This window comes from Lipophrys pholis (genome assembly GCF_963383615.2).
Source record: "Lipophrys pholis genome assembly, chromosome: 3".
Classification (NCBI taxonomy): Eukaryota; Metazoa; Chordata; class Actinopteri; order Blenniiformes; family Blenniidae; genus Lipophrys; species Lipophrys pholis.
The window spans coordinates 17,855,599-18,143,956 of record NC_137627.1 but is presented as its reverse complement, the minus strand read 5'-3'; the positions used below and the strand labels follow the sequence as shown (position 1 = coordinate 18,143,956).

The 288,358-nt window shown below is 40.8% G+C and overlaps 3 protein-coding genes across 5 annotated transcripts; all 3 read left to right on the top strand.

The window, feature by feature from the left end:
* The first annotated feature begins 2,312 nt into the window (after nucleotides 1-2,312).
* On the top strand, nucleotides 2,313-52,914 carry arap1 (ArfGAP with RhoGAP domain, ankyrin repeat and PH domain 1). 3 transcript variants are annotated; one of them, XM_080459507.1, is made up of 34 exons: nucleotides 2,313-2,453; nucleotides 12,705-13,799; nucleotides 17,911-18,083; nucleotides 20,369-20,457; nucleotides 20,538-20,620; nucleotides 21,432-21,584; nucleotides 21,777-21,846; nucleotides 21,926-22,046; nucleotides 22,196-22,380; nucleotides 22,505-22,611; nucleotides 24,230-24,429; nucleotides 24,736-24,821; nucleotides 25,034-25,216; nucleotides 32,806-32,980; nucleotides 34,072-34,206; nucleotides 34,299-34,434; nucleotides 34,627-34,729; nucleotides 35,199-35,391; nucleotides 35,760-35,805; nucleotides 36,298-36,461; nucleotides 37,926-38,138; nucleotides 38,752-38,857; nucleotides 38,947-39,094; nucleotides 39,828-39,914; nucleotides 40,228-40,305; nucleotides 40,449-40,566; nucleotides 41,437-41,550; nucleotides 41,635-41,780; nucleotides 41,866-41,948; nucleotides 42,721-42,780; nucleotides 46,052-46,115; nucleotides 47,046-47,204; nucleotides 48,877-48,914; nucleotides 50,904-52,914. In XM_080459507.1, the coding sequence occupies exons 2-33, from the start codon at nucleotides 12,769-12,771 to the stop codon at nucleotides 48,895-48,897; spliced, it is 4,830 nt and encodes a 1,609-aa protein (XP_080315633.1). In that variant the 5' UTR covers nucleotides 2,313-2,453; nucleotides 12,705-12,768; the 3' UTR covers nucleotides 48,898-48,914; nucleotides 50,904-52,914. The 3 variants fall into 3 exon arrangements, with proteins under 3 accessions (XP_080315633.1, XP_080315634.1, XP_080315632.1); XM_080459508.1 differs by having other exon boundaries at nucleotides 47,046-47,121; nucleotides 50,904-52,911; XM_080459506.1 differs by lacking the exon at nucleotides 48,877-48,914 and having other exon boundaries at nucleotides 50,904-52,904.
* Nucleotides 52,915-143,714: 90,800 nt separating this feature from the next.
* On the top strand, nucleotides 143,715-264,590 carry pde2a (phosphodiesterase 2A). The gene is made up of 31 exons (XM_080460602.1): nucleotides 143,715-143,840; nucleotides 144,192-144,282; nucleotides 231,554-231,643; nucleotides 231,922-232,010; nucleotides 236,656-236,765; nucleotides 237,505-237,560; nucleotides 237,888-237,947; nucleotides 238,637-238,793; nucleotides 239,375-239,427; nucleotides 242,017-242,091; nucleotides 242,375-242,416; nucleotides 243,151-243,219; nucleotides 243,297-243,427; nucleotides 248,721-248,832; nucleotides 248,930-248,969; nucleotides 249,492-249,555; nucleotides 249,949-250,030; nucleotides 250,376-250,550; nucleotides 251,406-251,518; nucleotides 254,562-254,639; nucleotides 254,722-254,844; nucleotides 254,957-255,027; nucleotides 255,591-255,713; nucleotides 255,794-255,881; nucleotides 256,645-256,692; nucleotides 256,964-257,038; nucleotides 257,150-257,249; nucleotides 258,804-258,916; nucleotides 260,184-260,222; nucleotides 260,317-260,423; nucleotides 262,725-264,590. The coding sequence occupies exons 1-31, from the start codon at nucleotides 143,806-143,808 to the stop codon at nucleotides 262,957-262,959; spliced, it is 2,844 nt and encodes a 947-aa protein (XP_080316728.1). The 5' UTR covers nucleotides 143,715-143,805; the 3' UTR covers nucleotides 262,960-264,590.
* A 4,329-nt stretch (nucleotides 264,591-268,919) lies between these two features.
* On the top strand, nucleotides 268,920-286,682 carry cul3b (cullin 3b). Its single transcript, XM_080459267.1, has 16 exons — nucleotides 268,920-269,175; nucleotides 271,730-271,927; nucleotides 275,560-275,673; nucleotides 276,753-276,913; nucleotides 277,340-277,454; nucleotides 277,667-277,895; nucleotides 278,309-278,454; nucleotides 278,966-279,142; nucleotides 279,369-279,539; nucleotides 280,244-280,351; nucleotides 280,778-280,902; nucleotides 281,208-281,304; nucleotides 283,763-283,897; nucleotides 284,021-284,207; nucleotides 284,387-284,532; nucleotides 285,294-286,682. The coding sequence occupies exons 1-16, from the start codon at nucleotides 269,113-269,115 to the stop codon at nucleotides 285,423-285,425; spliced, it is 2,304 nt and encodes a 767-aa protein (XP_080315393.1). The 5' UTR covers nucleotides 268,920-269,112; the 3' UTR covers nucleotides 285,426-286,682.
* Nucleotides 286,683-288,358: the final 1,676 nt, after the last annotated feature.

Genomic DNA, 288,358 nt, shown 5'->3' with positions numbered 1-288,358 from the left:
GGTGTGCACTGCCACATCCTCTCTGGCTTTTTTGTTTCTCACAGCTGTATACACTGATTATCCCTCTGCCTTTGTATCCAACCATCCATCCATCCACAGAGTCATAATGAGGCCTCTTTCGCCCAGCCATCATCATTACGTGTGTGTGTGTGTGTGTGTGTGTGTGTTAGAGGAAAAAACTGTGTGTGCCACTTTGAACTGTGTTCCAGTGGTATCCCCTGTATTGTCTCCCATCTGCCTCCGCAGCGGGAGGAGACATAGAAGCAGCATGACGGCCAGAATCCCCTGTGTGTGTGTATGTGTGTGTGGGTCTTTGTGTGTGTTTTTCTGCATATGTGTCACACTGCCACCCCCACAGAAACCCAGCCCACTGGGGCTGATAGCTTGGTGATGACTCATCACCACCCCACCTCCTCCTCCTCTCCTCTCTCCCACTCTCTCTCCAACCTCCCTCCCTCTCTTATATCCACCCCTTACTCTGCTCCTAGATTTCTCCTCAGTGCAGCCCTTTTTCCTCCTCTTCCTCTTTCTTTTTACGTCATTTGTATCTGTTTTTACACTTTTTATTCCTGTAGCCCCCATCGAACTTTCCTCCACTTCTCTGCCACCTTGATCCTGATTTTGCCTTTGCATGAACTCAACTAATTGTCGGCCGTCATCTACTCCGTCGCGCTCGATATTACCTTCTATTCACTCTTTCTTGTGTCCCATAACTTTAAAATGTGCAGTCACTTTGCCACTCCCCACCTTAAAGAAGGAAAGAGTTGAGAAAATAGGCGGTAGAACCTGTTGTCACACCTTCCTTCCTTCTTCTGCCTGCATGGATCCCTTCCACTTTATCTGCACTTGAGGTTTGAAGTGAAATGAGGAACATACTATCATGTCACTGACCTGTCACTGACCGGTCATGGTGTTTTGTAGCCGCCATTCACACTGCTGGAGGCTAAATGATCAGCCTTTGACTCACATGTGTTCTGGGTAAAAGGGATTTTGACTGCAGCATAAGGGAAGCCAACACAACGAATCATGTAAGTGACACACAGATACAAGCAAGGCAGAGGAGCAAGCCCATTTGAAAACATTGCACTGTAAAAACTTTGACAAATATTACAGGTTGTGAGTGACGGGGGATACTTGAATGCAACATGTAGTCCCATCCGCAAAAACTCACAAGTGGGATACATTTGCCTCATGAGTGGTTTATGTTTGGAGTCTGCAGGGATATCATAATGTAGTGTAAAGTTGAGCTTGTAGTTGGCTTCACCTTTTGATTTCATTAGATTGAAATCCTTTCCCCTATGTGCTCATTGGTGTGACTGAGATAAAATCAAAAGCTCCCACTTGAATAATTCAAGGCTGATTAAAATTCAGTATTCTCTTTCTACCCTAAATGTTTTTTCCTTTTAGAGTTTTCAAGCTTTTTGATGTAATCCTTATGATCTGATAGATTTTGACGTGTGTCTTCCAAGCTTAATCTCCTGATGGTGAGTGGTTGCCATCTTCTGGTTCCTGTGGGACTCTACAATCAAAACAGAAGGAGTAACCTTCGACACCCCACAGAAGCATAATACACACATTCATCTTGGATATTGAACTACGTAGCAGCAAACGGCAGGAGAAATCCCTGGGTCAGGGACGCCTTATCTTAGCCTTTATTTAAAATTTTCCCCATGATTACAATAAATAAGTGCAGAGGAAAACATAAATATTCACACACACACACACACACACACACACACACACACACACACACACACACACACACACACACACACACACACACACACACACACACACACACACACACACACACACACACACACACACACACATATATATATTCTCTAACCCTAACCCAATTACAGACAGTACAACATAAAACAATACTAAGTATAAACAAAAGTAACTAATTATACAAACACTATAATAAATATTGATGAATGAATGAAAAAGTAAGTAGTCTCATTATTTTGGTGGTGTACATTTTTTTTGTGTATGTGCTGATTCCTGATTGAAAGAGCCATGAGCGAGGCTCAGGCCTTGCTGGTGTGAAATAACTGAGGCAGTGTTTGGTTAAAGGGCATTTGCATGAAAACAGACTGGGCTGTCCACTCTTTCTCACTGGTCACATGATGATCTTACGGAAGTTTTTGCATTTTTGTCACAGTCAAGTTGGAAATATTTAACAGGAAAACCAACAGAAACACACACTTCCGGTACTTTAAACTAAAAGTGGACGCAGATGAAGTCAGAACCCGGATATTATTTTAGTAGCTCGCGTCAGGAGAGGCTTGGGTTTTGTGTTTTAACTTGACACTTTGGATGCCAGAAAGCGAGTCCTGGCTGAAGTTTTTCATCCGTGAGAAAAATGTTATCCGCTATTTAGCGACGCGGTCGCGGCGCGAGGACAAACAAACCGTCCGGACCTGTGAGCGTGAACACTCAATAAAACGGTGAGTAAACGACTAAAACCCACAGCGTTTTCTTTTTTTTTTCTCGAGGGAGAAACTTTTCTCCACCGGCTGATAATAATAGACACAATCTGGTTGAGAGAGAAAATGTGTGCGGTGTTGCTTTCACGCACTGGCTGCTGATTCAACAGTCTACAAATTGATGGGTCGGAGGAAATATTCTGCGGTTGTTTGTCTCTGCCTGTACGGCTGTTTTATTCTCACACGGATTGGTTATTTCTAATCAGGTTGTGTGACTGTCACGACAGTTTCTTCCTAAAAAAAACCAAACTTTTTCACATGTTTTTACATCTGCAGTCAGGACAGGTACACTGGAGCTACAGAAACTAGTGGAAACGAATCAAAAACGTATTTTATTTAATGGCGATTTAGAAAGATGTTTTCAGGTAAATTCATGTTTCGATTAGATTTTTAGGAAACAAATATTGTTGCATGTCTGTGTTCCCAGCTTCTTTAATGTCTTCTTATTAATTGTGGTGCGTTCAGGTGTTTTCTTGGAACTTGGAAAGTTGCCATTTGAGACAACAATGGTAAAGTCAACATGTCCTTCAATGTTATCCCTCATGTAAGTCATGGATGAAATATTGCTTGTAAAGTCAGCATCATGGTCTCCACCTGGGCTGTCAAACATAAGGCTCGTGGGCCAAAATCGACCCACAAAAGGCTCAATCTGCCAAACCATCAAGCAACATCTGGGTGACATCTCACTGTATTTTGCACCAGAAAGAATAATTAACATTACATTTATGTTGAATTTGTTACTTATTAACATTATTGTTGTTGTCAATTATTACTCTGCTGCAACAACAACAACAACAACAGCAACAACAAACTCTCAAAGTATAAATTTCAACTTTATAATGGCAATATTTTACTTGTCCAGCCCACTCAAGATGAAATTGGATCAATGTCAAAGCATATTTTTCATTTAGTTGCACAAATGTGGTTGTTTTGAATGACATCAAAGTAGCTTCTTTAAGTTATAAGAAACTTCCCACTATGCCAGTGGGAAACTCCTAGTTACAAGACTTCCTGAGTAACTGGGAAGTAGGAAAGGTCATTTATAATGTGTATATATATATATATATATATATATATATATTTATTTAAATATATTCCCAACTGGTAACATTACCAGATCCCAGCAGCATTAAAAATACCACTCATTTTCCACTGTGAAATAGAAAACACTTTGCTTTATTCATGAATGAAGGGTAGTTGCCTTCGCCAACAAAAGTTTGGGTGAAGGCCATGTTTTTATCAGCGTGTATTTATTTATTGATTTGTATGTACATAACCAACTTTTTGCAAGATCCATTGACCCAAATTGTATAAGATTTTGTGTTCCAGTAAATTTTGAGAGCGATTGGGTCAAAAGTCAAAAATCTATTTTCATCATAACACGGTCAGTTTTAGTTCCATTGATGTCAAACCAACACTATTATGTTCTGTTTTCAGTTCCCTGTCCTCAGTATGCCACACGATGCAGAGATTGGGGGGGGGGGGGGGGGGTCACACGGAAATTTTTAAATGTGTGTACATCTGTATCAAACAGTGATAACATGAAGCAATTCAAACGGCCATGACAAATGATGGAAGGAGTGGCCTGGTGGATCAAATAACCTTGTAATCCACTGGTTTCCATTGTGACAATTGTGGCGTTGGTGAAGGTATGCGCTCTACCGAGCGCCGGTTCTAGTTGGAATATATTTTAGTCGTAACCTGTTGGCATCCGTCACAGAAGACTTGCTTCACAGACCCGGCAGATAATTGACTCATAGACAAAACGTCCGTTAGATTAGACAATCATGATGAGAATGATACCTGTAGAGTTGCAGCCTCACTTCATTCTTTTTTACTACCATCGCATTTAGCTACATCAGATCAGTCAGACCCAGATTGCGAGCGGCTTAAGATTTCCACATCAGCTTATTTCTGCTTTCTTCCCCTGAAGCTCGGCAGAGCTCAACTATTTAGGCTCTTGTAAGTTTGTTAAATGGATGCAATAAGGGCCGATGTCTTGTGAAACTGCGATCATGCAATCACGTGCGTTACGTTGGAGGAAACGGTTTTTTTTGTGTTTTTTTTTTTATGATTTGAAAAGATCCGTTTGACTGACGGTGATAAGATAGATTATTTGCATGTGGGTTTATGCTCCTAAAAGAGACTGCATTTAGCACGACCGCCTTGCTCAACGGACTTTTGGAGTTAATAAATACTAAATAATGCGGCTGAGAGTTGACTTTTTTTTTTAATGTAGGTCTCTTAAACGTGAACCTGTTGTTCTTTGCTTTTGTTGAACAGACAAAAATATATAGTTTACTGACAAATACAAAAACAGGACCTGGTAAATAACAAGGACCTTTATTTAAACCAACCAACCAAAAAAAAAGTTGAGTAGCATGAGTAATGATGCACTAGTTGTTACTCTGACAAACTTGTAAAAGAGCCATTTAACACAATCTTAGGCCAGCTGGCCTTGTTTTGACTAAAACGCTGGTTTTGAGTTTGTCTTTTAAAAAGACGGTGACAACAGCAGCAGCGCAGTTCATCCTTATCAGTAAGTGGCAGATATTTCCACCACAACTTGTATCCGGTTGTATGAATCACATGATTGCGACTTCGGCCGGTACACATTACCAGTCTGGTTGGATCTTGCACTCGGGATGCAGCCTCTGAATTATTTATCGTTCATCGATGTTATATTGCAGCTCTGTCAGTCCCTGTCTCTCGTCATCCTGCTCGGGCTTACCTCTTTTCCCCCTTAAGTCTCTTCCTCTGTCTGTCTGTCTCACACGCTCACATGCTCGCTCGCTGCTGAATCACCTTGTAATGGGGTGAGAGGAGGAAAGTCTGTCCGGTGGAGAGGATGCAGAGCAGCCCGGCTGCAGAGATACACGCCGGATAAAGACGGGCCCAGTAGTGCAATAACCGGAGTCTGTGATTAACCTTGTCTTGTGCTAGTAAGTCAAGGTTAATAAATTCTGCATCGGTGGTTATTAAGTTTGCGTTATTTCACAAGGGGAATACATAATTTGGCAATGAGCTTGTACATCTTGCGAAACGAAGGTTAACTTGTTGTTGAGGAAGTAATTTAATGTAAAATCAAGAAGGATCACATTTCAGTCAGAAAGCTTGATTACTCTGTTTATTTCAACTTTATTTAATTTTTTCTCCAAACATGAAATAAACATCGACGCAAGTACATTTATAAATGTTCTTAATTTCCTAGTTTCATACATTTCTCGTGATGGGTGTCATTCTTTGTAACTTTTCACTATTCCATCCACATTTTGAGCTTTTTGCTTGACTGAGATATTAAAAAAAAAAAAAAAAAGCAACAAAAACCTTAAATGACAGTATTTGTCGTCAAAGTAATGTGAGAATGACGATCATATTAAAAGTCTAAATGAACCAGAAAAAGGAAGCGTGTGTAAATGACACCCATCCTCCCATAAATCAATCTGTTTTAATCTGTAATCCATTATCCACAGTCCAAATATGTTTACCCTCCTTCTCCAATCTGTTAAGTTTACATTTCACTGTTGAAATGAGGTTACTGTTATTATTTGTTAATAAATGTAGAATTCTGAGTAGTTAGACCATCATCTATCCATCCATGCATCCGGGTGTAGAGCCAGTTCCAGCTCACAATTGCCGGAAGCAGAGTTAAGCCCCGGACCTGTTGACAGTCACTGTTATATCATCTGAAATTATACCTTGTAATATATAATCCCAAAATAGATGAGTAAAATCTTCCTCTAGCCTACAATTCATCCACCTTTTGAGTTGTTCACGTGACTTAATAGCTTGTCCATGAAATAGTTGTGCAGTATACTCCAGCCCTTTGTCAGTCAATTAGTTGTACCCTGCTGTTCTTCACAGCGTAGGTGAACCTATTAATTGAGCCTGAAAAAAAGATTTTTTTTCCTCCCATACAAAACCAAATTTTTTTGCACTTTATCCATATATTATCATCAATTTTGAGTCCCATGTGTGCTTCTTCCAGTAGGACCGGAAGAGATTCTAGTGATATACTTTGCTCCCCTATAGCACTATTTTATGTTTGGTAGCTTCAATCTCCATTTTTCTTTTTTTCCACTGTAGAGTTTTATAATCACATGTGTCTGTTTTGTTTGTATGATTTATTTATTTTCTCTTCATTGGTTTCAAAATGCAAACATTATCATTGGCAATGTTCAATAACATCTAAAGTCGCCACCCAGACATCATACTCAAATAGTTCAATCACTGAGTTCTTTTTTTTTTTTTTTTTTTAAAACAGACTTATGACTAAGAGTCCAGCGTGATCGGTGGATTGAGGGGAGTTGCTATGAGAAACGTATGCTTGTGAAAGGCCGGACTCTGTATAGTTACCAGTAAGTGTGTGCGCACGCACGCACACACACACACACACACACACACACACACACACACACACACACACACACACACACACACACACACACACACAGAAGGTTGTTCACCAGAGGACATTGTTCAGATGCATTGCTGTACTGGCAGGACTGAGTCACTATTCAGTTCTAATTGAAAGTGGGCTGAAAGCAGCAGTGTGTGTCTACTGGTGGATGAATGAGTCATGTCCTGTGTGTGTGTGTGTGTGTGTGTGCACGCACGTGCGTGTGTTTCAGATGCCCTTATAAGTACGTCATCTTGATAAATAATGTTAGGATAAAAGTGCAATCATAGATTTTTGATTTCAGAAATCTCGCATATTTGAGCCCCAGCAGTGCAGGAAGCAGCTCTACACTGTGACCTATAAAATAAAGTTGGATTAATAGATGATGGGCTCAAGTCAACTTAGGCAGTCAGCTAAACTGTGATTGGAGGTTGGTTGATGTTTCCACAGTCACTAGTGGTTAACCTGAATCTGCCCACGAGTGTGTTAAAGGCTACTCCTCTTCAGTTAAGGAAAATATATAAGCACAGGTTTTCCTCTTGCTAATACACTTTGAAGACAGAATGAAGAGCTCTCTCATATTACTATTAGCCTTCTGATTAAATAATAAGACAGGATAAGATCATGTGTAAATCCAGCCCAACTGTGTCATTTATTTATTTGCGCCTCATCAACTTGCCTCCTCAAGGGAGTAATTAGTGTAATATCATTACTTAGTCCAAATCGTCACTCAGACAATCCCCAGTGCAAGTAAATGAGGCACGCGGATATGTATGATATAAATTAAAAAAGTCTAGTTTTAATGAATCCATTTCTACCAAACAATTTTTGGAAAGAACAAGTACTGCATAATATAGCACATTTATTGTCATTGTGATATCAGCATACATATTGCAGCAAAAGCCTGACTGTACTGGATTGTAGGTTTTGGCTTTTAAAATTTTTTTTATTAAAAAGTATCAACCCAAACCACACATATTTTATTGATGTTTATTTATTGCAAGACATATTATCATCGCATCCATTTTTCTTATTTCCTCACAATATTGATTCCTGTCTTGATCACTGTCGTCTGTATCTTTAAGGAATGCTAGATTATCATACTGCGCAGTTTGCATGTTCTCCCTGAGCGTGTCTTGGGTTTTCTCCGGCTACCCCAGGTTTCATCCCACAGTCCAAAACCATTCATGTGAGATAATTGTTGACTCCGCATTACCTGCAGGCATGACTATAAGTGTGTGTGTCTGTCCTGTGATGAACTGATGTAATGTTCAGATTGCATCCTCCCTTCAACTCCAGAATAAAACTGAGGAAAATTGATTGACGTGTGTTAAATCCTTGGAATGCCCTCTTGTTCCTGAACGGTGTCTGCAGTTCAGCTAGATGTACTTTTTCTCTGCAGTCATTGTGAGGTCATCGTGGTTTATTTTTTTTAATCAATTCCACTTTTTACACTCTGAATACTTCTGTTGTCCTCCAAAGCAGCAGAAGCATGCTGCACAGTTGTGTGGTGGTTCGTGCTCGCCCCTCATTGCAGGAAGCTTGTTAAAATCTTAGCCTGGCCTTTCTGTGTGGAGATTGAATATTCTCTGCTTTTCTCTGGCCAAAAACATGCGTGCGAGTAAAATTTTTCTGAAATTACCCATCGGTGTGAAAGTGGGTGTGGTTTTATTTTGCATGTGTCTCTGTTTGCCTGGTGATAAGCCAATAGAAGATGGATGGATGGAATAATATGAGCTACAATACCCACTGTATTGCATGGTGTACCGTAGTGAGTGGCTTTTACAATGACAGGAAGCCTGACGAGCAGTCGTGTCTTATTTCTCGTCAAAATTGTCATTGATTTTGTAAAACAGAATTTTGTTTATTAAAGGGCAAGAGAAAAATGTACTTGACACATGTTATTGCTAATAAACTGAGTTTGATGTTAAGAATCGAGCGCACTGACAGTCGGCTGCGTTCACATCGTTGTTGGCCGTCGCTGATCGGCGCACACCGAGGCCCAAGAGGTGTCTCATATCCCCTTTTGGTGAACACATACAGTCTCTCTCTCTCTCTCTCGCCATGTCATTAGGTGAGCGCTTCTTTTAGAGTGTGCGAGCAGACTCGAGCGCTGGGCCGAAACCATGCATTTTCTTTTCCTTGTTTGTCTGTGTGTGCATGTACTTACCCAGGAAACAAAATGCCCATTGTGAAGGCTGCACAGAGACTCTGTTATTGGCAGCTTTCTGAGTGGGAGGGAGGGAGGGAGGGAGGGAGGGAGGGAGCAGGGAGGAAGATGGAGGAGGGAGAGAGTGGAGGATAAGTGAATTGAAATCTCTTGAGAGCAAAATGCTGGTTCAAAACAGAAAATAAAACATGGTGAATCAAAAAAAAATAATTAACAGCTCTGCCAAGTCTAATTGTTTATGAAATGTCTCATTAATTTTAACAGGAAACAATGTTACTCGTGGTTTTTTGTTGTTTTTTTGCTTTATGTACTTTTGACAGTCTTCACACTTTGAGTGCAGCAATAAGGCCAAAGTAGGTTTAACTTTGTGAAGCACAGAAACCGAGGAGCGTTTTACCACAAGAGAAACACTGCAGCATATATTTGCTTTTAGGATATACTCTTAACTCTTCAGACTAAAACACAACAGCAATATTCTTCACTTATATGCCATGTTTTGAATAGTTCCACCCACTTGAAATCAAATTGTGTTTCATGTGACCACTTAAGGCGTCTTAACAAACCCTCTGGTAACTCAGTGTTTCAACCAATCTTCACTTTGAAACCACAAAATTGAATGTGTCACGTAGGCGCCCGGCTGGTTCTTACACACCATGTTGAGCAGTGCTCTCCCATTTTCACATCAGGTTCACTATCTCAATTAAAACTAAAAATGGCTGGATCTGAGGTGAATTTATCTGGCCACATTGTTGTGGTAATAATAATGAATTCTATTTGTATTGCACTTTACACTCGAGAATCTCAAAGTGCTGAAAACGACAACATAGGCTAAAAGCAGTGATTTAAAATATTTAAGAATCAGCAGTAAAATCAATAAGAACACTTAAAAAAACAGCAATGAAAATCAATAAGAGCTGCAAAACAGGAATGTTTTTAGTCTTTTATTTAAAACAATCTACAGGCTGGGAGCAGCGGAGCAGAAGACCCGGTCACGCCATGGCGCTGCGTTTGGTTATCAGGATAGGGAGGTGTGAGGTGTTGTTGGGGCGGAAGGAGCAGTTCCTTGAGGTAGAGGGGTGCATCGTCCATGAATACACTGGTAGGTGAGGAGGCACATCTTGAAGCGTATTCTGGCAGAGACGGGGAGCCAATGTAGGGATTTCCGGACTGGTGTGATGCGGTTCTGTTTTTCGGTTCTGGTGAGCGGCCTGGTGTCGCTGTTCTGAATGTATTGAGGTTTTTGAAGGTTTTTGTTGGTGGTGCCGTAGAGGAGTGAGTTGCAGTAATCCAACCTGGGGGAGACAAACGTATGGATGAGTGTCTCAGCGTCAGGCAGGGTGACAAAATGACGCAGGTCAGAAGCATGCACTTTGTGTCACACCCTCGGCATAAGCTCCCAACACTTATTGATGGTGTTCCTGATAGACGCACACACAAACTATGCTGAGATGGAACCGTCTGGTCAGAGATGCTGAGTTACATTTGAGTGAGACCTCGTATGCGGTTTTTTTTTTTTTTTTTTTTTTCACACCAAACTGTGCTATGTTTGGTTTGTGAGTAATACACTGATGGCCGCAGCTCAGCCTGGGCTATAATTCATTGCAACGGCAAACTCCAAGTTCCTCAATTTCAAAAATAGGAACTGCATTTGATCTGTGTGAAGACTGAAAGACTCACACTGACTGTCCTGGGGCCCTGTCGTCTCACCTCTGTTTGAGGAAACATTTGACAGGAAATGAAATGCGCTTATTTCAACATAGTCACAAATGCTTTTTCTCAAACTGGATAGTACCGTTACTTTGTGCTCACTCAGCCTGGATGGGCACCCCCAGTAAAGTCATGAAATCAGGATTTCTTTATATTTAATGTTGATGTTTTGTTTAGTCTATTGGTCAATATATTTCAAGCAAATGTTATCTATGTCAGTCTGACCTGTAATGTGTTCTTTTATTACTGATTGTAAGCTTTGGGATTTCAAGGATTTCACTTCCAAAGATAAACTATTGAGAAGCTGAATATGAATTAACTTGCAATAGCATGAGATTGATATTTATGTATTTTTGAACTTATTGATTTATTCTCTTCATTCGTCCCAAAAATACAATTAGATCTTATCTTGGAGACATTTATTCACACATCAGAACAATTACAGCAAATCATATATTTTGTCCGAACGCGACCGTCTCTCATGTTGGTTGTGTAATAATTTGGAGTTCAAATTATAAACGCTATTAAAAAGTCTTCAGCGTTCTGCAGTGGGTTGACGAGGTGTACTGCTTTAATATTTTGCTTTAGCTGCTGACTTGAAAGATTCTGCCACAGCTACTTGTATTTTACTGTCCAGTTTCATTCAGTCTAATGTGAGATGAGACATGTTGGTCTGTGTTCATCGTATCCCACATCAGAGTGTGTGTGTGTGTGCGTGCGTGTGCCTGCGTGCGTGCATCCGCTGAGAGAGGGCTGTGTTAGTGGTTTGGGAAACTGGCATCTTCCTCTGTGGTTTCCGACAATGAAACACTGCAGAGACAGAATTAAGGTTAATACTTTTGACAGGGGAAAGTATCTATAGTTGCATTCATCCCAAGTTGTTTGTAGTTTGCAGGGGTTTTAGTTGTAGCTCAGGTGGTTCTTGCGTTCAAACCATCTCGAAGGAGCTGTTGCATACAGTCCGACAGGTTTGCGTCATGTGAAAGCCGGGAGCCGGTCCCGCTCGCCGTTTGTTATTGAAGACCTGTCGTCGTGACTCGAGCTGCATGTGAAGAATGTCTGGAGCGTCTGAACCCTGCCATGTCGTGCATCAGCAATATGCCAAGATTTACTGCATGGGAAAACAGAAACCCAGAGTCTATTGTGCATTAGGATCTCGAATAATGGAGGCTGATCACCAGTCCACTTAAGTGGCATTGAAGTGTGTGTTTGAGAGGTGCAAGGAGAACTGATTGTGTGCGAGAGCATGCTTTGTATTCTAACACTTGTGTCGTTCGCACTTCCTTCCATGGCGGTGTGTTACGACAGTGTTTCAGTAAAGAAACACAACTGGCTTTAATATACCATTAACACTTGATGTTTGTCCGGTCTGGAGGATTTGGTTCTCGTGTGTGTCATATGTAGATGAGACGCACAATTTCTGGTAATGTCTGACTGTTTAAACTGGGTGGAGAAACTAACGGAGCCAATAATAAAACAATATTTATAAAACAACTGAACTATATGGGACAACTACAGCCGTGATCAAAACTTCCTCTTTTACAGAGGAGGCATACATTTACTCAAGCAACTTTAGCACAGAGAGTCTCGACACACGTGTGTTTACACTGTAAAAATGTTGAGGGATGGAATTGATGGATTATTAATCATAGTGATTTGCTTTCCTTGGAAATGATTATTAATGCTGTTTTGCAATACTTCACTTCATCATTTTGTCTGTAATCAGACCAATGTGACGTACATAAGCTATTTTTAAAAGTTTCTTGATGAGGTCATTATTTTCCCAAAATGTCTTTTTTTTTTTTTGCGAAATCTCAATCTAAAAAAAAAAAAAAAAAAAAAAAAAACCCAAACAAAAAACAGTTATGTTGTTGAAGTACAGTGTATTTTGTTCCAGTGTAGCTTTATGTGTCTTTTTTGTTTGTTTCCTCCACAGGTTGTGTAAGCCATGATATGACCCGTTGACAGCTGCGCAAACTTTGTAGACGGGGATTCTGTGGATGTGGACCATGTCTCAGTCTGAATCCTGGGTTGACTTGTGGGACTGGCTGAGCGTGCTTCGCCTGGAGCAGTACTCTGAGGCCTTTCAAAGTGCCGGGTTTGCAACGTTGGCACAGTGTCGCGGCCTCACCTCGGATCAGCTGGAGCAGATGGGCATCACCCTGCCGGGTCATCAGAGACGTATCCTGGCCAGCCTGAGCAAATGGCACCTCAATCGCGACGCGTCACATGAGCAAGCTGAGGAAGCGGGTAATGCCGAAGCACTGCAAAGAAAGAGACCTGTGCCCATTCCAGCAGAGGAAAAACCCGTCGCTCAGGAAAGTGAGCAAAAAGATGGTGAGGCCCCCTCAGTGAAGAGGAGAGAAAAACCGGTGCCGAAGGAGAGACAGCTCTCCAGAGTACAAGAGGATGGCAGAGAAGCAGGAGAGAAGAAGCCGGTTATCGTACAAAGACAGACACATAGAGGAGGTAAAGAGGATGAGGGGAATGGAGGAGTTGATGGAGAGAGTGTGAAGCCAGTGCCAAAAGAGAGAACCAAGTTTCGCTCTAGTGCTCCAGTGGACAGACGCTCTAGCTCAGTCTCACCAGTGTCTGACTCGTCTTTACCCCCCGTCCCTCCACGAAGCACCCCCAACTGCCCTCCGCAGCGCTTTACTACTTCAGAGTGTCCGTCCCCTCCTGCTGATTCCCCTACAACAGACGCACATGCAGAGAAAGCCCCGGCTGTATACTGCAGGCCTGCATCTCCAACCACCAACACACCAGTGTCCATGAAAGCTCCTCCCACCCCACCCAGCATCCCCTCCACCCAAACTAGGCCTCAGACGTTGTCCATCCAGCCACCGGGACAACATCCAGACAGTGAAGGAGCAAGAAAATCTCCATCCATCACATCTTCACCCATCTCCCCGACCGCCTCCCCAATTGGAGACAGAAACGCTCCACCTCTTCCTCCAAAAGCAGGAGTGGGATCTAAAGGCGTGCCACTGGTTCCACACAGATTCCCATCACAGGTTTCCTCAGCAAAGAGGTGAGACTTTTTCCAACCCCACCACTCCTTCACTATGGTGTGTGTGTGTGTGTGTGTGTGTGTGGGTGTGTGTGTGGGTGTGGGTGTGGGTGTGGGTGTGTGTGTTGAGGGACCAGCTGTAAATGTATCTCAGGAACAATCCTGAAAAAGGTTGCAAGGGAATTATGGGCTGCGTTTGCATGTGCGTGTGTGCAGAGGGCAGGAAATTGTGCGTGTGTGTGTGGGGATTGAGTTATGATGGTGATAAAAACAGAGTGAACCATTTCAGGTTACTTTGAATTATAAGCTGAACCTGCATTTTGGAGTCGGGCTCAGGGTTAGACCAAGGTCATGTTAATAATAAATACAGTTGCAGCTCAGCTTAAATTAAGGAAATGACTACAAATCAAAGTGTCCATAAGAACAATAGAAAATGTGTCTGGATTTAAAGCTACGGTTTTGTATCCTACCACATTGCAGATAGTTTTGTAAAACGATATCACTTGAATGAAAAATAGGAGGATTATAACATAAGATAATTCTATTTTGTGTTGTCAATATGCTTACATCCTTGTTTCCTGTGAATGAGTGTAAGATTTATTAATAGATGCAAAGAAATGATAATCATTAATACTAAGGTGTGTTTGGGTTTCTTGTTATGAGATCAATTTAATGAAAAGATATTCACCAATGTAATTTCTGACACGGTTTTCCCTTCCTGTGGATTCTGCTGCCATCTATTGGTCGATTTGGACCAAAGGTGCCTCTTGTGGAGCTTCAGTGTCAGACAAATCAGATGTCACATTAGACTTTTAAAGGACTTCCTGAAAGTAAAATAAACACTTCCTGAAACTGAAACATGGAAGCATGCAGTAGACGTGAAGCTCAGTGGCCTGTTGAATACTGAAATATGTGATCAGAACAAGCTGTGAGTGATGAACAGGCCAATAACATCTCCCTGTAAATATGTGGTCTAATTTGCATTTGCTCATACTTTGCCACAAACAGCCTCACCACCAACTAAAACAAAACACACACTTTGCTGAAAGCTGTAAGGCCAGACATTTCCTCCTCACAATGTTTTCTTTCCTGGTCATAACACACACTCTGATGGGGTATTTTGCCTCTCGATAAAGAATGAATCCTTACATCAGACTTTGATTTCAAGTGACAAATGCACCTTCTGTATCTTTTAAAGAGAAACTAGCTAAAAAAAAAAAAAAGGGAGGAAGTCACAATGGAGAACAACACCAGTCAAACACTCCCCTCTTCATTAGCCGCTGTGTGAGAAAGAGAGAGTGGGGCATCGACGTAGAGGAAAACCAGGAACAGCCCTCAGACTTTCAGAGCTCAGCTCGTTCACATGCTCTCGTTGAACTCTCTTTATTTCGTTGTCAGTGTGCCTTGCCCCCCACCCCCCCACCCCCACCCCCGTTGGTCGACTTGTCATTTCCTCCTGCTTTCTGATGTAAGATTGTTTTACCATAATGGAAGAGGACTCCGTCTGAACAAGTCGGGACAGGTGATGTTTATTGAAATCGCACCTCTCTCCCCCCCCCACCCCCCTATTTATGCTTGCCTTTTAGCATGTGCTCTCTCCACTTCCCCCTCTTTCTTCTATCTCCCCCATGGCAAAGCTTCTAACAAGGAAACTTGCCATGTTCATGTTTTCTGCTCTGCCGTGCTGTTGTAATTTTAGGTACCGTTACTCAAACCTCACATTGCTTTTGCACGCTTCCACGTTAAGTTGGCGATGTAGGTGAAGGTCGGAATAATCCTGCATGAAAGTGGATTTTCAACATTTTTCCCCAGAGCATTTGTTGAGCTGATGGTGTTTCTGTTGTCCTCCCTGTTTGACCGTGGAAGGAGCAAAACAAGTAAGAAAGTGCTCTGAAAAGGCATTCCAGGCATGTTTAGCTGTAAAAGTGATCAAGTGGGTTTTTTTTCTTTCTTGCGGTGAGGTTTTCAAGCATCTTCTTTTGGCTTCTAATCTGGAGTGACAAAGGGCTGAATTTAACATGTGATCGGGACTAAGTGAAAAGAAATGAAGTCATCCAGTTAACCCATGCGCTAGTGAGAAGTACTTATCGTTTGTTGAAGTAGTTACTTAAGGCGATGGCTCTGAACCCCCTAAATAAGTGAACTTACGCACAGCGTGGGAGGAGAAAGGAACCAACATTGTTTCTTCAGCTTACAGTCATCTTTTACTTGGCGTAGAGCAAGTTAAATATAGGTTGCCGCTCGCAGACCCCTCTCAACACGGCTCCCCAGAGAAAAAGGAGGAACTGTGTGAGCATGGCAGTTTCCCGTCATTGTTGGGTTTGTGTATATTTTTAATTAAAAACAAAAAATCATGACTAATACATGGTTTATGTTCAGAGTGTTGCATGAATTTAACGTGATCTTTTGCGAATGTGTGTGTGTGTGTACTAATGTAGTTCTCAAGTTGCACATCCTTCCTATCTATGGTATGAATTTTTATTATGTAGTTAGGTGTTTGTTTAGCTCCCAGACAGTTTGACACAACAAATAACAGCAAGACTCATGAACGTAAACTGTTTGTAACAGCCCTGAATAGATTGGATTATTTAAGCCCTCCTCATAGATTCTAATTTGCTGTTTTAACTCTTGATAGGAATCAGTTTCCACTTGTTTTTTCCCAGCTGTTTACTGCAATGTGTGACTAATGTCTTATGTGAAAATCATTGGGTCTTGGTATTTTGGAAAGAAGGAAATGTGCAAAAGAAGGACAAATAAAGAGGAACTTTCACAATACTGGATGAACCAAGCTTATGCTCTCACTCTTGACTTTCCTATTACTCCCATTGTTCTCTACATTTAGATGGTTTATGGGTTTTTTTTGTAGAGTTATTTGTGTTTAACTGTCTCATAGATTGACTGGATTTACTTTTCATTTGTGCTCTGTAAGATTGCCAAAAGATGTACAATGAGTGAGCGACTGCCCGTTTCTCCAAGATAACCTCCACTTGCAGTATTTGCAGTATTTCTGTTTGATGGTACTGCGAAGCTCAGTATGATACACTGATTAAGCTTGTTTGAGTATGTATTGGTGTATTGAGAGGTCATCGTAATGACCACTATATGAACACAAAGCTCTGTTTTCTCCGTTAGTTGTGTCATAAACACTCTCGGAGTCACGGTTATGAGACGTCCACCTGCAAAAGCCCATCACCAGTGTGAGGATAGAAACAGAACAGTTAGGATATCTCCAAAAAGTGCACAGGTGAATCTTAAAGTAGGAACATGTTTGAAAGTAATATGATAAGCATAATTGCAAAATATCGTAAAATATCGCCGTAGTGTATTCAATTCGGAAATATCAAGATCAAAAAAAGAAATGTAAACAGCATAACATCACTTCCTGAATATATAATTAAAAACATGCGTCAAGCAAGACCAGAACCCACATTCGATGCTGATTTTTTATTTTTCCTTTGACTGAAAATGTTCGCTTCCTCTTACTATTTTAAGTAAAGCTCAGTATTGTTTGACTCAGGAGAAAATATTTTTTTCTTCTGCAGTGAAAGCTGTGTCAGTCTTCTGCATATAGAGGCTGTTATATAAAAGATAAAGCAAAGGACTTCTAACTTATGGACAAAATGTGTTTAGAGTTCCTTCAGATGATAGCAGACAGCTGTTGATTTTCTTTCACCCTCTGGAATTTATCCAGATTGCATACTCCCGCTTAAATGCTACACATGCTATGTGTATGTGTTTAGATTGTCTGTATTTACTGGCAATGGACAGGTATTCTGTATTTGTATACGACAGATATGTTATCAGTGACTGAGGCAGGTTCAGACCTGCAACTTAAACCAGAAGCAAAGGAGGAAAATAACACAGTCAGAGAGGCACAGCACCACTTTAAAGCAGCAGTTAGTAATTCCAATTGTACTGGAGTCTCTTTTCTTTTCTTTTTTTTCCTTCATGCAATTTTGTCATTTTTCCGCTTCAGCATTGTCTAACTTTTTTCCCCCCCATAAACTGGTTTTTTTACTGTGGTGCTTCGCAACGGAAGGCGTTCAGATGCTGCTGAACCTTTTGAGAATGCGGTGAGGTCCGACGACTTGCCTGTCTCTGCTGACCGGGCCTGTGCCCCTCTGTCCACCAGCCCACATCCCACTCCCAAGAAGGACGCGGATGAGATTCCGAACGCCCTATCGCCGCTGGTCCCACCTCGCATCAGGACGTCCAAAAGTCAAGAAAACGCTCAACTGTCAACACGATCTGACTCGCAGCCTGCTCTGCCTGCTCGGAGGATTCCACAGCTGGTCCGTAGCTGCAGTGAGTGATGTAGTGTTTTTTGTTTCCTAATGATTTACAAACATAAATGACCGGACAAATCAGAAAAGCAGATGAACAGCATGTGACAAATGGTTGTCCGATCCAGAGTGGTTGTGGTTTATGAAAAGGATTTGGCTATGTTTTCAATTTGGACGTGCAATTTACTGAAAAAAAAAAAATATATATATATATATTTTATAGTGAGTGGAAACTGTAACAAGGAAACTGACATTTGCCTCTCCTGTTGAGCGATGCTTCATACAGATAGATTCCAAGCTCATGCTGATTTGATCGGATGCTGTTACAGATCGGCAAAGTTCCTCCTCTGCTGGCTTCAGTTGTCACAGTTGACCTGCAGCAAACACTAGGGTTTCTCCATTTAGTATTTTTATAAAAAAAAGTGAGCCACAGACCTGAGTGTGGATTATCTGCCTTATATTTTCACTTAACGTATGTGCCTGTGGCTGTAGCTTGATATTGAAATCGGACCTCTCAAATGTGTGTTTTGCTTTTCTATTAATGTGAACTTTAGCAATCTGGTTATATCCTAATTTTCCTTATGCATTATAATACAGGTGGGAGTTGTTATTTTTTTGTTTGTTTTTCCCCAGTATTATATATTAGCTTCAGTCCTTTACACCACAAGCTTCCATGCATAAACATTCATGTAATTCTCCTCCAGTCTTCACACACTTCTACCTTTTACCACACATCACAGAGCTTCTAGCAACCATTAGGAGACTCCAAATTGGCAGAAACTCTTATCCTTCCTGTGCATGTGTGCTGGCATCTGCTTCCCGGTAGTTGAAAATTACGCAGCGGACAACACGTACCAGCATTGCTAATTTAGGTCAGAAGACTTCCTTGTACTGTTATACTTCCCACTAAAAATGAAGATTTTAGCCAAGACAACACCCTTTTAAAATTTGTGTTACTTCTTTGTATAGCTTTGCCAAAAAGGGATGTTTTCCATACTAGAAATATCTAAATAACTACGATCCCGTTTGATTAGTCGTCGATCACAAATGTTGTATGCTACACATCCTGGTAACCAACAGTGGTCCAACTGATTCCATCTGGTGGCATCATAAGATGTCATATCTCAGAAAATGTGCACAAGGTTAACCAGTTGCTGCACGTACTCCAGACATGGAGAATTAAGGTGCTGTTATTTACCCTTTTTGATTTTGGCATCAAGTGGAGTCTCGGTGTGTTTGAAGCTAAATGTTTTAATTCGATTTTTTTCGCAAGAAGACCAGCTGTTTTTGAAGCTCTGCTGATGTTTTTTTATGCCGACATGAACCAAGTCCTTGTTAATCATGGCTTCTGTCTTTAATTTATTTCCTTACAGGAAGGGTTGACCTTTCTTTAACCTCTTCCTCACATGAGAGGGAATGTTACTTAATATTAGTTGCCTCTATTGATGTTCGACTTGTAAAACCCTTATTCAGATTATCTGCATTTCCTTTGTCTTTATTGCTGTAGAATTATATAAATAAGCGCTGCTGCTTATTTTCCAGAGAAACCCTGAATTTAGACTATTGGGCAGTTCTATATTTTTACTGTGTGTTTGATGGTACAGTTTATACTGTAGATATGTAGCAATCCTGTGATTCTTATCTGTGACTGGGTACAGTTGTTTTCTCTGCCTTCTGGTACTTTTTTGAATTTTCTAGATCTCCTAAATGGTGTATGAGTTATGGTTATTAAAAGAAGGCATGCTGAATCTTTTCAGCTGGATAGGATTAAAAGACTTGAATAGAGTGGTGAGAGTAAGTCCGACCAAATGAACTGGTAACTAGTATATAATAAATAACTCATGAAGACGTCTTTCCTCTTCAGTTATGGGACTAACACTTATTCAGTCAGAGAGTGTTCACTGTTGCCTTTTTTTCCTTCTTTTTTTTTGCTGTGGGTACTCAGAATGTTTAAAAATATGTCATGTTCACATCTGCTGTACTTGATAAATCTATTCATCACAGTGATTTAGCATTAAAAAAAAAAACTCCAAAAACACAAATCTTGAACTTTATGCACAGAGGCAGTACACAACCATAACAGCAATTCTTAACTAAAAGCAAAGTTAGACCTTTAATTCAAAATGTATTAGATCTTTTTTGTGTGGTAGCTGTATATAATTCAACCAGCAGAGGAAATTGGCTCAGAGGCGAATTGAAATCTGTTAAATGACTTCTGCTGGATCCTTTTGAGTTTGTTCTGTCAATATAATGATATATTTTTCCTATGAAACGTCATTGGTTCCGATCTCTTCCATGGTCTGTCAGGGTTAGGTTCAGTCGATGATAATTCTGATGACTACGAAGATCCAGACTTGTACTCCCCCGGCGTCCATCGATTGAATATATCTGACAGGGTAAGAGGAAGCTGAGCGTGTAAGAACTGTGTTGTTACTTTGCACTCTCCCTCCTGAGTGACCAATGTCTCTTCTTACAGGACATGTCCCTGACGGTGCCTGGCCACCCAAGCAAGCGGTGCAATTCTTTGTGTAGTGACGATGAGCTTCTGGATTACGATGAGTGAGCAACACACAAACCAGCAACAGAGATATTAATGTAGGAGAGCTTGAAATGCTGTCCGAGGGAGGTTTGGCCACTTGGCAATGCTGATGCCTTGTTAGTGAAGTTATAGTTAATGTCTGTTCGATACATGTACTCTCTCGATCGAGATGCGCTGATGCTGATATCAGTATCGGGTCCGGTACTGCGCGATGGTACTCCCGAAAGTGCTGTGATACACCGACACACGACCACTTCATGGAAGCTTGTCATCAACAGCAAGCAGTCAGTGAAAGAGGATCAATATGAGAAACAACTGCGTCAAAAGTAAATCTGACTGGCAGCTACGCGCTGGACTTCTTGCAGTTGGCAATCTGATTGTGTATATTTATTAAGGAGTCAAACAAAAATGATTCTCTTCACTTTGCTGTGCTATGGCTTATTGCAATCACATGTGGAATGCAACATAACAGCTACAACAGTGCCGTGTGGATTATGCCAAGAAAAACTTTGTTTGCGGTTGTATCCCACTGGAAAGTGTGGCATGTGTGGCATGTTTCAGAAAAACTTGGCCAATTATTAACAGTCAGGAAATGATAATTGGCACAGTTGGGAAATGATCAGCATCGAGAGACAATATAACATTTTAAAAGGAGTTCAGCCATCATTAAGTATTTCTATGATCGCGCGGTATTGCAAATGATCTAAATGTAAGTCCTTGTGCGAAAAGGTACTACTGGCACATCCTTATGATACAACTAGAAGGATTGCTAAAAAAAAAAAAAAAAAAAGGATTAAGTGTAAATATGTTTTCCCTTTTGTGCCTCCAAAGCTCTAACCTGTGGCAGAATGAGGGTCTTGACAAACAACAAGGCAGCGTCTACCTGCCAGACAATGGCAGGCTTCCCCCGGCAGCTAAGGAAGACAACGCTCAGCTCTCTGCAGTCATAAAAATGGGCTGGCTGGACAAGAATCCCCCTCAGGGGTATGGAAAACATCCCATAGACACACACACACACACACACACACACACACACACACACACACACACAGAAGCTTTGTTTCTGCTGAAAATAGAAGCCTCATTGATTTGTACACATTACAATATAATTTCTAATATTAAAAAAGAAGAAAAAAAAACGTTGTAAAAGTTCCTCTGCATGCCCTTTTATTCTAGGGTTCTTTATTACCAGAGGCGATGGGTGAAGCTGGATGCTGACTATCTGAGATACTTTGACACTGACAAGGTAATGACACATACTCAAGGCTCATTGGCTCAACAGCAGTCGGTTTTTCACTCGTGCTGTTTGTACGTGTGCGTTGTAGGATGTGTATTCTAAGGGCATCATCTCGACAGCGTTCATCACGAACGTGACCAGTGTTGGGGAGCTGAAATTAGAGGTTGGCACAAGCAATCGAACCTTCATCTTCAGGGCTGAAAGTGAAGGTCTGTCTTTTTAATTAACCTTGCATGGGTCTACTTAAACCTTTGCAGACGATTTGTAGGACATCATGCCATGTGCCCATGTCTTAATAATTCTTAATAGTGTTCATGCTTTGCACCGAATCCCGACATGCGTTTCCACGTCATTTCAGCTGAGAGAAACGGCTGGGTGACTGTTCTGCAGGACGTCACCAGGGGGCGCCAACGACGCAGCACTATCAGCCCTGTCATCTCTGTGACCCCAGACTATCAGGGCTATTTGGAGCTCAGAGGGTTACGCTCCAAACTTTACACAGTTGTCGCTCTAGATAAAGTCTATCTCTACAAAAACATTGATGTAAGATGTCTTTGTTTGCAGAATCTGAGTTTTCAAATTAAGATGTGCATTGATTTAAAAAAAAATTAAATAAAAAAAATAAAAAAGAAGAAGAAGGTGAAACTTTCTCTTTATTTCCCTCCAGGACTATCGTATTGGAGTAGGCATCACATCTATTGATATGAATGTGGGGAATATTAAAGACACAGAACGACGTAGCTTCGACCTCACCACGCCGTATCGAATGTTCAGGTAACCAATCCACTCACAAATACAAACAAAATGTTTATTGTGATTTGTATACGGTCTCTACCAACAAGCCACCTGCACTGACACTGACCAACAGTAGTCGTATCAAAAAAATGGAAGAACTATTTAAACGCGAAAGTCTTTACTTGTTGTGAGTCAACTGCTGAGAGGGTTGTGGGTGTTGGACAGTTGGAGAAATGAGGTTGCATTGTCTTACTGAGAACTCGCCCCTCTCCCTCTCGCGCTCCTCAGAGTCTTTAGCTGGATGTCTGTGTGTTTGAGCAAATGAAAAGCTGTTTTGTTTGACTGCATGTGTGTATGTGAGGTCTGATGGCTGACTGTGGGCAGCCTGTGGTGCAGAGACTCAGCTTGACAGGATGGGGACATGTGAAAAGGCTTGTGTATTTTGGGGGTTTGTCTGTGTGTGTATCTGTGTGTGTGGGTGTGTCTGTGTGTCTTTGCTATGCGGTGAGTCTTGATCAGAGTCCAACAATAACTCCTATTTCCTTGCAAACTAATTGTAATCTGTAAGTCTGAAGATTTATTTTCATTCAAAGTTTTTTGAGATTGTCCCGGTATGTAAATAAATAATGTTAATTTCATATTCTGCCTCAAGTTCAAACATTTTTGTGAAACTGAGTCATCAAAAGTTAGTTTTGTAGATTTTTTTTATGTTTAGAGATTTTGAACAATAGATGAAAAGAGGCTTGTCTAATCAGCATTATCAATAGTCTGTTTTGGACAGCTGGTGAATTGGAGATATAGGTGAGAGCAACAAAGTCGGCAATTCAATAGAGTACACCTTGAAGACCCCCACCCCAACAGACATTTCAACTCTTGACACTTAATAGTACACTAAAATAAAGTCTCAAAAACGGGAAACAAGACCAAGTGTGGTGGGGTATAAATCATAACAGCTTTAGTGGATGGTGGCAAACAAGTGTTGAAACTGTTGAAAATGTGTTTGAGGTTGAGGTTTTGTAGAGACTTTATTAAGTAGAAAAACTGACAAGGGAATCCTCAAACCCATAGTGACAATATTCAAATCAAGTGTGCTTTTTCTGCTCTGGAATTAGACACTTGCATCACATCACCTGCTTTGTGAAGCAGAAGTCATCCTATGTGTTTGCATCTTTCTAAAAAAAAACATTCATCGTAAGATAACCTACTGCATCAAAGGTCTCCATTATCACATGGGTGCAACACTACTATCACATACATTTTAAGTGTTTAAAGAAGACAATTACTACCATGCAAAGTGAGTTCAACCATCCTTTTTTAGACATTACGGTCTTTCAGAAAGTGTGTTTGTGCGTGAGTTACTATTCTATTGGTAGATAAAACCAGATCAGGGCCAGACGGGTGAAAAGAGGAAGGAAAGTCTGAGTCAAGTTTCAAATCTGTCCGTATGTGCATGGATATGAGTTTGTATGGATTCCAGGTTCTGATTGAATTATATTTAGCAAAACAGGAGCCAAGTAAGAGTCAGCCCCTCGTGCACACATGAGCATAAGGCCGCAGACAGAAAAGGGCCAGAAGCGGCTTTCGGTCACTTGGCTGCTGGCCGTGACACCGTCATGTCAGGACTAACACTCCGTCATGTGCTCACGTCTCTCCGCAGTTTTATAGCGGAGTCTGAGCAGATGAAGGATCAGTGGGTGGAAGCCATGAGGAATGCCATAGGTGAGGCTTTGTCCAATAGCGAGGTCGCCGAGCGGATCTGGGCGGAGACGAGCAACAGCCTCTGCGCCGACTGTGGGGCTCCCAAACCTGAATGGGCGGCCATCAACTTGTGTGTGGTGATCTGCAAGCGATGTGCAGGTTGGTGTGAGTCGCTTTGGGTTTGCGGGGAGTGTTTGGAGGTGTCCGTGCCACATCTACTTTTGTATTTATCTGTCAATCAACCTTTCTCTGCATGTGTTTGAATGTCTGTATATTAATTAAAAATGATTTCTCCTCTCGTGTATTAAAACACTAGTGATGGATATAGGATATAATGAAATGTGGGTTGAAGAGAGCTTACAGCAGCCGTTTTTGAATTCTTTTTGTTCAATTTCAGAGCAGTATTGTGTTGTCATTTCTTTTCAAATGATAGTATCTCATTTGAAACATGCATGTTTGTTTCAGGAGAGCACAGAGGCCTGGGTCCAAGCATCTCAAAGGTTCGGAGTCTAAAGATGGATAGGAAGGTCTGGACTGAGGAACTTATTCAGGTACACACAATCACTTGGGCGTTTTCCCAAAAAGGATTGGAAAACCATTACATCTTGTACGGAGCACAATCATCTAGTTTTTGCTTATAAAGACGAATTAGCAGGACTGGAAGTAACGGCGTGGCCCACACACACACACACGATAAGGCGGGCAGATGAAATGTGCAACATAAACTACAACTTCCTCTCTTCCTTACGTACCTGCGATGCAGGTGTTCCTCTTGCTGGGCAACAAGCGGGTCAACAGTTTCTGGGCAGCGAACGTCCCGCCAAGCGAAGCCCTGTCACCCTCGAGCTGCAGCGACGAGAGACGTCGCTTCATCACCAACAAATACCGCCAGGGCAAATACAGGAAATACCACCCTCTGTATGGAAACCAGCGAGAGCTCAATAATGTGAGTTGAAGGCACTTCTTGGATTGTTTGCGTCTGTCTGGTTCACTTTCCCAGCGAGACGTGTTTATGTGGTAACATTTATAGTCGACTAAACTGGGAAGTCAGTCAACATATCAGAACACAAGTGTGTTTTTAGAAGCCACTCTCTGTTGGTTTACCAGTCTGCGATGGCAGAATTCTGTAAAAAATAAACCATTATGTTGTCCTCATTCAGTCATTGCTCTCTTTTGCTTTTAAATGTAATGGCAGTTTAGTTCCCTCAGTTTATAGATTTACTCAAAGGTTTTATAGAAGTTGTGCAGTGCAGCTAAAAGACGAGCTCCAAAATCAGGTTTTTAATACTTAAGAACCAAATATTCTGCTACAAAGGGAGGATTTGATTGAGGCAGATGTGAAAAGAATTAGAGGCAATGATTATGGGGTCTCTTCTGTCTGCACTCAAGCCTCAGTTGACACTTTTCCATTTCTTTTTCCTTCTTTCTGCTGCCTGATTCTGGAGACCTATTTCTGATACTTGTTCCGAAAGTGGGACATTTAACGGACTGATTTGAACTTGCAGTTCGAGTGAAAAGCGAGTGATTTGATTACAAATGCAGACTGATTCCCAGATTAAGTCTGACGTGTAAAAACGCAGTCCACCAGTTGTAATGACTGATACTCAGAGTTGTGGTAAATTAAACACAGTGTGATGTCGGTGCAGGTTTCTGGAGATATTCCGTCAGTTAGTAGCATGCAACGATTAAAATCCTCATATAGTCATTCATTGTAATTCGATTCAGGGAAGATCTAAAAGCAACACATCTCAGTCCGCACACACTCATTGTCAAACTTGCAGGCAATTGAGGGTCACTTGCAAACCCCGCATGAGTGAATTTGGACTGAGGGAGGAAACCTGAGTACTTAGAAAAACCCCAGGGAGTACATGCAAACTCCACAATGAAAGGCCGAGTTCAAACTCAAACATTCTAACTCCATGACTCAAGCATCCTGACTACCCATTCACTGCTCAGCCCAAGAAAAGATGATCATTGTCTTCCAAGATTGTGACTATAACAATTTAACACAGTTGACCCAAAAAAACCACAATAAGATGAAGTTAGAATGTTGTGGAGGGCAGTGACGAGAAGCTCACGCAGTCACTGAAGATGGGAAGATTTAACATGATTCTAAATGTTGCTGAGGTTGTTATGAGGTGAGAAGGCCAACAGTTTTATCAGATTTCCACTCCATGCGAGACACTTGTCTGCTATTAATGAACTATTCTTTTTTAAGTTTGAGTCACTACTTACCAGTTTAGAGATGAGACATTAAGACACTCCTCAATAACTGATGGGAAAGGAATGAAAGCATGAATCTCAGATTAAGCTCTGATGATATTTCGCCAGACATCTCTAATTTACGACACGGCTATGAAGAGTAAAGATAAGTACCCTGCTTTATTCCTTATCTAAAACAAAGAAGTGTAATGTCTTGATTAAATCCGTTGATTTTGCCATTTTAATGTCAAATTGAACTGAGTTAACCTTTTTTCCTTTTCTGAGGATGAGTTTCCACATTGATGGTTTGATTTCTTTGGCATTACTTTGGCCCCTTTTCTAACTTTTAAGTAGGTGCTATGAAAGATTGCTTCAATGGTTTGTGCGCGTTGCAGTCTTGTCCTTGTTCACCCTGTTAAGTTGTTACATTTGGTCAGTGTAAGTAGGACGTCGGGGGAACAAGCCTGGGAACGGCTGGAGCTGAGCCTTTGATATCGTTCCCCTGCAGCGCTGCATCATGTGTGGTAAATGTCTGAGTGTTTGAGACCCAGCTGGGTCACTCATTAGCTGCTTAACCCACTTACTGCAAGCCGTTTGTATGGCTCACAGACACACTGAGCGTGTGACTGACTCACACTTACCACCTGACCTGTGACTTATATTTTTATGCCTCTCAGGTGTTAGTGTCTATATGTGCGAGTCTGTGTGAGTCATTGTGTTTGTGATCTGCAGAGCAAGATGAAATCAATCCATGCGTTTCCTCTTGGAAAAAAAAAAAATATTTTTTTAGCGGCTGCTCTCCAGCTCTTTGTGTCCGCTTCATTTCTTTGTAGTGTTCTGTTGTCTCTTTCAAATCTGCTGCCCTACCTGTTTGCCTCTGGTCCTAGTCAAAACATTTCAAGTTCCTCTGCAATGCAATACTTTCTTCCGACTTGGGCGTGTCTTAGCAAAGCACACTCTTGAAATGTGTTTTGTGTCAATGATGCACTCGTGTCATAAAAGTGCCAGTAAAGATAGTGAAGGTTGATATGGCAAAGAAGAGCAAGTTTGGTTTCCACCTGAGCGCTTTAATGCCCCTGGCTACATTCAACTTTATTTACTTGCCTCTCCCCCCCCCCCCCCCCCCCCACACACACACACACACACTTCTCCATTCCTTTTCTTCGTTGTGTTTTCCTTTTTTCGTGAATGTGACATCATTACACGCTGATTTAACTGGAATGTGCAGTAACTCCGCCCCTCCTCCTCCTGTCCTCCTCATTGTTTGGCTTGGGACTCCTGAAGTAAGTTGATCCCTTAAACTTCTGCTTCATTTTCTGTTTAGTTGCGAGCAGTAATTCCTATCTGACTAAAAGCTCACAAATAGGCTTTGCTTTTTGTTCGCCCTGTCTGTGTGGACTGACTTTAGAGCAGTGATTGAAGGGAACTGAGAACTTTCAGGTAAGATAGTGTGTGAGCTGAGCTGTTGGAGAGGACACTGGAAATGTGTTGTGTCTCTGCATCTGTCTGGATTTGTTTTTTGTTTTTGTTTTTTTCTCAGCTGTGAAGAATCTCAGTGTGACTTGGTATTTTCATGGGCATAGGTTCACATGAGTATTGCAATATCTGCCAGTGGACTTTGGATCTCGGTCTGTAATCTCAGTGCAATTAAACCACCACATGTGAATGCATAGGTTTGTGTTGTAACTGTGTGCACAGCGGCATTGTAGAAGTGTTGTCGTGAGTGCACATTGGAGTTGTCGTGCATATGTATTTCTCTGGAGTGGGCTGAGATATGCTAACATGCATATTAATGTGCCTGTGTAGGCATGTTCGTTTGCCTTTTTTTTGTGTGTTTTTTTATGTGTGCTGCGGTTTCTCCCTCTCACTCCCATGGTCTGTGTGTTCTCTGTGTACTCACAGTAGATAACAAGCGCACCTCTGTCTGTGCCACTTTGCTTTCTCTCACTCTGGAGGTCCTCTCTTGTGTGCCTTCTCTTATTACTTTACTCCGCAGGTCATCTGCTCGTCGGGCTTTCCGCAAGTCTGGTATTCAGTAGCCTAGTTTTCTATCCAGGGGCGGAAAGAGGGCTGAACATTTTTGTTTAAAGTATTTCTGAAATGTTAAAAAAAAAAGAGAAAAAAAAGAATAGTTAAGTGAAAGTATAAAACTTTTTAAAAACGACTTAAATATTTACTTTTTAACTGCATTTAAATTACATTGTCAGGAGCAGACGATCGGGTTGATTTACCTCATGAAGAAATATGTGCAGTGTGTTTGTCAGCCAAATGAGAAAGTATATAAAACCTACATTGTGACTATTATACAAAAAAAATGTTGGGGTAAATGTAAAACAGGAATTTTGTCTTTAAAGGATAACTTATTGGCTACAAAAAGTGCTGATCAAAAAGTTTAAACACCGTTTTGAATTGTGATTGACTTTTAAGTTGAAAAATGGGGAATTATTTTGTATTCTGTAAATTGTGCTTACGATTGATTCTCTTTTCTTTAATTTTTGTTTCTATTGAGCATGCACACATTGATCCCACGTATTCACAATCCTTTTCTAAAACAGCGTTTCCTGAACATGAGTCATAGTGTGTCAAGTGAAGCGACAGCCAGCTGAGAGTCTCCATCGAGCCAGTATATAAACTGTTTCTCAGAGCTTTGTCGTTTGGTGGTTTCCTTCAAGTGTGTTTATTTGCGGGCGCATAAAAGAGGCGACCGAGAGCGCTACAGTACGGCACCGAGTTATTTAACACTGAAAGTGGGCAGGTTGACCATATCTCAGCTTGTGAGGTCCAGCCACGCCGCCCACTCACTCGGCAATAATCCAAGTCTTCTGGAGTTCGAGCGGTTGCTTGTTGAGCGTGTGATGGGGACAATTGGCATGTCACTGCTGTTCAGTTTAGCGAGCTGAAAGTTGGAAGGCGGTAATAAAAACAAATAATTCCTGGCTTGTTTGTGTGCTTTTATAGTTTTGGAATGTGCCGCACACTTTAAATTTAGAAGAAGACTTCATTCCTTTTATCCTCCATTTTTGTTGATTTAACACTTTGTCTTACTGTTTGTATTACACTTATTCATATTTTGCTTTTCTGTCTCTGTGGGTCTCGAACTGTTTTTCTTGCATTTATGAATCTTTTCTTTTTTTTTTTTTTAATTTCCCCTATTTCATTCGTCTGGATTTTCACCTCGCTGTCTCTCTAAGCCGCCTCTGGTGACGTAATGATGGAACATATGTGGAAAGCATCTTGCTCTCATCTGGATTTAATATATGAAGATAAATGCACATGTGTGGGCGTTTTTTTGGACGGACTTTCAGTACATATATGCTTTAAAAAAAAAATCTACAAAGCGGAGTCTGCTGTGTGTGTTTGTACATTGGCTACGGGGGTCATGTTGAGTTTCCAGCCAAGTACAATCAGTGTCTGATTAATGTGCCCAACTCGAACCCTTTCATGTTCCTTTCACAATATTTTTCTTTCTTGTGTTTCTCTCATCTGTCTTTTCCTCCAATTCGGGCCCGTACTACTGCCAAGGCCAGATGGAGGCCTGCCATTTAAGACACACCCAGATAAAATCTTTCTCTCTCTCTCTCTCTCTCTTGGGAAATTGGGTAAGATTCTTGAATTCCCTTCTCTTCTCCTCTCACTGCGTGTCTGTGTGTGTTATTGCGTTACTCCCTGCCTCATAGGCAGCAGATGTCGGAGGGTGAGGTCTTCAAAGACTCAAAACAACCCATTTCCTTGTTGTGCTTTGTTCTGATTGGTTCACCTCTCACAGTTAAAATAAGCATCCCTCGCTATTGAGTTACTTCACACTGACCTATATACAACACAACGCAGCTTTTGCATGTGCGCTTACTGAGACGGTGCGCGAGCAGGCCGCGAATGTCATAAAACGTCACTCTGCACTCCTGTTTGCTGGAAAGCCGTGTTGATGAACAGCATTGTGCCAGTGGTCAGATGTATATCATGATAAGGATTAGGCTGTGGTATTACAGCTAATGCTTGTCTGCAGGGATTGATCTTGTGTAAATTCTCGGGAAAGACGCACATGTTCGGGTCATTTCAATTGAGAAGTTTACTCTGGCTGCCAGACATGTACAACCTCAGCAAATGAAAGCTGTGTGGTGTTTCACCTCCATGCAGAAGATGTAATATTTCACTAACTCCAAGCAATGTGCGTGTGTGTGACACTTACTTTCCTATAGATTCAATTTGATTTCATCTTCATCTTGTCAATAATATCCACCACTCTAGTTTAACGCCGTTAACTGACTGCCCTGGTTTGCGTATGTGTCTTGCTATCTGGACGCACTTTTAACTTGGAAGAAATTCAGAAGAGGCCCAATGCCTTTAAGAGACTTGTGAAGAAGATTAACTGTGATTTTCTAAAACACCTGAAACCAGTTGTTTCATGGCAGTCATGTGATCCATACCATGAAAATGTTCATGTGGATGTGCTCTGCTCCAGATGGTGGACCGCAGCTTTGCCTTCAGATGTCTTCAATGACGTGTGCGAGATAAAGAAAAAAAATGCAGCTTGTTTCTTTGTCTGTTGGGCGTGTGTGTGGGGGTTTCTTGTGCAACTTTAATCTTTGTCAATTAGTCTGTTTGTCTGTGTGCAGGGACTTGATAATGCTTAAATAGAGGAGGAGCTCTGTTTGTGTGTGAGTGCTGAGGAATTTCTCAATCAGGCTAAAAAGAGCTTATTGGTTTTAACACAAAGTGTGTCTGTGTGTCTGTGTGTTTGTGTGTGTGCATGCACACATATAAAATGTTTCTTTTCTTCTGCATTTTTGGGCGTCCGAATCTGATTTCTTTGGTGTAAACGTGCTACTTCCTCCTTCATGGAAGCCACTACGTTCCTCTTTTGACTCCTGCTTCTTCCTCAATGTAATATTCATGTGTACACTTCTTTCTTTTTTTTAAAGATAGAGTGGCGCTGTACGCAAGCCAATGTAGGTTTTTACTGGCAAAAATCGATTTACAGGGACAAAGTTGGAAGATATTTTTCTCATGTTTGAGGTTTCCTCAGCAGTAGCAATGAATTAAAGAAAAACACTGGATGACTTGATCAAATATAATAGTATCTAAAGCTTCTCAGTCCTCTTAGCTTAACTGTTGGTCTTTGGAGTCCAGGTCACCGATGATCCACTTGCATCAGGGTTAGACACTAATCACTGCAAAATGCCTCGAGGCTGCTTTGTTATTAAATGTATAAGCAGTGGATTTGGTTTACGATCAAAATTTGGCACAAAGCTGAAACAACTGGGAGCTCATGGTTGATAGTTTTATTATAGTAATAATCTCCCAAGTCACAATAAATCCACCCAAAATTACCTGGATTCTCCATTAACAGTACAGCATTGTTGTTTTTTTTTTAATCAAAATGCATTAGATGCCTCCTAAGTTCATATTTGAAGGTCATATCAGTGTCGGTAGGCGGTTAACAGAGTGAAGGCGCTACAGTTTATTATGCATATGATTATCAGAGGAACTGCAGGTTTTGAAGCTTCCCTACGTATTCACATACTCTACCTGCGTTTTATCATTTTTGCATCGCATTGACATGATTATAGCTTCACTAGCAGCTACAAAACCTTTATAAACCTATCATATCACTACTGATTGCATTTGCCATATGCACCTTTCAGAACTATTACTTCTAAACCATTTCTGATATCTAAATATATAGAAAACTAGCAAAAAGCAGAGAAACTGCTTTTTGTGTTTTTATCATTACGGTCTGCACTATGACTGTCATATTGTAGGTTAACACTTAATATGATGGGTTAAAATCCATAGAAATAACTTTAATTAAGAGATTTAGTAAAGTACTCCTTTCTGTCTGTCACTTTTTCTTCTTTTTCATAATTTCATAGCCATAAAATCAAAACGTATCCAGACTGCCTACTTATAAGAGGGTTGATTTATCTGCTTATTTGAGTAAATCTCCCTCATTCTCCTTCACTAGGGTTACTTTGTCTTTAAGGGTGTGTTCTGTCAGTGTCCTCAGTTCAATTGTCCCCATCTTTTTTTTTCTTCAGATTCTTGAATCTTATTAAATTTGACAATATCGATGTATTTGGCAAATTATGTTCTAATATGAATTTATTGCCTTTGTTGGAGTCGTCTTCTGTCCAACTTTCACATTAATGTGGTTTGATTTTAGTTCAATACCAGCTCTCAGTTCTGAGAGGCTCGATATGTTTCTTATTGATGTTTACAAGCAACACACAGTGATCCCATTCTGTTGTTTTTGTGTATTAAATATGCATCAATACATTTACTTGTACTGCTCAATGTAGTCTCATTGTCTCTTATTCGCTCTCTATCTCTCTCAAGGCTCTGTGTATAAACGTGCAGAGTAGTGATGTTCTGGAGACGCTGAGCCTGATTTTCTGCGGTGCAGACGTGAATTGTTCAACTGGTATGCCAAATTGGCCCTCGCCTCTCTCCCTGGCCTCCGCACACGCGCAACCTTTGCAGGCTGAATTAATTAGCCATAATCTCAACACAGGTACAGTATTACACACACACATGATCACAACGTTGAATTTGATTTCATGGTGCTTGCATTAAGGTTGAGAAGGATTTACAGCTCTTTTGTAATCATTCTCATAAGCTGTGTATCCAGAGATATGTTGAACAGGTTCTCAATCAATCATTTAAGATGACAGTGAGTTTTCACAAGCAGTTTAACAAAAAATGCTGAGTTCATATTTTTGAGACTCAATCAGAGTGGTGTCCTGAGAGGAGTTGCTGAGGGTGTAGCCTAATGATGTCGGGTTGATTAAGGGAGAATCGTTCAGAGAAGTAACCTCAGACCAGCCAGTCTGATTGAGTAGCTTCAAATCCTGAAAATAAAGGTTGAAATCCGGTGCTATCAGACATTCCATTAATTCACTTTTTTATGGTAATTTAATTTGAAATGCACCACTTTCTTTTACAGTCAAAGGTAGCTGCATTAGTCTATCAGCAGGCAGATAGTGTCGGGGTGAAACAGTACAAAATTGGGAATATGAAAACCCGAGTCAGCTGTGTTACAGGTAAAACATAATAAGATGGTAGAGTATTCATTTTGGTCTGCGGTCCTTGAAAACTGATTTGTTTGCTAAATATTTGCTCGCTCACTGTAGTTTATTGGCCTATGATCTAGGTGAAATGCATATTATGGATGAACGAAAATATTAAACATATTTTTTGAATTTTTTTAAATGGCTTAAAACCAGCTAATTTTGTTAGGTCAGTTATTGAGAGTGGTTTTAATGCAGGTATTTTACTTGTGGAAAATAACCGGGAATGAGGTGAAAAGTCCTCGGGAGCTACAATAAGACAGCAGAATTGAACACATTGTTTTGAGAGTTTAAGTGACAGAGAGAGAGACCTTATTCTTTGCCTTCATCCATAGTGATCAGCATAAAATGGGACATGTTGACATAATGGGAACAAGGCCAGTCAGTACAAAGCAGGAATACCAAACGTTCTCGTGAGAAAGTTCACAAAATTGCAACAAGGATTGCTGATGTCTTTGTAAGCATCCCTGTGGCTGAAATTGATGAAACGGTTTTTGCAAAAGAAAATGTATTTCCCTTTTTTTTCTGTCTGTAGAGCTGCCACGATCAGAAGTCGTTGAGCTTATGGAGCCGATACATTTCCCACCGACACCTTGTGTATCTCACAATGGCTTCTTGTTCAAGACTGCATCCATGGCCCGGGCGACCACAGAGCACAAGGGCAGAGAGGGTACGCACACACAGCACAGCTCAAACACTCACAGGCCCTCTTTAACACCCTAAAAATATGTCTTAATAATATGTATCATTTTGTCTTCTTAGAGTTCAGCCGTCGCTGGTGCACGTTAAACGATGGCACGTTCAGCTACTATGAAAGTGACAAGAACTCGAACCCAAACGGAGTACTGAAGGCAACAGAGATAGTCTGTTTGGCTGTTGACGCACCTCAGAAACATGGGTACACACACACACACTACTTTGTGTCATTTATGCTTGATTCAATGCTGTAAACTGAAAGCCTTGTGTAATATTGGAAAAGCGGCTCTCTTATGGAAACCATGCATGTGTGAACAAAGCTCCAAGATTCATTTTCAACTCTACATTTTCTTATATTGGTCTGTGCCTTGCTTCCTCTCAACCTATTTTCCAGATACAGTCATACTTTTGAACTGTACACAGAGGCTGAGCGTCTCTATCTGTTCGGCACGGACGATCCAGACGGCCACAAACAGTGGGTCAAGTCTATCGCAAAGGTAACCTCCAAATGCGTCTTCCTTAAAGGGATAATGAGTTGTTCATGATTTACCAGATGGTAGATGAAAGTAAATTGGATAAGAGGTCAGTGCTCCACATGTTAATATGCAGTTATTAAGTACACTGCAAACTAGGATGTTTGCAGGATTATCTTCACATTTTCTTGCAGCCATGTTTGTGCAATCAAAATATAATAAACATTCCCAGTTGTCAGTCATGCCGTCATGTAGCACCTGTGAAAATTATATGGCTGATGATAGATTGCATTTTTAACAAACCTGGCCAAATAACATCACGTTGCTGCTGCTCACTGTTTTCTATTTGCGCTGAAACATTTTCTTCCTTGATTATTGGCGTTCAGGAGAGTGTGAAAAGAGTAAAGTGGTTGAATTTGCATGAAACCAGACGCGAACCAGTGATTGATGTGCTATAGATTTCAAAGTGTCTGTGTCTGTCTTTCATTTGTAGAGCTTTATTCCACCCGCCGCTGAGCCTTTGCTGAAATTGGGTTTTGAACGGATCGGGCGGCTGAAGTGTAAAGACGGCTTGAACCTGCAGACATCAAAGTTTGGGTGGTTCGCCCTGGTGGGCTCCACGCTTCATGTTTACCTGGAGGCCAACAATGGAGAAGAAATCCACCTGCGCAAGCTGAATGAGCTCTGTGAGTGTGAAGAAATGAACACCAAAGACACTTTTTCATTTATATTCTGTGTACTGCAAAGGTGGCAGTGACAGTAATTGTAATCATGATAGTACTTGAGTAGACTTTGTGGTCGCCTGTGCTTTATTTCAATATATTTTTCTGACCACTTTCTAATTTTAGTGTCTGGTGAGTTTTTCTATTACTATTTTCTGAAAACTGACCTCGGAACAGGACAATCCAGCGGTTTAGGCTGAAAAGATCAAAGCTGCTGATGGAAGCGGTTATTCACTCCGAAGCTACAGAAGAGAGTGTAAATCCTGACATTGGCACAAGTGCTGAGACTGTCTGTTGCAGAATGCTGATTGCTGTGCGTTTGTGTTTTCCAGCAATTCAACAAGACAATGAAGTACTGGTATTGGTGGAGAGAGGCAGGTGAGATGAAAAAAATATCTGGTGGTTGTTTGTTCTATTCCTAAAGTGGAAAAGTAAATGCCTTAATACAGTGGTTTTAAAGTTGTGCCTGAGCTGTATTAATATATTCTGCAATCTGGAATAGACCTTGGAAAGTGCCAAATGCTGATTGTTTAGAAGGCGGCTGTTTCAGTATGTTTGTGTTGGCGTCACTGTAATATTTAGGCAAACCATACATTAGACAGAAGGACATTTCTATACATAATGTGTGGAGCTTCAATAAAAAAGGGTGGAATTACTGCCCCAACGTGTCCTGTACAACTGCTGCAACAGGTTCTAAAGAACAGCTAAAGTTTACCTCGCTCTGTTTTTACTGATGATATTTATTCTTTAAATCCTCAGTGTGAAATGTGTGAACGCTGCTTCTTTTCCTCTCGCTTACTTCCGTGTTGATTGTTACTGTCGCTCCACCCTGGCTCCCCTTTCCCCTCTGCTCCAATTCCCGTTGCTCAGGACTTTGTACATAGAGGGAGAGAGAAAGCTGGATTTTTCTGGCTGGTGTGGCGCCATCCAGGCAGCAGCGGGGAGCGGAGGAGACACGCTGAGCCAGCAGCAGCTCACGGAGACGGACATACCCGTCGTAGTGTACAGCTGCATCGGCTACATCACACAGTGTGGTAAGACACATCTACAGACGGCATGTTTGAACGAAGGAACTTCACACACCAAATGAAAGCCCACTGCGAGTTTAGCTCTTAATTATTCATCATGGTTGCTGAATGCCTCCAGTTTCATCACAGGAACGGTTGCTCACATGGCTCACATGGCTCCATGCGATGGCGGCCTTTGTGCAACTCTGTGTGTACTCTTGGCACTTCCTAAATGTTTGTGTACTCATGTGACTATAATAGCAGGATTCCATCTCTGTAAGAGACCAGCGGGCCACACGAAAACAAAAGCAACTCTGTTCCATCTTCATTTCTCTCCTTGCTCTCTCCTCGGTGTCAGTTTCCCCCTCCCTCGTTTTCTTTTTATTCTCCTCTTTCTTCCACAATCATCATTCCTCCTCCCACCCTTCACTGGCTGGCCAACCACATTTCTCAAACAATGAACCGGTGTTACCTTCCTGTATTGTTCTGGTCAGCAGTAAACAACTGTGACATTGGCTGATGTCATCAAATTCTGTAGCTATTTTCAAGCAAATGTTCCAGATACCAACGCTGAAATGTGTCCGCTTCATGTTTCAAGAAAACATTATTGTGAAGGTGCATCACTTGAGACATTTAACCACCGTCTGGTTAAAACTGCATGGTAATTCTGAGTCAGTGTTACTATAAGAGAACAAGAACAGGGCAAAAAGAGAAGTATGATGGAAGGTTTTTCAACGAGCAGAAGCCTTCTAATAGGAGTTACTATGAGAATACACTGACTTCAAGTTTATGTCAGTATAAAATATTGCAATACCTACACACAGTAATCATTTTTCATAGTTGGAAAGTAGGTTTATTTTCATAACAACATTCAGGTAATTCAAGGTTAGAAGCAAGATAATAAATAGTTGAAGGTATTCCAGAAATTGCATTTGAAAAGCCAACAACAGGACAAAAAAGCAACAGCTGCAGAAGAACTTTATAAGTTGCACTGTTCTTCCTTGGAAAGCTCAACAATTCTTTTGAGCACCGAAATCTTCCAAGTTTGTTTTGCAGGTGATTTTTAACACTGAATTAACCTGTTCAGATATTTTGACGGGTTTGTGCTTCATCACATACTAATACTTATCTTCACACTCAACAAAGAGGACTGCACCCACCTCCATGTCTCCATGTGTGTTTACAGATTGAAGCATGTTGTCCTCATGGCACTGACACAGTGATGAACCATCGGATTTGCTTCTTTTTTTTTTTTCCCCAAGTTGAAAATCTGATGATGGATAACACTCTTTGATGTTCTTGATTGATATCTAGTCAGAGATCTGACAAGCATGAGAGTGTTAGACTTTAGACACATTTTCATAAGATACCCATTTTATTTCTGGCATCGCTCCATCTCTTCTATATTGAAATGCTTTTCCGCTGATCGATTTCTGCGACATGATTTCAAACCGCAATTGGTCAGATACAATATCTGCATTCTCTTTCCAGGATTGACGTCGGAAGGCATTTATCGTAAAAGTGGTGTGAACTCCCGCGTGGCGGCGCTTTGTGAACGGTTTCGCAGCGACGCTCGCAGCCTTCGTCTGAAAGAAGGGGAGCATCAGGTGGACGACGTCTCCAACACAATGAAGCGCTTCTTCAGGGAGTTGGGGGAGGGGCTGTTTACAACGGAGGACTCCCGAACCTGGCTCAGCGTCGCTGGTAGGAGTCACAAAAGCCCAAATAGTATGCATGTTGTTTTTTAAGGGGAGGTCAGGGTTCACCGGCTTATTTAAAGGCATTATGGTGTATGAATTTTATTTTTAAAGCTTGTGGACAACCATGTTGTCTTCTGAGACATCTGGAAATTAAAATGTTTTGAAGGCTTAAGTACCATTTAATGTGTGTTTTTTTTTAAGGAAGTACATTTCGAAGTAACGTATAAATGCCTCTCAACTAAGTTCTAATGCTGTCATTAAGTCATTTTTCTTCTGTAATTTAGTTCAAACATCGAAGCCTCCAACCTCCTGATTATGTTTTAATATCTTTATAAACATTCTTAGTCGCTGCAGCTTTGTACCAGGTGTCTTTTTATCATGATTTTGAACAAAAAGCCCGACCGTGTGTTTGCCTTCTTCTGTACATACGCATGATCCTGCCCCACATGTCAGATCAGAAGCAAACTTGGCTTAGCTTAGCAGAGCTGTTGTCACCACGTTTGCCTGTATTTGTATGTCATAACTCTTCTATCTCTTTTTAGATCCTGTATGCTCTTGTCATATACCTAACATATTTCTTGCTCTTTTCCTTGCTTCCCATCCGTCTTCTTCTCCAGCCATTGAGGATGAAAGTACAAAAATCTCCCAGTACAAGCTCCTGTTGAACAGACTGCCTCGTGTCAACAAAGCCACACTACAAGCTCTTATCAACCACCTCTACTGGTGAGGAAATGACACATTCCAACATGCACTTATCTCTTTCTTGTGTGCGCACGTGCGTAACGTGTGGTTTTTCAATGTTTGCGCTTCAGCGTGCAGCGTTTCTCTGATCGCAACCAGATGAACCTCCATAACCTGGCTATAGTGTTCGGTCCCACGCTGTTCCAGACCGATGGGAAGGACTACACGGCTGGCCGGGCCATAGAGGACCTCATTCAGCACTACACGGTCGTATTTGAGGTACAGGTTCGCTGCTCACTGTTGCTCAGAACAATGCTCAGACGAGGCAACACACTTTCCTCTGACATCCGAAAATTGGAAACGGCGTTCACAGTGCACAGGTTTCAAAGGTTGCATGTCATCTTATTACATTGGCTGTAAAGTTAATCTCAGAAAATGGCGGGGGCATGCAGTGAAAAGAACAGATAAAAACCATCCATCTTCATAGCCACGCGTTGCATCTCTCCCGTCTTTATCCCACTCGTGGCTGTGGGCAGTTTGAATCAACCAGCCAACTTCTGGCAAAACACACAGTACGCCCCGAATACATTGCCGGTCAATATGCTGTGAGCAAAGCCTGCAAACTAAGACATTACCTGTTGTTGTAATCCTTGTTTTGTGCTGTACAATTGCATAAGAAATGAAATATATCGTACTGTACGTCTATCTTTACGTGACCACAAGGTCACTCACGATAATCAGATTTCCCCTTCAAAGACATTGAAAAAGTTCCACGCTGTCATTACCAAAATGTATTTATTTATCTGATGAAAGACCAGCTCCAAATTACAGGAGGTCTAATCAGAGGTTCTGCTCTTTATGTTGGCAAGGAAATAATGCAGCTTCATGCCGGTGTCATGAGGCTGGTTTACTCTCGGCAAGGAGGTTTGAATTACGGGTAGAGGTATTTGCTCATGCGATCAATTTTTGACACCTCACTTGATAATCATTTATTTGTTCATGTGGTTTCCAGGTGGACGAGCAGCAGCTGAAGAAGCAGCTAGAAGAGATCACAGTCATCATCGACGTGCGAGATCGACTCCACTTAGTGAATTTCCCCGTGAGTCTCACAGACGCACACACTCTCGGTCGTCTGTTTCATGTTGAGACGCCTTTCTGCTTAATGTTGTTGCTGAGGTCTCAGCTGATCTTGTTTCAGTGAGATTATGTCTTAGTGTGAAGAAATGAAAGGGTGTAAACCTTTTAATGCCGCTTGTGAAATTCATGCATTAAGCAATGTTTGCCGTATTAGGAGTCTTATTTAAATGCAAATTTTTGTTTTGTACATTTTGTATTATGGCAGCTTTGCATGCAGTTATTCATCACCCTGACGTTGTTTACTCCCATTTGCCCTTGTTTGTTTGTGTTTGCAGAGTACTGAGCCAGGAGGCCACTTCATCTGCACCGTGTATCTGGAGAAAAAGGAGGAAACAGCGGAGCGTCATGTCAAGGTGACTTAACGTTCGCCTGACGACCCAACATGACTGGACGTTTAGTTTTCAGTTGTCTTCTTCGCTGTCCATTAAAGGGCCATGATAGCAAAGCACGTTTCACTTTGCCTGTTAGCAGAGTAACTGCGGAGCTTTTCCCTCAGATCCCCGGTTCCATGACGGCAGCAGAGCTGACATGTGAGGTTTTGGACCAGCGTAACATCTCTGTTAAAGACAAAGAGTACTGGAGCTGCTGGGAGGTCTGCGACAAAGAGGAAATGGGTGAGCCAGATGGGTAAACACAAGCTGGCATCATGACAGTTTGACAAACTTTGAGTCATTTTGTTGCTTTTCTTTGCTTCCTTTTCCAATGTTTTTCTCTTAAAAAAAAAAAAAATGTTTTTTTCTTTTTAAATCATAGCAAAGAAAGGTTTTGTTTTTCAAAAAGAAACACGGATCCATGCTGTTTCAAATTAACATGAACGATTAAAAGGCCCCAAGTGAAACAAAAAAAACCACAAAGCCTGTGAAGTGCTCTCTGCTCAGCCTGAACTATCCAAAGGGACAAATTCCAGAGGCGAAAAGCCCATCTCAGCAATGTGGCTGTGTGCTGCGGTTTGTTTTCAGCCTGGTATGTGGGCCATCTGGTTCCCTACCAGGAAGCCTGTAGGTGGCTTATCAAATGCCAGTAACACTCAGCTGATTTGGCTGATTTCCTTTGACTCGCCAGAAAAGCCACCTGCTGATGAGACAGGGACTTGGAGGACTGCTACTGAGAGATGGAAGGAAATTAGAGAGAGTCTGAGTGACAGGAAGAGCTGGAGGGATTTCTGTCATTCAGGTGATGACTTAGAGACGACTATTCTGGCTATTTTTGAGTTCGGAACGTAGACGTGAAGCGCAAAAACTTTCCAAGGGTGTAGAATGACATTATTATGAAGCGAGTCTGCTTTTCTGTTAAAATAGGAATATATGAATAAAACCGTTTTGTGTTTTCCAAAAACACTGCCAATCATGACGTCAAGTCTGACGGTGAAACTTCAGCTCATGAGTTCTCCCTTCCCTATCTTCTCTATCATGTGGAGAAATAATCTGAAGATTTGTCAGACTTTGGCACATTGCTGACAAATTTTTTGCACATTTGGTCCCCAGAGCGCCCGCTGCACTATCAGGAGCGAGTCCTTCCCATCCTTCACTCCTTCGGCACCGACTCCCACCTGCTCATTAAGAAGCACATCGCTATGGAGTCAATGCTTCTCTACCTGGGTAAACACAAACATACAAAGACTTTTATTCCATTCTACCCATTGCTTTCCCACATACTTCTAAATCTCTCACTCTGATCCACAGCAAGTAAAGTAGACGTATCTAAACACGGGATGATGAAATTCCGAGAGGAGCGAAGCATCCTAGGTTTGGGCCTGTCGTCCGGAAGTTTCCACGACCGATACTTCATCCTCAATTTCACCTCGCTCAGAATGTACAAGGAAGTTCGAGTAAGGCAGAAATGGAGATAGAAATCTGGAGTCATCGTGTTATTTGATCGACTCATTAAGAATTTTGTTTTTTCCTGTTTGTCAGAGTAACCGACCAGAACGTGAATGGCCAGTGAAAAGCTTAAGAGTTTATCTCGGTATTAAAAGGAAAGTCAGACCTCCATCATGGTGAGTTGAGCGCTGAGTCTTCCTCACAGTACCAGGTGACTCCTCCTAATGTCGGGAACTCTGAAACATCCAGTAAGACGGGGCTCGATAGGGATCAGTGTTACGCTTCAGTGGGTGCAAATGAATGAAACAATGAAGTTTCTATATATTTACCCCATAGAGTCCCTAAACAATCCATGTCTTTATGTCTGTGGAGACTTGTTGGGAGTTGATAATTTTTTATTCATAGAAACTAGTTTTACTGCCTTTTGCAAGCTTAAAACGTCATTGGCTTTACAGTCGTACAACACCTTTGTGTTACAACTGCACAGCAAAATACAAGTTAAGATCAGCTTGTTCTGAATATTATGCTAGAGGGAATGGCATATTTGCATGAAACAGGCTCCAGTCTAAATATATTGAGAGAATTAATCTGTAAACTCTTGCAAAATATATGTGTTTTTAATTGACTTTTCCATTCAAATGCCATTAATTTGAGCCAGCTTGGCCAAAGCCCAGGAGCACACTACCTGATTTATCATTTTGAAATTGTGTGTGGGTTAAAACCCAGTTTTGTAATCCTTTTTAATCTTCCCCATACTCATTTAAAGGGATAATGAATACCTAAAGTAATTTATTTTCTAATTTTAGGTACCAAGGTGTTTGCCTTCTCTGGGGAAAAAAAAACCAAACAAAAAAACTGAACAGAGTGGCCACTAGGGGGCAGCCTAACCTTTAGTATTGTAACTCCTAGGACTGCTGCAGAAGTAACTTAATTTTCTTTTGCTTTTAGCTGGGGACTGACAGTTGTACAGGAGAGCAAGAAACAAGAGAAGCCAGAGAGACAACAGTGGTAAGTTGACGTCCAACGCACCAACTTTTTATTCACAACACATGCGTTTCAGTGCAGAGCTTCTCCAGCTCAGAATAGACCTGTTTGTTTTTTTTGTCACTGCTATCTATCTATTTTATTGCTCATCTTAAGACATGTTTAGTGCAGTATGAATCTTTTTATGCTTCCCAACTACATAAAAATCACATATACTCTCCTTGACGCTTCTTTCGTACTGATTTCTATCTTATAAAGGGACGAGTTCATCCCAGGGGACAGATACGTAATTCAATACGAAGATAAAAATGGGAGTTTCCATCCATCCATCTTTCATACTGCTTTAGCAAAATAATACGGGTACTGGGGCTGTTCAAGGCTTACAAGAACTATGGATACTTGACTCGTTGAGTGTAGAAGTAGGCACATTCAATTAAAACCTTTTTTTTATGAATACAGTAACTGTAGTTTAAATGATCAGCTTCACACAAATAAATAAACTAAATAAACACTCAACAAAACCTCAAACTTTTACTTTGTACTCTACTAAAACATGCACTTGGAACAATTCCTTCATATTGTTAAAAGTGTGGAAAAAACACTGAAACTTGCAAAAATGATGATTAATTAAGAGAATTTCATCAATCAACACCTTTAGTTTGTATTTGTGATCGTGCCACTGTGAGCTCTTTTAATGGTGACATATCATCCACATTTTCCAAAACTGTCAGAGATTTTATATCAAAAATGGCACAACCATGAGTAATTTGTCATTTTCATTAAATATTGACCGAGCTCCTCACAACGTGTGTTGGACTTTTCCTGTATTAGACTGGAGAGGAAAGTACAACACAATTCATGTTGTTGTCATACACAGAAAACATAAAATACTCCAACACAGACACACATATTTTATATTTCTTCTGCAGCATGAATCTTTCTCATTTCTAGCTGAAGGTGACATTATCCTAGTGGCAGCATGATCATGTCGACAACACACATGTGAGGAAGCTGGCAACTCCTCTGCAGGCTTAGAAAGCAGGCCAGATCCCTGCATGAGAGTTTGGAGACGGAGCCGTATGAAAGGTCGGCTCCACCCGGGGGGGGGGGAGAAAAACACTCGAGCACACCTCTGAGCGCTGCTCAGCTCTAATCCAGGTCTGTTCATGTATACATCCACGTGCGTTCACCCCACGTGAGCTTGCGTTCATGTTACACTGGGCTCGGCGTTGTCAACAGCAGTGGACGTACTCGCAGCTGTAATGGGCGCGCTCCTCCCGTCACGCTGTAGGCAGTATCATCTCCCGGTTACGCTCCACCGTCATGTCCCTCACAGCAACACAACATGTCAGGAAGACACACAGAAGGGCCGTGGATGTTTGAGAAAGATAAAGAAGGAAGGTGAGGCAGTGGTGCAGAGTGCAGAAAACATAGACTTCACGGCAACATGAAATAAAAATGTAGGAAAACGTGTGACTGAGCTGAATTTCTCTTCACCAGCTTTGCCTTACCCTCCTGCATTCAACATCACTTAATCACTTTTCTATCCCAGTATTGCTTCTATCCACTCAAAAGTCCCAATGCATTAATTTTCCCTTTTCTGCAGTGCTACTTTATCAGACAGTTTTTTTTTTTTTTTTTGCAGTAAGTGCACTTAAGCTTATAGGGACACTGATGAATTTTCTGAATATTATGTAAATTTCATACTGTGGCTTTGGAAATCCATAATGATAAACGAGCAGCATTCATTCTTCTGCTGCTGATAATGTTGTAGATCAGCAGGCATTTAATTACAAGTCAAAATGAATAAGTCAAATGTATTGTAGGAGATAGCAAAAGTGTAGGTAAGCATGCTGAAGAGGAGTGACTGCCGTCTTTTGAATCGCAGCAAGTGCTAATGAGCTCTGTTAGGCTTAATGACGCAAACAAGGGGGGCTGAGGAGCTGCATGTGTGTGTGTGTGCTTTATTTCTCTCTGTATGGAGTCTGAAAACTGGGTTTATACTATATTCCCCCTGTAAACACCCAATATGTGAGACTCCACACCTTGTTCTATGTTTCTTTCTCCCCCAAAAGTTCATTTTAATTTTAGATTAAGGCCAGAGACACAGTTAGAGAAGACGTTTGTCGAATTCATGTCTGTGTTCTACACTGAGTGGCTTCAGTTCCAGTCCGTCTTTGGTTGGTGGTTTCAGCGATCCATTATTATTTAGAGTACACAACTGAAGCATTCCTTCTGCTGCTTTTACAAAATGTTGCGGGGCAAATTTGTATATTGCGTCACTAAACATGCTAAAGCAGCGCATCACGAAGTTGTCTTGGCGGTAATAGTGTGACTGTTGATTTGATTCGCTCCGCATATTATCCAAGGTTACATTTAACTACAATAATACAAGGTTGTGTAGGGGGCTGGGGAATGTGTTACATCAATGGATTTGCCTGCACTGGTGCCTGTGCTTGGGTTTCATTTTCTGGGGTTCACACAGACATCTTAGTTCACACTTATGCAGTCGGACACCATCGATCTCTGTGCACACACACACAAGAGGTAAAAGTCTGGGTTAATATGAGTGAGAGTGGAGGATAGGGTTTGGTTGTGATTGCAAGGGTCAGTGTATTAATGATGGCATCGTAACAGAGACTACGCCCCACAAACTCCAAAGCACCACACCGTGGCTCTGTTTATGTCTTTGGTATACGGTGAACACTTTCTTTTTCTTTTCTCTTTGTATCATTGTCTTGTTGTGTCTCAGTGGAGAGCCGCTGATATGATTGTTGTAACCTAAATCTGGGCTCATAACCATAATGATTGCATAAATAAAGCTTGTTTATGCAGCACTGCAGCATGCCTGATGACTCGGAGGGCTACGTGATGGCAACCCAAGTGGCATTACAAAAAAAATACACGCACACCCAGCAAACTCCACAAAGACACAAAGTCACATTTCCCTCGGACACGCGCGGCGAACGCTGAAGGTCTTAATCTGCGTTTCTGTTTGGAGAGAGTTTAAATCAGGAATCCCACTGTGTTTACGCCAGTGGCTTCACTACAAGGCACCATGGGAGAGAGACGACGTCAATTTCAGTTAATATCTTCGACTTCGTCTTTCTTTTCTTCTTTTTTCCTTTTTTCTTTACCCCCCCCCCCCCCCCCCCCCCAAACTTTCCCTCGGTCCAAAAAAAGCCTCCCTGACATCTTGTCCCCCAAAATCTCACGCGCACACACACAAACAAGCCCTTCTGATTTTATCGCGCTGTCTGCCTCAATTCATCATGCTGTGTTTGTTTCTTCACAGGTATCTCTGCTGTGACACTCAGGCAGAGATGAGGGAGTGGTATGCAACTTTTCTCAGTATCCAGGTGTGATTTTTTTTAATTTTCCCTCCCTCTTTTCACACACAAATCAACACGACACACCGCTTTCTCCTTGGAGCGAGGAGGTAGTTTTGGCAAAAGTTACCATAGAGTTGCAGCTGGAAATTTGCAGTGATCTAAAATTTAAAAAGCATAATTGAAAACCACTATCGCAACATGGAAATAGACATAGAAAAAACATAGAGAACTTAAGCAAGACTTTTTTTTTTTTTTTTTTTTATTTAATTTTTTTTTTTTATAACAGCCAGATGACTCCCCCCCCCCCCCCACCCCCACAATATGATTGATTGTCTTGAAGGAAACATAAAAAGCCGTGTGACAGCACCGGTGCTTTTCCAGGAGGAATTTGCACAAAGCAGCTTGAACGCTCAGAAAAAGATGCTGCAAGCAGCAGTTTTTCCTGAGGTGGCTGCAGCGCTCCTCTCAGAGAACAATTGAAAAGAACATGTTCAGAAAGAAGTATCAATTAAACATGGAACCCCCCCCCCCAGGCCTCCCACATCCAAAGTGTGCGAGGAGGAGCCCCCTAACACAGCTTTAACCAAACTACACCTCCTCAAATCTCACAACATGCTCTCATGTCAAGTAGTTATATTAATTGAATGATGATGTTTTGCTCTTTTTCTTTTTTTTTTATCAATATGACAGTATTATTAGAGGGTACTGTAATTCATAGACAATACAAAGCATAACTCATTTTGTGTTGTTTGATTTTAATATAAAACATCTGTTGCACTTTTGGTTTTGCACGAATTCTTATTTTATCATGTTAATTCATCTTAATTCCACTTGTGCTAAAAGCAGCGTAACATTGTGCGTCTGTTAATTGTTGTAGCGCTTCCCTGCATGTTAGCATCGTGTTGTAAGGTCTCCTCTCTCTGCCTCCGTCTCCCCCCCCTTCTGTCCACGTTAAAGTACGACGGCGACGTGTGGCCTCAGGACGGACTCCAGCAGACACGCGCCAGCCGTGTGCTGCCGGACGCGCGTCACGGTAACGTGTCACTGATACCTCTGCGTGGCAGTGAGAATGAGATGCGGAACAGCGTAGCAGCTTTCAGCCAAGACCCGCTTGCTGTGAGTCCATGCACCAATCACTGGGACAAATCTGGTACAAACCCGGCAGCTCGGTCCAAAGCGGGCTGCCTAATGGGAGACATTCATGCTGAACAGGTGGTCCACACCCTCAACCTCCATCCCCCCCCCCCCCCGAGAGCAGCAGAACAAATCTGCTTACATCCTTTACCAGTTGTGCAGTCGCAACTTCTGAGGACAGATTTCTTGTCCGTGTTTCACACGAGATGCATGAGATCAGAGGCTCGGCATCAAAGGACTGACTTATGTTTCCTTTACATTATCCCTTCAAAAGAAGGACAGGAGTTGAGGGTTGCATCTGTACAGGATCGATAGTCTCTGCTACATGATTTATCTTTGATTCAGCCTTCGCAGCAGAGTCTGGGTTCTTAAACTTGACCAAAAATAGACAATGGGAGCTTCTTTTTTTTTTTTTTTTTCCCTTCTTCTTCTTGTGTGTGTCTGTTAGTCGGCCTGGATTCCAACACAACAGAATAAATGAGTAATTTGTGTCTGGGCCTAAAAATATTTGAGAATCCAGACGATGTGAGGAGGAGGAGGAGGAGACGGCAGCAGTTCAGATTCTCGGCGTTTTGACTTGAGATGAAAAGAGAAAACCAAAGCATTACATGAGTTTTTCTGGGGAAGTTCTGTCAAACTGAGCTCTGAAAATCAGCAGCGAAACAAAGAATGATGCGTGTGACGTGAACTGGCGCCTGCAGGCAGGCTGTGGTTAACGCTGTGTTTCACAGCACCGCTGCCACATCGACTCCTGGAGTCACACGCTCGGCGCGAATTTGACAAACTTCACCACGGAGGTGTTTGTTGGACTGCATTTCAAGTACACAGATATAAAATACAACTGTTCACCAGCGTCAATATCGCCCCCCCTGTTTCATCTGTTCTTCTGTTTCCATAAAATGTTTTAGCACAGCCGTCCAAAACGCTTCTCTTCTCTGGGTTTTAGTGCCACAAACCCAAAGTGAGTGCGAGTGTCCGCGATGTGACGATGATGCTGCCGTCATCTCCTCCTGCTGTTTCCTAGTCATCAAACACCGCTCATTAGTTTGCTGCAGACTATGACGACACGTAACAACTCAACTCAATCGGCTGTAACTTCCACGGGCGACAGCATGAACTCAGGGTTGCAGTGTTGTTGCCCTCCAGTTATTTTCTATTGATTCTCATCAGTTCGGTTTATCGACTTGGATTTTCTTTGGTTTTGTTATTTTTCTTGGGGGGAGTGTGATTGCTTTGGTGATGGGGCAGCAGCAGCAGCAGCAGCAACAGAGGAGTGAGTGTGTGTGTGTAGGTGTGTGTGCATGTAGAAGAGAGGGTCACAGCATGTTGATGAGTGTAGTTTTCAGTGTGGAGTGACAGAGTGAAGAGTGTGTGTCTCTTTGTATGACGCTCACGTGAAAACCTGATCTTATATGTGTGTGAAGCTCATAAGAGTTGACGGCTCCTCTTCATATGAATTCAGTAAGTCGGTAACATACGTGTGTGTATATGTATATGTATATAAAATGTGTCCTACCTCCTCAGATTTTATTCATCACGATCCACCTCTGTTACTCTTTTACCTCGGTCTTCCACTCCTTCACTGTTCATAGCCCATTTTCTCTACATGTTCCTGTTAATGACCATAAACTCTCAAAATTGCTTTATCTTTCAGCTCTTTAGAGATGTTCGGTAGTGGTTGCAGCACACGAGGTGAGATCATTTTCTATACTCAGCTTTATAGTTTATAACAGAAGCTATTGATGTGCCGGTCGTCGATCTCAGTGAACAATGTGAATTAAAGTAAATCCACCCAATTATTTTCTTTTTATGTTAAGTATGGGTGTTTTTTTTCTCTCTTTAAGTCTTTATAAACTATGTGATGAATTTGTTGATAACTTGAGGTGGATCCGAAGTGTCATGTTTACATATATGTTCATTTTCCGATTCAAGTTATTTTAGGTAATGTAAAGTAACGTACACACCCGCAGTCTAGCACTTTGACCTTCGGCTGAAATACCAGCTTCAGAGTGTCTCATGGAACAAACTGTGAGCTTCCTCGACTCTTTTTGCCGTTTCCCTCCAGATGTGAAACTTTGTATTCAGTCCAAAAAGTTCCATTTTGGTTGCTTCTGACTAGAGAATGTAGTTTTTGATGGATTGAGGGTCCTCCAGGTGTTTTTTGTCAAACTTGAAGTGGGCTATCACTTTTTTTTTCTTCCACTGCCGCCTGGCATGTCTACCAAAAAGGAATAATTTGTGGCCTGCTGGCTGGATGGCTAACCTTCTTAAAGGGTCTCATATCACCACAAGGCTATGCTTGAGCTTTGTCCCAATGGCCCTCTGGTTCCTGCTCACTACCCTGGTTAAAGCTCTTCTTTCGGTAACTGAAAATGTGCCATTCTCCGGATCTGTTCCTCGACACAATCCCACGTCTGAGGTCTGCCGGTCCTTCTTTAGACTCGGTGACATGTAACATACTCTCACATGCACCGGCAGACATCTCACGTAATAGAAGTGGGCGATGAAAAGCACCTCAACTCTCATTTCGATGTCACATTAAAAGGTGTGCTCATCTTTGTAGGTATGATATGTATTATTTGCATTAATCTTTATCATTTTGGACTGGATTATTCATTTTCTTGTTTCTTAAATGTCAAAAATGCTGTAAATGTTGCCCAAAGTGTTTCCAGCAGCGTGAAAAGTAGAAAGAAACCACATAAATGATTTGACTTTTGCAGAAGTTTAGCTAAAACAAAAAAAAGTCTCTGTAAATCATCTAAATAAACTGAACATAAACTGAACATAAACATATTTCCCTTTGGAAAACATGCCACTTGTAAGATGCACACATTTCTGGGACGAGCAGTGGAGCAGTATGTATTAGAAAATTGACAAATCTCCTCTGCCAATGCAAAGAATCCTTTCTTTGCTGTTGACTCTTGTTTTCTGTTATTTGGTCGATTGGATGATTGAAGTCTGAAAGAAACAAGACATAGTGACAATTCATTTAGCACACTGGAGCCTCGGTCGCCTGCGGAAGAACCATCAACAGCCTGACACCTCTTCATGGTCGTCCTTATCCTGCTCACAAACTGCTGGGCGGTGTCGATCGCTTTCCAAAGAGCCGCACGCCCAGCGATGGAGACGCTGCCGTAAAACATCAAACTTTAGGATAGTGTTACTTTTCAAGTGATCGTGTGTAAGGGAAGATGGTTTTGACCTCGCTGACACGTTTGAACTGCATCGTCATGTGACGTGTCGTGTTATACATCAGGATTAATCTAATTAATCAATCATCGGAGTACTTTGTTTCATATATTTGATCTCTGAGAATTGGCAGATCTCAGGGAGGAAAGTTCCAGCATTATCTCTCACTTGAAGCCGAGTTTCAGCTTTGTAACTTGACCAGGCTGCATGTTGGTGCTTATCTGTTCTCTTGACCGCAGCTTATTGAGTCCACACCTCCTGAACAGCCTCATACAGTATGTGGTTGCCATGACGCCGACACCGTCTCGGTCTGAATGAAAACCTCCAGCCTGTCCTCTCCTGGGATTTTTAAAATGCAGCGAAAGTGAATTTATGTTGAATGACAAAACCACTCAGTCGGTCGAAACGGAATGAGAGTCGAACAAGTCAGGCAATAAGTATGCAACTGCTTGAATGTTTGTCTTCTTTCTTTTTTCTTTTCTTTTTTTAAAGGTTGGACAGTCGGTTTCGCCTGGTCAGATGGCCTCTGAACAATCCTGTGACTGCAAAGACCAGAGCGGTGGACACGGCGGCAAGAAGTAGAATCTGGTCAACCACCTTCCCTTGAACTGGATCAGGATCACATGTAAAATACACTGGTGTCTGTGCAAAGAAAGATTTCACAGAACAAGCAGGGGGAATGTCTGGCATTAAAATAAAAGAGACACTTTGACTTTTCACTTCGGACCACAATCATCCCGAGGAGTTCCAGCAAGTCCACTGAGCTTCCCTCTCCCATAGACTCCGAAGGAAAACTTTCTTCCTCTTTGGTAATTTTTCTCGACTTCTGAATCTGAGGCGAAGCCAGGCACGGTTGCCGACTCCTAAGGAAGTTCTCTCTTTTGTAGAAAACAAGACATTTTATGTGCAAAACAGTTTTTTTTGGATCTCACTCTCTGTACTATAGTTCAACCAATCACCGGGATGCTTGTACAGTTTTAAGTTCGGTAATTACTATTGTGAGCAACGTTGATGTCCTGGGACTCCGCGACCTGATTTTGTCCAGAGTTTGTCCCACATGGACGACGAGGCTGCAACTGAAAAACGACAGATGAAGGAACGGTTTGCATTGCTCAGCAGGACATTTTCCGGTACCGTCGAACGCAGCAGTGCACGGAGCAGCATATTCCAGCTTTGTGACCTTTTGTCTGGTTATGTGCACCTGTGTGAATGTATGTCAGTATGGATGACTCTTATCTTGTGTTAAATAGTGGCTGTGGGCAAGTGAAGGAAGGAAGAGGAGCCTGGTGCAGGAAGAAAACAAACATTATTTGTCTTTTCTTGACGCTGACCGAAGGAACATCACACATTGAGTGCTTAAATACATGACAAAATATGAGAGTATTAGATTTATTAGTCTAATTCTGAATCAGTTGAACTCGAATATTTAAAAAAAAAAAAAAAAAAGATATGGGTCACATTTCAAATGGGTTATCCTCAAGCTTGAACTTTATCAACATTGTCAACATGTCTTCATAAGCTCTGTTTTGAAGCCCTGGTTGACATGACGATGATGTGTTTGGCACCGCCGTTGGCCGCCAGCAGTATTTACAAAGGTTTTTTTTTTTATTATTATTATTATAAAAGGCACTTTGGAAAGAACCAATGTCCTTTATTCCTTATCCATCACTTCTTTGCAATTTCTAGTTTTGGCTGCATACATCATCTCCACCCAAGAGAATAACAAATGTGTAGTTGGAGTTCATCCACCCGGGACCAAACTCTCTCAAAGCTTCACGTGTGACCGTCCTAACAGCCCCAACCAGACCACCCTCTCGACCTCGTTTCCTTTCAACGTAAAGATTTATTTATTTAGACCACAAACAATGCCATATGCAGGACTGCAGAATTCTCCAGCTTTGCCTCACAGGGTGGAGGTATCCTGAGTTTTGGCTGCTTTGACCTCTTTTGCACCTGAGAAGAACCAGTTGGTATTCCGTACGTATTAACTGCCTTCCAACCTTGGCAAGGCGGAGTGATGAAAACACACCGGGTAGAAAGCGTTCACTTTTGTTTTATCGCTTCACAACATATAGTAGATACTTGAGAAAGTGTTTTTTTAATCTTTTTTTTTTTTTTAACGTTTTCATATTTTAGGTTCCAACATTAAACAGAATTAATTAAGAGTTAAACTTTTCACTTTTGAGTTCCACATTTTGGGGCCTCTGTTAGAACTCGGCTCCAACTTTGATCGCATTTTACTGTCATGTAATTGGTTTGGATACGCTTGTTGAAAAGTATTTACCCATTCATTTTTCTTTTTACCTCTAAAATTCACTGTTTGTAAGACAAAGAACAAATGTCTAGCGGAGGTTGTTGGATACTTTTTATAGTCGGTGTGTATATGCTTCGTCTTTGCCATATTTCTTTTTCTATCCTGTAACTCGGCATCTTACAGATTTGTTTTTTTTTTGGTTTAGTTTTTTTTGCATTTCTCAAACTCTAATAAACAAGTTCAGCTAGGGGTGTTTGTTTATTCATAAACATGCATGACATCAAAGAGTTTCTCTTATTCTGTGTTTCCAAAAGGTTGAAGGCCTCCAGCTCTGCTTTGTGCTTGTTCATTTTTTTTTTCTTCTTCTTTACCTTCATTAGATAAAACTATAAACACACAATTTGCCCCGCAGAGCAGCTATGCATCGCTTTACATACGCACATATGCAGTAAAGACGAGTATATAGGGACGGAGACTTTTGCAGGGCCTGCGGGTTTTCATGATCACGTCATCTCTCAGCAATAAAGTGGGAGCCCGTGGAGGTGCTTCGAGGAAAAATGTCAGCGGCGTTGTGCACATATGTGTGGGTGGGGTACAGTGATCATGGGCGCAACCCTCGGGAAGTTTTCTGTGAGTGCATGTGTGTGTGAGTCATGGTGGTCCACCAGCTCTCCATTCATTCTTTTAAGCAGAAGTGACACATCAGGGTCACTCTGTACCTCCAGACACACACCGGAGAGTCCTACGAGGGACTTGCACGCAGGAGATCTTCGCGAAACCATCCACGGACACACACAGGAGACCCACGGGGTAGAAACACGCACACACATCTGCATGCACACTAAGAAATGGCCTTTACTATATAGGTCACGGCAGCTATTGCATTAAAGCCAAGGAAAGAGATGAGTGTGGTTCAGGGAAGGCCAACATATGCAGGAGAGGGAGAACGTCAAAAAGTGACGACATGAGCTTGAGGGGCAGACCTACAGGGTGGCAGGTCGTATTCAGTGCCCACCTGTCATGGCCTGCCCGCCGACCCGCCAGCTTCCAAAAATAAAAATGTAAAATTTCGTCAAGCACAGCATGCCACAAGCTCCCAAATAGACAAACAATAGGAGGGACATCAGCGGCCACTGGCCTCCCGCAGAAATTTGGACATCCACCTGTGTGATCCAATTTCCTTCATTTCCACTTTGAGCACACAACAACAGGAACAGCGTGAGTGAGCGACACTTGAATTGGCTTTTGCCGCACGCCGCGGTGCTTCATTTAGGCGACGCGAAGGCTGAACTGAATCGACAGTGAGAACCTGTGGCTTTAAGCCCACGGTCGAGCCGATGAACTGATGACAATGACTGCTTAAAGGTAGGCTGCATGGTTCTGCTGTGTTTTATGGAGGAGGGAACAAAAGTTTTCTCTGGTCATTAAAAAAAAACAAGTTATTAGGAATCGTGACTCAGAGTTGAGCAGTGATGTTTATCACAGAACTATTTTGTAAAACTGAATAACGCTAAAGGGTTTTGTTGTCGGCGGCTGTTGGGATCTGTGTACAAAAACTGCATAATCAGAAATTTACTTGAAGGTTTTTTTTATTTTTATTTGAAGGATATAATACAAGGCCAGCATCAACAAGTTTCACCTGACATTGTTCACTTATTTTTTAACCATTTAAAATTGGTTATCCATTGCTTAATGTATTCCGAAAATTCACCTGTGTTGCCTGTTTGTCTATAAAACAGATTTTCTGGGACATTTAATTAGGAAACTTTTCTCATTCCAAGTCAATGGAGCAGAGGGAACTTTCACTAAACTTGCTGGGACCAGTTTGAAAATAGCCAATCATCTTTGCTGTCCTCAATTGAACAACAGCTCAACACACGTATAAGATTTAGAAAATGAACGCTAATGCCAATCAGTCAGTCAGCCAGCAATCACCTTGCTTTAAGTCTTACAAACAGACTGAAGAACTGAGCTGAACCTACAGGGAGCCTTTTTCCGCTCAGTATTGACAAAGTCAATCACACATCAGTTGGGAGTAATTCAACTAATTCAAGCAGTTATTTCTAATGTGAGTCGTCCTTTAGTCTCTTTTTCACTCCTGAATTTCACCAAACACTTTCTATTGACACATTGAGATGCACAAAAGGATCCATACCAACAAAACACTGGTTTGATTTCCCTTCTGAATCTGCGCCGCACCGTGTTGCCACAGTTCCCTTGAAAAAGAAATCCAATTACTGATTACTAGTCATTCCTTTAAAAAAATAATTACTTAATTAAATTAAATAATTACTTTGCTGATTACTTGTATTTAAAAGTAACTAAGTTAGATTACAAGTAACTTTTCAGTTACTTTCAGCAGCTGTCCACCGTCTCAACATAAAAATGACAATCGGTTTTGCTGATCACTGCCTGGCCTCAAGCACCATGCTGATCGCTGCAATGCATCATGGGAGCTTCTGTTCGTCCGTTTTTTAAGACGTTACTATTTCAGGTTATATCAGGTTTGTAGTGTGTGTACGGTTGTGTTGTGTTGCGTTTTTGTTCCTTAGTTCGTGTAGTTAATTAGTTCATCTAGTTTAGTTTGGTTTATTAGGATGTGGGTGGGCAACCAGGAGTTTGTGTGGGGTGTTGTCCTGCCATCGTGTTTACTTTGATTATAATGTCAAAATTAAAGTCTCTGCTGATCACAGCTGGCAAAAAAGAAATACTCTAACAACTGGATTTAGAAATGGCTCAAAGGCACTATTTCAGAAACCGAGAAGTTCTCGTATCCCTTATCAGCTAGACCATGGGAGAAGGTCGGTTCTGATTTGTTTCATTGTAATGGTTCAGAGTTTATTTTGTGTGTTGACTACTTCTCAAAGGTTCCTGAAATAACGAAGCTGAGCAACACAACTAGTAAGAGTGTGATTACTGCTTTAAAATCCATATTTCCTAGGCATGGATTTCCCGATGTCGCCTCTCTCTGACAATGGTCCTCGATATGCTAGTGAGGAATTCAGAAGCTTCACAGAAAGCTGGGAATTTACGCAGGCCACATGGAGCCCTGGTCATGCTCAGTCCGATGGACAGGCAGAAAGAACAGAGCAAACAGTGAAAAGACTGCTTAAAAAATCCAAAGTGGCGCTGGTGACCCCCTACATAGTGCTGCTGCAGTACCAAAATACACTGCTGGAGAGTGCAGGTCTCTCACCCGCCCAGATGCTGATGTGACGTCGGTTGAAGACAAAGCTGCCGACATCCACCTCGCTACTGAAAGATCTCTGGATGTGCACAAACAGTCGAGAGCAAAGCAAGAAACACAAAAGAAATATTAGGACCATCATGCTCAGCGATTGCCTGAACTTCAAGAGGGAGAAAATGTGAGATTGCAGTCTGGAGAATAATAGGAAACCAGCAGTGGTTCTGAAAAGGCATAAACAGCCGTGTGTAGTGCGTACACCTGAAGAAAAGCTGCTCAGACGTAACAGAAGGCATAAGACAAACTGCTGAGTCGGCGTTTCCACCTTCCGCACCTGAGTGCGATGTGGCTGTGACCTGTGGCAAAACTGTGTCTGCTGAGAGTAATGTGGAGATAGAGATGTGGACAGTAACAAAACTCTGTTGACCTGGTCAGTTCAAACAACGAATCCGTACCCGCAGCTCCGAGCAGTCAACCTGCTGACTTGTCTTCGGTGGCACGTCCTTACCATACCAGATCAGGTAGATTAGCGAAACCTCCTGTGAGATACAATGTGTAGTACGAGTACTACTAGTTTAGAGTTTATTCTAGTTAGTGAATCATATTTCTTTGGTATTGTGCTCACAAGGAGTAAGATTTTGAGTTGTTGTTTAAAAACAGTAGACACTCTTTCATTCTCTTAAGAAGGCATTTTGCTATATTCTGCGCAAATTAGTTATTGTGTTTTGATACATAACCGCTGATGTTTTAAGTTTGTTGAGCAGTTTTGCACTTAATGGGTTATCATTTGTAAGAAAACAAAATCTTAAGAAGGGGGATGAAGTGTATTGTTTTTGTTAATGTCATTTTATTTTGAAAGTCCACAGGTCCCGCCATCTTGGGGGCCTATGGGTGCACAAACAGCCGTTCATTGGAAACAAGGAACCGAGGCATCACTTTTCACTGGTAAGTCGTATCTTTATGTTGATAAAGTGATAATTCATTGGTAGCCGTGTCTTGTTGTGTTTGCACAGTAGACATTCACATGATTCAGTACATAGTGGACAGGCGCGTAAGGAATGAAAACCAAGCTTGTGCCTGCGCAGGCCCGTGTTGAGCAGTTGCAATGCCAAGATTCGACAGAGAAGATCGAAAAAAAAGATTTATTAGATCCATTGTTTAGTTTTCATTAATCAGGGAGCTGCTAGCAAAGGGACATGTAAACAGTTGATATGTACCTCTAAGATCTTGTAGTATAGATTATGATATAGTTTCTTCAATTAGAGAAGTTTTTAATGGAACTTAATTTGACTTCCCGGCAGACATTCCTCTTGACCTGCTGTCGCAGCCTGAAGCCTCGTACGCCGAGAACCAGCAACAGTTTGCTTCCTGCATCTACATGGGCCCAAGGCATATGATGGCATGAAATGAATTAATGTTGTAATGAAAAAATGTTCGCCTTTTAGGTGACTGGCTGGTTTTTCGACATCATGAATAGCCGCAGCCCAATGGGAAAAGGAAACAAGGCGCCGTTGTCTGAAGATAATTGGCAAGAGACTCTTTCCTTTTTAAAGGAGGCTCAAGGCTATTTGTTGTCATTGGCAAGGGAAGATGGTACCTCAATCCATCGCACAAAAAGATGTGTTTTTTGGGGGGGTGGGGGGGTTAGCAATATTGCAGAATTTCAAAATGTGGTCTTTTGTTTATGGTACAGTTTCACTTTTGGTATTTCTTTCAATGTTACAATTAAACATTTGTAGTTTTTTTTATTTTATTAAATTTTTTATAAATCTGTCTGTCAGTCTGCCACATTGTGCATAGGTTCCAACGCGTTCAAACCAATGCATCTTTATTACAGGTACCTGGAAGTCATGGGTTTCATCATAAACATCGAAATGCTGATGGTCCCTGAGCTTCTGCTCACGCAGAGACATGTGTTGACATGTTGCTTCAGCCAGGATCATCTGGAGCTCCTGTTCAACTCTATCAGAGCATCAAATAAGCTGTGGAAATTATGCATATTGTATCGGCATTAATGGCTGTGTGTCACACCTTGCAAGGGGAAAGTTTCATTTTTATTAATATGTTGGTTGTTGCTTTTTAATGCCAAAGAATACATTTTTCATCAGTTCTTGTCAAGTGTGATTTTGAGTAAAGTGCCACTATCAATCCGAAGTGCATTTATTGCACTTCTAACTTAAATGACCAAACTTACGTCTATTTCAGTGGGATGGAATAATGATCCTACGTCTGTCCAGCCAACATCTTCAGGTAACTTGGTTGACGAGGCTCTAGACTACATTGCTGGGCTGGGTTGTGAAGAATGTTCTGGATTGCAGTATCTGTCGGAACAAACAGCGACAGCTACCATCTTCTTCGACTCAGAAACAAAGGTGGCCTGGTCATTCCTTCACCAGGGACTATGCGAGTGATAACCACAGCTGAACGTTGCATTCGTCGAATGACCAACGTCCAATCAGCAGAGAAACAACTGAAAGTGTCTCAAGTCAATCATGTGGTCCGAGCTGAAGTGGGAGCAGAAGACGCAGCATGGGATTGACAACCATCACGTTCAACTGCTCTCTTTAATTGTCCATGCATTTCATCTTTTAAGGCAGTACCATGTTGCTAAACTGCACACTTCAGAACCGCAACGAGGCAATCTGAGAAACGTTCATGGTAAGAATCTACATTTTATAAAGCAAGCAAAGAAGCGCTTTGTCTGCCTGAACTGATTTTCCTGCTATTTGACATGGATTTGCATCGACTGTATGTAGTTCTCAGTAATACATGACATTGTTTACATAATTTCTTGACACAGGCTGTGTTGCAAGTATCTCAATGTAACAAAAGTAACTTGTTATGTAATATTGGTAATTTTTCAATTAACTAAGACCAGACATCATTGATATTTAGCTTCTCTGACTTTCCCAAGGCACTTTTTGTGGGGTCGGTCTGTAGGAAAAAAAAAAAAGAAAATATGATTGGAAAATATTCCCTTGAAGTCCGACTTTGATAGAAATTTTTATTTATTTTTTTCTCCAAAAGCTTCTTTTTTTTTTTTGCATTTAACAAGGCGGCCATGTTGAAAACAGGCGGCCATCTTGCATTTTCAGCTGAAGAACATACTTTTCTTAAAGAGCATATCCTGAACATCACAGACATAATGTACGGAGACGCCTCAATGACGCCGAATTTATTTCTACTGAGGAAGGCGTCGTCCGCCTGTAATAATCACCACTCCCTGAATTATCACACACAAAAGATATGATTGTTCATGCTGAGATATTTCTTGGTGTCCTTCATTGCACTCCAGCCCACACCCGGTCCACTCTGGCTGGTGGGAGAACCTTGTAAAGGTTACTTCTCCAGTGAAATCAACTGCTGTGTATAATTTATTGTATTTAGACCATACAGTCTGAGTAACAGTAGCGGTTATAAAAAAAAAAGAAGAAAAAAAATACAAACTCAAGCCAAGAAATTGGTGCTAAAGTAGTGAAAGGTGATATTCCTACTAAATAACCATGCAGGCTTTACTGTGAGGGTGTGGAGAAGACACATGCCGGTGTCCACATCCGCCCTGAAGAGAAACACTGCGGACAACAACAAAAAAAAGAAAAATCTTTAGTTTCCACTCAGAAATGTAAATACTGCTTTGTTGTCAGTGAAATCAGTGAGACTCACCAACTGATCGCCACACAAGTGTTGATCTTTGTATCTTTCTGACTATAAAAAGTAACACTCGCAAAGGTCATACTGCATATTTAAAATTCACATTCACGTTCATTTCTCCCTTGGGAAGTTTCTCTTGGACATCCTGGCTGTCGCATAAAATCCACATCACAAGGTCCGTGCTGGAGGTGTCAGGATTCATAAAGAAGCTCATGCATTTCTAAAGCAGCATGTGCCTTTTCTTCTTCTTCGCTGTGATGTCAGCGCTGCTCACAGTGATATATGAAACTGTCAGGGAGAATTAAAAGGTGTGAAGAGAGAAGTACAGGTACGAGGGGAAGAAAATCAACCTCCAGCACATTGTCATGTACTGGACCCTTACTGAAGCAGCATGTCACTTAGATGAAGGTAATGAGATATGTCAGCCTAAAAAATTAAATAAAAACACATGTCCTTATTTTGGGCAGCCCTGTAAGTCTTCCAAGGAAAATGATACAAGAAAATATTTTGGCTACAAAACATATTGGAGCGGAGTAATTCAAACGTTTGGCCTGCGGGCCAGAACAGACCCACCAGAAGCCAACACGGAAGACGTAAACTATAAGAGCAGTTGTCATTCCTAAATTGTCCACTTGGGGGTACAAAAAAAAAAAAGGTGAGTTCAAAACTGAACAGCAGATGGCAGAAATGTATAAAGCAATAGAGGCTGGATGGATGGATGGATGGATGGATGGATGGATGGATGGATGGATGGATGGATGGATGGATGGATGGACACAAAGTTTTTTTAATTTTCAAAGGGTCTGCTTTTATTCACAATCGTATATTTTAATGAGGTGCTCAACAATATCAATGCTTTGCTACGGGGACAATAAATCATGTTTGCAATTAAAAAACTTGGATGTCTTAGGACCATTGGACAGAAGGAAATAGGACCTTCAACCGCTGATCATAGAAGACAACTCAATGTACCAGATGAGCCACAGCCACCCAAAACAGACAAGCTCCAACTGCTCATTTTAACCCAGTTTTACTTTCATTTTCAAGTTTAAAACACTGGGAAGTATGAAATGCTGGTTATGTGATGAACCTTTGGACATTAGACACAAAGCCTAGTTTGATCTGTCTGATATTGCAGTAGCTATTGTTTTCCAGGATCTGATGAAGCTGTTACAAATACTTTGTGGTTTAAAGATGATGTATCTGGAAAACACTGTCTTAGACAACTTGTATAGATTGACGATCTTTTAGTTTTCAAAAAAGAAAGTGCAATAGGACACAAAAGGCAATTGGACATATAATTTTAATATATTCAAAGTATACTTGCTCTGCATGGACAGAAAATGTTGTTATGTAGAGAGGCTTCTCAGAGGATATTCAGCATGTTTGGTACAAAACAACTTTAAAATCTATGGAATTAAATAAAGATGGAGGAGTCTATTTAATTGAGACACTTGAGTGGAATTCATGGACCTGCAACTGTAACTGTGGTTGGTGGATGGTGCTTCTCACAGGTTCTGCTGCATTGACAGCCTCCTCTGTCTTCTTGGGTCTAAAATGAACTTGGTCAACTTTGCAGATCTTTCATCTGGAAGAAATAAAAAAAAAAAAAAAAAAGTTTTGTGTATCTAATACTGAGGTCTGTCTTATCTTGATTAGTAACCAAGACACAAGTACCAGCTTTGCATACTGAGCCCTCTGACTCCTCTTTGGCCTGGCAGAGGTGGAAAATGAGGATTTTCTTTTTTTCCCTGTGAAAAGCTGCTCTTTGGCTTTTTGTGTGCAGCTTAGGAGCAATGCTGCTTTGACACCTGCTCCCTCTGTGAGTCCTGTAACTTGAAAACCAATTTAAAAATGAAAAAGGTTTTGGACATTTTCATGAATTTTTAACAACTCCCCTTAATATTTTCTATAACGACTTGAATCGGGACTTCTCCTGAAATACACGCAGTGCACGCGTTGTGCGTAAAGGTTTCATTTCATGCGCAAAGGCGGCGCAATTACGCACTCCACAGTGTACTTGCACGACTGAATGGAGTTCCTGTGAAGAGGGAATAAGGTGAGTACACCACTGCTACACTGATTGTTGACAATCAGGACACGCGCGTTAAATCCACTTTGTTGAATCTAAAACAAGCAATAAATAAAGATTAGATGGAAGGTGAGTCTCATATTGTTCCTCATATAAAGTTTGAGTGAATTCCCAAAATAGATGTGTGTCGATGCTTAATCGGATGGATGTAAATCAGAGGGACTGACCTCGTTTAAAGCGGAAACTTTGCAATATCCCATAAGTTGCTTATGTGGGCTCACGTGACTTGTTCATGTCATTGACAACAAGCTGAACTGTCAAGTCAGGTAGCAAACCTAAGCTTTATACCAAACTGAAAACCCCACTTGTCATTGACATGGATTAAACATATTTACCCAATTATGACCTTTCAATTTGCGCAAATAGAATATGTATCCCTAAACTGTTACATCCACTTATACCATCAAATCCCATGAAAAGAAACTTCAGTTGACCAAGAACATACTATAACCCTTTCCCTATCACTTTGATTGAGCTCTGTTTTTCTACAGTGCAATGTGTTATTTACAACAAAACAACATTGAATATGGCTCTGTCGATTTAGTGGGCGTGTGTTTGAAAAGAGACGCTTCCATTTGCATTGTTTTATTTTTCCTGTGAGTTTCATATGTTTAAAAACAGTTTTTCTGACCTTTTTAAGATTCATGGGTCAGTCAAGGGCAACAACTTTGAATAGGTGTTTAAAAGGTCCAAATGCAATCATAATGGATAATACTAAAATAGCATCTGTCTCAGTATTTAGCACAATTATTTACTATTGTCTGGTATTTATTTCAATCTACAATTGTCAGTGAAGAAGAACACAAAGTTAACCTACACAGTCTCTTGGTGGTTGTGTAAAACAAACTTTCCTTATAGCTTTCTTTTCGTTTTCTTTAACAACACAGTTTAAATGTTATGGGTGGAGAAATAACTAAAGGTAACTTGATTTGTTTTGTGATGCTCTGGTAGTTTTTTCAGGCTAAAAGTTAGATTTGTCTCTCCATTGCCATCCAGTGTGACATGTTTATGATCACCGCCCAGATTTTCAGTCTGCTGACGGCCCGGCAGTGCTTTAAAATGCAGACATTCTCAGGATTTGTTCTCTTCTGGATGCTCAATGACTTGGCTTTTATACTCCATCGTCTTAAGTGAGAAGGAAAGAAATTGAAGAGGTTGCTGGTGGCTTCTTCATTCTTAATCTGGTGGCTGTAGACTTGAGGAGGGCTTCAACCGGTTTTTGAAATCACATATGTCTGTCTTGTAAAGTCTCTGGTGTGTTATTATGAGAAAAGAAGTGGATTTGTCCGTCCTCTCTTAAGCTGGAGGGAATTGTCTGTTCTGTGAGTTTATCTGTGTCCGCTTGTGGTTTGACGAGAGGAATTTGAGGAGTGTCTATATTGTACTGGCTTTTTTTTTTTTTTTATCACCGGCTTTACATCAGTCATCCTGGTTTTGGTTGTGAGTCGGTATCAGTTTGGATCTGAGCGCTTTTCTTTTCTAGAACATGTCGGCTTATTTGTGACCCGAGAAAGCTCAATAATTCCCTGAATAGCCATGCGATAGTTCTCTGCACACTCATTTTGACAGTGTCATTTCACAGGAGTATAGAATATCTGATCCTGATTCCAAACATGTTTTATTAAACAGAGATTTATAAACTTTGGAAATCATTGTGATCTGTTTGGTTTTTATTTTAGCATATACACACGGAGAATTGTCTAAGCGTTCATGATCTGGCATTGTAGTTACATCATGAGAAAATTCAATTCAATTCAACTTTATTTATATAGCACCAATCACAACACAGTCATTTCTCAGTGCTTTCAACAGAGAGAAACCCAACAATCAAATCCATCAAAGCACTCGGCAGCAAGTGTAAATTGTTATTGCGGCATAAAACCAAAGTGAATATAAAAGGTTCTTCTCATCTCACTCGATGTTTTCAGCTCGCAGGGTTCTGTGTACGTACGTGTGGTTATCCTCAAATCTTGTCCTGCAAGTGAAACTGGTGTTGAGGTGATTTTTTTGTGTGTCTGCTGGTCTGCAGAGCCTCGTGGAGCGTCACTCAGCAGGACGCGGTCCATCTCAACACTTTCTTTTTATACATTTCATTAACACCTTGTCTCCAGTCACCTCCAGCTGACTGCAAAACACACATGCACACGCAGTCAATCTCCTCTGCCTCGCCTTCGCTCGCCTTGCACGTGCACATATTGACTTTTATCGCACAAACACAGTCTTCCTGGGTCCTGCAGCAATCCTTCAGTTCTGTGAAAGCTGTTGTGCTTCACTGCACCTGATTACCACCCTCCAGCCCCTCCCCTTCAAGTTTATCAACACTTACTAGTCTGGTCCTTGTAAGAAAAAAAAAAATAAATTTAAAGGGCCCTTCTCCTCATCCCCATGGCAACCAGTCTCCCTTCCTCCTTTTCTGCACAATCAATCAGCTAACGACTGTCTAGCTGTCCTGGACCGAGCATGGCTGGAAGGAAGAGCTTCAGCAACTCGGCGAAGAAATCTCACTTTCAGAGCTTTGGCGTGTGCATCATCTCAGGACGCCTTGAAAGAAAAAAAGAATCTTTGTATATTTTCATGGATAAACAAACTGAAAGACACCTTTTCACTCTGTTTATACTCGGCCACATGTCTCAAGATTGTATTTTGCGGCTCGTATTATCCTCTGAGGACTCCTCGCTTATTCAATAGAAAAATAAACACAGTTTTCACTCTCTTTTGGGTGAAATATATTCATGAGGAAATCTAATGAGGAGGTCAAACAAACATCCAGTCTCAAGACCGATTTCATACACCAGAATACTGCAGACAGCTGGACACACGGTTTTAAAAGTGATCTATTTTATCAGAGGCTTTATGGCTCTGTTGGTGGAGTGCGTTGTCTCTCAATCACAAGGTTGCGGGTTTGATGCCCCATCTGTTGAAGTGTTCTTGAGCAAGACACTGGACCCAAACTGCTCCCAATGGATGGACTAAGTGTGTGAATGGGTGAACGTGTCTAACATTGCACAGTGCTTTGGGGGATTGTTAAATCAGGTAAAACTGCTTTATAGGTGAACCCCATTTAGAAAAAATATTAAGTCTTCAGTACTTGATACAAAAAGTAGCAATTTTCAGCTCATACTGATTTGGGGGATTCGTTTTGGAATGCGTGAACATAAATACAGTGTGTTTAATTATCAAAAGCAAAAGAAGAGTTTTCTTTAGATATAACAGCAGGAATTCCCTTATTGCTTGTTCAGTTTTCTAAACTCAAGGCGACATGTTTGAATTACTTTGAATTACTTTGGTAATGTGCAAATTCTTTGTTGCATATTCAACACACAGCCCTGTTGTCATCTGTTTCATGCATCACGTCAGATATCTTTCCACACAGTGGTTTTTAACGTCTGATGCATCTGGTGCAATGTTTTTTTTGTTGTTGTTGCGTCTGCCAGAACTCTCCTGAAAGAAGGACAAAGAACTGGATTGCAAACTGCCACTTAATGAAAGTAAACAAACTGTTAGCGTTTGCCAAAACCAACTATTTGGCCACAGTGGGGTTCCATTCCAAAATGAGAAATTGCAATTGGTAAATGTGCCGTTTGAAGATCAGGATCAACTCCGTGCCAATGTTTCAGTTCTCCTGACATGCCCAGATGATTTCACTTCATCCCGGCTCGAGAGATTTATGGGGGTTAAACATTTCTCCTAAAGTGTGAGTGTATCTCTTCAGGTTTATCATCGATCTCAGAGTTCATTCGAAGTCGTGTTGGTCCACAGTTTCAGACAGCAATACTATTCATTGTTTTCTTTAACCCACAGACTCATCCCATATTTTTCTCCTGTCCTCTCCTCTACCTGCCTTGTTCGTATCCCCCCCCCCCCATTCCTTTTCTCCTCTGCGCACCCCTGGCGCCTTTCTTTGACTTTATCTTTCAGTCGGCCCATTTCTCACCAGCAGCAGACACAGAGAAATTGGAGAACATTTCGTGTCTGACACCCAGCTTATTTCACAGATACAATCCCCGTGGAGGGACTCAGGAGGAGGCGGAGGCGGCGGTGGGGAAGGAGTCGGGCTGCAGGGAAGAAGAGACGAAATTATAGAAAAGAAAATGAGGAGGAAAATGGCTGAGAAATATAAAAGAAAAAAGAAGAGTCAGTGCAGTGTGGAGAGGGGAGAGAGAAGACAATTGAAAAGAAAACACACGGCGACATGACTGAAACGGTGAAATAAGGCCCAACAGATGAGGTGGAGAAGAGTTTAAAGCAGGAGGGAAAAAAAAAAAGGAACAGTAGGTGGGGATGGCGTGGCGAAAGGGAGACGTGGTAAATTTGAAAAAAGAGGAAGATGGTGAGGAGAGCTGAAACTAAATACACCATTTATTAAGACTGGCATTTTATATTCGCCACTGTTATTCTTTCCAAAGATGCTAAACACTCGGACAATCAAGAAAACCCCCTTGAGCTGAAATGCGCGAGTGGAGCGAAAAGGGAAGGGGAAGGTGGAGTGGAGAGGAGGAGGAAGTGAGGGAGGGCCTGGGAGATGAGCGCTAATGGTAGATTAGTCACTGTGGAGCCGCTGTGGGCTGGTTCACCACTAGTCTCTGTGTGTGTTTCAGAGAGAGGGGAAGAATCGGGGACTTGCACACGCCGATAGACCGAGGAATTTGCCCCTTAATCACTGTACAGTTTAATTAAACCTGATTGACGTGATGAATGCACACACACACAGCGCCGCGGGGTCAGTGATGTCACTGTGTTATATTGCGGAGGCAGCTCTGGCGGTCGTGGCGTCATCAGTATGCCAGCGAACATGTTTCCCTCCTGACACAGTGGCATAAATAAAACTTATCTCTTTAAACATTTTGACAAGGAGACCAATCCCCCCCCCCCCCACATCATTTCTATCTCCTGCTTTTTTTCCCTACCCCCTCGGGTGCACACGCACTCACACACAGAAACACACACGTGCACATATACACGACACGATGCAGTGATACGTTTGCGTGTTGCACTGACGTCTTAATCCTTTCTTTAGCCTTTCTCAGTACAGGACAGCAACTGTCGTTACAAACTGATGCTGTTTTAATTTTGTTTCAACGTCTATTTTAAAAACCTTGCCAAGGGCTTCGATTTTCCCAACATTGTTATCATGTCAGGCGACATTTCTAGAGAGGCAAGGACATTTATTTATTTATTTAGTCAGTCAGTCCTTTGTAGTGGTGCAACCAGAAGGCATGAATATCACATTTGTACTCCCACAGAAACACATAAATGACAGAATTGACCTCTAGGGTCATGTGTTCCTCTTCAGAGCCACTGAGCACTGTCATGTGATCAGCATCACTGATCAGCCTAAACATTATGACCACCATCAGCTGAAAGGAATAACACTATTTATAATATGTCATCTGGGATGTGAACATTTGTCAACAAGTGATCATTGCGTGCTCAAAGTTGGTGGCTCCTACAGTTTCCAGGAGTCTTATTGGCTTAATAGCTACAAAATTCTGGGAGAATTTTTTTAAACTGCGGTACAACAGTGAGCGTGGCTGTACAATGCCGCATTCTGGTGAATCGGAAGGTACATTCTCTACAACGTATTTCAATATGCAAGAAAAACAACATACTTCACAATGTCATCTGCACACTGCCTCCAGGTAATAAATAAATTAAGCAATTCAATAATATTAGTTGCTCTGTGGTTTCTTTCTGCAGGGAAGAGGCTCTGTATGGAAGGAAAGGGTGAGTGTGGCTGCGGTTCAGTGTTTTACCTCCTTGGGAATCAGTGAATTATAGTATTGGGTCAGTGTTGGTGTTGTTCAGATTCTTATATCATTTTCTGCTCTTTTTCTTTTGGTGGTTAGTAGCTACAGTGGAGTGAATTTGTGTATGTGAAAATCAAATGGATGTTATCTCTGTGGTTACACAATTGTGAAAACGACCATTCACAAAGGCCTTTGACTGCAACACACTGTTTCAGGCAGTGGCATGGGATATCGTTAACGTCGTTGGTCTGGGAATGGAAAAAAAACTGCATAGCCTGCATCGCTGACTTTCCCAGCAGGAAAAATGAAGAAATGCAAAGAATGGAATTTTTGAAACTTGAGCACTCTTGGCTTGCAATATACGATGGTTGCACTTTCTGTATATTAGACATCACTGCTAGTCATATTCTGCATGCATGTGAATCACGAGGGGTGAGTCACTTCAAAACACATTTCTAATTGTCAAAGATTACAACAATCTAGTCACACAAAACATAATCACCAATAAATTGGATGTCCATACTGCTAGAACACCTTCTTAAAGAACTGTGTGCCTCAGGTTGGGAAGTGGCGTTAAAAACTACATTGCACAAAAAACAGATATTCCGCCCTCTAAACGCCTGGCAGGCTAAATAAAGAAAACCAAACAAACTAAATTAAAAAGGACAGAGGCCACGGTCTCACTGTGTGATCCCTGAATAAGAATTACATTGTTTTCACTACAAACATAAACAATACAAACACCTTTTGATTATCTAAATTAGTATTCTAACAAGTGCTGACTTTCAGTTTGGATTCGAGGGTATTTAAATGAATGCGGAACGTTTGCACATGAAGTACATCTTTATTCCAATTCTGATGTGGTGGTACACAAAGTACGAATATGTTTGGATGTATTTACGTGACTCGGACCAAACTAATATGCAACAGAATGAAAATTGTGGGAAATTTTCTATTTATTTATTTCTTAGAGCTGAACTGAATCTATATAGGATTTCATTTGGATTTTGTAGTTTTCCAGTGAGGTCACATAATTAATTAAATGAAAATCCATGATGTGCTATAGCACTTTCATTTTCATTTACATACTCAGGCTGCAATTAGTGATGGGGTGAAATGAGAGGAAATCATTTGTTTTTCTTTTAAAAGGAGCAATAAATGAATGTCGAATGGATTTCACTTACATAGAGCTTTCCCACTGTGTGAGCGGTCTCAAAAGCTCTTTACACTGCTAATCACAGTCACCCATTCACACACCAACGGAGACGGCTGCCATGCGAGGCGCTCAATCCATCCATTGGGAGCAATTTGGGGTTCAGTGTTTTGCTCAAGGACACTTCGACATGTGGACACACAGGGAATCCAATAATGCTATAAATTGCTCTTTTATTGGCATTGTACCAAAAAGTATACAACTTTGCATGTTGCAAACGGTGACCACTCTGCTCATGAAGTATCAGTCGTCGCTATTGGACATATTATTGAATTAAAGATGAATTTTATCCCTTCCCTCATGACGACTGAAATAAAATATAAAGTATACTTACCTGTCTGCTTAATGGACATGTTCATATGAACTGAACTGCTTCTCTTTTGTGCTCCTGAATTGCCTTGGTACAAAGTTTTTAATCCAAGTTGTGTACAGCTTTCTCCTTCTGTATGTGACAAAAATGGTTAAACATCACTGATAAGAAAAGATAATATGGAATAATGGAGAGCTCACAGATAACGGAGTTCTTCACGCATCATATGTCTATAGTTAGAATCTCCCCTCTGAGCACAAAGCAGCATGGGTACTGTTCAGGGAACCAAAGAGAAAATAGAGAGACTGTGCAGATGATGTAGCCACAGGCCTTTCTAACCTCTCTATGTGTGTGTGTGTGTGTGTGTGCGCGCACTCAGTCCTAGGTTTTGCTCTCTGAATTATGTAAGCTGTTTGGGAAGAGGGCTAAACCCTGCACACAGTTGAAGGGAGTGGGGGTAGTGAGTGGCATCAGAAATGCAATTTGCAGGGCTCGAAAATAACGCAAATTGTATTGGCAGGTACACAGAAGACAAGCTGCAGTCTGTTCCAATTATGATTGTCCAAATTTCATTGGCAAACCCCAGATACTAGTTTTTGGGTGAGTGTGTTAATATGTGGAGAAGTTTTGCCATTGCAGCATAATCCCATTTTCTCTCCACATTTCTGTCTGTTCTGCAAACAAGCATCTCTCTCATCCACTTTCATTTGTCTGACTGTGCCTGTCTCCCATGTGCAGTGGTGCACATCCATTACCCTGTATGTCGTCACATGATGCACGCTGCAGCTAAATCCTAGAAAAATATATTGTCAAACAAACGACACCATCTGTGTGAGTCTGCTGTGAGTGTCTCTGTTGTTTTCCTACACATGTCACTTTGTACTTAAAGGATAATCCCATCTTCTACCATTTGTTTCAGATGATATGTGGGATTTAAAAGGTTGTGAAATATATAGGGGACAAATATATAGCAGTTTGTTGTCTAGTATGTATGTCGATATAAGCAAAGTAAATGAATGAAACTGATTTCAGGAGTTTGTTTTGTTTTTGTTTTTGTTTGTCTTTTTCTTTTTCTTCAATTTATTTGAGAATGGCTGAGCTGTGCAGGAGATTATATTTGATAAATATTTAGATTCCCTGAACCGAGGGAATGCCCACTCTTGATTGCTCAATGCCTTTCAAAATAGGCTTTTCTGTTTTTCCAAAAGTCCGTGTGATACTAATCAGCCTCCAGTACATTGAGAGATTTCGTCCTAAATACACAATACATGGTAGAAAATGGACTTGCATTGTCGATTAGTGGCATCAATCTTCACAGTCAGTTGGAAACTTTATGGGTTGAGTTTGCAAAATAAATGTCTTAGTCATCATATTGTAGGGATTTCTTACCTCATAAGGTTCACATCGTACTATTTATGTAGTGCAGCCCACACATGGGGTACCAATTATGTTGGGTTTTGGCAGTTTGGCTACCGATAATGATTAATAATGATCAAATATAGTTATTGGTTATTTTATTGAAAACTTAATCTGATCAGGTTATAATGTCTTCCGATGTGACCGTCCCTATAAAGGAGGAGGGGTTGCCATCTACATCAAAAACAAGTTTCATGCTACTTTGCTGTCCTCCCTGTCAGTTCAGAAACAATTTGAAAGTCTTGCCCTGAAACACGAAACCTCAAATAATAACAAAAAGAAATATGAAGCACTTCAATGATCAAGCTTTTATTCGTGATTTGTCTCATATTGACTGGTCCAGAGTGTCTCTTTTTGATAACATAGAGTTAGCATGGCAATACCTTTATGATGAGTTCTTGGGGCTCATAAACAAACAGTCACCCTGGTTCACATACAGGGTAAAGGGGCAAAACAATCCTTGGTTCTCGCTTGAGGTTGCGACTGTTCTTAAAGACACGGACGTTGCTTGGTCGGGGGCAAGAAAAAGCAAAACTGACCATGACTGGCTAAATTTCAGACAGCTCAGAAACAAAAGCACCTTTTTAATAAAATGAGTAAAATATGAATTTTATCTTTCTGAAATGACCAAAAATTTTAATGATTTTTGGGGGAAATGTGTAAAATCTTTAAATGAGCCTGTACAAACATGCCAACTTCTAAACCATTTAATCAGAGATGGACGGAATGTCACTGATAAAGCATCTATGTTGGATTGCTTTAATGAGCACTTTATTTCAGCAGGTTCTCTGTTTGAAACAAACAATCCCATCTCAGCATGTGCAGACTCGATCCCTGATTTCCTTGAACCGTGCAATGATTTAAATGTACCTACATTTAATTTTAGTCCAATCACAGTTCTGGAGGTTCACAGAGCACTCAAAAATCTGGACACCAGGAAAGTGGCTGGTAGAGATAAGTTGGAACCCATAATTCTGAAGCTGGCTGCTAATCGTCTCGCGTCCGCAACTTTCTTACCACTTATCGACTATGGCGACGTTCTTTATATGAGTACTTCATCGAAAAGTCTGCAGTCCTTGAACACTGCATCATTGTGCCTTAAGGTTTGCGACTGATTGTGATCGCCTCACTCAGCATTGTGAACTGTACGCCAGAGCTGAGTGGCCTTCACTCAGAGCAAGGAGGTACACGCACTGGATGACCTTAATATACAAGACTCTTCTTGACTTGGTTCCTTCCTATCTATGTGCTCTTCTCCAGAGAACCAACAGCCATTATTCCCTACATTCCAGTGACATTCTACACCTACATGTTCCTCGCGTTCGGACTGAGCTGGGAAAGCCAGCTTTTAGTTTCTCTGCCCCTTCTGCCTGGAACAACCTTCAAACAGAAACTAAAATGTCTCCTTAAGTCGTTTCCGTTCTTTATTACTCTTCAAAGAGCGAGGATCGATAAACCAGTGTTTGTGTATTTAAAGTTTTTACTGTAAATTAATACACCGTTTTAAAAACGTCCCTGTTAATGAATGCGTCTTAAAAATTTTATTGCACTTTATTGTAATTTGCCTTAAAATCGGCATTTTATCTTTAAAGTTTTCTCTCTGGAAATCTGTACTATCTCACTTGAACTATTGTATTCTGTTAGATCAGTTTTATATGTTTTAAATTGAATGATGTGATGTGTGCTGAGGACCTCTTGGCAAGGTCACCCTTGTAAAAGAGATCTTGATCTCAATGGGTTTTATTTTCCTGGTTAAATAAAGGTGATGATGATGACCCTGTCTCTGTGTGGCAGAGCTGATGTTGGTTTACAGGTTGACAACTTCTCCTAATATCATGATCAATACAACTCAATCACAAGTAATGGAATCAACACATCTTAGTAAAAGTTAAACAGTCTTGTGCAGAGCATCATGTTGAATTAATCATCTCATGTAATGCCCAGTTGTTAGTTACCACTTCCTTGATATCTTTGAAGGAGTTTGGTTGTTGTCCAGGCCTGGAAAACTGGTGGCTTCTGTGGCAGTGAGCAGCTCCGTGCTACTCTGGTTGGCTTGGGAGAAGATGGAGATGGTTATTCAGGAGCAAATCCCGGGGGCCTTAACTAATCGGTGACTGGCTGAGTGCATGGGGCTGCAAGACCCCATGCTGGGTGTGGTGCTCAGGCAGATTCCTGAGTCAGACGTCCATTATATCATGACAAATGAAAATTGTCTTTCATTAGAATTGAACAAACATTTCTGTGGTCTTGTGAGAGCCCAACAATATAAAACAGTAGGAAATATATAAATAATCGAAAAAGAACTAGAACATAACATTTAAAACTTGGAGATGACTCATGCTGCTTACTAGGAGGAGCACTTGTTGATTTAGTTACCAAAATAAAAAAAATGACTTGAATTAAATAATTGACCTCAAAATAGGATTTAAACTACAGGATTAGGCTTGGAAACATTGACTCTACATGCTAATTTAATTTGATAACTGTTATTGGTTTAGGATGTGGTTTATGTCTCCATAAGTTATAACCATTACTGAGAATCCTTGTCACCTTCTGTAATATTGTACTTTGCTACCAAACTGAAAAAAATTACTTTCCATGTTCTCCCTGAGCGCTCTGGTTTCTTCCTACACTCCAAATACATGCATATGATGTGAATTTGCCTTTTGAAACTTCAGAACCTTCAGGTTGTGAATTTGACTCTATTCAGGAGCATCCAGTTCACAGCAGCTTCTGGAAGATAACCCAGTTGGAACTATATTATCCTTCTTTGTTGAGTTTGTCTTTCATACATTTTATTGTATATTGTGGGTGTGAACAGAGAATGGAGTCATGGTCTTCATATTTAACTCCCAGCTGTTGATGTGTGGGGAGGAAGTGACTTTCATTCATTCATTCATTTTCTTCCGCTTATCCGTTTCCGGGTCGCGGGGGTGGCAGTCTAAGCACTGTCACCCAGATCACAATGCACCGATTAAGAACCTTCCTGCAGGTGGTGAGCCCACGGGAAGGTGACGCCCGGCATGGGACACTACCCCTGAGATTGTGAGTCTCATGCTCTACCAACTGAGCTAGCCGGGGGACTGGAAGTGACTTTGCTTTGACTATAAATGTTTTGATTGCATTATGTTAAAATTGGACCTTAAGTAACTGTTTTGAACTGTGGACGAACTCGAACTACAACGTGAATCTCAGTAATGAACTATTTATATTGTGTTTTTGACATTCTTTCCAAAAATAAACAGTCAAGGTGTGTATAGCCTCTTACCTGAAGAACACGCTTCCGAAACTCTACAATAGCTATTGTTATACGGTCTCGGCAACTGACAGCTTCTAAATTTGGACTTTTAGGTTACGTGAAAGCCTCCAAACTTCTCATCAACTGAACATATATTATAGTTAAGCACAAAGAAAGCTGCTCATACATTCAATAAAGAAGGAGATAAATGAGTTTTGTTGTATCCACAGTGATACAAGGAAAAGGCCACTATTACACTGTTTAAGCGGCTGCTATTATACTTTAGACCACTGGTGCAACAACTATACTACTCCACAAAAATGTCAAATCAAAAAATAACAGTAGCAGCCTGTGGATCACAACAGCTGGAAAAGAAATGTAGTTTATAATGTGAAAAATATCAGAAAGTAAAAGATCGATACGTAAATTGCTATTTGGCAGGAGAAGGGGCTCAATGTGGTTAAAGCTCATTAAGGGGAGGCTCATTCTCCCACAGCGCTGCATTATATATGAGCACACAGTCTGTGTTCAGTCTCTTTCTATTCATTTGTTTCTTTTTATGTACATGTTCGGAAATAAAGATCCATTCACTTCAGTTCAAAAATGTGTTGTAATTGTATGATATATGTATTAGGCCACACAATGTCTATGTCTTAGCAACAGAGCCAATACTTCATTAATACTTTTTACGGTCTGAAATTTGATATTTCTGTCTATGTCATAGCTCATGTCGTTTTATACTTATTCTCTGTCCACACAATTGTCATAAGGCATTCAAAACAATATTGGAGAACTTCTTGCAATCTTTACACACTGTCATTTATGTCATTCATTTACTTGTTCGTGCTATTTATATCACAAGTTGCAGATCAAGTTATGTAATTTCTCCTCGAAATGACCTCATCGTGGTTTTTAGTAACCAAATGAGATCAGATAAGCTCTGCAGGACCCAGTCTCCCTATTTCAGGTTCCTCAAAAGAGGATTATCTCCCACACCTCGCCTCTGTATTGATCCCTTCACAGCAGGTAGTTTTGTTAACTTTCATCAGAGTGGACATGGTTTCATGGATTATCTGCTGTTACTGCTGAGTGAAATTGGGACTGGAATTCCTTCCCCTGCTGTCGTTTTCCTTGCAGCAAACTCTTGGCACCACTGTTGTCGGCGTGCCCAACAATTCCTTGAAGTTGCTTCCGTTAAGTTAATTAGCTGGCGTTTCTTGATGGTTTCAGGTGAAGTGACCAAAGTAGAAACATTTTTTTGGGACACTCTCCATCTGCTCGGCGCTTTCATGCCAGTGAAACTCATTGCAACCGCCAGCCTCAGAGTCAGGGGTGAGCAATTAATTTTTCCCAAGAGGGACACATAAAGATCTAAGACTTCTGTGGAGCCTCAAGCTATAAATTCAATTCAGTTCTTCTTAGTGTTATTACTTCTCATATAACAAGCAGTAAAAAACATGGTTTGGATGAGCTTCTCTTTCTGCTCTGAATCCGTCAAGTGCTTGTATTTTACAAGCATGTTTTGTCTCACAATGCTGATTTAGATTGTAATATTCTCACTGGAATTTCCTATTCACTAACTAAGCAAATTAATTTACCTTGAGCTTGTCCACATGAAATCTCTTTTTCTTCCTTTTCTTTAGTTTTACAGTGAAATAACTTTTTGGAGCAGTAACAAACGTGACTAAGCCACCTAACACCACGAGGACGTGTAAATGTGCCCACAAGTGTGAACTTTGCAGCGTACACAGAGAAAAATGAAGACTCAAAATGAAATCAAAGCATTCCTCTTGTAGGGATCATGTACTCTACTTTTCAATGGATTTATAATGTCTCTACACGAGACAGTCAATGGACAACTTACAGTGAGAGCTGTGCACTCCACAGGTCGGCTCTAAACTCCTCATGATGTTCCAAGATTAAAGTTAAGGCACTAATAAAGGCTAAATCATCTATCAAACTAGCTCAATCTATCACCTTCTATACTGTTTTATTCATTTAAGGGCTGCAAGCGGCTTTGCCTCAGTCTACAAACCAAGTAATATCTCTAAATATCTTCTACAAGAATACCTGATTTCTTTCTGTATTTGGAGCTTTGGAAAGGAGTGTGGATGCAATGATAACAATAGCTGTGGTTACCAAGGACCAAAAATAATCCGATTAAATGCAGACTCGATTAAATTTGTACCACATAAACACTTCAGTTTGGCTATATTTGCACCATCCAATTGAAATTACAGTCAGATCATAGGGTGTGGTGTCGTCTGGTTTCTGATCTACTTAAAGTCCATGTAAACGGCACCTCGGGTTACTTTCTATAGTTGAATTGTGTTTATTGTGTCGTTCTAAACACGTATATTATAGACTCTTTTTTTTAACAACGGTCGATGCAGGAAAGATATTACCTTGCTGACACTTTTCGGCTGTATCTGCATCGTCTGGTGTGTGATTATGTGTTGGTCTTTATTAGGTGACCAGCCTGACAGAGTCTGTCAGCCTGGTCACGCCCCCTGCCGTCCAGTGGTCTCTTGAGGATGGAATCCCAGTTGTGGGAGAGGGTGTAGGCACCGCCGTCCCGGTTTAAACTGGCACAACATTCTGATTACTTTATTCACTGTCCTTGCAAAGAAGACAATCTGATCCTGGTAAGGATCCTAGTTTTACACATTGTTTGAATACGGTAAATCACAGAATATAGTGAATGTCTGTTTCCTCAGAATGAGCTTCACTTGCTATTTTGGAGATGCTGCTGAATCTCAGTTCGAGCTGTCAACTGAAAACTTGGATTCAGTTTGGAGGAAGAGGCTGCCAAGTGAGCCCAACAGACACACGTGTAGTGAGTGTGTACTGCAATCGCCAAGAGGATTCCTGCCTCAGTATTATCATCCAGTATCTCGACAAACCTAATGACATTGAGCAACTATGGAAACTCTTCAAAACCTGCCTCATATCAGCAGCCAAAGAGCCAGAGGAGGGAAGAAGTCGCAGAGCCTCGGAGCTCAGTTGTTGCGGACTTGGCGGGTGTAACGAAAAACCACAGGCCAGAAAACACACCAGCTGAGGCAGACGTCCTACATACAGGCAACAGAAAGGGATGGAGATGTTGCACAGCAGATGTTATAGTAGAAATCAGTTCCACTGGAAAAAAAAACAAACATAATTCATGTAAATTGAACAACACTCCACACTATAACTGAGGGCTTTTAATTTAATTGAGTGACTGTAATTTTCTTGCAGTTTTGCGTGTAATTTCATTTTAACTGTTATCGCCAGACAGCAGCAGTCTCAACAAAAAAAACATGCAAAAACAGTTTGATTATATTTCCTATAAATGTCGAGCAGATTTTTTTCCAATGAAACACTCAGCTTGAAAAAAAGTGTGTGTGTGTGTGTGTGTGTGTGTGTGTGTGTGTGTGTGTGTGTGTGTGTGTGTGTGTGTGTGTGTGTGTGTGTGTGTGTGTGTGTGTGTGTGTGTGTTTTGAGGGACCAGCTGTAAATGTATGACAGGAACAATCCTGAAAAAGGTTGCAAGATGATATCTTATATCTTCTCAAAACGGAAGTAACTTTTTTCTCAGGTTTCTCATCAGCTGCATCACATTTGAACTTCATAAGGTCATAATCTGCAAAGTGAATTATTTATAAAGCATCATTATTGATGCTCTTGACAGTCTCTTCTAACCCATTTCAAGAGTGGTGAACTCAGTTAAAATGTATGACCACATACTGCTCTTATCAGCATATTAGCATGTAAAGAGGGCTTAAAATCAAGCTTGACTACTCATGCTGTCTGGGGAGTTAAAGTATTGATATATGGATAAATGCACAGACACAACGGCTTATTCATGAGCTGCTCTTGTTGGCAGGTGTTTGATTTAGAGATGTAAATATGTGCCTTTAATTTGACCTGCTACTCAGCAACAGGGGCAGTATATTTAATACTGTTCATATGCTGGACAAGGCCAAGCAATTAAAACTGCTTCATTACATATACAGCAAAACTCATATTTTGCGATGAGACCAGATGTATGTCTTCTTCGGACACAGCTTTTTACAACTTCAAAGTTTTCGTCGACTGAACATGACTGATTTGAAATTGCAAAACACAGAATTCACAAAGTCTAGCAGCAGATTTACAAAGTCAGATTTTTCTATTGCCTTCACCTGCTTATAAGAAATTATTTTGACCCCCTCCTGTACAAACAAAATAAAATAATGCAAGATGAAATTTCCACTTTAAATGTATGTTCAAAAGCATCACTGTGCAGCATGTATTGAAATGGTGTATAAGGGGGCTGACTGTCAGGTATCACAGAGGAGAGGATTCATCAGCTGTACGGCATCGATTCGACTCCGACCTGGATATATGACATTTCTTTGTGACAATGAAGCGGTCATGCCCCACTGTGCTGGTCTTATGTCATTGACTGTAATGGAATGTAGAGACACTATGAGACACAAGTGAAAATGCTGAAAAAGTTGCATGAGTCCAATGAAAACATCTCCACAGCAAACTACACAGTGACTATGATGATTCCTAAACTTGTCCATTCCTTTATGTTCAGTGAATCTGTTTGAAGACTGTGCCCAGGACAATGACTGTTTGCTGACCTATGCCAAGTTTATAACACTAATTGTAGGGAACTGAAGAGCCATTGCCAGATATTAAGAGACTTTTTTGGGGGTTTAAAGTACTGTAATCCTTCAGGCCTCTTATATTATCACTTCTTGCCCTCACTGAGAGAATCCTTGATTCAAACCTTCATCTTCATTGGAAAGATCTTATTATATGGAGGACAAATGTATTTTGGACGACTTGATTATAACATTGTTCTACATTTAACGTGCCAGGTGTAAGATGAGAAAGATGTGGGCGTCGGTTTGATTTTCTGCAGTTTCACAGCTGAAGCCGTGACTTGATGCAGCGTTTGGGGGAACACTCTCGTTTTTCCTCTTCTGTCTGGATAAACCTACTGTTGTGGCCTTGGCATGTCCACAACGGAAAGAGCCCCCACACACGGGCAGGGATCTCTCAGCTCCGCGAGTCTCTCACACTGTGCGGAATCACACCAGTCTGCTCCAGGTTCATTGTTGGACCAGTGACACTGTGATGAGGCAAAATGAGTCGGGGAAAGTGGAATGACCTGCTCATTATTATTTCTCAAATGACAGTTGAAAGCAAGTGATCTTGAAAGAGATCAAACTGACAAAGCCCTGAAAGCAACGCGTGTGTCTGCCACATGTGCGGCTGGGTGGGGGCATTGTGTGTATCAGGCACTCTTTGACTGCCTCATATTCACTGAAGTACATTAATGGAAAGATAAGCACAACTGTCCCCTATGATTCCCTTTAATTCTTGCTGCTAAATCAGCCGGCAGCCATCTGGCTTCCCCCGAAGCAAAGTCACACGCACACACGCACACACGCACACACACACACACACACACACACACACACACACACACACACACACACACACACACACACACACACACACACACACACACACACACACACACACACACACACACACACACACACACACACACACACGTGGAAAATCTCTCTCTAACACTCACAGATACACACACACACACAATAAACTCTGTGGGAATGACAACCCGAGGGCAAGTAGTCAGAGCGAGGGTATTATGACAGGCCAGAATGACTGTAACTCCCGGCTGATGAAGCTGTCGGACAGTTCATACTCGCCCTCTGTTGCTCACACAGAAGCAAACACACCGGAGACAGAGAGTGCTGTCTTACCTTTCTTTACTCCTGGAAAATGAAGCTATTAATGAAGACCCATTTTTTGGATTCCTCTTGGCATCCGTAAGATTATTTGTGACTTTCTCAGGCAGTGATACGACTAAGCCAGCTCCTCTAATTCACTAAGGACCGTGTTAAGACACAAGAAAAGCTAAATCCTGATATTCCTGGTGGTGTGTGTCCACTCCTACGAGATTAAAAAACAACAACAAAAAAAACCCGTAGGATTATATGTTGGAGTTCAGCAAAAGATATTTTGCTGTGTGTCAGGCTGGGCTTCAGGAAATGTTGTGAAAGAAGCGAGGACTAGGAGCATAAAAGGATGAAGCCTTGGGCTGTAAAAAAAATGAATATTAATACTCACAATGAAAAACTTGAGGCAGAAACAGTTTCAGCGCATGACGGACTGCTCAGCTGGCTTTGTGCCGACATAAAGCTTAAACACTACTGGTTTTGTTGAATCTGAGAGTGTTTTCCACTCCGTAGCTTGAGAAAAAGTTTCCATTTCAGATGAAGTCGTGTTAGGCATTGCAATGTTTTACATCACTTCAGGTCTGAGTCTCCAACAAAAACAAGCCAGTCAAGATTTGGGGACTTTTTTAAATCCTGTGTGACTGATGGTCCTGAGCAGGGAGGAATCACAATGTCTTACTATAAAACAAGTGACCTTGATTTTCTCAATCAATAAGGTTTTCTTGCATATTCACAAGAACTGTTAAGGTTGTTTGAAATAGCGCGACACTGAAAACATGCAGCTCATCGCAGCACTTACAATCCATACACTCATTGACCTCCTTTGTGCTTTAATTTAGCACAGTTTACAAATTCTCCGGCTTGATTTGCAATAAAACTCTGTGAGACTTTGCCGGTGACCTGATAAGTTATGCATCAAAAGCAGCCTGGATGGTGGAATTATTAAAATATGCACACAGAAATCAGTTCACTGTAAGGAGCTATGTTGAGCCGAGCTAGTATACGCTTTTGGCGATGTATTTTTCTTTCTCTCGCACTCACGGAATTAACAGGATGTTCTGCAGTGTCATTAATAGGAAGTGGAGTCAATGTCTAAAGATCACAGTCAAATATGCCGACAAACTGCTCATGTTCTGCATCCAGTCATCATGTCACTGACTTCAAGCGTAGACACAGTCTATTACTAGAAACACAACCCTCACATGAACAGTGGGGATTATGGAGACAGATGATCATCATAGAGTATTGTAGACTCACCCGCGCTATGTGGAGGTGTTGTAGCCCGAGGGCAGCCGGTCCTGAGCAGGGGAACCCAGATATAGAAGGTGCACACGCTAAGAAAAGGTTTAATTTGTTTTGGGGGAAACTCAGCCCTGGGCGGAGGATAACACCAGGCTATGACTGCAATAAAACCACAAAAGATCAAGTGAAGATGGCAGCACCCACAGGGCTTCTGGGTTAAGCCGTGTTTGGACAGCACTGGGAGGAGGCTTATGTGTGGTGGGAATGGCAGGATGGAGAAACGGCGGAACGAGGGACAGAGGGGAAGGAAGTTGAGGAAAAGAAGTAAGAATTGAAAGCTTCAGGAAGGTATTAAAGCGAGTGCAGCAGGGATGGATGGAGGGAGGCGGAGGAAGGGAGGGGATTAAGATAAGGGGCGACAGATAGGTGTTGTGAGGGAGCACGGTGGCTCAACGGGAACTAATTTCCTTCTCTCGCAGCTGATTTAAGAGTCTGATCTTCTGTCACTGTCTTCACTAACCAAGATACGTTTCTGATGTTTTATATACTCAACATGTAGAAATAGTGTTTTATTCAGTGGCCCGAAAACCTCATTAATCTTAAGTTTATAAAAATGTAAATGGTCTTGGGCATAAACATGTCCCTGATTGTGTTGCATGTAAAGCAGCACAAAAAGTTCAGTTCCAATGAAACTGTAACTGTATTTAAATCAGGGTCTAAAACCTTAGAGTTTACTTTAACTTTCCAGTAAAGCAGGCTCATAACTTCTGGTTAAAGTAGACACTGTTTTTATACTTGGTTGACTATCGCTGCTGTATTTATGCTTTTAAAATGTATTTCCTGTTTTCTTACACCTTCTATTGGTTTTCACAGATGTGTAAAGCAGACAAAAGATGACTGCTTAAGTTATATTGGAAAGTATTTGTTACTTTTTCTCTGTTGTTTCTAATTGCATTACCATTATAGGCATTTGATTTAGTATACCTTTATTTATATATATATATATAAAAAATACATTCTTAGAAAAATAGCATATAAAATTTAAAAACAACTGAAGATATCAAACAGGAATTCAAAAGGAAAAGCTTCAACAATAGAGTAATACAACTCAAATTGCATATTTGGACAGTGGTTAGCCAAAAGTACTGAAGTACACAATTGAAAGTAGGTTATAATTTTCAGTTTCCACGATATGCAGATGTTTTTACTAAAGGTGCATCGGTTAAAGCTCACATTTTACATTCTCACTATGTCCTTTCAAGTGAAATCCTTTATCACACAATAACAAAGCCTTTTATTTTGTATGTATCTCAGCTGTGAACAATAATCTATTTCAATGTGAAGCACACCTGAAGGTCCATATAGAAGCAAGCTTGTATGTTTAGTTTCAAATTTATTAAAACTCAGTGTCAAACTACAACATTTTCTATCATGCATTTAATTTCAGATAGTTCTCTTCCTATTCACTTTCTAAAAACCTTAATTCATTTCCTGTTTTTATATGTTTTTTTCCGTCGTCAAGTCTTTGCATAACTTTCAATACTCGACAGTGAGCATCCCGGAGTTACGTAACATTTAAATTCTATTTACTTCGTGTAATTGGTTCTGTCTGCAGGTGAAGTAGCTGTAACGATGCTATCTGTGTAAACTTACTTTGACCTGCTGGATTTGTGTTTTAGCTCCACTCAACTGAGTATTTCAACGTGTTTGTGGCTTTTGCAAAGATACTTCTTATGAGCTCATTATACAACCAAGCACCAAAAGGCAGACAGAGATTTGGACTGCAACGCCAAGTCATGCATTTAGCAACTAAGGAGCTGATCAGGACCGATATATATTAGACTTAAATGCATCATAGAGGCACTTTAACAGAACTAAAGCATTTTTCTTTGTCCGCTGTGTACTCAATAGACAAAGAAGCTTTCCTGGTGAGTTGGCTGTGTCTGCTTCAGTGTATGTGGGTTTAAAAAAAAAAAAGGAAATGATGGTCTTTGTGGTAAAAAGGAACAACCACTGTAGGAGACAGGATGCAAACTGCAGTCTCTGGGTCTCGGTATCCCTAACCACACATTACAATCTACCCCATAACTCCCAGCACAAGATAATAATGTTGCACCACTTGTGACTTTGGGGGAAGTCATTATTTGCTCTTCTCAAGATGCTGCATGTCAGGAAATCATAAACAGGCCACGCAGTGCTTGTTCAAGACCGTAACAGTAACTCCTCATTACTTCTCGTATGCCTACATGGTGCTTCTTCGCCTCAAACCTTCAAAGCAGTCCTTAGGTTCTGCTACTGCTTGTTATTTGTTGCTTGTTATCGACCTTACACCAGAATGAACGGGAGGAGAAAGATGAGGCGTCAGAGTGTACAGGTAGAACAAGGTGCTGCATCCTGCAAGATTGTTTTTGTGCCAACATCAAGCACCACGTCTGTCAAGGAGACTGGGATGAGATGTGTATTTGTGGAGAGAGGAAGTGGACGGAGCCAAGTGAGGCAAAGTGATGCAGGCGGTGCGCACACAGAAAAAAAAACATCCTCTGCTTTCCCACAGTTGGGTCCACATTGTGTGATTTGAACCAGATCCAACTGACAGGACGAATAAATATTTGTACATGAAGGACAGGTAAGGACAAGAGTCACGCAGGCTGCTATTCACCAACAGCTTTAAAGACTCTTTAATTACCTCTCTTTTGTCCTTATGCCCCGATGTCTTACTTACAACCATGTTGTCAGTCCATCTGTCCGCTCCGGGCCCTGCAGCTCACAGCGATGTCTGGGAACACTTGGTCACCGCCTGTTGAAGGATAGCACCGATGTCATGGCTCAACTGAGACAGTTTCCCAATCAGGCCACGAGCAAAGAAAAGGATCATCAATAATTTAAGCGTTGGCGCTTTAGAATTCCAGAAAGTATGAATAACTGGTAGAAAACACTGTTTGCGGATTGTCAGTAAACACCCCATGTTGAGGACGGTAGGTGTAATCAAGTTCTGATGTAATCAACTCAAGGAGCTGATAGGGGAGCAGCGCTCTGGGGAGCTCAATCAACTGAAGCGTGAAAGGCGTTTTTTTTTTTTCTCTGCACAGCTCTATTCAATCACTACAAGAGGATTTTAGTTTCATGGTCACTAAACTTTTATATCGATGTCGAGGGAATTTTCTCGTCTTGCTGTTTTCTTGACCTCGTCCTGATTCATCGGCCCTGATTACACCTTGCTGTGGGACACTCGAGACAGGCACCGGGTCTTGCAGTGATATTGATCCCACTGCGCCGTGAAGTGGAGCATATCTTACACTCCGTCTGACTTTGTAATTCCCAATTAAAACAAAACATTTTTCATCCGCTGTGCACCTTCAACACATTTGTCGCTCAAATTTTAGACGTATACCACAAAAAAAATCCATTTCTAATGAGAAAGAGCCTGTTTAAGGTTACGTGACTGGGTTGCTCTAAAATGAGTAGAGATGGGGTCAGCTGCTCTGCTCATCAATCTTATTTACAGCTGCAGCTCTGCTCCGTGTTTGAGTACAAACTGGAACAACAGGAATTTCCCCCCTCATAAAAACAAGCCTCAGTGCACTTTATTGCAGAGCACCGGTCGGAGCAGCGCACCGGACACTGCTGTCACATTACAGCTGCTGCGTGTTATTGTCCTTCTCTGTGGTGGAAAGCTTTTAATTGTTTGAGTCTGAGGTTCCTTTGTCGACACGCTGCTAACAAAGGTCATCCCAAGTTTTGTGCCAAACATTCAAAGGTTTCTACGTGCTCGTTTGTGAGCTTCCAGTGATTCTAAATGTTATTCACGTCAGTCAAAATGTTTTCCAACTATTGTTGAGAGAGTAAAAAGTGGCTGTTAATCTCAAGGGTATAGTATGTACTAGGTATTCAAAAACCTAGAAATAATCTTCATTGTCTTGAAACGAAATGCTAACAATCTGCCCACAGTCTGGTTAATCTCGTAATTCCGAAGTCAGTCCTTCCTATGTTTAGTCTAAGAACAAAGGAACAGCGCCTCACTACTGCCACCCAGACTACAAAAGTGGTGTTATTTAATCTTGCATAATGTACGCTTGAATGGGGTTTGAAAGTTTCTCATCATAAACTGTAATGACCAGTTGGCCATGTGAACGAAATCTAATTTTAACTGGGATGTTATTCGTCCTCTTGTGTCTAATCTGAGAATTTTTCATTGTTAGAGGAGTTTGTCATTGTAATAATTAACAGTTTTTAGCTAAATACCAAAGCAGCAAAATGGGTTGAGTAGTTTTAGAAAATCTAAACCAGTGCAGCTTGAAAATGTACTACGTAATGTGTTGTTCTAAACTCAAGCAGTATGGAACAACAACTGTTGCTATTTTGACAATGTGAACATTTCTGAAAACATACTTCATTACCTGAACTTTATAGTTTACAATATAGTGTGATCAAATTGGAAGATTCTTGTTAGTAACATGACCCCCTGCCTTCTGAAATGTCTCAACATTTTTCTCTTCAATATTTTTAGATTCCAATTCTAAAATATGTAATATCAGGTACAAATAGATTTTTGTGGAGAAAACAGCAGTCTAAAGTTAGAAAGTGTGTTTTTTTTTCCACTCTGTAGTCGGTGGGGGATATTTCCTGTGCAGGCCATGTGATACAAAAAGCTGTTGACATTATTTGTTGATGTTGGAAGAGTATATAAATAAAAAAAAAACACACTGGTATAAATAGGATACTTTCACCAGCTTGTGATGAGTGTCCATTGCAGACATTTCTTTGACCCAAGCCCCAGTAGACGGTCTTTTTGGTTCCCACACTGACTGATCTGAATCTGGGGCCTCAGGCACGACAGTCCTGCTGGACACACACACACACACACACACACACACACACACACACACACACACACACACACACACACACACACACACACACACACACACACACACACACACACACACACACACACACACACACATCACACAGATCCCTTTTCCCTCCTACTTCTGTTTGTCTTTGTGACTTTGTCTTGCTCTTTCTCCACTGTGTGTCCTCGCCTCACTCTGACTGACCTTCACCTCTTATAGAGAGGTACCCAGCAGGTTGGGTGACCCAAAATGCCTCTTACAATTTTGAGGATTATCGGTCACTACATTGTTGTCTGTATTTTCAAAAATCGTTTTATAAAAAAGTGGGAACTCCCACTTGTCGCCCTCAGTGTTCACTTAATATTTTGATTTCTTTTACATATTAACATGTTGATTGTGGATAACAACCTACAATAAATCCTAAGAGGATACTTGAATGTGTAGAGAGTCACAGAGTATATATTTATAGACTAGATCAAACATTTAAATATTTTCTGGTCTTTATCAATCACGGTGAGATGGTCTGGTTTAAATCAGAGCGTGTCTGTTTGGACAGTAGCATGGATCTCATCCATATGCTGTAGCTTCCCATGGGCTCTAGATAAAGACAAAAACAAGTTTGTAAAGGAGAATGACATGATTAAGTCACAGTTTTTTTTTTTGTTTGTTTTGTTTTCAGGACGACCTAATGTGTCTAAAGGAGCGTTTAAATGCATCAAATATAGCCCCTGCGTAGAGGTATGGCAAACATACGCTTCAACAAACAGCCACAATTCAATATCCATTTACACAAAGAACAATCCAGCACTTTACAGTATAAGGGTGATCCCATAATGTGTGACAAGTTGAATTAAGTGAAGGGAAACAAAATGCACTATTGTATAAAAATCAATTTGTCCTGTTTCAAATTACATTTTTTGGGCTAGAAGTATTATTATTACCATATATTGCAGAATTCCCATTCACTCCAACACAAGTCGTGTGTTGATTGCCAGTCCTCGGTTTCATATTTTTTAAGGTGTTGGTTGCACCCCTTGAACCCAGCAGACCTTTGAGCCTCCTCTAATAACCTGTCACAGATAAGTAATCTCTGCCACACTGCATTGTAAGCTGCTGGGCTGTGCAACAGTTATTCACTTCAGTTTTATGACAGCTGGACAAGGCACAACAGAAAAGAAAGAACATATGTAGTTGATAAGATTAATAATGGCAGTGTTTTATTTAAGTTCAAGGGTCTTTGCCATTATGCATGCTGTGTTAACCCCGGATTGTTTAATCAGGTGGTGACGAGACGTGGCTAATTATTAATGTTTGTCATTACTCGCCTGCTTACCTTTCAGTGACATGTAGTAATGACTAATAGGCCGCAGTTGTCAAGTGTTGTCATTTGAACAAACAGAAATATAAAACAGGAGCAATGCAGAGGACGATCGAGCCTTTATTCCATGTCCACTACCACGGGTATATAAATGGTGGAAAATCAAATTAACTCTCGATGTGTCATACATTCCCACAGATGTTTGCAATTAACACTGATTAGCCCTCAAGTTGAATGTGGGTGGAAGGTCCCAGGGTCACATAACTCATGAACTAATGATAACGTCGACGGCGACGAAGCGGTTGATGAACATGTGCAACCGATCGCATAGAAGTGACAAAGATGTCAATCAATCAGTCCGTATGTGCTCATACGGCTTTGACTTGAGATTCATAAGTGAAGCCACCTGTGTGACATTATGCTGCGCTCGTGAGTAACTGGGAATTGGTGAAACAACAGCTCTCAATGCGTCAATTCTCAGGTAACTGGGGGGGGGGGGGGGTTCCACAAGAAAAGAGATATATAGTGGCGGTCCATAAAGTTAAGTTGATGTCACTTTATACAACAGCATAATGTTTTGGTTTGACTCCAATGGAAAGCTCTTGGGGTAATGCAGGGGTCTACAACCTTCACAGGTAAGAGAGACATTTTTACCTTCTTGCCAATAAAATGTAACCTTTCTGTTTTTGCTAAACTTATTCAACCTTCCAAATTAAGATAACCCATAAGCTTTTTTTAAAAAATAAAACAAATTGTCCATTTATATACGCCAGAATACTTTATGCTGCACTGATGAAATTAAAGAACTAAGAAAAAAGAAATTAACAAAAGTCTGTCCACATTGAATTGACCTTTGTTTTTTAAAATGTTATGAAGTGTCATTTATCTCCTCTGATTGTAAGATTAGAGTCTCTGGAAGTGAAAGTGAAAGTGTGTTTTACAAAAAAAATTATTTATTTATTTATTCTTTTTTTTTTTTTAAGCAGGGAGCTATTCCAGAGGGACGTGGGTTTAGAGCTGCAGGCTGCTGACCCCTGGACGAGGGTTGGCCTTTTCACTCAGAGAAGTGCATACAGGAAGTCGCTGGTGTGGTTATTCTCACACCATGTTCATTTGCATCAGAGTGCAACTGGAGCTGCCTCCGGCTTGAGTGGTACTGCTGTTTGTTGTGCTGTTCTGGTGATGCAGCACAGTGACCGGCAAAAAGTAAAAAAACACTTACATTATTACAAATTTCACTGTTAGGTCACTTCATATGACTTCAAACAGTGAAGTTGGTGACAGTTAGGTTCAACTACCTCTATAGTGTCAAGTCAAGTACTTTACTGCCATATATACTCAAGCACACAGTTCGGTACAGAAGAATTTCTTTGTGCAGGGCTAAAAGAGCTGGGGACGATGTGGACAATGAGGCATTGAGAGTGTGTGTGGGGTTGTGCACAGTGATAACACAGATATACACAGAAATGGATAGAAAGAATTGTGAATTTCTGTACACATCGAAGAGTAAGCTATAGAATAGATAAATATATAAAAACCATTAAAAAGACAGTGAACACAAAATGCATTACAGAGTTGTCCGTGAGTCCAGTTTATTACTGTGTTTCTGCCATCAGCCTGACTGTGGCAGGGAAGAAACTCTCGTGAAAGCATTTCCTATGTGTCAGTATTAGTTGTCCACTACACACTGAGACTTTGGAGTGTGAACAGAATTGAGGAAAATAGTTTATTAGCTTCATGTAAGAATCCCTTGATTCTTTAAAAAAAGCTGTGTATTTTCAGTCCTCCCATGTCAACTAAGGTCTCTAGGCTCCTGTTTCACTATGCACTAGAGTGAATCCCTGCTGCTGCCCTGTGCGCACTGGAAGTGCCTTATAAGGCAGGAGGTCTGTGTTGGACCTTGAGACCTGATGGCCCGTCATAGACACACTGGAGAGGAGTGCAGTGTGCAGTTTATAATGAAACTCGTCCAGAGGGCAGATACAATCTGCTGTGTTTGGAAAGGGAGAGGAAACAGATTGAAGTCTTGCCCTGTGTCATGCTCACTGTAGGATGGAGTTTGCGTACGTGGAGTTGCGCTTATTGGAGGGAGCTGTGTGAAAATGCGCAATTGAGGTGTGAGAATATCCCGTGATTGACTGGTGGTGGATCATATGCACACGACAGCACAACTTCAGCATTGAAGCGGTGTGAATCAGGAGCGAGATTGCATTGAGGACGACTTGCTTTTTTAAGGAGACTCCGGCTCCACGTTGACTGACGCGTCTTTGATTGTTGATGCGTCCACATGTGCGTCTGGACGTGAAAACGCACCGCCTGAGCTCTCTCTCTCTCTCTTTCCCTCCCTCCCTCCCTCACTCTCCACATACACACACACTCTGTCTCAGCTGTTATAGCCACACACACACACCACAGCTCGAATATCAGTTACCGGGTCCCGACCAATCCCAGCGCGCTGCCTGTCGGAGCTCCAGAGGAGAGAGCGGACCGGAGAGAGAGCAGGCAGGCTGGGGGAGATAAACCTCACACACCCACTCACCTAATCATCCATCGTCTGCCCTGCTTCACCCCCTTAACGGACAGGCTCAGGAGCCGCGTCCTCCCTCCTCTGACTGACTGCAGCAGTTTGGGTGAACCGTGGAGGCGCGAGGCAGGATGCGCGATGGGACAAGCGTGCGGACACGCGCTCCTCTGCCGTAGCCAGCCGCCGTCCTCAGAAATGTAAGTGCAAGTGTGTGTGTGATTACTCTGAAATGTCGGCTCCACTCTGTGCATGTTGTCGCCACTTCTTAGGGCTGTGTTGTTGAGAGAAAAGGCACATGGCGTCTGTAGCAGCGAGCCAAACGCTGAGCGGTGCGTAGTGGCGCGAGTGCGACCTGCTGGGTGTCATGATTCCACACTGACAGCGCGAGCCGTGCACGCGGCTGTCAAGTGTTATAAACCCGAGGACTGAACCCTTCAACATCTCTCTGCAGCATCTCCGAATCATCCCGGGGGCTCAGTGTGCTCTTCAGAGAATTTAGTGACCTTATCGTGCCTTTGTATCTTCCTGGATGTGGTAACAGGACTCCGACTGACAGCTGTACTTCTAATATTCCAACAGGGGCAGATACTTCGGCTGTGAGAGATCACCTAATTAAATTCTGCCCATGAAAACCTTGATGTCTGAAAGGAGCTGACTCTGAGCAAACAGCATTATCTTAAATTAGGCTCACTCAGCTTTTTGCTGCTGTTCCTAATACCTCCACCAATGGGTTGTAAGCTGTAACTTAAAGCTTTATTAATGTTTGATACATGCAGTACTCTGCAGAAGTTGCAGGTTGTGTGTGAGTGTGTGTGTGAGTGTGTGTTTGTGTGTGTGTGTGTGTGTGTGTGGGGGGGGGGGGGGGGGGGGGGTTGGATGCTGCAAGAGTGCTTTCAAAAATTGATTTTGTTAAAGAGTTTATTGTCATCACTTAATGGGAAGTGGAAAGTGAATCAGCTGCAGAGAAATTAGTGGTATGGATGACCACCTTTAAAGCCTGCATCTGTTCTTTGCACAGCACCGTTTATGAAAGAATCTGCACAAAGGTTCTTTTAAAGCATCCTGGCGAACTAAACACCTCTCCTCTGTGGATGTAGTCTGGTTGAGACTGTGTCTTCATGTTGACTATGGTAAAATCAGAGGGGCTAGACATCCGAGACCACAGAGGAGTTTTCAAAGTTGCCTCGTTGATCAGTGAAATGACTTAAAAGACCATTGTATGGAAGATTACTGAATTGGAATACGACTTTAACAACCTTTGCCAATATGAGGTTCTGAATAATCAGCCACAGATTTTTTTTCAGAAGCAGATAAACCATGGAAAAGTTGATACTTTTTCAATGGAACAGTCAGTAAACGTGTTGATAATGTGAACTTTCAAGATTTTTTTCAATGTAGCGTGAGGAATAAGCCACAAATGATGTCTTAGATTAGGGATGGACTACTTTGATCACTGAGTGCCACCAAACCTTCATCTCTCCCAAAGGATTGAATTATAAGGATCATGTTGTTGAGGGATTAGGGGTGCTGATTTAACTCGAAGAGCTAACTGTCTTCATAAAATACAGCTTATAATGCGTTTAGATTCCCAATATTCAACAAAGTCAAATGGCTAATTTTTTAAATTGTGGTTAATTGACCGCTCTCTTTCCGTCGTTTTTGCAAATCGTTTTGTGACGAAGGAGGATGAGTTCCACTGGTGGCCTGCAGGCAGCCAGCTTCCCATGAAAGTTTGAGATGAACTTCTCTCTGGACACTGTTGTTTAGCTTTAAGCTCTGTAACGAGGTGATATTTGGATGTTCAGACAGATTCTCCTGTGTGACTCTTCGATGACTGGAAGCAGTTTTCTTAGTTCATTATAAGATAAATGTCCAGCTCCACAAATATGTGCCATGAATCAGAGAGGACTGACATGATCATTATGAAAAGTGGCTGCTCTGTTTGTTACAATGAAACAAACTCCTCACTTTGTGAAGCCTTTAACGTTGCTTCTGAGTCGAGGACGTGTCAAGTAGCTGTTCATTAAACTCTGCAGTCCCTGGATGTGGATGTTATGTTTGACTATAGTGTTTTGAATGTCACAGCCTTCTACGGCTTCTTGTTTATTTGCCTTTTCGAGGACACCTGTCTGGACCAAAAGAACTTTTAAATGCCACTGCTTCAGGCTCTGTTAATTAATGCAATAGTGTTCCTGAAAGCTCACCAGGTTGCAGCTGTTTGCCGTTAAAGCTTGCCATGTAAACTTGCTCCAATTAAAATGACACCGTAGCGACTGAAAGAAGTGAGTGATGGTGATGAAATAGAATACATGTCTATTTAATGTCAAATTTTCCATCAATAATGATGCACTGTGTTAATATAATACTTCCCTGTGTCCTATAGCTGAATGGTATAAATCATTGATTCGCTGATTTCACAATTAATGACAGCTGTTCAAATCATGTTGCAGCTCCTTAAGAGACTGAGCTTCTTAAAATGGGGGATTTCTTGGCCACTATAAGAGGAAAAACTATCCGGGAATTGTAAGAGACGCATGAATCTGACACATGGACTTCTGTAAGCAATAATATCCAATTAGGTTCAGGGGCTGGTCTCACCTGTTTCACTCAGGGTTTCCCCGGTTTGAGTCGGGGACAGCGCCAGTGATCACTGAAGGTCATGGAGGTACGACACTTCCACAAAACACACAAGACCAGATGTCATGCCCACTGAATTACACATCCTCCCCAAGAGAAACATCCACAGGCTCTTTGTGTTTTCATTATAGATGTGGGTTGTCTGGACTGTTGGCTTGAGAGTCAGATATACACCATCAGAAGTATTGATAACATTGATGAAGCTCTACAGTGTCATAAATCCCCTCCTTGCCGGTGTCTCTTTTTGCCTGTCGGTTTTAATATTTGATGCTATGTGCTGTTTGGCTGCTGCTGCTGCTCGTGTTTGTGGGCTCCGACCAGCTTTTGAGCGAGACACGCTCAATTCACTTTGCTTATCTGCTGAAATCATTGTGCATCATTTTAAGAGCCAGAGCACACGTTGCCCTTTGTAATCTGTATTCGTGTGTGTGTGTGTGTGTGTGTGTGTTTATGTGCCAGCAAGTGTGCATGTGAATGATTTTCAGCCTGAAAAATTGTGCAATTTATTGGACTGACGCCAAGAAGTCAGATTCCCCAGCCACACACACACACACACACATATACACTAACACACACACACACACACACACGCTCTTTCATCAGGAGTCATGTTACAACTCTGCTGCTGTGTACCTCTTCATTTTATTGTGTGTGTGTGTGTGTGTGTGTGTGTGTGTGTGTGTGTGTGTGTGTGTGTGTGTGTGTGTGTGTGTGTGTGTGTGTGTGTGTGTGTGTGTGTGTGTGTGTGTGTGTGTGTGTGTGTGTGTGTGTGTGTGTGTGTGTGTGTGTGTGTGTGCGCGTTTGAGAGAGAGAGAGAGAGAGAGAGAGAGAGAGAGAGAGAAGAGAAAGGATGCTGATGTTGCACTCTGTTATCATCAGTAATGGGCTCATCAATACTAAAATATTCAGAGAGAGAGAGAAAGAAGAAGAGGCGGAAAACAGCAGATAAAGTGAAGGCAAAGAGAAAGCTGAGATACTTCTTTGTGTGTTGTGTATTTATGTTGTTTCACATGGTTTCGAAGTTTGTCCATGCGCCTGTCTTTCCACTACAACAATGGAATCCAACAATACGCTATAAACGTGAACATAAAATCGAGAGAACCCGTCAATCATATGGACTGTTGACGAATCAGATGTATCAGGGGTGAGTTTCAACTATAAAACTGCTGATATGGATTAGAAAACTAGAACACGGAGCGCGAGTCATACGACTCCGGGTCCGCCATCTTTGTTTACATGCGCATGAGCAGAAGGAACTATTTTCAACGGGAAGGGAGGGGGAGATATACGCGTGCACACGAGGAGCGCTTTGTCTCTGCAGGAGGGAATATCAACCGTGAAAGAATCTTTCCACCTTGGGAGCCGGTATGAAAACTTTGCGGATACAGTGGATCCCCACACCGGTGTCGTGTAAACGGACCGCCCAAAAGTGAAGAAAGTTTCGTGGATAGACTCGTTTTCGTTAACGGGGCGTTAGTCCTGTCCAGAGTATTAACCACTACAATTATGAACATTTATGTAGTCAGTACTGAAGCAACAGTCCCATTTCATGCACCTTTGAGTTAAAAGTATAGTGTAAAAATAGAGGTCAACCGTAAATGATGGATTGTATTTAACCGATTGTATGAACACAAGATTTATTATTATTATTATTTTTTTAACATAATCAACATTTTATATAAAATACTTACATTTCTGAATAAGGAATGAATCATGACCTTTTAAAAAAAATTATCTCACCAAACAAATACATTGCGATGCATGTTTTTAAACTCTTGCACTGTGTGAATATTTAGTGTCTGCCAAAATCTGCATGATTAAAAAGCATCTGATTAGGTGAATTTCCTCCCGTTTGAATCATTCACTCCATGAAACAAAGTTAAAAAAGACAGAAAAAAGAAGTAAAGGATGAGTCACTCCTGGATTTAATGCAACACATCAACTCAACACACTTAAAATTCTGGTTTCATCACCTCTAGTGGAAGATTTATAGTAACACTGCATTAACACTACACGTTGCATAATTTTGTTCCAGCCTATTTAGGCAATCAACATTGGGATTTTAAGTGTGGCTCCTAAATGAATTCAATATTGGGTCCCAGATGTGTTTCTCTAGCTAAATTAAGGCATGACCATAATGAAAATAAACTGTTAATCATACTGATATCACAAACTATAAGATCATCAATCCCGGGATTGGCTCAGCTCTCAGTTGGCCCTTGAAGGATGATGCAGATGAATGCAGATCTACTACGGGGGAATATTTGAGACTTTTTCTCAGCTTTGCCTCCTTACTGCACAGGTTTATCTTGGAATCCTATAAGTTTGGTTGCAGTCCTTTGTTACTATTGTTGGTTTCACACAAGAATAGAAAACCTGGCCAGCTGGTCACTAGTGACAACTGTTTTTCACACGTTGTTAGCGAGAGTTATTTTTAAGACTCGGGGCTACAAAAACTGTCTCATTTGTTTTATCAGGCATGTTTGTTGTTCAGCAGCTTTTCAGATGGTTAGTTAGTTACATAGTACTTACAGTTCAGTCGTGGTTCGAATACAGCTCCAGGAGATTAATTGATGTAAACACAGTGTCATCATGTGTGTGCTTGTGTGTGAGAGCCTGGAGGTGTCACAGTGAAATGAGGCTGACAGCTCCCATAGTTCCCGGTTTTAGCTCCAGCAGCTCTTGTCAGCCTTCTTATCTCTATGGACTGTTGCCACAGACAGGTGCTTGTGTGCTTGTGTGCTTGTGTGTGTGTGTGTGTGTGTGTGTGTGTGTGTGTGTGTGTGTGTGTGTGTGTGTGTGTGTGTGTGTGTGTGTGTGTGTGTGTGTGTGTGTGTGTGTGTGTGTGTGTGTGTGTGTGTGTGTGTGTGCTGACAACGATGAGGATATACACTAAGTCACCAGCGTAGGTGGGTACAGCTGTGTTGCTGTCAGTAATAAAATGGACAGCACAACCGTGTTTGTTTGTTTTTCGTGTGTGTGTGTTTTTTTTGTGTGTGTGTGTGTGTTTTTCTTTGTGTGTGTGTTTTTTCATAGTTGAGAGACGAAGGTCGGTGATGGGCAGCTTTGTTTTGTGACAAGGCTTTTGTCTAATGTGGGTAGACCTTGCTTATAGAAATAGTGAGACCAAATTGTGAACTCGGAGTATAGTTTAGGCACTAAATGACGATTGTTCTGTTTATTGGTTCAAATCATCACATTTTGGCCTGATGGGCCACAGCTTTTTTCACACTCAAATTAACTAAATTGTAATGATACATTCAGATATTTGAAATCTGTGTGTGTATTGTATTTTTGCATATTGATTTATACATAAAAGTTGTTATAAAGGGACTTAAGTGAAACTCAGACGAGGCTTTTCAGTGCCACTGAGGTGGCTCTCTTATACCTGGCTGGATCACCATGGTAATTTATACGACAAACACAATCTGCTCTTGATCAGGTTACAATTGAGATAAGAGATTAACATGTATAAAGCGCTCCCCACGGACTAGTCCCTGGTAAATGTCGACTTTCTTCAGAACAAATTGCTTAGAGATGGAGCAGTGATTGTGAGCGGTTGTGTCGATAAGGCACAAACTCTTTATGTTTCTTCTCTGAATATCACCTGTTCTCTGGAAGGAGTTTCTGACTTTTTAGCACCTCAACAATGAACCAAGAAAGATTCTACCTCCAAGCAGCCACCCCTACAGACAATAAGCTGCACATGCCCACGCCCTCATTACTGGCTTGCACTTTTTATTTATTGTATATAATTCAATTTTGTGATTTCAATTTATTCATTTCGCACTGCCAGTTTTGAGCTGAAAACATCTTGATGATAAATCCTTTTTCTTTTCAATTCTATTCTATTTTATTCAGCTGGGTCAGTTCACTGAGCATTCTGGGTTCAGCGTGACACGATGAGTGGTGCTTTTACAGTCCTCATTATCATCATTAGAGTCGTTGGTGCTTCATATGATGTGAGGAGACCAACAATGGCTGTTGAAAAAAAAATCTACAAACTGATGAATTTCAGCTCTGATTATAAATCATAATACCATTTAAATGGTTTTGAACAGATTATCTCCTTTTCTCTTATTTGGCTGCTAAAACAGTTTGTTATAGCATTTTTAAGACAGCACGAATATTCATCATGATTGGACAAAAGTAACTGAATACATGCTCAAATAAAAAAATTTCCATCCATCCATCCATCCATTATAATTATTTCAAGCTCTGATTCAGCTTTTAAACTCATCATCCACTTTTCACCTTCGTCACCTAACAAGTGCTTTGTTAGGGTTCTCAGAATTTTGTCTCTAATTAACTTCTCAGCCTTTTTCACATGAACATGCAAAGTACCTGAAGCCTGAAGTCAGGCTCAACAATAGAAAGTTGATATCTGACTCCGTCATACACATTTTCCTCTGGTTACAAGTACACGATGTGTCAGGCTCTCTTGCACTGGGAAAGTCTGGTGGTGTTGAACACTCTCAGCTAAAGCTTGTCTCTTTAGTATCTGGGAAGTTTGATGATTAATATCGTGTTTAATTTTTCACTTACATGATTTATCTTTGAGTATTGGTGGAAAAATATTATTAATATATAAGATATTGACAAAATGCTCCTAAAACCAATGCAAGATTACAAGTAAAAAAGGACTTGAGGTTGTTGCTCATATGTAAAAAATGTTTGCCAGCCCGGGTGCAGGTGTTCCTTTTGAGTTTCACAGGCATCTCTGTTGTGTACGGAGCATTTGGACGTTGCCTTTGTGGTAGAAGGACATCAGATGGATGATCTCCCACCTGCGATAACCCCAATGAGAAGTAGTGACCTCTGCAAACTTCAAGAGACTGACTGACAGCAGCTTTGAAGTGCTGCTGCTTTTATTCAAAGGTTACTTTGAAGGGAAAGGGGTCTGGTCTCGAGGGGTCACTGAGGCTGATGGTCAGGTGGCACTTTTGCAGTAACACAATAAAGATGACCCTATTTAATCTCATCTTATTTTTTTTGTTTCTTTCTTTTACCCTGAAATGAGGAAGTTAGCTCTCTGTGACCAGAGGCGTGATGATTAACACCGCATCGGCTTGTACTTCCACTCAAGACCAGATAAACAAGCTCAATCCGGGATCAGCTCCCACCATGCCAGTCGTTCTCATTCAACAAATCTTCTGTTTTATTTATTTGTATTTAATTATTCACAACATGTAAAAAATACACGTGTCCACAAAAGGATTGAAGTCATGTTGATTAACATGTGGAGAGAATCGGAGTAGGAGGTTGAAACTAATGTAGTCCCCATCTTTGGTTTAAAATACTTACAAATGTTAGAAAATATATGAAATTTAATTCATATCTTGTGTATATATATATATATAATCTTCAATACTACTATTACTACTAGTACTACTACTACTACTAATAATAATAATAATATTAGCTTGGTTCTTTTCCCTTAATTCTTAAAGAGCAGTATTATATAATCAACTTTACTTAAACTTTTCACACTCTGAGCATGGACAAACATGCTACTATATAAAATAATATGGATAAGTACAAGCTGAATTTAGGCAAATGCATATTCATCCATAATTAAATCCACACATTCCTGTACTGAGGCTATATAATATTCTGACCTATATTTCTGCTTTTGTGTACTTCCATACTCAATCTGTTCCACAGTTTTCCACCACAGATATAAATAAAACAATCAGTTGTGGTTGTGCATATGCAACTGTCAATGCCATTTATTTGTCTCCCTGGAAATTGTAGATTGCACATCAGTTGCAAGAACTTTTGCTTGTGTTTCCCCAGATCTCTGCACAGCAATTTAAATAGGGTATTACTGAGTTAAAGAGACTATGGAATAATTCATGGAATGTATTTTTCTGTATTTTCTGTACCTGAATGTCTTAATTTTCTTTGTTAATTCCAAATGTCATGATTTCTTTTCTTTTTTTTTGTTTTGACATAGTAATAGTTTCAGCCATTTTTTAAATTGAATAATTCCAGAGGGGAGATTCGATAGAGGTTGCTCCATATTTAAAAGACAATATAAATCTTAATATGTCAGATTGATTACAAATGTCATTGATATACAGACTGAATACAATTGGTCCCAGCATTGGTCCCTGTGGGACGCCACACACAGTTTGCCTGTTCTAACGCCTCACAAAATTCAAAAGCGTCCTCCTGAATCCCATATTTGTGGATGTGATTCTGTTGTAGGCCTCAAGGTGGAACAACAGCGTTCCCCCTATTCTTCCATCTGTCTTTTTAACAGAACAGCCGGTAGTCCTGTCTGCAACAAGCTGTTTCTCAGCTTCTTGTGCTGCGTCCTTTCACACTAAAAGTTCATGATCCACCTGGAGGAAGAGTCACAAACCTGCTAAAAGGAAAGATTGTCTTTCTGCAGAGACGAGATGATTGTGGAGTTTCTGCTATATCCATGGTGAAAGACGAAAACTTATGAGGATTGACAGTATGGATCAGTGGCCACTAACCGTTTTAAATGAGAAGTCTGCCCAGTTTACAGGTCAGAATTTCTGCGGGCCCCCATAGTCTTCTGTTTCCCAAAACATAAAAATTAAGTAAAATGCAGGCGTTCGCACTGTTGCGAAACCGTAAAAATAGAAGCGAAACCGATGGGCAGATTTCTTGTGACCCCTGCCAAGGGTGTCCCGGACCCCAGGTCGAAAACTACTACTGTAGGGTGTCCCTGGATCGGGTTTGCGACGCCTTTCAGGTTGGACAGCACAAGGTCAACGGTCTACGGTGTTTATTGTCTTTCGATGTTCTTTTTTGGGGATAACAGAAAAGATAGTGAAGGATGTGAAGCAAGCGGGCATGTGGCAGTCCTCCAGTGAAGTGTTAAATATGATTGTGACCAGTAGAGACAGCTGGCCAGCACAATACTGCAGGGTGGCGAGAGAGACCGCGCATGGTTAGGACGCTCGCAGGCGTCCTGTGTCTCAGACGATGATGTCCGAGTCCGGATGGTGAATGAGGAGTGGCAATAGATGAGGGAGGTTGAGGACGAGGTGTTCAAATGAGCAGCGCCTCAGTCTTTCGTCGAGGTGAAGGAGCTGGAGATGACAGCAGGGGTCAAGAGGTATTCCTGTCTGGATTGTCCTTTTGTCTTTCTAATCAGCTGTAGAACACACTGAGGTTGTTGCTCGGGCGTAAGATGTCGGTGCGGGATGATGAGCTTTCGGTTTGAAGTCGGCAATTAGTCTCCTGCCCTTCCAGGCAGAAGCTGAGCTGTCTGGTGCTGTTGAAGTTTCTCTGAGTACAGCCTTAAAACATCTTTCACTGTTTTGCCAAACCTGTATTTAGACTGATTAAACTGCCGCTTGTCTTCACTGCCTCAATACATTGAGCGTGAAGGTCATTTGAGTTTAGGTAGGATTTGTTACTACGTCTTGTGACGAATTCTCAGTTTTCTAATTGGGTTTGTATATAGGCACTTGAGTGAGAAGTTGCAAACATTATTGACGTTAGTGTCGGGAACACTTAGCTGCATGTGTCATATTTCAAGTATGGGTGTGAGAATTACCCAGATCCACATCTCTCGTGGATATTTGCACTTAAAAACGTGATACTAGTAAAACGAAAGCCCCCAGTGACACAGTATGTGGGAAGCATTTGAAGCTGCTGTTGAAAAGAAGCAGGGCATTTAAATGACTCGAGATGATTGAAGTAAAAAATGTGTGAACTTCAAATTCACCAACACAAAAAGCCCTTTTACACAGCTCAGAAATTCAGAAAATCCACAGTTTAGCCAAGAGAGTTCATTTTATGTCGCAGTTACATATGAAAAAAAAAATCTTTAATTTTGTGTTTAAGCAAATGACACTTGTGGTTAAACCTTTCTCTTGATATATTGCAGGATATTGCTCAGAAACTTCAAGGTTACTCATAATAGTGTAGTATTTTACTATCATGTATGTTAATAATACATTTCTTGCAATTGAAGTATTAAATATTGACTCGAGAAGATGGATAGATAGACGGCGACACGTGTTAGGTCTTGTGAATTTGCACGTCCGAAGGGGCCTGATGTGACGAGACCTGACGGTTGGTCTTGCGAACTGCCATGACTCATATTAACATGCTTGTAAAAAAACAAAAAAAAACAAAACAGTGGTGTGCCAACTTAATTCAGACATATTTTGTGATTTAATTCTTGTCTTGGGTCTGTTAGTGTTATAGAGCTTTACCCTTCAGCCTGTTCCCTCTTTAAATAATGCAAAAAAACATTTTAAAATCATATAACTAAATAGAAAGTGTCATGATTTATGTATGCACAAGAGGAATGGCTTAAAACATACACGCAAGTTATGAAATGATAATATTTGGCATAAATTATCTAATGTATTTTAATGGAGCATTAAGAACAAAACATAAAAAAATATATAAATTGACTGTTGACAGCCCATCTATTTGAGGCTCCGTTCTCATTTTTGTCCTTTTCGTTGCAATAAAATTATAGAATTGATAGAATATCAAAGCCCCGTACAGAACAAGTAACCATATAAACTCAGCCACAGTTAATTTAACTAAATAATATGTCAATGTGTGGTGCTTGTCAATGTTGTACTTGAGTTTTCAACTGTCTCTATTTGAGTTTTGTTGCTTCTGGTCTTGTATTGCCTTCGTATTTGCCATCATTTCCTGTTTGAATTCATCCAGCACCTCTTTCATTTCACGCTCGAATTCCTGTTTGAATGCTGTGAAGTCGTTTTGGGGTTGCTGGTCTGTATTCTGTCCTTTAAAAGTCCCCAGTCATCACATCTCTTGAAACGTGCATCGTTCTCTCATTCTATTTTTCCTCAATTTGGTTTAGTCTTTATTTTTCACATTTTAACCAGGTGACGCTTTGTACCGTAGTTATTTTCAGTTGTAGTTGCGGCTTCAGAGGATTTCCATTCAGATTTTTGCACATGTGAACATGAAGATTCTCCTGATGTTTGTGTGTCTGTGCTGCTGTGTCTTCAGTGTTTTGGACAAAATGGTTATGTTGTAACAATCATTGTTGACATTAATGTTCTTGATCTCTACTGTGTAGTAGCACAATGTGCTCACGTGCTCCAGTGACCCATGCTCTGCTGTGCAGGGTTTTTCTTATTGATCAGTCCTATTGATCATCTCACACAGAGATAAAGCCACTGACTGACTCTAAATGCTGCATGTAGTTCAGAGGAGTGGAATGACACTTTCACACACACTGACTGCAAGAATACACCTCCTGCACACATCAATAAGCAGAACCTCTGTGCGATCCTTTAAACGAATGCACATTACACAGACACATCATACATGGCAGTTTTCTAACCCGGTTTCCATTCACATCATTACCTCATTTTGGTTGTCGACACCATCTACCTGATCATCATTTGATGTTCTCTCGATTCCCGCTCTGACTTCCAACCCTGGAAATCCTGCTCGCCAAACAGACACAAAGAGTGAGACAGGTGTGTGAGAGAGAGGCGGAGGCTGCTCTGATGGGTTGATAGATGAAGGGATGAAATGATGAAGGGCAGGTGCTCCTTCCAAAGACGTGTTCAGGTTGCTTGGAAACTAATGGTGTCAGAGGGTTACCCCACACATCAGGACATTACATGGAGTACATCAGTCAAATAAGTTTCCCCCCTTGATCTGTGTGTGTCTTCTCACTGTTATCAGTGACAGTTATACATTTGTTCATGTACTGTAAATAGGTTTGTGACTCTGTGTGTGTGTGTGTGTGTGTGTGTGTGTGTGTGTGTGTGTGTGTGTGTGTGTGTGTGTGCGCGCGCATGTGTGCGTGCACAGTTGCCTTTTTTCTGCAAGTTTTTCCTCTTTTTATAATAAAAAATATACTGTATACTGAAGATTAGGCTCAATCTGAACATATACATTATCATTACTATTTATCAAATGTCAAGTATGTAGTTTTAATGGGGACATCTAGTATTAAAGAACAACAAAATGATTAGCAATTTTTTATGGCAATAAAAGACTTAATACTTATATTAAATATGAACTTTGCAAAAAGCGATCACATTCTTTCAGTTTCTTTAAGCAACATTTTATATTGTAGATTTGTTACACATAAACTGAAATATTTCAAGCCTTTTTTCGTTCTATATTTTAAATGTCACACAATCTCATTGTCCCATATTTCATGTGCTAACCATTCAAGTACATTTGGAAGATTTTTGCATTCTTGAAGTAATTTTACTCTTGACTAATATCACAGCATTGTTCCTCAGCTCTGAGTCCTGCTGATTTTAATTCGCACCATTTAATACAGTCCCAGTCCACTTGGGACACCTGGTAATTACATGGACTGGGTATGGCAAATCCTTGCAACATGGAGCACTGTTTTGCAGCCATCGTCACTTTGACAGTAGCCCGTGCCATTAGTTCCACAGTATATGAATAGAACATGTTGTAAAATCACGACAAAAAACTTTAGTGTGGATAATCAGTGATTACAGTCACGCACTTATGAAAATATTTTACCAATATAATAAATAAAAAAAAGCGAAAATAAGTTACTTGCCATTCAAAATGGTATAAATGGCCACTATGTTCTTTCACAAAACAGAAATTATCAAACTGACCACTCAAAATACAAACATCTTCAATTCACCATAATATGTATATGTATAATATGACTCTATGTATAGTTTAGGTGGAAGTGCTGAGTCCTTTCTCCACCAATCTGGACTTCTCTTGGCTTTCAGAGCTCTTTGGCTCTTCTTTCTGGTTGTTGCAGTCATCCAGATTGTATCCAGTGGGGAAAGAGTGTATACAACTCATAGACTGTGTTGCAGCCTCGAGCTGCAGCCTTTGTTTTGTTACCCGGTCCTCTTCCTGTTTTTTTTTAGGGCAAACTTGTACTGCTGGACTAAATAAATTGAGGCAAGTTATAAATCTTGCTGACTTTGATGGGTTTCCCAGCAGCACATCATAAAATGGTCTATGAGAACACATTGTTGACTGTTGTGGCTTTATTTGGGGTTATTTTGAGGTTATAATTATATCAAATATGATATTGGACTTTTATCCACCATGTATTACATGGCTTGAATTCTGTGCATTTAAATTGGATCATGTTCAGTTCATGTTCTGCTGCAATCACCATTTTGAACTGTATTAATATTGTACAAAGCAGAGGTTAATCTCTCTGTACCCTTCTCCTGGCCCGCAAGATAAAGAATTAAAAAAATATATACCAAGACACGATGTGCTAATACAACATAAAAAAAAAAAAAAGAAGAAAAAAAAAGACCTTGCTCACATAGAAGACAGTAACTGAGTTGTTAAATGTGAAAGGATAAAAATAGATAATGATAGTTCAGTAGTTTAAAAATAAGCTTTGATTAAAAAGAAGTGAGTACGCTTAAGATTCACAGGCTGAGAAACTGCAGAGCTTGATCAACATTAGTACCCTGATGGGAGATCACACAGACCAAATAAAGCAAGTGAATTAACAAGATTAGCAGAGAAAGAAATGCTGTGTTAGATTTTCAATATAAGCAAAGTGCGCTTTAAATCCTGTCTCGAACTTTTACCTCAGCCAATGCACTGAAGAGAGAGAAGAGAGTATTGGCAGGTTGCAGCCTCTCACTAATCCTCCAAACAAGTTGCATATAGTAGATGGATTCCTTGATTACAATGAAATTGCCGGCAATTTCAGCAATCACAGCTTAGAATGAAATGTCTTTTGGAGTGTAAAACAACATTTTGTTTTCAGTGTTTTGATTGACGAAGGACAAATCAGGGTCATCAATTATCCTCTTATTCATGGGAGAGTGCGTGGTTTTGTTGCAAAGACAATCAAAAGTGATTTCATTGTTCAGGATGGGATGCTTTGCTGAGTTTTTGAAGTGCACAGAGTAAAGTATTTTAACAATAGATAAACTATGCATAAAAATAAGGAAATTTGTCCTCGGTAGATTATTTCTTTGTTGTAACAATGCTTCATGGCAATAAATGTCACACCATCTGACAACCGGTTTATTTCCCTTTTGAATAGTGCCACATGCATTTAGTGGGAGGTGCAGCAGAGCTGAACACGTAGGCCGTGTCCATGACAAGAGCTGCCCAATCTCCCCCACAAAATGTAAAAATCCTTTCTTTTTGTGTCAGAAAAATAGTAATCGATGGAGAAACTTGAAAACGGGCCGTATTCTAGGTTTTCAATCAACAACTCGGGAAGACGTGTGAGGCTGCGGACCAACCCAAAGAGCTGGAATAATACAGTCTGTGAGTCACTCAAATGTCACGGAGTCCCCTCAGACGGGAACGGTAGATTTAAAAGCATAACCAACATACAACATAAACTCTTAAGCGGTCATGTATACCACACTGTCCTAAAGTGCTCTTTAGACATCCACAGTCGACTAACAGATGGAAAGATTTGTTAAGTGCTTGTTGTAAAGGCTTGTTAAATTGCATAGCAGAGTTTTTTTTTTTTGTGGTTTCTTAGAGCTGCAGAACATGAACTTGTTCACTTCAGCCATCCAATGACTTTATTTTGAATGTTTGACTGGTGAATTTCCATTTTTGTAATAACCAGCTGGAGGTGGAAGTTTAACAATAATATTTGTCTTTTGACTTGCAGAAACCACATAAAAAGGCCAATAAAATGTGTTTTGGGTTCAAATCAAGGTTCTTTTACTTACTTAAAGCTGCATAATCCAGTGGGTGAACTATGTCGAAGGGGACCTGATCCACTGAATTTATGCTGACTTATCCTTAGAGGTAGTATAAAGAAAGGGATTCAACGAGTGTGTTTTGTATTCTATTATCTAATTTTCTTTGCATAACATACTCTTAGAATTGGAATTTGTACAGTTAAAATAATCATTAAGATCATTGGAATAGATGTGGTTGTCAATCTATGAAAGCATCTTGTCAAACATTACACTGTCACAAAAAAATATAGACGTTTGACTTCTAATGGAAGATATGATGACAATCTAACAACTATAAACTATTTTAATACAGGCGAAAGTAATCGCAATCTATCCATGTGACAGCATGAAGCATGTAGTTTGTGGTGACACAGTGTTTAAATTTATGTTAATGCTGAAAACACATGAACAATTTGGACATATGGACAGTCCTTTTTTTTTAAACAAGTTAACTCCATAAACCTTTAGGAATATGGTTGCCAAGCTTTTCTTTATCATCACGTTGAAAAGTTTACTGCAGATAACAATAACAAAATAACAAATTGTCATCTTTGGGAAGTTTTTGGTTTGTTTGACTCCTATGTCCTAGTTTCGTACATATTCATGCAACACAGTGGGAAAGAGACCATAAAGCTTCAAGACAACACAAGGGTTTGCCCTTGACCTCTGCTTGTTTACCACTTCGAACACACTCTCTCTGCCCAAGGCAAAAAAAATGAAGATGTTACACAAACAGGCAGGCGCATGCAGAGCCACGCACGGGTTTTCATTGATAGTAATAATTAAAAAGCAAAACACTAAGCAGTGAATTTCACCAGTACACAACACAAAACTTTGGAACATCTTATTTCATGAAAGTTCAAGTAAAGGTTACTGGTGCCCAAGTTGCCGAAGACTCTCTATTAGCAACAATATATTTGATTCTGAATATACGGGGAATCCAACATCGGACCAAAGTTTACCACTTGACCTGAAAAAAAGGATGAATGAATCTGAGTTTAGAGTTAATAACCTGGGTTGCACTCTTGGTATCTGAGAGGTGGCGACTCTGCTCTACTTAAATTTCAAAATACATTCATTTGATGTGTCTTGTTGTCTCTCCCATCCCTCCTGGCAAGTCACATCCAGGCTCGTACACGCCCTACCCTACTCTGACCTTAACACACGCCTTACCCTAACCCTTTTGTCCCCACAAGCATGACACTTTATCATGATGTGAATGCATAAGCAGATTTAAGCCCCTGCAAAAGGAATAAATGCTCTCATACAGACACACAGACACATACAGTATGTGATTGAAGTAATACCTCACAGTGAGAATAGGTGAGAATCATTTGCATCCTGACAGTGTTTAGTCAGTTCGATTGGCTGGTAAAGCTGTTGCATTTTGCTAATTACATGCTCAGGAGCCACCCCACTGACGATTTCCACATCTGAACCTCCTCTAACCTCTAAATGATATCAGATGGTGACAAACACTCAGAGATTCACACATGTGAACACATGCAAAGGCTCTGTTGTGATGTGAATCTGAATTCACTAATTAGTTAACATAATCCTCATTTTACTACCATGCGCTTGTATCAAATGAGTGTCAGGGTTTGTGTGTTTTATTTTATGTTTGAATTAGGGTGTGTGTATGTATTTCTTTTTTCATAATCCTGCTTCCATCCATCAGCATGTCTGTCCACATTTGCTTCTCTTTGTCATCAGTGACCTCAACTGGTCACCTTTCACACTTGTCCCATCATGCCTCAAGTGCACGCGCACACGCACACACACGCACGCACGCACGCACGCACACACGCACGCACACACAAGCACGTGGGCAGACACGGATAGTGATAATTTCCCAGAGGCTCTTCCTCTTCCCGTCCATCTCAATTGTCTTCTGCTTCACTTTCACATTTTTCCTTCCTCTTTACTTTGTTACCGGTAAGTATTTTCCTTTCAAGGCCAGTCGAACAAAGAAAGAATGATTTTGCCATCGACACGAGGTCTAAAGGGATGCAAGCACTCTTTTAACATGCATGACGAGCACAGGATCGTACACTGTAAGTGTGTGTGTGTGTGTGTGTGTGTGTGTGTGTGTGTGTGTGTGTGTGTGTGTGTGTGTGTACTGCATTTGTTTTTGTATTACCATTAGTCTTTAAGCTCACAGCTGAGAATGCTGCATGTTTCCAGACGTTTACCCTTATGCCTTTGTGTGATTCAATCGACAAAGAGCCTGCAGATACCCTCGCATGTCACAGTTTCTGAGCTATCTCCAGGTGCATTCTCTTTCTCAGCATCAAAGTCAATATGGAAAGAGTTTGTGTATCTTTGATAGCTCTGGCCTTTGTGTTCTCAGGAGACTCGTAAGAGTTTAAGTCTTTGATGCGCCCATTGCACCTTTTCAGAACCTCCTTTGAGAAGCTTCCTCGTGGTGGAGTGGATTGATGTCTAATAGAGGGCACACTCCCTTTCATCTCTTTGTCTTTTTTTTTTTTTTTTTAAACTGCCTCCGCCGTAATCTGTTTTTGGCTTATTTTCTCCATGACTAGATTGCATCGTGGCAGAACTCGCTGCGTCCCTAACTAGGCAGTCTGCGAAGCGACTTTGATGTCACCAGCAATTTGAAGTCGGTAATGAGGAGGTGGATGTAGCCCTGATTAGAGCCGGCCTTCTTGGAATCATAGTTCCGCCTCATGTTTGTTGACGGTGTTTGTGCCGTGTTGACTCCTCCGCCACACAGTTAATCATACCGCTTGCTTGATGTTAGTGACAGGCTGGCTCGCAGACAGAGCTGGTTGTCTGGGCTTCAGTTCTACAACACGCTTGCCTCGGCAAAACCTTCCCTCTCTGTCTGAAAGCGCCGGAAAAGAAAGCAATAGTTAATGCAACACAGCTGAAATGGGAGCACGATGCACGTGGCGCCAGATTTTGATTTTGCATTTCAGAGGGCCTTTATAAATTTCATACTTCACGCTGTTCTGTGTGCAGAAGATTCAGTCCAGGGAAGCACAATCAGAGCTGCTGCGGTCATTACAAACCAGACATGAACATAATTTGTTGGCCAAACACAGCAGTTGATCTGTGAAACATTAACAAACACCAAGTTAACACATTTATCTTGTGAAATTTACCACTGGACTCAAATCATTAGCCAGTAAATTAAACGGCACATCACTGCAATTATTACTTCAATGAAATTATTTGACACTTGGTTTGTAAAGAGGCATTGTGAGCATTTACCATGAGACTATGGTGCACAATGGCATACAGATTAGCCATAACTTTATGACCACAGAGGGAAAATGGAATCCCACATCCTCTTTAACTGTGCTAAAGTTTTAAGACTTTCAAGTCTTTATCTGATACATTTTTTTGTCTTCCTTCTAAAACTGTGACATCAATGGCAAAAATGTCAGTGGGGATAAATGATGCATATTGAAACAATTAAGAAACACATTATCACACACATGAGACAAAGTATTTACTATTTTGAGAACCAATCTGTACTTTTTAATTACAAGTTTGTGATTTCACTTTGTTTAATGTTGTTTTCCTGTGGTTGCTTTCATGGTCAAAATGAAACAGTACATGTTTTAGTAATGAATTGTTGGTAGGACCAAAGTGTGATTGTTTTCCGAGTTATTTTTTATTGCTTGGGCAAACATTTTTTCCACCTCATAGTCATTAGTGAGGCCTCACTCGCAGGCCAGAGAAAACAGATGAGATAGAGTAAAGTTACTTCAAAAATCTAGGCATAGCAGATCGACCAACTCTCACGAATGAAGAGTAAAAGAAATCTGAACGTATCAGCTTGGTGCAAAGTGGTGAAATACATTTCGATGGTACATTATCTTGTAGCAAGTAAACATTTTGTACCTAAAGTGTTAGAAATGGGAGAATTAGGCAAGTCTCAGGATTTGATTTAGTTTGAAGAGGACTAAATAGTGATGTCAAGACGATTTCGTGTTGTTCCTAGGCTGCAGTGGTCACTGTTTTTTAAGAAGTTGTCCATGAGGGGATGGATGTGAGCTAAAACCAGAGTCAGAGGATTGATACCTGTGGTGAAAGATGTCTGCTCTAACAGATACTAACAGCTACTGAAGCTGAAACTGCTGCAGGACTGGATGCTTCTGATGGAAAGGTGTAAGAATACTGAAATAGTCAAATGACAACTTTTCATTTGCTTTGTCAGTGATGTTTTAAATTTTATATGCCAGCATACAACACATTATCCACTCCCATTCAACACATCTTTATTTGTGTTTATTTCATTATTGATCCTTTAGTCTTTCACATTTACCTCGGTCACGGATTTGAAAAGAGAGCTGCGTCTGCCGTTGCTGCAGCCGTGGTAAATAGAGTGTAATGGGCTGGGAGCAGGTCATTTTTACTTTCTCCTGTTTTAACGTAAGCACAGAACTTCTAAATCATATTTCCGTCCCTCCCTTGACATATGTACTTTGTTCTCAGCCTCACTGCTTGTTAACAGCATGTTACTCACCTTTCAATCACATCTTTGAAAATGTGAACTAATTTCTTGTTTTGTGAGTGCAGGGAGTGAAAGGATACGACTTCAGTTCCGAAAAACAGCTGGGATATTTTTTTAAGGGGCCGAACTGTTCAAACTAAGTTATATCTAAATGCATTATCCTCTCCCCCAAATTTAGCCAAATACATATGAAGGTAGGGGCACACCCACAATGAATTAATACCCAGCTCGTGTGTGTGAGTGTAAACATGATTTGATCCGAGAACAAAAATTGATGATTGAATCATGAAGAGGGATTTTATGCCAATATGCCTTCTCCCATGTTATTGTTGGTTATGATGCAAAACCATAATGTGATAGGCTGGATAAATGTTGCAAATGAATTCACAGCCACTGTGTTTTCAGTCAGAAATTTCAAGTTGTTGAGTTGTTGTTGTTAATAGGTTATTTTACCATCTTTTCTTTGCTCCTTTAGCTCAATTTAAATCAGTTTGTGGCCAAGTGACAGTGTGACAAGTTTAACAAACCTCAGTTACAGAATTGTTCACAGCATAGTATTGGTGCAAAATGACTTTTATAATTTATAAAGCAGTTTTTGTCATGCACCACACATTTGTGCATATTCTTTCTTTTCTTTGTCAAACTTTCCTCTAAATGAGATTCTACCCCTAAAACCCGACTTGGCAAAACTCTACTGTGGGCAGGGTGTCAGGCAAAACATCTTCACTCATAAGATTTATGTGAAACTCCCAATGACCTTCACAGACGTCGATGTACTCATTCACTCACACATGGAGTCTTGTAAGAATACCCTGCATCATATGCTTTCTCCTGCTGGCCTACCCATTCTGATACATAATAGATTACGTCTGAGATCAGCCAGGCTCCCTCCTGTGCTCTCTCTCTCTCTTTCTCTTTCTCTCTCTCTCTCTCTCTCTCATCCCATGTATTGCCTTTCTTCTTCCACTGCCACTCCCAGCAATCACATTCTCTTCCCTCGTTTCCCTTTCCCACCACTGTCTCTCACCTCCTTTCGCTGTTGCCCTGTTGTTCTGTGTTCTTGTCTCAGCACTAATTTATTCATAGACGTACACCAACTGGCCTTTTTCAAAAAGAAAGGAGAGACGATTGACAACAGGAAGCTGACATTACATGTCGGGAGAAACAGGACAATCTAGATAGACGGGTGTATCACATTTGATCTTTTGGTGCAGTAAAAAAAATATACACACCGCTGTTAATGAATGTTTGGTCAGAACGAAGAAACACCATTCAAGAGTCCTAGATCGGAATTATGAGTATTATTTAATTTACTATAATGGTGGGTTTGTGTAAATCTAGTGTGTTTAATAATTTAACTATATTTTTTTTAACTGTTTGTCATCATGGAGCCTTGAACTTTCAGGGATAAGAGTCAAACTATTATTTGATATAAATAAAAGTGACTCTTTCAACCAAGAGACTATTAAGTGAAACTTAAATTAGAAGTTAATGAGAACAAATTGAAAGTTATAAAGCATGCCAAAATGTAAAACTATAAAATTAAGGGGTAAGACTATTTAAGGCACAAAAAGTTGAATTACCAATACTCTGAAAGTATGTGACCACACATTGCAAACGTGTTTTGAACCGCTTGAGATATGCACTCCCAGTTTAAACTTACAACCAGTTTAACATCACAAACTGTGGCGCTGGGGTGAGATTCAAACTCAGTAAGAGGGTTCTCTTCCTCTTACATTGAAAACCAGTGATCATTTAAGGTTTTTACAACTGAATATTTTATTGTAATATGAATAATTTAGAAAAAGTAAAGCTATAAAATAAACCAGATTGTCAAGTCATGATCATGACTCTTATAATAACAATTAAATGGCACTAAATATCAAGTGTACTCTAAAACAGGTTTTCTCTCATGAACCACTTCACAGTTGACAGCATTTATTCCTTTTAGAATTCTTGTCCCACGAGTCAGTGAGGCAGACAAACACACCCATAGCATCACGCTGCTCCCACCATGCCTCAGTGCACACATGCATTAGCAGGTGAAACTGATGGTAAACAGACATACTGCCTGAAGTTCTGCCGGAAAGGTTCAAGTCAAGTTTTGTTTCATCACATCAGAGAATCATTTCTTTTTTCTGCTCTTGACAGGATATCACATTTTGTGCATAGATTCACAATAGCAGTCAGGGTGTCCTCTGGAGCTGAGTTGAAGGTCACTTAGTTTAACCCAAATCATCAGGGCCAATCACACACCTGTGTTTCATGAGGTTGTGTAGTATTGTTCCTTAATGGTTGCAGTCGTACAATATATATTATGTGATGGAGGGTGGTGTTTGGAGTGGATCATGATGATGGGATATTAGATGGCCATTACACAAGGCTATATTGTCCAGTAACCACCAGATTGCCCAGTGAGCGGCCAAATTGTTTCCTGTGTGTGTGTGTGTGTGTGTGTGTGTGTGTGTAGGTAGGTTTTTCTTAACTTGTAGGGACCTAACCTGGGGAATTCATTATTTTAGGTAAAGGTGTGTTGTAGGGTCAGGGTTAGTCCAGGAATAATCCATACTGAGTTGAGTAAGAAATCAATCTAAGTCAGTGCAATGTTCTCATCAGGCATGGAAACATCTGCGTGTTTGTTTGTGGCTTTGTTCTCCTATATAGGTGTAAACCTGTACACTGACCCATTTAGACTCATGTTACCATGGGGATGAAAAAACCCGAAGTCCCATTAAGTAAAATTGTTATTTCTTTCCTCACAGTTGTGAAGCACTCTCACCTCACAGCAAGAACATTCCCAGTTCCAATCTGGTTGATAGTATTTCTTTGCTGAGTTTGCACATTCTCCCTGTCTATGTTGGTATTCTCTCGGTACGTCCGAGTCCAAAAACATGCATTTGAGGTTAATTGGTGTAACGGTGAGTGTGTGAGTAAATTGTAAATGAATGCAAGTCATGGCAGTGCCCATAGGAAACATGACGACATAACATTTTCTGTGCGTTCTGTGTGTTTGTCTATGTAGGCTTGTGTGCAAACGATAGCCGGCCTGTTGTGAATCCAGCTGTCAGATGTGTCTCCCATCATTTTTCCAACAGGAAGGACACACAAACCTATGAGAGAAAAAATATATTGACAGGAACCTAATTGACCGACAGGACACCAGAGGTGACTCCCAAAAGTTTTCCTCCTGAAACATTCACCCGTCCGGGCTGCACTGGTGTTCCAGTAATAATTATCATCGACACAAATTTCTTGACGTGGAGCGGCGGAACATCTTAATCTGGCGCTGCAGTTGGTTTATGGCCATAAGTAGTCATTAGGTGTACAGCACATCCATGACTGGTCTCATTTATTCTGCACACTGCATTATTCACGCGACCCTCACACTACCTGCTGCTTTCCACTTTCCTACTTTCTGCTTTGCTGCAGCACCTCCTGATGGCTGAGGATGTTTAAAAATGCTACGAGGACAGCATCATGAATAATAAAAGAAACGTAGTGATCAGTAAATTTTAATTTCAAGTCCGAGCCTTTTATTTTGTAGCGTTTCTGATATCGTGACTAATTTATCATCCTCCCTCCCTCTCCTCCTCTCTCCCTTTGCTCTCTTTATTTGCTTCCGCCCCTCTGTCCCTCCCTTCATCTACATTTCTATGACAGCTATTAATAATAAATGGCAGCCACTGTGTAAAATGCCAGTTGCTTGCATATCAGTGAACTGTCCATTTTAAATCACTAATGTTGACAAATGACCTTGAGAATCAGGCATTCGAATGCAGTCATAACCTCTGAAATGTCATTGTTTTGTGTTTGTGTGTAAGAGGATTTGTGTGTTTGTGGAAGTGTTTGTGTGTGCGCGCATGTGTGCATGCATTCATGCGCGTGTGTGTGTTTAAAATGTTATTAGGGTTCCTGTGGGCTTCTATTAACCTTCATTGACCTTCATTATTTTTTAGTCACGTCAATACATCTGCTATTTGTTGTCATGCCGTCACATATCAAAGATAACGTGAAGCACGCACGCACGCACGCACGCACGCACGCACGCACGCACGCACGCACGCACGCACGCACACACTCATATCAGGCGCTCATGTACACATATGCTGCTGTACACTGAGTCAAGCTGGAGGATAAAAGTAATTTGGTGCACTCTAACGATGAAGGGTCTAATTGGCTGCTTAACTGCAGATTTTATTACACGCACACACACACACACACACACACACACACACACACACACACACACACACACACACACACACACACACACACACACACGCACCCAGCCCCTGGGCAGGTTTTGTCTTTTGTCACTGTTAATGAATAGTACAGTGTTAAAGAGATAAAGCTAAACTGGAGTCATTAAATCAGGTTTGTGTGTTCAAGACCGTGTTTTTGTTTTTTTTCTGTGTGTGTGTTTGTGTGTGTGTGTGTGTGTGTGTGTGTGTGTGTGTGTGTGCGTGCGTGCGTGCGTGTGAGCATGAGTCACAAAGTGAGAGAGGAAAGAATAAAAGAATATTAGAAGAAAAATGGTAAGTCGATGAAAATGACAGGGTCTACAGGTTGCTGAACTGCTTAATTACCTTGCTGTGGAAAATCATGTTAACACTGTAATAGGTACTGGATTAAATGTCAGCGAATCCCCATGCATTATGAGGATGTGTGCGGAGAAAGGTGAGCGTGTGCAACATTGTGCGTATGCTTGCATTGTGTGGGCATGTGTGAGTTTATGGATGCACTTTGTCAATCCTAGTAACCCTCATTTCACACGTCCCTTCCTCTGGTCTCTCTGGGAGTGCTCTTCATTGCTCCATTGACTTTGCCACACTGTGTGTGTGGGTGTGTGTGTGTGTGTGTGTGTGTGTGTGTGTGTGTGTGTGTGTGTGTGTGTGTGTGTGTGTGTGTGTGTGTGTGTGTGTGTGTGTGTGTGTTTTAAAGCATTGTGTGGCTGTTATCTGCCTTGTTTTATTGTTCTGCAGTTGCGTATTACTATTATTTGTGACCTCCTTCTTTCACTGTCTCCCTTGATGATTTTTTTTTCTCAATTTCTATTCTGTATTGTTTCTTCCCCCTCACCTCCTCTTCATTATGTCTTTTCACCGCTCTTTGTTTCTAATTTCTAATTCTGATTTGTCCTCCAGTGGATTGCTCTTTTTGTTATACCTCTTATATTTTTTTAGCTTTATCTTTTATGATCAAATTCTCTGTCATTAGAGATGTGGCCTCACTTTCTTCCTCTTCTTCCATCTCGAATTCAAAGATTATATAATTATTCTCAATTGAATTTTAGGTCATTGCGTCCTAACAAAATAGCAGCTAAGTACTTATCAGTGCTCATGTTATATATTTAAATTTTGTATTTTTTTCAAACCAAGAGTCTTCAATACAAAAGCATATTGTTTAAAGGTAAAGCCCACATAAGAATGGTACATTCAAATGATGAGCACAATAGGCAGTAAGATTAGATATTTGTTTCCCATTACACTCTCCTGTGTAACGCGTAATCTGCGGGATTCAGTCTTCAAAATGTTCACACACGTCACACGTTGTGCATTGAAGAAACAATAGTAAGTTTTTCACTTCTAAAAAGTAAGAAACATCAATCGTTCTTTAGGATTAATTTCTTTTCCCGATCCATCATCAAACTGTTGACTTATATAAATCAAACATTCACACAACAGAGTGATAATAAATGGGTTTGGTGACATAACATACAGATCTATACACACCTCGCTGACTGCATATAACTCCATGGAGGGGTGAGTATATGTGAACAAACAAATAATATAAAAATTGCCTCTTTTACCACGAAACTGCAAAAGCAAAACTCTGCAATGTCTTGCTTCTGGCACTTGCATGCATTAAAACAAAACGTCTTGTGTGCAACTCATACTGAACATCAGCTCCTAAGTGTGACGTAATAAATCAGATAAACTACGAGACAATAAACAATGACATGAATGGCATTCAGGGGAGTTAAAGCCGCTGCTCATTAACCGGCAGTTAATGCCATGTTGATGAGTAAGTGGACAGTGGAAAATGTCCCACTTCTTAGCGAGGGAAATACATCTGAACGCTGCATCACTGCCAACTTCCTACTTCAAATTTGGGAAGTTTGTTCGTGCTCTTAGAAGCTAATATGACATCACCTGAAGCAAAGCCATTTTCGCATCTACTGTACAGTATATGTGGAATGGTATTTCTTATTTCACAAAATCTGTGTTTTTATCTGTGTCGCAGTGATGAGTCATGGTTTTTTCTTGTTGCCACGTCGACGCTCCCAATTGAGAAAATGAGACTTTCCCTACTCGTCATTTAGTCCCCTACCTACAGTATTTACTGTTTTGTATAATAACGATCATTTAAAATCATATTACGCCAATTAGGGGTAATCATTTAATTTGTCTGTCATCATATGATGAACTTGTCACTCTTTCCATCCTACACAATGCTGATGCCCACACTTTGTGCAATAGTAGTAATTTTCCTTTGTTGGACCACTTTCCGTCAGTGGGGGTCCCGTGTTTTGTGTGGCTGGTGCGCTGCTTCTCTACAGTGGCACTAATGGTTATTTTACCTCCTACTTGTCTGTTCTTTATCTCCTTCATATTAATTGTCGTGAACAAGCTGCAGCTCCCCATTTGCACCATTATAGTCTTTTGTTATGGCTCTTCGTTTTTCTACAGGCCGATCTTGGAAAAAAAGGACAATGTTGTGAAAAATGGTTATGTCCATGCTTTTTTCAGGTGTAATACATTGAAAATGTTCCAGTGTGAATTGCATTTTGTGTAATTGGACTTTTTTCCCCCCACTTTTGCTGATGTACCGGGGTGTAAGTGTTATTCATGCAGGCTGCACAGATTTGTCCTGTTATTGTCCATGTTTTTGCACCTTTTTGCATTAAATAAAGACAGAAATGATCACTTTTCTGCACTTGCATTGATTTTTAGGAGATGTGGGGGGGGGTTATTTTATTGTCAGAGTTGATATACTATATTGTCAGAAAGACGGAACCTATATGTATTCCTGGCCAGATTTGCATGCTGTCGTCAAATGAGTGTTTAACACAGCTTCAATGAAAACCTGCTTTTTTTCAATGAAACAAGAAGAACATTTATGATCAAGGAAAGCAAGAAGCTTTCAATACCTACTTTTACAATCAGTGTTTGAACCTAAGAGGTCCTAGTGAGCACTGACACTTCATATTCCCCACTGAAACCCTTTTTACCTTTTTATGTTTATATCTTCTGTTTTTTGTTCTTCATTAACAAGATTACATTGGCCTTCTGAATTTTTTTTTGCACGCTCAGCAAAAAGCAATACAAATTCTGAAAGGTTTTGATCTAAGATGCAATTAATATATATTACATTTAATCTCTCTAATGCTCTTACTCTCCTTTACACTAGATTTGTGTCCTGAGCTGCTTTAGCTTTGAGGTCACTTCCAGTCAGGATACGGCCCACACACGCTCACTGATGTGCAAATGTTAGTTTGTGAACATCAGATGATGCGGCGTTATCCTTTGTTTGTGTTTGCACGTGTGTCACAGGGAGATCTCGTGTAGCAGAAACAGGTTGAGGTTTAAGCTGAGATTTGTGTACTTTGTGCATATATGTCCATGAGGGAGATATATCATATGTGTGCAAATTTATGCATGTGTGTATGCACTCGCTTATCTCCAGCGTCACACAGGAACTGAACCAACAGAGGACCGGAAGCCTTATCGCTCCCGACACCACCTCAGTGTTTATTCAGAGAGAGACACACACACACACACACACACACACACACACACACACACACACACACACACACACACACACACACACACACACACACACACACACACACACACACACAAAAAACCACTATGTATCTGTGTGTATACAAGAAGGAAGGTACAGGTGCGTGTGCCTGCGAGCGAAAGGATATCAACCTGATTGTATAGGGACTCATGACATGTTTTAACTTTAGTGGTTAACAGCAGTTTTTCTTAGAGTTCCACACGTTACCTTTTGAGCAAGACTGTGGACCTCCTTTCTGATCTGTGATTAGCCAACTGGACACCCCCTTGAAAAAATAAAAGCTGCAGCTGATTTTTTCAGCTCTGCTTTACATTCGAGAAAGACTCTTATTGTGGTTTTCTTTGACATGAGTCACATTAAGGTTGTGGTTAGGGTCAAGGTTGTTGTCAGGATTTATGTTAGGTCAATGGTTTATGTCAACAGGATGGTCCTACATATATATACCTGACACACATATGTATATCTGTGCAAAAGCATGTCTCTTACTTGCACTGATCTGCCTGTATCATCAACAGGCTGAGTTGTAATATTACGGTACATGCAGGATGGCATGTGTGCGCTCATTACAAATTTTAAAAAGTCATGAACACACAAGGCTAAATAAAGAATCTTGCAGGATCACTTACGAGTGAAGACACAATCAGTTCACGCCCAGACTTGGCGGCCTTTCTATGTGGTCTGTGGGGTATCTGCAGTTTTCCCCTCCAGGGTAGACCCTGCCCTTGCCTATACTCACCCAGCATATGTCCCTCCGCTGAAACCCTATGTCGGCTAAATCATTATAGAATATTGACCAATGCATTTATTTTATTGAGCTGTCACACAGGAAAGCAGAAATCCTTTCTCTTTTTCAAATATTTTATTGAACTTTGACAAACATCTCAGTGAACAGAAATAATAATTAAAAAGAAATCCTCTGCAGAAAAAAACCCCTGAGTTTACAGAACAATATTTCCATTTCCTTTCTTGTAACCTATTGGTGCTTACATGTCCACACTACGCGTATCCTTTCTAGTGACCTATTGACCCTTGAATGTGTTCGCCCTCGCGTCGGGTGGAACACACTGTACAAGTAGAGATTGTTTCCACTGTGTTTGCGTGGTCTGCTTGACAGACTGACTTTATCTTTAAAGCACACATTCAACACCACCCTCCAAGAAGGGATCGCCTCGTTATTGTAGCCCATTTACAACGCAGCAAGCGTTTGGCAACTTTATTGATGGATGATGTGATTTATCGCTCACTTTTAGATTCACTTCAAATGAAGGCAGGAAACACAATTATGTGAGTCATATTGTTTTGTAATTAACCTTTCCAAACATATAAGGGTTGTTCTCCTTCCGTAATCGCTTTGTTATTTTGAAGACGGGCATTGATAGTTGCTGTGTATAATTCCAGTTATTCACAGGATGAGCTGCAAAATGAAACAGATGGAGGAACATTGGGTTTACACGTTGGAGGAGCTTACGTTTTGTACATGTGTTTACAGTCTGCCTGTCTGCAGTGAAAAGAAAAGCCAGACTGTGGCTGACTGTAACTGATTTGGTGCCTCCTGACCTGATCAGGTGAATCATTAGTTGTAAATATATTGCATACAGGCCCATGGTGTTATATGCCCTCTGTCCAATGCAGCTCCTATTCTGCTGAATCACTTTCATCACATCATCGAGACTCAAAATGATGAAGGCTACTTCCCCCACAGACCAGACAAAATACAACAAATTATTGTTACTGCAGGTATTTTCACAATACTATACGATGATAGTTACCTTTTGCCAACAAGTAAAATTTTTTTTTACACAAATTCTCTCCTGAAATGTTTTATTTAAAAGCTGTGCAATATAGTGAAACTAATATTGTTTGACTTTCTCTACTCTGGAAGTGTTTGCATGTGACATAAAAACGATGAATCTGAGCAAGAAGATCAACCTTTCGGCTTTTATTTTCATGTATTTACATCTGAATACAGTTTTCAAGATACCATCTTTTGTGTGAGCCGGTGTATTGGAACAGGTGACGAGGTGTGCTCTGTTTCGCCGGTCAGTAAAATGTCATTGATGATTGAAACAACAAAAGGGGTTTAATGTCGACACTCAGTTTCAGGTTTGAGTTTTGCCTGTACAGACTGCAGTTATTGTCGAAAACCATGAAAACGAGAGAGTAAACACAAGGGACTCTGAAGCTGAGAGAACATTTAGAAAATCAATCATCCACCACACAAACATTAGATGTGGCCAGAACAACTGTCTGAGGAGACAGAAACCACTGGCGTCCTGAGTAACAGACGCCGAGGGAGTTGACCAAGGAAACACCAACAGCAGCTGATGACAGAAACATTGTGAGAGTTGTAAGGAGAGACTGAGTGACATCAGTCGTCTTCAGAGGGAAGGTGTGAGGTTACCACGGTCTGCTGTTTGACGAAGACTCCATGAGCTGAGCGTAAAGGCGACACCAGATGATTCACCAGAACAATAGGAAGACCAGGCTGGAATTGATCAAAACGTATCAAGACAAAATTCAAACATAAAGAAATCAACTTTGCAACATATCGGAAGGACTTCTGTGTTTTGGGCTGCTGAGCTTCTTTGGCTCCTGGATCTTTATTGACGATTTAACCAAGTGGGCTACAGCAAAATGTACATGTTCATTTTTGGCATTTTGAAGAAGGTACAACCAAACTGATTAGGTAATATTTCATCATGCAAGAACACAATGGCTTAAAACACACTACCAAAATGATTCAGGGGCTCATCAGGGATAAGAGTTAGGCCATGTCAATCTTCAGACCTAAACCCTTATAGAGCATGCATTTTATGATGAGTGGGGCAAAAGAAATATTTGACAGCCACTGATTGTACAAGTTGTTCCACTTAAAAAGATGAGAGCTCTATAATTTCCATCATAGGTACACTTCAACTGTGAGAGACAGAATGTGAAGGGGAAAAAAATGCAGGAAATCACATTGTATGATTTTTAAAGAATTTATTTGTAAATTCTTGCGTAAAATAAGTATTTGGCACCTAGAAACAAGCAAGAATTCTTTCTCTCACAGACCTGTTACTTCTTCTTTAAGAAGCTCTTCTATCCTCCACTCGTTACCGGTATTAATGGCACCTGTTTGAACTTGTTATCTGTATAAAAGACACCTGTCCACACCTTCAAACAGTCAGACTCCAAGCTCCACCATGGCCAAGACCAGAGAGCTGTCTAAGGACACCAGGGACAACAATGTACACCTGCACAAGACTGGGATGAGTCAATCTACAATAGGCAAGCAGCTTGGTGAGAAAAGATCAACTGTTAGTGCTATATAAGATCGCTGATGTCCCTCAACCTGGGGCTCCATGCAAGATCTAACCTTGTGGGGTACAAATGATCGTGAGAATGCAGGAGTGCAAAGGAGTGGCTCCATAAAAAGCATTTCAAGGTCCTGGAGTGGCGTAGCCATTCTCCAGGACCTTGACCCAATAGAAAATCTGTGGAGGGAGTTGAAAGTCTGTGTTGCCCAGCGACGGCCACAAAACATCACAGCTCTAGAAAAGATCTGCAAAAAAATGGGCCAAAATATCAGCTACAGTGTGTGCGACCGTGGTGAAGACCTACGGGAAACGTTTGACCTCTTTCATTGCCAACCACAGTTACAGTACAGAGTATTGAGTTGAACTTTTGTTCTTGACCAAATGCTTATTTTCTGCACCATTATGCAAATCAATTCTTTAAAAATCTTACAATGTGATTTCCTGGATTAAAATTTTTTTTTCCCCATTCTGTCTCTCACAGTTGAAGTGTTCCTTCAAATACTTTTTGCCCCACTGTATGAACAATTGTTTTTAGTCTACGGCAAAATAAAAGGAATTAGCCTCACACTTGCATTATTTTTTGAGTGGATCGATGATACTGTCCCTGGTCAAAGGCAAAGTCATGTATACAGTTACTGCATGCAGTTTCCTCTTCCTAAACATTAGCATTGATTTGTAGGCTCGCCTATTTTTCTCTGGGAGGCTATGTGTCGAAAAAACTGCATTAGTGAGCGTTTCTATTGCCACCAAGCCAGGTAGTATTTTGCTGTCATAAAGCCTATATAGCATTGGTGTTGTTATTTTTGATGGTACAGTTTCATACATTTCCCAGTTCAGACACTCAAAATATAGGTATGTGTCTATAGTGTGTAGATCTTTTATATACATGTAACACAGTTTCAGCAGTAATTATAAGTGGCTGGGGAGAAGAAAAAAAGCTGCTCATGTCAGCGTCTAGATCTGAGAGAGAAATGTGGGAAAAGTCTGACACCCACCAAGTCCCACTTGGGGAAAAGAAGTATAAACATGTCAGCAAGCTGCTCAGAAACTAACTGCCTTCTTCTCCCTGCTCAGCGCTAATGGGTGATGGTTTATGTTTTCTTTTTACAGGCTTTATTTAACAAGAAGAATCCCATTGAGATATTTTTTTAATCCTACAGAATGAGCCTTGACCAAGACTGGCACGGGCCCCCAGAGTTTCGAGGATACAGAATACTTATGTATTTAACATTGCACATACAATTTACTGAAATTGTAACTGAAACTACACTAAACATAAATATAAATGCAAAACCTTTGTTTTTGCTCCAATTTCTCACGAGCTGAACTGAAAAATCTAAGACTTTTTCTATTTATGCAAAATACCTATTTCTCTCAAATACTGTTGACAGATTTGTCTAAATCTGTGTTAGTGAGCACTTCTCCTTTGCCGAGATAATCCATCCCACCTCAGAGTTGTAGCACACCAAGGTGCTGATTAGACAGCATGAATATTGCGCAGGTGTGCCTTAGGGTGGCCACAATAAAAGGCCACTCTGAAATGTGAAGTTTATCACAGGGCCAACATAGACAGATATCATCAACCTTTAAGGGGTCATATTATGCAAAACTGACTTTGTAATGGTTTTCCAACATTAATATACATCCTCATACCTGGGAATGACGCCCCTGAAGTGAAGAAAGTCTGTCCTCTCTCGCCCTGGCTCGTTTCAATTTTTAGAAAGTGTGTTGCTCCAATGAGCAAATCAGAAATCAAACCCTATATAGTGTCGTCAGGGGTTTAGCCAATCCCAATCAAGGTAGACCCTCCCTTTGACCCTCCCACATTAGGCAGCTCTGCTCTGGCACATGGCACCACGAGAGGAAGTACTTCCTCCTCTTCCCAAGATGAGCATGTGTGGGCGGAGCCAGTCCAGCTCCCTCAGACACAGCAGATTCTGAATGTAGGTCAGATGATTTAATATTCAAATGGCTGAAAAATCAAGGAAAAGCTAGATTAGGGACAACAAATGTTGAATACAACATTTTTAGACCAATGAGACCCATGTGAATGTGTTGGAAAGCTGTACAATATGACTCCTTTAAAGACACACATTGTTTTATAATCAAAAACCATTCACAGATTCAAACTATTATACAAACATCAGGTCTGGTCACAATATAGAGACAGTATTTCTTAATTGAATTTTATATCAATGCTCCATCTGCGAGTGTTGGCATGTGCTTTTGTTTCTTTACCATTGTTGGTATATTCTTTATTCTCATTGCTGATATGTTTATTTAATTTTGTGTTGTATGATTTATTAGTATTGTTGTGTAAATGATTGGCAAATCAGTCTTGAGTCCATAATTTACAGAAAAATGGAAGAGGTAAGAGGGAAGCTCATTATATAGAATATTAATTAAAAATGGGGGTGGGTTTAAATAAGTTAAATTACATTAAATTTGTTTTCAGACAAATTTGGAGCTTGCTTTTTTGTTATGTTAAATGTATGTTGATATGTCACAGACCATGTGATGACTTTGTCTCCCTTGTGCTCCACTGTGGAATGCTTTGCCTGGAATGAATATACTGTATCAAATAAAAAAAAAAATAAAAATAATTAAATTAGATTAAAATAAACTCATGAATGAAGCCAAAGTACATGGTGACAAACACACGCACGCACAGGGAGAACATGCTGACGCCAGATAGAAAGGTCGTGTATGTATATGAATATGAGTAATTTCACTGTTCCAACCTCATTATGCCTCATCCATCTACTCATTTATTCATTTGTCCATTTTCAGTGATAGATGGTACAACCTTTAGTTACAGGGCCTGAGATTTATCACTGGACTAAAGACACTGACTACTGCTCAGGTTTTCAGTACATTACAGACCATATCAATTTTGGTTATTAAAATTGTATGTTAATAAGGCTGGAGGGAAAGAAATATCTCATAGTACCACCTTATATTTTCCTTATTTGATCTTACACTGGGCATACAACAATATGCTGTGACATTATGACAGCCTGCCTAATATTCGGTTTTGCTGACTCAGCTGAAAGTGTGTTTAAGTATTGCAACAACTCATTTATTTTATTCCATGGGACCACCTGGAAGAGCCTTGGCCTGCCATGACCTTGTCAGTGTTTCACTACTTTTCCCTGTCAAACTCACTCAAATCACTTTTTGCTTTTTACAATATTGACAAATCAACATTGAGGATGAAATATTTACATACTGCTTGATTTATTTATTTACTAACAGGTGTCATAAAACAGGGATCATCTGTGTTTATTCACTTCACCTATTGGTTATAATGTTATGCTGACATCATTTAAAAAAAAACATTAAATTAAAAGGTTGCTAACCTTTTAATGCTTGATGTCGGGTGGTGTGCGGATGGACCCAGGCGCAGACTCAGAGTTCCATAAAATCGGGTTTATTGCAGAAAATTGTCCAGGGAACACAAAAAAACCACAGGTAATCAGGAACGACAGACGACAAGGTGACAAGACAAACCGACAGACAACAGGGGGACAGGGGTTGAAATACAGAGGGAAAGGGAGAAGACAGGTGGAACTCCTAACAATGGGAGCACACAGAGGGAGAAGATCACTGGTAAATAGGAAACGTGAGGTGAGACACACGGGGGCCGACACAGAGACCTGACACTCAATAGCTCTGCCAAGTCCACAACCTCTCTTTCACCAAAGTGCATCAATTTGGAAAACTTCCCATAAAAGAGAGAAATATTAGATATATTAGATAATAATGTGTCATCTTTAGATCACTTACTGAGGTGGAAAGCCACTGAAAAGTGACTCATTTCATTATCATACGGTATGAAATGGAGTATTGATTTTCAGTGCACATCTGCTTCAAAGATCATATGATCTGCCCCCGTGCTCATTTGTAATCTCCTGACATAGAGCTGTAACGTGTGTTCATTCAGCTGCACGCCTCAGTTAGCAAAGATGGAGACATGGCCGGCCTCCTGGGAGTGTACCCAACAACAGGGTGGTGTGAATGTTCTGTTGTCATGTGATTATAATTCTTACCAGGTGGCTTCATTAGATCTTAACTTTAAGTCATAGCATAGGGTGAATTCTGCAAAGATATTTGTGATCCTTCATTTTGTTTCTGTTGTAAAATCATTGTCAAAGCTTCTGCTCAGTGTTTTCAGATGAGCTTGTACCTATTTTAATGCTTGCATAAATGTGAGTTGCTTGAGAGAACATTGTCAAATAAATAAACAGTCAACCGCTTACATATGGGAGCAGAAGAGAAGGGGATTAAAGACAAACCTAAAAGTGAATTGGGAGACGGACAGAAGGCAGTGCGAGCCGAGTAGAGAGAGGTAAGCGAGAAAGGAAAGTAGATAAGCTGACAAATAAAGTTTCTGTTGCTGTTCGAGGAAATTTAGGGAGAGCCCCTTATCAGCCTATTCGCAGACGCTCATAAACAAACAGGATACAAATTGACGGATATTTGCGTGTCAGTTCACATGCATACGTATGCACAGTTCTCTCATGCAGACTCATTTCGAAACCAATTTCCACTGTTTTGTGTGTCAGTGTGACAGTTAAATAATTTCTTCCCGTCGCCTCTTGCTGCCTCTTCCTCAGAGAGTCACTCTCTCTTTCTTCTCCGAGCTGGGTAATTGAAATCGAGGAGTCAAAAGAGATTGCAGTTCATATTTAACCTAATACGATTCCACTATTCGTTGCACAAAGGAAATCTCATCGCCTCTTTGCAGAGAGAGACTCCATGTTATTGGTATGTTATACAGCTTTCAATTCCACCTTGACATGATTGGTTTTAAGTAATTCAGCATAAAAGACATAATTCATTGATTAATGTTATCAACAGCCTCCCACTTCAAGTTTGTCTGTGAATAGCAGTTGAGTGTTGACAGCAATTCATACGTTTCCTGAGAGAGATTTATTGGTCCCTGGAAGCTGAAGCAGTCGTTAATGTAGTTGCAACTCCTTTACTTTAACTTTATTTCCAATAAGAAGTGGCCCACAGGTGACATTCTTTTTAATCATTTGTGTTCTAGGAGTTTTTACAGCTTGTATCCACAGTATCCAATATATCTCAACGTGATCTACAGTTAGTCTAAACTGTGTTTAATTTCAACCTACTTGTACCAAATTTAAGTGAGTCATGTGTCACAATTCTGTATCAGAGGAGGCAACAAGATCCCATTTACACAGTGTAGGAAACTGAGTCTAAATAAATAACAATTCTATCCAATTCAGTTAAACTTTATATAGCACCACATACAACATAGTCATTTCTAGGTGGGTGGGCAAAAGCAGCAAATTATGTAGAGTGGCAGACCTGCTGTTGTAAAGGCAGTACGGTCCATATAAAACAGCAAGAATATTAAAAGCAGCAATTAAGATCAGCAGAATGAACAGCATATTGGGCAGAATGGTAATATTGCATAGTGTTAAATTATGATTACGTCTAACAAGGACATTGTAAAATTGCACATGAGAAGATCTTGCAGCTTCAAGTTATTTTAACCCCTTGGAGTTCATGAGGAGAACTGCATTGGGCACAAAGGTTGCTCTTCTTCTCCGGGTCTTACAGGCTGGACAACAGAACCCGTGACCAGATTGCAGCCGCTCAAATGGGGGGAACAGAGGGTGTGTTGAGTCACTGAGAACGCAACGAGACAGACCGGAGGCCACGTGCCTGCGGCTCGGCAACAGTGCTCAGCTTCTATATTTACCCTGTTGGTTCAAGTATTAGACAATTGTGCTTTCTTGTGCATTTTCAAGATGACAACAGATATTTTTTTTTCATCTTGGTTAATGATTTAAAAACAATTGACAGAATCCCTTCAAATGGGAGCAAACAGATTATAGAAACAACCAAACGAGCAACAAACAGAAAACAGCTCCAACAGGGAAAGAGTCTGATTCCAGTTCAGTATTAGGAAAAGCTCATTGACACGTCAGGGAAGCCCAAAAATTATTCACATTTGAAAAAAAACCTTCCCAGTCAAGACACTACCTGCACAAATCAGGCAGTTTAGATTATGAATAAATGAGTCGACAATGCTTTTTCTCATTTTGCTAATTTCTGCATTGTGAATTGTGTGTTGAAAGACGAGAAGTGTCAGACATGCTGCTCCATATGTCAGTCAGACGACCGACATATTTCTTGAACGGCACATGACTTACTGGCACAGTTTTGTGATTTGCAGTTTATTGGGATCGATGTATCAGGCACCCCTGCAATGCAAAAATAACCAAATATGCACGCACAAACACACTTAATGAACCAACGGCCATTTTTGAGTCATTTATTTCCTTTTATACGACCAGGTTCTGATGATCTCAGTGACTACACCGGAGTCACCAGGGGAAAGAAGCGTGAGGGTGGTTCAGTGAAACCATTCACGTAGTAAATGCAGTTATCATACACAGGGTCTCACACAAACAATAATATCACAACTTCTACTATGAGTTCTTGGCTCCACTTTATTTGCAGCATTGCAGATAAATCACATACCACCACTGCCTTTTTTATAAAAGAAAAATAAGCAAAATGTCGAAGTCATATTGCTGTTGAACTTTGGACTTTTCTTTTCTTTTTTTGGTTTACTATTTTACTTTTTTTTTTTCTTTTACCACCAATATGGTCTAAGACATGCTCACGCCATTAAAACAGAGCTGCCTATCGTCCCCCTTTTCCCACAATGATCCACGGCCATAACAGCCACGGTTGGTCTGATGACACTGACTCTACTTCTACAAGTTGCCTTGTTAAAAGCAGAAAAATGAGTAAAAGTTGCAGTTTGAATGAGTTGGTCAGTCAATAAATGTAAGGGCCTGAAGACAGTGTCAGAGCTTCTCCAAAACGGCAGCTCTGGTTGGGTTTTCCCATTTTGGCAGTAAAGTACATATCAAGAAATAACACCAGACAGGGTAATGGGTCTCCAAGGCTCAGTGATACACATGGTCCCAGATCCACAATCTGCTCCAAGATATCACAACACACGTTGGGAGGTTTATTGAAGTTGATGTCCCCTTGCCTCTGTTTAGGCAGCAAAAGAAGAACACGCATAATATTAAGCAGGTGGTGATGATTTTATGGCTGATTTGTTGTAAGAGTTTCTTCTTTGCAAAGAGGCCATAACAGTAATGAGTTAATGGACAATTTTCTGAAAGCAAAGCCTTCAAAGCACCCGAGGGAGAGTTTTAATCCAAAAACTAGTTTTGTGAGCAACACTCTTGATTGTTTTGAACCTTTGCAATGTGAGTAAGCAGCGGGACTTGCTTTACTTGCAATCTGTAACGTTGCACCATCACAAGCTTGGCAGCTGAGTCGGTTGTATGCAAATCAAACGGCGAGCAGAACAAAATCTTCAGAATTTGTCGTGCGCTGACGCGTCATCCTGTGGACCCCTCCGTCTGTGAGACTATTTCCTGGTGTCACACAGCAGCGGCGGGTGTTACACTGATCTTCACACATCTCGGAAAATTGTTCAATGAATAGATTTACTGGTTTCTGTCAGGAAGCTGAGGGAATCTTACTTGTCAATATGCAGTCTGCAGTGTGTGGGTAAACCTGCTGGGCCATGGGAGGATTGCCTTTCAATCCCTTTTTTTTTTGGTTTAGTTTCCTTTTCATGTTTTCTCCAGAGTTTTTCCTCTCTCTGGGCTCGCCTGCCTCCCTGCTTGTCAGTCGTCCCATGGGACACATCCTGTGCACTGATCACATGTTTCTGGCCCCAAATCAAAGAAAAGACTTCAGCAGCAGGCTGGAGGTAACTAGTTGAGTTTCAGTGAAGTTACAGGATGGATTTAGGTGCAGCCTTTTTTGAATGTTAGTTTTGTTTGCGTTTCAAGAAATGCCATGATAAAGCACAATAGTCCTCTCAGTCTGTGAATTTGCATGTTAAGAATATCCCTAGTTGTTTTTGTGGATGGGATTTGGGTGGACAGATCCTAAATCCAACTCAGATTATCTTCAAGTGGTGTTTTTTCCCCCACATACAAACATCTAATTTAAAGCAATGTCATAGTGAAATATGCACTATATAGTTAGTAAAGTGTAGCTTGTTGTATCACTTTGGATTAATTGGATTATTTCAATGCTGACTCACTGTGGCTGCACACAATGATGTGTATGTCACCTTTGTCTCCATCGCAGCTTATTTAGTTCCAGACGACAGAGTTCTTGTCATCTGTTGCAATGGGTGGAGGAGGATAAAAGAGGCCGGCAAAGTACAAAATCAGAGACCAAAAGCCAGGTGATGGAGGTGAAAGAGGAAGCCACAAGATTGGACAAGAATGACGAAGAATGGAGGAGCAAATTAGGTCTGTTTTCACAAGGAATGAAGGAGGAGGTTGTTATGACTACGTTACCATGGCTACTGCAGGTTTCTAACACACTGCTTTTCTAATCTCCTTGATCGCTGACTTTGATAAAGATGCGTGTGTGTGTGTGTGTGTGTGTGTGTGTGTGTGTGTGTGTGTGTGTGTGTGTGTGTGTGTGTGCATGCATGCGTGCATCACAGACATGAAGGGAAAGTAGTAAAGACTGACCTTTGTTTACACTGATGTGTGCTGTGAATTGATATTATTTGCATCACTGCATCCGTGTGTGTGTGTGTGTGTGTGTGTGTGTGTGTGTGTGTGTGTGTGTGTGTGTGTGTGTGTGTGTGTGTGTGTGTGTGTGTGTGTGTGTGTGTGTGTGTGTGTGTGTGTGTGTGTGTGTGTGTGTGTGTGTGTGTGTGTGTGTGTGTGTGTGTGTGTGTGTGTGTGACCATCCTGTCAGTCCAAATATATGTCCATTGTGCTGATAATGGCAGAGCTACCTATGTGGTCAGTGGGTATGTGCCTGTATATAGGTCTACTTGGTTGTGTGCATTGTATTTGTGCACCACTATATGACTTGGTGCAGTCTTCATGGACGGTTGTAAGTGCATGCTTGTCTGCAATTGAGCAGCGTAGCACCAATAGAAAACGTATCGAATCTCAGACAAGGGTCACAAAAGGCAGAAACAGATCATTTTCTAGCTGCACCATCAGGTGGCAAAAAAAAGCATCTAAGTGGAAACCATGTTAACATCAGAAAATAGAATTGGCTCTCGATGCATTGTGGGAATGTAGAGAGAGCTGGAGGAGATGGGGATGGAGTGATGTGCCAAGGAGAAAGAGGGAGAGATGACAGGTGAGGAAAATTGGAGAGAAAATGATTTCTGATTTCTTCAGCAGTGGTGAGGAAATTGGACAGGCAGTACAGCTGACTTGAGAAACTGACACACGTAAGTCCATGCACACGCACTTATCCACACTGTCTTTCACACTTTGTCAGGACTTAGATGTTGAGTGCTGCCATGTGCAGAGCCTGGCTGCAGTAATCACGAGATAAAGTGTTTTAATCTTGGCTTGGAATCACTTCTCTTATCCTTTAATCTCCATGATGTGGAGCATTGGACGGATGTTTGTCCTGAAATGTAATCTGTTACAGAGTCTCCAGACCCAGCTGCCCTAAAGTATAACTACTGTTACAGTAGATATGGAAATTTTACCGTAGATGGACATATAGATGAGCATATACGTATAGTGAACACCACATACAGTGGCCCTGGTTGGGCTTGGAGGCCTATCTTTGTGTAGTTTGCATGTTCTACCTGTGTGATTTCCTTCTACAGTCTGGAAGCATAGGCTTGAGGTTAATTGCTGATTCTGAATTGCTCATATGGAATGTGTGACTGTCTATCTCTCTGTCTGACCTGCGACTTGGATAAAGCAATACAGATGGATGGGTGGATAGATAAAGACCTTAGTAGTCAAGCTTCCAGATTGTTGGATGGGTGGGTTGTTGTTTAGGCTGTTCTTTGAAAGGAAGCTTATACTTCTCCAGTTACACCAACAGATACAGACAAAGCAAATATTTTTTCAGAAATTAGAAATGGACAGAAACAGTGGGGAAGTGAGCACAGAAAGGTTGTCCAATTAAGGTAATAAAATCAGTGAAATGATGGCTATTACTCTGTGCATTGTAAATAAATAAAAAATTGTTCCACCATTGAACCTGATGTATTTGTCTTTTCATTTTTCTTTCCTTATACTGTATTGGGCAAGTGATCTGAACCCATGTGACCCATGTCATATTCAGTCAGTCAGCTGAGAGGAAAAGCAGCTAACATGAAGCGGCAGTGAGAGAAAGACAAGCAAGGAGAGACTGAAAGTAAGCAAGCAAGGAGAGACTGAAGGGAAAGAAGGAGAGACTGTCAGACTAAAAGCAAGAAGAGAGCGATTGAAAAATAGAGAGAGAGGAAAGAACGATGGGTGAAGGAGACAGACTGATAAAAAGAAACTTTCCTCGTTGGCTCTGTATCCTCTCAGTGGATTACACTTCCTTCGTTTCCCTTTTTTTGTCTTGTTTATCCTGTTTTCCAGGGGACAGATGAGATGTTTAATTCTTAGCCTCTTTAGGCTCGACGCTCCCCTTTGAAGTGGACACAATAGACACATTGGTACTCTTTAAAAGGACGTGTCAGTGTGTGTTTGTGTGCGACGGGGAAAGCAAGTACACTTGTAAGACTTTGAAGTTGGTGATCGGGAGGCGGAGTGATGTCTTAATAGATTCGGTGCATCAATTAAAAGTCATAAAAGTAGTAGCTCTTCATTTCCACTCTGCGGTGGCTGATGTCTGATTAAAACACCCCAGAGGCAAGTTGTCAAAGAAGATTCAAGAATTGATCCTCGATCTTCATAACGCAGGGGGAGCGCTGCAGGCGCACCTGACATTAATCCAGATGAGGGCACGGCGCGGGGGCACTAATGCGTGGTGTGTTCAGTCACAGTGGGAATTCACTGTAATGGCAACCGCTCAAGGTTACGGATCCCCTACTTCATGATAATGTTGGGCAAATGCAGAGCACATGCGTATACGGGACAGAGACGAAGAGAGACAGTCAAATGTCAGAGAGGATAAAAATAGATAAAAAGAATATATGCACTGAATTTAAATGCAGCTCAAGAACAGTTTAAGTCTGTCCATTCAGGCAGGTGTCCATGTGCTCAGAACGCTGAATGCTGTTTGGGTATTTGTACACTTGGGGGCACTCTGACAGCAGCACTGGTGTGTTTGCCATTACAAACCGGCAGCATGAACAGAGGGAAAAGTCTGCTGAGGGGTAGGGAGGAAAAGAAGAATTTCTAATGGAAATAACAGTGAAGGGGAAAAAAGAAAGAAGGAAGGAAGAGGGTAAGTGAGAAAATGTGAGGGAGGAGGAACGAAGGGGCCAAAGATGAGCAAGGTCGAGCATGTGTAATTAAGGTCTGTTTGTATAGATGAGGATGTGGATGTGTGCAGAGGCCATGTGTGCACATTTGTCATGCACGTTCATGACATATCGTGTGAGTGTTCTGACGAGCGGTACTTGCCACTGTGTGTTCAGACCCGTATAGTTTGTCTTTACCATGACCTGCTAACCGCCCGTGTCAAACTTTCAAGGAACCGGCTTCATCATTTGTAAACTAATGAACTGGTAGTTTGTTCTTTAATCCTTATCTTTGTGTGTTTGTCACAATCTCAAATAAGTCTTTAATAGGGGAATCAATTCATGATTAGTTGATGAAAATCCTAGGAATGAAACTAAAAACTTTATACCTGATCAACTGTGTGGTAAAATGCTCGAAAGTAATAAAAGAAGTCTTTACCACTTCTCAAAGCTGAAAGTGACTTCTTTATATTGGCGAATACTCTTTTCTTCCATTCAGGAGTTAAAATGTCCTCACCACTAACCTCCTCTCGTCAATGTAGCCCCCATTTACCTGACTTGAAAAATTGTATTTTAAAATCCATGCAAGGCAGAGCCGCCAAATCTCAGGCATTAACTCAAAGATCACAGACTGTACGTGTAATCTCACACTAATTAGATTCTGTTGAAGTTTTACAGTGAAATCTGTTCTCACTAACAGCTGTAGACAATCATAAGCAATGCAAGGCATTATACGATGAGTGCTTGTGCTTTTGTTAGTTCTATATCGGCCTTTAGCCCTCTTACCTGCTGCACCAGCAGTTTGACCCTAAAGCATTTATCAGTTTAATTACCCTTTTTTGGCTGTCTTGAAAAAACTGTAATGTCTTTTATTGTTACATCTTTTTTTAAGAAAATAAATCAAAACGATGCAAAAAAAAAAAGTCTTGTTTTGAAAATATTGAAAGTGAGTATAACTGAAACTGAAGCCTGCACCACAACAATCGTAGCACTACGGCTTATCAATCATCTCCTGTTTTATCACAAGGTGTCAAGGTACCATAAACCTTTTCACGGCTGGATAACGCATCCTGACAACATCCTGGTTTCATTCTTTATTCCTGTCCGCTTTTATCTGTGCTATAAAACATCTTGCATTATTACTGTTACATGGAAAGTGAACTCTGGGTAGATTTCCTGTATAATACTCCTGCAGTCTCATGAAACCATGACTTCTTGCTCTCTAACACGACCTTAAAGATGATTTCAGAGCCCACTTGCGGCTCGACATGGAGGTTGTTGATACTGTTTGGATGTTTATTGTGGGCTGAGAGTCGTTATGATGTAATGCAGTGTGCTGTATGGTAACGTATTCTTGGGTGGGAAATATTTCCCTTCTGTGCATATTTTATCATTTGTTTAACTTCACTTGGTTGTCGAGTTCCTGTGTGCGCGTGTGCGTGCGTGGTCAGTGCATCCGCAGCTTCATTATCGGGAGGAAATTGTGGGTATAAATTGTTCTGTGATTTTTGCACCTCAGGAAAATAGGGTGCCATAGCAACAAATCGGAGTCAGAGTGGCTATTCCATGCGCCACACACACACACACACACACACACACACACACACACACACACACACACACACACACACACACACACACACACACACACACACACACACACACACACACACACACACACACACACACACACACACACACACACACACACACACACACTGCTGTCCTCATTACCACTTGTAGCATCCAGTCAGTCACCAGATACTCTCAGTGTTGTTTTTTCATACGTTGAACTGAGGAACCAATTAGATTGGAGAAAATAACAACAGCAATAAAACAACTAAACGGAGATGATATGGATGTTTTCCCATCTGATCTACCCGGTCACTACAGTGCATGCACCTGCAACCACAAACATCACACAAAGTCTCAGTTTTTTATCTCCAAACACAGCGCAGTATGCTTTCTGCTGGACTCCTTCACCCACACCTCATTAGTAGTTTGGTCGGTTTGAGCAAAGAAAGTGAAAGAAAAGAAGTAGAAAGAATAAGAGATGTATGTGTGAAAGGGAGGAAGACGAAGCTTGGCTGGTTTGCTGCAGTGTGCCTCCGTCATATTTTTTCCCACTGCCCCAGCATGACTCCTCTCCGTGTACTTCCTTGGGTTTTTTTTTCGTTGTGTTGCTGTGGTGTTTCTTTTTCTCAGATCCCATTCTCTTGCTTCCTCTCCTTTCGAGGCTGCTTTCTGTACCGCTCCTTCTTCCACCTCTCTCTTGCTGCCGGGGATTCTTTCCAGTCCTCGCTTATACTCTTTCCATTTGGTCTATATTTGTTTTACCTATTGTAGTGCCTACGTTGCAGTTAGCATGTGTGGATTCATGCTGCAAGGCCTTTGAGTCAGGTGGAGCTTCTCAAGTCATCGTGACTTTCGTGGGAGCTGCACTGACGGGTCTCCTCTCCTTTAGCTCTTAGACTCCTATTACCAGCTTTCATCTTTCCTTTTCTTCTCAGAATCTTTTATCTCCACGTCTATCTCCGTTCTCCTCCCTGTGCTCTGGGTTTTATCGCTTGAATCCTCACACTGCTTACTTACTGTTTCACCTCTAACCTGAGCAGCAACTCCCACAGGAAGGAAATGGGTGTGCTTGTGTCTGAGCAGCACATCAGGAAGGAAGGAGCGATCTGTGACGGGAGAAGCTCTCTTTCCACACATAAACACAAATGCACAGTTCAATCCTCTCACTCGGAGTAACATTGTTTTCAGGACCATAAAATGTGGCGCACCAGGCGACTCTTTCTGCAGCTCTCACAGAGAGAACAGGCACTAATACTTCAAATATAAAGAATGTTAAAGTAAAGTGTCGACTCACGTCAGACCACACTCTGTCATGGAGTTAATCTTGTTCTTATTTTTCCAACCATAAACTCTTGATGGGTTTACAAATAGTTTACAAGTGAATCCCTCCCAAACATGTTTAAAATGATCAGAGTTATCAGACTTAATCACATACTGTTGTTTGTAATTGTAGATGTGATTGCTTATTAGAAAGTAAGGAACCGTGTTAGTAATGGAAGAGGGAATGAGGTCAGCATTTGCATATGTTAAGTCAGTGGTTCTCAAACTGAATTATTGAGCTTTCCAAGTACCACTACTGTGATCAACACGAACATACAGTAGCAGCAACATACCATAACATCATCATCATAATAATAATAATAATAATAATAATAATAATAATAACAATTTATTAATCATTTTTGCTACACTGGACAAAGCAGGATGGTTATCACAGATACTTAAACTTAGATCTTAACCTGAATTATGATCCTCCCGAATTGCAATTCTCATTGTAAAAGTTTGAGATTGAATCCACGATTGCAGTTTTCCTAAACAGCTCATCTTCATTCTGTGACCTTTACCTCAGTTTCTTCTTTCCACACAGTTCAACTCTTAACTGTGCCTCAGGTATGCACACGATAAGTGGATGAACACAGCAGAATGATAATGAGACAGAAATAAAGAAAAAGTCATTCTTATTTGTATTTCATCTTTAGATTTTGTACCGCTTTGATGATAGAAATTTACAAATGAATTGCGTTTTAGAATATGCAAAATTCACATAATAATGTTTTTTTAAAACAGTAATATGTGTCCCCATAGCCTGTGTTTAACACCCACAACTAAACAAAGTCTGTCATCTCCCTCACTTGCTTGCTTGCGAATCAGAGATTTTCCCTTCATAATGCCATGTGGGGAAGTAAGCACTCCCTCTGCTCTTGGATACTCTCTTTGACCCTCCCACAGGTAGATCAGCTCTGCTTTCTATAATTACGAGCAGGTGCCATTTCTTCCTCCATGTAAATGCTACGAGAAAACAGGCATGGAGTAGGCGTGGTCAGACACAACTCATTAGGATTTAAAGATACAGACACAGATACAGTCTGTTCTCAGTGGAGCTGAACCCCACACTGAAACATGTGTTTTGGTTTGATTGGAAAACAGAAACCAACCATTTTACAAACCAGCCAATCCAAAAGTTGTTCTTACAAATGACCTTTCATCCCAGTGTTGTTCTCATGAATGACTTCTCTGCTGCAGCAAGAACATAATGCTTATTTAAAACGCCATAACCTACAATATCTAAATCAGTCACAATGGATATACTGTGATATGTCGACACCACATCTGTAAACCTCTAATCTAAACATAAGCTTCCTGCACCGATAACAAGATCTGTACGCTTATATAGGCTTGAGCCAGATTTACTAAGATCCTGTGCAAAGCGAGGAAATTTTGATTTGTTAAAAAGCGGTGAAATCAAAAGCAACGTAAGCATTTTCAGATGGTGTAAATCACATTGTGTGTTGTACATTGCTCACTGAGGAGAAACTCCTCTCAGTTTTTTGCATGTTCTGATAGACACACTCGAGATCCCATGTGCATGAAAACAAATGCTTTGCTTAGCAAATACTAATTTGATAGTATGGCTTTTTCCTTTGCATGTTTGTCAAATGTTATCTCCAGTACATCTTGTTATCAGATCTACTTCCACACATCGGTGTGCACAATGCCACATTTATGCTTATTTTCATGTGCACCAAATTTTTGTTGATCAGGCCCTATGAGTCTCTGAAAATTCTGAGAGTTCTAAAATTACCATTACTACATGAATGAAATGTAAATTGAATTAGTTATTAGCAAGAAGTTCTGCACTTATTTAATGTACATAACATCTATAAACTAATTTAGATTATTATCATATAAGATTGTTGTCTTGCTCTAAATAATAACATCACCGTATTAGTTTCTAGTGAGTACCTGTTGAGATGTGCTCTCATTTCCTTGTTATTTGCTTTTTGCCTTACACATTATTTTGTCATGGAAACCGCTGTGACTTCCCGTGGGCTCACCACCCGCAGGAAAGGTTCTTAATCGGTGCAATGTGATCTGGGTGATAGTGCTCAGACTGCCACCCCCGTGACCCGGAAACGGATAAGCGGGACAAAATGAAGGAATGAATGAACCGCTGTGACCTACATTTGTGATCATGTGACAACAATTTGTGAATGGCTTGCACGTGTGGCTGTAGATGCGAAAGAGGATCATCAGATAAAAGAGGTGTATTGTGTTGTATGTCACGTTAAACGTTGTGCAAAAGTGGACTCTGCTAAGGGTACCTGTGCATAAAATACTGTTTCCAACCTTAAAATCTAAGGGAAGATTAAATCTCATGTGCTGCTTGAATTTCTGCTATCCTCCTTGAAGCCTCAATCCAATATCAGTGAGTTACAGCCATAGGCACGTACATCAAATGATAGCTTATGAAGTCCAGAAAACTATTACAGCCACAGATGCAACCCTCAGTTAAGGGTCACTCCAGCCCTTAAGTAAAGGTCGTTGGAGCCATGACATTTTGATCAAAGAGCAAAGACAAGGAACAAAGCAAAGTGTGTGTTCATTTCATTTTTGGAGGCTGAGGGAAATTGTCTGGCCCATTGTTTTTTACCCAGCTCAAAAACATCTTCATGGCAGCTTGATTAATCTATAAGCTCAGCATGTTTGAAAGTCTCATAGAATCATAAAAACACTTCGAGATCAATTTGGAATTGCAGGGCACCAAACTAAGTTAAGCAGGGTCAAAAGCCGCTATCACAGAAGAACAGAGAAACAGTCACGTAATCTCACATTCACATTTTCTGACAAAGAATCACCAATTAGCAATATGCTTAGACCACAAAAAAATTCTAAGCCCAATCCAAACTTGAACCTGGCATCAACAGGAGGCTCGCGCTACGCTATTTCAAGGTTACATTTGCTCGCTGGCTGCTGTTTCTCATCCCAGGATGTCAAGAATCAGAATCTGCAGCAAAATTCATATCCTCTTTGAAATAAAGTGGATTGTTTGTGAGGATCCATAATGATAGAGAGCTGATTTCCTGCTGCATCTGCTTTTGCAGTGATTCCTTTTGAACGGGAGGTCTAACTGATTCCTATCAGACAAGGATGGAACTGGGACTGAATTTTCCTGTCAAGCCATCACCTCCATCCCCTTAAATGGCTTTATCCTGTTCGGGGTCATGGGGTGTCGGAGTTAGTCCCAGCTAACAATGGGCAGAGACAGGGTACACCCTGATAAGTACACCCTGTCCTTACAGTGAGACAGTCGCACACAGTCGCATTTACCAGCAATATGGAGAAAAAAGCACTAACAAAAACCACCAACTCGTCAACTTAAATGCTTATTTTAGGACAGTGGGAGAAAACCAAAGTACCTGGAGAACATCCATACATGCACAGAAAGGATCAAAATCGATGAGGCGAGAGGACAAAGCACTACACCACTGTGTGACTTCAGTCTAATACAACTCTAATAGGAGTTGGCACAGCCCACAGTAACTTTGCTGAATTAAACTGACAGATGACTTCCTGAATTGTGTTTTAATCGGCAGTGATGCATTAGTTAGATATGACACCATTCACCAGATGTTCCTCTCCGTCCTCTGAATCTTCTTGTTAAAAATTAAGTCCATCACTCCAGTATATCTGCAATGTGTAATGCACAAATACAACAAACACAAGGCTCACCTTTACCATTGCATTACGTGGCCTGCGTGAACTTTTACAAACATTGCCAGACATAGCAGGGAATAGTCTCTGAGTCACTAAGCATTTCAATTTTTTAAGATAACCCAAAATGATAGAGATATTGCTATGGAACGATCAGATCTCTCCTGGGTTTTTTTTTTTTTTTTCTTTTTCATTTTTCCTCATCTGCCTGTGCTGAGTTAGAAGACGTGCATGTTGGTATGGTAACTGGCTTATAAAGCTTTCAGGTTGCCAACGTACTAACTCACATAGCAACCACCCAGCAGCCTCTCCAAATGTTCCTTTTGTGATTTCTGATGAATAGAAGTCAGAAAGCCTTAATATTTCTGTTGCGTGGTTATGCTGTCAGTCTTGACACAATGTATAGCTGCTTCAGCAGCGGAGCCAGGAGGGCAATAGGTTTTTACCGAAAAAGATTAATACTAAAGCTTCGTGTCAACCATTTCAATCAAGTCATTCCCACACACATGTCTTGATATTCACAGATGTATAAAAGAAGTACACTTAGAAATACCTGGAAGTGTTGAAGCTTCACAAAACTATTTGATTTTCAAGTAATGAAATAATTTTTGAGCAAGAGGTGAAAGTGCCACTGGAGGCTGCATTTTTCTTCTCACATGATCGGATCGTCATATTTTCAGTTTGAAGCAACATGGTCTGTCATGAAGTTATTAATACATGCTGTACTGTACCCAAGATGAAACATGTAACGTGTGAGCTTTCTAAACGGAGCTTTTCTGGCGTCTCATTTGAAACGTTATTGACGTCTCTAGGACTTAAATTCTTTGTTTCGAAGTGCCATGCTTTACTGAGTGGAATCAGATTAACAAACGTGCTGCACTGTTGAAATAGGTTATCAATACAAACAGTCCAACCCGCTGTAAAGTGCGTGTGTGATTGCGTATGTCTGCGTGACTTTCCAAAGAAGGGTGTGCCATTTGTCGCTTTCCTGCTGTTGTTATGCTGCTTGTGTTTTTTAAGGAAATTAGCAATGTCTAACAATGAGTCGAAGTCATTTTCAAACATACAGCTTTCTATGAGCTGCTGTGTTTCACTTTCAAGCGAGACATTTTTGTAGACCTGTGCAAGCACAGATTTTCAGCATTGAGGAATGCGGCAGAAATCGCACAGATTACCACGGATCTCTCTTATCAGATACAGACTGATTAAATACGCCGACTACTAAAGCATAGAGAGATCTCACAAGTGTGCTTTTTCAAATGTGAAAAATCAATGACATGTTGAATATTTGCCACCACGTAAATTGGTTCATTGGCTAATTGTTGAGAAATGTAGATGTCTGTGGTATAAAGTATGGGAGGGCTTAATTTCACCTGCTGCTGCACCAATCCCATAGCCCTGTAGCGCCACCCTGACACTGCCCCACACTTTGATAAACCCTTCAAGACACATCATTTTACATTTGTTTTTAAAGTGTCTCTAAATTGTCTTTTAAAAATATTTGAAAGCGTTAGTTTTTCTGGATCGATAAGACACTAAATCTATTCACTGCACACATTTGTCAATAACAGGAATCTGGTGTCAACACCTTGAACACTAGTCATGGTTTGCATACAGTTTCCAAAACTCTTTTTGCAAAACACTGAACACATTTTTTGCTCATTCGAACACACTTTTCAATTATAGCACACATTTTTCAAAAGGTGAACACTAAGAAGCAGAATTCGGACACTGTTCCAACACAGTGGTCCCAAATAAGACACAACAGGTCAAAGTTGAAAACACTTTTTCCAATGAACTTCACACTATAAAACCTGTCAGGGCTGGATCAGACACACTGGGTCTTTCTTTCCACGTTGCCTGAGCAGAGAAAACACAGCTTGTGATGTTGATGAGGCCCTGAAAGAATTGATGCTGCCGTGGTGTAAATATTTACATACTTTACTGTGTAAAAGACAGTGCAGTATTTATTTGTCTAACATTATTTTTATTTGTAATGCACAGTCAGGCATTACAATGGCCCCCTCTGATTCATTTATAGGATGCATTTTTTAGGACTGTATCATTTTTTTATACTTCATGTGAAAACACAGTGAGAGAAGAGTGTTTTGTATTTAGCAGTGCCGTGTCCTACTTTTGCTTTGCGTGTGCTCATTTTGAAAACAAAGTACACATTTTGACAATAAAGTGCACATTGTGCAGTGCTTTGTGAATTGTGTCCTAATAAAGAAAATAGGGTGCATTGTTTTTGGGAAATGTGTGCCATTTTTCAGGAATAGTGTCTTATCAATAGGGAAAAACTGTAATAGTGGTGATAGTTCCTCGCTACTATCTCGCGAGATGGTGCGATGGATGGACAATGCATGGAGTGTAGTGAGTTCTTATCAAAGTTTGAACCGAGTACCTTCGCCTCGTCTCTGATCGTGTCCAACCAGCCCCGCTGTATATTCCCACCGTGTGCTTGACTGCCTAATGCCACTCTTGATCTTTTCTGGCTCTTCACACAGCAGAAGCTTTTCCCCAAACGCACACCGCTAATCAAGCTGAGCTCATCTGAAGTGGCCACCTGAAGATGTGTACCGCTATTTTTATACTCATGAAAAGACGTCAATGGATTTTGCGCATCCCTTCCGAGCTGGTTTACAATGGCAGTCAGGCAGCTTGGAAATCGATCCTTTTGGTTATAAGCAGATAATATAAAGTTCAATAGTCCGTGTAACTGGGATGAAAACAAATTGGATGCACGTCATTATCAGTTTTAAGCTGAAAGTGTGCTCAGGTAAACCTCAGTGGAAACTGCCCTACCAGCATGGTAAAATCATTAGCCGCAATCATGCAAATACGTCTTTGACTTTTTTGTTTTTTCTGAGACTGTCGTATTTATGGCAGTGTCAGATCAGCAGGAGGAAAGCTGCTTGTGTTGGGGATGAGAGAATTGACACCTAAGTGTGTTTGTGTGTGTGTTTGTGTGTCTATGTGTGAGTGTGTGAGTGCATCAGGATGTGGTTAATATAGCTCCACCATTATGTAGATTAGCCCCATTCCCCTGAGTGCACCTTTACCATTTAGAGCTTTCAATCATTGTGCTACTTCATGGGAGTCAGGACACACACACACACACACACACACACACACACACACACACACACACACACACACACACACACACGGACACACATACGGACACACTCACACATGCATGCACACTCCAGACCAAGGTTACCGGCTCATCAGATTCCAGGTCCAGGGTTTGCTAATTACGTTCTTCTGCACAGGAATTCATTTAGGCTGCAGTGCTTTCTCTGTGAGTGAGTGAGTGAGCGAGTGAGTGAGTGAGTGAGTAATCGCTCAGTAGGTTTTTTCTGTGTGCTGATTGTGTTTGAGGATTAACAACTGTCCCTGTTTTAATCACAAAGTTGCGATCAATACTTTCTTTAGCTGAACCACAAGAGCAATGACGGTTTGTGTGTGTGCGCGCTTGCAAACTGTGTGTGTGCTGAAGGTAATCTAGATCACAGAGTCCGAGGTAGATGAAGAGGGACAGTCTTTAGGGAGGATTTTATTTATTTATTTATTTATTTTTTGGGAGGTAATCTCCTGGCTACTTGGGATTTTTACTGAGTACATTTAAGGGTCTTGTTGAGTATGTATTTGCGGCTGTTATATTGTGTTCATTCCAGTTTTGTCTTCAGCTGGCACAGTGCAAACGTGTGCAATGCAGATTATCTCTCCGTGTATTTTGTGCTTTTAGCCAACAGTCGTCAATACAGTCTGAACTTCTGCAGTACTGGTGTAACCTTCCGCCATGTTTACAAAACAGGCAGCCTCAGGGTTTGCTGGGATATTACGGCGTTTTATAGGAAAGCACTAACTTTTCACTAGCGCCTCCAACTGTGTTTCTACCCGTCAGTTTTTGCTTCACGTAATATATATATTACAATAATAATCATTCAGCTCTGTGGTGCATTCTACATTACCTTCAACTTTCCTCTGAGTCACATGGGATGATTTTATGCGTATGTACTGCTGCTGCTGCTTGATCTTAGTAAATGACTCTGAGGTCTGCTGTCACATTGACTGACGACGGTGCAACTCACGCTGTTGTACAGCTTCATACTAAATGTCCTGTCACTGCCAATGTCACCTCTGAGAATCAGCTGTCAGAAGCACACAGTACGCTCCCTGCACCAGTTTGGGACTGATATATGAGAGACCTGCTTGTTGATTAAATGTACAGAGTGCCGGTGAAGATGTGTATTTATTTCTGTTAAGCTGGCAAAGTCCGTCAATCAATTATGAATGTGGGTAAAAGTAGCTCACTCACTAATTAAGGGTTTTTGGTCGATCGCTCATATTTTCCATTTGCAGATAATCGTTTAGTCCCCCCCCCCCCGACAATTCCATTGTCACTAAAATCAATCATATCCTGTTGTAGAAAGAAATGTAAATGTCTCCTCTCTGTGTGATTAACCATCGACAGACACAGCAAAGTTTGCTTTCGTAACATGTACATAGAGAATGTATTTGGGTTTCTGTGGGCACTTTGTTGTGCTTTTAGGTTAATTGGTCAATCTGAATTAGCTGGAGGTGTGATCGTGTGTACGGGGTTGGCTGTGTGTTTCTTTGTATTTAATCCGTGAAGCAGTTCAGGATTTACCCCACATTTTGTCGAACGTTAATAGAAATTAGTTACAGCCGGCTAAAAGGATAAAGCATGTATCGAAAATGGAGGAATCGATAGATATTTGAATGGTTGAATTGATATTTTTTGTCAAACATTTGGGCATCAGTACAAAAAGTATCAAGACCATTTTAAAATTGTCAAGCCACTAATATTAATAATTTGCCAATAAATATTGGTGCCTGTTAGTCCGCAGATTTTTTTACCACTCTGCGTTGCATGGAACAATACAAACCACAATGGACGTAACGACAGCACAATCTCACACTGCTGTGAAGCTTTTCATCTAGTCGTTGCCTATAGAAAACTAAGTCAGATCAATATTGACGACCTTTCGCCTCGACAACAAACACCACTTCTCCATTTTTTTAAAAGACACTTGGCCAGAACACTGATATGTGAATTGAAAAGACTATGGTTTTTCACACAGTATTGTTTTTTTCAACAAGATTTACACTCACTTGCCAGGGTCTCCGAAGATCTGATCAGATGATGGTCTCCTTCTGTCACATCCCATCCTGTTCCCAGAGAGTATTTGCTGAATAGGGTGAAAAACACCTGTAAATGAATATTTGCCAGTTTGAGGGAAATTGAAATCGGTTTTACTCATGTTAAATAAGATCATAAGACCATGGTTGAAAACAGACAGCAGACAAGAGGGTGGCTGCCTTCAAACACCATCGCTGGCTTGTGGATGCGACGGGATGTTGACAGCACGCGAAACACAACGTCAAAATAAGAAACATGTAAAAAAACACTTATCAGTTTGTCACCAGCCACAAAAATGTTTTCTCCCCTCTGAATCTCAAGGACATGATATTCATGACTATAAGTCGGCTATTGAAAAATATTAACATTTTAACATTAAATATGTAAACCAGCGCCCAGACCCTTCTTCCAGTAATTCACAATCTTTATAAAATATTATTTGGATGTGTTGGGTTGGTACTGGCGCACGTATGAATTGTAGGGATGAGAGAGAGGGATGAGAGAGGCAGTAAGACCCAGAGGAAGAACAGAGAGAGAGAGAGAGAGAGAGGTGGGAGGAGAGAGGCAAGAGGAGGAGGGACTGTGTTCACTCTCAGCTCTCCGCTCGTGGTTGTAGCGCAGCAGTGTGTTTCTCAGCCTGCCAGCGTGAGTGTGTGCACCGGCGCGTCGCTCTGTGTGTGTGAATGTGTGAGTGACTCTGGCGCTCTTTCTGCGTACGACAGGTGGAGATGACATGACTGCGCTCGAGAGGAAGAAAGGAAAGGACCTGTAAGGACTTCGCAAATATACACTCGCACAGACACACATGTAAACACACTCACCTTTTGCCCCACATTCCCACACACACACACACACACACACACACACACACACACACACACACACACACACACACACACACACACACACACACACACACACACACTGCTTTAGATTCCTGCACTCACGTCTGGGGAATGATAAATTGATTATGTGTGTGTGTTCTTATGAAAGCCTTTTTTTCCCCCCAGCAGTTCCTCACTTATCTATCAGCTGATTTCATGTGTGCACCGTGGATAACTCAGAAACACTCACTCACTCACACACCGAGGTCCTGACTGTTGTTTTTGATGCCTACAGACGTGGTCAGCAAGTGTTTCTCCGTCCTGAGGAGAGTTCAGCTCCAGCCCTGAATCCCAGACAGTCCACCACGTTGTCCGAACAACTCCAGGTAGGATCTCTTCTCTTCTCTTCTCTTCTCTTCTCTTCTCTTCTCTTCTCTTCTCTTCTCTTCTCTTCTCTTCTCTTCTCTTCTCTTCTCTTCTCTTCTCTTTCCTTCATGCCAATTCAGTTGTCATGGTTTTCCCCCCACGTGTACCTGACCTGTAAAATTAAGACGAAATGTGTCACGTGCACACACTTTTCACTTTTATTATCCCACCGTTTAATTGTGTTTGTAAATACACGGAACTTTTGTCTGGAGCAGGTAAGTTTTGACTCCTGTTGCTGCAGCTTTCTGTCACTGAGTCAGTCAAAGGTGTGTGTGTGTGTGTGTGTGTGTGTGTGTGTGTGTGTGTGTGTGTGTGTGTGTGTGTGTGTGTGTGTGTGTGTGTGTGTGTGTGTGTGTGTGTGTGTGTGTGTGTGTGTGTGTGTGTGTGTGTGTGTGTGTGTGTGTGGGGACATAAGTACAGTATATGGACATAAAACAGCCATATACTTGAAAGGGTGTGGACATTAGAGCCAGTGACATTTTATGAAAGGTTGATTCATCACTGTGAAATAGCATTTCTGTTTGCTGGCATTACAAACTTGTTAGTGTTTGTGTCACGCACGGATGCAAGTCCGTGCACATTTCAACTGATGCTGTTTTATCAGATCATCACATCTCATTCCTTTTTGCCTTTTTTGCCCTTGCATCTATACTTGGTTTAGATTTTTGGCTTTTCATTTTGTCATACAAGCAAAGACCAATGATTGAGAAGTGCTTGCTTGTACTCTCAAATGTGCTGTGCTTGTCTTTGTGTGTGCGTGCGTGCGTGTGTTAGTGCATTTATATTGCAACAGGATTTAATGTTGGCAACAAAATAGAAAAACATGTTTGATGGGCTGCCAGTGTCGACATGTTGAGCTCAGACCCAATTACCTAAACATGTACAGTATATGCTCATAGATATGCAGGCACATATACAGACACACACACACACACACACACACACACACACACACACACACACACACACACACACACACACACACACACACACACACACACACACACACACACACACATGCACACACACAAACTCTAGCGCTAAATCCTCTCTCACACACCCCTGTTGTAGCTTGTCATTCATACATCCACGAGATGAACCGTATTCTTTGTGAAGAGATTCTCATTAGTCGGTGTGCTGCAGGGCACAGATAAGCTGTATACGTATGCATGTGTGTGTATGCGAGCATGCACAGTGTGAATGTGTGGTTTTTTTTGTAATCATCCATCACATTATCATTTTCAACATGTTTCCTGTTTTGGATATAGGTTTTTTAAGTTGTACATTTGTTTAGTTTTTTTGTCTTTCAAACAGTGGTTTTAAAATTTCTGTTGTAGCACGAATGCTATGACATATATACGTCATTCTTCCATGTGTAGTACGTATTTCCGCTGTGACACTACATTGTTGAAAATCTGGTCCAGCCGCATTCCTGTCAAATGATGGTTGTTGCTGATGGCTCATTGTGATTCTGCTGGTGGTGAACATGCTGCAATGTCCAACACTACAGTTGAGAACTAAAAATGCTCAATCATGCATTTAAAAGATGATAGTTTTCCAACGTTCTTATGATCAATGGATTCACTTTTTTCCATCACATGAATATTCTGGTGCATCTGATCCATTAAGATTTAATTATGCTCCACATTTCATTTATTACACTTTCAGAGTCATTATTGTGTTTATACATTAAGCAGCGGCACATGTCCAAAATGGCATAAATAGATGTCCAAAATGTCCAAAATGGCATAAATAGTTTATATGCCTCCTTGGCATATAAACTATTTATGCCATTTTGGACATTTAGACAAGGTCACTTCCTTGTGATAATCGTTGTCGTCTTTATTACCTCTCACCATCCATCCATCCATCCATCTATTCACACAGTAACACACTCACAGTCCCACCTAATGCCCATTTTAAGGTCCATTATTGTAGGACTGTAGGAGGAAGCCAGGACCCAGAAAAAGAACATGCAAGAACATGCAAACTCCACAAAGAAAGCCCTCTAAGAACCTGAACTTGGAATATTTTTACTGTGAGGTGGGAGATCTAAACACTACGCTAGTGAACGGTCCCGAGCTCGCACTAATCTTCGGTATATGCAACTCTCTCCGCTTCTTGCCGTGGTTTAAACCTCAGTATTAGTATAATGACAAATATATTGGATTAAAAGGAAGAAACATACATAAATTTCTTGTACAAAGAAACTAACATGGTTATGATGCATCTTGCTTTAGCTTTATAAAGAATAAGAGTAAAACGCTTGTGTTCGTGCTTGGAAGGCTGTAAAAGCAGCAGGTTAATCTCCTCTAGTTCCCATCAGAACAGATGTGGGGATTAATTCCTCTGTGGAGTGGGGGGTTGGGGGGGGTGTCTATGTGCCTCTGTTTGTGAGGAAAATACTGCAAAGTTCTCCAAAATACATTTGGTTTTTACAAGGTATTGTGTGTAGGTTTATTTCTCAATCCTCACTTCTCTGGCTGCCTCTGATTCACTGCTGTTTATATTCACACTTGCTGTGCTTCAGTCCAGCACCTCACAGATGTACGGTGTGTATTTCCGTGTCTACAAAATCCGTGTGAGTCTCAACAAGTGTGCGCACACAGAAGCAACACTTCGGCACAGGTGTGCTGATTCACCTGTTCTGACCCCCCCCCCACACCCCCCCCCCCCCCCCCCCCCCAAACCCCCACCCCATCTCCATCACGTTGTCAGCGCAGATGTCTCCACATTTCTCTCTCATTTAGCTGAAGATGATGTGTGGGATTTAAAAGCAAAGGCACATTTTGGGCTAAATATTGAGCCAGGAAAAAAAACAAAAAACATTCCAATTTAACAAACACAAACACGAGGCATGTGATTATTTCCACGTGTATTTCTGGTTTGTTTGTGTGTCTGTGTTTTTTTTTTTTTTTGTGTGTTTGTGTCCAGTGACACCATAAACTAGTTCACCCAAAATAGCTTGACCCTAATGACATAAAGTGGTGGTGGATTAAACCATCCGAAGTCTGCACATTTTTGTGCTTGTTTTCCGTGAAGATTTCCTTTTGGGAATGAAAACCTGACGGCTGTTGCATTAGTTGCATTGAACTTGTCTCCACTTCCCAAGGCGAACGTGTCTGCCCCTGTGAGAATCGCTAATCTCGCCTGACCACAAAGATGTTGCTGCTATCATCGCAGTCATCACTGCTTCACTTGTTGGTTCGCACTCTCAAGTGATTTTCTTTTATTCTTTTATTTCTCACTCCAGTACATGTTATTCCTCCTGGCGTGTTTGCTGTGCATGTTTTCTTTAGGCACTGTCTGAGAATTTCAGCAGGTAAGTGTCTTGCTCAGGGGCGTAACAGCCAGACACTGTGTGGCAGCTTAGCAACCGCTGTTTCAATATTTGGCCCAAATATAATTTCTCATCTATCATCCAATGAATGCAGATATGTGTGCGAGGATGAACTTAAGGCCATGAATAATCCAATAACCAGAGCTGCCAAAGGTACTCCTATTCTCGAGATAGGCAAAAGTACAAATATCTTTGGTATAAGTAGGAGTACTTATTTAACTAAGAAAGAGTTTTGGTTCGGACTAAAGCAAAAAATTGCATTTTTTTTGTTTGTTTGTTTTACTGAATGATTATGGGGGGGGGGGGGGGGGGGGGGTTAAAATGATATAAATACTGTAATTGTTATTATGAATAAACTACGTTAATCAATAATACCAATTGCAGCCAGTAAAATTGAGCATATATCAGAATTTTGAGTAATAAGTAATGTTGAGTGTTTGAAAAGTAATATACCGTATACCACTACTTTAGAAGTCAGAACCTTCGGAATAATTGGCTTCAACAGCTCAGCAGCAGTGAAAAAGTGTAACCTTTGTGGTTGACTGTCCCTCACTGTGTTGTTACGTCTGTAAAACATCAAGTCATCATCGATAGAGGATAAAACAAGTGAGCCCGTTTTGACAATTTCAGAAGTGAAACGTTCAAATATATATAAAAGTAAAAAGCCATCGAGCAATTCATATTCAAAGAACGTACAGTAATTGTCTGCCACTAACCAGAGATCAGCTCATTAAAAACAGCCTCTCTGCAGTAAAGCAGATGAGGTTGCAGTGTCTGAAGCAAGGCACTCGGGATCAATGTTATTTTTTCCCTGGTGGATCTGATGTGGGCATTTTTCGTATCAGATCGTATTTCACAGTTTCAATCACAAATAGATGAATGCATCAATGTATAAGGCAATGAAAAGTTTCCGAAAAGGGCTAGGTGGAAGTGAAACTTGAGTAGGAGGAATTAAAACTTGAGTATGTGGAAGTAAAACTTGCCTACTCTGCTTTATTTGTTTGTGTGAGGACATGCAGCAATAAGCAGCAAATAAATGACTTGATATTCAGCACATTCTGTCAAATACACACGGCACTGAAAAGCGATTGTTAGTGAGCCGGCCGCTGCTTAAGATTAAAACAAATTACCTCTTGGCAGCAGAAGACAAGTGTGGGTAGAGCGTTACTGCACCATATGTGAAGTGATGTAGGAGTCAGCGCAGGGACAATGAACTGTAGCTTATTTTACACAGCCGGGCAGCCACATGACCCCTGAATCCTGCTGGAGCAACGCTCTCCGAGGACACTCAAGCAAACTCGCAGACTGTAGTGGCGATGCCAAAGAAGAGGGCAACTTTCATATAAATGACAGCAGAAAAACTGTAAATCTAACAGAAAGCAGGGTAGAGAGAGAGAGAGAGAGATAGAGAGAGAGAGAGAGAGAGAGAGAGAGAGAGAGAGAGGCGGCAGCTCTTTAACTGTTTGGATAGATTCCATCTGAAGATTGATCTGTCAGGAATTTCATATCCATATGAGCGCTTTCTTCCATTGATAGCTGGTAGCTTGAATTATTAACTATTGTGAGTGAGATCCATAATGTTCTACAATTCTCAACAGTTTTTTTGGGATTCCACCCCTCGAGGGACTTAGGTAAGGTGATAACAGGTAAGGTGTGAGGCGTGCGAGCAGTGGCCGCAGCAGGAGAGAATATGCTGCGAGCCGACACTTTGAATCGATCGTCCATTTGGCGACGGCAGGAGGCAGGCTCGGCCGCTCATTAGCTGATTTCAAGCACGGTGCTGTGTGAGTGAGTTGGGCAAACTTTTGCTGCAGACTGCATGCTCTATGTATCACGGCGTGAGTGGAGAAACAAATTCAAGTGATTTGCTGCAATCACTTGCTTCATAGGGAAGGGTTTGTTATGATCTCGGGAAGGTAAACGCACGTAAACAACATGATAAAGAAGTAGATGTATATACAGTCTCACTCGGGGTGCCTCGTTTGGTGATTCCATTTGATCATGTTAAGTACAGAGCGGCCATTAAAATGCTTCCCACAGGCTTGAAAACGCCATAAAAAATAAAAATAAAAAAACCCTTCCTTAACAACACCCAGAACCAATTCTGAGGCTGACAGTACACACAATGCATCAATAATAGTTGATTGAATTAAACTCCACAAATGCCAGCAGATATCAACTCGTCATGCCCGCAGGTTAAACTGACTCTTTGTCTAATCTCATCTTTACGACAACAGGGGCAACTCTGCAGTGAACTTCAAAAGTCCCCCAGACAAACAAGGTTGCATTGTTTATACTCGCTTCTTTTTATTGTTTGTGTACAATTGTCAGTGTAAAGTTCATAGCTTTTCCTTTACTTTATTATTACTGCTGTAGGGGAAAACAACATCTTCCTTTGCTCAATTCCCAAATGCATGAACATCAAGTGTTTATTTTTGGACCTTTTCCTTTTTTCTTTGGGTAAATAGTGAATTTTCATTCTCTGTGGGCCTCAAATAGTTACTGAAATAAAACCGTCTAACAGAGTTGAGTGCAGTTTTCCATGAAAAACCACACAGTTCCTGGTCAGAATTTAGAGAATGCACAATATTTATCTTTCAAGTTTAGAGTCAAGTGCAATTTTTATTTTCATTTTTTGAATGGGAAGGATGCACCCCTCTGGTTGATTCGTCGCCTCTTCAGTTGAATAGTTTCTATCCCAGGGGGATAAAATCCATCACCATTGAAAACTGACTGAAGTCATTTCCTAGTAGAAGAAAAGCAGGGCTGCAAGTTAAAATGCAATAAAGTTGAAAGTTATGAATTGCCTCAAACTGTAGCTCTCGCCTCGCTATCTCTTGTCACAGATTCTGTTGTTGATGCAAGAGACAAGTTAAAATTATGACATCAGCTTTAATGCAATGGGTCTCATTAACAACTTACTGATAATGTGAAAAAGATGAGGAACTCTATCGATGACTTCCCAGCATGGAGGGACTGGAGGACACCATGTTGTTCATCCGCCCACAGTTTGAGATTCAACTCGTACGTTCACAAGTAGATCACATTTACACTAATTCACACTCTGAATTAAAACTCTTGTTATGTTATATCAAAACAAGGTTGAGTTAACCATCAAGCCTCTTTCTCTTATTCATCACGGATTGTTTGGAAAAGTTTTTGATCGTGAAAAAACAACAAAACAAAACAAACGAGACCCCTCATAAATCTGTGTATCTCCACCAGCTGTCTATACACGTTGGCCTAAAACATAGTCCCTTTGTTTATTTGATCCTTTCTCCTGCTGGGGCGGCATTTCTCCTGGTGCAGTGCCCACTGTTGCTGAATGATGCAAATCCAAACACAGAGGACAGAGTGTTTTACATTACAGGGGCGCAGCGGTGCTGCATTATGTGCCGAGAGGTTCAAAGCGATGAAGGGAAATTTACACAAGCACCGGCCATCGGGCTTCGCCTGCAACGCCACTTTGAATCACATATTCTGATAAATGACCATGGACACAAGGGCACCTTCACTTCACTACCACCCCTCAGAGAGTGCTGTATATATTGTATGAGTGTGTACGTGTATGCCAGGGTTTGTGTTTCTTTTCTTTGATAAATGGACTGTATTATTTATTGTTGCTGAATTCTATCTCAAGTGAATCGCTGCAGGCTATTGAACAATCTGCTTCTCTCCCCGGGCGTGCGCATACACCTACCCTCAGGTGAATATACGGCACGCTTGTATATTTGCTGTGCAGACCTCCTGCTGACTTGCAACACTACTAAAGTGTGAGGATAGGCATTTTGAGACGTCCCCTCTCATTCAGGCAGATAGCTCATAATCATGACGCATCCCATTGTCAGCTGGCGGAGTTACAATACAGGCACTGCAGATAATCACCAAGAGGCAGCTCACAATGTCGGAGCTCTTAATCAGGGTCTCGTGTACGATTTGTTTCAATGCAGTTTCAGCGAACACATTTATACTGCGATAGAGTTACAGCTATTATATGCCCATGAGGACCGTCCATTACCTGCGTTATTGCTGGCTTGCCCCTCAGTTCTGTGGGTTCACCTGTTGGAGTTATAAGAATTGTGTACACATCAAGCCCATTTATCCTTCCACATCAGCATTTTGTCATTTTTCAGCAACAGAAAATGAAAAAGTATTGTCTCCTCAAATTCTCTAATTCAGAAAGCGTATTCACTGCTGTTTATAGTCATTATCTTTGCCTTTGCAGCTGTTAGTTTTGATCAATGTCCTCATTTCATTCTTCCACTGGTATAGATACGATAGATATTTTAAGTAGACAATAATCTTAAAACATAAATAAATAAACCATTTAATCCACACTGCTTCCCAGCAGCTCATAGTTTACCGCATGTCAGGAAATGCAATTTCCAAGCTATCTGAAAAACAGAAAGCTCAATATCTAGATAAGGTTGTTTGTATTATCTTATCTTTGTTATCCTTAATAAAGACTGACCTAGTTTTTTTTTTTTATCCAGAGCCAAGAAATTAGTTTACTTGTTTTCTTATTGACTTCTTTCACAAGTAAAAGCAACAAACTGCATTAAAGACATTAAAAACGTGTTCATCAAACTATCATGACAAAATGGGCAAAAACAGTACAAGTAGCTTTAGCACATTTGTGTCAAGTAAATAAAGGCACAGCAGTCATAAAAGCTTGTACAGGAATGTATTTTACACCAGGATAACTAAAGTTATTGATTAATTATTGATTTATTTATTAAGTACATACTCTTCAACGTTGGCGTCTTGTACAGTCATTTAATGTCAGCTTGACTTTACTCAGCATACGAAACACACTCTGGGCCAAAAACACTGATTTGGATCAACCCTTCAGGATACTATCAACCTGGCATGTTGAAAACCATAAGAAAACATCACAGGAGAACTTTTGAAACCGTCAAGTAATAATGGTAGTTTAATGAGTACACCTATGTAAAAAAGAAATGATCTGCCAGTCTTTTGTACTTCCTACATCAGAGCGAATGCCCTCTCTCTCCCCAGCTAATTCATTCATGGCCTTGCCAGACTACAATGAGGACAGAAGGATTGTGAGGTGGGTTTCTCTGGCTACAGGCACATTCACCACTTCGAGCAAAACCGAGGAAAGGAACGGCTCATGAGTCATCGTTCACCTTATGTAGGCTGAAAGATTACCAAGAAAGTTCTTCTGTAACTATCTCTTAAAGTGATACTCCCTCTGAAAACGCGCTCACCAAGGGGAGACACAGATCTGTCTTCAGAGGCCGCAAAGGTGCAGCAGCTTCAAACGGCAATATTGGTACAAACCAGTTCAACATGATTTGAATTTAGAGCTCAATCAGTTTAAAGAGGCTAAGGTTTGGAGGTCTTCTTAGACCTGCAGTAGCTATTATGTAATCATTCATGTTAATGAATGATTTGCCTATTTGATTAGATTCATGATCACAATTTTCAGGTAAACCTAATTTTTTAATTATTTCAGTCACACACACACACTGATTCACATTTATGAACCTCTCAGTCACCTGTTCACCTCAAATACATGTTTTTGGAGTTTTCTGTGAAAAAAAACCCCCCAAAACGAATTCATGCATATGAAGAACATGAAAACTCCACTCAACACAAAGACAATCTGCCAAGCCTGGAATTAAACCAGAGCGAGTGTATGTATAGTGCTCACCACTATAAGTCTGTTCACGCTCAAAAATACGGAAAAGTGATATTAAACTTCTTAGTCAGAGTACTTGACATGAATCACTTCATTTAAAAAAGAGAGAGAAGTCCTACTTGATTATGTTTCTTTTATTTCAGAATGCATTCAGACTGCAGCGTGCACAATATTTTTCAGTAGTTATGGGCAATCAGAGTTCCAATTGATTTTGTATGTTTTCGTGCCGTGTTGGTTTTGCAAAAAAGAAACATCGTTTGAAAAAAACATTACTGATTGTTTGCTTTGATGAAACGGTGTATGAAATATATGCAAAAGTCAAGGTGGGCGGCATCCCCACGGTCCGTTTCCAGAAAAAGTAGATGATTTTCTCTTCATCTGGTATTGTTCCCGTAACTCAACGCCAACAAAGCCGAGTTAGATAAGGACGTGAGAGCAGAGGCAGGAGAGAGAGCATGAGTAATAGACAGCAACCGAACCGCAAGAACAGCAACATGGGAGATGGCGAGATAGCCGGATGGATAGGTGGATGTAATTAATTAGAGCAAGAAGATGAGTATATTTCCCTAACCTTTAATTTTCATTTTAATACGACTGTTTTTTGTCGGTTGTTTGTCTGTTTCATTTCTGTTCTCATTTTATCCCTTTCAATTCGTGGTCCTTCTGCTGTGGCAATAGAGCATTACTGAATGGGAACATGAATAGAGGGGGTGAATGAAAGGAGGAGAAAAAAGAAAGGAGGGGGAAAAAGTGGGCAAAAGAATAGTAAGAGAAGAGGTGTCACTGTGATTTCCCCGAGGGGCTGAACGAAAAGAGAGGGGCGTGTCTCCTCTTTACCGACTCTTTCACACTCAGCTGGTGCGTGTGTGTGTGCGTGTGTGTGTGTGTGCGTGCGTGCGTGCGTGCGTGCGTGTGTGCGTGTGTGCGTGTGTGTGTGTGTGTGTGTGTGTGTGTGTGTGTGTGTGTGTGTGTGTGTGTGTGTGTGTGTGTGTGTGTGTGTGTGTGTGTGTGTGTTTTTATCACTTTATTTCCACCTTTTTAGATATTGGTTGACTGCTTTCCCCTATTGATCCAATTCGCACCAATAATGGAGATCGATCTTCATACTCCACTACCTCCCCATACACACACACACACACACACACACACACACACACACACACACACACACACACACACACACACACACACACACACACACACACACACACACACACACACACAAACATGTTCCTGCACTCAAACTTACACTTCCCTTTTTCCATAGGCACAGAGGTCAACATCCCAAAGACGCATGTACCTTTTACTCTAAAAGCTCAGCTGTATCAGGAGACATGCATGGAGACATGTGAGTGGCTTTTAGATATCCCTGCGGAGAGACTGACAGTTAACCGGGAGGGTAATATGCGCGTCTGCAATCCCTATAGAGGGGAATGTGGCTCATAAAACTGTCCAAACAGTAAACGAAATAAAAATGTTTTAACTTTTTACAAAAATATTTCCAAAGCAGAAGAGTGAAGTCGTGTCATGCCTAAGCCTGTATACATCTATTACCATTCAAGGCGTGCTTATCTCAAACAGCCTGCAACAGGTTGTTTAATGTGTTCCTTCTGCAGAAGTGAGACGTGAAATGCTTTCACCGAGGTAAAAATGTCAAACCCACATTTATCCGGGCTGCTGAAGACACAGACACTCACGCTGCCGATCCTCTCTCGTGTCCTTGAAGAAGTCAAATCATTTATATTTTACTTGCATCTGCTTCTGCTCCTCATCAGAACATTTAGTCGCAGCCGTAATTTCGGCCCGTTTGATAAATGAGTGGTTTGTTGAAGTAAAGTATTTTCAATTAGCTTTTACTCATCTGTAACAAAAGTGTATTAAATTGAGCCTTGAGCCTTGAGCAAAAGTGTATTAAATTGAACCTCAACAGCTTGGCAACATCAAGGCATCAAATAACTCCTAATTTGGAAATGTATCTTGTAAATATTGCAAAATCTGTTTTATGTGCATTCCAGCAAATAAACACAGTCATATACTGATCATCATTAAGATCATAAGCACTGAGAGCAAGGGAACAATTTATCTTCAAAGTTGATGTGTTAAAATAAACTGTAATTTGACCAAGCATGAGGATTAGTTATTAGAGGCCCAAATTGTCATGAATTACTCAAAAACTGTGCAGTGTTGCTCATCTGCAACCAGTGACACGGTCATGACCAGCCAAGGCTCGTCGATGCACATGGGGAGTGTGATGCCTGCCCTGTGTAGTGCGATCCCACAGAGGAGCTGCAATAGCTCAGCTGATATTTTGGTATTTTTCGGTATTTTTTTTTCAGTATTCTGGCAGCAAAAAGTGGACCTATACACCCTGAGGCAGGTGGTCATATTGCAGCCTAGCAGATACAGGGGGCTGGTGTGGTGGTGGGGTGCCAGTCCCCCTGTTTTAGATCTCAGCGGTTGATGTGTGGAGACATGACACAATCTATATGGTTGTTATCAGCTCGTTATTAATGAGAAAATGATAAAAACTATAAATGAAACCTTATTTTGCAAGAGTAGCATATGTATATTTTCACATTAAGAATTGTTAACCAAATGTACACATTTTGGTGATATTGCTCATTAATGTATTCTGGGTAAATTACATGTGGCGTGCAGCCGTCCCCATCCCTGTCATCACCTCGGCTCTTTCTGATAAAGGACTCAGACCAGAAAGATGTTCTGCTGCTGTTCTTGTTGGGGGGGAAGTTTAAACCATCACCTCCCTCCTGTTCTTCAGCATTTCATGACACTTCTGTTCCCTCACATGCCTACGTTGCTGGAAGGATAATTTTCCTGCTATGGATGTTGATCACAGTGACAGGGCCAAATGCCAGGGAGAGGAGTGAGACCTTCCTCTGTGCTCCAGCTCAGCACACACTCTGGCAGTTCATCAGAGTCTGAATGGGAGGTATGGCAGCCTGACGCCAAATGCACCGAGGCGTTACCGCTGGCATTTAGGTTGCATGAAGATGCCTCTAAAGAGGAGCTCATGCAGCACCGGGATCATCATATAGCATTCTGATAAGGGACCATTGCCTGAGGGTGCAGCCGCTGTCACCTGCAGTGCTGATGGTGAGGTCTCCCTCCACACGGCCCGGGGCTCGGGTCGGCTCATCCTCCGCCGCTCTGACTTGGAATGAGTGAAGCAGTTGCCCCGAGGCAAACAGATTTACTTCACAAATTATGTGGAGTTTCAAATTTGTATTCTCACAGCTTTGACACGCTTTAATCAATAAAACTGAAAGAAAGTGTAAATTGCTTTTTGTAAGTGTGCCTCTAGAGGAAGAAAATGTAATGTGCATTTTAATCACATCATCCATTATGGATCCACAGGTGGCCTGTGTTTAATAAACTTTTGGGCACATTGAGTAGCAGAGGTCTGTTAGTTATATTATGTGAGCAGTGCCTTTGTCTTCATTTGATCTGTTTTAATAAAACACTTCAACATTTATTGAGCCCTCAAATCGAAGCTCCAGCTGTGCTATTGCAAGGTTTGGCTTCTTCATCTTTTGTTTGGGGTCATTTTGCACAGATCAATAAGAAATTCCATCCCTGCTCACATTATGAAAGACTTGAAATCGACTTTCAGGGACTTGCAGAATCTCAAAACAGTCTTTTGTTGGAAAAAAAGACCACTGTAATGGTAAATAGTAGTTAGAAAATGGAGTAGATAAATTCCAAAATGACATGGCTATCTAGCAGTGAAGTAGCAGATGGTGAGTAACTGAATAAAAACCCATCTTCTTACTATTGCTGTCAAAGAATTTAAGATGGGTTAATGGCGTCCAAAATTTTAATCAGATTAATCATGATGATGGGTGAATCCGCGTTAACACATCAATTTTGACAGCCTTACTTTTTACCCCAACAATCATAGGTGTTGTCTTACTGTTCCATTGAAGAAATTGTGTTGAGCTTCTAGATTAAAGATCTTATCATAAAGCCAAGACAAAAACATTTAATAGTTGTTTTTCTTCGGAAAAAAAAACAACCCCATTGTAATATTGGGTTTTTAGCCTCTGGACAAAAACAATGTTTTACAATTTCCACACTGACATTGACCCGTTAAAGTATTTTTGGTCTGAGTCTGTGACCTTTTACTGATTTCACATTAACGGTTGGTGCAGTTTCAAATCACAAGATGCGCTCCATCCCTTCGTCCGTTGATGACATGATTGCTGATGCAGCCAAACACAGTGCGGTAAATAAAAGTTAAGTCCTTCAGGGCAAGGACTTTCAACACAGTCTACTTGCTCCTCGTGAGTAGAAATGTTGTTAATCCCACCTGCAACCTACTGTGGAAGGTAGCTGGGTGGGCTGCCTATACTCCCCATTTTGATTAAACAAACCAAAGGGGGTTGAAATTGTTGGTTTGTCGGGTCGGTGTGAAAGCAGCTCTGGAGAAAACACCTTTTGAAGTGTGGGAATAATATCGCAAACACTGCTGCCTGTGTGGGCCATATGACACTGAATGTTAAACAGTTCCTTTGCGTCTGCTGCGAGGCAGCGCAGCAATCAGGGCTTCGATGAGTGCCCCGCAGACACACATCAGTCGAGCTTCGATTGCAGGTGTAACAGTCCAAACGCCTGTCCAGCGATTTGAAAAGTCAGACCCAACAGCCTGAGAAATCTTAACAGGCAATCAGAGACTGCAGTGTCGTGGCGAAATAGAGGCTGCTGATGCAAAGATAACTTATCAACTTCAGCAATGATATCGTTTTCTAAACCCGCAGTGACCTTGACTTGCCCCTTATTTATACGTGAACGCATTTGATCTTGACTGACGTGAAAGTTTCTCAGATCTCAGTTATCTGTTCTCCCATGATGTAATGTGGCGTCTCATTAGCCTTGAAAATGTTAATGAGCCTCATCTCCATATTAAACTGCCCTATTGAATTCTGTCCGTCACATCTCCTCTCTATTTCTCCCCATATGCTGCCTATTCTCTATCTTATGGTGTTTTTTTGGGGTTTTTTGGTGTGTTTTTTTTAATGACCTCTCCTCGCCATGCACACACAGCACACACACTTCCATGACAACCGGAGTTGAACTTCTCATAATTGCCTCTCTGTCATCTGAGGAGTGTTGCCATGTCGTTCATCAGAAGCTCGTCTGTTGTCCGTGTCCAAGTATGTAACAGCTGAACGGGTCGACGGGCGAACGTGTCCAATGTGTCATTCGATGAAGCTCCAACGCAGCCAGAATGTCAGAGCGGTGTTGACGCTCTGTCCATCTCTGCGTGTTGTGCCCCATTCCTCCACTGGCTTGAAGGTTGAGGAACAATTTATTCGCATTAGCGTTGTTCAAAACCACAAAACAGTCAACCGTTTGGCGTCTGACAACATGGGAGTGAGAATTGAAGAGAGAGTTGTTGTGGGGGAGACTAAACAGCATTAAACCAAGCTAATGTGTTTCAAGCTTGCCTAATCCTGTTTGGTCCCTTCGAGGAAAACTATATTTGCATACTGTTTGTACACAGGTGAGCTTTATGGATATAGTAAGCTGTGTATAAGAAACATGTAACATCCTTTCCTAAATAACTTCATGTTGTCCAAAACAGCTGCTGTACTGAGTCGAAGTGCAGAAAGTTTTAGTTTCTTTGTTTACATCTAATTTTGAGGTATTTCAACAAGCTGCTTTATGTGAAGGAAGACAAGGCAATAATCACACTGTAATACTCTGCAATATACATTTGGAATATATTCAGAGATAACCAGCAGGGTGAAAATATATGGCTCTGTGATATACCTATACCCAGCATAACCTTTTTTTTAGTTTCTGGATAAAATCGCAATAAAGAGAAATAATTGTGCATTTGATTTAGTGCAAAATGATACATAGAACAATTGTAGAAAGAGATGAACTACCAACATGCACACAGCTCTTACACAGGGAAACTAATGTTGATAGTTACTGTGAAATGGTGCGTGAAAGATCTTCCTAGCAGTCGAATATTATTAAATTTCCTACTGAGGACAACTGAGTGAGTTCAGGTGTAATGAGGCTTTTTTTTTTTTTTTTCAGTAAACACGTTTGAAATGTTGACAGAAAAGCTTCGACTGTAGAAAGGACAAAGACATTGTCTCCACGTCTTTTAATCTGCAGCAAAAGTAACAAGCACACAGAAAGTTGAGTAACTGTAAAGCTATCATTAATTATATTACATAATAATCATGAGTTATTGGTGTGTCACTGCCAGAGGTATAAAGCAATATTCTCAACACTGCTTGAGCGACACAATCATCATGGTATGAGTGCAATCAGCATTAAAACAAATAAACAAAGAGAAAACTCATTTGCAAACCGACAGTGTCTCACAAACACAACGTTAATGGTTTTTCAAGGTATCCGGGTTCCCTCCAAAAACATGCGTGGTTGATTAATAACCTTGCAATTGCCTGTAGTGATTGACTGGCGACCTGTTGAGAGTGTAACGTCTTTTGCTCTCACCCTCAGTGAGCTCCCGCTGATCAGCGTAACCATGAAGTGTATCAAGCATTGTGGAAGTTGGAACCAAAAACGTCTAAGTGAAATTCATCAGGAGGATTAGTTTACCTGTGGATCGTCTGTGAGCGCGCGTGTTATACTGAACAGTAGCATAATACTTATATTCATTTTGGCCTTTTTCACTTTAATAGAGCCAATAACCTAACTTGCCAATAGTGTTGTCATGATAATATTTTTACAATGATCTAATATGTTATTACATTTTTGAAGTAGCATCAAAAAAAAATTCAGTTAATTATGTAATATTACATAAACAAAACTAAATATTTAGCACATTTTGATCAATTTGCTCATCAAAAATGTGTACAGTGGCTGGCATAGTTTTCACAATGATTCATTGATACTTGCTCTCTCTCGCGCTTGTAAAGACACTTTTAACATTTGATAACATTTTTGACAAGATACTGCATTATTTATTGCAGTCAAAATACAAAAATGACATTATTGGTTACTACGAGGCTTATATTCTCCTCTCTCATATGAGTCACAGTGACCTCATTGCAAATGAAATGATTTGTTGGTGATGATTCAATGATAAAACCTCTTAGTGACAATAATTATTCAAATTTAAGAAAGTGTTCTGGACACAACCCCAGGTGTTTTTCAGGCACAGCTGATTACTACCTGAGAAAATTGAACAAGTTCCTTCAAATGTATTCAATGTGTGTAGGTTATCTGTACTATTGCAGGTCTGCAAGTTTATTTTATGAAACTTCTTTCACACGCATTCAAGAAATGTGAGTCACACATCAGACCTCAGGTGTAATTTGATTGGATAACGAACACAAAACGATTTGTCCAAAATTAGATGATATTTTCTTGTCCAAGGAATATTTGAAGTCTCACCGTTTAATATTGTTTTATCAATCCAATTTCTAATGTATTCTGGGGATTTGCCTCATCAAGCACCGCAATTAACTTTGTCCCACAAAGACACGATCTTGGACTGGATTATTTTTCTACTCATTTCTTTAATTTCCACAAATGCCTTTCAGACACTCTCCTGTACCTCAGCTTGTTTTTTTTTGTTTCTTTCCCATTCTTCGACTTTTTTTTGTTTCTGCAAGACTGTAGTGAAAATTAAATGGGCATAGCGGCAATGATGGTGACTAAAGTCATCGATGTACCTACGATAAAGTCACATGTTTTATAGATGTTGTGGATTATTGGAGGAGCTGGTATGTTCATCCATTATCAAAATGTCCACACAAACATGTTTGGATTTGGCCTTTACTTAACATCTGACAGAGAGAACCCCCCCCACCCCCACCCCACCCCGATGTTTGTCACTTTAAAGGTTGAAGCTGCTTTTTTCTGCTGTTGTTGTGACATTTCTGTATGTCACATAACATTTCCAGTCATTGTGATAGGCTCTACTGAAAGTCTCCTTCCATACTATATTTAGAAAATATACTGTAAAATCTGACCTGAAATGCATGAGCTCACAAACAAGCCTTGTCTTTGAGAAATGAAAACTATCCATCCATCCTCCCATTCATCTGTCATTTGTAGAGCAGAGGATCTGGATCTTACCCCAGCTGGCATTAGTTAAAAGGCAGCTTACACCCTGGAGAGGTCACCCGGCCTTCACAGAGAAAACAAAGACACACACACACCATCAGCCATGCACATTCACATGTACGAAGGGTCACCAGTTCACCTCACATGCATGTTTTTGTACTGTGGGAGGAAACCTGAGAACATGCAAACTCCACAAAGCAAGGCCTGGCCCCGTATTTGAACCCATGACCTTCTCACTGTGAGGTCGGGCCTCTAACCACAATCCCACAAAAATATGTAATACAATTAATTTTATACTTTATGTTACGTGCAGTACAACTGCTTTGTTTGTATTTTGAAGATTGCGGTTCTTTTTTTCTCAGTGTACATAGTTCAGGGTTGTGGGTATTTACTTGTCTATATTGGGTTGATTAGCAAAGTTCAAGGTTACTTTATTTGTACCCGTGGGTTAGAGACACTCAACTATCGGGACTGCACGAGAAAGGTTACAATAATATGCAATGATTTTAAGCTGAAAGTCTTTCTGTGCCCTCCATAACTTTGTTGCTGGACTTTAATAGATGATTGTCAAGTGCATTTGCCACATCTTCTACACTACTGAGGACTACCTGATAAGATAAGATAAGATCCCACAATTGGTCACATTCTCCTAGATGTGACATCTGAAATGCTTTTTGGCCACGTCTTCACATTCGAGACACATGTTCTCTGGGATTTGTGTTGGGTGTGATGACTGAATAAGCTTTTTGTCCTCAACAACTCTTTGTGAACAAAGCAAGTTGTTTTCTTTCTCCACAATGGTTCTGAGCCTGTGTCCTTCAAGTAGGTTCGAAGCAGTTATAAATGTGTGTTGTGATTTTGTCAAACCAGAGAAAATTGTTATTTATCAGTATATAGCGCCAGGTTACTAAATCATAGTTGTACCTCAGCTGTAAGGCGGCGGGGGCGTTTCTGCTCATAATGCTGAGACAATAACTGGAAGTGTTGACAAGCAGCAGCTAATAGAATGGATTACCTAATTAAATTAACAAGAAGTATGATATACACACAAACCGTGATTGGTTGTTACATAGTGTTGACAGCGGTGCTAGAAAGTGGAGGGAGAGGAAGAGATAAGCAGCAGAGGGAGATTTATTTTCAGTCCCGTTCAGGAGTAGCTGGATATCCTCAGCTCTCCAGAAGTCTCTTCACAAAATTAGTCAGTTTCATCTTGTGATTTTGAGGGAATTTAAATAAGCAAACTGATCTGCTCTGCGGATCCTGAAATCCAGGTGAGTGTCCTTGACAGAAGAACGACGCGTTCCAAACAAACTGCAGGATGCAGTCACCGTAGCAGGTGTGGTAACTTGATAGACTGGGAAGTCTGGTGTGTGTGTGCGTGTGTGTGTGTGTCATCGCCCTTTTGATTCTGACCCGCCCAAGAAATAAGGAATGAGTCTGCCTCACAGAGATTTTCATCACTTTCTCTGCATCAAACTGTCACAGGTCATTGTACAGAAAGGCAGAGGAGTAATGGCTCACATTTTGACACCAAGCCCTCATGATCCTTCATATTCATCTGTGACATCAACACAACTCGCTGAAAAGTCATAACAAGGAATGATAAATTCCTTTTTGTTACGAGATACGCTTTTTACACTACTGCCACAACTTATAACAGTCTGGATCAGGGTGGGAAAAATACATTTCCAGAGGGGCCACATTATAAACTACGACTAAATTCTGCTTGATAGTTATGTATCATAGTTTTAAAACGTTTTTTTTATCAACTATAGTTCCAGTTCCGTATTAACCAGGTGATGATTTGTAATCTTTGTTCAGTGGTCTATTGTTCACAAACAAGACTCAGAGCTATAGCCCTGTAAATGATAATTCAGATATTCACGATTCCATAAAAACTCTTCTTCTTTTTCTTTTTTCTTCCAATTAGCCTGTCACTGTGGGAACCAGGAAGAATCTACTTATTAATACCCAATTGGTGTGTGCTCAAAAAAGAGCTTTCAGAGTGTGAAGCCAGTTTTTGTTGGGCACGTGTATTAAAAACGAATGTACTTCCACATCGGATGGAGCTTTTCAACTCTATTATTGATGGTTTCTTAGAGGCAAAAGAACCAAACAAGAGACACTTGTTTTATCAAATCAATCGGCACCAATGAAGAAGAAGAATTGTTTGCTCTGCGAGCTAACAAAGTGAAAAAGCATACAGAACATAAAAACACAAAAACCACAGACCAATATTGAAAGAAACTATTAGCACTTCCACTCGGCAGAGAAGTTGAATAATTGCCACATACGCTGATTTCCATCTGGTTCAAGGTTTCTCATTGGCCTCCCACCGACCGGGTCAGGGACAGTCAAAGAGTCGTGATTGGCCCTGATCAGACCTGATTACCTTGCACTGCACCGCAACATCCAGTTGGCAGGGGCGAAGCTCTGCAGGCCAAACTTCTGTAATTCTACTTACATATAATAGATTTTTATCCTTGTTAACGAACAGAAGACGAGCCGAGGCGAACAACGTGTTCCTCGGCCGAGGTTCTGCATCCTATTATCTTGTCAGTATTAAAACGGAGTAGCACCTTGACAGTTAACGAGCAGATTAACAAAAGGTCAGTGGAACTTTCTGGATCTCTGGATCTGTGTTCGTCTCGGGTTATTTTCTTACAGTTTGTCCCGTCTCTCCAGTGCCTCTGCTCCTCCCTTTCCGTCAGTATGTTCCTGCGCATTTCTCCATCTGCCGCTCTGCGTCGTCGCCTCCCGTTTTCCCGGCGCGCACTTCCAGTAGGCATCTCTTGTTTGTTAAACCTTTAAAGTCAATTATCGGCCTCTTCCTAAGAGTTAATCTTAATGTTTACCCCGGCATCGATTAGCCACTACCCGACAGGTGGCCATTGATTAAACCATCAATTGTACTGGTCTCTTGAGAGATGAGCATAAGGACAGATGTGAGTCACATAAAATGCACACATATACAGGAAGACAGACAGACTGGCAGCAGCTGCGTTCATAAATTGCAATAAAGGAGATGGCATAGACAGAGCAAACTGAAATACCCTGTAATAGAATAATCAAGATCACATTACATAATTTTTATCGGTTTTATTATGCTATTTTCTTACGAAGCCTTTTTACTATGCTGACTAAATCACATTTCTACTTCGGATCAAATGCGTTTAAAGTTGCCGGCACCTGAGCTGAGCGCCGTAACCGCGCACAGGCAGACACAAGACACACACTATAAAAAGCCAAATGCAGCATGCTAAATAGCGTACCTTTCTATTAAATCAAACCAGATTGATATGACATCTTATCTATTCTGATGGCGGAGCTAAAATGTTTTATCAAAAGATACCATCTCTGAGGTGTGTGTGTGTGTGTGTGTGTGTGTGTGTGTGTGTGTGTGTGTGTGTGTGTGTGTGTGTGTGTGTGTGTGTGTGTGTGTGTGTGTGTGTGTGTGTGTGTGTGCTTGTGTATGACAGTTATTAAATGGGCTTTGTCTTGTTCTGCTCCTCAGGAAATGAACCTGACATTACTCATCTATCAGCCGCCATTATCAGTCCCCTCATCTCGTCTATCCTCTTGTCTTCTCCTCCCGTCGTTGTCTCTCTCCCTCGGTCTTGCACTTATTCCCCCTCCTGTCTCATTTCGTTTCTCACCTTTTTAAAATATGTCTGCTTTGTTACCACTGTTCTGTCAGTCTCAATTTTCAAAGAACCCGATAGCCTTCATTCTCCACCCTTCTCTTCCTATTCATCACATATTCCGACCAACTTTCTCTGCATGCTGTATGTTTCACTTTTTTCTAATTTCCCTTCTCTTTTGTGTTTTTTCTTCTTTTTCTTTCGCTATCCCATTTGTGTTCCAAATGATCACATTTTCCATCTATTTTTTCCCCATCTGTTATATTTCCTATTCTCTGTTTGTCTCCATCCTCTTCCATCAATCTCAAAACCTGCTCGTCGCCATCATCTTCCCTCGCTCCATTCTTCTTCTCTACTTATCTTTTAAACTGCGCCATTCCCCGCCAAAGCTATTCATCTTGGGTGCATTCAAGTGAACTGAACCTTCTGATAAAATGAATGCTTTGTCAGTTTTTTGAACACCCCCCCCACCCTTATTTTCTTCAGTGCCTGCTCATAGCAACTTTAACATTTTCTGCGTTGTTTGATTTCAGTTCTTACGCATTGCCACTAAAGTCTGTAACCTGTGTCAGTGTCCTGCTCAGCCTCCGGTTCAAAACAAAATCGTGCCACATGCCTTATGGCCCCCCACAAACGCTGTTTTGTTCTGCTTCCTTCCACTTCCAAGTTCTGTTTCCAATAACAAACAGCATCGAGCAGCTCATGACGAAAGCTGCAGCAGTACCTGAGACAGGTGCAATATGTTTTTACTCCCACTAGGAATAATGAAAAGCCGGACTGACACATGTCAGAGTCAATAAAAACTCTCTCCTCAAACCGACATTTTCAATCTTGTGTTGCTACATTATATTCATAAGGACGCAGCAGGTGTTTTATCAGAGGTGAAGATGCGCTGGGATGCACAGTACTGTTGTTGGATGGTGGAATTGATTTTACACTATGCATATGGAAGAAAATAAGTTATATTTTCTGCTATGTTTCTTGCTTTCTTTGCCAAATGTAGGGTGTCAGGCAGGCTGGAATATCAAGCATTCTATAAAAGGTTGCTGTTTTTTAGTTGCCAGAGTTGATTTTCTTTCGCTCACGGTGCAGCGGAAAATTCACAAATACTGAAGCAATAAAAGAGGATTAGATCAACAAATTAAAAGTGGTACTTAGATATCTAAGAATGATATGTAACAGTAAATGTACGAAAACATTATACAGCAGGGAAGTAACAAAGTGTAAAGTCTCCAGTAAAAATTCAGTCAATAAGTTCCTCTTGTTAAACTCTCTGTCAGACTTTGCAAATAAGATTTGGAGTGCAAACTTCACTCCTACGACCTGATTTACTAAGACCCCAAACAAAGAGAGCTAAGCTGTGTGTTCGAGCAAAGAGAATACACTTTCAGTTCGCCTGCATTTCGCAGGTGATCTGATAGGGATAATAATGTGATTGACAAAGTGTTTAAATGAAAGTTTGTTGGTTTTTTTTTTATTTTGTGTGCAACTGCCTGTTTCTATCATAGGATTGGATGGAGAGCTGAGTACCTGTTTGCCAGAAACAGAGTTGGACATGTTAATGGAGGGATTTACCAAACATATTGGAGGGTTACAACAAAAAAACAAAAGTGCTGAAATGCAAAAAAACATACAATATGTGAAATAATCTGTCACAGAGCCATTGCTGTGCGAGAAACAATAAAAATTAAAACAACAGAAGAAATTATTACAATCTGGCAGGTTATAAGAAAAAGAACAAATAAGAAAATAGCATTTAATAGAACCTTCTCCAGTAAAACTGGAGCTGAGGAAATGCCTCTCCGTACAAAAACAGCAGCACTTCTGCAAGAGGATGAGCTGATTCACACCTCTTTACAAATGTGGTAAATGCACACAATCATTAACAACACAGTTATTCTTATTTATTGTTTATCACATTGCCTGTGGTAAGTTATCTATTAGCATGTACTCCTTAAAATACTTTGCGTAGAAATATGGGAAATTTTATTTTCATTAAAGGGGGCCGTACAGTCCGCAAAGCCAATTTTGTTTCTTCTTTGTCTTGTCACGGTGTCAAGAACATGATCACAGTAGGAGCGAATGCAGGTGAAACGTTCTCCACTTTGACCACACCCTCTTTAAATCACTCACACAATAGTCGCTCTGCCCAGATGACGTCTCAAAAACAAACAAATCAGGTACTGAGAGGAAGGAACGATGACTCCTTTTCTTTCAGCCCTGGGAGAGAGGATAAATCTGTGAACCTTCAGGCAAATGCATGTTGTTTTTCCCATCCATCACACACTGTTCTCAATAAGTGGATCAGTTTCTCCATGTGTTTGCACGAGTTTTCACGCACGCAAAACCTTTATTGAATCAGGCCCTCGATTGTTGGAATCAGCTGAGCCACTCTCACATCGTCAGTTTTAGCAGACCTTTGAATCCACTCAGCCACCAAAACAAGTAGCTGCTGTTCATAAATACCAAAGTACGCTTGAAGCATTTTAGAAAATGTGTCAACTTCAGTGCCCCAGCTTAAAACTCAACAATGCAGAAGAAATGATTATTATTATTATTTTTTTTTACATTTACGTATTATTGAATTTTCAAAACTCCCCCACACACTGACATTTAAATTGACCTCTGAGATAAAGTATTAGCTGACTTATAATCACCACGGACTCGTTTTGCAGGAGCTGAATAACCAAACTAATGTTATTTACCTTGTGAGTCAACCTGCCTCATTCATTTATGCAAAACATTTGCCTTTGTCAGATACTTCGTGGTTAAATTTGAAACTTGTTCAGCAGTAAGTGTAAAAGTCACTACCCGGCCTCTATAGTTATTATTCAACAAGCAAAACAGATCCCTTGGGAAGATGTGGAGAAAGGAGAGGATATTATTTCTGAATCTAAACACACCGTCTGTATTCCTCTAATACAATCGGGAAGAAACAGCAGTGGCTCTTCACAGATTTCATTTCATTGAGTAGCTTTCATGGTAAATTGGTTTGCAGCTATTGTTGCAAAATGAATTCAAGCTTGTTGAAAACTGAAGACTCGTTTCATTCATGCAGGTATGGAGCTATGCTGTAGTGTTTATTTGTTGATTCCAAAAAAAACTAAAAAACTGCACCAAATTTGTTTATAACAGCATGAGGGTTGATTATAGATTAAATTTGCAAATGAAGCTTATGGAAATGTGAGCAGTTACTAATCGTAATACTGTAACAAGAAGTCAGTGTGCATAGGCCTTGAACCAAAGTGCTGTTTCCCATTAGATCAATTATCATAAACTCTAGAAGTGCAGTTTACTTAAAGACCAAAGGTCAGAGTTTCCCTTTATCACCATGCAGAACTCATAGCTACGCAGCTTGAACACAAACTAAGGTCCAATTATGTGACAACATGGAGCTGAGGCTCCCATGGCCCCTATAAGCAGCAATGATAATAAAAATAAATAAATAAATGTTAACATGCACAGAAGTGCAGACAGCAAATTCACACTAAAACGTGTAATTGCTTTCACTTTATTGGTTTGACTTTATAGCTGAGCGCAAGCCTGTCTTTTTAACTACTATTACTGTCTTCCCCTTTTCCCAATTCATCTCGGTGCAGAACAGTCAGGACCAGCTGGTGACGTGACTTTGACCTCAGTTAAAAACAAGTTTCTACAATCAATGTTGGAAAGGAGCTAAATGGTGAATTAGAACTGTCGTTTCATCAGATGATTTTCTATCAATTTATCTCTATTACACGTCCTCCACTTCAGGGTGGCTGGGTGTTGGGGGCTGATCCCAGTTAACTATGGGTGAACAGTCACAAGCACGTCCTCATTCACAACGGGAGAAAACCATTGAGCATACAGACACATAAACCACCATGAACCCAAAATATTGTCTTGCTGTGAAGTGACAGTGCTGACTGCTCCACCACTGTGCAGTACTTTGCTGATAATTAACCGTTTAAACACGGGACTCTGCCATCAGCATGAAACAATGGAACATATCAAGTAAAAAAATGTGGGATGTTACACATAAAATTGAAAAAGATAACCTCTTCTACAAGTATTTAGAAGTCTTGTATACATTGCCAAGATCAACCTGATGAGTTACCAAATAATGAAATTCATAGAGTCACTCCCATCACCTCATCAGCAACATTTTGCTCACTGTCAACCAGCCTGATTATACCTCATATGCAAACCAAACAGTTTATGCAGAGATTACACAGATTATGGGAATATAATTAAAACAAGAGTAATCAGAGATTTTAGATATCCAGTTGGATCCTAGTTTTAACGTAATCTAGCCAAAATACAGACAGACAGACAAATATATGCCGATGATTTTATCACTTCCTTGGCGGACCTCAAAAAGTTAAATTTCTTAAAAGGTGGACAGAAACTTGGTGATATGTAATGAAATGCTTTTTTTTTTTGTATGTGAAAATCTACTGAAACATCACTGTTGCTGGGAAACAATTCAAACCTGCGTCCGCACTTCACAGGTCATTCTCAACGAGAGAGGTCTAAAACTCTTCTGTACACATTATCCTCTCGACACAAAGCGAACAGCAGCAGACGCCCGGTGTGAAACAATAGGCCGAGGTACGTACCCAAATCAGTCCCCGCCTACCGAATGTGCATACAAATGAACAGGCGACCTTCGACTCTGGGCTCTTACAGATGTGTACATATGCAAGGGTGTCATTGCAATCCAAGTGGCCACAGCAGAGACAACCAGATCCCCCCCGAAAAAAAGATGTGCAGATGTAAGTTAAATTCTCACATCTCGTTCTATCGTTTCATCCTCCTCCTCCTCCTCCTCTTCCTCCTCCTCCACAGCACGCCCTTTTAGCAATCCGATACAAATTGGAGTTTTTGCTCCATCGATTTCAGTCCTGACTTTTTCAAGTTATCGTCTGTTTCATGTTTCATTTCTTCATTGGGTGAGTCAGTGTGTGTATAAATATATCCACTGTATATGCGTGACATTTTAGTCAAAGTCGTTATTTGACTCCCGTGGACCAACACCAATCTATAACACACACACACACACACACACACACACACACACACACACACACACACACACACACACACACACACACACACACACACACACACACACACACACACACAGTGGTAGTCCTCCTCTAACGACCAGAACCACCATGCAGTTTCCTCATTAGCCTTTTCGACCCTTTCAGCCATATCATAGAAATCGTAAAAATAGCTCTGCCATTTAATAGACACATGCACACTGACAAAAACACACCACTTCTATGTCATTACCATTGACATCGCAGACACGGGCATTTGGGCAAGGCAGAGAATTAAAGAAGGAAAAAAAAAAAAAGCGAGGAAGGAGAGGGAGAGATGGATGGAGTCAGGAAATAGAAGCAGTGGGTGTGAGATGCAGAAACAGAAAGCTCCGACAAATTTAGAAAATGAGCCCAATGGACAGGGTGATAGAGAGACAAAGGACAGAAGTGCATTGTGCTGTCCTTGTTCGTTCTGCATCAGATACTGTAGTTGGGCTTCTTCAGCGCTGTGTATCACCGTGGCAACTGTCACTTAGACGTGTCGATGTGGGGGCGATGGGAAGTGAAGACGTGTTATTCGAGGCTGGAAGGGAAAAAATTGTAGGGCCGCTGATGAATCAAGACCAGAATAATAGACGCCATTGTTTGATAATTGTCCACTGTGGAAGGAATATTTCCCAAACTCTCTTCAGCAGGTGTGGAATTTATTCAACCAGCATAAAGTCTTACTTTTACAGCCAGAAATTACCATCAATTTCAACGGGGTCTGTATTAGAGAAGCTTTTTCTGAAATGTGGTCTTTTTACCCACAGGGGTGGAGAAATAAAACGTCGTGGAAGCAGGGGAAGGCAGTGAGGGAAAGGCATACATGTGCTTTTGTGTATATCGGAGATCGGAGCAGCTCCCGCAGTTTTTTGTTTTTTTTGCCAAGTAGAGTACAGTCCATTATCTACGCTCAGACAAAAAACCCCAAAAACAATTACATCTAATTCAGCTGCGATAAAAATGTGTTGTTCAATAATTGAAGTGCAACCCTGTAATGCATTGCTGTTCACAATCACAGAGCAACACACATCGTACTGAGCCTGTTTGCTTGATCCTGAGCCCGAGGCGTTTTCTCTGAACATGATTTCTCATCTCTGTGTCTCATTCTGTTCCTATCTATCCAGCGATCACCGATGCTCTCCATACTCCTGCCTCTGTGTGTGTGTGTGTGTGTGTGTGTGTGTGTGTGTGTGTGTGTGTGTGTGTGTGTGTGTGTGTGTGTGTGTGTGTGTGTGTGTGTGTGTGTGTGTGTGTGTGTGTGTATTTGGTTTCTGCCATTCTCTCTTTATGAGTTAGTGAGCACTTTCTCATGATGAGATTCTTTTCAGTGCCTCATGTCAAAGATCAGATACTCGCCCACTCACTATCTTTCTCTCGCTCTCTCTCGCTCTCTCTCGCGTTCTCTCTCTCTCTCTCTCTGTCTCGCACACGCACACACACAGACATACGCGCGCACATACACACTGCACACAGCCTTGGATGCTGCTCATCTACGCTGAGATGACGCTTGCGGAAGGGAACGCGGACTGATTGCGAGTAGGTGTGTGGGTCTATTTTTCGTCCGAGTTCAGAAAGTTCCAACATTTGTGGCAGTTTCTTCATCTCGGGAAAGTCAGAAGAGGCCATCCTTTCTGTGGGTGCATGCGCGTGCGTGTGTTTGTGTTTGTGAGGCCGAGCGAAGAGGTCGATGGCGCTCGTTCGGGCTGGATGAAGACACGTTGTTATTTTCTTGACCTTCGGATGCGCTTCGGCCATTTGTTTCTTTTGTGCTCCCTGCGGTTCTTATTGTTTAGCAGCAACGTGAGAAGCACTAAAAGATGAGATTTCCAGGCGGTTTGGGCCGTGCAAAGTGTGGTGGTAATGTTTTAATATTTGCGTCGTGTCTGCTTTATCCGGTCAGTTTTTTGATCGTTTTACATTGAATGCACAAACATTTAACATTTCTTCAAAAGAACAAAGTGCAATCTGAAATCTGCCGCTGTGTTTACCCTCTGTGTAATGTGGAAAAAAAGGCATGCTGCTGCTCATCGTAAAGCTCTGATGCGAATGCCGCTTCATTAGCAGTACGGTTACTAGCGTTATGTTGCGTTATCACCGCCACTCTTACGAAACCTGTGCCGCCTCTTAGTGGACAACTTAGCAGCAGTTCCTTTCTTTTGTAGTTTATTTCGTTTACTATATTCTTACACTTTGCAGGCGCCAAATTAAACCCCAGTTTAATTTAAAACCAGCTGGTTCTGCCAAGCACACTGCATGTTTGACACCCACTGTTTAAGACTAACATAAAACCGAATGCAGTGAGATTATTACGACAACGACAGTGACTACACTTACTGCATTCCTATTTATTGTTATGATTAACCTTCTCTCATTTCTTCAGTCCCTCATAAGTTTCTCAAACATTCTGAAATCTCTATCTGCTGCTCTGTTTCCTTTCTCTGCTGCATATTTAAACTATAATTTATTTAAATTCTGCTTTTTTTGCAACATTTAACTTCCAGTGTCAATAGTACGGTAGTATACGGTAGTAATGAAGGTTTTTCATGGTACTGTAGCAGCAGTTGTGAGACACTTCTATCTAATGGTCACAGATGGTATGTATTTAAGTCGTATGACCAGCAAAACACTTTAAAAAGTGTGATTTATAGCCTGGAAAACACGATTAATGGAAGACTCAAGATTCCCATTAAACTGGCAAAGCAGTAATCAATTTTACTTGTGTTCAGCTGTTTTTGTTACACTTTTCATGTCACACTGAGAAATAATATTACTCCATGTTTTGCTGCATAATACTGGAATTTGAACGTGCAGTTGGGCTGTTAAAGAAGAGAGACGATATATAAGTGGATAGAAAGAAAATGTGAATAATCAATGAATGTACTTCTTTATATAGTTTTTACTTGTTCACCTTATGCCTGTGCAAATCCTGCGTGTGTGTGTTTGTGTGTGTGTGTGTGTGTGTGTGTGTGTGTGTGTGTGTGTGTGTGTGTGTGTGTGTGTGTGTGTGTGTGTGTGTGTGTGTGTGTGTGTGTGTGTGTGTGTGTGTGTGTGTGTGTGTGTGTGTGTGTGTGTGTGTCTCTGCAGTGTTTCTATAGTTCCAGTGGTAAAAGCCGTCATGCCCTCTGGGAGGCATTGCAGGAATAAAAGCCTCCCCTCCCACCCCTGGCTGACTCTTTTGCCCTTTTTCTTATACCAGCAAATTAACATCAGCTGGGGTGAGATGTAACAAGCATGAAAGAAAGTGTCAGGAATGCTGCTGAAAGGAGTCGGTGGAGGCAGTGACGGCTACGGTAGATGTCGCGGCCGTATCCAGGTGGAGATGGACAGAGCTTAATGCTCTGAGCTGAACACCGGGGTAGGGGACCTTTGTCACATGCAGAGCTCAGCAGCAATGTGCAATATGAATATTCCTCGGGTACAGATCCTCGATTCAATACAATGAAAGCATTTTTTGTTGTGCTGCGGGGAACATGGATTCTAGACTGATTACAGCTGCAATTTGCTATGGTGACTGGTTTTGAAAATTGGACTGAGTACACTCTTGAACATCACCCTGTTTGAAGCTTATTCATCCATAATTAAAAAAAAAAAAAAAAAAACCACAGTGGGAGATAGTGAACCGTAAAATGGACAGCCGAAAAGGAAATTAGTTGGTCGAAACATTTGCGAAAATTTTTTTTAATCCAACATAACTTGTATGAATTCACAATTTCAATATAGCGAAGGATTAAAACATTTATAAGGTGTTATAGCTTGAGATGTTATGGTGACGTGTTAAATTTCTGACTGTGAGAAGAAAGAAATACAAAGGTCTGTATCTTATTGATGGGCTGCCGGGATGTTCCCCAACAAGGCATTGTTAGAGACACACACACACACACACACACTCACACACACGCACGCACGCATGCACGCACACACGCACACACACACACACGCACACACGCACACACACACACGCACGCACGCAGGCACGCATGCACGCACACACACACGCAGCATCCGAATGAACCGGCTGTGACTAATTCTACAAATTAGTCCACCTCAGAACAACACGTCAGATCCAACACCAGATGGTGATAACAATAGCCCTGGACTTATTTTTAACACTGGGAAGAAAGAGAATCTCTCCATGTGTTTGTATTTTTGTGATTAAAATGCACCCAACCTATGACAAACTACCGAATACACTAGTTGGCCAAAGTTAAGTCGATTCTGTTGTTTTTTTTCAAATGTTTTGAAAATAAGAGCTTTGGTTTAACCATGAAAGTCAAATGCGTTCATGTTTTGAATCCACAACATTAATAAAGTGCTGATTAAGCACTTACAGTATAAGTTTTGTGTCTTTACCTTGCAAAGTGTTTTTTTTTTTTTTTGTCCGCTCTGGAAATCACACGAGGTTTGTTTGTCATAATAAAAGTGTCTCCTGGTTTTCTGGCTGAGGTTCGGTCGCCGCAGCGATGTCAAGGGACCTTTTCCCTGAAAATAGGATTCAGACAATTTCCTCAAACTGTCACCGCGGCAGCTCCACTATCATATTGGTGGTAGTGAAGAGCCGTGTGATGGCTCTGCGTATAATGTGTACTCTCCTCTATAAAATGATGACCCTGTGAGGAAAAAAAACTTTCATTTCATCTCCAAAGAGGCCTCAGTATGTGATTCTTTCTCCGACATGAATTTATAGATTACTCTGCCTGCCAGCAGGGACGTGGAAAGGATGCAAGTGGCAGCGAAGTTAAAGCGTAGCTTTTTCTAAAGAGCAGCCGAGGCGCATAGACTAAATGGAAAACTTTTCACAAACAATGTCTGCCTGTCAGTCAACTCAATGCCTGGCCTTTCCTTCTCGCCTCTGTCCATTCATGAAGTGATATATTAACCCGTTTTTGAACCAGGGACCACAAGTGGTCACATGGCGACATGCGATTTGCGAGTGTAGGTCACATTTACACTTTTTTGCTGTGATAAACACGTTACATTGCACGAGAGTAGGATTCATTAATGTGTAGGAAGCTTTCCAACGACATTTTTTCTGCCAATAAAAGATTTTTACTTCACTAGCCAAAACATTTTATTTAAATTAAACCAAAGCGTGCATTTCACTTCAGTTGATTGTTTTATACTTACATAGAAAAAAAAATGTGTATAATCCTATATATTTGCATCTGAGCAACGTGTCCAGGGTGAATGAAAAGTTTATTACTGTTGATTTCACCTTGGAGAGCCTGGATGGAGAGCTGTGCTCGACGGGTCGTTGAAAGAAAACATTGGAGAGGTTCATCTGAATAAATCAATCAATCAATCAATCGATCAATCTGGTAAAAAAAAAAAATCCAGTTTGGGAGATGGTACGCCAGGAGTTGAACAGTGTGGGACAAACAACAAGAACGACAAAATGTAAGAAAGATGTTAAGATACGAGAAGAGCAAAAGAAAAGAAAACCTGTGTAATTAAAACTGGTGGGCGGCCCGCTGAGGAAATGCCTCTCAGCACTGTAAATACAGCATCTCTGCTGACCTGACTTGTACCCTGCTTTTAAACACAGCCATAAACACCACAATATCTTTTAGGCATCGTAAATCACATTGTGCGTGACGAATTATTCTATTATCTCATCGCACTATTTCTCAGGTTCTCATAGACACGCCCAGCGTTGCATATTCATCAAGGCAAACGGTCTGAATGGATGGCGGGGGATATTTTGCTCCGTCTGTCAGACGCCATCCTCAGTGAAAACAGTGAGCAGATCAGCTGTCATGTGTTTGTACATGACATCGACTTCACATGAGTTTTTTTACACATACAAACCTTTAGTGAATCAGGCCTCATCCACTCGCCCGGATGCAACTTATCATTGGTACGCACCCCCGACGGCAAATCTGTGTCTCTTTGTACTCACTTTTCTTTTACGCTGTGTACAAAACAAGAATCTTTTCTTTTTTCTATCCGGCTGAACAAACTTCCTCATGTAACTAGAGTCCATATCTCTGGCACTCAAGACTACAAATTAAATTTGACATTTGAAAAACTCTAAAGACAGCGACAACGTAAGATTAGTGTATTGCCTTTCCTCACAACAACGATCGAGCAGGTATGAATAATCAATACGCTATGTACACTATTGAGTTTAAAGGATATGACGTTTTTGTTGGCTGATTGAATGAAGTTGAAATGAGGTGAAAGAGATGTCTGCTTGGTGCCCTGTCACTCTGATCCCGGTTTGCTTTGTGCGTCATTCCCGCCGCCATTTCTCTCTCTTTTGTCTCTTCCTCTCTCAGTAAGCACCTTCAAGTCAAATCAATTTAAAGGCACTCTGTTTGTTGATGATGGCATTTATCCAGAACTTCAAAGTACAATAAAAGACTCCCGGCCTCTCACCTAATACATTTCTTCTGCTTTTATCAATTCATGTCTTTCCCTGCTGCCATCATTTCTCTTCCCTCTGTCCTTCCGTCTGTCCCTCTGCACCATTTCTCTCTCATTTTCTCTTTTTAACCACTCTCCCCTCCTCTGCGCCTGTTCTGTTGATCTTTCCGAGATGCTCATCAGAAAAAACCTCTTTAGGAATACATTATTGTCAGCTATTTATTTATTTCTTTAGGGAGCAAAGGGTGGAGGAGGAGGAGGAAAAATGAGGAATATAATGTCATGAAATCTCTGGAGCATGGCACCATGCTGCCATAGTCCTTCAAGATCAATTTCTCAAATTAAGCCTCTTGTGTTACAAGTAGGCTTATGATTGGGTGCAATTAAAGTGGTGTATTGTTTGTTTTCACATTGAATCAACTTCACTTATATTAAATCTAGTTCATAACTTGTGGATGTTATGACTTTGTTTCATTTCATTTCAAACTTTAAAAAAAAACAATTTAACTGCACCCTTTTTTGTGTGTAATCAGCATTTTCGTTTGTTAAAACTTGTACGACTTTTAGCCATTATTCACAGTTAGTCAGTGGTAAAATCAGTGACAAGTTTTTTTTGTTTGTTTGTTTTATTACCACACTGTTAAATTGAGTTAATCTATGATTTTGTCGCACTCGGTACACATGAGAGTATAAAAAGCATGACTATACAACGGCTCATTGTCAGAATTCTCGTTATCTCTGCCACATGGACTCGGCACTGCCCCCTACAGTGAGACAGAAGTAGTGATTGCTCTAGCTCCTGCCTTTTATATTGGTTTAATGTAAAATCTGCAAGACTAATTGTCTTTTGTGTAACGCAAGAAAAACATTAGCTTCTTGAAAATATTTATTTTTGAAGCGTTTCATTTGTGACCGTGAGAAAGCACAAGACATTTATAATCGGAGGGAGGCTCAGCTTTTAGCTGCCTCACTCTCTGAATAGGAAATATACATATTTTCATATTCTAATAATGACATTATTGAAATTATTGAAACAAACAGTACTTGGAATTTTAGCACACATCAGCATCCAAATCTTAAAATGATTTTATTTGTTTGTACGTTTGTTTGGTTGAAGTCTCTCACCTTCCTTTAATAAATGGTTTGACCTCACAAATAGTTTATAAAGCAAGCAAGCACATTATATAAAGTGGGACATTATAGATCATTAAGACTTTTACGGAAAACACATGCAGTGTAAAACATATTCATTTATTTATTTTAGCTTTGTAAGAGTCCAGTGATTTATTTCCAGCGGTTGTCATAGCAACAGAAATCTGAAGAAAAAAAAAACCCTCTACCATAGTGACTTTTTAATAAGTCACTCATATGACTGACATGAGTCTGTATTCAGTATCAGAGTGTATAGGACAATCTAGTGCTAAGATATTTAGAAGAAAACAACAACGAAAAACCAGAGTGAGACATTAACAGAGAGACGATAAAAAGGAGGAGCTTTACTAACTCAAATACGTTTGTCTGTGGGAGTTAAGAGCTGCACTAAACAGTGGAGCACTGCTGCAGGTTGATTGTATGAAAACAGAAAACTCACTCCAAATAGATGACATTTAAGCTTCTCCTCGCCTATTTAGTTCAGAATAATGCCACTATCCCATCAATTGTATTTGTTATGTAGACACATCTGATTTCCAGAACAGTTTATGTGGTTGGTACAGCTGAAGTAGCATGTGGAGGATATGTTAATGAATGATTTATAGTTGCATAACCTTCGAACAATAGCAGCATTATTATTGTCCCTCTGTAATATTTTAATGAAAGAAACCCTCCATTTTTCCACATCAGATTTTCACTGCACACTCTTCCTATGTTACAATGAAATACTCGTGCCTCAACCTTCGTCCAGCTGAGCCCCGGCCCTAAGTGTAAATATAAATATTTTTCATGCACTGAAAGTCCAAACCTGCTCTTGCTTTCACAATAAAGGACCTTATGAGATTCATACATTTTGAAAGGCAGTTTGGAGGACATCACCAGCGAGACTACTTAGACAAAGAGAAGCCGGGTTGAATAGACCATTGTCTGCATACAATCGCATGTCTTTGTGTTGCTGCTCTGGAAACTGAAAGAAAAGAAAAAAAACCTTCATAGAATACGTGAAGGTTCATTTGTTATGTCCACCGTGGTCACAGTAGGTCTTTCTTCAGCTACGTTGCAGCTCCGGAACCGTTTCCAACATGCTGGCGCTCCTTTAATGTTGCGATAACCGAGGTTTCATGCTAAATGAGGAATTACTTCTCAGTCAGCCTCAATTAGAAATGAATGTCATATTTGAGAAACCCAATCAAGAATCGGAGATGTGGAAACGATGGTTTTATGCCGTGCATGCAGTGGGTGCCAATTTTTTAATAAAGAGAGGAGCTCAAAGGCTGAAGTCGTTGGTTAAAAATATTTGCAGTTCACTCGACAATATAAATGGCCACCACCTTTAAAAGCTTGGGCTCTGAGCTGTCAGACCGAGGTGATTTTTATTTATTTATTTATTTTTTTAGATCAATAGCTTTTACAGCCTTAGAGATCTTCACACTAGAAATAGCACTAAAAAGAAAAGGGTCCCTGGGTGAGCCACTCCTGAATAGAGATATTATAGATGTGGGAGTTTAGCAATGAGACCCGAAGCAGGCTTGATAAAACAGACAGACGATATTAAACTCTCATTAGCATGCCCAACAGTGTGTTCATTGTTCTTAATATGAACCCAGTTGGCTAAAACAAAATTTTGGGAGGCGCTCTGAAGCATGACAGAAACTTTACCTTCTCCTGAAATTGAGCCGCATTGATCGCACTTTCAGTTTTCCAACAAAAAGTGCATTACCTCTGTTAGCGGTGGACGTAATGAACAGCTCTCCCCATAGGTTGTCATAGGAGGTGAAAGCACAGGTTCCACTGTTCTGCCTTTTTAATGAGGGATTTCAATCAATTACAGCACGTCTTGTTTTGACACCACCTTAAGATTTCACTCGTCTACTGGAAGTAATGGACCAAAAGCCTAAATCCACAGCGCAAAACCAAGAAAATAAGAATTAATCATGTCTCACTCAGCAATTTCAGAAAAAAACTGAAAAATCATGCCGACACTTGCAATGGCATGCTGCTGCCGCAATGCTATGGCTCGTTAATTTGTTTTGTAATTCCGTCTATGGTGCTCTTTGGATTACAGACCGCAAGCTATTGACTCGTGCAGTTACAACTTAAATAATACATTTGTTGGGGCAAATTTTAACAAAACACGCAAGGGCACTCAAGTCAGTCTATCAGCAAAACATCATCCAAACACCAATCAGAATTGAAGTCAAAGCCTCCACTATTCAACATTTTTACACTCACTGTACAGAAAGAAAGAAAACGCTCGATATGGTTTCTCTCTCTGGAGAACTGCAGACAACAGGCAGTGGTTCTACCGTGATTGTGCATTGATATCAGTGACCCTCTTAGAAGATAATTGTTCTGTGACTGATGCACCTCCAGGCCCGCCACAGTTTCCTCTGCACCTCGCAACTGACCAACTCTGTGCATAAAGAGGATCATTCAAAAAGCAAAGAGTTCTGAATTGAGTGAACACACAAACAGATTGCATTGCAATGTGTTGAGGAAGAAAAACGAGATACTTTTTTTTTTTAATTGACAAAAAAGTAATTGGGCAGCTAACACCAACAAATAAAAGAAAACTGGATAAGATCCTAATCCTAATTTAGGAGATGATCTGCCTACAAAACTACAACTACAAAAAAAAAGAAAGAAAGAAAAAAAAGGGTGAGTTGAGTTTTTAAGAATTCTAGATCACATATATGCAGTGAAATTATGCATTGACATGAACTCCTCTTAATGTTTTGCATGTTCTGGTAGACACATAAATGCAGACGCATATTCATAAAGGAACTACATGAATGTTTCTTTGCCTGTTAAGCTCAATCTTCAGTACAAAAACATTTGTGGATCACCTCCCACGTGACGCACACAAGCCTCTAGGAAAATGGATCTGAAAGTCATAGAAACATGCCGCTTATTTTTAGACACAGTTCCTGAATACATTCTGTGTGTATGTCACTGAGCATATCTCATGAGCATATTGTTTTTATTATCGAAAAATACATGTCACGTTTTTTTTTTTTTTTTTTTACAATGTCTGTATTTATGCTTTCAGTAAAATTAGGTAGTTTATTTTCCCTACTTGTCTAGAAACACTAATTGATTTAATAGTTTATGAAGAGAAACTGAACATTCTTCCAGCACTCTGGGCAGTGGTGGCCTAGAGGTTGGAGAAGTGGGCTTTGGATCTGGAGTTCACAGGTGAATCTCACGCTTGACGTGTCGCCATTGTGGCTCCCTGAGCAAGACCCGTGAGCACCATCACCTCCGCGGAGCGCCGCAATGCAGCTACACCTCTGCAGCCTAGAACTACGATTGGTCAATGTTAAAAAAAAAATTCCCCAAGGAAATTGATAAAGGACGATTGGTTTAAGTGACATGTCATAATGAGCCGTGAATCTTTCCACGTGGTCAACATCAAGTTCACTTAACATCAAACCAACGGCGGCGTGTTTCATACGATATGCACTGCATGTACACTGCTCTCCGTACGCTTATGTGGCTTTGCACTCAACTCACACAAAATCACTTTTCAGGGTGTACTTTTCCTTCTTTTCTTGAATCAGTAAGGCTGAGAAGGATACACAATAATACATGCTGCGAATGCATTTTTGAAAAGCTTTCCTCTGCTAAATATGTACTATATGTTTCTCTCCAAGCATTGTGTGTGTGCGTGTGTGCGTGCATGCGTGCGTGCATGCGTGCGTGTGTGTGTGTGCGTGCGTCTACATGTGTGTGAGTGTTGTATGTGTTCTTCACCAGCCCTTGCTGTGGGGGTGTCTGTTATTATTAGCACCTCTGTCGCCATGGAAACTATTTCAGTTACACTAATTGGCTTCATAACAAGAAGAGTGGGTACGTGTTGAACTGGCAGGGAGATGGAGAAAAATCAAAATAGGCGAAAGAGTAAAATGGACGGCGGAGAAGTTAGAGGGCATGAAAATAGTTTTGTTTTGGGTTTTCTTCTGGGCGAAGAGTGGGAACGCAAAGATAAACAAACTGTTGGGCCCAATGATTGGAGGATAACGATAGAAGGGAGGAAACAAACACCCTTTCGCCATAGTTTTAGAAAATAGCACACATAATCACACGAGGAACTGCTCTCACTTCTGTTCTGGTGCTATTTTATAGGATATGTGCCTCTGTGCCTCATATGTCTTTATTGTGGGATGCCGTTGAAAAATCGCGAAGTCGTGCTATTGTATCGGGTCACAGGGAGCAGTGATTAAGTGACGGACGCTGTGGCCGCAAGGTCCTCATTATATACGCAAGTCTTTCACTCTTACAGAGTCATTCAGTTACTCGTTATACAATTTCAGCAATGGCTTTGAACCGTGAGTGATTATCCATGTTTACAAAAGCCCTGCAGTTTGTTGTTTTCTTAGATGTCATTTCATTTCGTCTGAAGTATTTTCCCATCCATACTAACATTTAGAAACCCTTCACTCGATTAAAGAATATTTCTTTGACTAAATAAATGATGTGATGTCAGTATTTTATTTATTTTTTTACATGAACAAAACTTTATGCCAATCATTGTTGTCCTCCTTGACACAAGACAACCACCTGACGCAACTGTGCATGAGGAAATCAAATGTCGCTGCACTGGTTTTGTCACATCTTGTTTCAGGGCATGTTTGTCAGGCTTCAAGATTGACAGAATCGTCAGGGTTTCTTCAGGTTTTTTTTTCCCTGCTACGTTTGACCAAAGCGGCAAAAAAAAACAAACAAACAATAATTCAATGTGACATGCTTTGCAAAATGCAAAGACAGAAGTACTAAATGGGCTGTACTTTAACTCAAAATGACACCAGCATTCTCTTTTAACGCCGGCTGGCTGTGAGCTTGGCTGTGAGTCTCCGACAGGCTGGTCCATGCATATTGGAGACACACAGATGGCCTCAGCGCTGAATATGGATGAGGGATCTGACACCACAACTCAGACAGCATGGCGAGGGAGAGAGAGGTAGAGGGAAAGCGGGGGGAAATGGATGGAAGGCGACAGAAAAGCAGATCAATAAAGTGGAACCTCAGATGGCAATTATATGTATCAGTAAATACATCTGTTCTTAATAACCCCAGTCCATTTTCCTCTTCCTCCCTGTACCCCGTCTTTCTCTCGCCTGCCTCCTCAATCCCCGTCGGTCCCCCTGGCTATGGGTGTATGAATTATGAGGCACAAACAAGGTGTGTGCGCCTGCGACTGAGTGTGATTATGCAGGGTATTGTGGTTGTGTTTGTCTATGAGTGGGCTGAAGGCCAAGACCGAGCGAGCGAGAGGCGCGGCGCAACAGTCGCTGCCACAGCATCTGTCAGGGCCGAGGGTGTGAAGGTATTCTATCGCAATGAACAAAGGTTATAAAAAGACACACAGTTACACACAAGTGTTACTGACAAACACACAGGCAAAAAAATTAATAAAAAAGCCACAAGACAAAACTGACACATGGACAGATGCTAGAAAAACAAATACAAACTCTTCTGACATGAGCGTACACTTGTTTTGCTTAGAGAATGTATCTGTGTGTGTGTGATTTTACACTGCATGTCCATTTGTACTCCCCTTTCTCTGCTGCTGGTCTTGCCAGGAGCTAATGAGGTCTTTAGTATAGGTGATCTTTGCCAGTCTGGGAAGGGGTGGTCCAGCAATCCCGCCATGTTGCCATATTAAGTCAGCTCCTCTCTCAGTGGGGGAGCATGTGCAGGGGAGGCGGCGAGAGGAGGGAAGGGGGACAGATGGCAGATGTGAGGAGGAGAAAAGATGAAAAGAGGGAGGGAAGCATGGACAGGAGGAGAGTGAGGGCATGTGCGGAGGAGAAAGAAGTGCACAGGGATATTTTGCGGAGATGAAAAGAAGCACCAACAGACATAATGCAAGGACATTTGACACAGTCATTTGTAAAGTTCTTACACATTGAAAGTACATTTGAAAAGACTTAAAGAATTGCCTGAATCCCGAAAGACACTTTCAAAGAGTCTTTTATATTACAGTGATGCTGACGTCAAGGTAATGAGCTGCAGCAAAAAGGATGTACTTTAAATGTTTGATTCATCAGGGTCACATCCTTGTAATGATCAAATAAATGAGTTGAATCCAGGTGAAAACTATTACCCTTCACTGAGTTCTTGTAGGTAGATGACTTTGAAAATCATTTCATTCTTTAAGATAATTGAGATGTGGGTTGCGAGCAAATAGATTCCTCTTCAGGTCCCTGAAATGATATTTTATATTCACCGCATTATGAAAGGAGCATAATTTTACTTTTCATGTCATCAAGTGCAAATCAAGTGACCCAAACTAATTCTTACAGCATGTTGTGAAAAATATAAGATTCATTTAGTGCCATCAAGGCCAACACTAGTGGCAGTTCTTGCCGGTACAGTATGAAAATCAAGTCATTGGGTTTTTTGGATGTTGGATTTTACTTCATATTATTTTGGTGGGGTCTGTTCACACATGTAGTATCTGTTTCTCATCACATGGTGGGTTCATGAAGGTACTCATAAAGACAACATGACAAGAGGACATACTAACAAGTTCTTCCCACTCCTTGACTCCGTGCATGTATCAGTATGAACGTTTTGGCAAACCAGACTGCTCCATTCGTAGAGATGAATGTTTGATCATGAAAAGAGCCTGTTGTTGACACAATCTTATTTCTAACAAAGCTTTACTGTTCCATCAGTGGGAGTAATGGAATTATTTATGTTTGTCTACTGCGAGTATCAGAGTTAAACAGCTTTTTTGGTAGAAGACTGCAGACTGTTTCTCTTCAAATATTTAAACCTTCAAATGGTTAGGAGAGAGGGGGGGGGTGTTAAACTCCAAAACAACATTACAGTTTTGTGTTTTGTTCTCAAAATGCTGATCTCTAAATAGATTTCTTGTTAGAACTGGTTTAAGGTTTTTGGGAGGTAATTTCCACATGTGGTGAAATGAATGGAAAGCAACATAAGCCTGGAAAGTACAAAATCCATCTGGACTGTTATGGTATGAATGGTTGTAAAATATTGGTGACTTGCAGTTAATGGAGCGAAGCGTGTAAAAAGCTCCAGGATAATTTTGTGAAAGCTTCCGATGAGTACCTGTTTTGCTCTTGATTCCTCTTTTTTGCTGTCTTCCAAACCGAGGGAGCTGTGAAATGGCTCCTCCTAAGGGAGTAGCTTGTAATGTCTGCAAGATTGAAAAGCAGCAAAGTTTTACCTCCGGCTCGGCTCCCCGGTGACTGCTCATATTAGAGCTACCGGGCCTCGATTACTTTGTCCTGTATCTTCTTTCATCATCCCCGCCACGGAGATGAAGCACTTGGAGATACGTTTTTCTATCTGGGAGCAGCAATATTAACTCAAATCCCTCTGAGCTCCGACGCTAACCGATAAGGCATGTTGCTGCTGTGTTTGTGTTGGTGCATCGCTCCCCGCTATAGCTCCGTAAACTAATTTGATCATCGAAGTATCAGCGTCTTTCTGTTTGCTCATTCTTTGATCACTGCTCTCAAAGATTATCTCACATCTTCTCTTGCCTCGGAAAGGATTTTCGTCTGTGTAACTGTGACAGCTTGTTTTATTTGTTCCTCCTTTTTGTTTTTCCCCTTTCGTGTCTGTTTTGTTTGAAATCGCATGTGATTCATTAACAATTTGTCTCCCAGCTCTGTGAAGTCTATTTCAACGCCAGCCAACAAAGTGTCTTCAAAGTTTTCAGGCATTTCTCAAAGAAAACAAAAGGGACAACTTCTTATGTTTACTTGTCAACAACCAAAGAACGCCACAATTTGCCTTTAATGCTTTAAAAGCCAGCATTCCCTTTATATCACAGTGTGCGTTGTAATTCTTTTGGTTACTAATCACAAAATATTTGTGCGTAGCAAGCAGGTATAGAACTTAATAATAAGAGTGGTGAGGTTAATGTTTTCATAAAGTTTGTGTTATCTATAGTAAATCAATGTTAGCGTAGTTCAAGTTCAATCCTGAACAGGTTGCCAGTCCAGCACAGGAAGAATCAGTCACACACAAATACATTCAGCAAGTAACTTTAAATGCATGTTTTGCACATTCGGAGGAAACTGGAATTCCCAGACACACTCACGAAGAGCATGCACAGTTTGCATATGAAGCTGAGCTTTTCACATTGTTTGTCGACGGTTCAAACCGCACCATCATGTGGACCCAAAACCAGCATCGCTTTTATTTGTGATGTCTATTGACTTCGCAAGCATGATACAACCTATGAAGTAATCCACACATGGGTGATGACAGTGGTAGTTACCATTAAACTGTATATTTTAATGACATTATCTCTTTTACCAACCGTTAAATCTCCCAACTGGCACGTTCACAACTTCCCAGGTGCATGAATTCCAGCAGGAGTTCAGAGTTCTGCAGAAATATCCGTGACTGAAGTTGAAGCCTAAAAGTGAGTGCAGCTTGTAAATTCAGAGGGTGTCTGGTATTACAGCCAGAGTTAGTATCCATAAGATTAGTAGCAAAAGTCACATAAGCACCTGTTAGGTTTTCCTGCAGGAGTTTATGTGAAAAAGTAATGGCTGAAGTATGGACACCGTCAGGAGAGGCAAATAAATACAAGAAAAAAAAGGACGAAGAATTAGAAGTGGAAGGATGAGGGATGCAGAATGAGGGTGGAAAGAAAGAATGAGCAGAGTGAAAGGCAGACGATCAGAGTTTGTGCTCCGTCAGCAGATAAATCAGAAGAGAGATGCGAGCAAAGAAGGCGGTTTGCATGAGAGGAGAAGTTAGAGATGCAACAGGAGAGACGCAGGGAAAAGATGGCAAGTGAAGGAGTGAGAAAAGAGAAGTGTCACATCAAGAGACAGCCGCTGACTGCCAAAGCTTCGGGATTTATATACTGGATAAAATATCGAACATTAACCAGCTCCATCCAAAGCTGTGACGCACGTTTCCTCGGATGAAGTGCTCATGTGGGAGGTGAGGGGATGGAGAGGCGTGAGGGGAGTCGCTGTTACACAACTGCTGTGTTTCATACTTTAGCTGTGATTTGACTGGCGCAGGCTGTATGAGAGCGTCGACGTGCGAGCAGCGAGCCAATGTGTCGGTGTTTTAATGACGACAGCTTACCTACAGATGAAAATGTGGCACAAAGTGCATTTTGGTTTAGGCAAAGAAGAAAAAAGAAAGTAAGAGGGAACATCTGATTAAGAAAGTGTGTCGAGGAACACAGGCTTTCAAAATATTACGCGCCTCATGCTTTGTCCCGTGTCAAGTATAGATTTTGGGTGTCAAGCTGGTTTTGAAAGTTTTCCACATTATAACTGATATTGATCCTGACAGCTGTAATAAAAGACCTGTCCAGTAAGGCTTTTTATATAGTCTACAACTATAAAAGCAGTTGGTTTGCCCTAAACCTTATTTTGAGAATATGTTTCATCACTATGTGTTTTAATGAATTAATTGTTAATGTTGGCCTATACCAAATTGTCTTTTAAAGAAAATCTCATATAGAAAAAAGAGCAATCACAGCTTTCTGACCTCCTCCAAGGGTAGACATGGATACAGGGAAATTACACATATTCCACTTCTAGGGTCCAGGATTTGATCCGGATCACCACCACAATTTAATCGGTCCTTCCTTTCATCAAAATGCACTTGTGTACAAATTTTCATGAAGATCTGCTCATTCGTTTTTGAGATATCTTGTTAACAGACAGACAGACAAATAAGCACAGATGATTTTATAACCTCCTTGGCAGAGGTGAAAAGACATCCTTCTCATCCCCCATTTAATGTTTCCTGCAGCATTTCCCCAAAAGCTAAAATGACTGTCATACTGTAACACCACTACATATGGTAGCCGCATCCTAGTGACTAATTACTCTTATAAAATTAATTATACAGCAAACCCATTCAAGCTTTAGTGTTAGCAGTATTACTCCGCAGTCGCTGGGACGTATTTTCTACTGTTAATGTCTTTGTCATTAGTTCATAAATCCATTTCTCAAGGAACGCAGTGTTGGAGGTACGTCGAGTTCTGCATGACTGCTTTAAGTGTATCCCTTTGGTAGTGCTTGCAGCTTATAATACGAAGCTTAAAATACTATGTGTGTACCTCTGTGTACCTTGATTTATCTTCAGCAGAAGTGATGGAGACAAGCTGACATTAAACTGACAGCACAATTAATGTGTCCCAGCAATGATACAATAAGACAGATATGTGCTAATTAATAAGATATGTGAAGAGTTTTTCTACATCCCTATTTATTTTGCTCGTAATGCTCTACTTTTAAAGAAAGTTACTTTAATCAAGGATGTATTTTTAGGCTGACACGCAACACCGGTTGCCCGTGATCATATCACTTCTACAGAGAGAAAGAAATTGAGTGACATGAACTGTCGCTCCTCAGCACAAATGCATTAGCACGGAGTTTGTTTCAACAACCAAATGAACACCCCCAGAGAATGTAATTACACTTACTCCTGTCTTCCCTCGTCTCTCTTCCCCCCCTCTCTTCCTCTCTCTCTCGAGCTGTGTCTTTCAAAGCTTTAATTATTTATGATTTAATCACAGGGAGCGCTAACCAATGCCACAGCTGCCGCTTGTCAGACGCCTGTACACACACACACACACACACACACACACACACACACACACACACACACACACACACACACACACACACACACACACACACACACACACACACACACACACACACCGTGATACATGCGCGATAGGACCATGACTAATAGCACTGTGTCGGCTTGGTTTAAATTGTTCTTGTCTCATAGTCGGAAGCACACAAACTCCAGATAAACAAATTATTGATGAGGTTGAAAAGCAAGTGAAATTGTGCCTGAATATTTTTCAGCTTGACATATACATTTGGGATTTTTTTTTTTTTTTAACCTTTTTATTGCACTGTAATGCTATTATTTGTGTTTCAGTAAATTGCCTTATTATAGATCAAACGCCAAGCAAAACAAAAATCTCACCAACAGTAAATGTAAGCATAGTTATCGTATGGGTCCTGGTATTTATGATTTTGTTTCCCATTCTCTGTCTGAACCTTTGTGGGAACCTGCAGTGGCCATGAATATCCTCTGCATATGGTTTGTCGGTTCATTTGTGTTGTTATCGTGTTTTTTTGGACAATAAGTAACACATTAGGGCTCAATTATGATCCATATCCAGCATGCGTGAAAATGAAGGCGTCCATTTCTAGCCATGTTTCTTTAACCGTCCGTTATGCCTCCATTAGGGGGCACCTCTGAGCCAATAGCGGAACAATTTTGGCCGCATTGGTATTCCCAGGGAGAGAAATTGACAACGACTGGCAGTTTCAATAATCCAGTAGACCTGACCTGCTCGGCCAAGTAATGCTCCACATCGGTCAAACTCAAAGATGCACGTCTCACAGTCACCCTGCGCCTCCTTGCTCCAGGAAACAGTCAGCCAGTGTGAGCAGCACGTTTCAAATTGGATCTCTGCAGCCATGCGCTGCATTATCGGTGTGGTGTGTCACTCAACGTGGATCAGGACGAATTTAGGGTTCTCCCCGAAGGAGAAGAGTGATCAGGTGATCAGAAGAGAGTTGTGAAGATGATGGAATTACAGAAGAATGGTGGCAGAAACAGGCAATGGTAGAACAAGTGTCTGACTCACTCACACAAGTTGTCCTCTAAAGGTTCTGGCAGGTTTCTTCTTCATGTCCTAATCAGTCAGGTGCTCTCAGTGGAGCCGGCTACGCTGTATACTGTTGGTACTGCGGTGTTAGTCCGTACCCTTTAGAATAATTTGTGTATATCGAACATTGGGCGTAATATTGGCCTTGATTTACGTCAGTCAAGAAATGGTCATGATGAGGACAAAACATATCAAATTGACTCTGGTGGAAAAGTGGCATTTATTTTTCCACCCCCAGACGTAACTGCCCCCTCGACAAGCGTTGACCTGCAGCTGCTGCTTCAGAGCTCATCTCTGAATCTTTTCCCTTGATTCTTCGCCAATGTGTTTTTAGGTCACAATCAGCCTTCTTTTTTTTTCTGCGTCACAGATTTTATTTTTTTTTTTTTGCTGCTTTGCTTCTATTTTCTGATGCATATTTTATCATTTTTGTTCACATTTTGCTGTCCAGCTTTTTATTTTTTGGCGACATTGTGTTTTTCAGTCATATACAGTCGGAATGGAGGCTTTTCTTTGGTATTGTAACAATAATCTATACAGTGCCATCTTGTGGTTCCACATAGTATGCATAAGCATAATTTCATTTATTAGTCCATTAATGATATAAATGAGAAGCCAAACAGCAGAAATGTAACTTAGAATCTGGGAAATACTGTAGGTATGGCTAATTGTAGACTTCTACTGGCCACTGGTTAAGATTGTTTGTCACAGTAGTATGCATATTTGAACAACAATAAAAAAAAAAACAAATCAAGCAAAAAAATTAACTGGGAGGTATAACTTGTTTCAATTAAGCATGCTGTTTTAGGAGAGCTGTGTCATTAAGTATTGAACCCTTCACTGAAACAACTCTCTCAGAGTCCTGTACCTGAGGGCGGGGGGGTTGGAACTTCCTTGAAGGACTTTAGAAATCTTGTTCAAGAGAACTTCAATGTGCAATGGCCTTGTTTTTCACTTGTTGAGGTTGGGTGTGCGACAACCCGTAATTTATAGGCGGTCCCAAAGCATTTTTGGCTTTTTGTGTGTGTTTGGTTTTAAAAGAGCCCAAGCTGTAAGAAGCAGGAGGAACACTACAGAAAATGTGCTGAATGGTGCACAGGGGTAGTAACAGTGGAAGAGAGGCAATGATATAGAGTTCTTTAGGTTTGTGGATGGACGTTTTTTTTTTTTTCTTTAAATACCTGCAATTAAAAGTGGGTGAGTTGTCATGTATCTTTTCACTGATTGACTATGACGGAGTAGGTGTCCTGTTAAGTGTGCAATGGAGTTGTGGTGGTCCGTAACAGTGTGATTGTCTCAGACTAATGTGAGAGCTGCAGTGTCATCTGAGACTTTCAGGCATCTGATGCCAGCTGATAGGATAATGCAGTCATTTGTGTAAAGTGTGGAAGCAAATGGGCTCTAATTCACAACCTTGTGGTGCTCCAGGGTTAATTATGAGTGCAAGAGATGTGCTTGAGCTCACCCAACTTAGTTTCAGGTGGCAACATGCTGATACAATTACAAATATGAAAACCTTCTGTTGAAATGTCCCCAAAATCCTACAGACTTCCTTTTAGGGAATACCATTGCCCACATCCGACATCTTAACTTTCCAATTAGCCATCTCACTAAATCAAACTAAGAAACGGTCTCTGCTGAGCTCAAACCAAAACAGGAAGCCAGTGAGACGGAGTCGTCACTTGATGCACAATTTATGCATTGCAGGCTGAAGTGAAAGTAAAAAAAAAACGAAATTGCCTTTCAGGCAATCATTATCCTGTAACACCGAGTGCATAACTTCCTTTTTAGCCCAGTAGTTAAAAAATGTAGGACACACTAAGACTTACTTATCTGATGCTGACTTTCTCTGAACAACATTGTCATATTAAGTCTCAACAGAACAACAAGTTAGATGTTATTCAATGTTAAGAGCAATATTGATTTCTGTCTTTCATGCTTGATATTCAAGAAAAGTAGGAGATGAGGGGGAGGAAGATGGAAGCCAAATGGGACAAGAGGAGAGGTTATGTCATTCCCTGAGGGATTAGATTGACTGCTTAATTCAACTCATCAGAATGAAAGTCAAATACAGATGGAGAGAAGAAGGTTGGGGTCATGGAGGGAAAAAAAAGAAGTGGAAGGACGAGCGAGGCGGTAGCCATGTGTTGTTATTTTAGAATGTCATGTCACGTGTCCGTTTCTCTCTGTGTCCTTCGCCGTTTTATTTGATTGGAGCCGTATGATGCTGCCATGTTTAAAGAGGACGGCTCAATGTGGTTGCCTTTGTCAAAGTGTGGACACATTTATAAGATGGCAACAGAGCAATAAGATTACTCGGGATCTTTACCTCTAAACAAAGATACATGAAGAAAAAGAAAAATACACTTGGAATAAATCAATCAAATTTAGTTTTTATGTCACAAAAACAAGAAAACTAGTTTTATGACTCACCTCTGATACTGAATGGACACAAAGACAGACACACCATTGTGTTTCAATTGCATCGCATTGACTTGCATTAACTTTCCAGTTGCTTCTCTGCTCGGAATCCAAACTTAGAATGACACCAGTTCCTCGGAAAAAAAACAGGTTTGTAACGTTCCAATTTATCCCAACATTGCAAGTCAGACAACAGCGTGGTCTGGTAAAGCTGTTCTTGTGCGATCTCTTGCCGAGTATAAATAAAAACATTACACTGCATTTCATTCACAAGAACTGTGTAACATAGTAAACTGGCAACATTGGAGCGGAACACAACAGTTGAAAAACTTGGATGTGTTCTAAATACAATATTAAAACAGAGTTTATACCAACACGTCACACAAAGCCATCTTTAGAGCAAGACCCGGGTCCTTCAATTTGATCCGAGGGCATGCTCTCCGTAACAATGAAAAAAATGCTCAAATCTGTCAGGTCTGGGAAGCAGCGTAAATAAAACAGGGCTGCAGCGTTATTACTGAAACTCACTAAATTACTTGAGTAATTAAACTCCAAGCTCACCCACATTTATTTTGTTGAATGCTCCATGTCTTAATATTTTGCCCAAAACCGATAGTGAATAAAGGGAATTAGCTGTCACAAAGAGAATTTTACTAATATGACAAATCTTAATACATAGCCTGCAGCCATCACAGATGTTCCACTTATAGATTTGAATTGCATTGTATTTTAATCTCTTATTATCTTTATACTTTTACACAACATACATTTGGAAAAACATTTTTTAGAACGTGCAAAACCCTTCATTTTATTCATTTTTGCCCTGCTAGGAAAAACAAAAGTCCAATCTGTCCACAAACAGATAAAAAGTAAAAATGTCCCGTCAATGTGACTGCGCGATCAGATTTAGGGCAGTGCTGTAACAGTAACAAACACACACACACACACACACACACAAGCACACACACGCACACACACAAAGAAAAATGGGGTTGAAATATAGTCAAAAAAGACTCGGACTCAAGAAAAATGCTCCAGATTTAGAAGATCTGTGCGTTTATCTGCGTGCGAGTATATTTAGACATGTCGACACATGCCTCCACAAGCAGTCCCATTCTTCGTTTCCATGGAAATGACGGAGCCAAATTGTCAGTTTGCTCTAGAAAAGAGGGGTAAGTGATGCAGTGCCTTGATGTCTTTGTGTGAGCGTTCAGTGTGTATTAATGTCACTTGTGCGTCTGGATGTGTGTCAGCAAAATCCCTCGAAGGGAGTTTAAAGAGATAATACGTGTTCGTTTTGGTTATTGGTGCTGATGAAACAATATTAGAGGCATCTTGCCCTCGCCCTTGGCCACTATATGTCTCCGTGCTTGTTTGACCAGGAAATTAAATCTTTCATGCTTTTCAGACAATGCTGAGCCGTTTGATCTCCTCCATTGTCTTGATGTTATTGACCCCTCTCCACCTGCCAGTTCCTCCCTTCTCAGCCTTCCCACCCAGCCGCCTCCCCTCCATCTGTTCCTGCTGTCTGCTTATCTCGCTGCGATCACTCCTCACCGCGGGTTCATGATGGGATGCAGCTGGTTCGGGGAGACGCTAACAGACAGATGATGAGGTTATGCCGAGGTTCATTTAACTGCTTTTCGGGGGGCCGTGTTTCTCCCCAGGAGCAGTTAAATGAACCTTAGCTTCTTTTTTTTTGTTTCACATTTTTAAAAACAACAACAAAAAAAAGAGGCTTTTTTTTTTACTTTGTTAGACAATTGAGCAGCTGTCAGAAGTCTGTGAGGGCAAAGTGACGGTTTTGAAAAAGTTTACTTGAGATAACATTGAAAGAAATGAGTGTAACAGTGACAACAGTCTCCACCTGAATGTGTTTTCTCCATCAACAACATAAAAGAGCAGCTATAGTGTCAGTTTTAAGTGATTTTATGATCATCTTCAAAATTCATAGAAGGAAAAAAAATATTCAACTTAGCAAATAATTAAGTTTAGAACAATATAAATAACTGTTGTTCTTTAGTGACTTTAGTTACTAGCAGCAGATGACGGGTTTACTTGGCAGTCAGATGAATGGAGACACAGTTTTGTACATGGCGCGCCAAGGACAGTATCTGTAGTGACACCACAAGGCTGATATTTCTGTTTTGTTTGAAATGACCTGATGGTTGCTTCTATTTCTCTGGCAGCAAACAGACACTTTTTCCATCACTTTTTTAAGGTTCTGTCACTTTTAATTTTTTCATGTGACTGGCAGTCTGTTCAAGGTGCGCCCTTACAATTTGCCCTCTGTTGGCTAAAGTTGGATCAATCCCTGTCAATCGAGTCTGGACGAAGGGAACGTAGGGGCTTGGATAGATGGATGGATTAAGTCATGTTCATCAATGGACTAGAATGGACCCTAATTTCCCTATTGAGTCAGTTGATCAAGATTTGGGATTATGTGTCAACCACAATTTAGTTATTTGACCAAATACTGCTACAGCAGGAGTGGCAACTCTCATCATTGTGAGGATCATAACAACACGATGTACACTACCAGAGAACGATGCTCTGACCGAGCACTTCTATTAGTGATATGAGACACTTATAGGTGCTAAATCTATCCATTTATCTTATTGGTTTATCCAGTTAAAGGTCGCAGGGTACTGGAGCTAATCCCACTTGACTTTGTGTGAAGGCAGTGTTAGACCCCGGTCTAATAAAAGGCAGAGAGACAGTCACACACACTCACATTGATATCTTCAGAGAATTTGGGGTCACCAGTTAACTTTGCATTACTTTTAACCTGACAAAAAACCATGTACACACAGGGAGAACATGCAAACACCACAGAGGACGGCCCAGCACAGATTAAATCCCACAATTTTCTTGCTCTGAAGCGAATTAACAGTGCATCACTAAATGTAAAATGTTTATTGAAATTTTTATGTAGTTAGTATAAATGTGGTTAAAGTTACTCTACAAGAATCCACACGGGGAAAATGAAAAATTTAGGATCCAGTTTTAGTTGTTGATGTACATCTCTAATATGTTGTCAATACATTTTTGAAGGGAATTCGCCATTACAGTCATACAAACACATATTTCCAGCATTTAATTTGGGAGAACATACCCAGGTTTGTTGACATCTTAGCGTCACGGTAAAAAAATTCTCCAGGCAAGATCCCATTTGTACACTCGATCTCGATTCACACTGGAAAAACGATCAACGATCAGTTTTACAACTTTTAAAACTATTCTGGTGGCTTGAATACTTTGAGAAACTCTGCCTTTTTTTCCGGCTGAATGGGTCAAATGTTGATATTTTTGCTTGAGCAATGCCATCTTCCATATCCCAGAAACCCATGAGCACAGGTTTCCGAAGATGACGTTAGTTAGCGAAACATAAACACAGTTTGATGGCAACAAATTACGGTTTCTTTGTAAACATATCGACTTTGGTGTGATCAATTTAGGCAACTGCGGGTTGGAAATATGTGGAAATGAGTGGTAATGGTCTTCATGTATTGGGTTATCCTCTGTGCAAAAAGTGAAAACTTTCATGAGAAGGATTTTTTTAAGGATTTTTGTCAAGTCGAGTAACTTTAAAATGACTTTTTTCTTGTAATGTCAATGAAATCAACGTTATTTTCTTTTTCTTTTTTTAAATACCCAGAAGGCCACTAAGAATTGTGGGTGAGGGACATGTTTCTTCATATCTGGTTGATGCTCAATTGCCTGCCAGTAACCAGGACTGTCCTGCTGTCAGAAGAACCATTAAAAGGATTTCAGATGTTTGAAAACCACCAACATCAACACTCATGCACGTGAGACTGTAATACCATTGATCAACACTTCCATCACTTGTATGGCAGTGAGTCCACCTCTCACACACAATACCTCGAGACAAGAAGTAGACGAAGTGAACAACAGAAATGCAGGAAAAACATGATTGTCTCGAAAGCTGCTCGACAAAGTGTGAGCATCAGTTTTGTGGGAAATTACAATGTAATTATTTTGTCAGATACTTAATAGTTTCCTAACCTCGGGCTTTGCTGTTCACTGTTCCGTAATGATACATGCTGACACTGATCAAAGTGAAAGTAAAACTGCAACCCGCGGTAAATTGTGGGGACAAGATCAGCACAATCCTCTTCAAACAAAGGGCATGTAGGCGTGAAAATGCAGCGGCAGTAGACAGAAACGGCAACCGAAAAAAAACAAAAAATGGTGATAATGAGTGGTTAAAGTGGGGAAAAGCAAATCTGAATGGGGGGGACAACTGCAACTCCTCATGTCGGTACTGTCCTTCTATTGTGTTTGTTTCGTCAGGATTTATGTTGCTTTTTTTCTAAATGTTAAGAGTGGTAAAGGTCAGACTAAAGCTTCACGTGCTCTTACCTGCAGATTGTGAATAGAGATACTAAAAAAGATAGTGCCAGCACAACGGAGAGGAAGGTCAGGAAGCCGAGATACAGAACTGTCTACTTTGCTTCAGGGAGACCTCAAGGAGTGTGAAAGTGTTCGGTCCTTGTGTAAATACGCTGCGCATGTATGGGAGAGTTGTTGGGTAAAGGCAGTGCTGCGTCGCTGCCACACTGAATGTAGAACCAGCAGCGTCCAGCGCTGCGACCACAAGGTAATTTGAATTAGCAGTACGGTGATGGTGTTTTTAAAATCTCCAGTGTGCTCGTTCAAAACAGAGCTATTATTCCCTCCGTTCTCATCCGAGCGTTTTTCATTTGGTCTCACTTCATCTGTGTGTTTTTCAGCGTCTATCCGTGTGAGTGGCAGTGAGTGGGCGCAGGAGAGTGCGAGAGAGGGATGAAGGAGGGGAGGAGCAGCGCGGGAAGAGACAGCGTCAGGGCTGTTTGCAGTAGCCCAGAGATATTCAGGGACAATACACAAGATCCACTGCGAAGTTCAGATATAGTACCTGTGTGGATGTATGTGTGTGTGTGTGTGTGTGTGTGTGTGTGTGTGTGTGTGTGTGTGTGTGTGTGTGTGTGTGTGTGTGTGTGTGTGTGTGTGTGTGTGTGTGTGTACACACAACACACACACACACACACACACACACACACACACACACACACACACACACACACACACACGCACAAAGATTAGATTTATTTGATTATCCACCCGAGAGATGAAGGGGAAATGTGACATCCAGAAATGGCACGCTTGTTACAGGAGGTAATAGAGGATGTTCTGCTGCTTCTTAATCCAATAACAACAAATTCCCACATTTTGTCTCACTCCTGATGCAAATAGCAGAGGAAATCTGTTGACAGCTCACGTACTTCGACAAAATAAGTGTTGTGTCAGGGAAAGTAAAGTAAACTTTTATCATTTCTGCCAGTCTGGTGTTAAAGTCTGGTTCAAATGCCGGCTCTAAAATCCCTACAAACCATTTTAACACCGAATATTCATGAGAAAAGCAATAAGCAGGCTGGAAGTTGGGGAGAGACATTGTTATTTGTGAGGAACTGAAGAAACTCAACCTGAACAAAATAAGTGGAGGTGAATTATTTCATCTAAAGTCTGGGCTTTAGCAGAAATTAGAGTTTCATCTTTTGGACCCGACGAAATGCAGTTAGAGACGCTGATTGAGAAAATTGGTTTCCAGGGACCTTACATGCCCATTGCCCAATGAAAAGGTCAGTCAATTTTCTCAAACGGAAATAAATTGCACTTGTATCTTGCACAAAACAAATGATTCAAAGGGTAAAGAGGATATCGGAATAATCAGGATCTGTCATGTGACCATGAGACAATAAGTATTTCTTGTTTTTCCTTTTTAACAGTGCCATCTGTTCAACTTGGAGCAATTATTGGACATTTCTGATCAGAACTCATTTCTTATCCCAGTTTAATTAGTTTTTGTGTGACATTTTTCTCCAGATATTTGGTGTTTGCCCTCAGAGCACGAACTGAATTAGTTTCAATACTTTATCAAAATCCCAATAATAAATGTGGGCTCTGGCATTTTTGTTTTGTTTACCTAAATATGCAAAGTTGAACCCTGGATGTGACTTATGGTGAACGCAGACGTTTTCAATGGCGGGTGGTTGGGAGGGTCTCATAAAAATGGGCAGAAATGAAATTAGAAGTCAATAAGTTAGAGGGTAAGACAATACAGTTGAGGAAAATAAAAAGCTTTAGAGTAGAATTTTTTTGCTCAAAATAATGTAAAATATCTGATTATATAATGCAGACAAAATAAAATGTAAGACTCTAGTAAATGTTACAGGTTTTCGTGGCATAGACCAGAGGGCAAACTCCTCCATCGAATTGCATCCTGGTTTAAAATTGTACCTTTTTATTTTAGCACGAGAGCGTCCTCTCTTCACAACCTCTTTTACTTGACACGCTCACTGACTCCCATCTGCTTTGTGTACTTGGTTTGTTGTACCTTTCATGCATGATCGTTCGTGTTTTCAGCACTTACTGGAAGAGCGTCAAGTAAATGGTGTGATAATACCATTTAGCTGATTGTGAAACGTTTAGGGAAAAGAAAAACATCTTTCTTTTCCTAAAAAGTAACGAAACGGGTTTAAAGTGGGGAGGGAAGAGGCAAGATGTGATGGAAAAGATGCACCTGTTTTTCGTCTGCCAGTGAATGTGGAAATGACTCTGTAAATTTTCCATCAGGAAAAGAAATGAGTGACTGAGAGGAAAAATGGGGGAAATGTGTGAAAATGGTCCTGGACTCCGACATATGACAGGTTGCTTTTTGCATAAACATTTATAAGGTGTGCGCGTAAGAATGTAGCGGTGAGTGTGTATTTTTGTGAGTGCCATTCAAATAAAGAGAAGTCAAGGCATTGAGAGGAATTTCAGCACCCTCGTCCTTTCAGTAGACCTTTCTCATGGATACAGTCATTATGTAAATGCTCTGCTTTCGCTTGCATTGCAGATCCTAATTTTGCCTTCCATGCTTGCCTCCTTCACTGGGAGATCTAAAAGTGAGTGGGGGTGATGTGGGAGTAAAGATTAGTAGCAGCTCCTCTACGAGTGGAGTGAACCACGCTGACCTATGAGTCACTGTAACCCTCGCAGTGGCGAGTGCTGTACTGAACTCTGTTTTCACTGCTTGTTCAAACCAGTTGTGGTGAAGATTTTCTGCTTTGTTTCAACCCACACTTCTGCCTCTGGTTGACACATATTGATTGTATCATTCCCACTAATCCATTCTAATTGCCGGAATCATAGAAACTCCTTCTTGAATTTATATAAAAACATATTTAGAGTTTGGGAAATGTCCCGAAAGTGCCTGCCGAGCAGATTTCGAAGTACCCCCTGCTGCTCCACTGTTAGAAGCAGCTGCATAATTATGGAGTCCATTGTTTCAAACTGAATCCGACTCGTTCCATAGTACAGCTTTTCAGAATAAACAGCAAAAATCCAACGTGAGGTAGAAGCTTTGTTTGCGTTTCTGTTGAAAAATGCAAACCACACTGATTGTACAAACCCTGGAACAATTACTGTGCAGGGCATTATATCAATAATACTGATTTACTAGAAATGTGTGCTGCAAGGTCTCGGTTTGGCCAGCAAAAAATAAAATGTTGGCACACGTGTGGTGATTTTCTGCCACAGGAGCCACCAAAGTGTTTTGAAACGCTGCAATTTTCTGTTTGGTCATGAATCCGCAAATGAATTACCTGCTTGAATATTTGCATGTATCGTCTTTCTGAGATGAGTTTTGCTGAATCATTTTCATAAATGAGAATACCAGACCTCGCCTGTCAATGCTCTTTTCTTATCCTCTTTTTCTTTCATTTCACTGGGTCAGATTCCTCTCCAGCTCCAAAATAATCATAATTTCATTGGAGGACATTCGTGATGGAGCCAGACAGAAAGCATGCCTAAAAGTAGTTTGAAATATTCTGTGTCTTTGAGGAGGGTGAGCTTGACATGGTGTACAAGCACAGCTGCAGAAAGGAGACAATCTGCAGATTGTTCATGTTCTATTAGCCACAGCAATCTGATCTGACAAAATATCAGTTCTGATCTATGACAAAGTAATGTCTTACAGTTCCCCAACTTCTGTGGCAAATGTCATCTGCATTCTGCCACAGGGAACATAGCTCAGCTGTTAATTATACATTTGGCATTTATACTAATGTGAGGTAGAAGGAGGCCCGAGACTGCAGCAAAGGGTCTTAAACACGTGTAGTGAAAAAGCACACACAAGAGAAGAGACAGAGAGAAGGACGGGGTGTCAGCGGCTGCAGAATGACGGCGTGTGACAGGTTGATCAGAAAGTTTTCTTTCCTTTTCCTTTTACCTGATCCGACAGGAAACAGACGCGCGGCCTCTGTATCCTGGCAACTGGCGTCTCTCTGCGCACAGAGAGATGGACAAGATTCAGATAGTGTGTCTGTGTGTGTGTGTGTGTGTGTGTGTGTGTGTGTGTGTGCGTGTGTGTGTGTGTGAGGTAGAGGTAAAAGGAAGAATAATGAATCATAAATACAGTATATTAACTTACATTTTTTTTTAGACCCAACAAGTGCCGTGCAATCAAGAAGTGAAACCCCCACCAAACCTTTGAGGAATAAAATATTGTAGAATATGTCTGTGTTGGTCGCCATGCATCGCAGGACTAACTCAGAGAGACAGACAGAATCACAGTCAAACTGATGGGCAATTTAGCATCATCATGTAACCTCACATGCATGTTTTTTGCACTGTGGGAGAACACAACCCAACATGCAGCCATGTTCTGTTTGGCTTCATCCACATGAGTTCGCGTTGGGAATATGGAGAGCAAACAACCCCACTCACCTTTATCCGTTTGACTTCCAGCTCCATCTGATCTGTGGGGACACTTGAGGACAACTCAGAGACATGATCTCTGTGGTGGCTCCCGGGTCAACCTCAGGCACCATGTCCCACCTGACCTCGTTAAGTACACCTCTAATGGGAGGCGACTGGGGAGCGCTTAATCAGATGCCTGAACCATGTCCTCTCAATGTGGCGCCGAAGGAGTATTTTCCACCCTAAGTTGAAAAAGGTAGCTATAGAAGGTGGACTTCACGAACATATTCAAACAGAAAAAGTATTATTTTATGAAAAGATTCAATCTCCATCTGGATTAATCATCACTACTTGAAAATACAAAATATTCACTGAAACTCTGCCATTTGAGTCGGCGTCCAGCCTCGGCTGTTTAATTCAAATATGAAATCAGGATCCAGCATTGTAACTGTTGTGCGTCGTTTGGTTCAGCCTTCAAATTAATTCAGCAGAACTGGTTCAGCATGAGTTCTCAGCCAGCCCACATCCATGTGACGAGCATTGTTCTGATCCTATGCCAGACGAGATATGATAAAATAAAAATTGAATGACATAGAGTCCTTAAGGGTGTTATTATCACACAGGGAAGTGAAGACTGTGACAAACTGCCTCATTGAGGAAAGAAATAATCAGATTTTTGAAGCAGATATAAATATAATCCTGCAGCTTGACATCGAGGCACCGTTTGATACAAGACGTATGTCATTACCAGGTGTTGCATGTTTTTTTGTATATCTGCGTAGGAACTTGTGAGTGTGTCTTGAGTAGGTGTATAGAAATGTATGTCTGCATGTGAGAGAGAGAGAGAGAGAGAGAGAGAGAGAGAAATCAGCTTGGCTTGTTCTGCGGCTGCACATGTGAAAGCTGAAGACTTACCTGTATATGTTTAGACGTGTGTGTGTGTGTGTGTGTGTGTGTGTGTGTGTGTGTGTGTGTGTGTGTGTGTGTGTGTGTGTGTGTGTGTGTGTGTGTGTGTATCAATGTCGGAAGTCTTGGCCCGTCTGGATGTGGGGAAGAGAGCACACCTCTGTGTGTGTGTGTGTGTGTGTGTGTGTGTGTGTGTGTGTGTGTGTGTGTGTGTGTGTGTGTGTGTGTGTGTGTGTGTGTGTGTGTGTGTGTGTGTGTGTGTGTGTGTGTGTGTGTGTCTCTTAATCCCCCCTGTCAAAATGATTTTACAGCCCTCGCTCATCTCCTCCAGTCTTTCCGAACAGAGGAAGAGAAGATTAGTCACACCTCCTCCACTCTTGCTCTTGGTGTCTTCCTTTATCCTCTGTTCCACAAGTGTGTATCTTCCAGCGTGTGAGTGTGTGTGTCTGTGTAGACGCGCACACGCTGTGTATTTGTGTTTGTGTGTGGGCTCAGCGGTTTTACGTAAAGCTCCATAGAAAAGGCAAGAGTCAAGCAGTGAGTCCTTGGCAGCAGAATGCAATTGCTGCTCAATGGACCATTTTCTGCAGAGCTGACCCTGCCATATTGAGTTTTCTGTAGAGGAGTATGCGCACGCACGTATTCGCGCACGCGCACGCACAGACAGACCCACACCAACACAGACTGACACACACACAAACAGGCATTATATGAGAATGCCGCAGTAAGGCATTTAAAATGTGCAGGAAGTGATCAGCACGAACACAAACACTTATGGATTTGAAAAAGCACAGATAGGTGTGTGTTTGAACGGTTGTGCACACACGTACATAACACTATTCAAATAACATAAACATACATATAGATAAATATGCGAAGACGCCCACGCAAACTGAGAAACAGATACATCGCTGACAGAAAGCTGCAGTTTTTAGACTGATGTGCCCACGTTTGGCTTGATAATGATAATTACCAGCTAATCACATATTCACACATGGAGCGTAATTATCTGCACAGCTGTTTATGCGCAGCGTTTGTGAGTTGGTGTTTATACAGTGAGCGCAGGGTTGCTCGTGTGCCTCGGGGTCAGAGGGAAACTGGGCGGCGTTCCCGTCACTCTGGAAGTGTGTTTGATGACTCAGTGACCTCTTCATCTGTACCTCTCTTTCACCTTTGACCTTTACCAAAGCACGTCTCCCGGGTGCCTAAGTTGTACAATTATTACACAAGTCTTCATTATTGCTGCATTGTATTTTCAGAAAACTGCTTATATTGTGAAATGAACTAATCTGTTTTTCTCTCTCTCTCTTTTTTTAATGTTTTTTTGCTGCCCTGATGCTTTGCTATGGTTCTCCTTTAAGGTAAGAAATCATTGCACATTCGATATGATATGATATGATATGATATGATATGATATGATATGATATGATATGATATGATATGGAGAGAAAGATAGCTGATTGATAGATAGATGGTAAGACAAGTGTTAAATGGATAGGTAGGCTAAAGCAGTAGAATTGATTGGAGGTTGGATCAATACACAGGCTGATGAAAAAGAATATTGACTTTCGGCTCTGACACGGGGAAGGGCCAATTTGTTGGATTGCTGGACGTCAAACAAATGAGCAGAGAGACAGATAACCCCTTCATGAAAGTGGGGCCAGAGACAGAAGGACAATCATATCTGCAAGTCTTCTAACAGACATTTTGGCTGTTATGGCTTTTCCTGTTGCCATGGCAACTCTGTCACATACCAGCTGGACTCGAGGAGAGATGGCTCAACACACACACACACACACACACGCACGCACGCACGCACGCACGCACGCACACACACACACACACACACACAAGAAATGCAAGATAAAACAAGGTGTTCTGATTACCTACAAACTGTTGACAAATGCAGCACTTCTTCAGTGGAAAGTGTAGACTTTAGACTTCAAGGTGGCTCTAGAAGCAGCTGGAGGAAAGTACATCAGCATTATAAATTTTTATTACTTATGAATTTAAATAACTAATATATGCTAACTGATAGCTAATGCCTTGGGCCACTGTCTTTTTTCTTAACTAACCCTTTACTCTCTTTACCGTCTTTTCTTTAATACAAGCTTACAATGACACCTGAAAACTGATGTATGCATCAAGAGTTTGCAGTACTCTTAGACTTCAGTTATTTTTTCAATTAATTTGCATTTCGCTTTATTTTTTGGTTCACGCTCAAAATGCATTAACGTGGACTATGTACAGAAGAACTGGAGAATCAAAAAGCAAAAGAAACTATGTATTGCTGCATATACAGTGGTTCTTCAGTTTGTATATCAGATGTTATTTGCTCATTTTGTTCTGTTGGGATGTGTGGTAGATTCAATGACGCCTAAAATGATTGGATCAGAGAGTTTTATAGTATGCTTTAAATCTTTGTTGGACTTTTTTAAAACAGATCTCTATCTTCCCTGAATGAGGAATTCTAATCTTCAATATTTATTTATCTGCTTGTTATTTCCACAATCTGTTATATATGATTTTTGGATTTTCACCCAGTTTCATAATAGCGTTGGTTTGTGAAGAACAACATTTTCTTGTGTGTCAATTTCACCTATTTCCTTCCTCATTTTAATTAATTAATTAATTAATAGTTTCTTCACTTAATGTGTCTGCATGGTTCCCCTCTAGCTTCATTAGTTTTTCTTCCCTGTATTTCTTTTCATACGACGCAATGATCGTTATCGTTATCGTTCCTCTAACTGCTGCTTTGAGCACATATGCCATCACACAGATGGCGTTACCTCACCATTATCATTTATGGACAAATAGGTTTTTAATTTCATTTTAAAAAATGTTTCCTTAATCCATGGAATATTTAAGCTATTTGAATTGAGTTGATAGGTGTATATGGCCGTCTCTTCTATGAAGGTGTTTACTAAATGTGAAAGAATAGTCTGGCGTAAACTGCGCGGGGTGAATAGGAAGTGAGGATAGTCTTGACTGGAAGGATAAAATTCTCTCCAAATGTCAACAGTTCATACATCTTTCATGAAGGCATTTATTTTCTTACTAATACCTCTTGAGTCTGACTTTCCATTTGAGGAGTCTTGTCTTGGATTACACCTATATTAAAGTCTCCTCCACAGACTAGAATTCCTGGAAATACTTTTTTGCTAAAATGACCAGTTGACCTGGAGGAATATAGACATTAGTACTCAATCCAATTTCCTAACAATCAAAATAAATCTGCCCTCTTTGCCTTTGAGTTCTGATTGGTGTTCGTCTTTCACTGTGCTGGATAAGAGAGAGTTTCCACCGCCCTGTAATGTCCTGACTACAGGAAGATGATTATCCATATTCAAAGCCAATTTTGTTTAGTTTATTGTGTTGAATGTCATTCAAATGGGTTTCTTATAAGAAAGCAATTTCAGTGTTATCTTTCTTAAATTTGGACGGTAATTTTCCCTCTTTTAATTGACTGAGTATGACATTAACAGTGAAATAAACTGCTTTTAAAAATCAGCCTAAGTCTCTCCACATACACACAGAAGGAGCACAACTAAGGATGTGAATACACATAATATGACAATGTGTGACTTCCACTTGTGGAGTCTCTTCTGTGACTCTCCGTACTTGTAGAGGCTCCAAGGCAAAACCCTCCCGGAGTCCTGAAGAGGGGGCAATTATTCAATGTGACAAATTGTCGGAGTGTCTTGTTTGGAGCAGGGTGTGCGTCTCTTCACTCGCTGGTAATTCCTCTCATATGTCATCCGACGCAGTTTGTCCATCAAGTTTTTCGGGGATTTGACGATGTTCACCGCGCATCTTCTGCTTGCCAGATCGGCGCTGGCCTCCTCCTCCGTCATAAATCACAGTCTCATCATCTTATTTTACTTTAAGTCTTGTGGGATACAGGGTTTGGACCTAGATCTGGTGATTGTTCAGGACCCTGTGTATTGCCACATATGCTCTTCGTTGTTGTAGAATGTTCTCCCCCCCCCCCTTACAAGGAAATGCTTGTTTTTTTATTTTCAAAGTTGAAACTGAACTGATGAGGGAAATTTCCGAGGAAGGCCTACAAAACAAACAAACGTGACGGAGCGCGGTTCGGACCGTAACTCATAATGCACTGTCACCTCTGGTTATTAACTGAGTTATCCAAGCATTGGATTTGATGGCCCGAGTAAAGTTGGAGTGATTAAAAGAATGTAAATTCTTATTACGAGGCTGTGTTGTTTTCAACAGTAGCAACAGTTGCTGGTATGAAAATCTCTCACGTGAGGCAGTATCACATTAAAGCTTCATGCAGATCCAGGAATGAGTTCCTGCTTTTTTCTGCCTGTTCAACAGAACCTCCCAGACTTTATGTATGACATTAGATTCTCCTCCAGGTCATCAGGTCTCAGGCAAAACACAGTGTCAGACATCAACACCATGATTTGCCCTCTTCACTCAGACAAATGTCATGTGAGACGTCTGTGTTTGTCTTTCATTCTTTCTTTCTTTCTTTCTTTCTTTCTTTCTTTCTTTCTTTCTTTCTTTCTTTCTTTCTTTCTTTCAGAAACACATCATCTCTTTAACATTTCCACCACAATCCATCCACCTGAACCAGCCATATAATCTAATCCCACGTAGCCTCAGTCCTTCTGTCTCCCTCATCTGTCTTTTCAACTTCACTGACACCCTCCCTCTCCCTTGCTCCCTCTCTCTCTCTGCCCCTCACCCTCCAAACCTTTCCTCTTCTGCTCTTTTTATTTCCCACTGTCTCCCATCCATCAATCCCTTCATTCCCATCTATTTTTACCTTGCCTGTTGTTTCATGCCACCTAATCTCCCCGCTCACCTCTCGTTTTTTTTTATCCACATTCTGTCTTCTCCTTGTTCTGCTCTTTCTCCTCCCCCACTCCCCATCTTTCTTCCACCACACGTGGCTCTCTGGTACTGTGTCTGCACTATTGACTTCCATCAATCTTATCAGTGAAATGATTACAGTGGAGGTGAAGCTGGAGTCTCATCCTGTGTATTTCTGCTATCTGCGTAATGATTGGTAGTTCAGTTTGGAGTTTGGAGAGACTGATAAGCTGGTTCTCCTCTGTTTTCTTTTTTTTCTTTTTTAAATATAACTTTGTGGGCGCTTGCGTGCATGGCAGAATACCATAACAACTGTCACATATATTAGGAGACACAGAGGTGCACGTGGTACAATGCCAACGACAAAGTGTGTTATCTGCTCTGCAGTGACTCCTCAAACACATTGGCTGTATTGTATACCCTACACTAAATACACTGTATATACAGTTCAAATATTGGGGTAATGCACACATAGACACACATACACTTACCTTAAACCAACACAGGTAAGCGACGCGGCTTTCATAAGTGGGTGAAAACACTTGACCTCGAGTATATTACTGGAAGAACTTAATGGCCCGGATATAATCTCTGTGTCTGTGTAGCTGTCCACTCAAGGGAAGGGTGTCTCACACGCACGCACGCACGCACACGCACACGCACACACACACACACACACACACACACACACACACACACACACACACACACACACACACACACACACACACACACACACAGAGCTCGAAATACATAATAAAATACAAGTGTTCGTGTTTTATTGTGTGAAATGTGTACTGTGTGCCTGCTGCACGGTGGTGTGTTCACTATAAAAGCATTCGATGTCATTGTGCGACTCTGTTATTCTTCAGAAGAAATTGTCCACTTTGTCAAATGTGTGAAAAGGCAATTTCGACAACATAATTGTGTGCTGGAAAAAGTAGGTCCAGCATTCATCATGTCAGTCATGTCCAAAAAAATCTGAATCACATGTGTTGAGCTGCAACATGTGCTGATGTCTGCTGATGGTTTAATTGTGATGTTGTGTATGGAATAATTTCCCTCGGCGTTGCTGCAAGACGTGCACACGCACACATTCAGTCATACACACACGTACACAGAGGAGATACGGAGTTATTTTGAAATTCAAAGTACACTTCTGCAAGTTCCTGATAAGGCAGCCTTGGGCAATACGGAAAATATTAATATTAGCTCTTACTATTTCACTAGGTTTGCATCACAACACGTGAGTGCATGCGTGCATACTCGCGTTTTAGTGGAGTAGACTCCATCCATCACTAAACCCTCCATCAATCACTTTTAGCCCAATCAGCTAAGTGGATTCCAGCAGGGCTTTTGTGCCTCAGTGTGTGTGTGTATGTTTTTCTTTTGAAATGAATGCACATGCATGTGTAGATTGCTTTCGCCTAAATCATTTTCGTTTAATAAACCAAAGCTCTCTGTTCATTCAGTAGAACGCATTTAACTGTCAGACACACAGTTTGTCAAGTGTCTCTATCTCTCCATTCGAAGTGAACCTCAGATGTGACGGGCCTAACAGCAGAGATACACATCTTCCTGATGATGATACGGTTTGACTGACGCACAATTTTCCCGCCTGGTACAGCTACAATGGCTTATTCCTCAAGCTGGCACCAAAGCATTTTCTGCAGTGTCTTCACATGAACTGTTTACTGCGTCATTGTCAGCGGCTGTCATTGTACATTCCTTGAAACCAGGGATCTGTTGGAATTCATTTGATTGAACGAGTGGGGCTGCAGGTAACGTCCCCTGGGCCTAGTGATCCGCATGGCAACTATGTATGAAACCAGTTCACACACTTTAAACAGAATGACTGGGTGCAATTTGGAGTGATTGGACAAATATAATCAGGTGTGAAAGTTCCAAATTACAAATACTCACATTACTTTATTTACACAATGTTTCATTTTATAGATTCCTATGATAATATTTATATATGCAGTATTTACATTTATGTTTTCAAGTTTGTGATTCACTCATACTTAAGTACAATTTACACCATGTACTCAAGTATTTTACATTTTGCATCTTTTGTACAAGCAAAATTAATCTAATGTCTCAGCTATTGGCATAGGAGTGCAATTTGATTCAAAACTAACTAAAAGAAGATTACTTTGTACTTTTTCTGGAGCAGTATGATGCAATAATGCTGTCAAGTATTGCAATAGCCATAAGATTTGCCATGAATACAACAACTCAAGTAGATGATGTTATTGACTTTTTACTTTGAGATTTCTTTTTCGGAATAACCATTGTCTTTTTTTTTTTTTGATTTTAATTTACTCCAGGGTTGCTTTGTCCACATTTTTTTTGGTTTGACTTTTTAACTTTGTTTTCATCACGAGTGTCTACAGTTCCTACCAGCAGCATTCTGTTTACTTGTTTTCGGTAATTTCTGTGCTCCAGGCTTATGAACTGTGGTCACTTGGTTTGGAATAATCGTCGCTGTCATTCAACTGAACTTTGTTTATGAATTAGTCATGATTAGTCACATTTTTTCTTTCATTTTTATGTCATTATGTCTTTGCAGAGCACTAATACAGTTTTTCCACCTCTGGATCTAACCTTTATCCTGAAGACTACTGTGTGTGTGTGTGCGGGAGTAAATTCACATGACAAATAGAATTGTCCTTATTTTTAGGGTTTTTCTTAATCTCCCTGCTATTTTAGTGCCTGAACCTAACCAACTCCTTGCATGCCACAATGCCGAGGTCGATGATGAATCTCCAGCACTAGCCGGTTGCTGGTCCCCAGAAATGAGGAGGTGATGTGCATTTTTAGCCTCAGCAACTTGGAGATCCAACATATCTGGGCTGTTTGCAGGAAATAACAATGTTTTGCTGGAGATCATGTTGTATTGTCAGACCATTAAAATGTGACATCTGTCTTGGACAGATATGTTCCTGTGCATGCGGCCGTGGCAGTTTAATCAGCTCTTTATGTTCTGTCACAACAGGTTTCGTGCTCAGTTCACTCTGACTGTGGAGCAGTGGCAGGAATCCTTTAGTCAGAATTATGGCCTCAGGCAGGAGGTGTGTGTGTGTGTGTGTGTGTGTGTGTGTGTGTGTGTGTGTGTGTGTGTGTGTGTGTGTGTGTGTGTGTGTGTGTGTGTGTGTGTGTGTGTGTGTGTGTGTGTGTGTGTGTGTGTGTGTGTGTGTGTGTGTGTGTGTGTGTGTGTGTGTGTGTGTGTGTGTGTGTGTGTGTGTGTGTGTGTGTGTGTGTGCGTCCGTGACCTCGGTGGCATATATTGATTGAGTGTCTGGTGCCCCATTGTCAGCACACAGTTAGCCTCATTAGGAATAGGTCTTGCTGTCCCATCGTCTTCCTCCTTCGATATCTACATCACATCTTCTCGCCCTTTTTCCTTTCCTCTTCCCTGATTCTCTGCTCCCGTTTCAATTTTTTGTCCTCTCCATCCAACCCCACTGCCCCCTTGCCTCTAGCCTCATGCTCCTCTTCACTATTCCACAAATCATGATATATGAGGGTCAACAGCCTGGTGACTTTGTTGCCATTAGTAATGGGGGCTGGCAACTGTACTTGGATCGAAAAACCTAATGTGCTGTGAAGGAGAAAGATTTAATGAAACAAAGTCATTTGGTGTAGTTATTAGTGCCGCTCATCTTTTCTTATCGATTTAGCTGGTGCATTATGGTTTTACTATGTTTTTCTGCACTGAGTTGTGAAAATTCCTAGTTTTCCATACTGAGCTTGAGAGCTGTGTTCTGGGATCTGTGTTGAGTTTGTATATCCTCCCTGTGCCCGTGTGGCATTTCCAAAAAGAGTTATAAGTTGATTAAAATAAGAGCAAGCGTAAGAAGGTTCCGCTTTCCCCACTACAGCCAAATGGTAAGATGTTTGTCAATATGCTCATAGCAGCATGTGGCACAGTATAGGCAGCATTATGTGATTGATGTGATAACCAAAACAAAACCATCTCGCACGATTCATTTCCCCTTTGACAATAAAAGTCTGACTCTCACCTGGAGTCTCCCACTTTCTCTTATGTCCAGTCTACTGCGCACTCCAGGAGGTGGCGTTCGGCCCACTTCACCCATCAGCCCATGTGAGGATTCAGTAAACTGGGTGGGAGTTAATATCAGTCTCTGGCCACATTACCTTTTCTGAAGTGACACAGATTTTGAAATCCAATTTGTATTTCAGTCTGAGCCAATAAAAAGGGACAGTTAACGGGGCAATGTGGATCTGCGGGTGTGTTTGTCAAAGCCCTGGCGGCGGCAGCAGCAGCAGCATCCTGCAGCAGCTGCCGCCAGGTCATTGTTGCCAGTGACCTGACATGATGAGATAAGAGAGAGAGAGAGAGAGAGAGAGAGAGAGAGAGAGAGAGAGAGAGAGAGAGAGAGAGAGAGAGAGAGAGAGAGAGAGAGAGAGAGAGAGAGAGAGAGAGAGAGAGAGAGAGAGGAGAGGAGAGAGAGAGAGAGAGAGAGAGAGAGAGAGAGAGAGAGAGAGAGAGAGAGAGAGAGAGAGAGAGAGAGAGAAGCTGTGCAGGTCGCCAATCCATCTCAGGGTGAAAACTTCCGATGGACAAACTCCAACTTCAGGTTAGAGTTTATTTGTCTTTAACTGTGCAGCTGAATCAACTTTTTTAGCGTGCCAACCACTAAGGCGTCGGTTTAATAATCACTGGCTTGATATAGTCATCACGCTCAGCAAGTTGAGTGTGAGCTATTTACAGAGGTAAATTGTGACTGTGCCCAGAGAAAAAAGAAGTAGCTCAAACACTCCCTTAAGAATTCCATGATGTAAGTCACTTTATTTTTCTTTGAATTATTCATCTTCCCGGACGCCAAGCATTTTGTATAAGTATCCGAACACCAGAGTGGCAACAAATTGGCTCACCTCAATTACTGGACCGATCTCTGCAGCTTGTAATTACAGTTTCAATTACAGTTTCTGGGGTTGTTCCCTATTAGGTTCATGTTATTGGAGTTGTAATTATTCTCTTGGATCAACTCAAACAGCACGCGGTGTATTTCATCTAACTTTGAGCGTGTGTTGGCCTATCAGAGCTGGTGTGTTACGAGCTGTTGTGGTTCAGGGTATTACATGGGCTTCTTATCATATTCCGTCTGTTTTGGTGTGGTAATTCAACTTAGAATTATGTATTATTTTCGAGTGAAATGTCATACAGGATATGCATATGAAAGTGTAATACTGCATATAAATATACTTTCAAATTCAGAAATAAATTGACAGAATTATTTATGCTTCCGCAAACCATTTCTTCTCATTTCAACGGGATTTGCATGCATTACCGTTTATATCAGGCCAAATATATTTAATGAAAGAAATGGAAGATCATTAAACAGCCATGACAGGTACATCAATTTTACCAATTATATTAATAGATTCACAGGAAGCAGAGTCACATCAGAGCACAGCAAATAGGACCAGCTTTTGACCTTTATGTGGCTTTTATGGATTTACTGGATACTGTCAACTTGTATTGGATTCTCGAGTCCCTGGTACCTCTGGACAGGTCAGCATCTCATCACAGCTATACTGCAATATCTCCTGTTTTGTTTTGTTTTGCTTTTTTGTTTTTACTAGGCCCTAACAGACTGAAGATACTTGAATGTGTTCTAATGACCACGTCTCAGTGACTCCTGCACAGACAATGCTTTTAACATGATCACTCACAGTGGTGAGCAGCTCCTCTAAGCTTCACAATGGCTTGACAGAAGGATTGAGGTGACTGTCGACCTGGTTGGTGCAAAACCATACTCTTGACCATCACAAAGAGTGAAAATTGCAAAAGAAAGAATATATAAATACACTCTTTCTCTTTGTAATTAAATAACTGGAAGGCAGTATTGGCAAACAGCTAATGTGTGCGGAGTGGGGAGCTTACAGGGATTAAAAACAGAGCAAAGAACAGCGATAATCAGATTTGCATTCATCAGGTATCCAGAAAGACGACAAACGGTGCACAAATTCGCTCCATGACAATTGAATGTGTAAATGTTTATATCCACTTCAAAGATGATTACACAGTAGGTCGGAGGTGCGTTCACAATATGTTCTCACTGTCTCAAGAAGCCCCAATGGACCTATAATTGCAAGTTTACAATTTAATAAAAAATCTGAGTTTACTCAACCCAGAAAGATTGCACTAAATGGGCACTGAGGTGAGACGAGCAGCTGAGGACGAAGAATCATAGAGGAGGCTTAGTCCCCGTCCAAAACAAAAAGTGAGGTAATGACTGAATATGCTGTGGTGCCATGATTGTTTGAATTATGGTTAAGACTATCATTGGATAATTAATAATAAACATGGAATTTGGGCGTTCACGTCACAAAAACAAACAATCTTCAGCATTTGTATACTGTAATATTGTAATATTGTTATATATATATATATATATATATATATATATATATATCAATACTAACACCATCTGATTTGAGCAGGAAGGTGTTTTTGTTTTCCACCATTACATATCTCTCTAAAGATATTTACATTACAATTCATTTAAAAGAAAAAGATCAACAGAAAAGTAATGAGTTCAATAATAGACCGAATTACAAAAGACTATTCATAATTATGTTATTTAACTGTGATTATCCATCTATTCAATCCGTTTTGTTCCCCAACTCACCAGAACAAAATTGGAATTTACACGTCACTCGTCAATAGAAAAACTTACACAGACAATCGTGCCATCAACCCCACACTCACATTCACCCAGTTTAGAGTCACTAGTTTACCTGACGGCTACGTCTTGGGATTGTGGGAGGAAACTGAATTACTCAAAGGAAACCAACTCGTGCAAACTTGACAGAGAAAGAGCAAGGATACCAGTTGACAGTGCTGGTCACTGGTGCACAGTGAATTAGTAATCGGATATTATTAAACTACTCGCAGCTTTGCTGTCTGATATAGTTTGCCCCTTGGCATTGACCTGTGCGTCCCTTTTCCGTCATACATTTTATGAAGGATTTCTATTTGAAAAGTCAAGCTTATGTTGATATATTGTAATCCATAGAGCAAAAGCACAGAAACGCCGCAGACGATCATTATTCGATGCTTTGTAAAAGACTAATCCTTTCCTGCATGTTAGCCCTGATAATGTCAGACAGGACGGGTCTGAATATGTATCGGTGCATTCTTCTTAATAGAGGCTTTCTAAATAGGAAATAGCCGATTTAACCAATAAATCTGCGGTAATACGTCCACGGCGAAATGAGAATCTACTGTCCTCTGCTGAGGAGATTTATCTTCATCGCCCTTAAACATAAAGTGTTGCAGTTTCTCAGCTGCATGTGGGGAAAGTGTTGACTTTGTTTTCTGGTAAGAACGATGATCTTCGACATTTCTGTCGAATGGGATGACACCCCGATGTCCTACTTCACCACTCTCACCCTTCTGGCATGTTCACACTGGTTTTTCTGCCACGAAACCATCTCAGCTCCGTTCTGAGTGTCTCTGCTTTCATGGCACCAGCCTTATTTCTTTATCTGGAACCACGTAGTTTAAAGGAGCACAGCAAAGATTAATGGCTCGTCTGTGGGCAGGAAAGACCCCGGCATCCTCACAAACACTTCCTGTCGACACAAACACACCTTCACACTTGTCGATGAAAACGTGGGCTGTTTATATCCAGTGCTTCATGTGTGATGGCGCGGGTCGCCATCAGTTTTTCCCTAGAAACCTCGTTATGATCTGCTTCAAGATTTTCAAAGAAGTCCTGCCTTTGGAGGGAAATGCGGAATTGAATTGAACTTTTTGATTATATGGTTGACAATCGCAATCCAAGTTGGTGTCACATTCACACAAAGTCTCATGGTTCGAAGTGGCCGTTCTCTTTACAGTAGAGGAAAACAGGTCATGGGAAAGGAGAGAAGGATATGAAATGACCCAGTAGGAGGAAAGATGGAGAGCAAGGTATGAAGGGGCGGAGGGAGACTGGAGGGCGACGTAGGAAGAAAAGGACATGGAGAGGTGAATGAAATGTCAAGGAGACTCAGAGGCAACGTGAGGAGAGCGAAGTATTGTATTATTGTGTGTGTGTGTGTGTGTGTGTGTGTGCACACATTCAGGACACACACAGATAAACAGGGAAGCTCCCAGAGTGAAGACCTTCCTGGAATTTTAACGGGAAATGTATTCTTCACAAAAACAATGGCATAATACACACACACACACACACACACACACACACACACACACACACACACACACACACACACACACACACACACACACACACACACACACACACACACACACACACACACACACACACACACAGCTTCTGAATCTCCTCAGGATGGAAAGACAGCACAACAAAACATTGAGATCAGTCAAATAAAAACACTCATTAGCATCATTAGACAATATCTGAATTGTTTCTGCTGCGGCTGCGTACGTGACATGTTTATGTTTTTAAGTTCATGCGTACATGTCTTCGTTATTTAAAACAGGATTTCTGAGCTTGCACCTGTGTTTGTGTGTGTTGGGGTGAACTAATCAAACCGTGTTTATAATTGAATTGAACACATTTTGAGTTTTGATTTGCTGCATTCATGTGCAGCCGCTGCCCCAGGTGGAGACTTTGAAGTCGGATCTCACACACAGGAGCACACGCAGCCTTTTTGCTCTCTGACGTGCCAAACAGAAGGTTGTTGTTGGACTAAAGGCCCTGTGGTTAAACTGTCTCATGCGTGGAGAAGAAAACGTAGAGGATGGTCTTTTTCGTCACTTTGTTTGCATTTCTCACTCTTTGTACAGAAAGAAACACTTGTTAGATTTGTCAATTAAGCAATAAAGGATGGCAGAGAGGGAGGGCGTATTTACAGTTTTGTCACAGATCTCCTCTCTTGGCTGCCACTGTGAAGAGCTGCTGGAGATTTGAGTTAATAACCAAGCTGAGAAAGTCTTCTTGAAGAGGGGAAATGTGTTAATAAAAATAGTTTTGTTCTCCAGGACAACGTGTACATAAAACAAGACTTCTGTATATGATCGGTCAATAACAGCATGCTCATGCTGGCCACTGTTACAGCTGCCTTTTTTGCTCATTTGAAAATATCTTAAATGATATTACCTCCTAAATGAAATCTGCCACAACAGCACAACTGTTTTGAGCGCCTTCACTTCATTATAAGCACCTCATAGGCTTTTATCGCTGGGTTTCATCAGGCCTGTCAGTTCTAAGTGCATCTGTTTTACATTCAGTCGTTCCACCTCACAGTTAAAGGTCGCTTAATTTACTTGTTGCCAGCCAAATCCCTGGAGTGTCTTCCAGAGGCTTTTGAAGCCCTGCATGGCCAAGTGACTGATGTGGCATAAGACAGATTTACTCTGCAAGTCAAGCGTTCACATTTTCCAAAGCAGCAACTATTTTCAAGCCCAACGGATTCCAGCAAAAAGTCGCTGTCAATCCGGCTTGTGAAAGTTGGAGAGAAACACTTGAGCAGAGATAAAAAAAATGTTTTAAAAAAGAAACAGTCTGTACTTAAGAGGCTGATAATATTTAAATCCAGCTAAAGTGAGGAGGTGACTTTATAAACATTGGTAATTTGCTGGCAAAAAATTCAACTTCAGGAGAAAGACTGTAGTAAGAGAACAGCGACAATGAATTAAACCTTTAAGCACAGTGGTTGCCAACATTTTTCCTTGTAGGACTTCCTCCAAATTGTCTTTAAACAGCCTCTTGTTAACCACACACACACACACACACACACACACACACACACACCTTTGTTCTATTATTTTTCCATCTTTCATCGCCGCTTGTCAGCTTTTTCACTTGACCATACAGTATATATTATGTAGCTTATATTAATTTACCTACAAATGACGAAACTGCCCACAAAATTTGGTGATAGTGCAGAAGTTTTGAAGACATTCCAGGATAAGTGCATGAGACATTCAAACATTTGGTGGTTTGGTATTTTTGTTCAATTTTCTTTTTTCCTTTTTTCTTTTTCGAATGTGCCATTATCAAATGCTGCATTGTGATCTGCATGGCAACCGTGATATCCGTATCCATGGCAATTTGGTTGTCTCCTACATCTGCAGTTTCCTATGCGCCAACAGTTGTCGCATCGTATGAATGTGACTTTTATGAATGTACAGCTTTAGACCAGAATCTGCAAGGTTCTTTAGCTTGTCGAAATTTCTTTTGACCAGAGGTAGATGCTTTTTTAGAAATGGGTGGGCTGATGGAATAATGAGAGTTGGACACATGGATAGATGGTTTAGGGGTTGCAGGTGGAGATCATAAGTGTGTGTGTGTGTGTGTGTGGGGGGGGGGCTTGGGGGGGGCTGATGTCATCAGCCAGGCTGATGTCAGAAATGGAACAAAAAGTAAGAGTCTGAACAGTGTAACTACCCGAGGGAGGAGAGAAGGGAGATTGAATAGAAATGGAGCCAAGAGAATGGCGAGAGCATGTGGGTGTCTGTTCCTGAACAGAAGAGTCAGATTAAAATAGAACAACAGCCATATGACGACAGTGTGACTGTCAAACACCTGCAGGAAAGAGAGAGGGAGAGAGATGGAGAGAGGGAGAGAGAGAGGGGGGGGGGGGGGCAAAAACTGTAGAAAGGTCTTTTAAGGGGGAAGAGATTGAAAATGAGATGCTGGAGTGCGAAATACAGTGAACAAATAAAAAGAAGGTGTGGATGAAAAATTGAGACCATTATAATGTGGCCTTCATGTCAAACATTGTGTGAAAGGAAGAAAAAGATCTGCTGCTTTTCTCCCATCAGTGTCCTTTTATCCTGCTCGGGGCTTTGAATCACTTCTCATTACGGTACGCTTTGAATGAGGGAAAGTCGATGAGCTGTAGTAGGGGATGTCTCTAACAAAGGTGCCATAATACAGGACACATGTATTCACAGAGGGGGGTGGTGTTTGAGTGTCCGTGGTATTTAGACCCCCCCCTGATTGGCAGTTGTTGACATTTGAGAGGAGGTCAGTCCCTCAGCGAGGACTGATGACAATCAGAGCCATTCAAATCACACAATGTATTTTGCCACGTCACGGCGTCGGAGGAGTCCGCGTCACAAGGGGATGTTGAGGTAAAGCTGGGATATCAGTCGAAAGCGAGGAATTTCAAAGTGTAGGAAGATGAGTCCTCACCTTTACAGAGCTTGACCCATACTACCCCGCCCTACACCCCACCCCCACAACTCTCACAAACAAGTAGTCATTTTTTGGTTAAATACTGGACTTCCTAATATTCCCAATAAAATCTTTTGTAACAGTTTATGGGATTCATAGACAACTGTTAAAACATTTTTAAAGTCACAAAATTCAAGTATTTTTCTTGAAAATGTTTTGGAAAGATGCTAGAACTATTTGGTTACTTTCTAAAAATATTTGATTGCATTGCGAATTGCAGCATTTTCATCTTGCCCATTCCAACATCTGGTTTAAAAGCACAATTTTTACACAAACAAACAGAAAATGGCAGGTAAATGTAGATGTAATCAGGTTGTTTGTTTTTTGTTCTGTTTTCCAAAGTGTTCAACTTATTGGTGGCAAAAATCACAAATGGTTTGAATAACTCTACAAACTGTCATTTTAGTCATAATTAAGTACAATTCACAGCATGTATTCTAGTTCACAGCTTATAAAATTATGAATCGTCGCTGGTTATCTCCCACAGACTCGATAATAATATAGCCGATCCTCAACATACTACTTTCACCTAATTAGAAGATTGTAAGCATTTCTATTTAGTTACTTCCGCAAGACTTCCGCCTGTGCTGATTCGACACTTTTAATTTAAATATCTGATGTGTTTTCTATCATTTTGATTTGTCCCCATTATAATCTGTTTCTAAAAACAAAAAGGGTTTTGATACCATAATCATGTGAGAACAGGAGACAGAAGTTATTGTATAAACTACTAAATTTAGAGCAATTTGTAAAGTGCGAAAGCTTCTTGACTTGTTAACTTGTTGATCAGAAGCTTATTGTAATACCATAATAACCATACTAAAATGATTATTTTATTTAGTGAATCGTAAGCTGGCTATATAATGATAAAATCTACATCACCTTTTTGGAAATGTACTCTCTGCATTAATTGGTCATTAAAAGTGACACATTTCACTTGAGACAATAGCATAGAAACAAAAATAGTCCATGACCAGGCGTATTCATTAAACACTAACAGCATTGCTGGGTCAATGATCTTTTGGATTTAGTAGTTGGTTTTAAAGGTCTTAGAGAGAAATAACCTCAAATAGATATTTCAAGTAGCTCCTGAAAAGAACAGTCCAGCAAGGTTCCTGCTCAATGTAATGCTACATCCCCACCCAAATATTATCCTGCGTGATACACTGATAAACTTTGGGTCTTAATTTTTGTTCACCAAAAGCAGCGATCATAGCCTGCCTCATCTTCACAACGAGGCTTTTATGAATGCGTTGCTCCTCTGAGACGACAATCTCAGCCTTGTCAGTTCACATGCAGGCAGTGTTGCTTGTAGAGCGGCGTTTTGAAGAGCAGAAGCTTATTTTCAGCTGTCATGACATGGCCAAGAAAGCATCTTCTGCAGGCGGTAGACTCATTACCAGAGACGTGATCCAGTTCTGATGATTCCTCGATAATCTTGCCCTCAGTCAGGCCTCCTTTTTTTTTTTTACCTCATTGAATGTTCTTTGCACCCTTGTGCTGGATGCTGTTTCCTCCGGAGAGAATCCACAGAATTAAACCGTCTTCATCTACACTTGTGAATCAAACTGAAGACTGATGAAGCTATAAGGATCATTTCCTCTCGGTTTCAGTTTTCTGGGCGGTCTGCAAGTCTTCTGAGATCATATTTTGAGTGTTTTCATGAGTTGAAGTAGCCATAATTCGCCCATCTAATCTTGTTTCAGTGTTTGCTCATGCCTGACTCCAATTAGCTTTTGTTGTTGTCATTAACCTTGAGGTCCACACACTTCATTCCCCGACACTCGGAATGTCAATGGGGACAAGAGCAGCTCAGAGCTGCAGAATCTGTTAAATTGGTAGGATAAGAATAATGATAATCTTTCTGTATGATTATTGAAAATGACAACTTGGATGAAAACCTTATTATTATCTCGTGAAATCCAATTGTTGTTGCTGCTTTATGGAGGTGAAATTCCTCACTACTTGTTAAACACTGAAAAGCTCCAAAGCCAGAACGCTGATGTTACATATGTAAATGAGCAAAAATGCCATTCATGATATGCACCACAAGACTCGTGACAAAAAAATGTTTCTCAAAGTTGGTGAAACCAGTAAAAGCCTCTAATTAGCCTAATGTTTACATGTTTTTATTAGGCATCAACCAACATTTACAACTGTAAATGAGAGTATGTGCTTTGTGTGTGTGATGTGTGTGTGTGTGTGTGCGTGCGTGCGTGCGTGCGTGCGTGCGTGCGTGCGTGCGTGCGTGCGTGCGTGCGTGCGTGCGTGCGTGCGTGCGTGCGTGCGTTTGAAGGTAGTAATACCTTGAGTTTCATTGTGAATGAGTTTACAGCTCTGCTCTCATTCAGACTATAAAACGCCTTCATTTGATGGGTTTTTGTCTGGTCTGCTGATGAAGTAGCTCTCATCAATTTGAGGCAGAATCAATTTCATCCACCCCTGCAATAAAAAGGATTCAGCAGAAGGAGGCTTGCATAGACCAGAAGAGGGTGGCATATCCCACATGGAAAAATCACACCCTGACTATACCCATAAGTCAGTGTATAAAACGACTTTACTTTATTACAGTTTCTTTTCATTTCTTTGCTTCTCTCTCTGCATTAATTAAAATGCAGTATTGATGAAACCTGATGAGAACAGCTGCCTGCTGTTTTCTCTAGAGAAGCAAAACTAGTCTTAGCCTGACTGGAAGTAGATTTGGCAGACATTCATTACTGCCAGAATATCATTGTCAGGTTTTCCTGCATCTGGGCTGGATCCAAATCTGCCTCTGATTAATTTTAATAGACGGGCTCATATGGAATTTGGCCACAGGCCTTAATTAGGAGTTGAAGTCTTAATGCTCCTTCCAACAAGTGTCACACCAATGACTGATTTCCATTAAGTAACCACAAAGCACACATTGGAGGCACACCAACCTTTTTTCCTGCAGTGCAGCACTTTTTGTCTCTCTCCTTTGAGCAATGTGTGAATTTCATCAGTGAGCAGTTGTCTGTCTTTTGCGGGATTGAGTTTCCCTGTTTAGTCTGTCTGCTCCTGCCGTTCTACTTGTTCTCTCAGGTCTCAGGATCTGTTGCTCCCTCTTTCTGCCCATCATCCATTTCCCTTGAGTTCTGCTGAGGAAATATTTATGAATCATGGTCTGTTGGCTGGCCTCTGTTAAATAAATTTCACTCAGCACTTGTAACAAAGTTTAGTCTCACTCTATCGTTCTGTTTTTCTCTCTGTCTTTTTGTTGCAAAGAGAGGTTTGCTAGTTAAGCAGCGGTTGCAGTTTGTCTTGTTCTTCACACTGTGATAAGCCTGCCAGAGCAGCGTCACTTGTTCACCTCAAATTCAGTGTGTGTGTGTGTGTGTGTGTGTGTGTGTGTGTGTGTGTGTGTGTGTGTGTGTGTGTGTGTGTGTGTGTGTGTGTGTGTGTGTGTGTGTGTGTGTGTGTGTGTGTGTGTGTGTACCCGGGCCTGTCTTTATGGCTTGGCTGTATTCTACAGTGCATGTGTCTCCAGTATGTTAGTGATGCTACTGGAGACCCAGCGCTGTTGGAATAACAACCAGGACCCAATGCAACGCCTTCAGACCCCCTGTAGCAGTGTGTGCGTGTGTGTATGTGCGTGTGTGTGTGTGTGTGCGTGCGTGTGTGTGTGTCAAACATACAGTGTTGTCTCTCTCAGACGACTGCCAGAAATCAATCTGCATCAATAATTGAGTTAACTGAAATGTTAAAGAGCACAGTGTCCAGTAGCATGTCTCTTGGTGACTTAAACATCGACAAGTAAACCTTGTGGCAGGTAAGCAGGCTGGAGATTTGCTAGGATGCACAGAGGGGCTTGTCAGTACAAGTAAATAGTTGATTTTACATAAAGCTCTCCAGGCTTGAAGGTGAATGCCTTTAATCGCCTGCAAATGGAATGGCATTACCCTGCATCTCGTCGCCGCAAGATTGAGGTCAAACCTCTTGAAATACAGATTGGCTTGAAGTTGGATTGCTCTGTAAACAATGCAGCAGATAAGAAATGCCAGTTATCCTAAAGGCCCCAATTATGTAGCTACTTACTCTAATCCTCCCAGTTGACCCTTTACCTTGGCGGGGTCGTTAGCGAATGTGATCAATTTCTGATATCAGCATTTAGATAAATGATCAGTCTAATCTGATTCTCCAAGGAATGTGTAATACATTACCTTCACTACACCACTAAATATGATCAGAATATTACACCTCGGTACATAGTATCATTACAGTGAAAATGTGGGAATTTGAGGTCCTTCAGATTAATTAGACTCTGACTCACGGTTCATAGATAAGAGGATTCATCATTTGTAGACGACAGTCTGTCTGACTGGGACACTTCTGATGAATGCAAACTGCAAAGCGTCTGTCCGGGTGTGTAGCTTTAGCGGTGGGGTAGCTGCCTGCCGGCCAACGAGAAACAAGCTGAAATTGCTATATTTATGACGTGTACCAAGTGTGGTACACAGGTGGGCATCCACTCTGCAGCACCTTGGGAGCATCCAGGGTGTTTGCTCAAGGGCTCAAAGTGGTGATGAGGGGAGGAACAAGCAGTGGCATTCACTTCCCCCACTGAAATCTGTCGGTCGCCCAGGGATTGCTTGCGGCCTCCTTAACTTCATTTGCCGGTGTGTCTATCTCACTGTTTTTTAAGAGCACGATTGCGGAAAAACTTACAGATATTAAAGTTTTAAACATACTGTGATCAATGAAATATGCTTTGGTTTTTTGTCAAATTCAAAGGTGCTACATGTGTTTTTAACAGCAACAGTGGGTGGCTTTTATAGTTGAATGAGGAAAAGGAGCAGGACAAGGTTTAATAAAAGCAGCTCTGTGTTAAAACATACAGTATACAATACGTCTCTGACCAGAACATTTGCAGATGTAGATGAGACCTCCAGCTAATTAGTCATTTGTATTTTGTTTCCCTTTTCTTTGACTGTAATCGGACCTTTTATTTTTTATGACATCCCTAATTCCCACTCACAAAAGAATGAGACCATCTCTCACATGGGAACATTCAAGACTTGACTGAATACAGCTCACCTTCGGCATAACGCTAATATTTCAGCTTGAAATTAAATCTCTCTTTTTATTAAAAGTTGAAGAGAGCCCACAAAAACAGAACTTTTGTAGTTGTTTGTAAAGATTTTCACAGACATTTTTATCATTTGATTTCAGTGCCACTTGTGTCTTTTCTTTTACAGCGAAGCTACACAGTGATAGTGAGAAGACCAATACATAGAATTGATGTTTCTTGACAGTCATTTATGTAACCTATTTACCCAACTACAACAATAACAACAACAGATTGAACTATTATGACAAAGTGCGAGCGGTGATCTTACAGTTTTGACTTTCACCCTTAATGCACGACAGCTTTATTAAGATCTTTAACTAGATCTATGTGATGTGTCCAGTGTGCCTTTATCAGTGTTTAATCACCTCAAACTAATAGCTTGGGTTGTTATTTTTACATTTAAATAAGCTGCGACATTGTGCTGTCACGCTATTCTAACCTGGAACAGATCATTCACTCACTGTCTTAACAGAAGAGTGTGTGTATTTGTGGGGCGTGGATTTGAAATGGATCTAATCTGCAACATCACTTCTAAATGCCACTAAATCCTGCACATGGGCCCTTTAATACATCGCAGCTCTCACTCCGCGCAGAGGCTCATTAGCCGAGGACTGTCGGACAGACTTGCTGGAGTGGAACGGCTGTGTGTCAGGTTGGCACAGCTGGCTCTATGAAAGGAAACGATAATGTCACATTTTTTGGGTTACATTCAATGTTGCGCTCCATCAGAAACGCAAGAGCACATCTTCATGATCTCGTAATGAGGGCTATAAGATATGACTGCAGGCTCTGAAAATGTCCTAGTAAGTGGAACTTTTAGTGGGTTTTTTAAATCTTTTTTTTTTTTAAATCAGATGTAAAATGTAAATGTGAAATAGCTGGCAATCAAGTTGTTCTAATAATAGACTATCTCAAATAGTCTTTTCCTGTACAATGAGGTTGGTTAGAAAATGTAATTGCAGATCGTTTATCACATTTACTTTCAGTGTTGAACTGGTTCCTACTGTGCTGCTAAAGCAACTCCACTCCTTTTTTTTTTCTTTTTTACTTGTGTGCACTTAGAGAGGCTGAAGTCAGTTTCCTGGCGGTGTTGCTGAAACCACACAAGAAGCCGTCAGAAGGCAGATCTTACTCCAACAAACACATCTGTATAAGTATTAGTGTAATCATGCTTTCACCATTAGAGAACAAAAACAGGGAAAAGTGGGGATCAGACTTGCAACTATAAATAGCTATTAGAAAAGATCTCGTCTAAATAATCTTGATATACCACGGATATTAAATGTGTACGAATCGGGCCGCGCCAGAAAAGTTGTCTTTCATTTTGAAGTGCTACTCAAAACAATATAGCATAAGCCATTGCTCCCTCAGCAGCCAAAGCAGGCTAAAATAAACCTTCGAAAGAATGTGAAACTATTATCTGGCCTAGTTCTTCTTACTAGGAAATTATCTCAACATAATGCAGCGCTGATTTGGCTCCATCCTGCTGGCTACAGCTCTGTCCGCGTAGACTTAATTAAACTTTTCAGTGAGACGTCCTCCTGGAGTTATGCCGCGAATGCCTTGCTCCTTCTCTATTAACTGAGATTTATGACTGCTGTAGTTCAGGGGAAAGACGGGATAAAAAAGGGGAAGTTTTGCCCCCTTACAATTTTTACCTACATTTAAGAGCAGGTCGACATTTTCCTCTTCACCAGTCAAACCCTGCTTCTCTTTAATCTATTTCCGGATTTACCTTCGGGCTGACCACAATGTTCTTAGGTTTTGCACCAGCGGCTGAGCAGCTTCACAGGGATGTTTGGGGCTTAAGTGCTCTCCTGAAGAGCAAATTGATTGTAGCTCTTGAAGTCAGTGTCCTTCTGCCTACAGTTTAAAAACCTGGAGCAAGTATGAATCATACAAAAGCATGTTATGGAGGATCCATAAAATGTACTGCCCTCTCTTCTTTTTAATACAAAAGGTCTTTATTATTGTTTATTGTACAAATGAAAAGTGACTTACAGCATGCTTTTAGGAGAAAATATAGTGTTTGTAATTTGAAGAACCAAAAACATTTTTGCACATTTATTATAGATTTTAAGAAAAGAAATTCTCAAGGTTGTGTATTTTACAGTGTATGTCATATAGGAAAATACACATCAACAGGACTATAAAATTGTTAATATTTTCTTTGGTCCATGTCCATTTTTTTTATTATATAGAGAAAAACCCAGCTATTCCACATGAATAAGCATAGGTGACTGCGGAAAGGACAAACTCACCTTTACCTGGAAGAAATTTTTTCAGAACCAGGCTCAGAGGTGGAGACCTTCTGCGGTCACGGTTGGAGTTCGAAGATAGAAAGAAAGAAAAGGAGGAGACAAAGACAGAAAGCAATAAGCAAGAAACTGTCACCAGAAGGGATTAGCTTGTGATGGGACCAGAAGGCTTAATGTCATTGACATTTCATGATGAAATATGACTACATGACGAGTGAGAGAGGAGAGGAGAGACTCACTGCAGTAAAGGTCTCTCAGCAGTCTAAAGCTATACCTTAACTAGAAAATGGTCCAGTCTGCAGTCGAGTCCATAATACATAGACTACTGAGTGCACCTGAATATAAGCATGACATAAAATGACAACAACAAAAAAAGGGAGGTTGGAGTTACGTGACGGACGCATCACCCATGTATCGGTGGCATGAAGCTGCGTCATTGTTCAAGCCGCAGGATTCAAATTGTGTGACAAAAGCAACGGCTTATTGTCCGGGAATTATGGTACTATAAATGGACTGTCGGTGTGAATGTGAGTGTGGTTGACTTTATGACTCCTTGTGTTGTATGCTCCCTTCATCTATAGTCGGCTCTTATCAACTTCAGTGGCCTCTGGCTTTAAATGCGATTAAGTGGTATAGAAGGCGGAGGGATGAAATACACCTGAAGTCATCCATCCATCCATCCATCCACATTAATACTGAGTGCACTGTTGCAGCTCTCACACCGCGAGTACAAAGACCGCATAGGCCGCAGCAGCAGTTCTGGTACTCCGTACTCCCTTAGCACCGCCCACAAGACATCTCGGGGGACACGGTCATAGGCCTCCTCCAAGTCCACAGAGCACATGTAGTCTGGATTGCAAAACTCCAATGCCCCCTCAATAATCTGCGAGAAGGTGAAGAGGTGGTCCTGGTCCCCTACCTGAAATCATTGAAAAGTATAAAAGGACACAAGTTTAAGGTATACTAGAGTATAATCAGCCAGTGCAGCACCTTATGAGGGAAGAAAAAATGCTTGATGCTTTGCTGCGAATGAACGGCTTCATCCACAGTCAAATAAAGAGCGAAAATCTGGAAGCCAAATGTTTTAGTAAATGTTTTACACCAATATTAGAAGAAAACATTTATATATCTAAGTGTTTTTTTTGTTGTTGTTATTGAAAGATACAATCAAAGGTGGGATCATTGACTGTTGCTGCAATGTCTAATGAAATGCTTTAAGCCATTTGAAATGGCTTTTGTATTCTGTCAACTGTATAGTGAAGCTGTTCCAGCCTGAAGGAGGTCATGGTATCCCTCAGCCACTGGGCCTGGATGAGTGGGGCGGAGTCCCTCGGTGTAATAATACTACAAAACTGGCCAAAAGAGAGCCAAAGCAGGCCAAATTTAAATGAACTTATAAGGTTGTCATCCACTGTCTGAGACGGTTGTCTGAGAATTGAGATCAAGTCCCAAACATGTGAATAAGAGAAGTCTCATCATGTCCTCATTTGTGACAAAGAGGGCTTTACATCACAGTAAATATGAGCCAGCTTAACTTCACATGAGCTCTTATGAAAAGCAGTGGCAGCCACATGGAGAAATGAAGTTAACCAGTTTCATGGCCAATACACAAACTTCTATTGTGAGGTTAAGGTCCTGCTCCCAGGCATCCTTGACTTTATCAAGAGGGTCTGTTTTATTCCTGTCAGCTTAGTGTGGAAAGCAGGATAATTGTAAATGTTTTCAATTTAAATGTCTTCTAAATGGCACCCTATGAATGAGTCATATTCACAAAATGTTCTCTGCTGATCAGTGTGATGAGAATACGCCAGGCGGCAGCCGACGACCCGTTGAGGCTGGGTTTCAACCCACTGACCTGACAATTTGCTTCCTTGAAAAATAAAAAAGGAAACATGTATGCCTTTGAGGGCCGTCTGAAAAAGATAAAGAGAGGAAACTGTGTTTAGTTATGCTGATCACAGGTGCCCTTCAAAATGTCAAAATGCCCTGAGTGATTAGAAAGGTTCCAAATAAAGACAACAGAGGATACGCGCTGGTGAGGGACGCCGAGGGAGGGGGCAGGAAGAGTCGTCTGGAGAGCCATGTAAATATGATGTTGTTCAAGTAGACCGGTACACAGAGGAACTCATAATCAGTGTATACAAAAGATAAAATAAAATGAAATCACAAAAGCAAAAGAAAGTCCCGCAAACTACAGCAAAGGTCATTGTGACATTTGCATAAGTGTTGCATTGAAAATCTATCAGACTTTGAAGGACAATACAATCAGCCTGGGATAAGTGCAGCGCTGCAACAAATTACTAATAACTAATGACAGTCATGCAATGAGTGGGACAAATGTGTAAATTATGCAAGTGTCTCTGAAATTGAATTAGATTGCCAAACAATAGCTGTGTATTTATAATTGAGGCAGGGGCAGTTTATTGTCTAAAAAATGTGCAGTGAAGGCATTACGCAATCCATTCCGATAAAAAGCATCAGCCAAATTCTTTTGAATTGAAAAGGCATTAGAGAAAACTGTTAAGCATAATGAAATCACACTGTTGTTTCCATTCAAGTTTTGATAGCTGTCATGCTTCAGTTTCGCACTAATGAAGGATTACACTGTCCTTTGTATAATTCTCTCTTCTCGCTGGGGGATTTTAGGTAGGCTAATCCGCAAAAAAAATCCAGTTTTTCTATTAGGAGAAAGAACTCCAAAAGAATATTTGAGACTCTCAGCAATGGAAAAGTTTCATGATTTCAGCCAAGAAGCATTAATGCATGTTCAGCTGCGTCAGGATTTACTGAGTGGGCGGCGGTTGGATGTGTATATGTATATGTTGCATGAAAGTGTGTAGGAGTGTGTAAATGTGCCTCTAATGATGGGCGGAGAAGCAGCGAAATTAATATAGCAGATGGTGGGAAGGTATACGACAGGAAGTAATTGTGAAAGGTCAGGGGACAGAGTCTGACATTTCACAAGACATGCATTTTATTGTTTGTAATACACCGCAAACACACACACACACACACACACACATACACAGATGACAGATTTCACCCTCTCCAGTCTACTAGTTGTTGACAGCAGAGCTGGAGGGATGGTGAGTTAGAAGCATTTGTTGTTTTTCTACTGTTCAAATCTACTTCAAGTCAAACATGACTTGCTGGTATATACGGGAGCAAATGGAAGGAGATTCGGACCCCTCTGAGTTCCAGTCTTCTTGACGTTTGAAGTACAAAACTATTTGTTATATGGTCAATAATAAGCGCAAAATACTAATAGTGTTGTCTGAGAAATCGCAGGAGCACCGTATCAGTGTGAATCCAAGTGAAAATAGTTGCGAATTGACGTGTTTTCATCCGTTTTCGGTCTCCAGCCCAGGAGTTGCTGCAGCCCGGCGATATAGGGGCTTAAGATGCACACTCACACGCTTTCTTTCGCACACACGCTTTACACTTACACTCGGGTCTGGCACAGCTCCAACTTCATTACAACAGCACTCTGGCAGACTGATTGAGTGATCAAAGCTAATCGCATTTAATCATATCTAATCATATGTAATAACCAACACAGAGTGCTCAGAGGCATGACAACACTGCCCCCTCTCCTTCTTCACCTCCCTCTTTTTGCCTGCTTCACGTTGCCTCCCCCACCACCACCACCCTGACTGTCCACACAACACACACAGTCTCACATGTTGACACCCAATCGAAAGGAAGACCGAGACACAGAGAAGGAACTCATGGAAATAACAAAAAAAGAGACATTTTAAACAGAGAGAGTGACAGATGGACGGCCTCTGTATAACATGGAGCCCTGCAGCAGGTACAGCTCGCACTACCTTTGTTGTAATGAACGCTCAAGAAAAAGAACAAGACGCTCTTCCTCCGAGCGCCGCTGTGCAGCTCGCAGTTTTGTCAGTACAACCAGGGAGAGGATGATCTGGCAGTCGCGGGCTGTTTTTTTCAACTCCCATCCTCTTCTGTCCAATTTAAATTCAGCGCACAGTTTTAAAAGCTGTGGCGTTTTAAACCCTCTCCCTGTGTTTTTTTTTTTTTTCCCCACTTTGCTTTGATCAGCCTTTGAGGTCCCACAGAGATGTTTCTTTTCGACTGCACTTTTAATGATAATGCACTGTGATAACTGGATCTAAGCAGACTGCACACTGAGTTCAAATTTTTGCTATGGTGTGAATTTATAGCTGTCACATAAGAACTGTAGAGCTCCTTTGATAAAGCTGCGGCTGTGAGATGTTGCAGTTGCGTTTTTGTGTTTGTGATGTTTTTGAAAGGTGAAAATACAAAAACCATAAGACGCAAATTCAATCTTGCATGACCTTGAAGTATGATATTCAATTCAATCAGCTTTCCTGTTTTGTTTTGGGGTTTTTTATTTCTCTGGATTATTCTCAGACCTATTCAGGGATAAAGTTTAAGGCTTCTTTTGTGAGGACCAAATAAAGACCTCCACAAAAACCTTGCAGTTTTTAAAAACTTATGTGGGCTTCAAATGAGGAGTTTGTCGGATCGCAACAGTTTTCTAAAAGTCCATCAATTCATCCATCTTCTATAATGCTTATCCTGTGCAGGGAGCCGATTCCAGTTCACCCGGGACAGGTCGCCAGTCTATCACAGGGCAAACACAGAGACAGACACACTCACATTCACACCCAGGAGCAATTTAGGGTCATCAATTAACCTCACATATGTTTCTTGGACTGTGAGAGGAAACTGGGGTACGCAGAGGAAACCCACGCACACACAGGGGGAACATGCAAACTCCACACAAAAAGGCATTCGTCTGTCATTTGAACCCACGACCTTCTCGTTGTGAGGCGAGAGCACAAACCACTGTCTTCTTAAACTCTCTACCCCATCTTCTGGTCATTCTGCAGATTTATTTTTTATGTTTTATTTTTTCATCTGGGTGAGGATAGTCTGTCTTCCTCTGACGGTGATCAAAGTTCCAGCAAACCAGACAAAACACAATCAATTATATTTATTTTATGATCAATCGAGCAGAGCTGCCAGATCACAGATCCAACACAGCATGTACTCACAATAAGGAGCAAAACTTAGGTTGGGTGCAGACTTCTTAAGGAGTTTAACATTCAATGTTTTTGCTCTTATTAGTGTTTTCTAATAAAGAATTTTTAGAGTTGCGCTGTTTTTTTGTTTTTTACTTTGAGATATAAAGTGGAACGGTCACAGTTATTTACCTTAGAACTGAGTTTGTCTTTGTAACATTTACCAGGACACACTTGCAAAAGAGATTATTAATCTCAATGTGTTTCTCCTGAATAAATAAAGGCAAATGAATCTGCATTCAGTTCTAAATATGTGTTTTCATGAAATACATTTTAGTTTTAAAGTCACATATCAATTTTGTTAATTATTTATTTGTATCATTTACACGTGTGCCTTTTTCTATCCAGCATGTTGGTATATAGAAGGGGGGGTCTTAAAATATTGAAATCATTTATATTCTATTTTAGATTTAATACACACAAAAATATTTTAATCTGTTATCTTGTGTTTATTGTTTAAGGTTTTAAGTCAGAAATATCAAAAACTATTAAGAGTACTTCATAAGGCCATCCTGTATGTTTTTTCAGAATGATCACAATGAACATTTTAATAATGTTTGATAGATTTTTCTTTATATGTGATAAGTGAAAGATTACCTGACAGACCAATTGATTTTTATTTTTTTTTTGCCGTTTAGGGTGGAAGTGGGGTTGACAATTCAAACTTCCTCTGGGATCAATAGAATAGATTTCTTTCCATGTAGAAGCGCTTTTTCTTCAACACAGAAGGAGTGAGCGCAAGCCGCACAATGGCATGGAAGTCCCAGCATTTTGAAACTGTGTAAAAATCCCCTTTTCATGCACAGTACTGAGTCAGAGGTCACTTTTAATTTTGCAGCACTCAGAGCCCAATTCACAATGATTTTTCTTAGTGCAGGAAAGTGGTTGGTATTTATTCGCTGGAGTAAAACACAAGCTGTAAAACAACACAGCTGGACTGTTTGAAAGAGGAGCAACTCTGTTCAGAAGTGAACAAATCAAACTGAAAACACAAATAAAATGCTGCAAAAATAACTAACATAATGATCACAGTTCACCTTCATTTCAAGTGTGCTCCCTCCTTTTATGTGAGGGTTTGTTTTCGGTGAACATATTTAAACTTACCATTTTACGGTCTGCATTTTCAGAGATGGATGTAGTGACTCCTGAAGTTGAAAGATCACGAGAAGATAAAACAATATATTGGTTCTCATTACATGTCATCAGACTCTTCAGAACCAGGCCATTATCAGGTTAAACTCGTTTTTTTCCCCAGCAGTCCTTCCCATGTTAAGTAGTTGCATTAATATTTCAGAGAAGGAATCTGTGAGGAATGTGAATTTGTGTGACTGGTGAAAACACTTTTCTCACTCCGCTTTTTGATCAGCCACTGAGCAAACTCTGCAAATGATTTGTCAAGTATTTTGTTTTTGCAGTACTCACAATGAAACCGGGTGTCGGGAAGGAGTAAAACTAACTCCAGCAATCTCCGGCGACATCTGAGTTCAGTTCATTTCAAAGTGCCGCACTCGTCCCTCCAACTGGCACAGACTGCTGTGCACACAACGAGTGTGACACAGTTTAAATATTGTTTCAGAGGTCTTTGCAGCACGCCAATGTAAATATCTGGGGATGAGCCGTAGCGACATAAACCTTGTGCCCACAAAGACAACAAAATTATGGCCAAGGCCTCGGGTTTCTGGAGCCGGTACGTGGAACTTCGAGATCATAAACAAACAACCAAACAGGCATTAGGGCATCTGTTTGTCTTCCTCCTCAGGATGCTTTGCTGCGGCTGGCAGCGGTTGTCGATGCACGCTCACTGCAAGTGGCCCTCCGAGACAGCGTGCAGGAGCTGCTACCCGGCACGGTATTTGGCTCACACGCACACTAAAGCTCTACACTTCTGCGAAGTGAACACTTTTGAAAATGCTTGTGTTTATTACCTGGGAATGAAGGCTTCTCGTTAGTATTCAGTGTGGTGGAACTCATTGTTCTCAGTCCTGACATAAGACCAGGGAACACGGGCCTGAGCCTTGTTACAAATGGATGAGTCTTGCGGCTCATTAGAGTTTGATTAATATTACAAATTAATCCACTGTGTGTGTGTGTGTGTGTGTGTGTGTGCGCGCGCATATTGTATTTCAGGAGTGTGTATGCCTCTACATGCTGGAAGCAGACTTGAGGCTGCTATCTGAAGACCCACCTCATGAACTGCCACAGGAAGGAAAGATCAGGTGCGTATCCTTTGTCTTTCTGTGTGTGGCCGCGTTTCCAGGTACCCGGGTATTTGAAAAAACTGCGATATTTCTCTGCGTTTGGGCCGCACATTTACACATAAACGTAGCTACGACTTACCACAAACGATAATTCCTGAAAACTCCTTCTACACTGAGGATCTGTATAAATTCCACGTTTCCGGTTGCATCTAAAGGGGGGTAGGCGGATATTTACATCACAATTCGTGACGTGGTGTTTTTTTCCAGGATTCTTATTGGCTATCATGGTTTCATGCTTCTCGTTACACTGCCCCCTACAGGTTTTGCAGCTGAAGATTTCTATTTTCTTAAAGGTAGAGAGGGAAATGTCCATTTTTGTAAAAACCCTCAACATGTAAACGGGTTAGTGTGTGCGTGCATGCCTGCTCTCTGATCAGCAAGCCACAGGTGTTTCGTGTCAGTGAATCACTGCTGTGCACTGATTTGCTGCAGCGTTTGTTGAGGGCACCGGCACCCAGCAGAGGTAATAGAACGAGAGGGAGATGGAGTGAGGGAAACAAAACGGCCGTTTGTTGTCTGTGAAAAGCAGGTGTCGTCTGAATGAAAACGAGCCTCTCAGGCCACAGTCACATCATGAGGTACAGAGACAGGGGCGCCACACAGAGAAACACAGGGACCTGCTGCTTGTTTTATCTTCTCATTTTCAGCACTCCCTCTTTTTCACTCCCCGTCTTCATTGTTCCCTCATTGAAGCTCTTCTCTTATGGCACATCTTTACCTCTCGTAAAACATTCCGTTATCTCACTAATGGCCTCATCTCCTCTTTTGTCATCTGCTGTTCCACCATCCCACCCTTCCCATATGAATCTGTATTTGCCAGCTTTTTCTCTGAGCCGACTGTGAAGCACTAAGCTGGCTGTGTTTTGGTCTCCCCTCCCCGCTCCACCGTCTCTATCACCTTCAATCCCTCTCCCAGTGGAAATGGCGCAGGGCTAATAGCCGAGGTGACACGGCCCTCAGTCCCTCTGTGACACACAGCGATCCCCTACTCTCTTAAGTGCTCTCTGAAGCTTCACAACCCCGATGTACTTCTGCGTCTGCTGCCCTGGCGCGGGCAAAAACCAATACTACATTATTGACGAAGCTGTCTGTCAGAAAAGAACCCTATTTCCAGCACCTCATCATCACACCAACATGGGATCCCACACAAATATGAGACAAAAACACATACATACAGTGCTGTACATCAGGACTGCATCCAGGAGGGGTCTAGTGGGGATGGTACTGGGCACTTAGTTGCATTCTGTCTTATATAATCCTACAGACACACAAACATACACAGTTGGCAGAAGGCCACATAGTTCAAGTCTTGTTCCATACAGCATATATGACATCATCAGACCTTGATATGCGCACAGACGGAAAAAAAATGGACAAACAGGTTCAACCGAGACAGCTTGCTGGATTGTTTATTTTCTAAACCAAGGCTTTTCAAAGTGTGGGAGGACGACGCCCCCTCGCAGAGCTTGAACATCATCGTGGCCCTTCCAGAATCTCTGAGTGGATGCTGGTCATCTTTGTGGTTTTCACATTATCTAGATTACAGGGACAGCTCAGGGTGAACAGATCCATAGAGAGAGGCCAGGTTAGGATGTTTTCGGACTTACTGAAGATGATGGATCTGTTTGACAAAGGATGTTGTTGGTGACATAAATATGATTGGTGTGACAACAAAGTAGGCGAGGGGATAGGTGAGATGGAGGATAATGACCCTCTGTGGTCACCCCAGAAGAGAGCAGCTAAAAGAGAAATAACTGTTATGAGCTGTTGGAATAATAGGCAATTAAAACAAAAGAAACTCTCATCTTGTGCGAGTTAAATGCTTTTAGTTTGAGATATCTGTGAAGACTTTTATTTAGTGCAGCTGTTATGGTTTGACACAAAATGTTTAATTGTATTTAATCTCCATTAAACCTCTCAACTTTCTTTGTATGATTTCTTTTAAACAATGTAAAGTAAAATATAACACCGGAAAAGCTATGTCCCTGATCCCTAGATTGTTATTTCTGCTGTACCCACTTGAAACTTGAGTTCTCCCATAGGAGTCGCACTTTAAAATCACTGCTCTAAACTAAATCATACAACCGAACAACCTTTGTTTAGAAATGTACAACCCCAACTCTAAAATATATTACACAATACACACAAAGAAAGGACAACGTTTTAAATAATTTGAATGAAAATGTAATTCCTATTTATTTTAGAAATAATCTATTTGAATTGGGTGGATTGATTGCATAGATATGGACAGAGAGAATACATAATCACTCTGAATCTTGTGGGGCAAGACAGCATATTTATGATGACATCCACTTAATGAGCATGAAGCACTTCATATTAACCATCTTAGTATTGTTCTAGGGAAAAATAGATAATAATGAAATGTAATTCTTTTTGTATTATAGCGACCCATAATGATGTGAAGAATGTGTTTGTGTTCAGTGTTTGCACAAAAGCATAACCTGTTTCCAGCAAATCAGTAGCAGGGAAATCATAATGCAATTCAGTGTTTAATGAGCTGCTGCCCAAACAATCTGCATTGTATGTTTTGATTCAATCAAGCTTTGTGATTTAAAAAAAAACTAACAAAAAAACACCCTGAAATCAAGCAGACGTATTTATCGCATGTATCTACCCGATGTTTTTGTGCTCAGGGGTCCTTCTATGCAGAGTTTGCATTTTCTCCCTGTCCGTGGTTTTTTTCTCCAAGTGCTTTATCTGACTGTCTTTGGTGACTTGGTGTCTGTAAATTGACGGTCGCAGTGATTAAGCGTTGGTCTTTCTCCCTGTGTTGACTGCTTGTTGGTGACCATGATCTCACCTTGCTTTCCCCGATTGAAGCTGAGATTGGACAATTTGCGTTGCGGTACTGCAACTTGAAGTAAAGCGGTCTGAAAGATAGGTGGCAGTACACAATTTCACTTGATCCTGTGGTCTTGTCTTCTCACACAGTAAATAACACAATAGAAGATGTGAATACAAAATGTATTTGAATTTGCTATAGATTGTTCATTCCAATTACACATCACTATATCAGTAGACATTTTGTTGTTGTTATTGGGGGTTTTTTATGACGGAGCTCATGGAGTTGATTCCAGCAGGAACGTGAAGTCATTAGCACCACTGAGATCAATTAATTATCATCTGAGTTCTGTGGCTGTTACACACATACCCAACCATTACTGTAGCTGAGTGGGCTGTTTAGAAAACCATCTCAAGCACAAGTGATGATAATTGTTGTGAACAGGCCAGCACCAACCACAGCGACTCAAGATGACCTGCTATTATCTAATACTAAACAGCTAAATAGAAATTTGTAATCTAATACATACCGTATTGTCAGATCTACACAGATGGCACCAATTATCAGTATTGTGTAGTGTATAGTGTTTTGTTTTTGGTTCCAATACAGTATGTATTCATATCACAAAGGTGCCGGTGAGCTGCTCTGATGAAATGAATTCCACAAAGGTCAACAGTATGTGCAACAATAGGACACAACGATGGGAATGTTTTCCAACTCACGTGAACAATTCCTCAGTGAGCGCAAATGAATGGACATTTTTAAATCAATGCACCATTCAGAGGCTGCAGTATTCCGGGGGAATTTCAGACTCCATGTAATGCTCCACGTGTTTGCATGTGTTTGTGTGCCAGAGGGTATTTGTGATTATTATTTGATGCACTTAGATTCTGGCTTTACCTGTGTGCATGAGTAAAACTACTTTGATTCCTTTGGCCATTCATTTCCATATTCATGTGATTCTCAGCGGACACGTTCACTGAAGTGTGCAGCCATGTCGCCACACAAATGTGTGTCTTTGGCAAGAGCCATCCCAGAGTAAACAAATCCCTCTCTGGTTCTTTTGCATAAATGAGCTGGCCTCACACACACACACACACACACACACACACACACACACACACACACACACACACACACACACACACACACACACACACACACACACACACACACCTGGCATCACATCTAGCCAGATCTTGCACACACTTGTAGTCTTTAACACCTTAGGGGACATTGCATTGACTTCCATTAATATTCTGCAGATGTTTAAGCTCCTATCACAGTGCACTGTGACATATCTGTATCTATTATTTATTTTCCTGCATTTTCCAACTCATAACCCAGTATTAGAGAGATAGTGGGTTTATTCTATTATTAGTTGTAAGTACTGGTTACCAAAATAAAAGCAGACAATACCCTCTATTCTGACCATAGCATACTGTAACTCTAACCTGAAAACGATGAACACAACTGCCCATGATGTCAGTGTGCAAACACACTTTTGTCCCCCAAACAGTGACAAATAGCTGTATTGAGTTTGTTTATTCATTTAGTTTCATCATGAATAATGGTTTCATTCAGCTGTGTTTTGGTTTGTGTAGATGAACACAGCGTGTCTGGTTTTTTAAGTGTTTGCGAGTGTTTCTCCGTTTGCTTCAAGCTGTCGTCCAAATCCCTCCTTCATTTTTATCTCCCTGGCGTCTGACAGACTTTCTCTTTGTCGCGCTGACTAATGTGATGGAGGTAATTGTCTTCCTCAGTCCTGACTCTGACTCAACTTGTGTCTCTCTGTTTCAGGAGTATCGCCGACCAGCTGAAGCGATGTCAGTGTGCTGGCCTCCCTCCACCAGAACTGCCAGAGAAATACAGAATCTGCCTCGCAGCACCATTACCAGCACACAGGAGAGGTGCGCTTTTATGTTGAGGAACAGAGCAAAGGTTTAAATTGCACCAGTTCTGCGAACAAACAGACCTTGCTTTCCGTGTCTGTGTATGCACAGGAGCAGAAAAACGGGAGAAAATGGCCTGAAAAAAAAATTGAAGGCGATAGAGAAAGAACTAGCGAAGAAGAGATGATGATTGCCAAGGGAGAGCTATGAAGCCACGTGAGCAACAAGATAAGATGAGGGGTTTGTGATTAGAAGAAAAAAAATGTAAGCGCTCAAATTGAATGAATAGACTCTTAATTCCAGGGAACACGTTTTCATACAGAAAAACTAAACTTTGCAGCTGTATTCATGGAAATGTGCTGGAATGTGTGTGTGTAAGTGCCCGGCTCACTAAAACTCCAAAACATTCAATAATGATGGCAGAAATAGTAGATAGGTTTGGTAGCGATGTAACATACGCATACGTCCAACCTGCACCTGAGAAATCCTGCGTTCTTTGTTCATTAAGATCAGTTTGTTGCTTTCAATGAAAATAACAAATGAAAGAAACAGAAGTTATTCAAGGACAATGTGTGTTTCTTCTTCATATTTTTGTTTTGTTGTATATCTCTATTTCTGTTTGAACATGGAGTGAGGACAAATTAGAATAAATGCTCGACAAGGACATGGAAAGAAAATAAAAGCAACTTGTACAAGATTCTGCGGTTTGTTTTTTTCTGAATGCCTGAACATTTCAGCCTTTCCTTCTGTCTTTCAGCTGTTGTCATTCCGATCTTGGATCAGAACCGAGTCAAAGTCATCTCTGTCATACTGGTGAGTCTTGACATTCAGTGACATGCATCTGTCTGTTCATCTCCTTTAGGAGTTTTTTTGGACTTTGGGAGAGAGAAAAATAAAATCCACACAAGGAGAGCATACTAATGCCTGACCTGTATTTGAACCTACAAATTTCTTGCTGTGAAGCCAGAGTGCTAAACGCGGCAGCCACTTTATGACGTTCAAGTTTAAACAAAATGTATTCGCAAATGTGCTTGAGTAGTCGGTGTAGAGGCAGAGCAGCCTGCATGACCTGCGCTCATACACCGCGCTGAAGAATATTCTAACCATTTTTTGTATTGTGTGTATCTCTGTGTGTCTCAGGTGGCCTGTAATCCTCTATCTGATCAGGATGAACTGCATCTGAATGTGTTGGAAAAACATGTAAGCTCTGTCTTTCTCCCTCCCTTCTTTGGTCACGCATGTGAAAAACAGTTTGGCAGCACTTGTTGCCTTTCTGGAATAGCTTTCTATTTATTTAGCTCAACACATTTTGACACAGGCTTGCTTTGCAGATAGGAGGCAGGGTCCACAGTGTTTGTTTTCACTGCAGGGCATTGGTTTCTTTGTGTAAAACCTCAAAACATATTGACACATACAAGACAAGGTAGAAATATGTGCAGAATGTACAGGAGGAAATCTCACATGTATAAGAAATGACTCTAAAGAAACGATTCTTGTCGTGAGCAAAATACTTTTCTTCATCAGTGTCCTTTATTATAGGCAGTACCTCTGAGTGTTTGTTCTGTTGTATGACTGAATACAGTCATTTTTGATTATAATTATTTTCGATTTAGATTGTCCTTCCCTCTCATGGAGCAGGGCTTACCAGATCCTCCAAAATAAAACTAACTCGCACAGAAATTGTTTTGTTTTCTATTGCAAGTCGTCCCACACTTTAAGAATCACTGGTTTATCGTACTTTACAAAGTTCTAGGTGATATACACTGGCTTGGGTGAAAGCCATTGAAATGTCATCGTTTATTTGCATGATTTCCATCCATAAACATTTAACTTTGATATTTCTGTTTGTTTTGTTGCTGTAAAAACTACATACGTGCACGACGTAACAGGTCTCAGTGGCGTGCGTGCGAGTCCAGGCTCTTCAGGCAACCTATCAGAGGCCTCCCCTCAGCCCATCTCCCCTGCAGTCTCACAATGCACTGCTGCACCTCAACGTCTCAGAGCAGGACTACTGCGAGCTGGACCGCAACATTTTACAACTCTGCGGTATGTTGCGCTCTCTCTCATAGACATAGATATCATGCATTTCCCAGAGTCTCGAAACGCAGTCCCATACACACACGTCTGCATGCGAGAGGTGAGATATGTTAATAGAGTAAAGCTCACCTGGATGAAAATCTCTGTGAATGTAGATGAAGTCTGTCAGTGCCATAAGGGATCTATGACAGCCACAATGTGAAAACGCAAATACAGTTTAAAATGTAACGCATAGTAAAAGATGTCCTTGCAAATAATTGATGGTAATTTTCAACAAATGTGAGTTTCCATTAGTCCCCTTTTCTTCTTACGGGATCAGCCTTGTGTTTCTGCCTCTCTGTCCAACTCTGCATCGGCAGTCCAAGCAGTCATCCATCCCCTGTCTTGTCTTCATTATTAGTTTCTCTGTTAGCTGGTTCCTGCTCACCCTTCCCCGACTCGCTGTCTCCATGCATCCCTCTCCGGATTGCTTTCTGTCCTCTCGCGTACATGTTCTGCATTCCCATTCATCCCTCATGCCAATCTGCCCTTGGTCCTCTGGTTATTCCTCCCTTCACTCTCGCTCTCCCGGTCTCCCTCGTCTCTTTCAGGTGAGCTCTATGACCTTGATGCAGCCTCTCTCCAGCTCAAAGTCATCAATTATGTAAGTGGTTGAGATCACTCATACGCTACCACATGCACAAATGCACATGGCGAGTTACATGCAAAACATCCTTCCCGATGACTTCCTCCCCTCTTCCTGTCATTACCGATACCACAAGCTTTTTATCACACAATTACTTCATCACTTTCCCCATAGCTTGTCTCCTTTTCCATATATATGGTACACCCTCGGTGAAAAGCAGGCGAGCAGAGGGTGTCAAGATTGATTGCGGCGAAGAAGTGCTGCTCAGAGAGCAGCAAGGAGCGCTGTTATCAGACGGCAGCTAAAGAAAGGTGCAGGGATCTGATGACAATTTTAACATATGGGATTATTCAGAGATAAAGAAAAGAGATAAAGACGAGGCAAACGAGAAGCGGGAGACTTGAAGGTTGCTTTACATCAAAGGAACAAAAGGCTCAATCCATCATAGTCCCATAGAGGCTCAATGAATTTATTCACATGAATATTTTCTTCACGCTCAGCATCGCAGTTAGTTAGAATTTTTCTTACCAACATTTTGTTGAATCAAGAGGTTCAGTCAATATGGTTTTGACATTAAATACCAAGAACGTGTGTTATTCAGAGCTGAAACATCGAATCGATTTGTTTCTTTAGCAGAGATTCTGCCGCCTTCTCTCGAGCCGAGTTCAATTTTCAAAACAAAGAAGCCTTGGCTTCAGTTCCTCAGTTTGGAGGATACGCTGCTTTTATTTTTCTTATATAATAGCAAACAGAGTATTTTAGGATTTTTATGAAAAGAGGCAATTCAGAGAAGCAATGTTTAGCATTAGAAATTGTTTTATATACATACTGTAAGTTTATTTCTGACTATTTTATAACCCCAAAAAACAGAATGATGAGAATAGATTAAATGCAGAGAAGCAATTTCCCCAAGAGAGATCAATAAAGTAGACCAAACAATGCCTTATGGGACCCTGTAGAAATAACCAATAGTGGCATCCTGTTTGATGTTCCTTAAAAAAAGAAAACATTGTTAAAAATTTACATTTTCACATTATTTTTAATTTTCAAGAAACTCTCTGAAGACAAGAAAAGATTACAAAAACAAAACAGCATCAGAGGATTTTCATTTTTTCACGTCCCTCTTAAATTACTTAATTTCCATGGGAAGAGATTCTGTATGAGCACTGGTGAAACCAAACCTTCTTTCATGTGGACAATTAGTGAAGTCAAACTCCGCGTCACCCATGGGAGTAGCTCAGTGGTCTGCAGGTAGCACCACTGTGGTGCTGTTGCTTTGTCGTTGTCATGTACTTGCATGTATCGTCCTTCAAAACATTGCAACCAGCATTTCTTTACTTCAACTGATCAAGACGCGATGGAGAGGTTGTTGTGGTGCAAAAGCTGCAAGGGCTTTAAAATGCATTTTGAATGAGACATGATTTGTTTTGCCTGCTTGTTGTTACAGATGGTTAAAAAAAAAAAAAAAAAAATGGGGTTAGTGGAGGCGAGGGGAGGAGCAGAGGATGGAGAATGGAGCAGGGGATTGTTGCTTCTGACGAATCGGCGGTTTGGTGGGAAGAGCTTGGGGCGGCTCTTATGGGATTAACAGAAATTTGAACTAAAAAGAGGGTGGAGGGGCTTGTTGTTCTATGTGGGTACAGAAACATGCTTTATATGTGGGGGTATATGTTTGTAGGTGTGTGTGTGTGTACATGTACGCATGTGTATGCAAGGCCTTGTGATTCTGAGTGGTGGGTGTGTGTGTGTTGGCAGTGGCTGGTGTTTATTCCTGTCCTGGTTGTTCTGCGTCCAACTTAGTGAATTACAGGGAAGGAAGTCTTGTGAGGAAGTGCAGTTCTTATACCTATCCATCATGTCTTTGCGTCCAAACTGTGCGTGTGTACTTAGGTGTGTCTTACAGCATGGTGTCACCATGCATACAGGAGTGTTCTGACACCTCAGAGTTATTCAATCCGGGCAGGTGCATGAAATATTTCATCACAGACAGCAGTAGGGAACCAGAAGCAACTCTGCAGGTCTGACACGTGGACGGGGGGGGGGGGGGGGGGGGTCATTACCAGGAAGGATTCACACCTCCACACAACATATATTTGTGCACTCACAACCAACTTTTTCTTGTTTGTGTAAGAATTTCCAGGTTCAAACTTAATGCAAGAGAAAGTCATTTATACATTTCCATTGTCTTGATTCGATCGCCTCTAATAACTAAATAAAGGTTATTATTGTAACTCCAGAAAAAAAAAAAAAAAAACTGCTGAGTAACGACTGTTGTTTTTATCAGTTTCGCATAAAAACACAATATATCTAAAATTATGCTAATGGTTTAATTATCAATGCTTAAATTAATAAATCTCAGTCACACAAGTAGGTCCTCATCCACATTCGAACGCTTCTCCAACAATACTGAACACGATGCTGACGCGTCGCCACACCCTCGCTTGAGTCTTTTTCTACTGTCCGCTGATTCCTAATCTTATCTTCACGCCTCGGCTACGCTCCGGAGAATCTGAAATTGAGGCTTTAAGGACTCTCTCACCGAGTCTGATAAAGAGAGATTTTGTGATTATATAGCAGGACTGACGATCTGTTTGTGCTCCTCCGCAGCTGCAGCAGCAGACTCGATCACAGTGCTGTTGTTTGCTCCTGGTGTCTGAGGATAACCACCAGCTATTTTGCCAGGTACACGTTTACACCCACTCACAAACACAAAGTTCTCCCAACATCTTTATTGCACTCAAACACTCAATTACTTGGAGAGATTCTTTGGGAGATCACTCGTGAAAAAAAAATTAAATAAAAAAAAAAAGCGGTTTTCTTAGTGTTCACTTCATCTCTTTATCTTCACCCCGCTACACACACAAAAAAACACCATATTGCCTTTTTGCAATGATTCACTCTTTAAAAAGAATTATGTATTTTGACGTCTGTATAACTGGTGACTTCTGATCTCTGTGACCTTCAGGTGGTTGGAGACAAAGTCCTGGAGGAGGAGATCAGCTTCCCAGTGAGAAAAACAAAATTCTCTCATATGAATAGCATTCATCACAGTTTTTTCTATTTGTTTGTCTCTCTCTCTCTCTCTGCTCTTTTCTGTGGAATAATTATCTTCTTTCTTTCTTTTTTTTCCCCCCTCCCTTCCATTAATAACTACTTCTCTTTTTTTTTGATTTTTTTTTTCATTGCTTCATTAAACTAACTTTCAGTTTAAATAAGGACATTTTAAAGTGTTGGATCCCAGCATGCATTTTTTTTGTTTAATATATTTTTTTGATTGACGTGATAGAATGAACCGTCCGCATGTAATCTTTTATAATCCTCAGCAGGGGTTGTAATTAGGAAATTTGGGCAGAAGTAATCACTTCCTTTGGGTGGCTTTAAACCTTCTGTCTCTGGTTGCGGTGCAGACGTAGCATTTTCAACAGGCTCTCCATTAGGGTGTGAATAGACTGCGTGCCCCAGGCTAAATGATGTGTGAAATCCTGATAATAGTTGGTGTGGAGCGATATTAAGATGCCAAAAAAGAGCAAGATGGGCGATTTGTGCTGTTTAACAAGGGAGGTAATGAGCTTCACTCAGAATAAACAACCTGTATTTATATATTTCACGCATTAGAGGAAACTCCAGGGACTTTCTTGTGGATTCCGCTATCTTCTTGTCTTCTGACCTTGTTATCGTGTTTTTATTCACTGACATTTTGTTAACAGTGCTTTCATCTTTTGTTTTTTCTCTTGTTCTCAGCTGATGTTTGGACGTTTCGGTCAAGTTGTCGAGAAGAAGAAGTCGATTTCTCTTCAAGACATCAGTGCCGTAAGAGTCTATCTATCTGTCTGTCTCACACTCTTTTCATTATATAATATCTATTTATGTGCTTTTCATCTTGTCAGGAGGAGCGCCGGCAGCTGTCCAGTATGCTGGGCTGTGAGATTTCCTCCATGCTTTGCGTCCCAGTGGCAAGCAGGGCCACCGGTCAGGTGGTGGCTCTAGCGTGCGCCTTCAACAAACAGGGCGGGCAGAGGTACGTCTTTGAGCGCCTGATTGTGCTGTAAATTGCTACCTTCGTTCAGGGTGAGGAGAAGCCAGGATAGCTCTCACAGCAGAAAAAGCAGAGAGGAAATCGCTCAAAGTTACTCGCTTATAGATTATACTTGTTGGAAATGCTGGAGTGCCAGTCTGAGGTTGGTTTGGCTTTTTACTAATTCTTCAAGTGCTGACTCATGAAAGATGCAGAAATGATCTGACAGTGGCTTAGAGAACTGTCAGTCCCTGATTGGTTGAACAAAATAGCGCAGATTTGTTGAGTTTATTGCGAAGGAGGCTGCACTGCTGCTTTCAATGAAATCTGGAGTTATTCAGCAGGTTGTGACGCATGCGGCTCACAAACAGACACGAGACACAAAAGCCAACCTGGAGTTAAAGCCAGGGTAGCTCAAGTATGATATGTGACCACTGGGAATGTTGCCATTCTTGGTGAACGTAAACTCAAATCTAGGACTGAATAAATGCAGTAAAATCTGACCGTGATGTTTTTATTTCCATCTCCACTGAATTTGGCATGCATGCTTTTCATCACCTTGATTTCTAGACTATTAATGATCTCTAGATAATTCAAAAATGGCCAGAAAGCATAGAAATAAGACCATAAAAATCACAGAAACCATTCAGTATTGTGTTGTGCTTTTGTAACACGAGCTCCCCAGTGCCATCAAAAACACTCTGTATTAAAGGTTATTCTGGAAAAGCTCACAAAGCCATAAAATCTAAATAAATCCAAGTGTCTGAGTAATAAAGGCCCTAAACATGAGAGACATGCAAACATTGTGATGATAATGTCCAAATGAGCAGCCCAAACAATGTGAGTCGACGGAATAAAGAAGTACGAACGAAGGAAATGCCAGGAGAAATAGTTGATAGTAATATTCAAACTAGTGGCATTGCCCTCTAAAAGTTAGCAGGCGTAACATTGGTCCATCTGGTGCTGCTTTGCAGAGAAACTTAATCTACCCGACCAAGGCCATTTGACTTTTTCACTTTGGGATGTCAGGTGAATTTCCGGACAAAGCAGTACACCTGCACACACATTATTCTCATTCTATCCATCAACTGCAGATGTTTTACCGCACAGCTTCCCACTTGTCCTGGTAGCAAAATGCAATCACTGAGAAATTACATTTGCTCGTACTGTTTAACCGTAACAAAGACAACGACATTCTGTTCTTCTGCCTTCCTCATACGATACATTATCCGTTGTTCAGAGTGGCAGAGCAATTCTTGTCGCAAATGTGACACAGACGTGCACGAAAGGCATATCAAGGTTTGTTGCTTCCTGTCCTTCACATGGACAACAACATCTCTGCCAGAGAAAGAAAACAACTTTTTGTGAAGAGTCTTATTCATTTATGAATACAGCTATACTCAAGTTTGAAAATACAATTCCTTGTGAGGGAATTAAAAGTTCTCAGACAGATGTATTTTTCAGAGTACCTTTCCTACTTCATTTCAGTTCAAATGTATATAAACATAGTGCTTGTAATAGAATAGTGCTCATAACAATTAAACACGAGCAACTATAAGTAAAACCGTCTTTATACTATGAATAAACCTCCAACTGACTCATTTGGCAGCTTTGTGCTGCACCGGTTGGGGTTAGGGAAAAATAATAGAACAAAGAAAGAGATCAACAAACTAACAGATTAACATCAGACAGCAATTAATCTGCACGCTGCACACTTGATAAGAGTAGGAATCACAAACTTCCAGTTCCACAGTCAGAGATCCTGCAGGTAGGTACAGAAAAAGAAGACAGAGAGGAGAGACCACAGACTATAGGAAAAGTCTAAACCTATAGCAGCCAATGTACAAAATGACCCACAGTGACCTGAGCCAGCCCTCATGAGGTTTAGTGAATAAGAAAATGTTAAGCTTTATGTTGAGACCGTGTCAGCCTCCCTGACTCAAACTGGTTGCTGCTTTCACATGAGAGGAGCCTGATCGCTGAAAGCTCTGCTTCACACTCTACTTTTAGAAACTCAGTGATCCCTCCAATAAGCAGCACTCTGAGCAGGAAGCCTTCTGATGGGCTAATATGCTGCTAACAGCTCTTAAAGATATGATGGAGCCTTGTTGTAAAGAGCTTTGTCTGTCCAGAGAACATGTATAAATTCCCCTTTACGCTGCAACGTCCTCATCGACACCGTCTTTCTGCCATGGCCTGCACAAAACGCATTACCGAGACACAATTTCCTGTGTATTTTATTTGCGTAGAGTTGTGTTCGACTCACTTGCTCTACATTAGAGATGGAGGACTCGAGGTCTTATATCGAAAACAAAATCCATTTAAAGCTTGGTTAAACTCTTATCTGTGTGCAGGTGTTCTGATAGCCCGCTCTCTTTGTACCCCGGTGGACGTCCGGTTTCCCAGAGTTGTAGCCTCTCGTTTGATTAAACTCTTAGTTGTTTTTTTCGCCACATTCTTCACAACTCAGGTTTTCAAAGCTTAAAAGTGCAAAAAAAAAAAAACACTGTTGCAAGACTTTCATCAGCAGCAGCCTCTTATTGTCGGGACCCGTCTTTCAACACAATGCAGAACGCTCGCTGACACTCGAGTGCGATTGGTATTTAAGCTGCTGGCCCAATCTGTATCACTGACAGCTGTGCAACGTCCACCAGCCGTCTGGACCTTGACAGAATATCCAGATTACCAGTCTGTCCCACAACGGATACCACAGCACCAGGAAACTTGTGTCAAATCACCATGTCTGTGCTGTGTCTCTGACCAGATGGCTGTCATGATGATGGCAATGTGATGATCAAGAGTCAGGTCATGAGTCTCAACAGCGGCGGATGGTTTGGCACTATGTTTTGGCGTACGTATGCGCGCATGTGTGAGTGCGTGCTGTTGCCAGTAGCAATGCAGCTATCTCCTGAATACAGAACTCCATGAAAGTGTGCCCCGCTTGTTTGTGTGTGTGCAAGCAAGGGTTTGAAAGTGTGAGGAGAGTTAGACTAGATGTGGTACGATCATCACACGCAAACTTTCAGACAAACTTTCCCCTCTACTGCACGTTCTCTCTCTGTCCCTAAAGACCGAGACAGATGAGAAGGGATCATGTCCCATCATTTCTCCCTCTGCCACTTCCACTGATGACAGTGCTGGCATCTCATTACCATAGTAACAGCAGGATTATGGTCACAACTGTGCATATGATGTGATAAATCTATCCTTTGCCCCAAGCTCAGACGTCTAGCTTGTAGTTAAGATACGTCCCTTCATGATATAGATTGCTTATTCATGTGCAGATGTCACCCCTGAAAATTGCATAATGATGACCAACACTGGTGAATAAGCACTGCGTAAATCCATTTATCCATGCATATCCTATACCACTATATTCAACTTAGTGTTGCTCGGGTGCTGGAAGCAACCCAGACTGAACCTGTTGGGAAAGACGTGATATATTCTGCCCAGGGTGTCATGGCAAATAGACATTTCACCTGTGGAGGTGTGAGCCTCAATAGCCTGTCATGCAAACTCCACTCCGCACTCCCGCAATCCTAACTGGGACTTTCTTTTGTTATGAGGCAGAGGTCTAACCACTGGCACACAAATCATTGGGTACAATCTTTTTTTTTACACACACATAAAGTTGACGCGCTCCAGTTAACCACAGACAGGGTCACCACAGAGATCACACGCAGAAGATGTACAAAACAAACGGCTGTGTTGCCGGAGGAAAGCCCAGTATGATACACACGGCCTTACCTTCTTTCATGATAAGTAAAGCACTGCCTTTCTTCACAAATTCTTTACTCTCTTCCTGTGTTTTCACCTTCAAGTCTTTATAAATGGACTCCCACTGGCTCTTCTTGTAGTGGCGGAAATGGATCCCATTTCCTATCGTCACTGCGAATAAGTCGCCGTAACCATAGAAAATTATTCTCCAGTCTCTCCCTTGTTCTGTGTAATTCTTCCAAATGTCACTCACAACAATTTGCACAGCTTGTGAGTGAGTGAACATCATTTTCCTTAAATTGAGCCCACCAGGCTTTTTCAAGGCTCCTGATTCCTTGCTTGAATTCCTGGAGTCTAAGCAGAGGGCGAGAAAGCCCTGTAGCCATCCAGCGCTCCTGATGTGAACATGATAATATGCCACTGCCCTCTGTCGGCGCACTCGCAGAACTGTAGGTGATTGCTTGCAGCATTGTTTGCATGGCCTGGATGCTTCTCTGTCAAATTCATTTTTAATGACATTACAGGACTCACAACTTACATGTAATAGAAATTTGAAATAAATTTGAAACACACATTGCAGGAATCCTGTTCCCTGACAATCACCAGATTTTCTTTTTTTAAATTTTTGCAACATTCGCCTGAAGAGAAACACTGTGGAAGACGGAATGTCAGGTCACAATATTTCCCACAAAAAAACCTTGATTTTAAGTAATTTGTTGTAATTTCAGATCCAAATTTACTGAAAAAAATGGAGACTGCAAATAGAGATGCCACAAGTTTTTGGTTATTTTTTACAGAGTAACCATAATTCTGCTTAGATTGAATTCCTGACAGTCTCAGCTGAGGCCAAGAAAGCCCTTGAGCCATCGAGTGCTCCTGATCTGAACGTGATAATTTGCCACTGCCTGCTGGAACAGTTTATTTATTTATTTATTATACACTAGAAACATTGTTGAGTTTGTTCTTTTTTTTTTAAAATAGCACTTGTTTTTTTTTCTTCAAATTTTCTACTTTTTTTTTTTTTTAAATGCATTTCATTGAATATAGACGTTTTCCTTCCTAGCTCTTCACAATAAAGCAAAATGAAAATGAAAGTTATTGTTATCTAAAGGTTTTCTTTTTACTGGTCCTGCCCATAATAGATCAAACTGGTCTATAGACAATACATCTAACAGATACTTAGTTCTTAATGATGTGACTGGAAACAATAATGTAATAATACATAAATATGGCTGCATTTCTTGGAAATAAATGCCCTTTTTTTTTTTTTTTGCAGGATTTTTGGCTATTTGCTTGCAAAACATTAGATGTAGTGGATGGGATAGTCAACACATTTCTTCATGTAGGGAACATACTTTGCAGCATTTTACTATTTTATTACATTATTAGCTTTATTACATTCAGAACAGCCAAGCTGATGGCAGATATCATATCATTGGCTCCTACATACATGTTTTTGAAATGTAATCATAGCATAATATGACTGATAATGTAATTGAGAGCCGTATTTTTTATTTATTTATTTTTTGTTTGGTTTTTCTACAATCAGATTTGTAACTGTGTGTGTTTATTTCTGCAGGCACACAGAGGTAGATGAGCATGCCATCCAGCACTGCTTCTGCTATACCTCAACAGTCCTCACTTCAACTTTGGCCTTCCAGAAAGAGCAGAAGCTCAAAGTGGAGTGCCAGGTACTGTACTGTGGATACACACACACACACACACACTCTATACATAGAGATATAGAAGAAAATTATGTTTTTGTTTTGTGTCTGTTGTTCCTCACAGGCGCTCTTACAAGTGGCCAAAAATCTCTTCACACACTTGGGTGAGTCCTTCCTCCTTCGTCTGTCTCTCTGTGCCTGCATGAAGGAAGAGCTTTGTCGGACAATTTGCATTAATGGGAGATATTTAAGTGATGGCACAGTGAAACAAATGGTGCACATAATTGAATGAGATACTGTCGACCCTAAAGGTGATTACACCCAGGATCATAATCGTAAAATCAAATAGGCATTAAAACTGATGGCTCCACCTCTCTATCGTGCAATTACACCTAGGCATTTCCATTCTTATCAGACAGTAAGCACTAACAGGAGACTAAGTCATTGTTGATTCATAATGATTGCAGGTACCAAGAATTGATCCAGTGGTCGGGCAAATTGCCTCTCACTGTACCCATCCTTTGATTACAAAAGCTCTTATCATGCTTGTGCAGCTGATCCATGGGTACCCATTGAGTATTGTCGGGCTTTGCCTCCTCTGTATCCCCTAATTTCCTCCTGCTTTCCTTCTAATTCCTCTCTCAACCGCTCCTCCTTTTCTCTCCCTCCCTCCGTGATTCTTTCAGATGACGTCTCAGTGCTGTTACAGGAAATTATAGTGGAGGCCAGGAACCTCAGTGGTGCAGAGATGTAAGAGCTCTGATTCATCTTCAAAGACATTGTCCTGTGTGTGTGTGTGTGTGTGTGTGTGTGTGTGTGTGTGTGTGTGTGTGTGTGTGTGTGTGTGTGTGTGTGTGTGTGTGTGTGTGTGTGTGTGTGTGTGTGTGTGTGTGTGTGTGTGTGTGTGTGTGTGTGTGTGTGTGTGTGTGTGTGTGTGTGTGTGTGTGCGTGCGTGTGTGTGTGTGCGCGCGCGCGCAAATGTCTTTATCTCTATTTGCAAAGGCTATCATGGCAATTTGTTCATAACCGTCTTGTCTCATTTAATGAAAGTTACAAAGTGACCTGTGATAAAGCTGTACATTTCCCAGATTTGCCCTACTTTCTATTGCCCATCTGACTCTGCTTCTCATTGTTTCCCTCCAGCTGTTCAGTGTTCCTGCTGGACCGGGTCAGCCATGAGCTGGTGGCAAAGGTGTTTGACGGTGGTGTGGTTAGTGAGGAGGAGGTACGGCAAGCCTTTCACTTCTTTGACTCGGCACACTCACACACACACTTTTCATGCATTTTTTAATTTCAATCTGTCTAAATGTGGCATCTTCCGTGTAGCCTTGTGGGTGGAGATGCCTCCACAGTAGCATTATGTGCTCTCATTAAAAAGTTAAACACTGGCAGACAGGAAATTACGGTGGAGTAAACCATGAAGTACAGCCAGCAAATATCCCCATAGAAGAGACTTTCCCTTTGGTTAGGAGCCTTCCTCATTCAGTCTTACATTTATTCTATTACTCTTTTGTCAGACAAAAGAAAAAAAAAAGTATGATACATTTATACTGTCTTTGCTTGATTACAGAATGAGTTTCGCATCCCAGCTGACCAGGGCATCGCAGGCCACGTTGCCACGACTGGTCAGATCTTGAATATTAAGGATGCCTACTCCCACCCTCTCTTCTACCGCGGGGTCGACGACAGCACTGGCTTCAGGACGCGCAACATCCTCTGCTTCCCCATCAAGGACGAGAACAACGGTAACGGGAAGAGAAGTGGCAGTCATTATGTGTATATATATATATATATATATATATATATATATATATATATATATATATATATATATATAGTTTTTGATCAATTTAATCACAGCTTCTCCCAAAGACAGTGTATTTTTTGCTGATGCTTTTCAGATCCTTAGAAACTCTGTATCAGCAGCTCACAGCTTCGACAGTGACCCAAATCATGTTATTTCAGTGCACTTCATCGCAGCTTTACATTACAGGATTTGCTATCTTTCTCGGGAGGTCCCTGTACAGTCCTGCAATAACTTGACGACTTATACTAAATTAAAAATCCCTCCTTTTACAAGTTTATCAGTTTTATTGCCCAGGTGGTACATTTTCCATTATCGCCCCTTACAGCACCGTCCCTTCAAGTCTTGCTTTAATAAGGGCCACTACGAGTACACACAGGTGCAACACGACATACTTTAGAAAGAGACGTTACATCACTAATATGTTGAAGTGCATAAAATGCACTTTAGAGCACCATCGGTGTCTTAAGGCGCTTTCAAAACCCTCTGCTTCATTTTGTAGCTGAGTATGAGTAACATTGGCTTTGATTTGTCGCCATATAGAAAAAACTCTCTGAAGCTTTGATTAAGCGTTTGAATTTACGTCTCTTCTATGTTCACTTTGGTTCAACTCCGGTGTGAAATTAATATAAGTTAGTAGATCTATTTGATGCGACATCTGTTCTTCACCTCGGGCCTCATTTACTTGACCTGGCCTTGCATCCATCACGCCATTCCTTCCCAATTCAATTCTTGTCTTGATGTCCCTCCTTCTTTCCCTCTGCCCTTTGCCACTTTAAATTCTTCCCCCCTCCAGAGGTGATTGGCGTTGCTGAGTTGGTGAATAAAATGAACGGGCCTTGGTTTAACCGCTTCGACGAAGATCTGGCCACAGCTTTCTCCATCTACTGTGGGATCAGCATTGCCCATGTAAGTGTCACCTCTGACTCTCTCAGGTAGGGGTGTCAAACTCATTTTAGTTTGAAGGGGTGAGACACAATGCCCAGGTAGTTCTTATCGGGGCTGAACCAGCAAGAAGGTACGATATTGATCTACAAATGAAAACAATTCCACATTTTAACTTAGTTTTGGTGCAAAGAAGTACGAGTTTATTACAAAAACATTCATATTAATTAATAAACTAATTTAATGAGCACCCTCAAATCTCTGAAGGAACATAAATGCCTTCTGAATTCCTCAACGCCACAAAATATTCCAGACTAATCTTGGCAAAAGCTTGTCTCATACTTGGCTGAACATTTTCTGCGGCCTTCAGTGTGCATATTTTCACTATCTCACTACATTACTTTTATTTTAATGCTATTTCAGTAGCAACAAGGTAACTTGCTGCCGTTACTGCATTATGGACAAATTATTGTGTTCTGTTCACAGTTGTTGTTTTTATTCAACAATTGCAGGCAATACCTTTTTGTCATTTTTACCCGTTGCCAGGTCATCCTGCTTTCCAGTAGTGATGACAGTATGGGATTTTCCTCTATAACACATTAATCCTAACTGATTCATATGGCTTGATTCGAAATAATCTAATGTCTGGAAGCTTCGCGCACCCTTATTCTCAAGCTTAATGCCACAGCACAGGAGTGACTGAAGTAAAGTTTAGAGATTAAACTTTAAACTTTCCATATATCATTAGTAGTCTCTCACTCCTTAAAGCAGTGTGCTACATCTGTTGTTAATGCTGTTAGAAATATTGATCCTGTCGGGCAAAATGGGATCAGTTCAGTAGGAGCAAAATGTTCAGTCAAAGCAAGTCGAGCAAAGTCTCGGGGGAAATTTAAAGAGATTCTGCCTGATGGAAGTGAGTGCCTTTTGTTCTGTGTTGGCATTGTATGACTGCTGCAAACCCATGAAAACACTCCCACTATGTGTGGCTCACAAAGGCGATTATGGATATCATGATGTTTATAACAATAAAGTTTAAACATAAAAAAGTATTTGCAAATCTTTCACAGCTTTCAGCAATCAAAGATATATTCTCAGATCTTTTTTTTTTTTTTTTTTTTTTTTTTTGCCTGCTGTTGAAGCCAGTGTAAATGTGGTGATCTCATTTTTGTTGCGATATTGCTGCTTCTTTCATCATGTTCTTTCCAGAAATCTGAGCAATTCAGATCTGTAACTGGATTGATTTTTCTTCCTGCTACTTTGGCTGACAACAGCCAGGCCATTGATCTGAGAAATGAAAGAAGGAAAGAGAGAGAGAGAGAGAGAGAGAGAGAGAGAGAGAGAGAGAGAGAGAGAGAGAGAGAGAGAGAGAGAGAGAGAGAGAGAGAGAGAGAGAGAAGGATCTCTTCTCGATATTATTGATTGATTAATGTTAATTCAGTCACAACATTCAGCGCTCTACGTTTCAGATTCAGCTTCATATTTAGCAGCGCCGTGAGAGTCTGACCTTTCGGTGACTGCAGGCACTCGATCGGTTATCTCCAAGGTATTAGGATATTTGATTGGAAAAATAATTGCCTGCGTTGCAGCTCATTCATAATTAAAACAACCAGATGCATCATTCATCGAGGCCGACCTGATTCTCTGGATTGTCGAAAGCAGCTCTGTCTAGCACTAGAACATAAAGACCACTCTGTTGACTTTATTGTGTCTTATGATACACGCAGGAAGAATTTCCTTTCCAATTAAAATGCACGGACACACAAATTAATAGACTGAGGCAGAATATTTTAAAGGCAAAAATGGGGTTGAACTGGACAATTTCTAGACAGATGATCTATTGATCGATTGCTGTCATCTGCGTGTGACTGACTGATCGGCCTTAAGACAAAAAACTGGGCGAACCATCTTACTTTAAAATGGTTTTGAATAATGAAGGGGATCACGGAGTGGTTAGGACATATGGAGGGTGTCAAACATGCATAAAGTGGGCTGCACCAGACCCTCCATCCATCTGTTCATCCGTACCACCGGTCATGAATTGATTTCAGTTACCACCCTGGAGAGGTCAGTTCAACAGTTCATCACAAGACAAACACTCACACTCACTCACACCTATGGACAATTTTAACGGACCAGTTCATCTCCATCAAATGTTTTTGGACTGGGGTATTAAACCAGTGTCGTCGTCGTCGTCTCCAAAAAGAAAACATGCAGTGAGAATATGCTAATTTTACTCCACCCTTGATGAATTTCTGCACACTGCCTGCAAAGATAATACGTCCAAGGACGCTACTCGCGTTTGCCCAGATTAATCTGAAGAGAAAGAGTGTGGGAGAAAACATCAGATTATTTTGAAGGAACTTCAGGCTGCTTTAAAAAGGTTTTGGAAAACTATTTCTCAGGATGTACTTTGTTCTCTCGATACTAAAACAGAGAATTTGGATTAGTCATTATTGAGATGTTATTATGCTTTCTCTTTGCTGCTATAGTCACATCATAACCAAACTGAGCTTTGTGTGAATCTCTGAACACCCCCGTGTTGGAAAGAATTTACTGTAATCATGACATTAACATTTGTAATGTGCATATCTGAAAAGAGTGATTCCAATTGTTTGCTTGTAGAACACATAAAAGCTCTACGTGTGAACATATTGAGCCTCGATGCTTTAGATTGTTTTAGATTCTATTTTACTTCATTATTTCAACATTTCAACAGTCATACCTGCTAAACCAGAAGTCAGAAGTGCAAAAGCATAAAAAATAAAGGGACAATTACAGAAAAGTCCGGAGCTGCTGTGCTTCTGAAACACTTTCAGTGAGAACTACAGACATGCATGGGAACAACACATAATGTCAGTGTGGTTAAAAATGTGTCTGGGAGCAGAAAGGGTTTAATTGCTTATTTATTGAAAGTCTTATGGTGATCGCAATTCTCCACAACATTATTTCATGTTTGAATAATACCCTGCCACATTGGTACTCTGCTCAAAGCGTACCCATGCATACACATCAGATTATAGCGAGGTCTGGGAATAATGCTGCTGTCTCATGTTGTTTGTGTCCTTAGTCTCTGCTCTACAAGAGAGTACATGAAGCTTCATTCAGGTCGACCCTCGCCAATGAAATGATGATGTACCACATGAAGGTAAAGTTCACCGGACACACAGTGTTCCGCTGACATCCTCAGCGTTGTTTCCTCAGTGTGACTCAGTGTGTGTCTGCTGCAGGTTTCAGAGGAAGAGGTTTCTAAGCTGTTGGTGCCTGGGATCGATCCGGTGCATGAGATCCACCCATGCTTCGCTGAGTTCACATACACGCCGCGATCCCTGCCAGATGACACCACGCCAATGGTGAGCCGGAGAGGGTGCTCACGCACTGACAGCTCAGAAATAAAAAAGAAACATTGCAGAAAAGAGAGACTGAAGGAAATCTGATGCAACTGCCCCTGTTGTGTGTCTGCAGTGCGTGCTCAGCATGTTTGAAGACATGGGTTTCATCAATACATACAAGATTGAAATGAACACTCTTGCCAGGTCTGACCACTTCTTCAACTTATGTATGCATAAGATCCTCTGTGTATATGTGTTTGTCTAACAGTTACTTCATACGCAGGCTGCATATAGAAATTGATCTTTTGTTTCAGATGTGCTTTGAGTGTTTATTACTTTTATATCGCTTCTCTAAATTTGACAGTTTTCCACAATCTGTTGACATGCTTAACAACTCTGGTGTGTTTCACTAAGTTGATTTTCAGAGTTTCCAGAGCTGAGTTATCTTTTATGCTGCTATTGATTCAGTCAGTCATTCGTGAGAACCAAATCCCCAACACTGTGAAAAGAAAAAATGTAAGCAGCTCGGAAAAAGCAAAGCAGACAAGATTTTCATAAGAAGTGGTCAGTGGAGGGCAAAGTTATTGGAATGTATGTCTCCAGACAATTTATTCCTTTTAGGTTGAATGATGATGTGAGATGAAGAACTCCTAATGCTCAGCATTTCTTTTTTTCAAGTTACAATCATGAAATCATTGTGGTTGAATAATGCTGTGTCAGGCCCTGCTAAGATGCACAGGATGATTTCAATGCCGCCTTGGTCTCAGGTTTTGTCTGATGGTGAAAAACGGCTACAGGGACCCCCCCTATCACAACTGGATGCACGCTTTCTCAGTGTCACATTTCTGCTACCTGCTCTACAAAAACCTAGGGCTGTCCAACTACCTCGAGTGAGTATCTTTAACCATTTAGGGATGAACCTATGCTTTGTTGACGTCAAAATCATTCTACTCTGCATGCTTTATTGCAGGGAAATAGAGATTTTGGCCCTCTTTGTCTCTTGTATGTGCCATGACCTGGACCACCGTGGCACCAACAATTCTTTCCAAGTCGCCTCGGTGAGAGCACGTATTCCCTTTTTGATTTTTAAGTCCCATGCCACACACGTGCTTTGGAGAGATATTATTAGTGCACGCGGCTTGTTTGGTCTCCAAATGTCACTTAATTACATTGCGCTTAAGATAAATTATGTTTTCTTAATTCAATTTATTTATTTTCATCATGCTGAGAAAAAAAATCCATAGATTTCTTTTCCCTCCGTGGCCCCCTAAAGCTTTCCACTAAATACAAAATGAGAAAATGAACAAAAAAAAACGAATGAACGTATCACACAATAGGCAAATTAATCTTCTCAAACATGTATAGTGGAGGGGAGCAGTGCTGCATGTGCCTGCTGAATGTGCAGACTGATAATAGCCTGTTAGATGAACAGTGTGAAACCGATGAGGAAAAGCCCTCCTCTGTCCTGTCAGAGTCTCTGGTTTCCTCTCGTCACTAGTGAATTTGCCCCAGTGCGACACTCGATGTCACTGTGATTAGAAGCATGCTCTGGTTCACTCTAATCATGCAAAACCCTCCAGTACCTAAATGATACACACACACACACACACACACACACACACACACAGCTGTTACTGTACAGCAAAGGTCATTCATCATTTTATAGGCTTATTTTCATGTTTCCTATTTTTCGGTTCCTATTAGAGCTGACACGAGTCGTTAGAGGGAACAGACCTACGTTTTACTGAAAGATGTTGTTTCATTTGAATCAATGTCGCGTATGTGCTAAGAGGATTGTGTTTCATTTCTCTGTGTTTTCAGCAATCTGTGCTGGCGGCTCTCTACAGCTCAGAGGGATCTGTGATGGAGGTAAACTAACAAACCTTAAGCAGTCTTTTCATTCAACACAGGAAACTCGTCACTGCCTATTTTTACTGCATATGTCATAGAAGTGAATATTGTAGACTAATAATTCAGCAGTTACAGTAGTTTTGACTTCAATACCTGACAACCAATGTTGTGTTCTACCACGCCATCTAATGGTCAAAATCATAATTGGATTTTTGCAGCAGGACAGGATTTCTCTTTTCAGGCATCATTTTCAGATTTTCTCTCCTGTTTTATCGTTCTTCCACAACAGAGACATCATTTTGCCCAGGCCATCGCTATTCTGAACACTCATGGCTGCAACATTTTTGAGAAGTTCAACAGAAAGGTGATAACATCATTTAGTCTTCATGTCCCCAGTTATTTTCACCCCTCCCTCAGCTGCACGCTGTGTTTGACATGTAAATTCACTAGCTGAAGTGAGTGTTGATGCTTGCAGGACTACCAGCGCATGCTGGATTTGATGAGAGACATAATTCTTGCCACAGACCTCGCTCACCACCTTCGCATTTTCAAGGACTTGCAGAAGATAGCCGATGGTACGTGTCAGTAGTTGCATATGCACGCTCACGTCTTTACCTTTCCTTTGCATTCTCACACAGCAACAGCCCAGGAGGACTTGGTGCAGATGGTCCCAGCACATCTGCTTGGTGCCCACTGATACCAAACCATTATCAGTGTTTCCCCTCATCTTCGATTAGATAAGCTGATTTTATAAGCCAAACAATTGTCATGTTACCAATCATAGCATATCAATTTTCTGTGGCTAAATCTCTAACAGACAATGCAATTATCAACCAATTTAATCCGCATGCAGTACGATTTGCTTCTTACCGTACCACAAAAAGCACCGTCTCACTCTGAATTTTTATTGAGAAAATAATTTTTGCAGAGATCCAAGGTCAAAAGTGGACCAATCAGCACTGACATTCTTAATAATCTTGAACTTTCATTGGACTATTCACCCTTTCCGTGAAGCTCTTGCTTACTCTCTTATGTAATATAATTGGCTGTAACCTCCCGGCCAGCGGTTTGTTACGCCTGAATGCAACCAATTATAAGTTATCCTGAGTGGATGTCACCTCCATGGAATCAATTTTGAGCTGTTAGAGCAATTCAAGGACATTAAAAATGGCTAAATGAGTTAGCGACTTCCTCGCACCAACGAGTGTGTAACCTGTCAATCATGGTCGCGTTACGTGCAAAATGAAAATGGACTGCTTCACAGTGCCTGGAAAATGCAATTTCTTCTCTGCGGTTGTGAAAGCTGGCCATATCACTTCCACTAATGCACTCCAAAAAAATATATATGTGCCAAGTATTCCTATATCTGATCTCATTTGAAATCATTAAAAGAAAATGGGTCCATGGTAAAAGCAAAATGTATTTCTCGGCTGGAATTCTTTAAACCAGGAGATAAATATGACATCTGTAGGACCGATATGTCTAAAAACTGTAAGAAATAGACTGAAACCAAATAAATTTACTATTAAAGAAATGCTGGTGTTCAGGAACTATTTCATAAAAGTCTAGGTAAATTCACAAATAATAACATGCAGTTTCTGAAGACAGCAAACTAAAACAAGGTTCCATTTCCACAGCTTTACTCACTGAGATGCACTATTTGCTCCGATATATATTTTCTTTTTTGATCTAATTGGATTACACAAAGCCGAACTGCATAGATAATGTCAAGATTTTATAATACAATATCTCATTTGTGTCTTTTCGTTCATGTATTATTATGAAATGTTGTGAAATTGTGTTATTCATAAAATGGAGAAAGAAGATATTGTTTTTTTGTTGGGATCACATGAAAACCTTTGTTCTGGCTTGTCACTAGTTATTTTAATAGAATAGTCACTCTGGTGTCATATCATATTATAAGTAGATAAGAATTATCAAAATAAATTTTCATTTTTAATGCAAAATATGCTTGTCCAGATATTCTTTTTCTTCTCATATCAGAAAAGAAAAACAATAGTTCAGTGGCATCTATCCACTGAAATAAAGAAAAAAGACTATATCATTTACTAAAATGTTGTTTGAACTGTGTGTGCTTGCTTGTGTGTGTGTGCGTTTGTGTGTTTCAGATGGATATAATCCAAAAAGCCAAACTCACCGTTCTATGCTGCTGTGCCTGCTGATGACTTCGTGTGACTTATCAGATCAAACCAAGAACTGGAAAACCACACGCAAGATTGCTGTCAGTTTACACTTTGGTTGATGTCTATTGTTTGCACTATGAAGTTCACCTATTTTCACATATTTGGTATATGATTCTTACAAGTGCAATTTGTAACTGGATCTGTTATAAAGGTGCTTTAAAAAACAAATTCCAATAGGGAAATGTACTTGTTTAATAACTTAAGGCAGACTTTGAAACTTCCATATTTTTTTTTTATTACACTCACATTTTCATTATTCTTTATTTAATTCCTGCTTATAAGTCATAAAAATCAAAACTGCAATATCTCAAACTATTATAAAATGTCATTGAATCAAATGTTTTTCCTTTTTTTAACCTTATATAGACCATATTTATCACCACTGAAAAAAAGTCTTGAAGCTTTTTGGATTAAAGTTTGTAGAAATAACAAACAAAAAAAACATTGCGTTATTCAAAGGTTTTATTGAGGAGTAGCATTAATACATTTCAGATGAATGATACCCCAAAATATGTCAATAAAAATAATGTATTATAACAGCTTAAACAGCTTATTGCATCTTTAGACAAAACAAAGGGTTTAACGCGATGTGATTACAGAATTGAAATTTAAGCAAATTCTTTTCTCTTCATTTAAACATGTGCATAATGACTGCCCACTAAACCGTCCTATTTTTCAGGATAATAAAGATTACGAAATGCAGCGCTGTGACGTGAGAAGCAACCCTTTAGCTTTATTATATTATACTGTATTCTCTTCTATGAAACCACACTCCATTTCAGGATTAGGTTTAATCTTACTCTGCCCCCTTTTCAACAGAAAACCCCTAAACCTTGCCCTAAATCCTACACCCTCAATCTCTAAGCACCTAACACCTAAAGCAAATGCACTGTAATCCTTGTCACCTAAAGCAGAAACACATTTCTGCCTCATTCAGCTGTGGGAATGATTGTACAGTGTCTGGTGTGTATTGCTCTCAGATAGTACATTATATTCTTTCTGGTATTCAAGTGCTTAGGGATTAATAAAAAAATAAAATAAAAAACAGCAATCATGAGAAATGTAGCTAGAGGGAATTCCTCTCAAAGAGCAGAGTTGTTGAGAACTACTGCAATGATTTCAAGTTTATAATAGGTTTGCATTAAGTATGACATTAGTCCCACTTCAGAGCAGAGTTTGTTGAACTATTTCATTTAAAATTGATTCATGCCAGGTTGATGGTTAAAGTCTGAACTTCAGTTGACAGCAGTGAAATTTAAATGTGATCAAATGTAAGAAATAAATGGTATCTGCCTTTGTTCACAGGAGCTGATTTATAAGGAGTTCTTCTCTCAAGGAGATCTGGTATGTGTCACGGTTCTCTGTTGAATAAGAGGCTGAAGTGAGTGTTATTTCAGAAGTCGCTCATATTTTTTTTTACATGTGTTTGTGTGTACAGGAAAAAGCCATGGGGAACAGACCCAGCGAGATGATGGACAGAGAGAAAGCATACATCCCAGAACTCCAGATCAGCTTTATGGAACATATCGCCATGCCTATTTACAAGTGTGTACACACAGTAAAATCATCACAGCCGTCCTGGAGCCTTTGGGACCTTATTTGCACTTCTGGGAAAGACACAGTTTGGGCATCTCGTTCTTCAATGAGCATTTATGGAAAATTTCAGTTCACTTATGAAGCACTTCTTTCACTGATTCAACAGTACCACTTTACAATGTTAATCACATTCATTAACACAGAAACGCACACACACACACACACACACACACTGGAGGCAACGCCATGCAATCTGTCCATCTGTTGGGACCAGTTTGGGGTTCAGTGTCTTGCGCACGGACACTTTGACAGATGGGGATCAAACCTGCAACCTCCCGATTGAGAAAAAAAACCTACTCTACAACTGAGAGTTCAGTTTTTCTTCCCCATATTTCACAAGTCCACCCATGTTGTGTTGGTCACTGTGGTACCAACAGCCCAAAGAAGCTCAGTGGGGTTCAGAGGGACTTCCTCTGTAATCCGCTCCACTCAGATTCTTGACATGGGGGGCTGATAAATCCTGTTCTTTGCCGAAGAGCATTGTCATTCTGAAGGATAAAGTTTGGTACCAGACTGTTCAAATATGGAATCAGAACCTCATCTCAGCATTTGTCTATATTGTTGACATGCCAGTCAGGTTGTCAGCACGTTAGGTTAAACCAGTTCAAAACACGAGTCAATAGCAACAGCAAAGAAAAGCTGTTTTTGCATTGGCAGACAAGACATTGACAATTGTTTGAAACCCTTATACTGAGCTCTGCTCCTCACCCAACCAATAGATGTTCCCTACAGATATGGCACTAAATGAAAAGGGGAATAAACAATCTTTTCAACTGTATGACATTTGTTATCAAGAGGCAGAAAAATAATATCAACCAATCATAAATCTCCTTACTTTGTGTGTCATTTAAAAGCAGCTCAGTGTAGAAGTGCTCCTTCTCGACATTCCCCCCTGGTATTATTATGTAGCAATCAATGCAGTAAAGTTTCATGGGATTTCCACAATAGGCATCATCTGGAGATACACTCTTTTGTTTTGGATCGCAGTGAAATATTCATTATGTTTCAAACAATGTACTTTAATATGAGAGACTAATTACATGTGATTAAATCAACCAAGTCATTACCAGCGAGGTTCTTTTTAAATCCAGCTGTACACAATTAGCAAATAGCCGGTGAACATAGAGGAGCTTTTAACAGCTTGGTCGAATATTTTCCTCCAGGGACTTTGAAAAGGAAAAAAAAGATGTAATTAGAGAGGATATTAAATTTGCATAAATTAGCTGGACACAAATATGACTGCAAATGAATACTCTGGCTGTTTTATTGCTTCTACAAGTGTAAATAATCAAGTGTTTGTTCATATACTCAACATGATCAACCTTTGCACGGAATAAAATGGTATGATTTGCAAACCCCATCTAACTGAAAGATCAGTTGTTAGTGGTTCAGCTACATTAAATGCAGTGTGTAAACCTAGTATTACATAACGTTTTTATTTATTTAGCAGCCAGGATTTTATAATAACATACTAACAAACTACACTCAGGTTCTATAGGAGGAACTGTTGTGAAGATTGTTTTTCTATACCCTGTGTATTCTTCCCACTGTACAGGAAATGCACTTTGATTGCAATAAATCTTGAACACGGGTCCTTGAAGTCGGTCGAACAGCACTGATATAATGCATATCTAGTATGTTTTCTAGTAGGAGAAAGAATCTAGGATACTGTATTTTTTTACATAAAGATGAATGGCTCCATGGCTAGTTTCTAAGCAGCACTCAAGAAAACAAAGCATGTACTCATTATGGTAAAAACACATTTCAAATATATCCAAACACAGATCAAGGCAAACCACTGCAGCAAAATTCTAAAGTATATCTACAAGAAAAATACATAAACCATTGCTGCAAAAATGTAATGTGCAGGTGTTCTGAAAATGAATTCAAGCCAAAAATGCAAAGTGTGCCTGTAATAAAAACACATAAGTCAGTGGGAAACGACTTTAACATCTATAAAACGTGTTATAATACAGCCATCATTCTTTTGTAGTGCACATCATAGGAAAAAGTGACAGAGATTTTAAAAATGGTTGTGTCTACACTTTGGATTGAATTTCCTACCAGAGGTCAGAAGTGTGTCCTCAGAGTGGAAAACATGAGCTGTAACTTCTAAAATGCTTTAGCCCTTGTTTTGTTTGCAACTATTAAAACTAAACAAACGGTGTCAATGAGGAAGCCGGCGCCTCTGAATCCAGACCTCACACGGTCACAAACTGATATCTCTTTAAATTTCATCCGTCCTCTCAGGCTGCTGTCTGAACTCTTTCCCGAGGCCACAGAGCTGTACGAGAGGGTGGCAGCAAACCGTGAGCAGTGGACCAAAGTGTCGCACAAGTTCACCATCCGTGGGTTACCGAGCAACAACAGCCTGGACTTCTTGGACCAGGAGTATGAGCTTCTGCAAGCCCAGGGCGCTTTTGGGAGCGACGACCACTGCCTCAACGGTTGCCTTGATGACACAGAGGCAGGAGGGGGTCAGTGACAACAGCCATCGTCTGACGGTTCCCTGGAGTTTTCTCTGGTCCAATAGGAGGCTGACGATACCCTTTTGGCAAAGAAAGAGGGACAGGTCTCTCTGCTGTCTATCACTTAGAAGCCTAGCAGGCCATGCAGGACGGACGGGACAACGTTTCAAACAAACTGAGCGATCTAAAACAGATGGATCCACCTGAACCGGTTCACTGATTAGATGCTACAAGTTGCTTGTGTCTCCGGTTGAGGAAAGCACAGGGTGGTGACTTTATCTTTTTCAGCAGCTATACTGGGAAATGGGTTTTTACCACTAGCCACAAGTTCATTCATTTACTACTGATCCTGATTACGATTGTTAAATCTCTCTCTCTCTCTCTCTCTCTCTCTCTCTCTCTCTCTCTCTCTCTCTCTCTCTCTCTCTCTCTCTCTCTCTCTCTCTCTCTCTCTCTCTCTCTATCTCTATCTCTATCTCTATCTATCTTTCGCTCTCTTTAGCGCTCGCTCTCGCTCTCACACACGCACAAACACACACACACACACAAACGTGCACATACTGTTCAGACACATACAGGATGGAGGAAAGAAGCATTCATTGTTATGACAAAGACTACTTCAACATGGAACGGTGCAATGAAGTGCTATACTTTGTGTAAAGTGTTTCATAATCGCTTACTTTAATTTATAAAGGCTCAGCTTTGTTCAGACAGAAGCATCTGCCACAGCCCTCACCTGATGCTTATGAATGCATGCTGTATGAACCCCTCACGTATTATTCCTTTTATCTGGGTCGGTGTTGATTTTCTCCCATAAGTAAGAAATTAATGCAGTCCATCTTTATACCACCATACTACACCTTTATGTTCAGCTCTTCAGCGTATGTATAACTAATTCACTGATCATGAAGTTGTACGAGGAGTTTTTAGTTCAACCATGCCCCCACCCCCCACCCCCCCGTGATTATTATCTTTCTTTTCGCTGTGGTTTAGCAGAGGTTTCAAGGGACAATTTGACAATCACTCATCAATGACAGTCGCTGATCCCTGACCCTACTCCATGCATATAACACACCCATCCGACTGCATACTAATTGCATGTCATTGCATCAAGTATGTGATTAAACCTCAAAGGCCACTTGTGGCCTGAAAATGCATAATTTGCTCCCGCCTTCCAGTTATCCCACTCGTTTGCACTGTTATGTCTTTTAGATTTATTAATTTCTTCATAAAATACACTTCAGATAGAGAGCAACTGAAGCCCTTTAAAAGATCCATCTCATTTGTTAGTGTAAATGTGCCAGATTAGAGCGTGTTATATGGAGTGTGTCATCGAGTGTGTCATATGGATCTGCCTTATTGCGCATCTTTGCTGCCTTTCTTAGAGCTTTTAATATATGAAAAATTGAAATAAAGAGTCTGTTTAGTACGTATGTATGTTGTATATTTGTTATAGACATAGTGTGAGTATCAGTGTGTTGATTGAATGATCGCCGTGCTGGGAAGGTGTTTATTTGTGAAATGTCTATGTGAAGACCTCAGATGTCATGTCATTTTACTTCTATGTATTTGAACTTATATCTGTACTACCACCTAATGGGTGTTATAGGCAGACATTAAAGCATTTTGTTCAATTCTAAGTACACCCAAAAATATTTTTTTTCTTTTTTCTTTTTTTTTTTTTTTTTCAAGGAACTAGAGATGTAGCCATCATTAAAAATGACTTTCTTGAAACCAGTTCACTATTGCTGCACTCCAAAGGAAACATTTGGAGACGTGTTCAGAGTTAAGTTCTCAGATTGTGCCTCCTTGAATACGTGACATTTAGGGGCTTTTGTGTTACAATATGCCATACTCGGTCCTACCTAACAATGTTCAAACAAATAAATGCTGCAGAGTGAGGACAAGACAACCACAGAAGAGATACCAAGATAAACGCCTGCGATGGATGTCTCTGTGTGTGGGCTGTGAGCTGGTGAGTGAATGAGTGGGTGCATGGATGACTGAGAATCGATAGATAGAACGATTGCGTGTTTATGATACAGTGAGAAATGTTTGCTGTACCAGGGATTTAAGGAGCTGGTGTTGTCAGAGAATTACTTGTTCTTTACCCCCCCTTTTTTTATGCAGCCCAGTAATATTAATGTTGGGAGAAGCAGATGAAAGCAAGGACGTTGCAATCACAGGACTTCAGTGCACGACTTTTCTTTGAGAGGATGTCATGAGGGTGCATTACGGACGAAGGTTAATTGGTTGCTAAAGTGATGTTTTCTATGTGTTATGCCTACAGTATATGGGGATATGTATTAGCTTGGCGGGATGAAAGTGTTTGATCTGCCTTGGTCTACTTCACAAACGGAATATTTTCTACTCTAAAGTTTTTAAAGGGCATACAGATGTGTTTGTAGAAGAGCCACTCTCTCTGTCTCTCACATTCGTTCTCTAACTTGTGATTATCCCATTTCTATTATTTTCAAACCACTGTTTCATATGTACCTGCCTTTTTCATGTGCAATATAAAGTGTCTCCCTTTGTGACATTTCATAGATTCCTATGTAAATACCTATGCCTCTTGTTAAATTATTGCTTTAGGTCTGAGTTGCCAAAGGCATTTAAGTAGTAGATTTTGGTGTTTTTGTTGAAATTTGGAAGAAAAGAAAAAAAGTAAGGAAGTGTGGAAACTTTATCCCGACCATGCTTTTGAGAGTTCAGACCTAGTACCGTTTTCTGTTATGATTATGTATCTGTCCTTTTATGTTTGTTTTAGAGAGTCAGGGCTATGACCCCAGCCAGCTCAGTTGGTAGAGCATGACACTCGCAATCCCAAGGTAGTGGGTCCATGTCCCACGCCGGGCGCCACCTTCCCGTGGGCTCACCACCTGCAGGAAAGGTTCTTAATCGGTGCAATGTGATCTGGGTGACAGTGCTCAGGCTGCCACCCGGAAATGGATAAGCAGGAGAAAAAGGATGGATGGATGGATGGATGGATGGATGAATGGATGGATGGATGAATGGATGGAGTGAGGGCTATATGTGCCAAGCAAACATTTTCTACTTCCTGGCCAAGCTGCAAGGAGAAAAAAAAAAAAAAGGAAAAAAACTTCAAATATATTTTGTTTTCTTATGTTGGAGTGACAATGAGGGCTGTGTTGATATTTAACTTTTCTGATACATCGCGACAGCTTGTCCACAAAGTAAGAACCAAATCTATTTCCCATTATCACAGAACAGTGGGACTTGACCCTGTGATGTAACGCCATTGTAACGATCACCTGCAACATAATTGTTAAAAATGGCAAAAATATAGTGTCTGTAAATAACAAAGTTTTAAAAGGAACTCTTTCTTGATGGTCCATCATCATTACAATGGGAAGTATTTTAAATATGTCATGTCTTTAAAGTGGTTGCATCCTTTCTCAATTTTTTTCCAAGCCATTTTGAACAACCCCATGCTTAGACTTTCCCAGAAGGGATGAACGAAAACTATATGTGTATTCAACATATGCATATGTATCAATGCTACCACAAGTAAGAATCCAGGCTAAACCGTAATGTGTAAATGATGCTTATATTGAAGACTAAATCCAGACATCTGTTAAGTATTTGTTTTGTTGAATTCTGAGTGCTGGTGTTCTTGTTCTTCTTCGGATGTATTGAAAAAGGACATTTTTAAGAAGACGGCAAACGGATGACGTTTTGAATATATTTTTTTTTCTTTCTTGGAATAAATCTGATGAAAAACCTTCTTCTTGTTGTCTTTATACACGCATACTCAGATGTTAACTACAGTCTGCAATGCTACTCAAGTGTGTGTGTGTGTGTGTGTGTGTGTGTGTGTGTGTGTGTGTGTGTGTGTGTGTGTGTGTGTGTGTGTGTGTGTGTGTGTGTGTGTGTGTGTGTGTGTGTGTGTGTGTGTGCGTGTGCGTGTGCGTGTGTCCTGTCTCTGGTGGCACTGATTTAGTCAGCACTGTGGTGTCTCTGCTGAAACAGCTGGCCTGTGCCACACAGTGTACAAGCATGGCCAGATCAGCATACTGGAGGCCCAGAAGCAAAACTCCTCCACAGTCCAGTCAAGACTCCAATCTTCAGCGTACAGCAATCTTCTCTCCCTACAATCTGCATGTAGTTGAGGTAAAGGTCACAGTGTGTGTTTGTGCTGCATCTCATGCTTCCATTATTAGATCTGACTCCAAGAGGTTCCAAAAACCGATCATGCAATGTAAAGTCTAAAGGAAGGTTACAGTGCTATATGTGGGTATTATAATTCAAGATAATATCCAACTGTCCATGGTCAAAAGCAATATTTGTCATTTATTTTGCCACAATAATTTGTAGCTCATGAAGTTTACATAATTAACTTCAAGGAAACTTACATGTACAACAACCAGTCAAATTAACCTGGAGGGAAAAAACTCAGCAAAATAGATCGATCGATCGATCGATCGATCGATCGATCGATCGATCGATCGATAGATAGATAGATAGATGCACTTGCATGAACAAAAGTGCATTGTGCACTTTAAAACTAACACTTGACTTTTAATGATGTTGCTTTTCGGCCATAATATTTAATAACTTCCTTCCATTTTCTCCTGCTTATCCGTTTCCGGGTTGCGGGGATGGCAGCCTGAGCACTGTCACCCAAATCACATGGCACCGATTAAGACCCTTTCCTGCGGGTGGTGAGCCCACAGGAAGGTGGCGCCCGGCGTGGGACATGAACCCACTACCCTGAGATTGCGAGTCTCATGCTCTACCAGCTGAGCGATCCGGGGACTCTATTTAAATAACTTCCATCATTTATTTTTTTTTAAAGTTAGGATCATTCCAACACAGATCAATTTGACACGTTCAAATTCTTCATTCCTGCATCAACTCATTCTGGATGTGCTCGTTTAGTTTGTGGAAGTAATTGTTTAACAGAAGTTTCCACATTTTGAGTTTTAGGGCCACTGAAGAAAAAAAAAATTCGGAGGCTAAAAAAAAAAAAAAAAACCTTCGTGGCCCCAGAAAAAGTCGAAAATCAAAGTCGAGATTTTTTTTTTCACGGTGTAAAAAAAAGTCCGTCCATCGACATGCCAGCGGTGTGACTGCTTCCTCAAAATGCACATCAGGCGGTTTAATGAAGTGATGAAAAGATGCTTCAGGACAGAGTCTAGCTCATAAACACGGTGCAGTTATCATCAGTATCAGGACCAGAAGAGACAGAGCAGCCTGCTGCCTTGTTCCGTCGCGGAAGTTCGTCGAGTACGAAGGACAAAGGCACGGATCCCGGGCTGCTTATTTAAATGTGTTCTTATTAATCAAGAAAATCCTGTGTAAAATCACATGTCCATAAGCAGTAAGCAACCCGATATAGTCAGAATTAAATGATTTAATGTGAATTCACATCTACAGGCAAATGATGAGGGATGGATAGACGTTTCTCCGTGAAAAAAATAAATCTCGACTTTGATTTTTGACTTTTTCTGAGGCCACGAAGGTTTTTTTTTTTTTTTTTTTTAGCCTCCTAATTTATTTTTTTTCTTCAGTGGCCCTAAAACTCTTCCGTACTGTAACTACGGAAGAGTAGATAAGGAAAAAAAATCAGAGGTGTGAAAAAAAAAAAAATCAGAAAAAAGTCGAGGACCAAGGTCGATATATTTTTTTCGGGGGTGAAAAAAAACCCCTCATGCACTTCAGAAGTTCCGTGCTGTAACAAAATAAAGAGGTCTAAAAAAAGTTTGAAAAAACTTAAACCAGGAACAAGACAGAATTAATGAGAATTTCTGATAAACATTGTGAACCAATGTGATGTGATAAATTAGTGGAATCCATTGAGATTATGTCTTATAGATAGTGTATTAATTAATGTCCAATAATGTGTCAATTGAAGAGTGATAATTCTAAGTCTGAACGTAAATTAGAGACAGTAAAGCGTTGTTGACTAGCCTCGGTGGGTTGTCGCGAGAGTTGGAGCGCGTGAGCTCTGCGCCATGAGAACTGCAGGTGGTCCGCCATCGCTGTATGAGCAACTATCGGGCTCGGCGTTTGGCTGTCAACAATAAACTTGTGGAGCCGGGACGCGGGGCGACGAGGTCCAGTGAAATCTCGTCGGCTGCGCCATATACCAGTAGTCCCTCCCCGGAGGACACTTTCATGTGAATACAGAGCCCACGGAAGAGGCAACCATGTCCAATCTCAGCAAAGGCGGCACCAAGAAGGACACCAAAATGAGGATACGGGCCTTTCCTGTAAGTCACACCCTATTCGGGTCCATGCCTGGCGGACCGCCGCTCACGCGATCACCGTGGTCTGGGCCTCTGGCTAAATGCTAACAGGCTAATCAGCTGAGCCTTTACGACTTTTCTGTCCGTAAACAAAGTACAGTGGTGTGACGTCTACATGTCTCACACTCTTAATGTCCAGTCTGGTACGATTCACCCTGACGTATAAACCACTTTAGTTGCTTCTAACGGGAAACTGTCCAACATTGGATATGTCGACATTAGCCGCCGCTAACGTTTGCTATCGCTCTTGACACTTGTTGTTTTACTGCTTTTGTATGTGTTTAATTATTGTGTGACACCTCTGTACGTTTAAAAACAGTTTCGACTGTCGTTCAGTGAACTAACATCTACGCGTTTCAGTTGCTCGTAAAGACAACTGGGAGTATTGCTGGAGCTGTAAATGAGTGCTAACAAAAACCAGACTAGCTAGACTTGGATTTGCATCAGTGGCTGAGAGTATGGTGGCTCTCTATCTGGTGTTATTACTCTGTTGAAACTGACTGGATTCCTGTCATCGGCCACTTCATACTCCCTTTGTATGCAAAATCAGTAAAACCTCCTTTTCAAAAATGTACTGTATTCTGTAGAAAACATCACCCTGTCAGTCACTGACTGGGTGAGTGTTGCTACGTAAGACAGTTGCTTGATCATCTCAGTGGTTAGGTAATTTTAGGTTTTTTCAGACAGTGACCATATATCTGTTTTGTGTGGATACATTCAGGGCCTTCATGCATGTGAGCTATTGGATGTTGCCCGGTCCTGGTGGATTTTCAGACCAGCATCTTGACATGCATGTGTTTGGGCTTGTCTACTGAGTAGGAGCACACACTGTTCCCCTTCCCGAGGGGTGGCACGTATTGGGTTTTCAGTTTTCAGTTTTAGGGAACATGTATCTGGCTATTGGAAATGTCAGAACCATGTTGAAGAGAACGGTTTGAGTTTGGAAGAAGCGTCAGGTTATAGATTTCTACTTGTAATGATGCATCACAGCCTCGACTTGCAGCAGGACTGGTGCTAAACTAGGACTACAACTTTCTCACTCTGTATACTTTGTCTTCCTGCATGCTGTACTCGCAAGAACAATTGAGGAACATTTTAAATTTATACACGCAGAAAAAGACACTATTACTTAAAGGGTACCACTGTATTTTATTACCTAAAAGGAGCCTGTCTGGATTAGTCAACAGCCCATGCAAATATAAACCATGATGACATATGTTTGGAATTATTACTGATTAATTGCATTTCATATTATATTGGCATAAAAGCTTCCCCTTATATTTTGCACTTTCCTCCTATGAGAGCCACGATGAAGGGATATTCTAAAGATGCTTCTTCATACCAATTTTAGCGAGACATGACATAACTTGGAAAAAAAAAATCAATGTCTTCGCTTTAACCACTTTATCATTTTGTCAGTCACATGGAACTGTTTCCCAGGCAAGACCACCAAGCTGAAAACAAATAGGTCACAGGTTCAAAACTTGTTGTGGTAATAACAATCTTTGGATTGTTTCTTTGACCAAGAGGTTTGTGTGTTTCTCAAAAAAAAAAGTATTAAAACTGTGCACTTTGCACCTTTTGCTCATCCGTATTTGTCCTGACAGACAGACAGGCTGGCATCAATTCACATTTTCACCCTATTTTGAAAAGACTGACAGGTCGTGATGTACACTCAAACAAGCTGAAGCAGATCATTAAGACTCCACAGAAAAAGACAGTAGCTGTCGGACCAGCGGGCTCTGGTCCCTGATTTCTTGTTTTTAGTTGACAATATAATTTACCAATGTACTTTGCCCTCACAGCAAATAGGTTAACAGTATTTTATTCAGTCAGTTGCATTTTAAGTGAGAAGTGATAAGACGATTCCTGGGTAATCTCACAGCCACTGTTGACATGCCAGAAATGTCAGCTCAGGGACCTTAAAAAGGCTGAAAGGTGTGTCGTTACCTTGCTGGAAAGAGACTGACCCTTTCAATGCTCTGTATCGTGTTTCAGCTTACCATTTAGCTTTAATATTATTATAGAAGTATGTCGATTCAGCAGAGTATAGCGAATATGTTGCAACGGCTGTGAGTTTGTGTTAAACACTGCTCTGGTGTCTGGACTCGGATTGAGCAGAAATGTTTACAGTGCTTTTCTGAGCTCATTGTGACTGTTGTGAATGATACATTTTTGACATTTTCTTGTGTACAGATGTATTATTCCTGGTAAAACCGTCTCTTTCATCATTTGGTTTAATTAACATGTTCGAGCAGCTATTTATAAGCAACTAAACATTAAAATACGTGGTTCAAAAGTAGTATGTTCAGCCACAAAATATTTCACATTCATCTTTATTTATTGATGGAGGACTCTGCAAGAATGACTGAAAATATTTAACAAAACTGCACAGCAGCAAGATTCTGTCTGTGTTTGGAGACTTTTTAGGATCGGCATCATTTGTTCCTGAAGTTTTCTCATGCAATAATCTGTGAAGGTCATGTTATTGAACTTATCATCTCGCCTACATTCACAGATGACAATGGATGAAAAGTATGTCAACAACATCTGGGACCTGCTAAAGAATGCCATCCAGGAGATTCAAAGAAAAAATAACAGCGGCCTGAGTTTCGAGGAACTTTACAGGAATGCCTACACGATGGTGCTCCACAAACATGGAGAGAAGCTGTACACAGGCCTGCGGGAGGTCGTCACTGAACACCTCATCAACAAAGTAAGACCAACAGAGATCCCACACAGCTGCAGAGCTGGAGAAAGTCCAGTGATTACAGATTTAATATAGAAAATTGTCATTTATTTGTACAGAAGGAAAACTCTTTAAATTACCATGATGATGAACGATCAGAATAATTCTAATTTTCTGTCAGTTGTCAATAATATAGGCTTCCCAATAGATACATTTTGTTTTGATTTGCTTGTATTTTATCATCTCAAAACAAATGCAACTCCAGAAAGTGTAATCCGATTCCATTCCTGAACAGCTTTACTGGGGCGAGTGATAATTCAGTCAACTATGAGACAAGTTTCACAAGCTGTTACTCGTGCCTTGTGCATTTGTTGTCTTTTGCTCATATTCACGCATAACTTTTGTCGGATCCTCTATTCTAGTGGCAGGCTAGGAAGTGCCCAGGCTTGTGTTAAAGAGGTCATGGGTTAATAGTTTTGCTCTGGGGTTTGAGCTGTGCCCGAGAGTTCCGACCTGTCTGCAGGCCTTTCTGAAATCTGCGATTGTATCATCTGTTGAAATAGACCATCAGTAGATATTTGACAGCACATTTCTTTCTACATTATACTTCCATTTGATTTACTTTTCTGTAGGGATTTGAAAAGAAAATATGAGTGAGTGGTATTCTATTCAGAGCAGACTTTGTTTGCAGAAAACAAAAATCCACCGAAGAGTTCAGGCCAAGGTGCATCTTGTGTGAGTCCGAAATTAATTTGTTTTCTGATGCTTCTTAATAAGCTGGAGAAGCCATCACTGAGAGTGTTGTTTTCAAAGCTGTTGCTTGTTTTATTTTTGTAGCATCTAATTAGAACCAAATTAAATCTGCCCATGATATCTGTTGTGAATGCATCTGTGCTGCTTACAGCGAGCAGATAACCAATGAGCAACATTTCAGCAGGATGCTGTTGAATAGCAGCCAGATGGTTTTACAGCTTAATTAAATGCACTTTCTCAGTTTGGCAGGGCCAGGAAATTAGCGGTCGAGGGATGTCAATAAGCAATACATTAATGAAGAGAGCTCTGACACCTGAGTGTGTTTTAATTATCTGATAATCATCCAGATATCACTTTGAAGAAAGACAATAGCTGATATTTACAATCTGACCTTTACTGACACCAGAGTTAGGTTTTCATCTTTACTGATGGAGGTTAAATACAAGCTGTGAAGTAAATTCTATGGTGTCATGTAGAAGAATGTGTCACAATTGCTTTGGACAAACACAGGTGTTATTTAACTGAGGGTTGAAGTTGGACTTGAAACCGTCTTTGCATCTGTGAATGTCAGCTAAATCACAACCAAAAGATTTGCTCTGGCTTTAGTTGGGGCTGTGGAATATGACTTGTACAAACATTTCAGTCTTCATTAACCCTTTATTGATGTCTTACATAGCAGTCCCACTACTTGTAGTTAACTGTAGATTTTTCCAGTGATCGGTCTGTGGCTTCCACAAGCATGGCAGTAAGTCTCCTGGCTCTGTAACGTGTTTGTCAGAAACCAGTAGATGAAATCCGGAATGAATTATTGACCATGTCAGACGGCTGCAGAGCTGCTGTGTTTCTCTCTGACTATTAGTTAGCATTAGTGGAAGCTGTTGTCTCTCCTAAAGAGTGTCTGGTTCACTGAACTTGTGTTTAATGGAAGTGCAGCGCTGCCATTACATCTGAAACTCGCTCAGTCTTTCAGAGAGTAACACCAATAATGTCAGACTGTAAAATGAACACCAGCCCACAGCAACAGCACCTGCAAAAAAATAAAAGCTTGTTTTTATTACACTCGTTTGCTTTCATCTCTGTTTGTAGTTTATGTCGACTGTATTAAGTATTTTTTCAAAAGGTGATAACGTACAGATATTACTGCATCTTTCTCCAAGTAATTGATGGTACTTTGGTTGACTTCAATGGCTAAGTTAGACTTGTGAGTCTCATACACCTATGACGATGAATTGAAGCAACACTGAAATGATGCAGCTATGTGCACAGTAAGAGCCTGTTTACATGAAAACAGTTGACTGAAAACGGCTTCGTTTCTACCTTCTTGCTTTGGGAAAGTTTTGCTGTTGGATGACAATGTTTTGAAAATGATCCCGTTACAAATGGACACATCAGAAATGATGAGAACAATGTTATTTGCATGTTGTGCCGCTGCTGCTCTGTTTTTTCACATGTTCCACATGTGATCCAGATGCTGGCGTAGTAATTGTACACTTTATTGGAGAAACGCTGTTAACTTCTAAAGAGTGAGCAGCACATACACAAACTGCACCTTCATTGTTATTGTCGATCTACTCGTGCATGTGCAGAACTATTTACTACGGCCATAGAGGACATGTGCAATACCAGCTTTTCAGGAAAGTTGTATCCTGTACCGCGGTAATCTAGTAAAATGATTCCAGCATTGAATCTGGTTCAATGTTAATATGATGGAGCAGCCACAATAAAAAGTGTGAAAATCTGAGCATAATAGCAGCTTTGTCTTATTAGCGCCAGGCAATAATATCAGCCTCATCACTTTCACACTTGTACGTAATGAATGTGCACAATGGAAGTTTGATTTAATGGCCCAGTTAGATTTATGGTTTTGCTCCTAACATTAGATCCTGATGTGTACAAAAAAAGAAGTTTATGCATCTGTGAAGGCTGATCCGGTGTAACATCAGGAGCAGAGAGGATAATTCATCATTGCTGCCCAGAAGAACAAAGGAGAGGTCGTGGTGCCCTTAAGATTCTCACTCTACAGAAACGTTTGCTCCACGATGCTGAGTCACACTGCAGTGCCACTATTGCCAAGCTTTGTAAGCCTGAGTAGTTGAGAAAGTGCTTTATAGAAGGTTGTGTGATCCAGAAATGGCAAGTTTGAATTTTTATGACACATACTTCCATAAATCTGAGCAATGTTTGGATTCAAAGGTAGTTCTGCAGTTACTTTTGTGATGTTTTAACCAGAAAGAGTATTCACAAATACTCATAAAATGCACAAACATGTCAAAACAACAGGAATTTCTCAATTCTACATCCTGTCAAACACGACGTAAGGAGTCGGCATTTTACAAGCCTGACGCATCCTGTGTTTGGATGTCATTTGTTTGTTTCATCGTTCAAGAGGATGGCATTCACACTTTGAAGTTAAATGACTTACTGTCAACTGAATTAAATCAATGGCATTGCTGCTTTCCTCTTTATGTCCATAAACTCTGCAGCTCCGACGACCCCGAGTTTCATTTTCAAGATGGCTGCTCACAGTGTGACATGTTGTTAGCGTAAACTGTTTTCTAGTGTTTACAGCACAATTGTTTTTACATTTCAGTGACTGACACACAGCTCTGCCACAGTGCTACAGTTGTCTGGTCTGTGCTTTTAAAGTTAAGCTGTTGCTTTTTAATAATAATTGTATCTATGCTAAGAAAGTGCATGCGTCCATACAGTTTTTTTGTCTTCCAATGTTGTGATTTACAAATGCTAGGAAGTGACATTGCTTTATGTCCAAACATGGAAAGTACAATGGAATACATGGAAAGCATTGTACTTCCAATGAAGTACAATGAAAAGCAGCATGAGCACAAGGAAAAACCAAGGACATTTCTTTAATTTCTAATGCACATGTTTTATTCTTCCCCCAAAAGGTACGAGAAGATGTTCTAAACTCCCTAAACAACAATTTCCTACAAACCCTAAATCAGGCCTGGAACGACCACCAGACAGCGATGGTGATGATCCGAGACATTCTAATGTACATGGTGAGTAATTGAGATTGGTCAAGAAGTATTCCTCAAACTAAAAAATATACTTCATAGTCATCAAAGAAATGAAGGAGAGAGAAAACACTTTGAAAACTGTTCTTGTTTTTACGTCTTAATGTGAAATGGAATTGCAATCTTACTCTTGTCACATATACACAGAAATGGTCGACCTGTTAAGCTTTCCAAGTGAACACTGCAAAAACAATGCTTAAAGCAGAAATAGCTCAATATGGGGTGACTCCCCCGCTCTCTGGAAGTAGATCTGGAAAAAAGTGGAGACACCTTCTTTTGTGGTCTATAATTCAGAAACAAGGCGAGCATGCTCGCTGTTGTTAACAAGCTGTTTAAAGGCTTAAGAATGCTGCATCTCGAATGCTTTGAATTGCAGTGAGGATGTTTTGTTTTGTGAGGAGCAGGCGGAACCGGAGTGTTAGAGCAGCAATAGCTGGAGCAAAATCAGCATTGAGGACAAATTTGGCAAAGTTCCACTGTTGAGCGCATGTGCTAACGTCTGCCTTCTTTCTTTTAAAATATCAACATTAGCCATATAATTACATGTGTCCTGATGTCTTTATTTTCGAATTTTTTAAATAACTGTGTGTATCATCAATTAAAGAAAATTATTTTGTCTGTGAATCCGTTTCCCAAACGTGAGCTGCGTAAAAGTTATATTTTTGTGATACGCTTATGACTTAATTTGTGATTTGAGCACAAATTGAGCTGGAAAATAAGGTTAATTGTCTGCATCAAATAAATATGCTCTGTCACACACACACACACACAAATTGTAAATACACTAAGATAATTCAATTTGAAACGGTTAATGACACAAAGGAAACTAATAATAATAACTGAATTCTGTTTTTGGAAGAATGTTTTATCGGCCACTTTTTGATGGTGAAACATGCATCCAGTCAGTTTCACCCTGGGACATATTTATTGCTCTTCAAAGATGAACGGAATAATGGAAGAAGAAAAAACACACACTCATGAAAAACTCCAGCAACAATGTAAAAACTGCATATATGTAATATTGCCTCACACTGTATATACATTTTTGTGTGCGCTTGTTGCAGGACCGCGTGTATGTGCAGCAGAATAATGTAGAGAACGTCTACAACTTGGGGCTCATCATCTTTCGGGACCAGGTGGTTCGCTACGGCTGCATAAGAGACCACCTCCGACAGACTCTGCTGGACATGATTGCACGAGAAAGGAAAGGGGAGGTGGTGGACAGGTAAACAGAATTCACACATACTAAGTTCCAGCCACACATAGATTAGTCACAAAAAAATGAAATTCACCTCTGTATTCTTTAACATCGGGAAAATGTGTTAAATCGTCAGCTGACACTAGGCAGACAGGAAACATGCTTTTGGTGTCAGGAATGAAGGAGCTTTCAATCGATTCTGCCACATTTACACCCACTGGGAAAAGCTTCAAAGATGCTGACATTTTAAAACATTAGTTTTTCTGCTCCTCTTACTCTGTGGAGTGTGACTCTTCATATATTCAATGAATGAATAACAAGAAGTTATTTGGCAGCCTTTAGTGAGTGTGAAATGAACACAAATGTTGTGTTTATTTATTTTATTTCCGAGCCTTTTTCTGTGTTTTGGGATTTGCTGTTGCGTGACTGACTGTGACTTCTCCTTTCCTCCAGGGGCGCCATTAGAAATGCCTGCCAAATGTTAATGATCCTCGGCCTCGAAGGGAGATCTGTTTATGAAGAAGACTTTGAAGCACCATTCTTAGAAATGTCTGCAGAATTTTTCCAGGTCAGTGAGCGATCATTCCCCTGACTGTTCCCATTGCTTGTCCATATTAGGTTTAGCCTTCGATACCACCTGCTTCCGTGTGGGGCAACCAGCCAAACAAAAATAGGACAATAAATAAAACATTGCAAATAGGGATGATTCTTGAAATGGCTCACATGTACTGTATTTGTGTTTTTTTTTTTTTTTTTTTTTTTCTTCTTCCATTCTCTCAGATGGAGAGCCAGAAGTTCCTTGCAGAAAACAGTGCCAGTGTATACATAAAGAAAGTAGAAGCAAGGATTAATGAGGAGATTGAGCGGGTAATGCACTGCTTGGATAAATCCACAGAAGAGCCTATTGTCAAGGTGGTGGAGCGAGAGCTCATCTCCAAACACATGAAAACCATTGTAGAGATGGAGAACTCAGGCCTGGTCCACATGCTCAAGAATGGAAAAACAGACGGTAAGCGCTCAGATTGGTTCGACTCAAGCTTGATGTGCCTGTTGTTCTATTAAATAATCTAAGAATGAAAAGTAAATTCATTCAGGGGACCATGAAAGCACCGACACTTCTATACACAATGGTGAAATAGTAAAAAGATGTTGCTGTCACTTCATGGAGATGTATTTTACTTTATCTGCTGTAGAGTTGAACTATTGCACGAGTTCATGTCACAAACGGCAGTATCTGAGGAGTTTAGGGATGATTTGATTTCACGGCGGATGGGACTGTGATTCCTTCATGAAATATTTCACGCGAGTGTAGCTTCAGTTTGGAGATATACACTTCGTTTCCAGTAGATCTCAGGTGCTCAGCCCTTTCCAGCTTGTAAAAGTGCCTTTCTCATATGCGTGTTCATGCATATCCTTCCACAGATTTGGCGTGCATGTACAAGCTGTTCAGTCGGGTTCCCAATGGACTGAAGACCATGTGCGAATGTATGAGCTCATACCTGCGCGAGCAAGGCAAGGCTCTCGTGTCAGAGGAGGGAGAAGGGAAGAACCCTGTCGACTACATTCAGGTATTACGACGAGTTGACAGGAAATGCCATAAATCTGGATGATCAATGTATCCAATGAGGTTATTTAATTAAGCAGGCTTGTCATGATGGGAAGCTCTTCCCATGACGAACAAAAGGGAGAGACTGGTAGCAATATCTGACCTTGTGAGGGATCAGGCGTCAGTGTCCACAGGCTAACAGCATTGCGTGATGAGCTTTGACCGTAATGCACATTAATAACCTCCCAGGAGAGGAAAACTGTTCTGACTCCTAAGTTTGATGGCGAGGGCAATGGTGGTTTGAGGCGTCAGAAACACTGTGCTGTTGCACTTCACTTGTCAAAGTCTTTCCTTTTCAGTTTAGTCCTTTCGGCGACTACTGCAGAGAAAGCACTAGTTTCAACAGGCTTTTCACTTTTCAGTGCTCTTGATACTCTGCTGGTTCGTTTTCATATGTTGAACTTTGATCTTCGCCTTCGTCGATACTGCTGTATTGTCCATGCTGATTGCCGTTTGTCTCTCCCTTCTTGCAGGGTTTGTTGGACCTGAAGTCCCGTTTTGACCGATTCCTCCAGGAATCCTTCAACAATGACCGGCTTTTCAAGCAAACTATTGCAGGCGACTTTGAATACTTCCTAAACCTCAACTCTCGCTCGCCTGAGTACCTCTCGCTGTTCATTGATGACAAACTGAAGAAGGGAGTAAAAGGGGTAAGCGCACTTAATGGATCTGAAAAACAGATATTATTGGGATTGGAAATGTGCAACCACACTGCTGTGTAAAGCCCTTTTCATTTATGCTGGAGAGATTCTGTTCTGGTATTGTGTAACTATAAGTCTCTGTTTAATTCTGTACTTATTAGATTTTGTGTAGTACTTTTTTTTTAATGTGAAATGACTATTGATGACTGAGTGTTGTGTTTGATATTTTCCTCAGCTCACAGAGCAGGAGGTAGAGTCCATACTGGACAAAGCCATGGTGCTCTTCCGCTTCATGCAGGAGAAGGACGTGTTTGAGAGATATTACAAGCAGCATCTGGCTCGCAGGCTGCTCACCAACAAGAGCGTCTCCGATGACTCTGAAAAGAATATGATCTCAAAGCTCAAGGTGAGCACGAGTTCAGTATGACTCAGTATTCAATGCAAATTGAATATTGAAATGATTTGAAGTGTCTGAAAAACCTTCAGCCTGTTGTAGGGATGAGCAGCACAATATTTTTTTTCGAATATTTTTTTTTCACAGTTACAGAGATAGCAGTACAAACATTACACCCACATAAATAATGAAGCAGAACTTCTTGAAAAATATCCATCCTTCCATTGGATAGATATTTCTCCATCATATATAGATAATATGGAGATGGATATTCCATTCTTTGCTTCTTTATTCTTTGCAAGGTTGCAGAACGCTGGAGTCAATCCCAACTGACAACAGGTGAAAGTCGGGTTCGCCTCGATAGGTAGCAAGACGACCAAGGTGCAAACAGAGAGAGAGACAACCAGTCACATTCACACCGAGGAGGAATTTAGAGTCCACAAGTTAACCTCAAATGCATGTCCTCGAACGAGGACAACCCGTTCACTAGAGAAACACACAGGGAGAACATGCAAAATTGTTTTAAAATGTTCTGCCCTTTTGTTCTTGTGGCACATCGTGTGATCACAGTAATGGTGAATAATTGTTTGTTTTCTGCATTACAATGGAAGTTGAAACTCAGGAAGTCCTGGGAGCCTCTCGTCACTGTTTGTGTGGATTTACAATTAAACAGCTCTTAGTTAATGAACGCCATCCTCCTGCTCCTCTCTGCCCAGACTGAATGCGGCTGCCAGTTCACCTCCAAACTGGAAGGCATGTTCCGGGATATGAGCATCTCCAACACCACCATGGACGAGTTCAGACAACATCTACAGACAACCGGGGTGAGGAGACGTCACATGCCACAGCTCATCCTGTCACAGTAACCAGCCTGATTGCCACCTGCCGTCAGTACACCGCTCGTTGATTAATTGAACGCGGCTGTGCTCCTCAGCGACATAGGAAACAATTAAGCAGCTAACTAGCCATATCTTGAAAGTACATGCAGCTAGTTTCATGCGTGTGTTGTGCTTTCACATTGGTTTTTACCTCAATACTGTCTGTGGTTGCCATGGTAGCAAGCTGATACTTAAAAAAAACATCAGTATTTTTTTCAGCTCACACAACAATCTTGTGCTAGTGATGTGTGTTTATGTCCCATCTTTTTTGTACGTATTCTACCTTCTTGTGCACTTACAGTAATGTACCACATGATGTAAGAACATCAACATAGACTAAAAAAGGCTTGTGTTTCTCCTGGTTCTCTTCAGGTGTCACTTGGAGGAGTTGATCTCACTGTGAGAGTCCTGACCACAGGATACTGGCCAACGCAATCAGCAACACCCAAGTGCAATATCCCTCCATCACCACGTCATGCATTTGAAGTCTTTAGGAGGTTTGTCATCCCGTTGCTTGTATAAACTTTGGTATTTAATATTGAACACGTCTGTAGTTTTAGTCTGGCTTGCATAGTAAAGATATCTTTGTGTCATTTAAAAGAATCTGTGTTTTTTTTTTTTGTCACCGATTCATTTTGGAATGTGTAACTAAGCATGTGTATGCTTACGAATTAAAGCTTCTGCCGATGGTCACAGAATTTTCCAATGGTCTCTGTTAGAAAGTACTTAACCTTAAGCTGGGGTGACTGTAGTACATTGAGTCTCTTCAGAGGTTAACCTCCTGTGTCCTTTCTGCTCACAGGTTTTATCTTGGAAAGCACAGCGGGAGACAACTCACCCTGCAGCACCATATGGGGTCTGCAGATCTAAATGCCACCTTCTACGGGCCAATCAAAAAGGTGTGTGCCACCTGTTGAGGATGTTCTGCACATTTCAACACACCGAACACTGCCCTCATGCCATTAAATGAATACGTTTAAAATGTTTTTCCAACAGAAAAATCTGATTCAGAGTACCACATGCATGTTCTGTGTAAATTTGTTGGTTTGACCTCTAAGTATGAGTAAATCAGTGTCAAATATCAGAGGAGTTGTATGCAATATCTACTTCAGTCTAGTGTCATTATTCAGTCATTATTACATGCTGCCATTTCCACCAAATACTCTTGGATACTGCGTTATTTGTGAGGCCAGCTAATTAACAGGATGTGTCCCCTTACCTTAATTAGTCTGCAACTTGAATTGCAGGTCATATTTGGTGACATCCTCACTTTGTTCTCCTTTTTCCAAACTAACAATGAGTGAAAGACAATCGGAGAAATAGGTGCCACTTGTGTAGATTTTTACAGTTTTTTTAATCGAAAGCAGTACATTTCTGCTTTAAAGTTTTTCTTGTATGTTATAAACACTGGTGTGTTTTGCCGTTTTGTCCTGGAAAACACCCTTCACTTCCAGCCCAAGGTCACGGATATATGCAGTTATTGTGTAAGTCCAATAAAGTATGAACAATTGTGATGCCATAATAAACTACAGTATCCATGAAATAAATTACACATATCATTGTTGGACACTGAATATTTGAACTTTAACATTATAAATAAATGGAACATAGTGGTGTTCATATTTTTCAGCTTCAGGTACAATCAAGACTCTTGGGTTGAAATTTTTTTCCCTATCAAGGGTTCACTCAAACGCAGTGAGGTGAAGAAAACAAGTTCTCCCTGAAGTAACACTAGGTAGACAGTATACGTATGCACAGATCCTACATAAGCAAGCACAAGTTGAGTGCAATGGCAAGCTGCCACTCTAATATTAATTTTGTAACCTTTATCTGTAACATTTTGTAAATTACACGCTGCTGTTCCATGGTTGCCGCCTAGTGCAGAAACGGAAGGTTTTAAGAAGGCGGAGAGCAGCAACAGATGTATGAGTCGTCCAAGAGGAAGCTTGTTGTCAAGGTGATAAACCATGAACACTGCTTTGGTGTCTGTGAGCCGTTCACTCAGCTGATATTAGTGTGACAGCGTTAGCCAGCAGTAGTTAAGATGACTGAAGAAACCTTTGAAATGCTCTTTGTCTTCAGTATGAGCAAGTTTGAAGTCAACACCACTGAAATAAATGTCATTATCAATACATTATCTGTCAAAATGAGAAGTAATAACTCTGTTTTGTTTCAGAGCGATGGGTTTTTGTCTTCAAGATACCCAACTTAGCCTTGGCTGCCCTACACTGCCAGCTTTATATTGAGTTAATTGTGCTTCCTAAACATGTAATGAATACATAATGTGTTACAAACATAAGAAAGTTTGAACCTTAGCGGACTAAACTGCCCTTCAAATGTTACTGATTTCTGAAGAACAGTGCAGGAGGAAACTGTCCAACATTGGATTAGTTTTTAAATGAGTTCCTTTTAATCTTTCTTTTGTAGCTTTTTAAATGGATGTGGGGCTTTTTGTGTCTGGTAGAACCTGCTTATATTGATCCAGGTGGTTTTCTGACTTGTGTTGTACTATTGCAATGGAAGGATTTATACGGGCTAAAGCATGAAACGCAAAATATCCAGCAAAGTTCAAAACCACACATGGTTGCAGCCTGAGTGCTGTTACTGAAGGCAGCATTGAACGTTGTAGGTTTCCACTGAATGAAGCCTGAGCTTGACGCTCTATCGATTCCCCTCGTCTTAAACTTTACAGAGTGGTCCTGTGGATTTTCTTCGATGTGGATTACCAGTTTACTTGGGCTCACGCACACAAAAACGGGTGGTACAGAAAAGGTGTCCAAAGCTGTTCAAAGTTATAAAATTAGTCCGATAAATTCAGGTACGAATCATTAATGAGAAGAAAGAGGGAGAGGTCAAAAACCGTGTGGCTCCACTCTCCACCTGCCTGACTGACTGTCAAAACTCCTTCCTCATGGAAGCAGCAATTAAGCAATTAAAGGTACACAGCTACTTGAAAACACCAAAGTTCCCTATTTCCAAACAGTACAAATATCACATAATTTACATTTTTATCCACTTAACTTAACCACAAGTATTTTAAATGATTAACTTATTACATTATTGCACATATGAACTGGAAATACCTGTAAATAATCCTCCTAATTCCTTCTAAATCAATTAACTTAAATTACGGCTGTTTTAGATGAACTTAGATTGTTACTTACCTTTTTAACCAATATCAATGAAATGCATTTAGGCTTCTACAAACGTTCTGAACGTATACTGGTTTGAGCCTTTTAATGGCCGTCGTGTATGAATTCAAAGATAATCCAGCTGAGTGAGGCCGGTGTTTTTCTGGGTTTGCTTTCTGAACAGTGTGTTTAGGTTTCTGGTCTTTTCATCCCAACATGTCAACAGGAGGACGGGTCAGAGGTTGTAGTGGGAGGAGCCCAAGTGACAGGCTCCAACACCAGAAAGCACATCCTGCAGGTCTCCACCTTCCAGATGACCATCCTCATGCTTTTCAACAGCAGAGAGAAGTCCACCTTTGAGGTACACGACGCCCATTCTCTCCTGTCCAGTGGAATCAGTCTGTTTGTAGTGGACAAGATGGGTGGAAAATTTAGTTCTTGGTCCTTTTTATTTTTTGATAACCTCCATATTTGCATTTGGCAGGAGATCCAGCAGGAGACAGACATCCCGGAGAGGGAGCTGGTGCGAGCGCTGCAGTCTCTGGCTTGTGGGAAGCCCACGCAAAGAGTCCTCACCAAGGAGCCCAAGTCTAAGGAGATTGAAAACGGGCACGTGTTTACAGTCAATGACCAGTTTACCTCCAAGCTGCATCGTGTCAAAATCCAGACAGGTACACGAAAAATGATACGTCTCATTCTCATCGTTATCTTTTGTGTTACTGCCAACATGGCCGTGATCGGCTGCTTTGTTATATCTGACTCCAAAGTAGCTCAGACCTGATAAGTTTCATGGTTTATAAAAATTTTTGTTACAATGTTTGATTTAAAAAATTTTTTTCAAATCTCCTAGTGGCTGCCAAACAAGGAGAGTCGGATCCAGAGAGGAAGGAAACGCGGCAGAAAGTAGACGACGACCGAAAGCATGAGATCGAAGCTGCTATCGTTCGCATCATGAAATCTAGAAAGAGGATGCAGCACAATGTTCTCGTGGCAGAGGTCAGTCAGATCAAATGTTTGCTTTAATTCTAAAAAGGTAGCCAAGATCTTTGTGTGTAATCTTAGAGAATGTTGGAGTATTCTGTTCAACCGGGTTGAAACTAAGAGCTACTTAAAGGTTAAGAGTTGCAGGGTTAACTCCCAATGACATGCGACATTAATTCTTTCTGTTCATCTCAATTAGTTTCAGCATTTCAAATTCCCTCAACACATTTCTCATAACTTCCTTGACGTTTTAAATGAATGGGCGGAATCAAATATCATTTTACTGACTACAATTTCTTGTAATATACTTATTGGTTCCACCTGCCATCATATACTGTATGTTCAGTTTCGTTTCTCCTGCTTGCCACCTAGTGGCTAATCATGTACAAGACATGAGGCAAATTATTTTTTTTTTTTGTACTTCAAGGATTTATATCCCAAATCAACTTGCTTGAATTAAGCCAGCAAAAGCCATAACCCACTATATTTTAACAGTCGAGCTGTGTTTTAAACCTTTCTTTTCTTGAAGCATCCTGCAGTGAATTACAGTGAAACACACACACTCAACAACACATCAACCAGCGGATTGATTTCCCTTGTCTGCTCTACAAACTCCAAAATGTTTAATTCAGCTAAGCCGGCGATGCTCAGACCCCCAGTGGTCTCTTGCACTCTTGGAGTCCAGGACCCCTCCGTGATGTGACAGCGATTAAATGAGTATTAATAATGGCAGGATAGAACTGGGGCACTGATTGCTGTGTTTTCTGTCTCCCCAGGTCACTCAGCAGTTACGAGCACGATTCCTTCCTAGTCCTGTTGTCATCAAGAAACGCATTGAAGGACTCATTGAGAGGGAATATTTGGCAAGAACACCAGAGGACCGCAAAATGTACACTTATGTAGCATAAAAGTGACTTCATTGAAAGTTAGCGTCAAGCTGAGAGAATCCCAGAGGGCCTTGGGTTGTTTTCTGTGTGGACTGCAATGTATTTGAATGAACTCGGAAGTGCTTTCGTCATTGATTCTGGGAAACACTGGGAAGCTTCACTTTTCTTCCATAACAATGTGTTATAAGAAAAAAAAAAAAACTAAAGGCAAAAGATGGCGGAGTTTTCTGGCATTATTAGATTTCTTCTGCTGGGAGGAGGGAGAGGAGGGTATCTAGTTTTGTATAAACATGTTTTTCGTGGCCTTCAGAGAAAACACGGCGAATCTGTTTGCCAGTAAACGACAAGCTATCAAGAGCGAACGTGAACGGGTCTCCAAGTGAACTCGGCTACATGGAGACCAAGAAAACCTTTGTGCTCACTCCATCACCCGCACCCCCTGGTTTAAATGTTGATGTCAATGTATTATGTTTGTATTTGTGGCACAATAATGGCTGTACAGGTTGACAGACAGTCTTGGCGTTTTTCTAACGGGGTGTTTAAATTAAAAGGAGTCCACCGGGACAGGGAGTGTGAGCTGGTACAGACCTGGTGAGCAGCGACGGTGAAAATCACTTTCGAGTACTTGAGAACACATGGCGAGCGCTTAGTTTATGTTGCAATTGTGTCCGTTTTCTCGGGTTGTTTTATATCTGATATAGAATAAGTGCTCCTCACACAGCTGAAATATTTAATGCCATTTCTTTCTCTCTTTATTTTTGTAATTTGGCCAGGTCTGTACTAGTGGTTGAAGAGTTTAAAGGGCTGTTGCTTCACAGCATGCTTTTATCTAATGGATCTATCTGGGGACTCGAGACACACGTGAAACTACATGAAGGCTGTTTGGTCTGTCACAACACTTTTTTTTTTTTTTTTTCACTTGGGGCCTGCTGTATGATTGGCCAAAAATTTGATCTCCTCTCTTTGAACAGAAGGATCCAAAGAGGATTTTTATTTTCTGTTCTTTCTTTATTTTTTCATCCTCAACTGCATTTTGAACAGGTGAAACCAGTTCGGCACCGTGTTCTAATGTGTACAAATTGTAAAATAATTATTGTACTCACTGCAAAGGTGGATTGTACAGGGCCTTGTTTTCATCATATTAAATGTAGAATTAAAAAAGGGATGCGTTTTTCTTTTTTTTCTTTTTTACATGGGACATTGGCAAACGTCAAAAGTACTTGCCTCTGACTATAATTAAAGCTGAATTTGTCTGACTGCACCAGTACAAAGTTTACCACATATTTTCAGATCCAAGTTTATTTTTCCTCCATCATAATCTTCTTAGGAAAGTATTGAATTGTGTACAGATGTTGTCTTAGAATTGAAGTGTATGAATATTTTTGTGTGTTTGTGTAAAGTACGGTATTCCCAGTACTTATCCTCAACCCTTCTAAACAGTCCCACTCATTCTTCTGTTGACCCACTACATTTGTTCCCCAGGTGTCCCATGTTGCCCCTAAAGGAAGGCTGTGGACTTTTTCACTTTTCTCAAGTCTGCTCCATGTTCTGCATTCTCCTCTTTGACCTGTGTTGATCTTATAACATTGTCACCTCACCCCTCCACGGGGCTCCAAACCCCAGGATCAAAACCACTGTCCTGAAATGTTCCAACATTAGCCACAGCAGGAAATTTGTAATTATGGTTTTATAATTTTTTTATATATATAATATTATCTAACTGCAAACTTTCCACAGGAAAATTGAATGTTTTTCTGCTCATAGTAGGTTGTTTTTTTTTACATTGGAAATACATTTCCAAATGATGTAATAAATGCTTTGTTTTTATGGCAGCTCCCTCCGTCAGGGAAGATCATCTGCCTCCATCTCTGCCTGTCCCCACCTCAAACATTCTTTGACCAATATACGCACATACTCTCTTCAGGACATGTCCCAAACATCTCAACATGGCCAGCAAAAAGTGAAGACAGCAAGACTTCTTTAGCCTCGGCTATGGAGGAAACGAGTTGCCCAAACAGTAGCATTATTTTGTGTAGCGGCAATAATGTTGGTTTTACAAGTATTATTCCATCAATGTCTTGGCCCATATCAATGATAATGTCATTTATCTGCAGATTTTCACAGAGTGAAATAATTGGCCATTTTTTGTTAAGGAATGCTCATATAGTAACTTTGTGATAATGAAGCTGGGGAATAGTAACTTTACTAGTTCCCTGCTGGGAAAAGTGACATTCCCAACTAGTAACTAGAACAGGGGTGCCCAAACTTGGTCCTGGAGGGCCGGAGTCCTGCGTGTTTTAGCTCTCTCCCAGTTGCAACACACCTGATTGCAATGAGGGGCTCTTTATTGAGCTTTTTCACAACCTTGGTGATGACATCATTAGATTCAGGTAAGCTGAAACAGGGAGAGAGCTAAAACATGCAGGACGCCGGTCCTCCAGGACCGAATTCAGGGCACCCCTGAACTAGAATGTGTTCTCAAGTGCTTGAACGCAAATCCAAACCTTATGAGCAGATTTTTTGTAAGCAATATGTTTGTCATGACAAATGAAAATCCAAGCTTTTATGTATACATTTGTTCACAAAAGTAATTGCTGCGTTATAACAGAGCTTGCATGTTCTCCCTGTGGCCATGGGTTTTCATTGAGTACTCCAGTTAACCTCCCTCAGTTCAAAAACAAGTGTGTGGAGTTCACCGGCGCAGTGGTAGATTTATAGGATCAGAGGCTTGCAGGTTAAAATCCCGCAGTGAGCAGGTCACTGAGCAAGACCTTTCACCCCCCATCAGCTCCCTGAATTGCTCAAAGCATGGCGGCCCACTAAAAGATATAGGATGGATCAAAGTAGGAAAAGGAATTCCACCATTATTTAAGTATTAATAGTTAGTTTATGAGTTTAAATTACCTGTAGGTGAGCATGTGGAATTGTCTGTCTGTGTTTCCCCTTTGATGGAT

Coding starts and splice junctions, on each gene's coding strand:
- pde2a (XM_080460602.1), top strand. CDS start 143,806: ATGACTGCGCTCGAGAGGAAGAAAGGAAAGGACCT. Junction 236,766..237,504: donor ATTACCAGCACACAGGAGAG/GTGCGCTTTTAT, acceptor TCTGTCTTTCAG/CTGTTGTCATTCCGATCTTG. Junction 249,556..249,948: donor AACCTCAGTGGTGCAGAGAT/GTAAGAGCTCTG, acceptor GTTTCCCTCCAG/CTGTTCAGTGTTCCTGCTGG.
- arap1 (XM_080459506.1), top strand. CDS start 12,769: ATGTGGACCATGTCTCAGTCTGAATCCTGGGTTGACTTGTGGGACTGG. Junction 20,458..20,537: donor GATTGAATATATCTGACAGG/GTAAGAGGAAGC, acceptor CTCTTCTTACAG/GACATGTCCCTGACGGTGCC. Junction 34,730..35,198: donor GGGTCAAGTCTATCGCAAAG/GTAACCTCCAAA, acceptor TTTCATTTGTAG/AGCTTTATTCCACCCGCCGC.
- cul3b (XM_080459267.1), top strand. CDS start 269,113: ATGTCCAATCTCAGCAAAGGCGGCACCAAGAAGGACACCAAAATGAGG. Junction 278,455..278,965: donor ACCCTGTCGACTACATTCAG/GTATTACGACGA, acceptor CCCTTCTTGCAG/GGTTTGTTGGACCTGAAGTC. Junction 283,898..284,020: donor GAGAGAAGTCCACCTTTGAG/GTACACGACGCC, acceptor TGCATTTGGCAG/GAGATCCAGCAGGAGACAGA.